The 287,946-nt window shown below is 38.6% G+C and overlaps 4 protein-coding genes across 15 annotated transcripts; 2 read left to right on the forward strand and 2 right to left on the reverse strand.

The window, feature by feature from the left end:
* Positions 1-840: 840 nt before the first annotated feature.
* tjp1a (tight junction protein 1a) lies at positions 841-129,116 on the reverse strand. 10 transcript variants are annotated; one of them, XM_084716288.1, is made up of 31 exons: positions 128,564-129,116; positions 109,164-109,377; positions 38,548-38,604; positions 37,342-37,466; positions 37,055-37,157; positions 36,525-36,849; positions 35,598-35,701; positions 34,640-34,808; positions 34,312-34,447; positions 29,772-29,911; positions 28,853-28,958; positions 28,386-28,536; positions 25,179-25,287; positions 24,845-25,064; positions 23,082-23,266; positions 22,790-22,885; positions 21,499-21,525; positions 19,226-19,308; positions 18,062-18,272; positions 16,326-16,426; positions 15,840-16,190; positions 14,658-14,909; positions 12,111-12,941; positions 11,937-12,019; positions 10,984-11,160; positions 10,673-10,779; positions 10,235-10,482; positions 9,777-9,931; positions 9,468-9,688; positions 7,439-7,522; positions 841-2,649 (listed from the first exon to the last, which is right to left on the reverse strand). In XM_084716288.1, the coding sequence occupies exons 1-31, from the start codon at positions 128,653-128,655 to the stop codon at positions 2,555-2,557; spliced, it is 5,358 nt and encodes a 1,785-aa protein (XP_084572414.1). In that variant the 5' UTR covers positions 128,656-129,116; the 3' UTR covers positions 841-2,554. The 10 variants fall into 10 exon arrangements, with proteins under 10 accessions (XP_084572414.1, XP_084572409.1, XP_084572394.1 ...); XM_084716283.1 differs by having other exon boundaries at positions 7,418-7,522; XM_084716268.1 differs by having other exon boundaries at positions 7,379-7,522.
* Positions 129,117-157,743: 28,627 nt separating this feature from the next.
* On the forward strand, positions 157,744-160,302 carry terb2 (telomere repeat binding bouquet formation protein 2). The gene is given in 7 exon segments (XM_084724182.1): positions 157,744-158,001; positions 158,583-158,664; positions 158,763-158,902; positions 159,522-159,583; positions 159,660-159,727; positions 159,812-159,891; positions 159,947-160,302. Coding segments are annotated over 7 exon segments (618 nt in total). The 5' UTR covers positions 157,744-157,937; the 3' UTR covers positions 160,069-160,302.
* Positions 160,303-161,868: 1,566 nt separating this feature from the next.
* On the forward strand, positions 161,869-167,352 carry sord (sorbitol dehydrogenase). Its single transcript, XM_084716366.1, has 9 exons — positions 161,869-162,024; positions 162,121-162,154; positions 162,864-163,028; positions 163,377-163,536; positions 163,680-163,798; positions 164,998-165,063; positions 165,192-165,370; positions 166,576-166,697; positions 166,845-167,352. The coding sequence occupies exons 1-9, from the start codon at positions 161,971-161,973 to the stop codon at positions 167,008-167,010; spliced, it is 1,065 nt and encodes a 354-aa protein (XP_084572492.1). The 5' UTR covers positions 161,869-161,970; the 3' UTR covers positions 167,011-167,352.
* Positions 167,353-168,953: 1,601 nt separating this feature from the next.
* On the reverse strand, positions 168,954-258,884 carry apba2b (amyloid beta (A4) precursor protein-binding, family A, member 2b). 3 transcript variants are annotated; one of them, XM_084716340.1, is made up of 15 exons: positions 258,733-258,884; positions 233,198-233,248; positions 206,186-206,680; positions 203,921-204,966; positions 199,302-199,382; positions 196,642-196,681; positions 195,969-196,114; positions 186,893-186,928; positions 182,950-183,036; positions 179,143-179,328; positions 175,693-175,872; positions 173,172-173,384; positions 172,928-173,047; positions 171,788-171,928; positions 168,954-170,375 (listed from the first exon to the last, which is right to left on the reverse strand). In XM_084716340.1, the coding sequence occupies exons 3-15, from the start codon at positions 206,658-206,660 to the stop codon at positions 170,304-170,306; spliced, it is 2,823 nt and encodes a 940-aa protein (XP_084572466.1). In that variant the 5' UTR covers positions 206,661-206,680; positions 233,198-233,248; positions 258,733-258,884; the 3' UTR covers positions 168,954-170,303. The 3 variants fall into 3 exon arrangements, with proteins under 3 accessions (XP_084572466.1, XP_084572481.1, XP_084572473.1); XM_084716355.1 differs by lacking the exon at positions 186,893-186,928; XM_084716347.1 differs by lacking the exons at positions 233,198-233,248; positions 258,733-258,884 and adding an exon at positions 209,420-209,539.
* Between the last annotated feature and the right edge of the window lie 29,062 nt (positions 258,885-287,946).

Raw genomic sequence — 287,946 nt, forward strand, 5'->3', positions numbered from 1 at the left:
CAGAGTTAAAAAACAAAACACTCAGTTAATTGATTAGATGAAATTACAAGAAATAATCTGCAATGATTTTGATATTTAAATTAATTTTTTTTCTTGAGAGAATTGAAAAATCACTGTCTCAAGCTGTGAGAATTGTTAGAATTTTTGTTTTTCTTTCTTTGTGTGATGTAAAATAAATATATTTGAGCTTTGGACTGTTGGCTAAACTGACAAACGCTCATTAGAGTTTGCAAGATTTGTCTTCTAATTGCTTATTTTCTGGATGAAGTCATTAACTGATTTAGTTCTTGAAGAAAATGAAATATTAAAAGTTACTGATGATAAAAAATAGTTAATTGAAGAAATATTATATGAAATATATATTATGAAAAAGTTTTCATTTTCCTCTTTAGGTCCAAAATTAATACTTAACCTATACAGTCCGACTTTTGCTAATTTGATAGATTAAATGAGTGACAACATGTGATTTTCTCAATTTTTTTTAATCCCCCTTCAACTCTTGGTAGTATAAAGGTGAAAATCTTTCCATGTTCAATTGTAAATAATTTAAGTTAATGCCTCTGGAAGAAATAAGCTGTAAAAACAACGTATTTACTTTATAAAAAATTACCTGTGTAATGTACACACAATGTCATGACAATGTACTTGCAGTAATACTGGCACTACATAAAATACTGAATGTGGAAAAAAGTTACTGCAGTTCTACAAAAGTGATGCATTTAACAATAGAAAGCCAAAGAAGTTGTGATCAGCCGTTAGAAAAGGAAAAAAAAGCAGCAATCACAGCTCCTTATTTTAGAAAAAAAAAACAAAAAACAACTTCCTTACAGACACCATCACTTTACTTTAAAAATGATTTTATTTATTAATACAGTGGTATACTTAAAATTGTGTTGCAGAAGAGAAAAAAAGTCAGCCACACGTGAAGAGCTAATATCCAATTAAAGCCGTGTTATATCTAAAAATAAAATGGTACTGGTGTGCCATACATCATATATTGTCTATTAGTACAAAAATACATTTAAGGGCACACGATACAGCATCCAGTATCACAAATCAGTGAGGGGGACACTTTGAGAGCACACCCTTTGAAAAGAACATGTTTTAAATGTATTTTAGCCCAAGCACATTCCTGATCCTTGAAGAGCCACAAAAAAGACCTTTTTGTTGTTGTGACCGTAACATGAACGTGTGAATATATTGGTAGAAAAGGTGTGATGTATTATTGTTTAGGTTACAAGTTCCAAGGCTCGAGGGTATATCCAGAATACAAAGATAACCACGTTCATCACTTTCTTCCACTTTTTAAAACATGTTTTCTCTAAGTTTTATACAAAAAAGAAAAAGACATACAAAAAGTTCATTTACAAACAAAAGAAACAAGGCAATATGCTAGCTTTATTTACAGCCACTTCTTTTCTGTTGTTTTTTTTTTTTAAGTAATGCATAGCAGATAAAAGAAGAGCATACCTTTGTTATCCTTTATCGACTGTTATTGTGTGCTAAACCCAAGTTCATTTATACAGTGGGTTCACAAAAAATGGCAAAACAAATGACATTATACCATAATTTATCATAAGTTATTTCTTTTTTCTTCTTAATGAAAAGTGAATAATCTGCAGATAAGGCATCACTGCTTATTTGTGTGTGAGTGCAAGAGTGCACAGAGAGAAAAAAAGAGAAGAAGAGAAGAAGAAAGAGAGAGAAATAGATGTGAGGAAGGAACTGAGGAGGCTACTGGACCTGAGTAAAGAACATGCATAGATCTCCCTCAGGCTGGAAGGAGAGACTTGGTAAGAAAATTAAGCTACAAGATATTTACTGTAGGAAAAAGGAAGAATTAAAAAGGAAGGTGTGAAGGAAGAACGTCTCTAAAAAGTGTGCTGCTGCTGCTGCTTGGGTTTAATATCCAGCTTGTGTTTTTGCCAGCTCCTTCAACAGATACATGCAAACGTCACCGTCACTGGTTTACCTCAAACCTTCATTAAAATTCCCTCCAAGATATATGTTCTTATCGAGTCACCTGAACTGAAAAGATAACAAGATGTCGACTGGTAATTGAATTCTTGAGTAAAATTTTTGTATTTTTTTTTTCTATTCTACTATATATACTGTATGCATATATAGCATAAATACACAGACGGTTTTGAAGCACATACGCTGCTTCAAAAGCCATCCATCCATCTAAATTCATGTAAAAATTACATTAAACATCGCCTTATATATAGTGTCAATCATTTAGTGGCATGGGAGCATGCATTACTGGACTCGCTTCACATCAAAACTTCAAATTGGGGAGAAAAAGTTTCAGCTTGTAACGATCATCAGTGCCTCGCCTTCATCCTTGGGTGCAGTAAACAGCACTGACTGGATCTTCTTCATACTCCATTATGTGGTGTGTGTGTGTGTGTGTGTGTGTGTGTGTTCGGAGTGCATCTGTCAGTGTGTGTCTATGAGTGTTTATGTGTGTCCATCGTCTTCATTTTTTTTTTTTTTCATCCCTCCACGGTTTCACATTCAGTAACATCACACCGGCTGGTCCGTCCGTCCGTCCTTAAAAGTGGTCAATGAGCACAGAGACACAGTTGGCTCCCACCAGGTAGTTTGGGTCCCCAGGGAGAGACTTGTTCTGCCAGCTTTTTGGGTCACCTGCAGACAGACAGATGGGAGGGAGGCGGTGAGTGAGAACAGCTGCTTTTTATGTGAAATTCAAACACTCATGAACACCATTCATTTGCAAACTCCTCCTCGCACCACGGAATATGTTGTACAACAAATTCATGAACAGCTACTCTACAGAATTTAACGGCATCTATTCAGGATTTCTATACATTTTCCATTTCCAAACTTCCAAACTTTTCCAGACTCTAGTTTGCAGACTTCTTGGTAGATTTTTCAGACCACATTTGATATCTGGCTTTCTTCCTCCATTTCAAATAAATCACCAACCAGGATCAAATTTGGGATCGTCAAGTCAGCCTTTGGAAAACTTACATGCATGAGGAAGTAAACTAACCAGTGCTACCTATACATACTATTATTTTTGCATAAAGACCCACAGACCCAGTGAAAACCATGTTTTTAACATGTCCATGTGGTGTTTTTCATGTGTTACAAGATATATCAGGAGCAAAATAAGAAGTAAACACCAGGACTGAGCATTTTAAATTTTTATATAAACCATGACTGGAGGCAGACTTTAACATATTGAATAGATATTATATTATTATTCCCCCATTTTTAGTTTCTTTTATAAATAAGACCTGAAAAGGAGTTTTAAATATCTTAATTTTTTACTGTATTTTAATCAGTGTCCATGGAAGCAACAATGACAACAGCCATAAAGGTGATTCCTTACACAAAAAAGATAATACGTTTACTTTTGTGATAAATTCATTGCTGCATAAACCTTCCACAACAACACAGAGTAACCAGCCACTTGGAAAAAATGGGAGGAGCCCTGTCTATTGTTGAGTCATATCACATGGTTCTGTGGCCTTTATCCAAGCTCAGCAACACAAGAGACTAGTAAAAGCACTTTCATATTTTTATTGAATGTCCCCAGTCTCTTGTTGGCTGCAAATTAAACCTCAAGTCACTGTGAGGGCTGAGTGTAATTGCAATTATAAACATTCAGGTCTGTGCCAAGAGGAAAGTTCCAGTAATCAATCAGAGTAAAGCACACGCAGCTCGGCAGAGGTCCATCGATACACTACAGCCTAACTATACATGTGACAATATAAATATACAGCTTCCTCACTGACATCGATGGACACTCTTTAAACTGTCAGTCTTACAGGGCTGCAACTAGTGATTATGTATTTAATTATCGATTAATCTGTTGATCATTTTTGATCAGTGTTTTGGTCCATATGTCAGGAAATGGAGAAAAATGGTGGTCACTTTTTCCCAATGCCAAAGGGAACGTCTCCCACTGTCTATTTTGTCTACAAGCCATCTTAAAATGTTGAAATTTGACATGGCTTAAAAATGGATTGGATTAATGAAGTTCTTCAGTTTAGCTTTGGGGGAAGTCCAGTCCAGAGCATGTCCACTTTCAATGTTTCACACTAAAGCTTCAGTCATATAAATTCACATCCTTCATGGTTTTTCAGCCAGTATGGGTGTGAAAACAGGTCTTAAATTGCATTTCTAATGATCTTTAAAAGGTCTTCCAAAGTCTTTAATTTTTAACTTGTTGAAACCTGCAGAAACCCAAGATTAATGGATTATCAAAATACGATCGATTAGTCCTTATTTCGTTTGAATGAAAACGAGGTTCAGGTATACAAAATAAAAAGAGGATGGGGGAAGATCCATATATAACTTAATTTGAAGTTCTAAAGATCGATGTGAACAAGAACCTCTCGACAAATATCATTTTGGCCGGTCCTCGTTGGGCTTTGGCTTGAGCTAGCTGATTATGCTGGCTCAAGTAAAGGCCAAAACAGCCCACTGCCAGCCAGCATTCAAATTCTCTCTTTTAGTCGTTACCATTTTCTTTCACAGACGCACACAGACTGTCAGGGACTGAACGAGGCCTTGACACTAATAAAGAGCCAGTCTTTCTTCTAACACACAATAAACAGAATAGAAGAGACAGAAGGAAGAAGGCAGCATGCCAAAACACCGATCTTCAGAACTTCAAATAAAAAATTGCATCTGAGTTATGAGCCTGTGGCTTTCCGCTGTGATGTCTGCCTGCGAGACATCACCTTACAATGTCATGTGTGAATTTTCCTGCAGTTCTTCAGGTGTGGAAAGCGCAAGTTGCATGTCAAGTTGTCAGACTGGTGATGGGAAGTCAAAGCTACTTTGCAATTTCATTCTTCAATATTTTAGACACATTTCAAGGAGAAATGAGCAACATGGCAAACATGATATTTAAAGGTTCCCCCGTGGAGATTTTTAAATAAACATTTATATTTACAGTCAGTGTTTCTCACAAAAACACAGTGTGTGCATTCTAGCACAACAATCATTTTAATTATCATTCCAACAATTATAAAGGCTATAAGGGAAATAATACCATTACAATTCCCCAGAATCCAATGTGCTGTATTCAAATTCCTTGTTTTGTCCAGCCAAGACTCAAAAACCAAAGGATATTCATGTTACATGGGATAAAACTGAGAAAAGCAGCAAATTCTCACATTTGAGACCTTGAAAGAAGAGAATGTTTGACTTTTTCATTCAAAACTAACCAATTTCAAAATATTTGCAGATTATTTTTTTGTCTACCAGCTATCAATTAATTATTTCAGCTTTACTGTATCATCAAAGCCTAATAAACAAGTATTTTTTGAAGGGTGTCGCCTTGTCAGAATTCTTTGGGGGGCTTTCAGCCACAACTTCTAGCCTTTAGCGTGTACTTCAATGTGAGTGTACTCCATCTGCTGGTGAAGGGCACAAGAAGCATCTGAAAGCTCCTGACAATAAATAATAAATAAATGGACCTCATACTGAGATTTTTCTGTCAAAGCGGATGAATCTATAAGCTCAATTTTCAAAGCGATTTTTTGTATCCAAAACCTGAGAGTGTTGATGAAACCTGCAACCATTTATATTAGTTTATTATATAACAGGTAGCAGTCTTTGGTGCCTTTTGCTGGTGCTAAGTTGGGATATTATGACAATCAGATGATTGTTGAAACAGCACAAAACTGTTGACAACCATGTGTATCACATTACCCGCATGCTTGTACAACTACTTATCCAGTGGTGGTAAAACCTCCACAGGGTATCTTTAAACGATAAATATTATATCATATCAAGCCCTAAACTTTACCTACAAGGTGAAATATTACATAATATGATGTTCGTGGCTACCATTTAATGTGATTTTCAAATAAAATTCTGCTCTACATTGACTTACGACAGTTTCAGAGCTAAAATGTATCACAGTGGATCTGATTCAGCCGTTAAATGAACACAATCATCCACAGAACAACACAGCAGACAGCAGAGAGGCAATACGATGCAGAGTGTAATTATATAGGAGGAAAGAGGAGAAGCAGCGAAGCAAAGTGAGAAGAAAACCACAGAGGGGACAGGAGGAGGCCAGAGAGTGGCCTTGCTTTACAATAAGAGGATTACGACGCAGCCCGATAATCCTCCCACAATTCAGCAGGACAACGGAGTGAGCTCACATCTCATTCAGCCCTCCAAGTCTCATCCTTAAAATGAGGCTAATTAGCAGCTAATCCTGACCGCTGCCAAAATTACCACTGTTTTTGAAGACTGGTCTGAAGAGGACAGTATTAAAAAAAAAAAAAAAAAAAACTTTAGTCAGAGCTCAACTTCTATATGAGCCTCAGTTATTTCTCTCAAATTATAGAGTCGGTGATGAACTACTTGAAGTCATTTGACTTGTTTTGTTTGCAGAATTCTAATTTCTGCCCCAAATACACTGCCGATCAATTTCAATGCTAAATATAATTATGGACTTCACACACAATATCCCTCAGTATGTTATGGGAACTTCTGCTTTAGGTGGTCTAAAATCTTTTATACTGTATCAAAAATCAGATATTACAGGTTTAGTTATCTGGATCAGATCGAAAATAAGAGATAAAGCATCTGAATCATATCCTGCAGCCACTCAGAGCTGTGAATATTTTATCTGTTTGCCTGCTTCTACTTCCCCGTCTTTCCCAGATCCAATTTCATATAAACCACAGTTCTTTTACTAAACAAACTGAGGCCAGTCTGTTTCCACACTTCAAAAAACAGAAGCTAAATTTAGAGAGCTATATTTTGACAAGGTAACAAGATGTCTTTGTGTAACTTTTTCTCTTTTTTTTTTGCAGGATTTCGACAAGCATTATTGGTTATGACAGTGTCCCAGTTTTTCCAGAAGATCTATAAAAGCTGTTCTCCAGGTCAGGATTTGGGTGGCCATGTGAGAAAAATCAGTCAGAGTAGAGCAGCATGCACTCTAATTCTACCAGATGAAATTAAATTACTGAACAGCCAAGTGTCTGGTGCATGAATGTTAAATGAAAGCAGAGAAATGTGTTAAGGTGAAAACCAAGAGAGAAAAAGTGCAATGTCAGCATGTAAAAACAAAGAGGAGAGACTCTGATCTACATAAAGGAAGCCAGTGATACAGTGAATGAGAGATTGAGTGGGTGAGTGAACTAGTATAAATTATGAAAATGAATCAACCAAAGCCATAATTATGAAAATAAAAGACTTTCCCCCTAGATTGATTCTCAGACATGGTGAGAGCGATCAAATTATCTTGATTGTTGTTTTTTTTTTTTAAACGAAGAGAACCAAAGCCAGGGGTAAAAGCCGATTCAGCAGTGACCCACAACCCTCAAATTTTCACACAGCCAGCCCAAACGACCCCGGAAGAACAGAGAGCACAGCGTACCCGACGAGGAGTCGGAGGATTTTAGAGCAAAAGACCAACCATCAGGGGTCATAGACGCACAGTGAGGTAAGCGCAGCTCCACAGGCTTCAAAAACTTGAGGCCGTGAGGTCCACACATCACCAGAGGGCTGAGCAGAGTCTCTCCTGAAAACACAAACAGAGACAGAATGTGGTTATAAAATCAATTCGAGACAGTTTAGTAGTAAACACATACAAGCAGGTTCTGAATACAGTTTTTCTCCTACGGTGCTGGCAGGCTTGTGGTTAGGGTTGCACTGGTATATCAGTTTCACAGTATATCATGGTATGAAAAGTGACGTTATCATACCATATACAGTTGCTTATCAACAGTATTGAATTCTACCATATTAGTCTTATTGAAAAAACAAAACAAAAACATTTCATGTCTGTTTGGACAAAATAATTTGTGAAATTATAACAAATTGTTTGTTCAACCAAAAAAATAAAAAACAAAACAAAAAAAACTCTTGTTTTCATTCCTTTAAGGATCATTGGAAGTGATCAGAATTAGAATCTGTTTTTTGCAGCAAATAATCTTCTATGGGATTAATAATTTTGTAATACCGTATACTGTCAACCTGTTATCATTTCTGAGATGATTATCATACAGTGAAAATCTCACTCCACTCCAACCCTACTTGTGTTTTTGTATCAGTGGGATGTCAGAGAACTGTGTCAGAACTGGAGTTGTGATTCCTTTTGGACACAGTCAAGCTAAAAATGTAAAGATTAATTTGACCGTATGACTTGGATTAGGGTTGGACAGTCAGCTATAATTTGAGATCATTGTTTTGTCCTTATGATAGTCAATATGATCAAGGCATGGGGGCTCACTTGTGGTCTCAGCTGGCACCATCAGAAAGACACAGCTGTATGGCACTTCTGACATATATACACTGTCTGTGCAAATAGACAAGAAGCAAAAAGAGCTATGGAGGCTGGCTATAGTGCAGCCTGCAAATCCCTGCTTGATTTAATAAATGCAGACAGTTTAATAAAAAATCCTGTTCCTCAAATCGAAGTGTGAGAAACAGCTGGAGCCATCTTTTCCACAACACAACAAAGAGCCTTGTGAATAGGCTTTGTTTACAACACAATGTTATTAACAACTCTCATATTCTACAGTGGATGCTTAATATTTTAGATGCAGAATTTGAGTCATTTTAATAATGCTAATTTCCCTCACAGTGCACAGAGTGAAGCTTTTGTTAGGAACAATTTTTTTTCAGTTTCAAACACTCTAGAGAAGTACAGCCTGTGGCTGTTTCTAATGGTTTTCTGGTTCTAAATGTGAAACAAATATTTAAGAAATAAGTATCACAGTTTTCTATACAATTTGTAACATTTTATCCCACCAACAGTTACAGAACAACACTATCATTCACATGAAGTTCTGTCTCTAGAAAAAATTAAGTTTAATATTCACTCTCTTTCAGCTGTTTTGGTCTTGACCAGCTCCTGAGGAAAATAACTGACTGTTTAATTGCTAAATGCTCCACCATCTAGTCTCTGTGTGTGTCTGTGTGCTGTTTTGTGCTGAGCAGGTAGTGTACAGTTGGGTTTTTTTCTGAAAATAGCTCCCTGGCTGCTTCTGCCAAAAAAAAAAAAAACTATGCTAAAAGAGCAGTGAGAGAGAACAAAAACAGTAATGTTGCAGCCAGACAGCTAAACAAAGAGCTGAAACTCACTATAAAGCTCTTTGAAGCTGAGAAAAGCTGCAGATTCAGGTGGTAATTCTCTGGAGGTTTTTTCACTACAAGAAACCCCATTCACATTGATTTTACATGGTCATTTAATACATTACTATGATAAAAATGTCGATTATGGATGCTTCATATAAATCAACTTATTATCAACAGGGACATCAGCAATTGCACATGATTGTCTCTTCAAATGTCGAGAGTCAGTATGATTATCAATCTGTACAATCCTACTTTAGCGCCAGCATATCCCCCCAAAGGACAACATGCTGAGATCATTTGAAATTACTTCCTAAAAGATCCAATAATTTAGCTGTAAATAAAGACGCCCAATCGACTTCTTCATCCCTTCATCTTTGATAAGTTACCTTTCTCTTTGTCGAGTGGTGGCAGGATACTGTTGTCTCTGCAGACCTTGAAGTAGATCTCCTGCTCCACACCCTCAGGGATGGCACCCTGTGGGATAATTATGCTGACTCCTGTCTCAATGGAGCTCAGGACGCCACCGTTGGAGTTGAAGATACCTCGAGCTGTTGCAACCACTGTGTGACCCTCATCTTCATCCTCATCATCATCCAGGGCACTGGGGCTGGAAAACAGATACCTTTACCATCACACTCTCATATTCAACAGTATAAAAAAAGAAATTCAATCTCTCGTCAGACTGAGTTTGTTACCTGACAGGGATGGCCTTAGGAACAGCATTGACGTTGTTGTGCTGGTGTTTAGAGCGGTGGTCCATAGTGCGGGTGAAAGTGTCCACACCACTGTCATGGTCTGTGTTCTGGGGCTGCGGCGGAATCTGAGGCTTCACTGGGCTGGAGCTCCGGCCCTGTTCCAAACACAAGAGGGTTAAGTGTCATTTATGGTACTTTATTTTTCTTGATTCTGATTGGTTGTAAGGTGCGGATTAACTTTCAATAACCAGACAGTGTAACCAGACACAGATGACCTATGTGTCTGATTGCACTTCTAAATAAATGAGCCAGTATTAAACTGTAAGGAAAGACAGCAATAGTGAGGCTCGGCTAAGAGTTACTGATGTAACCACAAACATCAGTGTGACAAAATTACAGTTAAAGAAGAGTTTTCAAAAGTGCTGCACTAAAATGACTACTGGCCCAAATCTGCTTACCTTTGGAGCGATCTCAGGCTTGTCATTAGGCAGAAGGTTGTGGTTGAATTTAGGACTGTCGAACATGCGCGCAAAAGGCTTGGCAGACGTGGTGTACGGCTTGGGCGTGTAGCGGTTGTAGCTGGACACTGGCGGAGCCCCTGTTTTTGGAGGCTGCTCACTGGTGCCATTAACTGGAGACTTCTCAGGGAAACTCTTGTGAGGCAGGAAGTTGGTCTGGACAGTGTCCTCTCGGGCTGGAGGCTTGGCTGTGGGAGAGCCATACATATCAGCCAAAAAGCTCAACAATAAGTATCACTGAGTTGCAGTGTGCCAGTATGTTTTTATTTGAGAGAAATTATGTACGTTTTGGCATAAATTCTGCAGATTTGTCAGTAGGCAAAATACAAAGTTTGATACAGAACACAGATCCAATTTAGTTAAAAGAGTAAATTTTACCTTCAGGTGCAGGTTTGGGCAGTGTGGCTGGTGGCAGAGAAGGCGTCACCTGGGGAACTGGTTCATATTTTTTCTCCACTGGACTCTGTGTCTCCACTGACTCTGACCTGTATCACAAGACCAAAACCATAATTAATTTGAAATTCACACTAAAAATGACCAAGACATGAATCTAAAAACAAACTAGGGTGTTAAAGGAAGTTGGAAAAGATACGTTAATATCCGAAATCTATGAAATTTAAGAGGGAAAAACATTTAATAAAAACAATATATCCAGAACACTCAAGAATGTGGATGGGAGTGAGCGTCACCTGGGGTAGTTGTGGGGTGCTTGTGCTTGTGGCTGGGGTTTGTTGGGACCAGCCTGGAGCTTGTCAAAGTATGACAGCTGCTTCCTGTAGTAGTCCTCGTCCTCATCTGGGTCGTAATGGTTGGAGCGCACAATGTCATCGGCTATGTTGGACTGAGGCTTTTGCGGCCCTGGGGCTCTGAATTAATGTGAAGAAACAGTCAAGCAGTTTAATACAAGGCAGAGGTGGTGAAAATAGAGCAGGAGAAGAATTTATACTATAGAATTTATAATCAGAAATGGCCAAAGTAAAGTTAAGTGAAAAGCACAATCATATTGCAATCAGAGTTAAGTGACTGGACAAATATATCAGCTATCAGTGTTTGTTTAGTTTTTTTAACTGAGTGATTTATGGCATTATTTATAACATTACTTTGCTAATTTCATGTTCTGCCACCGAGGGTCAAGTGAAAACCACTACTCAACGACAGCCTCTCATTCAATAGCACCGTACACACCCACTAAGCTGAAGAATTAATACTTTCACATCTAATTCTAAAAAAACTCTAACTCTGCAAAATTAGGATGTTTTTCAACCAAACCACAGTTGATGATGGTTGAAACAGTGGGAAGACTGGCTAAGATGGTTTTGGTGAGTTATAACACTGCAAGCTTAGTTTGGTAAAAGAGAGAAACCTGAACTCAGTTGGTGTACAGTTGCATTTTTTTGTTTAATCAGGAAAATAGGTGCAACAATATTCCCTTTATTGACATTTTTTGAGTTTATTTTATCTATTTACTGGATGTAACAAATGTACATAGGAAAAGCAATATAGTGAACACACACCTGCGCGAATATTTTGAGAACTGTCAGTTGTCAGGCTGACAGTGGCCGGTTGGGAAATTTTACATCGCCCAACCCTACTTGCAGTATCTGACAAATTAGTATGAGTAAAAACAGTGCCACGGACTCACCTAAAGGTCTTCTCTTGGTCCAGGTTGCTCAGAGAATTTGCTTTAGGGATCACTCCACCAGCTTTCAAAGGCAATTCAGCTGCCTATAGTAACAAAGGCCATGAACTTTGTCAGTAGGATTAAAAAAAACGTGAAATGTTTAATTCAATGTGCTCATTTCTCAAGAAAGTTTACCTTGTTCCCAGATGAATCCCCCACATCTCTGGCTCTGTCCATGGACACAGAGCGTTTGTTCTCAAACATCTTGACCCTTGTCAGGACTGACTGTGGCCGCATGGCTGGGTCGTCCTGTTGCTCTTCTCTGGCAGGGCCAGGCTTTGGAGCATCTGCAGGTGAAGGTGAGGGGGCCTCTGCTTTTGGAGGAGGCGTGGGGCTGGTTTCAGAGTTCACAGGAATAGGGTCATACTGCTGAGGTTTGTAGCTCTTCTGTTGCGGCATTGGTCCCTGGTTGTAGGTGGGCCGCTGGGCGGCGGGTTCTGGGGAGAGGGCAGCTGGGGGGTATGTGCTCAAGTGAGAATCCTGGTCATAGTGCAGGTCAGGTCCTGGAGCGGGAGGTGGAGGATCATCGTAACGGACAGGCCCTGGACCTGTTGGTTTACCATAGCGAGGTCGTCCGTCGAAACCCTGCTGAGGCGGGGGCTCGTCGTAGCGGAGAGGAGGGGTGTACTGGGAGTCTGGGCCGTCACTGTATGGCAAACGGGGGTCATAGCCCTGGGAGTTGGCAGTAGAGAGTGGCTGGCTGTAGGGATTCCACTGTTGCTGGTCATAGTGAGGCACACTGTTCTCGTAGGGCGGGTTAGAGTCATAGTTACGATACTTTGGTTCTGGGTAACCACCTCCACTGCTGACACCGCTGCTGCTGACATCATACCGACTAGGTGGGTGGTCGTAATCTCTGTATGGCTGCTCAGGGTGATATCCCTGCGGAGGGTTGTAACTCACAGGCTTCATGCTGTGACTGATTCTCCCTGTGTTGTCTGTGCTGTATGGATCCTTCTGAAACATCTACCAAACAAAAACAGAGAAAAGGGTTAAAGACAGTCCAGGATCCACTAATATACTGCACAAATATGTGATGTAAACGAACTGGACATACAAAAAAATCAGTTAAAGCACGAGAAAAGGAGAATATTAAAACAAGTCCGTGAAATTAATTGCAGAAGAGGAAAGGAGAAGGGAAAGACCTGAAATAGAGAAACTGAGAGGGAGGGGTTACTAGTCAGATAATATATTAGATTAAACAGAAATTGCAGCACAGCCAAACACTCATTGCAGCTTAAAAACATCACAATGTACCACTGCAACCCCAAATAAAAACTATAAAAAATTTAAATAAATAAAGAATAACAAAGTTGATAAAAAAAAAAAAAAAGTACAGCAAAACAATGGGATGCATTTTTCTTGTCTAGACTGACAAAATGAGAATATTGTTTATGGAACTGCAATGTAAACTACTTATAGAAGGACTTAGGAGTGTCACAGTTTCAATTCCAAAGCAAAGATCGATCACAATGAGTTTTCAACTTCAATATCAAAGCCAAATCGAATAAAACAAATTGAAAATAGTCCCACTTTTTTTGTGCATGCCCGGTGGCAGGCATTAAGAATTACATAGAGTAACTATACAGAAACAGCCAATCTTCTTGCTGATGGTCTAGTTTGCTGATGTAGATCATATTAAACTAAGACTGTTTCATTACCAATTAAAAACACTTTGTTGTACGTTTAATCACCCCCTATATCATGAAGCACTCCTCTGTGATTGCAGCAACATGCTGGCACCAGGAGAGACTCACTTCCTATATTGGACCCTCTCGTCTCATCACATATTAGGATTCAAGGCCACCCTCCCTAAAGGGGGTCTGATGGATTTTTGATTTTTATTTAGTCTAATGGAATAGCGGTCATTGCTTGGAGAAAAAATAAAAAACAAAAATAAATAAATCAATCAAATGTCAAATCAAATCTGGGATTTGGAGAACCATGACACCCCAAATTTCCTTATAGTTTGTTCTTCTTCACAGCATTTACAAGAGAAAATGTCACCCACTGTCTTGGTGCAATCATAAAGGCAACTTAAACATCCACAATCATATTTAACATTACAAGCACAGACCCATTGTACAAAAAAACATTTAAAATCCTGATATTTGAGAAGTAACCATTAATTATCCATCCAAATCTGATGAACATTTCTGTTTCAGTGGGTTTAGTTACTTGGCCACACTGGACAAAATAGATAAAATGGCTGGAAAATTAATGGCTACTTTTACAAAGAAACAATCCATTCAGTCTGCACTGATACAGCACAAACAGATCTACTTCTAGTGGTTAACAGAGAATGAGGCAAACATGTTACAGCCATGCAAAGAGGATAAGCAACAGTGAGAGCCGCAGGATGTCCACTGCTCCTCTACATGTAGGCATATCAGCGCAGCCATCACCTCCAAGCCCACTGTTGTTTACCAGCATTTGCTCTCAGTCTGGCACATGCACACACATACACACTTTCACACGCACACACACACATCCTTGTCTCTTCTGGGCAGCACTGTGGTCAGCAGACATGCAGGGCGGAAGGAGATAGAGAAAAGCGTGGTAGCAGGAGGTAGGTAGGTAGACAGGCAGCAGCAGCAGCAGCAGCACAGGAGGTCAGCCAGGTCAGACCGAGCTGAGCTGGGCCGGGAGTCACGGAGCGTCCGGTGGCGGTCAGATGGATACCTTTGGTTCTGAACTGGCCGGTCCAGACTGTAGAGGTTCTGGCGTGACGCTCTGAGGGGCTAGCTCAGGTGTGGGCCTCCTGAGCGAGCCAGCCTCCGGGATGGGGCTTGGCTGGCTGAGAGGAGCTGCAGGAGCCTCGTCAGGGCTCAGACCCCCTACAGTTTTTACAGTAACGTCGACAGCAGGGGGCACTGTCTCAGCCAGGGGCTCAGGCTGCTGGGGGATGCTAGGGACGGCAGCGGCCTCTGCTTTCTGTGAAGTGGTTCAGAAATGTTTAATAACACGCGCTGACACACTACGGTGCAGTGCTAACAAGTGCTAGTACCTTCACAGCCCCTCTATGATCTGCTTCTCATTTGTGCCTAAATCTTATTAAAACACGGATTCAAACAGCCAATCACCCGCTTCCACATTTAACAATAGCTGTAGATCAACCAATGGCATGCGAGAGAATTAGCAGCAGGACAAGTTTTCATCGTTGGAGTACACTAACTTGATTTTAATGCTGCGATTACAATACATTAGTAGTTTTGCTCCTTCCTTTTATGTTCATAAACACATCATGAGACGACAAACGTTTAGATTTGGGTATCACATCAGCCAATCGGGTTTTGATTAATACATTTTCACAGGTACACTGGATTAACACTGGTATTTAGAACATGCACATAATACTTTCTGGTGTCATGGCGTCACAGTCCCAATCACAGGTAAAACAAAGGTAGAAGTGCACATAGGTGAGTACTGGTACAGACACTTAAGACAAACATAAGTTTCTTTTCCCAGCAGTGACATCAGCAACAGTCACACCAATAAGACAGCTTGTGGTAATACAGAGTACAAGAGTTAACAGTAAAACTTATCAAGTTCTTCTCCTTTTCAAAAATAAAAAACACACGCTCACAAACATCAATCAACAAACACTTAAAGGCAGATAGATAAAATAAGTAATATCATAAATATAGATATATTTATATATGTTTTATATAATATTTATATATGGCGATAAATACCTGACCACAAAAGGTTTCACTTTCCCACTGATATTATTTGGTAACAGTAGATAGACAGAATAACTGCAACAATAAAAAAGTGCCATCAATAGCGCCTCCAGAAAACCCTCCTAACGCACACCACGTCCTCCAGACAACAGGGAAGACGTGCAGCTCTCAGAAACGCTACCTGCTGCGGCACTGGTGCCTTGAATCCAGCCGGGTCGATGCGGTTCAGGGGGTCCGGCTGCACTGTGTGCTGGTAGCCAGCGTAGCCAGGGGGCTCCTGGATGACAGGCGGGTCCTCGCGGACAGGCTCAGAGGAGCGGGTGATGGCAGGCTCCGTGGGTGGACCCACATCGTCATTCAGTGTTTCGTCCAGCTCCTGGTCGGTATAGGCTCCACCCTCTGTGTCCGTGTCCTCGTAGTCGGAGGTGTGGCGGCTGTCGGTGCTGTACATGGAATACTCACTGCCCGGCGCCGACAGGTAGGACAGGCGGTCATCGTGGATGTCTAGGTCATCCTCAGCTGCCCCGTCAGCCTGGGAAACAAATAGTAAAGTGAGAGAGGGAGTGAGAAAAGTCCCAGTCTACATGGATGTTTAAATGTGTTTTTGTGAGTGTGTGTGTGTGTGTGTGTCTGTGTGTGTATGTGTATGTGTATGTGTGTGTCTTACCTTGCCCTCTGAAACCCACACCAGCTGGTTCTGCTGCTGCTGGATTATCTCTTTCAGCGCTCCAAACCAGCCATCATTCATGTTGTTCAAGTTAATGGTTGCTGAATACACAAAGACGGAAGGAGGGCAGGGGAGAATAAAAACATCTCTACGATCAAATGAGTTCCAACAATTATTTAATTAGCAATTAAATACAGCAATGGCATATTCAATCAAAGCTTCCTTGACGACATGCACTCTAACCCATAAATGTTCTGGTACTTTTAAATAATTAGCATCATGTCTATTAAAGGACTCCTGAGTCATTCTTAAGTTGCTCTGACTGACAATTTTCCCACTTGGGACCCAGTTAACATTTTCTATGCTGCTCAAGTGTAAATAAAAGCAGTCACAATGACAGTTAAGGCACATAGTTCTTATTAATCTTGTTTTTGAATAATGTGCAAACCAATCATAAGGAGGAGGAGATACTTAAACTGCAAAATCAGGGAACTGCTCTCTCTCAGTCTTAAGGAGATAACACAACAGCTTAGAGGCACACTGCAGAAAACAATCTCTTGCCTTGTGCATTGTTCCCTCATAGTCTCGTCTCATGTGCCAGATTACAAATATGTAAGTATTCCAACTTCATGTCTTTCAACATTATTATGAGGCTTGATTTTAAGAATACCATGGCAATTATATTTTTTGGGACTACAATGTAATTCATTTCTTTTGGCAGGACATACATAGGGTTATAGAGAGTGTATTTGATAATGATACTAGGCCTCATTCACAAGCAGTGCACATGCACAAATGTGTGCTTACACCATGCATACAAGCACCTATTATTTTTATTATTATTATTATTTTATTATTACTGATACTTCCAATAATTGCAGTGAATCTATCTATATCTTTGGCTGACAGATCAGGTGCTTCTTGTTCTCCACCTGTTTCCTTATTTTTCTTCTGACCTGTTATCATTTTTTCTACATCAACTTTAATGCTAAACCATTTCTCTTTCACCTGAGACACCGTCCATTTCTCCAGGGACACAACTTGCAATGCTTTAGTTATTGCAGCCCAAGGAATTGAATTTGGCTGCAAGTAAGGAAAACATACCAAGAAAATTATCACACCCTTAACCACCTATGTTACAAGACCAAGGGATATTTAGTGTATGTAATGGAGAAACTGACTGAGATGAAACTGGTTTTATTTTCATTTTATAACTTTTTAGGGTGTAGATACTGACTTTTAGTAATTTCCCTACAATGGGAGATGAATATGAGAGAATACTCTCATTAAAAAACTATTAACTAGTGACAAGGAGAATACAAGAAGTACTAATGCGCAGCCTGTTGTATAAGAATTGTTTGGACAAACTATTATGTAAATAATTATGTGTGCAGCAAAGCCTAAATGTGATCTGAGAGTAATGATTTCTGGGACCGATGCTGGGACTGGTGCTCCTACAGTGTGGTCACACCATCCCTTGACTGTAGGAGTGTATACTGAGAAAGGGTCTTGGGGGTGCTCTTGTGTGACGATTAGTGCTGAACAAGCTTTTTGTAAGAAGTTTGACAGAACAGGGCCATGCACAACAAGCGCAACGTAGCCACAGTCTCCACCACTGCAACACTCAACTGTCAACTGACTTTGAAATGTGTCTTTGACCTCTGTAAAATCTCTCCCATTCTCCTCCCTTTGTTTAGAGCACCTATCCAACTCTCCCTCCCTCCTACTGGACTCACTGGTGAAGAGGTGGTGGTTGTTCTTCCTTAATTTGAGGGCTCGTTCATAGAGCTTCCTGGCGCTCTTCCTCGACTCAGGGCAGAGGCGGGTCCTCATGTTTTTGACGCCCTGTTTTGTGTCTGGGTTGAGGAACACCACAATTGGATACCACTGAGCGTAGTTCAGACGGTCCACTGCATTAGGGGTGATGTCCAGCACTGCATGCTTGTCCTTAATACATGGAAAATAATTAAAAACATATATATTATAAATCAGGGCTTGAAATGAATTTTTTTCCCTCAATGTACAACAACTGTCCCAAATTCTACACTGAACTGTCCCAGACTTCAAAACCATTGTCCAAAATTGAAGTTCTTTTATTTTTCATTCTACAGAAATATAGTTTAATGACTTGTTGTTTCTGTAACTTGCATCACTTCATTGACTCACTGTAGTCACTACGTGACCACTAGTTCTGCTAGTTGTTCCTTGGACTTATATCTGAATAAAAAAAATCAAAGCACCCTATATGCAGGGGTTTGGCCACAATCTGTTTTCATTATTCTTTTAGTCTGACTGTGCCACCTCACATTAATCAATTTGAACACAATTAAAATGATATATATTCCATGATGCATTAACATATTTAATTCATTTTCTCTATTATTTCTTTGGTGTCCACCAATAGTTTCAAACATTCTATCTTTTTGTCCCAGGCGCCATTATTGTTGTCCCCTATTGCATCCTTATTTCCATATTATTTCCATCAGAGCAAGGTTATTACAGATAACTCTGGACACTAAATGAAATTAAACTGAATTGAAAACAAAAAAATTTAATTAAATACAAATAAAAACTAATGTAAAATACAAAACGATAATAACTCTATGGCCAGCAATACAATGTTTTTTTCTCATATATCATGTGCAGTGGATATTGAACCCTTGTAAGAGGTCAGCTCATCAGTCTGCATTAGTTTATCAAATGAACCAGTCACCACTTTGCTGAGGTTCAGACACCAAAAGCATTAGAGTGCCGTACACCAGAGGGCAGCAGTGAGCTGTGCATGTCATTGTGGTTCACTGTCTTCTATTCGTTACCATAACAAAATCTGTCAAAAGGTTTTTATATCTCTAACTTTAGTTTCTGTATTTCAATGTTTGTGCAGATGTAGCTTGTCTCACCCGGTCAATGATCTGTTTAATGGTGTGCAGGCGAATGATGCCAGAGCTTTTCTGGTCAGTTCCTGCATCTCTGGGTTCACTCTCTATGGGAGACAAATGGACAGAGTCACTGTATCACATCAACACAACAGACAAACAACAATAAACACAGGCTGTGCCCCATTTAGACATCCTTGTAGCGTGCAGTTGTCAACTCCCATAAATAAAGCTGTTAAATATGGAATAATAATCTCCGTACAGGAGAGGACAAGTGTACGTTTGTGAAAACAGCTAGATAGTAAAAAGACAAAATGAGGACAGCAGCCAATTCATGCAATAGTCATTAGGTATTTTGGGTAGGTTTAGGGAAATTAAATCAGGTGTATAAAGAATGTGTGTGTGCAATTGCATGTAACAGTGGAAATTATGGTGCAAAAAATGTGTTATGTGAGAAACGTTGACATAAAATATGCAGATACAAGAGCACAAGGGTCATTTGGGATTAATGAGAATACGGTGTCATTGTAAGCCTCGAGGATTTAAGCAAGGATGTGTAGAGGGGTTTATGATTCATGTAAAGATAAGCAATGGTTTCCTGCCTAGACACACAAGGTTCAAAGGAGGGCATCATCTCACCAGAATGTTGAATATAATAATGAATCAAACACATCATAGGGCAAAGCTTCATTTCTAAAATTCTACTGGGATTTATGATCTATAAATACTCTGTTCTAAACTACCCAAAACATTTTAAAACAGAGCAGATAAATATAGCCATGCAACAAGTCGAGATTCAAGCGTATGCAGCAGTATTCAAAATTTAATGCTGGGCTTCAGTACAGTCCCTGTCTATATAAAATTTAGGGGTTTTATACTTCCCCAAATGCATTATGAATACTTAGATAGACAGACAGAGAAAGAGAGAGAGAGGGACAGAGAGGGACAGACAGAGACAGAGACAGAGACAGAGACAGAGACAGAGACACACACACACACACACACACACACACACACACACACACACACACACACACACACACACATTGATTCGTGCTTTCACAGACTTTAATGTGGTCTGTCCTGCAAGCCATTAAATGACAGATTTGGATCAGATGTCATAATAATACACTTTTGGTCTAGCTTTAATCTGATATCCAAATATTTAGATATCGGGTGATAGTTTTGACATAATCCTATAAGGATAATGAGCCAGAATGCACAAAGTTAATGATACACACAGATAAGTGGTTAATCTTTGAGTTGATTGCTGTGATGTTTGACCATTTATTCGTATTTCATTAATACTACATGATATGTATTGTTATGGGGATATTGTGGGGATTTCTTCATTAAAATCTATCCACTGCAGGGCATTTTTATGGGCAAAGTCTCCAATTGACCAGTAAATGCAATATGGATATGCTGCCAATCATTTTTAGCATGTGGTATTTTATGGGCAAAGATGGAAAAATTAGTACAAAAAGACAAAAATGAGGTCAAACTAAAATTAACTTAACATTTCCAGTCTATTCTGCCTTATTTTATTTTTTTTTTATCATTTTCTTAAGATTTTTATTTTATTTTATTTTATTTTTTAAAGCAACTTCACACAGTTTCCATGGCATATTAACTGCACAGCTCAACATGCTGTCTCTCTCTACTGGATGCAAACTGCCATTAGGAGGGGAATACCACTAAATTCATAAAGTTAATACTGTAATCATTAAAAAATACTGTACATCAATCTCTTCCATATGCAACATGCAATATCACAATGACACACACTTCCTTAGAGACTTTAATTTGGGCAAGAATTTGTATAATGGAAAACAAAGACATTTTCTAAACAGAATTCAAATTAATTAACAATTAATAAACCAGGTTTAGGTGTACAAAACCCTTTACTTATGCAGCAGAGATTTTTAAAATTCTTAAATAGACATATTTTCATTGATACCAATGTTATTTTGTTTGTTTGAATCAACTGCAATTTTAGTCAGTAAGTCAAAGGTAGATTAATTAATTCATTGTCAATTGAGAACTAGCTGTGTGTAAATATGATATTGCAAATTCTTCAGTCTTCTGTGATTCATTTTACAAGACTGTGCATCATGCTAATATACACCAACTCCAATTGTAATGACAAATGTGAATTCCTAAATCAAGTGCTATTCCCCTACACCCATTATTTGAACAACTATAGGTCAGCTAGCCACCAAACAGCAGCTCACAGATTATCTGCCATTCACTGAATCAAATAAAAAAAAAAAAAGTTGATGCACTAAGTGACATACTTTCCCCTCCTTGTTGTTGCTGTGTTTCTGAAAAGAAAATACAGTTATACAAACATCACTGAAGTTACGCAAATAAACATCAATCAATGGAATCACTGTTTATGTGGGGTGTGTACTGAATATGTGTGTGGTTGCACTGGAATGTGTGTTTGTGCACTTTAAGTGACTGAAATTCAATACTGAGTGTACAAAAACCACACATTAAAGAAGCTTGCAATTTCATGAAGTGAGAGGCAGTGGATGGGGACTGGAATGAAAAGGGAGTGTGCAGCTCTGCTTGGAGTGTAGAAGAGTGAGCAATACACAGAGGAGGAAAAAGAAGCTATAAACAAACACAGGAAATAGCAGACTCAATTTGTCTAACCTGACTAATTGACCTACTAGAATACAGTAAACTGGGAATATATCTAGTAGTAATAGTATTCTGGATTTAAGCAGAATGCCGTCTATTAAATAAGCAAGTAATTGCAAAAATATTTTTGGGAGGAATTTGCTTTAAAATCACATGGGAGAAGGTAACCTTCAGGGTTTTTCTAACATGTTCCTAACAGTCTATTTAGCTGAAAATAATGATAATAATAAGCAAACTAAATATACAAAGTCAACTGAGTCTAACAAAAAAAGTCAACAGCATTGCAAGGGAGTTGAAGAGTAGCATTGTGGGTGGAAAACCTGTGCTTAACCTATTCAGCCACCTCCAGCTGATACTGGTGTAGACTTTTGTTGCTCTTTATGCTATGTGACCTCACCTTTCTGACAGAAAGCCTTCAGGGTAAGTTTCTCCCATGTGCACTTTAAGCTAAAAAATTTTAAACACCCAACTGCAGCGGTTCATTTCTACAGAAAAACACTAAAGTTAGTACTTTGTCATCCTCTTATTCTGATCTGTAATCATAAAAAAACATTGCCAAATCAACAATTATGTTGGTGTTTTTAATCAAAAAGAAACACTCAAGCTGCATCAAGTCTGCAGCTTCAACAAGCTGTGTGTCAATCCACTGTTGTATCAATTCTTACAGCAAAGCAGTAGTGATGCCTGATGTCTCTTTTCATTGGCAGCAAGTCAGGAGAGTTATTGTTCAACATCTATTAGATTTACAAATCAACATCTATTAGATAACGGCCACTATATTTGGTAGATAGTAAGAAGTTAAACAGCCCTCAGCTTCAGTGATGTGTGATGTGTAAGCTACTGTAACAGTCCAGTGTCCTATCAATGCAAGCCATACAGAGGGACACTACATGAAGCACGCACTTTAGAAAAGAGGGAGATTGCTATTTAATTACTTACTTGCTAGTTCAAAAATGTCTGGCTCCTCCCTGGCCAGTTTCTCTCTGCCCACGTCTGCTATTGGTCCAAAGATAACCACAGGCCTCAGGAACCCAGCTGCATGAGAACAAAGGTTCACATCATGTAACACTTAGAAAGACAATCCTCAATAAGGTGATGCATTTTTCATTAATAACTAATTATTTAAGCATCCAAAACTGATTGTGTTTCTCTTAGCTAGTTGACATTTGTCCGCCTACAATAAAGTATAAATATATGTTTGAGTCACCACTTGATTGCTGTGTAGTCTTACCTTCCCTCAGAACAACCCTCTCATAGGCAGGGAACTTGGTCTGAACTGGCTGGGCCGACAGGTCCTCCCTGCTCTTCCGCAAATTCCTCTTTGAGCTTCGCAATCCTCGGAATCTCCAGAAGTCAGCTCTGTCGCCACCTGGTGTTTTGGGGAGGGTGTACTGCACACTGGACAGCTGTTCAGCTCTGGACAGAGAGGAGGAGCACGGTCAGCTGTTAGGACTTCAAAACTAAAATCAAGGTCACGTTTTTTTAGTTAGTTCAGGTATTTAGCATTCACAACTCACTACTGTTTGGAGAGACAGGCCGTGATGATATGCTGGTACTGTGACTGTAACAGCATTGGACAGTACTGAACAGTGAATGGTTGTCAAACTGATTATGGAGTACTTTCCATTATTGACTGAACAAATGCTGATGATTCCTAGGGGATGTACAAGGTTTAAAAGCCATTTTAGATATAAGTTAATTGAAATGTTGTCTTGAGGGCCAAATAATCGAATGTATAGCTCAATACTGACATAATGACATTATATCCTGCATTTCTAAGTGACATTTTTATTTGTGCAGCTGTCACAGAGAAAATACGTGTACACAACACCAGATCGCCTTCCATTCCCTCAGAGCTTAACTCTGTAGAGAAATTATCATCACCACTTTGGAAATAAGACAGAAGAAAGAAGCATGTTCACCGAAGAGGTAAATTGAATGCTATTGTAATGATGGGCATTGCATTGTAATAACATAGTTTGGGTAATGTTATTGCTTTGCACAAACAATTAAGTACAGCAGGGGTTGAATTTGTTCATTAATTTAGTCAATAATGGTGTAATCATTTTCCTGGGAAAAATCATGCCTGGTAGCAGACAGATTTGCATTGCAGAAATGAGGCTTGTTGGGAAGCAGTCTAAATGTGAATGGTGTTGCATTTGCTTTACTTAGTTAAAGCAAAAAAAAAGTTATCACTTTCCAATTGAAGTTTATATAACTGGATCAATGCAAATAAGTCAATACTTTTTTTTTTATTTCCAAAGGAAATAACTGGAAACCAACACAAACAGGTCAGGTGAAAAAACAGTAGGCCTACGGGGGGTAAAACCTCAACTCTAGTGGCTTTGAATAATAATGGTCTTCCTTTGATGTGTGTTTAAAAAATATTTTTCAATTCAGCATGTGATTTTATGGTTCTGTTTTGAACGAATATCCAGGGAAACAAGTTTAACTTGGCAGAGAAGCTGAGGTATACTTCACAATGCTAAATGTGTGTGATAAAAATGCATGTGGCGTGTGGAAGCTATGAGTTCTCGGTCAACAGGACAGTGAGGAATCTCTGTGTGAACACTGCCAGAGGCTGTTGAAGACTGTAGGGACACAGGCCTACATAAAACAACGCTGTTGGCTGATCATGATCTCTACTTCATATCCTCAGACATCCTCGCACAATGTCCTCACAAACCTCAACTTGTAGATCCTCACAAAACCATTTTGCTTTCACATGGGATGTTAAATGTTAAATATGCCCTACTTTTAAATACAGTCTAAAACAGACTATATCACAGAACTAAAACTTTTTCTTAAACAAAATCACAGAAATACAAATAATAAGGAGCAAGTATCATGATAAATGTATGAAATACAGTAGACTAAACAAATGAGTAACTCCCAATAAACTACAATGCTTCCATGGCTCCACCCTTGCCCATTCATAAAGTGCCAAAACAAGATGTACAGGTATTAGAAGGTGTGACCTGAAACTTCATTTACCTGTTTTTGTTGGGAATGATGCCTCTTTCCACTTCCTGATGGTTCTTGCCAATACGGATAGCGAGCCAGGAGCCTAATTTTCCATTGTAGAGAGTGTCTACAACACGGAACACCTCACCCTTGTTAAAGCTCAGCCCGTACGGCGACTCTTTCTCATATTCAAAATGTGTCCGGATGTAGAAGGAGTCGCCTACATCTGATTCCACTATTCTCCGATACACTAAAGAAAAGCAGAAAATAAAATAAATGATTTCAGCAATCTCTTAAATATGCTGGTGTTAATGCCTGATGTATTTACACCACTAACACAGTACTTTGAACTGCCACCACTCACCATCCTTCTTCTTCTGAGCCAGAATAGTAACTTCTTCTCCCCTTGGAAGATCCAGCAGAAACAGCACAGCCTCCTCCCGGATGATGTTTGCAAAGTCCACATTATTCACCTATAGATGCAGAATAGAAGACAAAGAAGAAATCAACTTACAGTCCAACAACTCATGGAGAAAGTGACACACAAAGTAAAGAATATGGAAGATGTGTTTGATGTGGATTTTAGCTGAAAATTATCAAAGTGACTAACTGACCACTTCCTGTAATTTACATGAATGCCCATGCATGTATATAAGTAGATTTGTGTATGAATATGTTTGTATGGCTAAATGTAGATATATAAATGTGAATGTATTTAATCTACATAGGTGTGTGTAGTATCAAACCTGTCTGACATATCCCTATTCATTTTTTAAAATTGTTTTCTTAGTGTTTTACTGTTATTGTCATTAGTGTTTGCTTGTTTGATTTGATTTATTTTTTTAACTCCAAAAACAATACCTTATTTATTTGTTTTATTTAATCTAGTTCTTAAATTAATTCTCATTATCATGAATTGTAAATTTGGAAGAAATCAAGCATGTATGAAGTCATGGAAAAAATAAAGTATTCACAGAAAAAAAGAAAATGGAGAAAGAAAATTGATTTAAAATTCCAATTTAAGGTCAAATTAGACTTATGGAATAAGACTTATGGAACACATAAAAACAGCAAATTATAAACTCTTAATCTCATTTTATTGTGGGCTAACTTCATCGTACTGTTTTTAAGTCATCACTGTTAAAGGCTTAAAAAAGGTTCAAAGCTACTGGTTTAGAGTGTACATTCCTCTTGTTTTTCAACTTTCTTAAACCTCAATTTTTCTTTTGACAAATTTAAAACCTTGAGCAGCTCACTTGACTTCTCACAGAATAGGAGCAGCACTGGAAAAGAAAAACATGTTCCTCAACAGAAGCAGGGCGATGTATTCCCCCTACAACTGAACAGCCTCCTCCTCACCTCCTGCTGCTGTCCCAAACACAATAACTGCTGTTTATTGACTCTGCTTGAGGGGCAGCAGGGGAACCAGAAACACATGGACTGAGTCATTGAACCTCAGAAAGACACCTTTATCCTTCCCAGAAACAGGAGGGCTTGACGTCTTTATCTCCACTAGCACACCATGACCAAAGGGAAACTGTGTAAAGATGGAAAACAATGTCCTGGAAGTCTCTAAAGTGTGTTTGTACAGTGGAGAGAACACACACAGGCGTAAAAGAGATCTATGCTGTGGAGTGAAAGGAAGACAAGACATAGTATACTCATTAAGAGAAGGAGATAAGGTAATGGACAGCTTTGTTTATCAGATAAATGCAGTCCATAAATGTTAATGTCATGGCTTCAGCCTCTTCTGCACAAAGCTCCACTACGTAGCTTCACAGTTGCAGCATTAAACATAGCAGGTGTAATCCTTGGCTTGTATATAAACATGTCAGAATGGATCCAACGCTGACATCAAGAGGGTTTCCATCATTCCCTCAACAATGTTACTCTAGTGTTTGGTGAAACAGAACGTCAACTGTTCCAAGGTCAGAGTGCAAGAACGACCTCTATTGTGTCGTCAGATTGGAAACAAGGGGAGTTTTGACACGAGGCTAAGCCCTGAATGACTCATAGACTGACGGATACATTGTACTGTATTCCCAAGATCTCCTTGCACAGAAATAAAACTATTGTGGACATGGGATAACATAGTTTCACCGCTGATTATCTAAGTTAGTGTGGGCAGCTACTGCTTGTCTATTTTGACAATAACACCAGATGTTCTTCCCACCTTCATGCATGTTATATGGAAACAATTTGTTCAGTTGATGCACAGTTTATTATTTCTTAATACAAAAAGCAATGTCTTAGAATCATCTTGCAAGCTTTGTAATACTAAGACAGCACACTGTGATTGCAAGGCATTGACATGATCTACTCACCCTGAGTCACTACTAGGTCGATTGGTTGGTCATAATGCTCTTGTCTGACCAAATTCTCACTGAACACTCTCTGTTGTCACAAGCAGAGAGGTGTTTCTTAATCCATTATTGTGGGGGGTGGGAAGGATAAATGTAAACCTGATGTAATTTTTGTATTCAACTTTGTATCAATACCAGCAGTCCGTTACCCGACTTCAAACTTACCAGCTGCAAGTTTTGCCATTTTCATACAGGGTTAGTTTTTATTTTGTAGGCTATCCTGTTGAATTTGGCACTATCATGTTTTTGTTAATGGGGTCACTCTCACAGGTTGGGACAATATTGGACTAACACTGTAATACTGAGGGACAGTGTGAACATTAGGCCTAATTTTAAGCTTATACTGCAATGTGAACTGTCTTAGCATTGACCTTGTTTGCGTATGGAATCCTATATGACCTTCATCGCTGGTGTGTTTGTGTTGCTGCTGTTTTTAACCCCAAATTTTGATGATGAACATACCCTGAAGGTAATGATATAGATTTGTGTGAAAAAGAAATGATCAAACTGCAGAAAGTTCATTGTGTAGCTTTGATTAAAACCAAAGCCTTTTTGTGTTGAGTCAGTCTGTGCACTGTGCCTGATTTAGTTAAAATACAGATAACATGAAGATATTCTTTCTCCATCAGTCATGGAGTTGGTTGATGGGATTTTTAATCAACCAAGATCTTCTTTGTCTTCACATATTCACACAACCCTGAAACCAATGTAAAACCTAAATGCATGCAGCAGATTTCTCCCCAACACTTTCTTTTTTTTTTCCAACCAAGGCTGGCATATTTGATAAATGACAGCGCAGCCTGAGGAGGTTTTGGGAGCGCTTTGACTGACGGTGCAAAGAAAGGACAGCCTCAGTTGTATGACAGGACAGTTTTTGCTGAATGCTATAAATAGTCATCTTCTGTTGTGAAAACCAACTTAGATATACTTATTTCAGTTTTGGTCTTCAGCCTTTAATGATTTTAAATCTAACACAAAGACAATTATCTTTTCTTTCAAAACATATCATTATCTGCTGCCTTTGTGATACACTCTCTCTCTCTCTCTCTCTCTCTCTCTCTCTCTCTCTCTCTCAAATATATGTCATGTACAAGTGCATATCTAAAAACTGGTCAAACACATAGAGTACATGGCAAACACATCAGGTATCTCCAGGAAGTTCTGTGGTGATCTCTCACCACTATTTCACAAAAAACAGTGTATCTTACCCTGAGAATCTGGTCTCCCTCCTCTAGTCCCTCCTTGGCTGCAGGACTGTCCTCCAAAACTCCTGCCACAAAAATTCCCACGTCGTTCCCTCCCGCTAACCGCAGACCGACACTCTCTCCCTTCTTGAACTTGACCAGCTTCATACTCGGCCTGAGGAAGAACATGGGTAGACAGGTAGAATTAAGCAAAAGGTCACCAAATTGTGGATTTAAAAACAATCATTCTAAGAGACACAAAACACAGTCTGTATTCAGGCAAGAGTGTGATGTAAGAACAAAGCCAACATAAACTGACCAGCAGAATCTCTGCCTTAATCTGAACTAAATTTAAAGTATATGACAGGTAAACTACTTTGAATTATATAATTCACTGTTATTATCAAAGTGAATTATTTATTATGCGCTCTACATCCATGCGCATCTGCACTCAATACTTGAAGGTGCTTTGGAGCAATCAGAACATTTACCTGAGGATGCTGTCATCATGAGCGGCGCTCGGTACAGGGGCATCAGAGGGGCTGACAGGCAGGTCCACGTCAGGCTGCCCAGGCTGTGCATAAACTGGCTTTGGTTCTGCCACAAACACAAACATAGTAAGTAGAATAACACACATATATAAAAAAAAAAACAATTAGATTGTGAAGAATCAGATTGTAAACAATCTATGCAGAACAATACAAGAGTAATTATTTTTATTGCAGTGAAGATATTTAACCAAGTGCTGGGTAATAGTGAAACCAAGATTGAAAGTGAAAGCATCAAACTTAATCCATGTCAGATTTGGGGATTTGTATTTGTTTGGAATATTATACCCTTTTTCCTCAGATTTTGACTTGTAAGGTTAATAGTTCTTTGAGAAGACTGAGAAACAGAGCTCAACGAGAGATATTATTTATTAGATACATATCGCCCAGCCCTACTGAGAAAGATGTGTCAAAATGTCATTTGCAGTTATTAATAACCTTTCAAACAATGATATTACATAATAAACAGATGTTAAGATTGTATGTTTTAGGTGCTTTAAACAGTAACAGTTGAGTTTAGTGTGAAAGTGTATCTGACAAACTGTCTCATGTTTTGAAACTTACAGTTTGTCTTGAAAATAATATGTCTTCAGGCACAGCTCTTAAGGAAAAAGCTGAATAAAGTACAGAAGTATGCAGGCTAAGCTTTACTACATTGTAACCTTACTGTAAAAGTTGGGACACTGTGTAAAACATAAATTTAACTGTTTTAATTTGCTAATTCTTTTAATTTGCTAACTTTTTTGTTTTGTACTAATGACAATGACACGTCAAATTATAATGCATGGTGAAAGCTAACACAAACATGAGAGACCACAACAATCCCCTAAATCTGAGGGCTGATGGGTAGAGGTGTCTGTACCAGGCAGCGGAGGTAACTGTTTGTCATCTCGGGAGCTCGCCTGGTCGCTGGCCTGTGACAAGACGCCATCATCAGAGCTTTTCACCGGTGTGGATATGGCCCCTGGTTTGGATATGCGATCCTCATCTCGACTTCGATGGCTAAAATAAACAAAAATAACACATCACAATGCAGCACATGTGAACTGTCAATGCTATAAACAAAACTGACAGTGCACATTAATCCATTCCTTAAATGACTGTATTTATTGTGTTTAAAATGGCCAAATGGTTTTGTAAGTGTTTTTATAGTTATGTCCTGTGCTGGTGTAACCTGGAAGATTCAGTCACTAAAATGAACCCAAAAGGAAACGGCAAGGACAATGGATTACGTGAAAAGAGCACATGGAAAGAAAAATGGTTGAGATGACAATAAGCAATTAAAAAGGATGTACATATCTGTCAAAAAGACCCTGCAAATACGTCACCAGTCTAAAGTTGTTGAGAAAAAAACGTGTTGTCTATGCAGTATGTCAAAGGCAAACCACATTCCTAACAGAAACAGATATTTAGTTGGAGCAGAAAGGTTTTTATTGAATGTTTTATTTCTCTGCCTGTGAAAGGTTACTGAATGGTCAATAAAATGGGTGTTCACATGAGACTTCTGGAAAAATGTGACTTGGAAATTAAAAGTAAGACCAAGCCTCCCAACATAAACTCCTGAGTTAGGATACTTTTCAGTCCAAGTTCCTGTTTAACCTGGATAAAATAAACGAGGGAAAACTGTGTGTGTGTGTGTGTGTGTGTGTGTGTGTGTGTGTGAGTGTGAGTGTGTGTGTGTGTGTCTGTGTGTGTGTGTCTAGTAGGCCAAGTCTAACAGAGTAGAAAAAGCTCTGCTGCTTAAAACAATGGTTGAATTCCATTCTGGTCACATGACTGCCGGCTGGCAGCGCACTTGAGCTGTATTCAGGAGCTTTTGTAGAAGAATGTGAAGGTGCAGACTGTGCCACCAGCTCAGACTAAGCAACTTCTCTTATGCTCAAAATGTACAGTACATTGTAATCATCAAAATTCACGCAATAAAACATGGTAAAACAACACATATACATCCATTTACATGCATATGCCATATTTTACATCACAGAATGGCCTTTTTCTATGTCTGTTTTATCAAGCAGCTCTCAATACAATTCATTTTTACATGAGTCCGATCTTTGCAATTGTTCTATGTCAGCAGAAACAGCATCAGAAAGACCTGTATGTGAGTCTGTTGTTGAGTGAGAAGGATGAGAGCTGCAGTTGAGCTTGAGGATAAATAACAGAATTGTAATGAAAGGGAGAGTAAGACAGAATGTATGTGTGTGTGTGTGTGTGTGTGTGTGTGTGTGTGTAATGGATGAATGAGAGAGCGTGAGAGACAGAGGGAAAAGAGAGAGACAAACAGAGCAAGAGACAGAGGGACAGAGAGGAGTGAGAGAGACAGAGGGACAGAGAGGAGTGAGAGAGAATGTTATGGCCTAAATCTGCTTTTTCTTGCTGCAGAATGGTGCTAAAAAAAGGCTTCCCACTGACAAACACCATTTGACAGAAGCCTTTGTTCAATCCCTTTGCTTACACATTCTTACAGTATGGGCACAAGCTAGAGAGAGCAAGTGAGCAAAAGAGAAAAAGTGAAGGAGCAGAAGAGATGTGGCTGCACAGACATTAATAAACATTGCAAAATATAATACTGCCACACCAGAATCTCTACATTGCTTAACAGAACAGGACTGGGACTCTCTACAAGCTTTAAAATATTTACAGAACATTGACTAGATATAACACAAACTCTACAAAACAAACAAAATAACATTCAACAGCAAAATTTCACTCTAGTAGACTAACAAACAATTAAGACATATCATTAACAAAAGCTAAGCAATAATTTAAAAACAAAAACTAATTACTCACACAAGTGTATCTGTAAGTTGAACCATGATGCTTATCTAGAGGCTTTTGAGTTAAATTCCATAAAAGATAAAACAGAAAGCTTTTGCATCTGTAAACTTCATGCAACTCAAAACTCATGCTCACTAAGATGATGATCTGCTGTATTCAAATACATGGAACAGCATCATGCCCTCTGCACAAGAATGCCTCTTAGCCCTGCAGCCAATCAGGTTAACCGAACCATCTGGCTTGGGGCAAAGCACTGTGGGAAGTATGTCAAATTCCTTTTTCCCTTCCCAAACTGGGAGATAATGAAAACATTCCCTTACATCACAGTCTAATGACAGTCAGACTGTTATTTCTTTTGTAAACCACAACCACATGAGAAGAAGGTGTAACTCCTTGTATGACAATTCATCATGTGCTTACCAGATTAACCAGTCACACAAAATGTGCTCTGCTACACAAAAATATCTGACTTAACATTCTTACTTCTTGGCGGACATATTTGGTAGGCGAAGATAGTGGAAATAGCAATAGAAATGTTAAGAGTGAGTAATGCTCAAAATAAACATACTGGCCAGAGAAATGTAGTCACTTACACTGGAAGTAATCTGTGCAACAGTGAACCTGCCCTCATCCTGCATTGAGATAAGGATGGTTACTCCACAGTCTGACATAATGTAGCATCGAACGAACTAGCAGAACTGGAGGTTAATCTAGTCATATGTAATGACAAGCAGCTAGTTAGCCATAAAGTTAAACTAGCAGCAGTAAACTGAGCTAACATGCTGCAGCTACAAGAGCCATTCAAGGGTTTGGTCTGCTCAAAACAAGCAATGTAAGTAATATCTTATTAAGGATACTATTTTGTCCTATAGGGAAACAGTTTATTATAAAAGCAGATTTGACAACCATGCTGTATCTCCCAGAGTCAGACCTTGATCCTATCAAGATCACAGAAGTCTACAGGAAATTGCCTCTGTTTGATTAGCAATGAGTTTGAGTGCTTCCTGAAATAGCACCTCCTCTTAGTTTTGTATCTGGCTATAGTTCTCTGTAGCATTGCTGTTTTTTTTGGTTTGGAGTATGACAGCCCTCTGTGTCTGCGCCCCAAGGCCCATATAAACATGATGAAATGGAGGTCTGGTTATACAAGACTCTGACAGCTCAGAACAAGTGCTTGAAGGCAGCATGGATTCAGGGCCCCGATTTAATACCCACCCCTACTTCAGAATATCAAACAGAGCTATGAACTGTGATCAAAAACAGCAACATATCCTCTGTCTTTTCTCATTGCAGCCACTGACAGAATTACCAAAAAGTGGCAAGCCTGTTTTAATCCCCAGTCCCATTTTATCGGCTGGATTCAAGTCTGCAAGAGCTCGTCATCTTGCTCCATTCAAATGAGCTCAGTATCTTCTTTCTGTCTAGTAAGCTGACTGAGAGAAACTAACGTCATACTTGCACATTATCTTCTAGCTCTCCTTTGCTATCTATATGTTTGTCAGCTACAAGAAGCTACATAGACTCTAAACTACAAAGTTAACTTACTGGAAACGCCAACTGGTAGTAAGGAAAGAGGAGGACAAAGAGACAGTATGGATGTTAGAATGAATCAGAAGAATAGCACAGAATTTGTACAGAGCATATGCAGAAAATAGCTATTAAATCACATTGCATTATTAAAATATAGATAATATTTCGAGTACTCATGTTTAGGCCATTTACATGAGTAATGGCAACACAAGAAGAAATGGTATAAAAGGTATAGTTCAGACTTTTTGAAGTGGGGTGGTATGACATAATTATCCATAGTCAGTTTACTACCTACAGTAGATGGCATTTGGCATGCCCCCACTTTAGAGACACAGCAGTACTGGGGGGGGGGGGGGGGGGGGGTCCTATATTGCCACCAGACTCAGTTGGCAAAAACAGTAAGAGCGATATTTGGTTTATGTTACAGTGGTTTCCTATCAGAAAAGGATGTCTGACATCAAGGTTAAGCATGGAAAATGTTCTAAATACAGCATGTACTCAAACTGATATAGATTTTTTTAAAGACAGGCCTTTTTAGGTGGCTATAATATGCTTTCAATACACTGCCTCCACAACAGTCCTCTAGCTTCTTTCCTTAACTGGGGTTGTATCAACCGTCATCTAGAGACAACAGATAAGTACCTAATACAACCCCACTTCAAGAAAAAAAACAAAGAACTTGCCTTTAACAGTAAATAATCATAAGTGAAAGTGTCTATAAAGCTGAGACAACCTTAAACCATTTGAAGGTGATTCTTTATACATAAAATGGTTAGATCTAGATCTAATATACTTTCAAAACAAGACCTTACTTCACTGGGAATAGATGGATCAATAACTCCCAGAGCAAGGCATTATTGGAACTCAGTGATGGCTCCAGTGGGAGTGTGATGGTTTATGCATGCAATGTCTTTATCTATTGATTTATGCATCAGTGGTGCAAGGTACTTACTCAGCACCCACTAACTCGTGGGTGTGAACATGATGTATGCAGCTGGAGTGGTGGGAGTATGGATGCATGACTGTGACACATGTGACAGCTGTGTCCCATCACCAGATTTGCAGTCAGATGTGTGCATGTGTTCTTTGCTTACCTGCCATTGCTGATCTGCCGAGGTGAGTGACGGAGATGGTCTGATGGCTCGGGCCTGTCAGGTGACCGTGATCGACTACCTCGCCCGTGGGATCGATTGGAATGGTCTGATGTCAGTGAATGTATTTCTGAAATGTCTGTGAAAATCAAATTAAACGAGTATTAGCATTTAATCAATGACGTACATCAAGATAGAATTAAAATAACAAGAAAGAAAGTACTTTAACTGTGATTAAAATGGTTACTTCAATGTATAAAAATAATTTTAAACTTGTCTATTGAAAAAACAGTCAGCTTGTGCAATGAACACTACATGTCTGCTGTCTTACCATCTCTGTCGGAGTTATTGGCTGATGGGATGCTGTCATCAAGGTCAGGAATGTTGAGCAGCGTGGCTCGCTCGTCTCTCTGCACCACCATCTTCAACTTACCCTTTGACCTCTCAATCAGCTTCTTGGCATCTATCAGTGACAGGTTCTCTGTAACTGTGCCATTGATCTGCCAAAAGAGGAGCTGGTCAGCACAAGAACTGAACGGACAAGTTATCCTCGCTTTCCAATTTTTCTGTAGTGCCCATAATGTGCTTTTGAAAACTAGGTTATCGTTATGAAGCAAAGAGGAAATGTGAGCAACCCAGTTCACCCTCACATTAACAATAAAAATGTCTTAAATAAAGAGGAGAGGAGGCTATAAACATGTTTAAAAATATCTAGTATAATATAATTAGGCTTATGATGCCGAGTCCACAATAGCTGTATTATATTATTTATATTGCATAGAGCAAAGCTTTTTATTTATTTTTTTGTATTTATTTCCATTGGTCTTTGTCGTCCAATCACACTTCGACTAGAAAATACCTCTGCCTCTCTACAGAACAACTGATACACTAAATTGGATTTTGAATGCATCTCTTTACTGTGACGGAGGATTTCTCCCTCCTCAGAGATTGAGTGGATAAAAATTCAAAGGAATAATGGAATGTGTGGTATTCCTGCTGGTGAGCCTGCATACTAATGAATTGTGACCTCACTCTGTGATCTACTTTCAGCAGCTCACAGATTACCACAGCAGACTAGTGAACTTGTGTTTTCAGTAAAAAAGAATATCTGATATTTCTTTTTTTCCACGCTACCTCACTCCTTCTGTTGAATTTAAATCTATTTCTTTTCGCATTCATCTGTTACATTCATTCAAATAATTTCTTTATCAGTTCATTTCACAATCACAGTGTTTTATCCACCTTCAAACCCCTGTCTTGTTCACAGGCTCATTCATGGGAACACTCACCTTAAGTACAACATCTCCCTCCTGGATGTTTCCATCTCTTGCAGCAAGGCTCTCAGGAGAGATGTCCTTCACAAAGATGTGGCTGGCCAACCGCAGTCCATATTCTGCTTTCACAGGATAACAAAGTAATATTAACAGGGAATCAATTTAAACAGCACTTTGTACCTGTAAATTAATAGACTAGTCAAGGGATGAGAATCGATAAGATCTCATTGATAGCGATCAATTACTACCATTATTAATCAATTTTCCGTGTGGAAAAAAAGTTAGGCACAGGTTTTCAGTGTCAAGAATTATTTTATTATCTGTCTGAAGAGGACAGTGTAAAAACACAGGAGAAAAAAAGGCTTGCATGTGACTGACGTGTGCAAAAGCTCTAGAGTAACCACTGTTTATAACACAGAATATTCACCCCTGGTAATTGATGTGCTGCTGAGTTGGGAGGTGGTGGCATTTGTGTGTAAAGAATCAAATATGTGGCATTCCTGTAAATAAGCCCATGCTAGGTAGAGAGATGGTTCAGGATATTGCTTGTCTTTCCACCCTTATTTGAAATGATCATTTCAACATTACGACTACCAATGTTTTCTTTGTGAAATGAAGCTGCACTTTGAACTGTTTCTTCCTCTCTGACATGACTCCTTGTTGCAAGTTTCCATCAGAGTAGATGCAAGAGTGTGTTGTCATTGTTTTGCAGTGTTTTGCAAACTGTCAGAAAAACATGCTGGCATTGATGAAGGGAGGTGATAAGGTCGGAGGTATGCAATTCTGAGGGAACACATAATTTGGAACCACCTCTCAACTGGAACACGTTCTTGATTTCCATCCCAAGACTAGTCAACATTCCAATCCTTGTAAATTTGTAAACTGGATGTGTTCACAATAAGCATAGGCAACTTGTCAGTGTTTGGACGTTGTGTCACTCACCTTCATTTTTGCGGGATTTGACAAGGGTGACCTTGGCTGGCCTGGGTGGAGCAGAGGAGGCTTGTGATCGTCGATCAGAGCGCGGTGAGATGCTCCGCTCCCGCGAGGCACTGTGATCCCGCCTGCTGCTGTTGCTACGTTCACGATCGTGACGCCTGCCAGTGCCTGGGCCTCCGCTTGCTCCTTCATAGGCACTTTGGCCACCACGACCACTGTGGTGGTAGCCATCATCCTCATCACTGTCCTCTTCCTCATGCTCTGACATAGTCTCCCTGTCCCCTGGCCGAGAAACAGGGATCTGCACTTTCCTTTTCCGACGAATAGTCTGGGGACAGACAGAAATTTTTGAGTGTTAAAGAGGTAATTATTGTGATCTTCCTCACATCTAAATATGACAGCATCATTAATGTTAAAAAACAACAGAGTGGCCCCCAATCCTGAAATCACACAATGTAACCTCAGAGGTCATTATGATTCACACAATTTCATGCAAACTCAACTCTAATAAATATCTTCAGTGTCAGACTTACTATCTTTGCATTTTTGCCACTCTTTCTGAGCTGCTGTACAGCATAGGCATGTTCTACGTTGTCCATAGAGACTGCATTGACCATCACCACTCGATCATTTTCTCTGAAACAAAAAAAACATGATGGTTTACATAATGTAAAATGGAACAGGGAAAACATGTAACAGAAGCTTACTTTAACTAACTAACAGTGGTCCTACAACCGGTTTCTCTGTAATTATTTACATGTGCAAAAACAAACAAACAAAAAAACACTAGTATGACATCACAAAAAACTCAAAGACTTACTGTAGCAGACCCTCTGCAGGACCTCCTTTCAGCACATCAGATATCACAATGGATGTCTCCCCACTCTGGAAATGAGGGTTGTCTCGGCCACCTGAGATGGCAATACCAAACCCAAAACCTGGGGCCTACACACACAAAAAAAAAAACACACACACAACACTGATGGATTACTGACTGGCCAATACATTGGATTTGTCTAAGGCTATGTTGTATACAAAAACAAGTTAATAGGCTCTCTGTAGGCTAATTATAAGTGAAACTGTTATTTAAGTAAAATGCAGTGTGTTTCTGTGCAGCAAAGGGGGACTTTAAAACCATGGACAACAACAAAGCTATACATTAGCAAGTTATTTCACAAATTTTCCAAGAGGTTTCCATGGGGGTTTTGAGGAACCAACACCCATGGAGCAAGCCATGTGATGTAAAAGGCTAATCATACAACCACAACAGCACAGGAGAGCCACAAGCCTAAGAGCCACAGGCCACACTGGGCCGCTCATTCAGCCTCAATAAAGCCGCTACTAATTAGATTACAGCAAGCAGGCCAGTCTAGACAGGTGCTCTACACAATCCTGGGGCACAATAGCATCAACTAACTAGAGTTTACTGTTTCAAAGCAAAGAACATTCAGAAATTCAGCAAGACAGGGCAATTAGTATATTAATTTATCAGCCACCTCTAGGGGAAAATGGCTTTGAATAGTTTGATCGTTAACCTGATGATGCTGATTGTGCCAGAGGATACAATCACTCATGCACTGATCTTAGCTACTGAGGTTAGGAGGTTGTTACAATCCATCATAATTACATGTGACTTTACACAGGACAAAAAAGCACATGGTGTAAAATCATCCCCTTCTTTCCCTGGAGTTGTGTTAAGGAGAGGAGTATGTTGCCAACAGGAAGGAAGTGAAATGAAGTAGTAAGGAAGTGGATGCTGATTTCTGTCTTCCTTTAGTCTTGTTTCCTGCCATCTGGGTTCCTTGACTATTGTTTCAGTACCACACATCCTGCTGCTGTTACATCTGGCCCTCTCAGTACAGAGAGAGAAAAGAGATGTATGGGCAGAGGATAGAGAGGAACAGGGAAGAAAAAGTGAAAAACACACAAGACATTGTGCAGGATTAGGATGCCAGAGACAGACAGAGAGGGAAAAAGACAAAAGGGAAGAGAGGGGAGAGTGGATTAAAGAGTTGTAAACACTTACCCTGTGAAGGGTCACTGTGTGCTGTTCCCATATTACCGTTTCCTCCATCGCTGCACTCTGTAAAACAAGACATAAGAGGGTAAGGATCAATGTCTCAAGACTAAATTAGGGACATATGTAAATCCAAATGTTATCCATTAAAATAATCCTGCAACAAATATGGCCGTTGTTTAGCTTATAATGTTCTCTTGTGGACGCTGAGTCAACTCTATGATGCAACTCGATGGTCATTTTTAGGCAGTAGCTTGTGGTGGCGTTGTACTGCACTGCATTACAATGAATGTTCTACTGTCTCATCTTTATGTATATGAGAGGCACAGCCTCAGAAATGATCAGTTAACTCCACTCCTCTTTGAAAGTGTAAAGAAAGAGTGAGTATTGTGAATGTACCTCAAAATACATCATGATGGTTCATAAGGTTGTCAAAAGTATGAATACTTTTTCAATACAACATGCTTAAAATTATACAATATCTGAAGATTTCAGTATTCAAAGTATCAAGAAGACACTTAACTGTTCTGCCTGATATTTGGCCTGTAGCCCTGCAAAATCAGACAGTGTTCAGTGACTTTTGCTGTACCAGCACTGTATGCAGGTTATTAATAAAAACCTATTTTAAAAAATGATCCTATTTCCTGTGCCAAAGACTTTTCCTTTTTGCAGTGGTATTGGAAGAAGTATTGAGAATAATTTTTACAGTAGTATTGCACCAAAGCTTAAAATTCTGTTATCATGACAACTCTGTTGCTTTGCATATAACTGTGCATAAGATTGTATACTTCACAGTAACCTTTTACTCACTCCGGACGTGTTTCACATATTTAAAAACAGGTCTAAACACGATTCACACACTTTAGAACTGAAGATAATAATCATAGGTGTAATAATACAGGATTTTTTTTTCTTATGTGAGTATTTAGTCATGTTTTTTATGTTTTATTTTATTGAATACAGACTCAATGAGGGCACATTTAACTAGCAAGCAAGACGTGCATAAATAACACACAAAATTCCACTGCAAAGAATACATAGTTTATATATAGCTTTAGATAAGAGTGACAGCCTAAAAAACACATGTACACTTATGTATTTTTACATCCTGTTCAGTTTTAATTGACAGGGCTGTTGTTTGGCTACCAACAAAATACACACCATTGCTTATTTGCACAACTAAGTCCTGGAGTCCTACAAGTCTACATGTGAAAAGATTATGAATGACAGCAGCGTGAGTAAACAGCCAGCAGAGTCTGACTGAGCTTCACAAGACTGAGTGAACATTCCTGTATCACTCCTTGCTGGGTCATCTGAGAGAGCTGAAGCAAAGACGGTATTTAGCTGCTCCTCTGACCTGTCACACTGGATTAAACCGAGGCTACGCAGGCATCTTTTGCTTTCACTCATTCTCTAATTCAGTTACATCACACAGGTCTCTCTTTATGTAGGATTTGTCTTTCGGTACAGGCTTTCTTCTTTATTTCATTTACAAATCTGTCTGTCTTTTAGTGTTTCACTTTGACGCTTCACATGAAGCCCAGAAAATGTGATAATATGAACACAATTATGTCAAATAGGCACTCCTCAATTCGTGTCTCCAAAGACTGTTTTTTAAATTCTCAGAGTGCTATGGCCCCAGCTTTAAATTACAGCTTTCCCATTTCCACTCCAGCTGATGAAGCAACGCTACTGTCCTGCTGTCCATCTGTCTGTCTGCCTACAGGGACTGATGGTACAGCTGTCTGTGGCAGAGTGCTGAGCACAGTCCACTGTGGCAGGGGAAGGAAAAGACATAAACACCACCACACGTGGCAGGGTGCTCATTTACTACAACTTCTATAATCAGCTTTTTAAAATAACACACCATGTCATCTGTCCACCCTATCATCATGATAATCTCACTCCCTCACCCCTTAATCATCACCTAATCCCCAAACCATCTCACCCATCATCTTCTACATCATCATTATCATTACTGTCATCACCTTCTCTTAACCTAACTGTACAGTTCACAGGAGGTTCACACTGCAATGCTGCCAACTGCATGTGATCCAAGGTATTTCACATGAAAACATTTTGTGTGAAGGTGATGACAAGAAACTTTTAAAATGACTGATTGAAAGATAAAACTATTTGTCGGTTTTGCAATTAAAGCAGCCTAAATGAGTGGGGCGTTTTGAATCAGTGTTTCCCCTACACACAACACTGTGAATGACTGATTAGAGTAATTTTCCAAGCAAAAATACCAAACATTTTCTGGTTCTGGCTTGCCACCTGCAAATGTTTTCAGCATTTCTTTATCTGAAAGGATAACAAACTTAATATATTATCATGATGTCTGATAATTTGTAGTGGGCATATTTTTGCAATTTTCTGACAATGTAAGACATAAGGATTGATCATCAGATTAGTTGATATTGAAAACAACCTTTACTTGCAGCCCAAAACCTGATTATTGTGATTATCAACATCAGTAAGTCGAGCAGTTCACATGGTTTAACTTTTTTTTTTTTTTTTTACAAGAATTCTGGTATTGTTGGTAACTGTTGAGGTGGTTTCCAGAAGAATGTGTCTTGACCTCCAGGCAATTACAACTCATGTAACTGCTCTCTATGTGAGGGGAGAGGTAGTTCAGACATTTGACAAAAAGAGAGGATGACCACAAATTCAGCACCTTCAAAACTTAGAAGTAGAATTAAAATGATTTCTCAAATGGTGTTTGTAAAGATAGCTGACTGTTGAGTCTAATTTCCAGGACGTAAAATACTGATGTTATGGGTTGGTAAAGCATCCCGAGCACAGCAAAATAATAAGAAAATAAACAGGAGGCTCCAGCAAAACGAGAGTTGACTGGAAAAAAGTTGCACCACATTCAAATTGTGCTGCAACACAACATCATCTGTCAAGGAGCTGTATTGGCCAATCACATACATATGAGCACACATTCACACACGGATTACTTTACTTTTTACTTCTCTTGTTTACCTGATGATTGTCTAACCAAAGATAAACTAGATGCCACCATGACTTTCTGGACATTTAGAATCCCCAGTTAGTATTACATACTGTATTGCAAGAATAGCAAGCATTGTGACAACTGATAAAGCTTGTTACTCCAACTGGACTTCCTGGATCATATTTCATTGTCTCACTGGCACCTAAACAACACCTCCCACCAATGCAGCCCTCTACGGTGTTTTTATTTTTTTTGTTATGTTTTTGGGCTTTTTTGCCTTTATTGGACAGGACAGCTGAAGAGCAGACAGGAAACAGGGTGAAGTCAGTTCTCTCTGAATCCCAAACTGCAGCATAGACCTGTGGCCCTGAAGGCACCAGTCTCTGCTACACTTACTGTAGGTCTCCTAATCTATGTTTGTGCTTCAATCACTCCGCTCAGTTCAGTTGGCCTGAACCTCGAGAATACACAGTTAACCCTTTGACCCTAATTTCCATGGCAGCTCTGTGTGTGGATGTTATTTATGTCCATAATTGGCACAGAGGGCTTGGGTGTTCCCCCTCTCTACCCCCACCCTCCCCCGTCTGCCCCTACGACTCCCACAGTAATGCTACTATTGTGTGAAGGGACCTGACCCATTTAACCGCGGCTCCCCCCAACATTCCCAAACACATCCATTCCTCTAAAGTGTTTTGTGATATATTCATCCATCCGTTCATCCATTCATTCATCCAACAGTCCAGGCAGACAGAGGGGGGCTATGCCATGAGAAACGACAGCATGCTGGGGTCATGTGACCGAGTGGTCAGGCAGGCAGGTGGCCTTGTCCTTGAACTGTGGGGTTGCAATGATGGGCAGGGAGAGGGAGGAGAAGGAAGAGAGTACGGCTATGGGCTGCTTATACAACTTACACAGGGCCAATAGACAGTGTAGATAAAACTGCAGAGGATGACCTCTTAAATGACATGTTCCTTTGTATACTCTGCTCCCTGGTCTATTTCCATATCTCAAGCACAGAAATTAATGCTAACCACTGAACTAAATCACCACTCAAAAGCAAGTTAAGACAATGACCATGACTTTGTAACCTTCTGTATAAAACATCATTTGCTCCACCAAATCTAAACCCTCTAAAAACACTGTCCTACCCAACCACACCTTCACCCCCACACACTGACCATAAGTCCTGCAAGGAAGGGCTTACAGTATGTGAGAGCGTATGAGCCATAAGGGCGTGGACATGCTTGCACGAGTAAGAGGCTGGAGGTCATGTGTATGAGTCATGAGAGAGACAGGAGACTTACAGATTAATGGCCTGGCTTCAATTAAATTTCTGTTTAATGTTTGAGTGCTCATTCTGTTGCTTGATTTGATTTCAATAAATTAAATGGATTATAACACTATCACACAGTATTTTCAGTGGTGCAAACAAGTATGTGTATTTATGTCAACCATGTGAGCAGGATAACCCCTGCCTCTTACAGATATACATTACAACCCATGCTAAGGTTACAAACTTTGTGTATCTTCCTTATCCAACTGAACACATTAACAATAACTTAATCATGAATAGTTAATGAGCTACAAAACACACATAGGTTTAGTATAAGTTTAATTCAATTCTATCAGCACATCACCTATGAAACATTAATTCATGAGCCACAAACAATTTAATTAAACAGAATAATAAAACAGTAAGTCTCTTCCTCAGAACAGCAACTCTTATACACCCATCCTCTAGACTAACAAGGCAGACCAAACCAAACTGTGATAAAACCTGTGAGTTCCAGATAAAAAACACATTGCTGGTTAATGAATTTTGAATCAAAGAAATTTTAAATGGTGATTAATCAATTTATGATTAATCATTCACATGCCTAACCAAGACAATATAGAGCTGCAATGATTAGGCACTTAGTTGTCAACTACTAAATTAATCGCCAACTATTTTAATAACTGATTAATTGTTTTGAGTCATTTTCTAAACGTCCAAATTCTTTGATGTCAGCTTCTCAAATGTGAATATTTTCTGATTTCTTTAGTCCTCTATGACAGTAAATGGACTATCTTTGGATATCTGAGGACTTCTGAGTCACCTTGGGCTCTAGGAAATAATGCTAAACTTTTTTTAATCATTTCTGCCATTTTACTGACCAAATAGCTACTTAATTAATTGAGAAAATGATTGATAGATTGATCGATAATAAAAAATAATCAGTAGTTGCAACCCTGACAGAAAGATAGTTTGGTCAGGACTGAGGATGGATATCAGTTCCCTTAGGCTAATCTAAAAAGACAGGCTCTCTACTGATAAACAAATCTGGTACACTGGTGACAGCCAAGATGGTTAAAGAGAGACAACCTGTCTGTCTCTTAGGCTGCTTAGAATATTTATTCCGCTGGGACTATAGCGCTGACTCTCAGATGAGATTATTACAGTAATTAATCACTGCAATGTGAAGTGATGATTAACAGGCTGGCTGATTGACTGTGAGGAATAAGCAGAGTAGAAAGCAAACAGTAACAGAGCACAAGTCAGGTCAGAGTTAGCTTAGTTTTACTTTATGAGAAGAAAGTACACAATTTACTCTGACCCAGTAAATTTCAACAGCTAATTACAATGTGGTGTGGATGAGGGAGGCCTATGTGGTCTCATGTCTGAAAAAAAAAATCACAAAAATGTATTTTAAGGGTGGACAAGATCTTATTAGCTGTTAGCCTGGTGTCAAATTGTAATTTGGTTGTCTCGTGTATTTAATTACAGGAACATTTTAGTCATCACGCAGAAGCAAAGATCACACACACACACACAGATCACAGATCACAAGTGTGTCTCATTTTCTTGAGTAAAGAAATAATAAAAAATACTGACGGGAACAAAGGATGAGGTTTATCTCTGAAGTCACAGAGTTATGTGAAACAATGGTGTGCTTGATGTTGCACAAACTGACGGCAGCCTAGTGTATTTATACATCCATATTAGTCAGGCTTGAGCTCTGGCCAGCAAGGCCCTGGGCTGGGAAACAAAGAGCAGCCACCAATCACACACATGTGTACTAATACGCACAAACACACACACACAGAAGCCATGATCTAACACTACAGGGCCTCTTTGTTCAGGCTACAGCCAGCCTGGCTTGGCCCTGCCTGGCCCACCATGACACACAGCCCAGTACAGATGATAACAGCTCGCGGAGGCTCTTCAAAGGCAGAGACTAATCCAGATCTTTGGGGCATACTGATGAACTGACTGGAAAAATGAGTGAAGAAAAGTACAATAATAACCTGCTGCAGAAAGCTATGATAAATACGGTCAGGTCAAGCATGCAAGTCTTCAACGCATACTGCTCAGTCTCTATATTCATCAAACATGTTCACATTTACATAGGATTTGCACAATCAGAGTACACACTGCCAACATCTCAAGACTCTGTGCACTGTTAGCCCATACATTCTGCAACCAAATTTCAGCTGATGAGCATCACTGATGTTTTGGAAAATAGAGGCACTCAACCAGAAACAGCCAGAAACATGTGGACCAGGGTCTTATACTCAAGGTGGGGGCGCTGAGTACACATTAGGCATGCTGCAGTAGTGTGTGTTACCGGTGTAGCACATGGTGTTGGGGCATACTCAATTACATTACTCGCCTATGACGCCTGCTGTCATTTTGCTTTAAAAAAAAAAAAGAAAGAAAGAAAGGAAGAAAGAAAGAAAGAAAGAAAGAAAGAAAACATATTTTGCTTATTATCTAGTATCAGAAATATGAAATTAAAAAAATATGTTATTTGTAAACTTTATTTATTAACCAGTGGGAAAATTTCCCCACCAGGGAATCCCTTGTACACAATAATATAGAGCTGTAACTATTATTTTTACCATTGATTAATCTGTCAATCATTTTCTCGATTAATCGATTAGTTGTTTGCTAAATAAAAAATTGTCACAGCTCTACAATAATAATGAAGCACAGAGGCAAGTGCAGTCAAATACACCCCTACCTTCCTCTGTGTTTTCTAATCCAATAGAAATGACTTTACCAATTTATCAAGGAAAGTGACAAAGCAGCAGGTGACAATGAGGTCCTCTTCTGAGTAATGTCATGAGCTAAGAGGAGGTTTAAAAGAAGTACAATAAAAGCTTTATCGGTGCTTCCCGAGTGAAACTGTCGTGCACAAGACCGTTACTCACCTCCTCCCTTTACTAACTTCCGTTCATCTGAACCACAGGAATGCTTTATACAGTGGGCGTATCAAAAAGCTTAAGATGCAGTTTCGGACAAAAACACAGGATGAAAATACGGGAGAAGTAAAGAAGATGAAAAAATAAAAGAAGAGGACTGACATTTCTGCTGCTGAGACAGAACAATTCATTATTCACATCAGATTGTTCTGAGGTATAAAGACAAATACTAAGCAATGAGGCTAGCAGCTGTGAGTGTCTAGAGATGACGACAAGTGTGAGGTAAAATCCTGACAAAGCTTTAGGTCAGTGTGCCTGCTCTTCTCTGATAGCCTGAGGCAGGATGTAAGCAAGAGCAGCCACAGCACCCACAGGAAAACACTCCACTTCCTGTTTGCAGGAAATAGCTTCAGCTTTGAGAGAAATCGCTGTCCACACTATTGAAAATTCCTCCTAGTATAGCTCATCTTATCTTATGACCTGCAACCTAAAGAACGTCTTACTCCAGAGGGCAAGTGGTTGATTCATGCCATTGTGTTCTGATTCAAATACACCAAGGTCACCATGTTGTTCCTGGCTGGCCCTACCTGTGGCTTCCAGTTACGAAACACATCTGGGAGACCTCCAGTTTTAGGATATTATAATTGTCTTAAGCCTGACTCCTAGCAGCTAACTAGCAAGCTCTCTTTCACAACAAGCACCTCAAGATCTCCATCACTACACAGATTACCCAGAGTGCCACTTTCCTCAAGGAAAGGCTCAACCAGTAATACACAGGTGAAAGCACAAGAAGGATCAGGTCCTTACTTAAGCAAAGTATCTAGGCTAATACCAACCTCTCTACAATTTAAGGTTGTGCATTCTAAACTGTACTAAGATAAAAGTAGGTAAGAATTACACCAAAAGTTATTTTAAGTACTCATTGTACAGTAAAATGGTGCCCATCAGTGCTTTACTCTTTATGTTTTTAGATTAATATTAGAGCTGCCTTAATGTGTATGTTGCATTTTACTGTCGTAAATGTTTAAGCTAAGTTGATGCTAATTTTAACTATTTTATATACTGTTGGTCATCATATGTTTGTACTATTTGTGTGTGTATTTAATTTAGAGAATATGTATATATCAAGATTAGTGCTGCAACTAACAGTTATTTTCATTATCGATTAATCTGACAATTATTTTCTTGATTAACTGATTAGTTCTTTAGTCTATAAAATGTCAGAAAATGGTGAAAAATTTCATCACTGTTCCCAAAAGCCCAAGGTGACATCCTCTTGTTTTGTCCATAACCCAAAGACATTCAGTTTACTGTCATAGAGGCCTAAAGAAACAACAAAATATTCACATTTATGAAAGCTGACTGTAAGGATTTGGATTTTTTTTAAATAAAAGAAATGACTCAAAATGATTCATTGATTATTGAAATTATTGTTGATTAATAGTTGATCAATTGTAGCAGTTCTAATCAAGATACTTATCGGTACTACAGACTAGCTTAAAAATATCAAGATATCATTTATAAGCCATAATCACCAATCCCTACTATCAGCCACTACTGTAGACACACATGCACACCTCAACCACAAATACTTATCCATAAAAGGTAGAAATTCAGCCATTTGTCAAATAAATAAATACAGTTAACATGTCACTCTGGTGTTCTGCACAGAGCTCAAAACACTGAAACAAGACTTGAGTAGATGCATGTATGAGAGGAGAGGCGACAGAAGTTGACTAACATTTTAGGATCAATGTTGGGATGGGCATCAATGATGGAACAACCGTGCGCCAGCAGCTCTCCCCATCACTGGGGCAATTGTATCTATGGTAACTGTATCTCCCTCTTACTGAACCCAAAGGAAAGAGTGGGGCAGCAGCACACTCAAACAACACATAATTAGAGACACGCACATGCTCTTCTTTCTGGAGGGCAAGCACTCAACAGCAATCATGCAAATGCATCAAAGCCACTAATGTAAGCCTTTACATACTGTCTGTCAGATTATCATGTTGTACAACTGTACTGAAGTGAACATGAAACAACAAACCCAATCAAATATCTGTCATCATCTTCAGTATTAAACACATGAATTTAGCAGTAGCCATTTTTAGAGCAGGTTGTTGTGACTGTGATGGGAGGAGAGAGGGCTGCAAGTGTGTGCACACACATGGGTGTGCAGATGAGGGCAAGTAGCCAATAGGCAGATGACGATGATGATGATGCAGAGCCTCAGTCAGCAATGATGTGCTGTTGTGCTGACATGCTCAAATATGCTTGAGTTAATTAGTCTCAAACAGCAGCTCTACTCTGTCATACAGCTCCCTGAAAACCCCATCCATCAGAGCTCTCCTCAACATAACATACAGGATAAACACACACACCCACACACACCTCTGAATGAAAACTATCTGACACAGAGTCACTGCTAGAATAGTGAGGGTAGGAATAAAATACAAAACCTATAATCCAGGCTTTTGGATTAAAACGTTAATCTGAGCCATGCTTCCCACTGAAGTCTACTGCTGCTGTCTCATGAAAGCAGACAGAGTGCAATGGATAGAAGGATGGATGGATGGATGGATGGATGGATGGATGGATGGATGGATGGATAGATGGATGGATGGATGGATGGACAGACGGATGGCAGGATGCAGAACTGACAACACTGTCACGTCAGCGAGCATGGTTCTTACAGCACGGGACTTACAAATGCCTCTGTCTTACTGTGGTAGCTTTCTGCCAACTAGCTGATGATAAGACTTTACCGTCTCACCAGCGCATCTTGTTTAAAAATTAATAATTCCTCTTTGAAATGTTATGCCTGTACATTTTGAGGTTAAGAAGAAGCTCAATAAAATCAATCTGATTCTTTATCAGTGCTTCCCCAATGAAACTGTTGTCCTGAAGTCCATTACTCAGCTCCTCCCTTCATCTAACTCACCTTCAACTGAACCACAGGATTGATTCTTACAGAGAACATGTGAAAAATTAAGTCTGAAATGCAATTTTTAACAAAAATAAACACAAATACACCACAGAGGATGAAATGAGGGAGAAGCAGAGAAAGTCAAAGTCAGTTATCTCTGAGGTATATAACGGCGAGATTCTTGACAAGACCAGCCGATAGCTTTGGATGAGATTAATACAGATACAATTAAGACTTTATAAGGACATTAACGCCTACGCATAAAACTGGTGCCAATCAATTAATCCACAGAAAGCCTCCTTTGATGAATTACTGATCCAAATCAGTTTCACACAGTGAGATAAACAGATTTTAATTTAAGAATAAAAATGAGCACTGGTTGTGGTTCGGTACTCACTCACTCAGCACCCCGTGTGGAGGGATTAAAATCCAAATTGGCAAAGAAAAAGAATAAATCTATCCCTAACTCTTGGTAGTTGTTCATCAGGAGATTAATTAGCTAAAACTACTTCATGTATTATGCTTAATGTTCATTAAACTCAGTGTAAAATGACAAATCCCTTTCTTCCTCAGACATGGAGGGTATTATTCTCACTATTTATTAACAAAGTGCAGCTCCAGAGAGCCGATGTGCAGCGGACTGTTCACTGGTATCCACTGACCCAGACACACAGCTAGGCTAGGCTAGGATCTCAGTGCAGCTTATCCAGCAGCAAAGTCATCCAAGCTCAACCACACAAATTGTTTTCTGCCTAGAGAGACAGCCAGTGTTGAGGTCACAGAGGAGAGTGGTAACTTCTGGTGGGATTCTGACTTTCCACTTTTCCACAATCTCTTCCGTTGATTCAGTTCAAGCTGTGGGTTTCTCACAACCTTCAAAGTTTCAAATAACCTCTTGGACTGTGGTTCACACTCTGAGGATTGAAGGGCCAACTTTCACAAGATTAATATGTGTATTTAAAGGCTGGATGTTTGCTAAGGAACAGTTTTCTTTCTTTTTTTCATTTAGGGGTATACAGGTGGAGTTGGTGTTAGTAAAGGTCTAAGGCTGGAACTGACACCTAATAACATATCCAATGCATGAATATGTCTCTACTTATTGTGATCTGTCATCTTATGATCTGATTTTTTTTTTCTCCATCCAAATGTAATTAAATGAAATTCAACAACAGGAGTCCCTTTGGTTGAGGCCTCTTGTGCAGAGGTCAGAAACGTATGGCTGTGGAAATAATGATTATTTTATTTAAGTTCATTTTTATTTATGTGATTCTTAAGAGAAAGTTAACCCCAAAATTAAAAATACATATTTACCCCTGGGCTGAAGTGCTATTTATCTTTATTTATTTTTTTTTATCCTTTCTTTTTTTGATTAAGAGTTGCAGAGTTTTGGAGATATCTGTCATAGAGATGTCTGCCTTCTCTTAAATAAAATGGAACTAAATGACACTAGGCTTGTGGTGCTTAAAGCATAAAAAAATACATTTGTAAAATTCAAAATCAGTGTCTCATTCCAAAAATCATGACCCGATTACACAAGATAAGTCAGACCTTGTTGTTCTTTCTATCAGAAAAAAATAGTTCCTGTAGATTCTACTGGAGAAAGAAAGCAGTTCCTAGATGCAAATTCTCACAACAAGGTAGGAAGATAATTTTGAGCAACCAGGTCATGATTTCTGAAAAAGATAAATTGCTGCTGAGTTTTTCAAACATATTTTTTGGTGCTTTGAGCACCACAAGCCAAATGCCATTTAGTGCCTTTATATTCAAGAGAAAGCAGACATCTCTACAGCCGATATCTCCAACTGTCCCTTTAAATTTTCCAACTGCAAAAAAGCGTAGCCCATATACTGAATTAACACTGTCTTTTCCTCTAATTTTTTCTGGTGGCTAGTTTTGAGACTTCCTAAGCTATCTGTGAATGCCAAATCCAAATCCTCAAAAAATCAAAGTCTTTGAGAAAAAAGGAGAATTTAATAGCTGGAGATTTTGATAGTACAGATTGCTGACCCCTGCTCTTTGTTGATTACAAAGCTGTGGGAGGAAACTGCTTCATGAGTAGAGCCTGACCAATATATCTAACATTCTCTGTTATCAGCAATTCACACTTGCTTATCTAATGGTATCAGTACTTACTTGGGCTGATATAAAGGGGTGCAAATGAGGGGGGGGGGGGATTCTTAAAAGCTATGAAGACACAGGTGATTCACTTTTGGTTTTCATTGTTGTTTTTGGAGGACTGTATTACATGTGCATATAAAACATACAAGATAGACAGACAGACACACACACAGACACACACACACGCATGCACACACACACACACACACACGTTTGTGTTTTGTTTTTTGTGTCTGTGGAAACAGACTGTTTGCAAGGGCACTAAGAATGATAACGAGATCCAGCACTGAAACCTTTGGATTCAACCAATCACCGCACACACAACTATCAGTATTCCCACCCTACCCCTCCCATCAAACACACACACACTCTACAAGAATGTGCAGATAAGGAGACAAGGCCCAACTCTCGCCTGTTTCTCATTCCAAACGGTTTCCCTCACCTTTTCCTTGCCTCACTCTCTGGATCCTTCTGCCTCAATCTCCCTCTGCTTCATTTTGTTTACTTTACCCTTCTTCTGTCTCATTGACAATGAGCACAAAATAAAAGCAAGGCCAGAGACCAACACAACAGCAATAACAGGAAAACATAAAGTGACTGAGACTGGGCCAATTTAATATCAGAGAACCAAAATACACAAGTATCAGTGACGAGTATCAATGACCGTGAAGGCGAGGTAAAAAGATTAATGGTCTGGCAATGTAATTACAATGATTACTGCCATGTGGTTTATAAAGTTTCAGCTCAGTCACTGCAGTGTGAATGACTGCCTACGATTAATGGAAGCCATGTGTTGCCTTATGTTGTGATGCATTTTGTCGCAAGAGATGAATTTTATTAAGTAGCTGAGAGGGTGTAGTCCAAGCTGGACTAAAAAAAAAAAAAAAAAAAAAATCAAACTAACAACTCTATGAATCGCTTGCTGACCTAAATTTACTCTTAATCAAATCCTGTATAATTCTTCTGATTCACTAAAACAACGCTTGACATATCAGTAAGTTTAACCAAGCAAATAACCCAAAGTCTTGTACAGAAGCCCAAAAACTATGTTAATTAAACTACACAGAGCTGCATCAATTAATCAAATAATCAATTAGCAGTAATAATTGATTAGCTGTTACCTATTGCATTAATCGCCAACTATTTTGATAATCGAATAGAAAAAAAGGCTAAATTCTCTGATTTCAGCCTCTTAGATGTGATTATTTTCTGGTTTCTTTAATCCTATAAGACAGTAAACTGAATATCTTTATATATTTGGATTGTGAACAAAACATTTAAAGACCTCATCTTGGACTTTGGGAAATACTGATCAACATTTTTTTTTTTACCACTTTCTGATATTCCATAGGTCAAAAAACTAATTAATTAATCAAGAAAATAATTGATAGATTAATCAACAATGAAAATCATCATTAATTGCAGCCCTAAAACTACATGTTAGAAGTGAGGCAACACAACAAAGAAAATAAAAGGAACTGTTGTGTTTTTAAATCATATTTAGGTCACAGCAAAAACACAGGCCTCAGTTACATTTTACCATAAAAAAAGCTAAAAAAGTAAGGATGGTAATGGGAATCCAAACTTTTTATTGCAACATACTTCACCAAGTAGCATAAAGGTTATTAAAGGACAGAAGACACGCAGGACAGGGTTCAAAGGGTTAGAGGAGTGTCCGTGTTGTGTTGTCAATGTTAACGCACAATGTTACACAATACACATACATACACACACACACACACACACACACTAGACAAAGGGGTGATTCAGCAAGGGGTCTTTCAGTCTGCTCATGTTTGCCTGCCTCCAGTACACACAGGATGACTAAAATTAGCTACTACCAGCAAGGACAAATGTAGTGAGTCTGCTCTACCACAATGTATCAGCAAACACTATACATGATAATGATGATAAGAGCAGCAGCACTTGAATGCTCAAACATAAACTTAGAGGCACACAGTTGGAATATGTGACACAGAAGTAAAAACATTAATGCCTTTCAAATTTCAAGTTGCACAACATGTCTAAAACTACGCAACTCTGAACCACAACTCATGGTCTGCAGAGTCACATGGTGCCATAAAACAAGAGGCCAAGCCCACTCAATGGCATTCCCGAGCCTTCTGAGGACTTGGCTACAATAGGCATGTTGTGGGGCAGAATCTATAGTGAATTAATGAGTTACTGTTGGAGCGTCCATTTTCCCAGCACTTAACTGGCAACATAATTACCATTCCCCCAAGAGATGAGAGATGGAGGGGGTGCAGCATGCATTCTTTAACGACGTGCACAAGCACAGAAAGATAATACATAAATGACTTCTAATGACATCTACAGAAGAACTCCTTAGCACCCCTAAAAGAGAGGAAGCTTACACTCGCTGATGCACCTAATGAACTAATTTACAATGTGCAAAAAATGAATGTTGCAAATCTGTAATGAAGCCTTATCATCTTGCTATTCAGTAGTGTACATACAGTATGAGAGTGAACATCAATATGCTGGTTTCAGAGGACTGGCAACTGTAAGCTAGATGAATGAAGGAAATACATTCATAATGTCTTACTTTTGAGTGTCTACAGATAGTAAGTCAGTTCTGTTTACAGCTACATGGTGCATATATCAGGCCAACGTAAAGCAATTGAAATACAACTGACAGGTGACTAGATCTGTACTATGAAAATACAACCTGCATCAAAGCTTTCTTTTGATTGTTTTTTATAGTATTTGTTTAGTCTCTTACTATTGTTGATATCTGTAAAAAGAAAGGCATTTAGAACCACAACAGCAACACCTCAGAGGTGTGAAGCATCTGCTAGATGGCACAGAATAGATGCAAAACAATGTGGCTCTCCTTACATCACTCAGTAGCCCTCACAGTGAAACTGCTAGCTGCTCTTTATTTTGTTTTTACTTCCTTAATCCCTACTTCAGACAGGAGAAAAGAATTTAAAGGAGTGATGGTGTATATCGTTATCAGTGTAGTTTCAGTGACAAAACCACTCATGTCTGATACTCTATGCCAGTGGACCGCAAACTTTTTTAGACCACAGTACCCCCTAAAAGCAACTGTTTTGTCATGGCATCCTGTTCGACCGAACCCACAATATAACATGTATACGAGTAAACAGATGTGCTTATTGGTTTTAATTTAATTTCATACTTTTATTTAAGATTAAAAACCCTGCAGGTCTGACTCCACTGACTGTATCTTGTTTTGTTTTCATTTATACCAGAGTTAAGAGAGCCAGAACACACATGCACAATTTTGGGAATGTGTAATATAGTGCATCCAGACAGTGAAGATTTTATTCTTCTACATGCAACCAAAACAACTGTCCACTGAACTGAGATGTGTCAGTATTTCTTTGAGCTCTGTTTACTGTGTCAGATCTTTTCATCTGTCATTATCTGTCTGACCTCTGAGTTCCTGAAAGGTCCAGATCCAACAGTTTTTAATACAGTGGTTTTGATATTTATTGCTTTTTCTTCTTTTCTGACATATTTGAAAACATGAGATAAAACGTAATTAATGTGTTTTTTAAATGTGGTGAAACATTATTAAAAACCCACAATAAATGACCAATGATACAATAAATCTTGCAACAACCTCGGCCCATCCTCAAAACTCCCCAGTTACTCTATGCTAACCACATTTACTGACAAACTCTTGACAGACTCCAAGACTGAAAAACAGCAACAGAATGAAAAAAGCCTTTTTCGATTTGGGAACACTACTACCCGGTAATAAAATACAAAAAAATGATACTGTAACTGTGTATAATACTCTGTCGTGTCTGTTATGTAGTGTCCTATCCTTGTTTCATGATACAGAAGAGTAGCTGAGCACACATCCAATCCTATATTTAGACAAGGTGCAGTATAGCAGATTTATAAAAAGAAACAAGCAGAATATCTGCACACTGGATTATAGTTCTTGAACTCTATGAGACTGCAGGAGTTGTTTCAACTCAACGGGCTTAGGCAAACGAATGCGCAAAGCAGAAAACAGCAGGTTTAAGATCTGTCAAGATGACAGTTCTTGGCATGCTGTAAAAAAAACAAAACACAAAGCAGGTTGATGTAATGAGTTACTATTTTTTTTACAGTGTTATATTTTTCACTAAACAACAGAAACAGGTAAAAATGAAAAAGAAAGGTATATATATGCTGTTATATCAAAGGTGTGTATGTGGGGGGGTCTATTAGGTTTAGCTGGCAAAACATTTCTACAACCAACCAGATGATAGTGTATGAATTACAGGCAGACAGACTGAGTTGCAAAAAGGTCTCTGAGAAAAGCAAATTCCCTTGTCAGGAGTCTGAGATATTTACACACATATACTAGCAGTGATGATGATAATGCCTTATATCATCTGAGGCAGCAGACAGTGTCTCCCACAGGCTGCTGATGACTCTGTTTCCCAGACAGAAAAGACAGTTCTACACTCAAACACTGTCAAAGATAAGCAAACGAATACACAGCAGTGTGTGTATGTGTGTGTAAAGGCATGTAGGGCAACAAGCCTTGGGATGAATCTGTTCCAGCCTCTTTCTCTCTTCCCTAACCAGCTGAGCCACGGCTGCCACATGCTCTCTCTCCTTGCCTCCCCTCTCACTCTCTCACCGTCTCTCTCTGTCTCACACACACAAAACACCCTGTGTCAAATCCCCTGTGCCTGCAGTGGGAATGATAAATCCCTGCAGAGACCTGCCCTGCCGTGCCAGAAAGGATGCAGGGCTGGCTTGGAGTGTCCTAGCTCTGCTGGTCTGGCTGTTTGATAATGACCTCTCCATCCATCTCAATCAAGAACATCAGTAAGTGAATCAAAATTTGCATTTTGATCCAAAATACCCAGAACTTTTATTCCAGGAACTACTTTTCAAGGAACTAAAATGCTCCATCAAGCCACTATTGTGTTTCCACTGTGTTCTTAAAACCTGTGAAGTTAAGGCAAATTTGTCCGCTGATGTATGAAATGTGACAGCTATTTTACACATCATTTTTGTCTAAGACTATACCAGAGGTCAGCAACATGCAGCTCCAGAACCACATGCAGCTCTTTTGCCCCTCTTCAGTGGCTCCCTATGGCTTTGGGGAAAAAAAGTGCCAGAATAACCATTTTCTTTTTTTGCATTTTAATTTTCACTTGTCATTGTTGTTGGCCTAAAGTGATTCTTACATTCACCAGTTATAAAAATGTATATCATATACACCAGATTAAAAAAAAATCTTTTAGTATTTTGTCACCTAAAATGTGTGACATAACTTGCATCTACAGCTCAGTGCATTATCTTTTAAATTCTGTAGTCTTTGTAGCCTCCCTAGGCTAGCTATGGATGCCAACGTCTCCATAAAAAATAGGAAAATAGACCATTTAATGGTTGAGGCTCCAGACAGATTTTTTTTTCTTTTTTGGCTAAAAATGTCTCTTTTGATAGTAAAGATTGCTGACCCCTGAACTATAAAATAACAAGACCTGGCCTCCATTGTTGGTCCATGTGTTGTATGCTTTCTTCCCTAACTCCATGTCTATGAGTCAAAGCACAGAAAACAACTTGATGAATCACAAAGCCCTGCAAAGCCTCACCTTCAAAGTTGCTGTACTTTTGAAAAGTACTCTTCTGCAAGCAGGGACTTTTTGGGGGTGGGGAGTGGGTATCACAGTGGATCATTTTATTCCAGCAGTCCACATGTGTTCTGCAAACAAAAAATGTTATGAATCCCAGTCTGATCTTTGTGAGGGAGCTCCATGATATAATATTGAGACTCTTGTTGGGTCACTATCAGAGCTCAACCCCTCATACAACAGAAAGTTATAGACTTCTTGTGCAGACCAGTGCTCAGTTCTTTCTCATGTGTTTTTGGTTCCGCCTGCAACACCCTGCTGGCCTAGCTTTACACACCCACACTATATCTGGCAAAGCTCAGTTTTCACTGATAGATTTAGGTCAAGATACATCCAGGTAATTTGGCCCAATGAGATTCAAATATGACCAACAAAAACACATTTAGATGAAAGAATGAATTTCTTCTTCACCAACTTTCCAAACTTTGCTGATGACTACTACGATAAGGCATTTAAGAGTTAAACTGAAGCATGACTAGTGAGGAAAACAGGACTGTGTGGCTCACTTCTCGTAAGTTTTGGTTAAAAAGTTGAGAAATTTCACAACAATCAAGGACCACACCCATGCTATTCCAGAAATTCACAACTTGAAACCAATAAGAGTCAACCACTGGTATGCTCAACCAATAAAGTATAAGAAGTATTCATGTTGATGTTTCAGTGAAACAAATAATTTTATTATTACTATTTAGACTACTTGAAATAACATCCCTCTTAAGATATGCATGGCAGATCACCATGAGCAAAATCAGATTTGTAGATTTTTTGCAAGGCTTCTACTAGTCTTGTCCACAAAAGTCTTTGACCCACACGAGGCAAGGAAATTTACTCCACTCTATTTTGCTGTTGTAATAGAAACAGACATTAATATGCTTTATAACATGGAAAAGCCCAAGAGCCATAATGCCGTGATTATACGAGAGTGAGGCAGTCTTTTTAAGATCTGCCATGTGACTCAGATTATAGCCGGTGCATCTCTCCCTCCCACTCCTTCCTTTCTCCATTTCACCCCACCAATAGCCCCTCCTCACATCACCTCTTCCCTCAGAAGGCATTTTCTGTTTTCCTTCGTTTTCTCTCTCTGCTATCCACCTGCCTCCTGCTGTGTGTATCTGCCATGGATTTCCCTCCAGGGATGAAAGGATAAGCAGGTCAGATGTCCTTGATAACTGCCGCACTCCAGAGTCCCCTGGCACTGAAACAATACAAACAGCTGCTTTCTCTCAATGTTTTTATCTAGACTCTGACAGGAGGTGATACTTGTAAAAAAGAGCTCATTCTGATCATAGTTCACTGTCTTCTCTTTTTTTTAACTGGTGGACAATGAAAATTTGACTTCAAGAGTCAAATATATCAAATTTGGACATAATTATTTTTAAATTAAGCTCACTTGGCATGTGTTATTTCTTTAATGTTCCATGGACCTATGCCTAAGACATTTGTCTTTGACTACATGAATTACATGAACACACAGTTGTGTTCAGATCCAGATAGGTCACAGCCGTGGACAAACTAGCCAAAAAAATGAATCCCAGCTGAACCAACAGGCCCCCGGCTGCTGTCTTCAATATGGGCAGCCCTCTCATCTTATACGCAAAGTCAGCCTACACCTGCTCTCCTTAAGGGTTGGGAGGACTGTGAATCAAGGGCCTACAATCAAAGCCTTGCCTGTTTGGGTGAGCAGGAGTAACTGACACAGTTTGTGTGCTGCACGTAGCATAGATGTGTCTCATTTTATTTTTACACTGAGGCTGCAACTGGACACTGTTAGTGTACTTCATGGTTCTTGACTCATCCCTCTTCATGATGTTGGGCGTTAGCTGCTGTCTACAGTGACTGCCCCAAACTGCCGTTTGCCATGTGCTCTTCTCAAAACTGACCTTGATTGCACCAAAGAGACATGATCGACCCCAGCTTTTATATTCTTTAGTCCTGCTTTTTCCTTTTAAAGGTGCAGCAAGCGATTCTAGAAAAAGACAGCTGATTGTTGAATCTCATTCCCAAGTCTTGAAATACTTACATTTAGGGAAGGAAACTCAACAACCAACTATCTTCAACCTGTGATTGGCCAAAGTCACCCTTCACAGGCTAGATTTTTCTAAAGATCAAAACAGAGCCAAGAGGAGGAGCAAAAGTCTAGTGTTCTCTCAGACCACTTGCATTACATTATGTTTAAAGGTTACTATGGAACTTTGGCCCAATGACACAAAAATAATCTGCCTACCCCAGCTTTAATACCAATAACCCTCCTTATACTGCCCATTGCATAACTGACATCTTGTAGTATTGTCAAAAAAATATTGATTTATCAATAAATATTAATTCAGAACTCATTTTTCACAGCATTAGTACAACAGTACCAGCTGTGCTTGGTCCCTCTCTTCTCTCCAACAGAGAGCTGACCCTATTAACTTTTTTATTTTTACTTTACTTTTTCTAGATTAATTCATTACATAATTTAGGTATTTAGGCCCACCAACTAACACTACCATGTCATGTGAGGGTCCGTGCTGACCATCAATGTGAGGCCCATATGAATGCACGAACTGTATACACTGACAAATATGTGAATACATCCATGCATGCAGATACCCAATGTAGTATAAAAAGAAATATGTTCATGTCAGCTGTCCACATCACTTTTGTATTATGCGGTCCATTTTTCTTTCTTCACACTGATGAACTGAAATTGAGTTAGTTGTTGTTGGCTGATTTATCAATTACATTTAGTATGTTTAAAATGGAGGCATGTGGCGCCCTTTGGGAAATATATCAACAGATGATTGGATCAATGCTGATGACTGATGGTGCAACTCCTTGTCATAAACAACAGACATTAGCTGTTCCATACTCTGTTTATCAATTGCCACATTAGCCCTGATTCTCCAAAAAGGATGGGGTGGATACAGAACACAAACACGAACATGAACACGAACATGAACACACACACACACACACACACAGAACAAAAACACCACCAGGACTCTTTTCCTCTCCCTTGCACTTGGTCCTCTAATTACATTTCCCTCCTTCACTGATGTAAATGGAGATGTGTAATCATCAAAGCAAAATAGAGGCTGTTCTTGGCCTGCTGCGCAACTCTAATTAATACAACCTCCTCCATCCAAATGCGTTTTCCACTTATTTCAGTCAGTCTTCACAAAACACAAGTCTAAAGGCTGGAGGGACTGCTGATGCTCTAAATGTTTCTTCTCCTTGTGTTGAAAACACAAAAGTAAGCAGGACTGGCCAAGAGCCAAACTCAAAGAATGAGGCCAGCTCTTCATGGATTAATGCTCGTTTTTCAATAGTATGATATCAATTGAATGATTGATTCCTTAAAAAAAACAGTGTATAAAGTGATTAATTAAATTCATATTAAATGACAGTAAAAATCATGGTAGAAATGGTAGAAATATACTGATCATTACCATTCCAGATTTAGTATTCTGTCTCTAAATATCTATCATTAAATATTATCCAAACAGAACAGCATAGTCATACTGTCTTATCAGGAGTCCCGAGCTGTCTGACTCTGACAACAGTCTCTGACTTGCCTTGTTTTTCTCTTCAACAGAAGAAAAAGCCATTTATTAGAATAATAAAAGTATTGGTTACAATACACATGTCTGAAACCAGGCTAGGTTACATCCAGCTTGGAAGAAAAATGGTCTTTTTTTCTCTGCTTGTTGCCAGAACAGGAACTTTGGCACCAAACATAAAGATATTTCCCTTTCCGTCTTCACAGAAACACATCCTCCTCTAAACAGCAATTAACATAAACTGCTATTCTGCAGTGTAGTTCTGTCATGACAAACTAAAAAGGCAGCTCAAACTTCATTCAGATTAGGTTAGACAAAGTGCTTCATTTTTCTTCACCCTGATTGTTCTTGGCAAAATTGTCAGAAATGAGTGAATGCTAAATACCCACTTAAGCATTATACTAACTTACTGACACACTTTAAGTACACACTGTTATGGAATATTAGCATGATTGACACATCAAGCCAACACAACCACAGATGTATTCCTGAAAGACAGCACACAGCAACATTTTATTACTGTTTATCATTAACTGTAGGTTTATGTGGTGTGTGACTAATACTGGTGTGATGGCAGTTTATCATCAGGTGGGAGTTAATTCTTGGATACTGAGCAATGGACCGCAGAGAAAGCACAGTGGAAGCCAAGTCATACTTGTTTCACCGATTATGTCTGACAAAGCATTATGAAATGTATTTACCACAAATTGTAGTTAGGGCAAGTCTGTCTCACTAGAAGCAGCTTTGGATGCTTAATGTGTCTACTGTCTTGGCACTGTTAACTAATCAGTGCAGTGACCCCTGAATAGAAGTCACTAGGTCTCATGTTTTAAAGGAGCCACAGCTCTACTAGGCTTTTAGAGTTGGGCAAAATGGAAAAAATATTATAAAGACCTAGAGGCAATTGTTTTAATATTGAAATATTTCTGGATATTTGTGTAAGAAGAAAACCTTAGGGGTACTGCAGTTCTTGAATGCTAACAAAAATAATCTATATTGAAACTCACATTGATAACAGAATGAAAGTTTATCATTACATCAGCTGGCACATTATAACACTGAAATTCAGTGTTGCCAGGTCCGCGGTTCCTGTGGAATTGAGCTACTTTTGATTTGTTGCCGCAGGTTGAATTTTTCAGCAACTGGGTGGTTAGACCTATTTTGCATACAAATTACATTAACAATATCTAGAAATAACATTACACATTGCAAATTAAATCCTACAAAGTCCACAGGGACTCCAGATCAACATGTATACACACAGACATGTCACAAGGGACATGTCACATGCATGCCCACATGTATACACAAAGACTTGCATATGCTTTCCGCTCAATGGCACTTTTCATTGGCTTTTGGGCTGGTCTTGGCCTGGCTGCCACACCTGGCAACCTTGCAGTTAATTATTGCTCAGCCATAACAGTAAAAAGTTAGCTAATATGAATACAAATCCTTGCGTCATGCATCATGTTTCCTATCACAGAAATTGATGCAAGAAGCCCCCTATGGAAATATACATTCAATGAAATAGGCTAGTAGAATATAAATTTGCTTTGAACAAGGACAGGACTTCTGTTTTCTGCCTTCAAAACAAAAACTTGCATGTAAGAAGAGTTGGTTTTAAGTGACATACAGCCTTTCTATCAGCAGAAAACACCAGCAACTGTATATGAAAGATAAATTCCAGGGATTAAAGTAAAAAAAAACATTGTTTGCTCCAAAAGTTGTCTAGGAGGAAATTTGAATTAAGTAGCATATATATTTAAAACTGCTCTATGCCTGAAAACAGACATGGTGTCTGAGAACTTGAAATTCATCGCCTGAACAATAGGATTAAAACTTCAGAATTTAGTGTTCCCCCAACATAAAATTAGCAAGCATGATCACAAACAAGCTGCCACTATTACCCATCAAGGGCAGCCATAATTCATATGGATGCAAATGTGTATGGGTAGTTAAAGCAAGTATGTCTCTGGTCTTATTCTGAAGCAACAACAAGAAATATAGTTTTTATTACTAAGGATCAGGACCATGCTAACTCATTGCTTGACAATCCTGACATTGTTCAGAACTTTTTGATGGCCTAATTCAGGCTCTGATCATCATTTCTTACATGACTGCAGAGCATTACTGAGAACTGTGGTGCCTCAAGGAAATACATTCCCAACAATGTCATTCAGTTCTTGCAGTTTCACATTTAATTTAGAACAACAATGTTCCAAGGTCCTACCTGTTGTAATTAAACACTTCAGCTCAGGTTTCTAAGTCGATAGAGAGTAATACAAAATTGAAGAGGAATCGCTGGAATTGCTCATAAGCACACAAAAGACTTTTGGCTCAATTCCAAGTATACTACTGTAGTAAGCCTTATGTCAAGGTGTGACTGTGACCAAGGCCAGCATAACGTCACCTGCTGACAAAACGGAGCTGGTTTCGTCTGACTGGATCAACCAACCAAACCTGAATATCACCACCGCTAGACAAACACAGCACATTCCTCACTTGTCAAACTGTAAAAAAATAAATCCCCTCAAAGAGAAAGACGACTGAATAAACTGTCTGAAAATATTTAGGTCTAATATGAGGACTGACCCACTTAAATTCTATTTACCAAAACGCTTTTAAGACACTTCAATCACATGGTACACGTGTGTAAATGCAAAGGCATAATATTGATAAATTCCTACAGTACATGCATAAAATTGCTCTGCTTCAACGCCTGACTTGACCTAGTTTTCAACAAAGTCTGAAGGAATGCTTCATTCATTGATAACTTATGATCTAAAATATATTAAGGCCTATATCAAACTAGAAAATATGTAAGGCTTGAAAGATATTCATCCAGCTGCTTTTTACTGATGAATGGACACCACTTCTACACAGCTGGAGAAATGCTGCAGGTGAAAACAACATATATAAAGCTACTAGTTCTCTGAAATGGGCTTAAGGGACCTAAACTGGGAGTTGACATGAACATGAAAGGGTGCCAAAAATGGTTAATAGTTTAATTTTGTGCTATTTCAATTACTTAAAGAACCAGGGTGTAGGTTTTATAGCATCTAGATTTAGTAGTAGAATGTAACCATAAGAAAACCTACAGTGGCTATGGAATTCCCTCAAAACATGAAAGGCAGAATCTAGAGTCAGTTTCCTTTGTCTCTTCTGGGTTACTGTAGAAATATGGTGATAAAACATGGTGGCCTCAGTGGAAGAGGACTCGACCCACTCATTCTAAGGTGATACAAACACAATGATTCTTATTTTCACCACACTAATGAAAACAGGGCTGCAACTAACACTTATTTTCATTTCCTGTCTAACATTAACTTGATTAATTGATTAGGTTAGTTGTTTGGGGCAAAAAATATCCAAAAATGGATGAAAAAAAAAAAAAAAAGAAAGAAAGAAAGAAAGAAAGTCGATCACTGTTTCCAAAAGCCAGATGAGATGTCCTAAAATGTCTGATTTTGTCAACAACTCAAATATATTCACTTTACTGTTTTAGAGGGCTAAAGTAACCTGAAAATATTCACACTTCTGTTACTGAAATCAGATAGTTTGGGCATTTTTTTTCTTAAAACATGACTCAAAATGAGCAGTGGATTATACAAATAGTTGGCAATTCATTTAATGACAATCAATAATTACTTGACTAAACACTGTACCTTTAAATGAAAACATACTTATGAATATTATATTCCATTTCTGCTATATTCAGCCAATTAACCCCATAAACTGTACACACTGGACCTTTAAAGTCATTAGAATATGACTGCTTATAAAGATCACACTTTGAGTAACAGGTGGCTTTTTTCCCTCATCATTATCATCTTCAAAAAACACAACCTACAACAAAGCAAAAAATTTTATCAAAATAAACTTGATAAAATGCAGACTGTGGTCTACTAAGTTACATTACGGGAAGTAAAAATGTGATTCCTGTGCCTCAGAGGCTCAGTTAGTTTTTGGATCTGTGAGGACTTCCTGCCACTGCTTTAATAAACTATTAAGACTGGGACTCTAGATATCAACAGGTAGCTGAGCTGAAACCTACTATGAACACAGCTGGGGGAGTTATCAGTGACAGCTTATCAGTAACAGCCAGTATAAGTGAGGTTATTTTGAATCTAGCACAGTAGAAACAGCATGGCTGGCTGTGGGTTGTGTCACTAGGTGTAGATTTCAGAATAACTCCTGAGCAAAACAAACATTCACTCACACACAACACCACCATTAGACATACTACACTACTACTACCAATACTCTACAAAGTTATACAGCTACAGTACAATTACTCACCTATTTTAGCCGATGTTAGCTTCCAGTTTATCATTCACAATTCATTAGCCAACGGGTGAACAAAACACTTCACACTTCAATTTTATCCGAGCCAGGTACCAACCTTATTTGAAGCTTTGGAGGACATTTTCCACTCCTATTCCGTTTCGAAAGTGGCAGGTTAAAAAATATAGATGTCTTTATTTTGATAATCACTTGGGTGAGTGCGCTATTTCCCTTCCAGTTGAATTTTTCGCCCAGCTGCCGCCACGCCGGGCTACGTTGTTATTTTATTTTATCCAGGACGACGGGAAACATGTCACGAAAAGGCGTGTGGAAAGTCCAAAGTTCATTATCTTATCTCCGTTGCCTCAAACGCTAACGTTAGTCCAGTTAGGTATCGAGTCATGGAAGAAACTCGAGTTGAAAAAAAGACAAGTAAGACCACCTTGCCTTAACGTTTCGTCGCTAACCGCTGGATGAAAAGTTGGGAAGAGTAGGCATCACTCGGACGGTGTACTGCAATGGCAGGCGGAGTAAACCTCTCCCTCCCTGCTCTCGGCTCTGTGAGCAACGGCCGTGTCGTCTCTGTGCGGAGCGGACCATTCCAAGCTGGGAGGGGTGCCAGACTCTGAAAAAATGGGGGCATTGTCTATGTACCCCGGAACGTGTCTCCTGATAACGATTATGTACTGCGCTATATGCCACTATACATCATTAATTCATCATTCATGTTGTTTAATTTATTATTGTATAAATTTTTACCGCGGGTAAAAAAGTGCCCACCCTTGTTATCCCGTGGAATAAACAGTCCGGGATACAATAAGGAGAAGCGACGCCGCTGTCCCTGCTGATGCTGAATGCTCACTTTCACTGTGTGATGATGGTGAATGTTGTGTTGTGTATGTTACACAAGAACTACTACAGCCTTTAAAATTCCTAGTCAAGGGGCAGACCAAAGCATATATTCTGCTCATAAAAAAGATAATGATATAAAACAGGCTTCTTGAAGCCTGCACTCACAACAAAACAGCAGAATATGTGAGCTGAATATTTAAAAAGTTACTCTCACATGACTGTGGTCTTCAAACTGGGTTCTGGGGACCAACAGGGGTCTTTGATTGTTAGATTAGATTCTTAGATTGTTTCAGTGTGACCTGCCGAGCTTTGGGAATGGCACTGGGCTTCTAGTGCTCAAAGCACCAAAATAGTACAATTAAAAAATTAAACACCAGACTCTCTTTCCAGAAATCACCACCCAGTTACTCAAGATTATCCGCAAACCTTATTGTGAGCAGTGCCATGTAGGAAATAAAATCTACCAGAAGTACTTCCTTTCTGCAGTAGAATCTTCTTGAACTACTTTCCTTTGACTAGAAATGTAGTATGTAGGAACTACTCTCTTTCTATTAGATAGAAAATAGTTCCAGGAGATACTACTGGTAGTGCCTTGAGCACCACAAGTGCCATCTACTTCTGTTATATTTAAGAGACATCTCTACAGTCACTAAAACTCGTAAATAATCTTGGTGGATAAAAAGAAATACAGAGGAAAATATATATATTTTGGATTTTGAGGTGAACTGTCCCTTTAAGAATAATGTAATTCAAGAGTTCTTGACTAGTCTTCTGCTCATCATCTTGGCTCTGTTATCGGGCTTTAGAAAATCTATCCTGGCCAATTACAGGTCAGTAAAATGTTTAATTGTTGAGTCTCATTACCCAAATGTCAGTATTCCATGACCTGAAATCAGACTCAACAATCTACAATATTTCTACAGAATCTGTTACTGTACCTTTAAGACAAATTCCTCTCAAACTGGAGGTCCCTGATCTAATGAGCATCTATCGGGGGATCCTTGACATGAAAAGGTTAGGGAACCCCTGCCATAGGAAACTGTTTCCCTTCTCGCCATTTGGGGTGCATCTGAGAGATTACAAAATGAGTCCATAAACTAAAGACAGAGTCCTGATTTTAAGACTTTTCTCAACAGAGACGAATTGGCAGTGGTTGCGGTTGATAAGTCACCTCACAGGAAACCACAAAAGCCATTCAGTTCAGTTCCTATGACTTCCTAAACCAGACCCCACCCACAGGATGCAACAACCTCAGCATGTATTGTTTCAAAATTTACTTCTGTTTCAAGCAAACAATATATGTAATATTAAAGTTGGCCACAAGGAGAGACATGATGAAGCATTATGAAAGTTTTCAGTGTCCAGTACATGACACAGTGAGCATATGAGCACAGAGATACACCGTATCTTTTCACCCTGTCTTTTCCAAACAAACTTCCCTCAATCTTCTCTCCTCTAATGATTACTTCCTCTGTGTGTAGACAGGAGGAGGGCTTGGCAGCGGGGTAGGTGGTCTAAGGGGTTAATTCCCACCAGACATAATCCTACAAGGCTAAAATACCGCCAGTCAGGACTGGAGTAGCAGACATGTCTTGAGGGCTGCAAGCAAAGGATGACCTCCAGAAAGGCCAGGTCACACCGAGAAGAGGATCAAGACAGATGGACAACACTAAAACCTGCAGTCATACTTCAGCCAGGAAAGACATACTCATTTCTAAAGTATGTCTGACTGGGACATACAGGTTTCGCCACAAGGGTTGCATGGGAAAAATGCACATACAAGACAGACACAACAACATTAAACATGCCTCAAGGGTGATACATACTAGTATTGATGCAAGACGCTCGCTCCTTCTGAAGCTTCTCAAACGCCTGTCGGGATCGATCAGTGCGGACAGCAGGATGTTTAACATGATCACTCAGGTGTCAGCTAACAAAAAAACCAATAAAAATAACCAATCTTGAGGAAAAAAAGCTAAAAAATACTGCTAATCTGCTTTAAAACTGACAATAAATTGAAACCTTTCCTCTGATGCTTGCCTCTCACTCTCATCGACACCTGTGATGGTACCTCAGATGTTCTGACGGAGAAGAGCAAGACATTAGTGACACTCCAGTGTGATCAAAGCTATCTTTGTCCTCTACGCTTGCATCCCTGCTTCCATCTCTCTCTCTCCTACATACGCACACAAGCACAGAGACACAGCTCTTGTGGGAAACGGGCAGCTTCAAAGCTCAGGTGTGCTCATGGAAGAGCAGGCACATGGAAAACAAAGGCGAACATGCAGGCCCACATTTGGTTGGAGCGCATCACAGGGTTCACTCACCCCGGCTTCTCCTGCAGCGAAAAGGCTAATGTAGAGTGAAACAACATAATGTGCACATCCTGAAAATGTAAAGTTGACTGCCGATGTGCATGGAGGCGTTCACGTAAGCAAACACACAATTACATGATGATGAATAAAGAAGAATGTGAGGCTTGATGTGAACCATTTGTTTTGCACTGGTGAAAGTTCTTAAGCAGATGTTGTTTCCCTGTTTTCATCTGTCTCGAGTTAGGTGTCTGTGAGAGGCTGTGTGATCCCTCCTGTGCCCTGTTGACTCAGGGCTGCCCTCCAGGTTCAGCAAAGGCTCTTTGTTTCTACTTCCTAATAAAAACCTTCTGGAGACATGGACCAACTGTAGTTCTCGATTAGTCATTGACACATTATTGGAAACAAGGTAAACTGCATTGAGAGGCCAGTTATCTGGAGGTATTAGTATGAAAACATTACAAACAATGATTTGTGTAGATTTTTCTTAAGTCAAATACATAGTTTAAATGGTACAGCTTGTAAAAAATAGATGGCAAATCTACTGTATAGTTGGGGAAAAAAATCCAGATCCAAAAATACTGAAATAGTTGTCCACAATAAAAGAGTAAATACTCATTTTCAGCTGCAAATTAATACAAATTTGGTGCACTCATGAGTTTTTGTAGCAGCAGAGCAGAGTTTATTAAGGGAGAGTTTACTGACTCAAAATAAACTAAACTACAGTGTCCATGTTCACGGTGATGAAGAAACATGTCTTTGGACAGCAAGCTACACCAGACTTTGGCTAGTCAAACAATACTTGTTATTATGATGAATTCATTGTTGGTCATTTCGTGTGATTTGTTGACAATAAGAACATTATAGAATATCTCCAGTCTTATACTTAAAATCTAATATTCACTAGGATTTTGTTTGTTGAGAATCTTTCACTTACAGAACATTAATCTGCTCAGTAAAAGCCAAAAAGGGAAAGGATTGTGGTTTAACCCACTAATGATCAGTATACTAATGTCACATCTCTGCTTAAGAGGCCAACTGTTTGTGACCAGATTAGTATCATATGACAGGATTAGCAGGCATCTCTTAAATTCACCCCCCCACCTTCCAGGTCAATATTGTTTAGGCTTTTGTGTGGACTTAGATAGTCAAGGCAAATCTGGTTTCGGGATTTTAAGAAACATGGTCTTTACATGTGATAAGCCCCTGGCATGGTTAAAGCTTCAAGGTTAGATTTATTCTTCCATAAAATCCAGGAAATATTAGTTCTATACCATAACATAAAAGCATAGATTAAAGACAAAAGTACATTAGTAAATATTACACAATTAATATTAAAAAGAGCAAGGGGGGAAAAAATCCAACAATACCATACCACAAACAATTTTAACCTACATCTTACCTTCCCCATATCAGTTTAAATATCAGCTATAAAAACTCACTTCCTGACTGCTGCTTTTCATCAGAAAGGGTTTTCACAAGACACACAGGGCCAACAGGGTGGAGACTAGTGTACACATTTATCCTTATAATAATAACTCAGGTCTCCATCCTCTCAGAGAGCCTCTAAACCTGATCTCCCACCTAACCTGTTAACTGTTTCTAGTCATGCAATCCTTCTCGTCCATAATCAGGGACAGCACAGGCCATTCATCAACACCCTCCAACTTCACACAGTAAGCACACTGGTTTCCAGCAACATGGTCGGGCCGTTGAGCAGTCAAACCGAGAACTGTATCATGGTCGACATCATGATGGACTCAAAAAAGAGGTCTAGAAAAGCCAAGTTCACTGCTATGCTAGCAGCACTATCAGACTGAGCTATATTGGTATAGGATGTGTACACATACAAGGAATTTGAAACTGTTTTTTTTCATTGCATTCAAGGTACTTACACAGTGACAGACATAACAGCTTGGAACAAGGACAACAAACTGAACAAATAAAGACTAGACAGGGCTATTGTGTACACAAGTACGTGAAAAAATTTGTATATAGTACACATAGTATAATAATATTATATCTATACCAAATGTTTATTCTTGGGGCAATTTAAATCTTTAACTGTATCACATTTTGCTTCCAGATGTAATTATTTATATTTATTATTAAGATTTTATTATGGCTTTAATTGTTTTTACTTTTTATCGACACTTTTATCTAAGTTTCTTTTTATGTCTAGGAGTTTTTTTTTACTCAGCTAAATTGTACATGAGTGTATTTCAGGCTTAAAATAAAGGTAATACATTAATAAATAAATATACAGCATGCAGGATTTGTACTGACAACTGTAAAAGTATCATCATGATGTAACTAAGAGGATGCTCTACAGTTCAAAACTCAAGGACTCATCATTTACTATCAGAAATATTCATATATAATAAAGAATAGCAACAAATCTTCACTTTTAAGAAGCTGGAAGCAGTTTGTAATTTGTGCTTGAAAAATGAATACATATCAATTGATTGACTAATCAATTAATCGACTAATCATTGCAGTTCTAACTGACCAACCAACAGACCAGCACTGACATCCCTAGAGCCATGCATGGCTGAGATAAGCTGTTACCACATTGACTATTCTGATTCTTACTCCTTTTTTCCCGTCATTTTTCACAATATCAAGATCAGGGATATCAAAGGACATAATAGTTCGAGTCACACTCTGCACTAAGCAAAAAGTTGCATGGGACTATAAGATAGACAGTTAAAACTAGTTTCTTACTATTGCAGGTGACAATCTTGCTGCTTCTCTTGCAAAGAGTTTTTTTCTTCCCCAATTCATTCACAACCACAGAAGAAAAATTAGCTTGTGTCTGAAGTGCTGTTATTTAGAGACACATTTAGTTCAACTTAGCGCTCGTGATGAAGAAAATAGCTTTTGGAGTACTAAATTTACCACAGTGGGTCTTCACGTCACTGAGACTCAACTAGAATACTTTTGATCTTCAGAGGACATTTACTCCAAGAGGCAGCCTGTGATCAACCAAGCAAAAAAAAAAAATCTCTCATTTTCCTCTTTCTCTGCCTCTCTCTTGCTCGTCTCTTCTCAACGCACAAAGATTGCTGAGCCTTTTACAGAAACTGCTGCAGTGGACCTGGCTGAACTCCGCTCTGCTTCTCAACTGTATCTCAAGTAGTTCAACAAGGACTGGCTGAAGTTGCAGAGCACCGTGGCGGGTCCACTTCAAATTCCTCCACTTCCGTGCTTCTATGATTATTTCTAAGTAAAGAAAACAGTTTTATGATTTTCCTCCCTTGAACCAACCTGAATACTGAATGTTTAATCTCTATTTCTGAATCAGACCCACACCCATTAGTAGTCAATATATTGTATAAACCTGGTGTACAAAAACTAGCCATTACGTCATGTTTTCCATCCACGTGATGACCCCATTGTTTGCAGCAGAATGAGACCGTAAATTAAAAATATTGCAAATCCCAAGGTACAGTCCACAAGGCACTTAGCTCAATCTAGTGTGTGTGTGTGTGTAGCCGGTAAATACTTCATGAAAAGCAATTCAACCTTTTCCCTTCATTGTTGTGATAGCATACAATGCAAATGCAACTTCAAGCAGCATTCTGTTACTCCTTCACCTTATTCATTTATAAAGATAAATGTATTGCAATGTCTCTGTGCTGTACCAGGGTGTCCTCGAGACAAAGAGACAAAGTACAGACTGTTCTCCAAAGTTTCATATCAGGCTCTATGCATAATTATCATAATCATTTTCCTATGATAACATGCAAAGCAGAACAAAAACAATTACCATTACAAAACCCCACAACAATTTCCATAAAATAAAGACATTTTAAAGGATTTACAGCTGAAAGTAACAAAAATAAAAAACAAATATGTTGCTGTTGCAGAGATGTGTTACATAACTTCCACCCAGGCTGCACTTATATGTGATTTTCATCATCCAACTACACCAGTGTGCAGTTAAGCATGGAAATATTTTGCTGACATGCTACTGGGTGCTGCTGGATTTTTCAACCTGCCAAGTTTGCCTTACTGCACATGTAAGCATTTCAAAGTGGGAAAAGAGAGACAAAAATAAATTAAACATGAATTTAAAGTAAGAGTCTTTAATGAGTTTTTTTATCCCTGTCATTTCAGTGCTGCTTTTGACAGCTAGACTGATGTTTGGTGTCTGACAGGATGTTAGATCTGTGTTCTTTTAAAACAGGTCAGAAAATATGACCTTAATTAAAAGCACTGAGCAAAAAAGCGTTTTTTATTAAAAACAACGATTTCCCCATATTCATGTGAACAATGTTAACTTGTTGGTTTTTTTAAACGTGAGCTAAATAGTCAACATATGGCTGAATACCAAGTCATGGCAAATTGTCTGTGATCATTGATTACAGTGGAGCTGTGAGGAAAGACTGCAAAAAGAGGGTCACTAGGGATGGGTATTGTTAAGATCTTATTCATACCAATATCAATACTGATAATGCTTATCAATATGGATAGCTATCTTAATGATACTGCTCAGCAGGATTTGATGCAAAAATGAAGATATGACATAAAAAGATCTGAAAAGATTCAACTGTTATTACTTTTTTGCTTTCCTGACTCTGTGCATTTAGCTGCGTTTTCATCAAATTTAGTAAAGTGAGCCCAGACTCTTGAACAGTTGTCCCTGTCAGCTGTTACATAACTACCGATGCAGTTTGTCCAAGACATAATCGATATTTTGGTACTGACCAGTCAGGACTTGGCACCACTTCAGTTCTCGATACCAGTCCCTAGTTCTCATGTAATCAGATGTTCATGATCACACATAAAATAGCATATACTGGACTATAATGAGTTATATTTTACACTGTGACTTATTAGGACTAATCTTCTGGTAATTTTGTGATTATACACACAGCTGTGAGAATTAGAAACACAAAAAAGAGAAAAAAAAAACAGCACCTGGTGCTGAATGACAACTGCATGCAAACCAAAAGTGCAGCATACTGCTACTGTACAGTCTCACATACATGTTTGGTATGTGTGCTTGAAAAAAAGGAGGCTGCAAATGGCCCAGACAGCAACTGATAACAAGTATGTCCTAAAACCACCGCGGCTGCAGCACTGTTGTATATATGTCTGGGAAACTTCTGAACAGTCTGCAAAAACCTGACTGATGACATCTTAAGTATGAGTTATGGCTGCTGTTTGTCTGTGCTACAGTTCAGTGAGAATCAGCTTTTTTTAAAGAGTGTATCAAAATATTTTTGTGTACCTAGCTTCATCAATCATGCAATCTGTCAAATCTTTAGTTTCATTACAATACATAATCTGCTACAATAATCAACAGGGAAAATATTAGCCTCTGCTGTAAATACCTCCATGAATTTTGAGTGCATGTGCATGTCAGCTAAGCTGAGGAGAAACTACACAGAGGTTCTGCAAGACCTCACGCAGATAATTCGCCTTAAGGCCTCACCTGGTACAACTCAGAAAAACAAAACAACAAAACACTGATACCAGTGCCAGAGACACATTATCAGCCTCATAGAAATATATAGCAATTATCCTGCACTGTTACTTCTCACAGCTTTAAGTGTCACCTCAGACAGAATAAGAGAGGCTGTAATAAAAGCAGCACTTAAACTGTCTGGCAGCACTTACAGTAAATGTCCACCTGAGGCTATAATAACAGTACAGAAACACAACCTATATACACGTTGACTGATGAAACCTTAAAGCTTATTTTCTAAATCACCATGAATCACAACCTCGCTCTATAGCCCATAGTTTCTGACATAAATAGAAATAAAGTGCGGTCAGAATCTGTTAGGACAGGGAGATGTTTTCATTATCTCAGCTCAAGTCTATGCAGCACAGCAGCACCTTGGATTTGAAATTAAACAAACAAAAACAGGTTAAAGCTAATCAGTTTTAAGGGTGTTTAAATCCACATCAGATGAATAGGAGGAATTTGTGTCTCTTTTATACATGGTCAAGATCCAGGGGCCTCATTTAAGACAAAAATCCTCACTGCTTGTAGTATCTTTAATTAGTTCTGTACTTATCTTTGTATTACAAAAACAATTCCTAAACTCATGGCTGTGTCATCATCTTATCTTAAGAAATCCTAACCACAGCTGGAAACTCAGTTCTTCAATTCTTCAAACCCATCTTTTTCTTCCCAATATCGACTCAGGATAAAAAGTAGAATCAAATCTATCAAATTCAAAGTCATCTTGGCAGTCGATATTTAAACCTATTCATACATGGTCCAGGGAATCTAAAGCATCATCATACGGTTTAAATAGACCTTCGATTGTAATATTTTGGTGTTCATGTTGTTTTACATCTTCATTGTCATTTCCATACAGACCTCACAACAGTGATGGTGTCAATTTTGGCAGTTATTTTGACTTTAGGACAGGAACTATGCCATCCTAACTTAGGATTCCTAACTTTCTTCAGTTAGGATCCTACAATCAGACTTCTTCAGTTTCTGAGGGGGAGCATACTAGAAAAAGTTTGAGAGCCCCTGTCCTTAACTGAGGTAAGATAGTATTTCAGACTTATGAAGTTTCTATAATGAAGGTGACCCTCCACTGAAGCCATCTTCACTACTAGTGTGTTTCAGAGACTTGTTGTCTTCAGTAATTAAACACACGCTCAGGTGGATTTAAGATCTTTATATTTTATGGCCATGAAAGCGTCAAGGTTCCTTCTTGATTACTGTCCAGCTGCATTTCCTAAAATTGTTAAACTACAGTAGGTTAAAGAGAGCAACAAGTCCTACGCTGTTCAGCCAATATCAGTGTTACCACTCTCTTTAACTTTACAGTTCTAGTTTCAAATCCAATGGGCTGAGTATAGCAGAAACAATGAAAACATCACTGTACTGATATTTCTAACTGTACTGTTTGCTAAAGAGGTCAGATTAAAGCAGGGAGGAGATTATAGACAAATTTATTCTCTACAGGGCATCAATTTTGTACATTTGAAAGTGTTAATATGTCTGCGTCTGGACCAACAAATGTGTAAATGACCAAGCACGGTGTGAATCCACAGCTTCATGAACAGGCCATAGACACACGTGCTCCAAAGCTGCCCCACTTAAACTCAGAGACAGAATTATGTCTCGGTAAGTCCAACAGCTGCAGCTCGAGTTACAGTGTCGACAGCGAGCAGCAGGCACTAAAATGCCACTTGACACATACTGTAAGTGGCATGTAATTGATTTTCAAGGAAGAGTTAAGATTTACAAGTCTAATACAGGGAGCAACTGCTGAATTTGTGCTGCCATGCTCTGGGAACACAATTAACTTCCATCGGAGCGGAGATTTATTTTGCAGCTGTCCAGTAGCACAGCAACATGTCTCAGCTTAAAATTCAAAACACACTTTAGTTTCAAATAAGTTTCAGTTTAATGGATGTTTTCAGATTAGATTTTAGATCTGTACAGAAGGTTTTCTGTACAAAAAGATTAAAAGTTAGATGTTTAAATTTTGTTTAGTTAAAGAGTAACTTTACTCCGCTCTGAAAAGCAGTGATTCACTCTGATCACAACCAGCATCATTTGGTGGGATGAAACTGCTGGAGATCAGCAAAAACAAGTCATTTAAATGGCTGTTTATATCAATGATCATGTGGTAAGGAGTTAGTTTGAATGGATGCATTGTATCTCAGTTGGTTTTTGTAACTACAAATCTGATTAACTGATCATGTTTGTTCTCTTATATTAAATCTTTCTGTGGTTATTTATTCCATTTCAATATAAAATAAATTATTATCTACAAAATACAAATGTTACCACTGACAAAACTGCATCAAACTAACTGGCAACTATTTCATAGTTATTTTATCAGTTTGAGTAACTTTCAGCATTCTCTGAGTCTAGCTTCTCACATGTGAATATTTCCTGGTTTCTTTACTCCTCTATGACAGTAAACTGAATATATTTAGGTTGCGGACAAAACGAGACGTTTTTCTGCTTACTATAACTAAAGGAATCTTTTTTCACCTGGAGAAAAATTTGCATGTGCACATATTTTCAAAGCTGAAGGAGGATGATAATGTCACTGTGATTAACAAGGTGGTTCCCCATTCAATTACTCCTGCAGCAAGTCAGGAGTCAGTATGTGAGTGTATGACTGTGTTGGATTCTTAACAAACCTTTCATGCTCTACTGATCCGAGCACCAGTGGTAATCATTTGTTATTGGATCAGCATGTGTTGACTCATTCACACAAACTGTTGAACATGAGTTGTTTTAACTTTTCATGAGGTGACCAGAGAAAAGGAATCCTATTACTGCAAGTTAAACCACGTGATCTCCAGTGTTTCCAGTGTAAACACTGCAGTAACAACAACCCTGTTGTCTGCTACAGCTGAACGGTGTAGAGGTGATGTCACATATACGTAAGACTTCAGACTTGAAATACGTAACATTACTGGCTTCATCTATCTGTTTAAATGATGTTTTATGACTTTCAGACAAATGTGACTTTAAAGTTAACGTTGTGAGTTTTAAATGTGAGGATGGATGAAGAGTGTTTTCTGTTCTCTCACAGGCAGCATCACGAATAGATTTTATGTAGGAACAACAGAACAGGATGTAGAATTTTGTGGCAGCTAGCAGTCTGGCAGTCACAGCACAGTCGGCTATGACTGTGGGTGTTATGATTGGTCATTGTTTTCCATTAAATGCAGGATCAATTAAACACAAACAAAACATTAAAAGATCGATATGAGATGTTTTCATAAGTTACCTCACAGATGTGTCAATCTAAACTTTGGCTGACTGAAATGACAGAAACTTCAACTTTCAAAAAAGTTTGATTTATTCTCAAAAATCAACTTGGGACATTCAAGAAGGTTTGGAACCCATTTATCTCATATCTGTAAGGCTAAAACCAATAAAATCCTGTATATAAGCTACACATAACCTACACTCCTGTTGAGGGATGAGGGTGCAAGGATTATTTCTTTTCATTAACAACTGATAAGTGGTCCATCTCACTGGTATTGTTTACAGCATTTGCTTGCTTAAAAAAACGAAAAATGTTTATCCATATGCCATGTATGATGATACAATCTTAATAAAAAATATCTGAAACAGACACTCCTTGTGAACAAACACTATTTCAAACTGTCTCCATTACAAAACTACAGTATATATAAATAAAAAACAGCCTTGAGTGCATTTTGTTCTGATATTATCACTTGTAATCACAAGAGAAGATACAGTGCACTCACTCATTTTTAACACAGTGATAAATGTGTTCTCTTTGTACTACAGTGTGGAATTCTGGGTAAGAAAACTGAAAACAGCCCAGCTGGCTTCTTACAGATAGAATAATGAGATCCCATGTAAAAGTGCATGTTCTGAACCTACTGCAACATCATCTCAGACCTCAGTAAAATAGATGACATTGCCTGTTTAATGTTAAACTGCTTTTTGCTGACTCACTGACATGTTCTGGGGAGATCTAAAAACCCCAAGGTGTAAATCAGAGCAGAACAAAATAACAGTACAGCAAAGAGAGCAAAGGAGACGATAACAGAAAGGAAACAAAGAACAGAGGAAGATTAGAGTGAGTGAAAAAAAAGCAGAAGTGGAAAGAAGAGGGTAGAAGAGGAGAGCGAAAGAGAAGAAGAGAGATGAGGGGTAAAGGGATTACAGGGGGAAGAAAGGAAAAGAGAAGGGAAAAAAGTGCCAGTTTGAGAGAAGAAAGAGGGACACTAAAGTCATTTAAAGTGTAGGAGCTGATAAGAAAAGGAGAGCAGAAAAAATAAGGGGAAAATGAATAAAGTAAAGAAAAGTAGGATGAATATGAAAGGAAACAAGATGAGAGGTCGGCAAAAGAGGAGAAAATAGATAGGATAGAAGGAGGCTATGAGCTAAACTACAGTTTACTGTATCACAAAGTTGTGAGGAACGAGAGAATGATTCAAGTCTGGTGAACTCTCAGTTAGCTGGAATAAAGGACGTGCATCTCACCCCCATGCTACCCCCATCAGTGACTCCTCCCATGGTACTGCCTGTTACTGCTAAATTCCAACAGTATGAAGCTGCGCTCGCTGAGCAGAGGAGTGGAAACAGCGGGAGCTTCCAGGCAAACAGGCACTCTGCCTGTCAGACAAAAGCAGCTGAAAATTCTGTAAAATCGATTAAATTAACTTCAAACGCAAAGCAGTGGTTAGTTGCTGTGCAGTAAATGTGATTTAATGGTTCAGTGATAATGATGGGAAATTGATTTCTGCTAACTGTTGTAGTTATAGGCAGAAAACATGACAGAGATGAAATCAGAAAGGAGTCAATCTATGAAAACATACCTTGTGATCTCTCTATATATTCAACAGCGTTTTTTTTTTGCAATGCTGAATATGATACACTAGATTGTGGAAATAAGAGCTAAACTGAACAGACTGCTATACGTTTCAGTAGACAGACAAAGGGCCTCATGCAACAACATTCTCTTAAATTTATCTCATATATTCTGTGGATGTGTGTTACTTTATGCAGATACTCTGGTATATACCCATAATTAGAGAGATGCCACTGAAAAAAGGCTGTAAGAAGAATAAAGCCTGACCAATATGGGGCTTTTGGGATACACATATCCCAGTCAACACCTATTTTAAAGGTGAATAACTTATAGATTACCAATATGGTGGCTGATGTAGTGAATATTGAATATAGACCTTCTCTATGTGGATTGGTCACCAATTTTGCACCAACATCACTATGCAAAACTACTCATGAAGCTGTTTTCTTAGACAAACAAATTATGTGTAGACCCATTATAAAAATGAACACTGAGAAAATGAAGAAGTAAAGTACGTAACATTGCCATTAGGTTCATATTAAGTCTGTAAAAATAAAATAAATAGCTAAATAAACATCAGAACTGTTCAGTATCAGTCAATTGCTTGATATTTTAATACTGTCAGTCAATGAGGAGGAGGTTATAAAACAAGAAACATAGTTTATCAGCATTTATACCTGACAGGGAGCCCCTCCTGTCCTCAGAAATGTTCCCCATCTAAATCACCCCAAGCATCATTTTCTGAATTATATGATCTGTAAGAAACTGTTTCAGATCGTTGCAAATCAGTGAACATATAATATATGAAAGCGATATATCTGTGATCGCTATATCGGCTGGGCTCTGAAGAAGGAGAACTTCTGCAGTAGTGAAATCAACATACTGCTGAATAGACTTAAAATAAGCAAGTGATTTTCCAGCGTGTTAGTACTGAGCTGGCATTACAAGAAAATCAAGAACCCAACAATGGGTTTACATATATATATGTATGTATGTATGGTAATTATTAATTATATAGAATTATTATTATAAATCATGATTAATAATAACAATAATTGTGTTGGACAAAGAATTTAAGGACTGTGAAAACAAGATGTTTTCTTCTTATCTTGGGAAAAGTGTTCTCAACAACAATTTTCTCTAACCTAAGACAAGAGCAAAATAAGAAAACATTGGTGAATCCCAGAAATCAGCAGGCACTAACAAAATGAGAACAAATGGTGGATGTGTGGAATCATTCCCTCTCTCCCCCTGCAAGCTGCAAGAGCTCCACAGGAGTGCAGGACGTGTGCAACATTGTAAATTGACAATAAGAAGCACTGATGAACCTTCCACTTTAAGTTGATCAGCTGTTTATTACTTTCAATCATCTGTTGATGTGATGTTAAGCCCATTATCCTGAAAACAAAAGCTCACTGCTCCAAAAACTCACACTCTGGACTTTGAGTTAAGTGCCTGCCAGACGCTATCAACATATTGCTCAATTTAACCGTTATAAACATCTACTCCTTCTAAATGATTAGAAATTATTTCTTATGATTCATGAAGAGACACTTACTCAATCTGCAAACATTTGGCATTCATTTGAACTCCAACTGACATGAAATGTGTTATAAAAAAAAGGAAACATTTGAGAATCAGACCCCTCTACTGCAACTCAACCCACCCCGTCTATGAGTCTCCGACTATCATCTGCTCCTCCTGTGAAAGCAAGAGGAGAGGATGTAGTGTTTTTGGTAGAACGGAGGAAGGAGAAGTGGTGGAGGATGAGAAACCAGAGGCAGCCAGAGAGGCGAATGGAGACACGGCAGCCACAGGGGCCGCTTGAAGCCTGGTGGTGATGAGATGCGATGGGACCCGACCCTGCAGAAGCCCCAGCCAGTGTGTTAGCTGACTAATCCTCTAGCCGTCCAGTGCCAGGATCCAGACTCATCAGCTTTGGTGTTCTCTTGTCAGACTCATTTTTATAACGTCCCACTGGTCAATTCGAACCACTAATGCCCAACACAACGGCCCCTAATGCCAAGTGATTACGGAGTGCTGTTTTAGCACATTTGTCGCCTGAAAAGAAAGAAAGGGCCACAAGGCAGTGTGGCTGGCTCCCTGCTCAAAGGACCAGCCTGATGAACTCAGCAGAAAGGGAGCAGACCTAAAAAGCCAGCCTAAGCTACCCCTCTCAGGGTGGGCACTGTGGGGCCTGAGCTGGGTCAGGGCTGAGCGCTGGGCAGGGATTTACAGTGTACAGCATATAGACAGTTCCTGTGAGCTCATACGTGAGGAGAGATTGAATGTGCACATCCGGACTTTTCCTGCATGCCCGACAGAGAGATGGAAGGGTGTGGGTTTGATTTTAAACTTGGCAGAGTTACAAGGGTGAATATGTCACTGAGGCAGGAAAATCTGAGGTTATGGTGTAGTTTGAAAACAATGTACAGTTGTAGTTTTGCTTGCTCTGAACTGCCACCAAGGTGGTTAAAAAGAAGGTTAAAATATGAGGGCTGCAACTTATGATATCGAATAATTTGATGATTATTTTCTTGATTAATTGCTTGGTTGCTAAAAAGTGAAATTTATCAAAAGAAACAAAAACTAAAATAAATTTATATATACTGAGTCACTGTATTTACAAAAACTTGAATAATAATTTTGCCACCTATACTATTATTACAAATAATATAAGCAAAGAATTTTGATATTAATTTCTTAAATTAGTTTAAATAATTGTAATGATGAGGATGATACATTTACCTCCATATTCAAAACTCAAAAAACTTGGAGCGCTGATTTGATATGTATTGCAATTTTACAAGAATCGCGATTTATTGCGATTTTTGTTTGCTTGTTTTTTAACACTAGAGCATGTGAAAAAGTTGAATCATACACGTCTTGACATCATGACTGACATCTGATGTGCCTTGTTTTTGGAAATATCAGTCTTCAGCAACATCATTGCTTTACAGCTTATATAAAAGTTTTGGAGTGCTACATATAACTGTGCCTGTTCATTAAGCTAGTGCCATAAGAAGATAAATAAAATGTTAGGCCAAATTAACAGACGATTATAGTTATAGTTTTAAAATAATATTATTGTAATCTTGATGCTAATTTTCATTAGCACCTAAATGAAAATAGCGTTGAGTTAACAGACTAAGCTCTAGTTTAAATTGTTAAAAAATCAGTTCAGGAATTGTATAAAAATGACTCATTATATATCGATTTTTCCTCTCACCACTACACTTTACAGTTGAAAAATCAACATGTCAGTGCTCTCCTTTGGATAAAATATGTAATCACCGCACTGTCGCTAAACTACATCTATACATCACCGGCATTTCAATTTCTTGTTCTGTCAATCCGAACTAAGTCTTGAAAACACCAAAATCACTCAGTAACACACTGAGGCAGTGGTAGACCAGCAACCAATCATCTGGTTTTCTGAGGTAAAATTACTGTTTTTTTAGAGAGAGAGAGAGAGAGATTTGGCTATATAACAGCAGTGTCCTATTGGAAAAAGTTGTCTGACAGTGAGGTAAAGCAGTGAAAATATTCTACATATATATTGTACACTTGACCTGATATTGTTTTTTTCAGGTGGCTAAAATATGTTTTGTTGCTGACCCCGTCCAAAGCAGCATACTGCTTAGAATTTGTGCTGGTGCCCCTCTCTGATTCTCCTCCCTGGTGGTGTGATGTCCACCAAAAATCCAGACTAAAAGAATCCAAAACAGCCTTTAAATCTACAATACTATACTTGAACTCAAACTACTCAGCATTAAAGAGATTAGAGATTGTCTACCATTATTTTTTTTATGAAAAAAGATGGCAAAACCTAAATAATTAGTAAACTGCAGTTGCTACATTTGTTGAATGACTCCCTCCTTTACTTGTCAGATTACCATATAATGGTGACATCACACATTATTACTAGAAGGATGACCCCCAAGCGCCACAGTTAACTGAGACACACACTATTCAACCTGGACATTGTTGGTTCAGATTCAGCTGTACTGTTAGTAATAATCATCTGTCTCTCTTGTGCTTCATTTATAGATGACTGCATCATAAAGGCAAAAAACAGAAATAAATGTAAGTGCAGTGGGGTTGGTTACGTTGTATTTGACTTAGCTGCAGCACCAACAGAGAACAGCTTTGTGTAGAGATGTTATCTGTCTCTGTTTGCCTACAGCTCCTGTATCACCTGGGGCCCCTCAGTTGAACCAGTGCCACTGGCCTAACCATGTGACATGTACAGTAAACAGCATATGGAAGCAACACTACTGGGACAACATTACCAGGGAACGCAGACTATAAAAACACTTTCACACTGCACTACCGCTCTACTTACTAACGGTCATACCAAGCTGTCAAGGCAGTCCTGTGCTCCTCTACAGACGTATTTTATATACTGATAAACAAAAGTCAATCATACAGGGCAAAGCTGGCTTATTCAGACATTATTACAGGTATCACAGCAATGTTAAAACCCATAGAGGGAAGCTAGTAAGATGCTGCTGGGAATGTAGGGATAAATGTGTGCAAAATATTGTTGTCAGATAAAATAACGCATTATTTGTTGATCTGAATATTTTCACTGAACTATTGACTGATTATTTTCATTATTGATTAATCTGCCAATTGCTGGTATGATTAATTGATAAATAGTTTAGTCTATAAAATGTCAATAACGTACGAAAAATCCTCACCACATTTTCCCAGAGGCCAAAATAACATCTTCAAAATGCTTCTTTGGTCCAACCAACAGTCCAACACCCAAAGACTCTTCATTTACTATTATAAAATACAAAGAAAAGCCTCAAATGCTTACCATTGGAACCAACACATTTGACATTTTTGCTTAGAAAATGACTTCCAAAAGGACTTCAGCACACTGTCTAACTTGCAATATGTAATTTATTTGCAACGTTTCGTACTGCCTGATGAAGACCTAGTCCCGAAATGATTAATCCATTGTCAAAATTGTTGGCAAATCATTTCGTTTTTGAGCAGTGCATTAATTAATTGACTAATCATTGCATCTTTAAAGACAACCTAAGTTTAAGCTTTACTGTTAGTTACATCCAGTCGCCTTTAATTTTGTACATCATGATTTCGTGATTTACACGAGTTGGACATATAAAAGTATTTTTAGTTGGTATTCTTTGACATGAAATGAAATGAAATTGTAAAAAAAACAAAAACAAAAACAAAAAAACAGAATGCAGTTTACATCCATGTCTGTCCAGACTCATGCAATATTTGTAGTGAAGACTTTGAAGGAATTTAATAAAAGGTATTTAGTGAATTTTACGTTGAAATGAAAGTTCTCGATATATTGACCCATGTGTTTCCAGTGAATAATTTCCATTGAGAAATATGCTGTCTTGTCACTAAGAGACTATTTTTTTTTTACAGAGGAATACAGAGGACTGATGAAGAACTGAACATTATGATTTAACAGTGAGGTTGACCTTTGACCTTCTGCATATAAAATGTCACCACCTCGTCACTTTATCCTTTAGGACATTTGTGTGAAATTTTGTAATAATTCACATATGAATTCTACATTTATGACCAAAAATGTGTTTTGTGAGGTCACAGAAACCTTTGAACGTTGACCAACAAAATGTAATCAGTTCATCCTTAAGCCCAAGTGGACATTTGTGCCAAGTTTGAAGAAATTCCCTCAAGGCGTTCTTAAGATATCATGTTTACAAGAATGGGACAGAGGGATGGACAGCTCAGAAAACATAATGCCTCCAGCCACAGCTGTGGTTAGCGCGGAAGCTTACATTATAAACAGAATAAGCTATATAAACATGTACTTTGACCTTTCAATTGTGATTCTAAGACTGCCATGACCTTTGTTTTTCTGAGACAAAGTATTGAATTACAAAATATATAGTAAATAAGCATAAGGACTCTTCGATGTCCATCTCCTGTGTGCAACTAATGGAACATGCATGTCTTTAATCACAGAATGTAACAGAGGGAACATTATGCAGACCACAGCTACAAGGCTGTGATTAGTTCTGTTGTCATGCTGTTAGTCAGTGCGTAATGTGCAAGAGCATCAGTCCCGCGGTAAGGTCAGACTGTATGACACACCAGGACTCAGCAGGACAACAGCATTTTATACCAGAAAGTATCTGAATCACAGCAGTTAACCTCCCGACTCAGAGATATAAAAACATATCTATAACATTTATTTTAGTTCAGGACAGTAGCTACTGCAATAGTTATGTGTAACTTCAATCATTAATCTTCAATCTCACTTTATTTTTATGTCATAGGTTCAGCACAATGTGTGGTAATCCACTTTTAAGGAAATGATTGCAACAGATAATATCCAGGTGTCTTAAAAATACTTAATATGTTATATAGTAAGCCTCGTCTCAAAGCTACAACAGGAACAGTACAAGGATAAAAATAATCCCCTTTGTATTTATATATGGGCTACATGACATTATGCATAGACAAGATTAAACGGATTTCACATGGAAATCCCTTCATTGGGAGTTCACACTGAAAACCTGAACTGTGGGCATCATATAGATGCTTTACAGGACTGAACTGCCTGAAAGGAAAACTGGACATTATGCATTCTTCTTGCATTACAAAAAATAAAAATATTACAGTGGTAAAAGTCTGACATGAAACCATTAAGTTTTTATTTGGATTGATGTCACTTAAATGAAACTTTTGATTCCTGTGGAGAAATCTATCTTGTGCATCAGACCAATCATATTTATGAGCAGCGAGAACACCTAACATCAGAGCTGCATGATATGGTGAAAAAAAAAAGCATTGCGCCTTGATTCAATTAGTCAAAAAGACATTTTTGCCTCACAATGTTCATTTTCACTGAAAAAAACTATTAAAATCATGATGATGTGACAAAAACATCTGGAGAACAAGATTTATAGGCCAGGACATCTACGTCATTATAATGCTGTATTGTCACACTTTATCAAAAAATAGCAGCTCTGCAATTTGGATATTGCACTTGGTCATATTGCAATCTCAATAATATTCGATTAATTGTGCAGCCCTATCTAACATGCATGACTTTGGGGTGGAAGGAATCTGGTTTATCCAGAAGAAACCCATTCAAACATGGAAGAGCAAAACACAGAACAGAGAAAAAGTGGCTGAACCCAGGATCTTTTTCCTGTGATTCAACTTTGCTAACCAACCACTGGGTCACTGATGCACTAAAGCCTCCTCGCTGCCAGCAGTCAAAAGACATTTTAAAATTACACGCATAAATTCCCTTACAAATTTTTCTTCCCCTCTCAAATTTATTAGACAGTAAATGTAAGAATGTTTTCTTTGTCTTGCCTATTTTTCATATCAGCCACTTAGAAAACATTTTGGTTTTATCTCACCAGCCAGGAATTTCTGTCTTCACTTTCATTGGATTCATTAGTGTTAATCAGCTCTACACCATAATCTAATTTAAGTCCCACAACACTGACACAATGTAAGATGATGTAAATCAGTCAGCACAAAATACAAAGTTCACGTCAGCACTCTGAATTAAAGTTACTTCGCACAGTTCAAACGATGGAAATACAGAATTGACAGTTGCTCTTTTAAATCAGAAGAGAAAATGATCAACAAAAAAGAAATATCCTCTGGTCTAGCAATAAACATCTACCTTCAAGAAACATCTCCTTTCATCTTTCTCCAGAGGACCAAACATTTCGACATGACCAGCATGAATTAAACATGTTAACATCGAACACTGACAAATAATGCATCAAGCCGGCAAAAATAAAACCACTCTGGTTAACTTTAACTGTTGCAAAAATGGCATTTGATTAGCTCTGCACTCCCCACACATTATCAAACTGTCTCTCACATTCACTCACCACACATGCGTGCATATGCCTGCACACGGTCTGACTCCAGCTACGGTTGACCCAGAGGGATGCTGTCGCCCGCGTATGTGTCCCTCCTCATGCACGAGCAGTTTGCAAGTCAGTGCGTCTGCCTGTGTGACTGAATACGGGGTGATCCTCAGCAGCACACACTGTGGACTGAGAGCAGAGCCAACCTGGTGTGACATCTGTGAAGGCCGTGAGATAATCTACATGACACTGCCACTGATAGGAGTGGAGATATTGATTTAAAAAGCGGCAGCTCTAAAATTAGATTCCCATGCGTTCTGATTGGGCCAGAGGCATGCACCTCTGTGGTAACATGAGCCTATACAGGCAGAGCTGTGTGTGTAGTGATCAAAGTTGTGATGATGGAAACCCCGACGACTCCAGCAGTCCAGACTAAAGTCAACCTCACAGCGCTGGGGCCCTCTGGCCTGACCTCCCGCTCCCTTCCTCCCTCCATCCTCTCTCCCTGTGATAACAGAGACATTCCTGAGCTCGTTCCCTGCCTTGCCGCAGGCCTCTCCCTTAATTCCAGTGGAGTGTGTGGAATGCTGGACTGAAGAGGCGAGCAACCAGGCGGCTAGAGGCGAACAGACGAGAGGAAATGAACAACATTAATAAACTCAGGTCTGTTATGGCTCCTGGTGCTTGAAGCACCTGGATGCCCACAGCAAGATGGACCAGCACACACACACTCACACACACGACTCACACACAAGCAAGGAGAACATCTGCCATATAATGTGCAAATCTGGAGCAAACCTATCCATATGGAGCTATGTAGTTGGATTAACTACAGTATATAAGTGAATCAGAGGGATGGATTACAGGAAATGATGGGATCTTTTGAAAATGTAGATTAGACCGAAACACATCAATTTACTGCTTAGCATCCCAGCAATTCAATTAGAACTTAATGTCTTTTGATTCTACTATTGTATTGAGTTTTTCTTATAAATTGTGAATGCTTTTAGTCCCTTTATTGCCTGTATTTTAGTGCTTTTATTGGTTTTATGAATGCTCTTAGGACATATGAATTGGAGCTGAAAAATTAATAAAAATTTTATCAGAATTGCAATATGGCCTTCTGCAATTTTCAAGCCACAGGAGGCGCAATATTTGTTAGAGCAGGTTGTGCGTAAAAATGCCATTTTACATCATGGCCTAAACATCATATTCTACAGACTTGGCAAAACATACAGATGCCTGTAAATCTCACACCATAATCAGTTTTAGAGCTGCAGCAATTAATTGATTAATAACTATTTTGATAACTGATTGATCGGTTTGTGTAATTTTTAAAGAAACTGAATATCTTTGGTTTGTGGACAAAAAAAGACACTTGAGGACTTTATCTTGGACAACAAAAATAATCGTTAGTTTCAGCCCTAATCACTTTCATATGTTTTGCAATAAGAATTCAAATAATTATGTAAAAATTATTATTCCCTGTAATATCACAAATCATTTCACAGTTGCATATCAGTCAAAGTATTCAGCCCTAATATGAACTGTAAAGAAAATAAGATACTAGGAGGACAGGAAATTGTAGTTTGTTTCTGTTGTTCTTACTTGATGTCTGTGTTTTTTGTTGCCTATTGTTCGGTATATTCTGTGTGCATTATGTAAGACTGTCTGTTTTTCCTACATCAGGGACCGTTTTGAAGTGTGTTTTAAACTTAACATGTTATCCCATGAATTGTTTGTCTTTTGTATCAATGAATAAAATCAATTAACCAAACCATTTATTGAAAAAGTGTTTATGAATGTCTTTATGATCTTTCTAATGATGAACTGTGCTTTTACCATGATTCTAGCTGCATAACCTTAAGTGTGAAGCTCTACTCTGACTCTAAGACTACTCTGATCTGTAGCCTAAGCCGTTGAAACAGAAAATCAGCAAAATGAGCAAATTCCAGAGAGTCAGAGGTTGGTCGATTAGAGTCTGGTCAATTTCCCCTGAACAACTAAAAGGTTTATGTGTGAGAGATAGAGAGAGAGACAGAACAGAGAGAAAAACAAAGCTGCTACAGGCCAGGTGAGCAGAGCACATGGGTGAGTAAAATGAGAAGATAAACCATGAGGAGATCAAAGGGAAGAAGAAGAAGAGATTTGGCGAACATTACAATATCCAAAAAAAGAGGGAACGCTCTGTTCTGGGCGTTACAGTCAGAGGAAGAGTGATGGGCTGGAAAAAAAAGATGAAGGGCAAAACATATCAGAAAGAGTGATATACAGCGCTGCAGCGGAGTCCAACTCGGAGTATAAATCTCCAGCACTCCCTCGTGCTTCTGGAAATCAATTCTTTCCATTGGTTGCTGCTTTATTTATGGGTCACCATTAGGGATAAACTATCAGCAGCGATGATGACTGAGTCGCTGTTACAGAGAGGTGGAGCCTGGTGGGGCAGGAGGGCTGTCACCGATACATCCAACTGCCTCCCTTGAGAATCAAATGAGCAATGACACTTAAGGTTACACTGCTGCACCCAGACGGGCTATTAATCACTAACCTTTGACTATTATTTAGAGCCTGACCGATACCGGATTTTTGGACTTTTGCTTTTGCTCCCATTTTTCATGAGTTGAAGCGAAAAATCTCAGACGTGCTCTATGCATGCAAAAGGTTTATTTCTCTCAAAATTTGCCCACAGATTTGTTGAAAATCTGTATTAGTGAGCACTTCTGTATTTGCAGCGCGTTTCTGTATATGTAGCGCGTTTTTGCAACTAATATCAGGCTGATAATATACCTGATATATCGGTCTGGCTCTGCAATTATTAAATCAAAATTTCTTTGAGTGCTCATATTATTTTGTTTGATTGTGATTTGGTATCGAGTGGAACTGAAACTAATAAATTATTCTGATTGTCAATTTGTATTCTCAATTAATTGATCAGTTGTTTGTTCACAACCCAAAGATATTCTGTTTACTGTCATACAGGACTAAATAAACCAGACTTAAGAAGAGAATTTTTTTCTTAAAAACTGACACAAAACAACTGAGTGATTATCAGAATATGAAACTAATGTTAATATTAGTTGACAACTAATCAATTAATCAACTAATTGTTGCAGCTCTAGTATCGAGGGAGTCAAAGGCAGGTGATCTTTCTCCTCTCCAGTTTTGCTCGTGACACAGCCAATGACTGTGAAGTGTGTGTGTGTGTGTGTGTTTGTATGCATGCCCACATGCATGAATGTGTGTCTGGCTGCCAGTCTCACTGACAAGAATGCAGCTCCTCACGCAGAGAAGAGACAATCAGAAGCGACAACGTCACTGAGTTGTCACGTTCGCTGTGACTGCACCACATATCGAGGGCTCGTACTGCTGTGACCTCTCCTTCGACCTTTTTCAGCACCCACTCAAAACGTCTCCCTCTCTGCCCAGTTTGTCTGCCACTACACACCGTCCGTCTCTACCTGTTATTGCTGCCCACCTGCTTGTCTGCTTGTCTGCCTGTCTGTCTGTCTGCCAGCCTACTCCAGGACTAAGGAGGCTGGCCAGCTTTATTAAAAGAAAACAAGCAGGAGGAATAACCAGGGATGCAGGGATATGAGTGCAGTTAATCTGTTGGCAACGTCACTGAGGCTCTCAGGGCGCCTCCCCTGAAACCAAGCCAGGAACATATATTGTCTGAGGAACAGTACTCCCCTACAGTGGTCATCATTGGTGAAAGCTTTTTCTTTGCAGCCCCACTGAACTGCCAGTTTAATACTGACAGCACCAGCCAGACTACATTCAGGTTATTTAAGAAAGACAACAGACAGGCAGAGAAAGGATATAGTTAGACCACAAATGACAATAACTAGGATATTTAAAAATGACAACTATACAATAAACAATAAGCAAAACAAGTTGTTCAGGGGAAAGTGAAACTTGACGTTGGACATGTAGATCTCGGATCCACTTGCCCGACTGGGCAAGAGAAAAAACATTAACACTGAGCCCTGAAATCAAAAATAAAATAAAATAGAATAATTAACCATGTAATATCACAATAGATATTGTCACAGTGCTTTACTGTACTGAGACATTTTTTTTTATTTGTAATAATTATTGTGATATTGTAATATTCAATATATTGCTGCATCCCTAGTAACAGACTCTCTCCACGTCCCAACACTTTTGAGTAAAATTCATTCATTGGAAAAAGAGACAAAATGCACAATAAACAAAGTCTGAGCTTTTGTATTTTTTCAAAATTTCTATAGATAACATGATAACATTGTTATTGTGAATTTTTTTGGCCATGATAATTGTGATGTGTAGTGAAAATCTGTTATCATGACAGCCCTAGCTACATTATGACAAATGGGCAATAAAACAGAACAGAATAAAACAGAACAGTAGTATAAGTAGAGTATAGAGCACAGTTTTTGTCTGAGTCCTACAGCTTTCTGGCAGGCTCCAAGAAAAGGCACTGACCCATGGATGAAAAAATCCCTATCACCTGACTGGTCAGTCATCCCCCGCTGCTCTCCTCTCGTCTCTGCCCCCTCTCTTACTCTTAATGAAATATCTCCAGCTAAGACTCGACACCACCTCATAAATACGAGCAGACGTACAGGGGAGTTCCTATCTCCCTTTTCTGTTTCATCAACAAGAACAAGAACAAAACACCAGAACATTTTGTACTCGTTTCCACACGGTCTTCTTCAGCTGCACCCTGCACAAACATCCCTCACACGTACATTTCAAGGGGTCATGCTGATGTTTGGCTCCGACAACATGATTCAGTATTAAACCATCGACAGCTGTTTATTGACTGCTAAAAACTGACTTCATGACTCAGCCAGTAGATAAGATATGATGTTGACATTGTTAGGTTGGCAAATATCTTTCAATAACACTGAAGTGCAGATGTCTCTGTGCCCATCCCTCCCTGTTTTTCCCTCTCTGATGCTACACAGATCTGCCACTCTGCTTGGCCATCAGATCCCCAGTGGGTCTTTCTGGAATGTCAATTTCACTTAATTAAATTTTCTGGCATTGCCCATGAAGTCACAGAGGGAGCCACAATAATACAGGCGTCTGCAGAAGATCTGTCAAAAGTTTCACTGTAGGTGAAATAGCCCACAAATGGAATCCCTGTGGCTGTTTACTGGATTTCAGAGACAGAAGCAATGCACAGCACAGATCAAATGGTAAATGGCTGCTTCTATCCAAAATACAAGGTATCAGCCTGACCATCGGAAGCAATTTGGGGTGTAGCGTCGTGCCTAGGAATTTGTGGATGACCTTCTGAGCCACCACCACCCTTAATTACTCATATGCAGGCTAAAAGACCCATCTTGTTCTGTTTTCAATTTGCCTCTGTGACGCCCCACTCATTTATTACTAACCAGTGTCTTATCTCTCTGTCCACATCTGTCCACAGACTACAGCTTGGAGAGGGTTTCAAACATATGCTGGACGTATGTATCACAGTGCACTGACACACGTGTAGCATATAAAATACATCCACTTATGGTGAAGAGGAAAAGCATCCTCTCCCATTCAGACAGTTAAAATGGAGACCAGTGCTGAGAAGGTCAGTGGTCCGCTCGTCAGCTGCTTTAAGATGGTTAGTGGTGAGACTCTGCCCTCTTCAGGACAAAAGCTCTCATTGACCTGTTTTTCAGACAGGTTGACTGGAGAGGAGCTTCGGTGCTCTTCAAATCCTTTTACTGTAGCACAAGCACTACTATTGGCCACACAGGTGTACTGCATGTTAGTGCAATGCTCTCTGTAAATGCTCTTTTTGCTCTTGAGTTACATCCTTTACATACCAGGTATACAAATAAGGAGCAGAGCTGGTAGACTGGAGTTATTCAGAGCCTTGAGTTTCGACATATAAAGTTAATGTGACTATAACACTGAGCAGAAAATATATCTGCATTAATACTGCATTTATCTAGCTATACTGTACATTTCAATCAACCTTCATTCTTATTTAATTTTCTTACACTTAATTCTATACCCCCCGGACACTGTTGTATATATTGTTGTATATATATTTTCATTGTTTTTCTATTTATTTTTGCATATTACGTACATATTTTGTATACTTTATTTATATGTCTATTTTCATTTCTATTCTTGAATGGCAGAATTTCCCCCAGGGATCAATAAATTATACCTGATTATGATTCATATGAGAGTGACAACACTGTGCATTAATAAAGACTTAAAAATGTCCTCATATCTGCCTATAATTACATTATAATATGTCAGAAACTTACATACTTACATACTTGCTAATGGGGGGACCTAAAGTGTTACCGTATATTAAACTTAAGTAACTGTGTTCACTTCATGCTTATTTATTTAATTAAAAGAAAATCAATGTGATGCACACACACTGTTTCATGCCTGCTTAAACACAATGCACATAAATCTGCAGCTGCTTGTGTACAGCTAGATGTGACCTTTAACCCCAGAGGTCACTTTAAGTCCCTGTGCTGTGGAAGTCAATCCGCAAAAGAATGCTGACTCATACAAACACACACACACACACACACACACACACACACACACACACACACACACACACACACACACACACACACACACTTATCCATAGTCAGTTATTACCTACAGTAACTTCTGTTTTTCAAATGGTTACACCTTGAAAGTTTTGATATATGTGAATATTTCTGATCAATTTTCAACAATGCATATAATTGTGGCATAAGCAATGCCGTGCGTGTATGCACACAGTTGGTATGGATTAGCAAAAGAGAAAAAAGGAAAAAGCGTGTCGGTGGCTGTGCTCAGGACAGGCAGGTGTTGGTTATCAGAGCAGAGGGATTGAAGGTTAGCAGTGAAGTTGGCAGTAAATTTACAGTTTGTCCACGACATACACTGCAGAAGAAGTTCTGGAAAACCCCATGTCTTGCTATCTAGCTGCTGGGCAAAATGAAGGGGCAATTTGTGGGATTAAACCTGAGCAGAGTGAGCTGCTCTCTGGCCCTAGAGCACACGTTTGCTCCACTGTGGTTACAAAATGTCAATATAATATATTTTCAGTGCCTTTTTACTGGGCACCAGCCTTGTATTTACACTTGTATTGTGGAAAAAAATGACTTGAAATCTGAATAAATATTTCAGCTTGACTGTCAGATACAGCTGAAACAGGAGGCACGGAGCTGGAACACAACGTTGCATGGATTAAAATGACAATGTTTGTGTTGCATGAGACGTAAGTGATAAACTTATCTGAGTCGCTTGCGATCAAGATAGAGGGTTAGGATTCACATAAGTCACTCAATAACAGAAACAAACTAACCAGTCAAGGTAGTGGTAGACCAACAACTCCCATGTCAAACAGGTCTGAGTTTTAATGAGCAACGTATATCTTATATAAAGGTGGCCTCCAATTAGAAAAGGTAAACTGGAAAGATAAAGCAGTGAAAATATTTTAACTAGGGACGTACTGACTGCCATCTACTGCAGGTAATATACTGACTATGGATAAGTACCTCATACAAACCCACTTCAAAAAATCTGAACTGCCCCTTTAAGGGGTCTTTGACCAGGATATCTGGCAAAATGATGGATAGTTTATTTAATCTGTAATCTCACTATTAGCAATTGCAGGGGAGAATGCAGCATCATTCTCTATACTGTTTTTATTGCCACACCTACAATATAGACCAGAGCCGCACAGTTTGGGGCCCACAGGCCACATTTGACCCACGTTCTCTTGTTTTGGCCCACTGTGGCATTTGACTAGGATACCAAAATCCAGTATTAAACCGGCCTGGGGCTAGATACAAAACATATGGATGTTTTTCTTGACAGTCACCTCTGCAAATTAATACAATTACTGTTGAACAGATAACAGAGTAGTGTTTAATTATTTTGAAACTTTATATTAAGAATATAAATCTTCTATAAAATATGATACATTTTAATTTGATGTTATTTTACATAAGATCAACATTTCCTTTTGGCCTGCAGCCCTCCATCCAGATTAATTTTTGGTACTTTGGATACAGACAAAAGTTCATATGCAAACATCTCAGTCGAAATCCACGTCAGTGTTGTGATCAGACCTGGCGGAGATCACTGATAAAGGTTAGATATGGAGAAACCTGCAATCATTCATATACAAGAAAGTATACAGCTTTTGATGTCATAAAAGCATAAATATCTAAACTAAAAGAAGTGGTCAGTTTCTTGAAAATAGGTCCCATCCTAGTTACTCAGCAGCAGCAGCACAGGCCATCTCTGTCTCGGTTAATGGACTTGGGCGGAGGGGCCATCAAAACTGTGAGCAGAGTACATCTCTCAGCAGGTAGCATCCTGAAATAGCAACCTTGATCCTAATGGTGCACAGCACAGCCCCTGGCTTCTGACGAATCCATCCTGAGAGCCCCCCTGTCCCCGAGCAAGCCTTCCTCCTGAGGCGCGCACACAGACAGACACAGACACACACATGCAGTGACAGACAGAAAGACACACACACATATATCTCCATGCACCCGTCGGCTCTGATTAACCTATTTCCTTTTTTTTTTTCTTCCAGTTTTTCACTTGCTTTACTCCCCTCTGCAGACAGACGCCACAAAAGGCAGGTTGCAGGTTGGCATCATGACTTCCCCTGGAGGCGTCTCACTTTACAAAGTTTCACATTTCTGGTGGTCAATTTAGTTGAGAGGGAAAATAAAAGTCAAACGTGAAATGAGAGCCCCTGGAGGTGTCTGCATGGAGGGAAAGGTGAAAGGGAGAGAGACAGAGAGATACCTGCAGCACTGAGGAGACTGACGTTGCTGAAAGAGGGCAATGTGCACAGGTGATAAAGTGAAGTGGAGGGACAGAGGTGACACTACAGTCTGCGGTGCTACCAACGCTATGACAAAGACTTTACATGAGCAGGAGGTGTGTTCTGTTTAAATATTGATCATAATTCAAGATTTATAATTGGCAGGATCTGAAGATAACTGCCAACATACATTCAGCTGAATACTTAAGTAAAGGCTTGGCCTATCAGACGAGTATGTCACCTGCCCACTGTAGGTTGTTTTTTGGGGTGATTTCTGCTCACTTAATGGTCTGCCTCCAAAGAATCAGTGACAGCTGAATAGAGACAGATCATTTTCACATCTAATGCTGTGAATAGTGGAATGTTTTTTCACCAAACCAGAGTTGGTGATTGTTATAACAGCAGTAAGACTAATCAAGGCTGTGTTGGTGAATTTTATTTTGTTTCTGTCAAGTTTGAATGAAGGAGGTTTTACTATGAGTTAACAAGGCAATTAAACTTGGATTTAGAAGATTTATGGTTTTATTTTTTCATTTAGTAAGTAAAATATATGTAAGAATAGTTCCTATCTTGACATTTTACATGTTTATTTAGTTTATTGGACATAGTGAACATACATAGTGTTTATGTAATGTAATTCATGCAATGAACTCGCTGCTTGCACACGTCTCCCAGCTGAAGCTCACTTGTTACTGGGCCGATTGGAAATTTTTAACATATTGCCAAACTCTAGTAAAGTACTACAACATAGAAAATTATTCATAGTAATATGTCATTCATATGTGAGTCAGATCATTTATACAGGTGCACATTTATGTGTAATCATTTTTTTTTTCACTCATTATTTTTTCCTTTACATTACAATTTTTGTTGTATTTTCTATTTGCCATCTGTTATCCCTTCCTTGTCCATGCAAAAGCTTTTATACCAATCCAAATTGTTTGTTTGAGAATTTAAAGTTTAACTTTTAGTTTTAAGAATCATTAACAAGGTATGGGACATGCAGCCAGTTCATGTGTGAGACGCAAACAAAAACTTTTGCTAGAAATATGGTCATTGCAATGCTACTAGACAAGGAGGAATGATGAAAAAAATATTTGAGATACTAAAAGCACTTGACAAATAGGCAATAACAATTAAGTAAAAGGCCAATTCATCAACAACAGAAGCTGATAGTGGATATAAATAGAGGATAAATAGGAGGACCGGAAGATTGCAATTGCAGAGTGCAGTTTGACTATAAAGATGGTGCAAAAAATAAATAAAGAAATGAACAAATAAATAAAATGTACTTAATGTTTGATGCCTTCTCTCTGGTGATATAAATGCTGAACTGACTGACCTTTAACATTGCCTCCTCCACTATGACACCCAAGTCTTAAGCTGACATTACTCTGTTTCAGAGGCTGTAGCGAGCTCAGATTTAAAGCTCGACTGAAGATACTGGCATCATATGACACTAGACAGCTTGAGGCATCTGTTGGTATCAACCATGTCATGATAGCTAGGTCCCTTATCTTCACACCTCTATGCAGGGATCTTTGCTATAAAACCTATACTCAGTTGTATAATTCTTGTGTCTGTCCTATCATAGATTATGGCGTGGGGGTCTGGGGTTATTGTACACAAATGAAATGTGATGCAGAACAGAGCTTTTCTGGGTATGCACAAAATGGCCCCAAAACTCGCTGTATGTGGTGATATGGGATGAAAGCCAGGTGAAGTGTGGCATAAGGGTGACATGTTGCGACTAACGAATAGATTAATCAACATGCCCGATAACAGTTTTTTGCTGGGACTTTTCAAATAAATATTCTTGGACAAGAGAGCTTGCAAAAATATTTGATGAAGTAGGTCTTCGATATACCTTCAGGGATAAATTATCTTGTAATGTCAGTCAAATTAAAACTATTATATTTGAAAATCATAAACAGAAATGGTCAGAAGAAATTCTGAATAAACAAAAATTGGTAATGTATAGTATGATTAAATGTATTTACTGCCCTGAGCAATATGTCACCCTTAACCTGACTAGAGCACAGAGGTCTGTCTGGGACCAGCTGAGATGTGGTATTTCGCCTTGGCAGTTCCATTCAATTCCAGAAGAGAATAGAAAATATCATCTGTGTGATTTGGGAGAGCTTGACATTTTTGACACAGGCTTTTTCATAAAATGTCTGTTGATTGTTTGGATTTATTTTCCATGTCTCATGAATGTAGACTTAAATACCTGTTTACAGACAAAGTGTTTCTCTTAGCTCAAATTGTGTTAAATGCAAAACAAGTGCTCCCCCCTCCCTCTCCTCTTCATTTCCCCAAAACAGACAGCGCTGAAGATATACAGCGAAAAACCTGATGTTGCACTGTGTCGCACCACCAAACTTTCATAATGTGCAAGTGTAGAATAAGTTTGTTTTTTTGTATAAAACATTAGAAACACTGCTGCAAATCATTTTTGCAAAACATGCTGGACAGCAGATTACAGAACCACAAGTCTCTCAACCCACAGACACATCATGTCACTGAGAGAGCAGGTAACATGTAGCATCATTGTTCCCCTACACCAATCAAAATCCCAGCACTCTTCATATGACACAGAGTAGAATATCTTCTTACTGCAAAAAATGCATTTTAAACAGTTTTACAGTTTGTTCACAGATTCTCATTTAGGCTACAGTATCTCATTTATACATCAGATTCCTAATAAGATGTTAATATCACTGTAATATCTCCTTCTCTCTGTCTCTCCTGTTACTGGATTTAGTAAAACTATCAGGATTTCTTTTTGCAACTAATGGTAACCTACACATATAGCATTGATAGAATTAAAATGTAAAGATTCACACATTGCATCTCATATTGTATAGTGTCAGGGCTGAATCATATTGTATCAAATCGTCGTCTAAAAAAACGTTTCATAAAAACGTATTGTATCATTGAACATGTATTTGGATGTGTATCAAATCGTCTCAGTCAGTGAGATACACACCCCTAATAGCAGCCATTTCATTGTAGTGAGACCACTTTTTGAAACTTCACCGCACTGTATAAAATGGCCTATAGTGACCTCCAGGATTATCACAGCCTCATGACACTTCACAACCCAAAACTAGAGACCTGGGGTATTCAGAGAATGTATGGCTCTCTTATGTATATTGACAATAAGAGGGTGCCAGAGTAATCCCCAGAAGAGCACATCACCATCCAATTGCTGAAAAATGGTCAAGGTCTTGATGTCTTAATGTGGATTGGATTTTGGAGGGATTTTTGATCATTTGTATGAATTATCAAGTCCTCAAAATGGTTGCATTTGCACTAAATATGTGTAATAAATAGTATAGACCACAACAACTTATGAGACATATTTGAGCACAGGAATGGTCATCATATACTTCCATCATAATGTTCTAAGCCCTCATACACTCTAAACATTCAAAATTTGAATAGGCTGAACTGAATCTCAAATTAATCTTTAGTTTTCCAGTTTTCAGATGCTGTATACATGACCTGCTATTCCCCCACTAAAAAAGACAAAAATGGGTCTACAATAGGGAGGGATGGAGTGGAAGAGAAGGACACACCATGATCATCTTTCAAAATTATAAAAAAATCTCCAGGAAAATCTTGAGTGTGTTACATTAAAAGAGCAAGATGTAGCTTAATATGGCATAACATATGGCCATAATATAGTGGCAAACTGATGGTAAATATTAAATATAAGCGTTAATGGAAAAACAGAAACTAAGCACAACAGGTTCACCAAAATAAAAAATAAAAACGATTTCACACGGTCAATTTCTCTCTGCGCCCTCTGAACATAAACACTGCCCAATCACATTATTTTAACCTGTGTGCATGATCACCCTAACCTCCCACACCCAGGGCAAAGTAATTGTGTTGCTATGGAAACAGAGGAGAGAGCCTAAATTCTGAGCTGCTGGAAATCCATCCCATCTTGTTAGACGAGGCTGCTGCTGCTGCTGCTGCTCACGTGGTGCAAGATGAATGCTGTAGTCATAAATTAACCCAATCTGTTCCTTTATAATTCAACACATCTCATACACAAGCCAACCAGTGTTGATGTTCCTGACTGACACAACAGGGTTTCCGTCATGGTGCACAAACCACAGCCAAACAAAAAAAACAAAAAAACAAAAACAGAAAAATCTAAATAAAACCCACAAAAAGCCAGCGCTGTGACAGAGTGTGGGGGATTACAGAGCCATTTAGCCTAACTCGAGACTACAAGGTGTTGTAATTGCTTTTAAGTGTGATAAATTATTCAGAGCAAAACATTTCAGCACGGAGACCTGTGCTAGAAATGTAGCAGGGACCGAAAACAGGGATGTGAAAGGAAGCTAAAATTACATCAAAACACCAGAGCTACTGAAGGTCACTGAGGATACACTGTCAGTCACTGAGGCTGAAAACCACCGCTAAATATCTAATAAGAGAACATGGACGTGTTACAATGACTAAATTAAAGCTTATCCGGCACAAGTAGCTTGAATGGTGAGCTGATGAGCAGGAGCATAACAATGGTGTCTACTAGGAAAGCAATGCAGGACTACAGTATGAGAGTGCTGTCAGGTCAGCTGGACAAATTTGATCAATAAAATTAATTATACCACTCCATTAAGTCAACATGGGCAGGGAAAGTACAGCACTTAATGTTATTTATTAAATATTGACAGTCATCTACGTGCTGGTGGGTAAAAATGAGTATTAATATACTGTAAACAAACACGTGAACAAAGAGCATGAAGGCGAGAACAATAGGTCATCTTTAACCAGCTGTAGCGCATTAAATCAATACTGCTACAGGGCAGGAATGGGGTGGGGCTGAGCTTGTGGCTGTTTGAGCAAAACAACACCAATACTTCCACTTTTTTTCCCAGCATTCTGCTCTCTTTGAAAGGGATAGTTTGGATTTTTTGAAGTGTGGTTTGGTGGTAGACCAGTAACTTTTGTGTCCTGCAAGGTAAAATTATTGACCAGTGGAGTCTGGTTGGTTTGGAGGGAGTGACAGTTGGCTAATATAACAGTGGTCTTCCTCTTGAAAAAGGCTGTCAGACAGCAAAGTAAAGCATTGAAAAAATTCTGAATATAGTGTACACATAAAATGATAACGATTTTAGGTGGCTAAAGTAAGGATCGCTGCTGACTCTAAACTGAAAATCAATCTACATGAGCTTTCCATTTCTAGAATTGAATCAAAAGGCAGAATTGGCGATTCTCCCAGTGTGTTTTTTTCTCTTCACTCCCACCCACTTGCTGCATCCGGCATGTGTCTGAAGAAAGATGACAGAGCATAGCTTAATGTCCTTTATATCACACTTGATACCATATAGATTATCTTTTTAAAGAAGAATTAGAAAATGTAAATGACAGCTGTCAGGGCATAAAAGCTATTTCTTTTTTTTTTCTTTTTTTACAAAAAAAAAATTACAACTTCAAATGGAAAGTCCTATCAAGGGTTTGGAGAATCGTACCTCCTACAACTCCACATCAAAAATCTATCTCTATCAAAATATCAGAACACTATCCCCTTAAAAGAGCAGAATGATGGAAAGAAAAATAGCAGTATTGGTGTTGTTTTGCTCACATCGCCACAAGCTGAGCCCCGCCTCATCCCCACCCTGTAGTATTGATTTAATGTGCTACAGCTGGTTGTACACTGACTATGAACAAGCACCTCATACAAGCCAACTTTAAAAATATCCAAACTATCCCTTTAATTTTCCATTCTTCCATCTCCTCTTGCTGTCCCCTGTCTTTCTGCTCATCCTTTCTGCTCGTGCCCTCTAGTAATTCCTCCATGCCTCCTCTCTGCCCTCCTCCATCCTGCTCTTCTTCTGTCCCTGCTTGAGAAACGCTGACCTGCAGACTCCCTAATGCGACCAATCAATATCATGCAGAGGACAGCAGACCGCCGGACATACTAATATGAAGACACACTTCCTGCAATGTATGCGGCCAGGCATCCCCTCAGCCACGCTCTCACACACAGCATGCACACACACACACTATAAATCGTGAGTGATTGATTAATTTAATTTCATTTCATGTGAACTGTTCCATATGACCCTGTGTAAAATAGGGCCTTCTCACTTACAGGCTGCTGCTGTCCATGTCATAGATCATTGCCTCATCTATCTATAGAACCAACATTGATCCTGCCTGCCCTTCCTGCCTGACATTACAGATGCATAGTGCCGCGAGATGAGCCAACATGAGGGGCAGGGAGCATGTCATTATGCAGGGGGCTCCGTGTCTTTAAACAGCTAATGAATCACTACGGTCAGAATCAAAGCCATAGGGAACGTGAAAGATAAAGCCTATGGATTTGTTGCTAGTTAATGGCGAGTGCAATTAGAGAGCCTTCATCGGCTGTCCTGAATATCAGGCGTGAACCCGTAGCCTGCAAAAGTAACATAAAGTGACAAGTGAAAAGTACACCAAGGAATGTAAACCATGGCTTTTACTTTACCTCGTTATACTTTTACACAACTAAATTTGTCTTTTTGTATTTATTACTGTTATGATTATCTTTATCATTATTATCCTAGTAGTAGCAGTCAGTGGTGACAGAAATATTTAGATAATTAGCTTTTATTGAGTTTATATAGTAACATTTTTTTAAGTAATTAGTTAGTGATGAAATAGTAACAATAATAGTATTGTATCTGAATGACCACTTTTCTATTTCAGTGTTCTTTAAGTACTATCAAATGTTAGCATTGTATTGTTTTAAACTATGTGGTACTGAAAAAGTACTGCAGTATCAATACTTTTGACAACCTTAATTAACAGTAAATTCTATTTCAAAAGTAAAAGTACTCATTTGCAGCAGAGTGTAAGTTCCAAACAATTCTATATTATATTATTAGATCATTTTTACTGATGCCTTAATGTTGTAGTGATGAAGCGTATTAAAACAGCTTTACTACATATATCCACATGAAAAGTACTTAAAGTTACCCTTTAAGGACAGTACTTGAGTTATACTTAGTTACAGTATTTTTCACCAACAGTAGTAAAAACTGTAACTGACAATAACAAAGCCATGAAAATAAATTAAACACAGTAATCAGGATTATATAGAAATATTTGTTATTAGTAAAGGTGGTAGTGGCAGAACATCCCTTTTTTTTATTATCATTATTATTTTTATATTTAATTTGAATATCCACAATTTCACGTTCATTGGGAATACATGTCTCCCCAAGTTGAACTGACATGATCTCTTTCAAATTTAGCATATTCCCATCATTTATGATGCTGAGAAAATACAAATTGCTTAATTATACCGTAAGAGATTGTTGTGATCCCTATCACATCACACATTCCTACAATCACACGTCTTTCTTCTTATGCCAATGGGGTTTCTTTGTTTTTCATTCTGTTCAACAGTGGAACTTACTTAAATCAATACTAAAAACACACATGTATATCACATGCAACATGCCTGTTCTTTCGATTTGTGCATAATTGTAATAATAATAAATGCATTGTGGGTCCCCTAGAGGCAGGTTAAGACAGAGCAGTGGTCTCAGTATGACGCTGATTTCATACATGGTTTTCTCTTTATTGCATCATATATCTACAGAAGAGTCATAGCTACAGCCTCACTGTGTGTGTATTTGTGCGTCCATGTGTGCAGACCATTAATAACATCCTGCAGCCAAGAAACCAAAGTTCTGCCACACACACGACGACAGACATAAGCATCTTCATACTCACTATCTAATGAGGTAACATGACTTAAATGGCATCAAATAACGAAACTAACTGTTGAATTTCAAGACTTACTTCATATGAAAGCCTTATCCTCAAAAGTGGTTAGGCGGGGGACAAAATCAACTTACAAATTCAGCAGCTTTTGACTGATGTCTGGTGTTAATTTTCCACACCGATGATGATCCTAGAAGCTTAGCACTACTGTGGATTTAATAATTTGTTGATTTAGTAACTGTTGCTGCTGTAACACCACATGTGCTGCTCTAACACACACGCACGCAAAGGTACAGGCACAGAACAGGCGCACATACACGCACCTAACCACTAACCAGAGAGGTTGCAGACAATATTCAGTGGCCTGTTTCAGCTCAGGTAAGATAAACGACTTGTATGTGGAATGAGATTTTGTCCTGTTGTGCCTTGAGAAAAAGGGATGAAGAGAATGAGTTATAAGGTGTCTGCGGAGCCTCCTGTCTATCCAGGGAAAATATATTCTTCTAATCGGAGCATCCTGGAACCTACTGTCAAACCATTCTCTCATCTCTCATATGACCCATCCATGTCATAACCTCCACTCCTCCCTCACATTCATCACTCCGTTTTGTAATCTCTCTTTTCCACTCTCCCTGTCACTCGCTGTTTGAGTGTTTGCCATATCTTTGGTCTGTACCCATCAGCCCAGCAGAGAACTGAGAGGTCCGCTGCACCACAGAGTACATGATGAGGTATGTTGAGTATCCACCGAAAATGTCACTACCCTTTAAAACCACTACACTCAAAAAGTCTGGAGGCTGGGTGTGGACAAAGGTGCAGCACTTCCACATTTCCATATTTTTGTTATTTCACAAGAAAGGTTTCATGACGAGAAACAATTTAAATGGACACCAGCCACTCAGTTAAATTGAACTATTTGCTCTAAAATGCCTGACTTTGAACTCTATGCTTGGATTTGTTTGGATTTCTCTTTTGTTTAATCATGAAAGTTTCTAAGTTTGATGTAATTCGAATTTGGCTGTGATCACATAAAAAACAGCAAATCTGCAATTTTGATTAGCCTACCTTTCAGCTCTGTTGAAAAACTAAATAAGGCTTCTTTATTTGTCTCCTCTTTTATCTCTTTTCACTTGTCTCAGTTTCTCTTCCTCCGAGGTCTTCAGAAGTACTTGTACACATGTCTCTACTTGAGTAGACATGTTGGGAATAACCTGTGTTGTATTATACATTCAGACACTGCTGTCTTATGTTCACATGGTTTTTTTTGTCAGGTGTACATATACACATCAATGCATATGTAAGTATGCCTACATGTGTGCATGCAAAAAGGGTTATTTCTGGGTTACTTTTTCCCACAGATGCTGTAAGGACATGGATGTGCAGTATATGTGTGTGAGGACATTTGTAGATTACTAGTAGCACTTTGGTACATGTACATCTGTAGGCATATATAAGTCTTTGTGCAAGAATGTCCGTATATACTGGAAGATACACACATATCTGTATATTATACTGTTATTAGCCCATTGATGGGCAGTGGCACATGTTCAGAGAAAAAGTCTTTAGTTGTAGTTTCAGCATTATATACATGGTATTACATGAGTTATTCAAATAACCTGTTATTGTATGCATCCACCTGTGTATACTGATGCCAGAACTCAAAAATATTACTACAAGAAATAAGTGCAAAAAGACGACCTGACTGAGCTGGACCTGGAAAGTATGGCATCAAGTCAGACTCAGAGATTTAAGGTTTGTGGTCACAGTGATTTCTAAAGAGTAAAAACAGAAACTGGTCTCGCCAGGAAAACAACATCAGCTGCTTGTTGAAATGCTTTAAAGGACCCACTTATGTTTACATTTCCTGACAAGCGACCTCTAGAGTTTGAGACGTTGCAGTCTCGGAACCACATGAAGTTTTTTTGTCAGTTTTTTTAAGGAGATTGTGATACCATTTCACTGGATAGCTCAAAAATGGAGTTGGCATATAGAGCAATACAGCACTGTGGAGCGAGACAAAACATTTCCCACACTGTTAGATCAGGAGTGGGAGGATGACAAATCTGACCTCAACCACTCAAACACACACCTCCACTATGATGTTGCTCTACTAGCTACCAACAAGATAACATTCAAGTGGTTAGCCTCAAATCACATTTGACTGGAATAATTTATGCATCCATCCATGAGTTGAAAATGTGTCACAAAAAATACTTTCACATTTTATGGGAATACAAAAGAAAGCTTATGAGTTACAAATACTTTACGCATTTACAGTAGCATACAACAAGATATAAAACAATATTTAAAACAGTGACAGAGAACTTGGAAAATGTATTCTTCATTTTGCGACCCTAACCCTTTAACAAAAGAGTATTAGCTGTCTGAGCTTAACCAAATCACAAACATAAGGGTGGCTGCTCAGAAAAAGCACATCTAAATTGTTCTGTGCACATAAGTCTTTGGAAGATAATGACAAATAAACTAATATGTCACTTAGGTGAGAACCTGTTTTAAATGAACTTTTAAATGAACATGATACCCTTCAATACCAGAAAATACAACCCTAACCCTCACTAGAAACCTTTCTGTGTATTCTTGTTGTCTTATTTGGACAGAGTAAATGGAAAATTAAAGGGACAGTTTCCACCAAAATCAGTAATATACTTTTCACCTCTTACCTGTAGTGCTACTGATCCATCAATATTGTGTTGGTGTGAGTTTTATAGATACTGGCCAAAGAGACATCTGCTTTCTTTCCAATATAATGGAAGTAGATGGCACTCAAGCGCCAACAAATGTAGAAAGAGAATAGTTCCCCAATGAAACAATGAGGTCTGTGGATTATCTTGAGTTTTACAATTGTAATTTTTGGCAATTTGAGCACCACAAGCAGAGTGCCATCTACTTCCATTATATTCAAGAGATGAAACTCAGCAACCCACACCAAAACAATCTAGATGGATAATAGCACTATGTATTTTGATTTTGGGGTGAACTGGCCCTTTAAGAGCCCATTACAGCACGATCTATTGGGAATCAAACCAGAGTTCAGTCATCAGACGCAGAGCTGTGCCACATCTCATTGGATCTCACCAAACCAGTGTGTACTTTCAGTTCAAGGACTCAGAATATCAGGTCACACTTCATACTTCACAGCAACACACACACACACACACATACACACACATCTACCCAATGACATTATCGTAAGGAATCAATCCTATGCTCCAGTACACATTGGCAGCTACTTTGCATTAGAAGACAAATAGAGGAGCCATCAGTCAGTATTGAATAAATAATAGCTGAAATCCCAGGTGAGTTCACCCAGTTTAACCACAAACATCTCAGATTCTCTTCACCACAGACTTCACTCTGTTGTTTCTTTTTAACACAAAAATAGCTGCGAGTGAAAGAAAGAAAACACTGCATTATGAAGTAGATCATTTCTTCCATCTATTATTCATGCTTCAGACTTACACTCATGGACATCTTGTGATGGTCCACAGCCGAGCAACAGAATGGAAGCTAATGTGTTTGTGTAACGTGCTCCGAGCACTCGATACCGTTGCGTGGAGTGAGTGGTCAGTGAGATGAAATGGATAGTGAGGCCTTTTTTAGTCTGCATCTTCAATATTCTTGATGGACGAGAGGAGGCGTAATTGAGAATCAATGCTTGGGAGTCACACAAACTCGAAACCGAATATTCTATAGGATCACGAGGAACACGTTGAGATTCACGGACAGCATCGCAAGTACTGTTGCTATAACAGGTTCCAGAGCGAGAGAAAGGGTGAAACGATGGTAAGAAGGGAGGGGAATTCGCAGGTTCTCTTGAGGCTGTGTTTGAAGACTATCCTTGCTGATGGATGGTCTTTAAAGATAAAACTGTGAAGGATCACTACTCTGAGTCTGAGTCTTTCTCCAACTGTGGCTCATCTGCAGTGACGCCTGAAATACTTTCTGCACTACTCACATCAGTGTGTGATTCTCTCACTGACAGATAAGAAAAAGGAAGGCTTGTTTTGGAGAAGATGACATGCAGAGGGAACAGAATACATTTCCACGATTATTCAAGATTGAAAATCACATATAACAACTGTATTTACAATATATTGAAATAGCAATTTAAAAGAGTGCATTCTTTGTAACAACCGCTATTTTATTTTTCACTTAAATGCTAAAATGTGTCTTGCAAAATTGTTGGAGGTTGAATTTTTAATTGGCAACTGTTATAGGATTTAGTGGCATTGCAATCAACTCGCTTCACCCTCCTCTACCATGTGTGTGGAAGAACCTGTGGTGGATGTGAAACTCATGAAAAGTACTAAAGGTTCTCTCTAGAGCCAGTGTTTGGTTTACCCGAGTCCAAGTTCCATTTCCTGTGTGTGCTATGTGCATTTTTCAGGGGCTCTGTTCATTCTGACCTAACATTTTATATTATTTATTATAGCTTCATGAGTAGCGACAGCTAAATGTAGGAGTGTACTTCAAATTACTTCATTTTATTTACCACTTTTAAAGGCAGTATAGCAAAGATGCTGCTGAAATAAAACTCAGAAAGACTGACTGACATGTGATGCGCATTTCATGAAACATCAGCCATGATATAGTCTCTAGAAATGTATGATTCAACTTTTTCACATGGTCTAATGTTAAAAAACTTTGAACGTTCATGCAGGACCCCATCACTTTTTGTTTTCCTCAAATCATTCACCCCTATTTTTACCCCAGCAACAAGGTTTCTATAGTTGTACAACGAATCTACCACTTGACTCGAAGTACACCATGACTGCTACAAGTTTTGTTTTTGGAGATGACATAACAGGAAAGTCACATCTAACTTTCATTCACCATCTGCCTCTACAGCTTCAGTACAAGACACCTCTTGCTCTTACTTCACTCACGTCTGCAAAGGTAACAAAAAAACCACTCTGATTTAGGCCAGACGGATCACTGCCAACTATTATGCTGGCAAGCACTCAAGGTTGTTTTAAAAAATCTATGAGATATTGTCGCCTCTGTCTCAAAATTAGAAACTGACAGAAAACTTCATGCCAGCAGTCAATCAAAGTGACAAACTCGGTCAAACCGACGTGTATGTGTGTGTATACGTGTGCGCTGGTGATGCAGTGTCATCTCTGAGCACATTCCTGACTGTCATCCCCTCCCTGTGACTTCCTTTGTCCATCTCCACCCCCTCCTTCACATCAATAATGGATTCACTGTGTGAGCTGCAAATGTTGCCTCTCTTAAACGTAATCATAAGGAGTCTCACTCCTGCTCTGACGACAGGCCGGCTGCTGGTGGAGGGGAAGAATAATGACTCCTTACACAGACAGGAGCACCAGGCTGTTCCCAATTAAGACCAGCTAAAATACTGAACACACACTTAAACACAAACACATACACACTGCGGACTGTCAACATGGAGAGGAAGGACGGGGGCAGATGAGGAAACATCACACTGTGAACATTTATTAGAGGAGACATCTACAGAGGGTCAAGACATAAAGAAAGTAGTAGGGGGGCTGAGAGATGTTCAGTAGTACAGCTGTGCAGGAGAGAGATTTATCTGTATCTGTGAGTCCACTGTGGTCTCATGCCACAAAAAACAGCCGTACCAAGCATGCATTAGTAGCAGGTTGGCATGCTTTTACATCATAAACCGTTGGTTGCTTTCCCAAAAGCCACATCACTCATAAACACACAAACACACACACACAGGTACGCACACAAGCACACACACACAAGTACACATGAGTTGACCGGTTGGGGAGAGAGTGGGCCAAACGCAGTTCTCAGCTCAATGGACAATCCCAGAGTTAGTAAGGGTTTTTAGGTCCAAGCAGCTTACCCAATCATTTATCAGATTAATACTTTTCATGAGAATAAACCAGTCACAGAGAGACATATGGAATGTGTTAAACTGTGCTCATCTGAAAATCAAAGAAATATTGCATAACCAAAGGTCATCCTGTGTGTGTGTGTGTGTGTGCGCGCGCGCGTGCATTAGTGCTGCAGCTTGTGTAAAATTGTGTGTAAAAAACATTAGGAGAAAAAAATGCTTGGACTTCTCAAACATTTATTCTCCTTGAAATCACACAAAGTGTAATTTAATAAATGTAATCTCAGCTTATGTTTAATTAGGGTTTCTGCAGGATTCAACAAGTTAAGTTAAATGTAATGTAAGACCTATTTCACATCCACACCTGTGAAAAAGTACAAAGGAAGGAAAATAGAGTCCCAGAAATACTGAATAATTCTTACTATTTTTTCTGACTTCCCATGCAACTCTAATGCCTTTATACCCAACGTTCTTAATATGATTGCTTTCTTGTAAATGATGCAGTGTTGTTTTCAACAGGCTTCAAACAAGCCCTAAATTCTCAGAGCCAAATCTCCCTGAACTTGCACTTACCCATATAAGATCAAAGTAACATTAAGAATAATCACTTTAACTTATCACTTGCAGTTGTAGCTACTTTCTAATTAGAGAAGATGCAACATTAGCCCGCACATCACATTTCCACACACTAGTTGACTGCGCTCCATTAAAGTCTTAGTGGGCTGCACAAATTGCATTAGTTTGGTTTGTAGTTGTTACAATGTCCTTCAGAAAAACGCATTTCAAAGCAAGACTGAAGTAATGACACTTTATAAAAGTAACTTAACTTTATAATCCAATCAATTTTAAATACTTGTCAAAACTGTAGCATATTTAAGGCCTAAAATTCTGACTATTGGATTTTATACCTTTTAAGACTTTTTATGGACCTGTGGAAACCCTGTTAATGCAGGACTATAAAATATTAACGCTAACGCTATTTACAGATTAGGATTTTTGTCCAAGGTAATAGCCAATGTTTGTTATTATTTTAAACGACTGGGTGGTAGCAAGTGGTTAATCAGGTTTTGTTCCTTCAACATATCTCTGTTTCCATCATGATGTACACAACTAGATGGGAAAAGTATATATATGTTTATTATTAAATTAGTGTAATTTGTTTATGTTTTGTTTTTTTCTTCACACTATTACAGTAATGATAGATGTATGTGTGCAGCATCTGAGTTTAATTTTGTGGCGACAATAACATATATTTTATCATATCATATCTTATCTTATCGTAATCAAAATAATAATTATGTTAAGTTGGCTTACATTGGAGTCAAGCAGGTCGATGCTGTCCAGGCTCTTGCTGCGGTGAATGCGGCCTTTGATGCGGCGTAGAGAAGGTTTACCCTGGCTCATGGGCAACGAGAGGGTGGAGGTGGCAGGCATCGCCATAGCACCAGCACCACCTATAGCACCTGTAGGCCCATCTGAGCACCCGGGAGCACCTGAGGGGGATGTCTCTCCATCTTGGGGGGTGACCCTGCAACAGACAAGACAGAAACAAGGATGATTCTAGAAATTATGCAGGAAATTATGATTCTAGAAATTGACAGCAAAAACTTTTGGCTGTCAAAGCTGAATGATACATGATTCTCAGTGATGCAAACATTGAGTGAACATGTTGAATTTCTTCTTTTTCTTTAATGTTCTGCCACAGCCATACTTTCCCTGTCTGAAATCAAACATAAATGCTGTTGTAAAACCATTTTCATGGTCAAGAAACACTTTTTTCACAGAAAAAGCTGTGTTTACTAGGTTGATCTTAATCCTTTACCAAATTCTTTACTAAAATCATGTTACTGCAGAAAGTTGACAATAATCAGGGTCCTTAAAGCTGCATAAATCAATATGTCTAGGCTATATGAACAATAGCTATCCAAATACATTGCAATTTATATTCAGTTTTACTTTTAATTTGCCATCTCCATCAGCCTTTTCTAATGCAGTACTTCAAAATGTGCATAAAAGTATGTTGATGGTACATGACTAATGTTTCCATTTTGATTCTCGCTGCTCTTCAGTGTCATTCCCAGAATATGGCAGACAGAAAAAGTTAGCAACAAGCTTGTGACCGTCATGGAGCATTTAGCTGCTAAAGAACCACATAATTCCCCTAGGAGGTGGTGGAGACCAAAACTGAGTTAAATCGTCACATGATCAAAAATGGACTGGTGTGATGTGTTAACAGGTCATTTACGATTACGAACACGTTTGCCATTAGAATTTTACACAATGACATTATGTTCAGATTGTGTTTACTGGTTGGTTTTTGTCCCAAAAATGGCCAAAAGTCTGTTACTACAGATTTAAGTGCATTTAAAAGTACCTTGTGTCACCTGAATGCACCTGTTACATTTCATTTTAAGCTTTAAACTGCATGGTGAGTAACTGAATACAGAGTCTGCAGCCTAGGTAGTTTTGTTCAACAGTAATGCCACCCTTAATTGATAATTCAGACACATCTGAGACTTCTGAATAGGACTTAAACTCTTTAATATGTCTGGAGTTTTATGGCCTGTGGGCATAAAAAGTTGATGTAATCACATCTATTAAATACCAAACAATTCACAACAACCACGTTTTCTCTGAAGAGCAATCCACACGGCACATATTGCTATCAGGCACTGCTGCATATCTGAGGGAAAACATAAAGATGCCCGGAGGATCAAAGTGACATAACTTTCCTCTCTCTGTCTTTACTTTTTAAAGGACATCCTCTCCTGTTGGCTGTAGTGGTATTCAAGCAAGTGTGAATAATTGGGCTGAATGTCAGCGGGTAGCCTGCAGATGGAGACTAGGTATGGAGCATCCACTTGTCTTCTATTATTAAGCCACAATGAAGCTGCTTTGCTTCTTACATGCATGGCTGCAAAAGGAGGGAATTTCCAAGGCAACTTAAAAAAAAAAAGCAAGAATTTCAAATATTTGCAGGTGTCAACTTTTTGAGTATTGTCTGCCTTTCTCACTTTTACATATTATAAACCAAATATTTGTGACAGTTCAAAATGCCTCTTTGAGTGCTTGAAAATTGCAACAGGCATTTTTTGTTTTACAATTTTCCAAGATACTATAGAGAAAATGATTAATCAGTCAATCTAGAAAATAATCTGCAGATTAATTGTGAATGAAAACAGTCATTAGTTGCAGCCCTATAGCCAGATGAGCTCTGCTATAAATTCATTATAGCATGAGGGCTTTGAAAGAGAAGATGGATTAGGTTTTGCACTTGAGATGTATCATATTGACAAGTCATCAGTGAGTTCAAAGGCTTGTACACATGTATTAGAAAGTGTTAGAGCTGACGACACATGACAGTCTTCAGGGATAAATATGAATATGCTAACAACCTGTCAATCTCTCTGGAAATGAAGAAGGCTGGAGCGCATTAACAGATTTTGATCCAGTGAAATAAAAAACAACAACTTTTAATTAAGTTAATTTTAACATATTACTGAATGTAACAACCATTTTATTTTTTTTCATTAGTGACAGTCACAACAAGCAACAGCAGTAATAGTACAAACAATAATAAACAACAATAGATGAGACTGATATCAGACAGCAAGTGGCTCAAATTTCCAAAATATCTCGTCGTCATCATCTCATCATCATTTGGTCCTTTTTGTGCTGTTTAACACACTGTACTTAAAAGGCCTTACTGCTTTTAATATTGTTTCATTTGGTCAATAACTTTATGCTCTAAATTGCAGACTGTGTCAGTGACAATACTACAATACAATAATGCTGATTATCTGCAGCTGATCACTTGTTATAGTAATGTCAGAGCATTTATGGCAAGCACTTGCCTTTAGAAATTTAAGAAGTAAAAGTAAAACCTTCCTTAAACATTAATCAAACAGAACTAAGATACTTTGTGGTAACAGCAACAGCAACACTTAGTTATAATGAAAAAGTCAATTTGGCATCCTAACAGTTACCACTTCAATATGAAATACATCTTAACAAGACATGCTAGCAGGCCTTTGAAGCTGTATTTATGCACAGAGGTGCCTTGATGCTCACATCACCATGCTAACATGCTCACAGTGGCAACTTTACCATGATCACGATCTTAGTTTAGAGAGTTAGCACGCTAACATCTGCTAATCAGCCCTAAACAGGGCTGAAGATGAAGCTAATTAGTTTTGGTAATGAACCAAAATATTAGACAAATTGAATATTTTACCTAATGATTATGTAAAATGATGAGCTGAGGAATTGTCAAAGCTATATTACAATTCATCCAAAAGGGAATATGAATGTCTGTTCCAAATATCATTGCTGTCCATCCAATACTTGCTGAAATATTTTACCTAAAATCACACGTGGACTTTATGGTGGTACAAGAGGAAAAGTCTGGGAATCATCAAAGTCATTGATATTCATCCTTGGGATCATGAATGTTGTGACTAAATTTCACTGCTATTCATTTAATGTTGTTGAAATATTTCAGTCTTGGCCAAAGTGATCAATCTACTGCCTGACAGACCAACACCGTAATTCAATCCATACTTAAGTTTACCGCTCTGCATTTCCTTTTTAAATATGTCAGCATATGCACCTATATTGATAGACTTCTGTCTAAACAGTTGGGCTCTAAAACAATACTTTATTATTGTTATTATTATTATTTTACAGTTTTATAATCTACATACATACCTAAACACAGTTTACATGTACAGACTCTCAGTTACAGTCCAATACTCCAATATGAAATCTGTGCTTCTCAATCCCCGTCCTCTACTGTGACCTGTACACAATGACCATGTGTGTGTTTACTGACAGCAACACAAACACAGAATCTGTCCCTGTAATCCCAGTGTTGCTTTTACAAGGGGATTCCATTCACACATCCAGCAGCAGCTTATGAAGCTCTGTGGGTTTTAACAACACTGTTTCTAAGAATGAGGAGCGCTGACATCAACTGTATCTGTGAGACTTAAGGAGAGCAGTTTACAGTGCTAATCCTATGGTGATAGATAACATCACTGAAGAGGAAACAGAGAAACAAAGACAAGTGGGCTATTTGGCTCAAAGAGTTTATACATCAGTGTTCATTTTATTTATTAATATTTATTAGCTGGCCCTCCAGATAAAGGTTGGTGAACAAGTTTTAGCTCTTGTTTTTTAGCTGTGACATTGCATATAGAGCAAAGCAACTACATGACAGGCTGTAAATCTTATAAACAAGTCTCTAAACTGTGCTGGTAGCAGAGAAGGGTGGCAGAAATGGAGGGCAGGTGACACACCTTTAGCCACCGCAGCTACCACAGAGCATGCAGTGAAGGTGATGTGCTGTCAGCCGCTTCAGCGCATCACCTGCACTGTGGAAATCTGATGCTTTCACATCACAAATGATGAAGATAAGCATTAAAGCATGAGTCTTACTGGTAAAACATGCTCATGGAGGCTATAAGAGTTCAGTGTGGTGCACTGAACTGAGAAAACAAAACAAAACAAAGAATCATCAAATCTTTGTACTACACAGGCTCTCAAAATTCTGAATTGGGTACAGCTCTAAAGAACGTGCACCTGAAACAACAATATCAAAGGAGGACTACTGGTTTGTTTAGCAGTTTGGTTCGCACTGCTAGGCTGTGTTCCAGTTAGGTGTTAAATAAATAACGGTGAAGAAATACTATAAATAAATGATTACCTACTATTGTTTGTGTTTTAAAATTACTACTGCCAAAGAAAAATAAGCTCAGTATACATGCTCAGAATGTTCTTGTGTGGTATTTGATGTACTGTCAGTGTAGACTACTGACGCGACATGCTTGTTGGAATGGAATGGTATGGAATCGTTTCTGTGTTCTCATGTGTAGCAAGATATTTTGTAAAATGAAGATCATGTGGACAGACTGTTTTTAAAAAATGGAAAGGGAAAATATCTTTTTTTCACATTTTTTTTTTACATGTAGACAGGTCTGTGTTTTGTTGATTTAAAGTGTAGTCCACAAGCAGCATAAACATCAGGGAATAAACATTAAAACTATACCGAACATCAGGAGGAGCAGAAGTATGTCTGCCCACTTGCTGCTGGCCAATGAATGATTTATCATCCATGATGATGCAGGATTTTAGAAGGATATATTGAGCCATGCAAGCAGTGGATTAGACACAGTCTGGCTGCAGACAGAAGTTAGTTTCACTTTTCACTGCCTCTGGAGAAATGCGGACAAACTTACAAACAGGCGGGAGTGCACTCACAGTGCGCACCCAAAGTGACCTCTCCAGTACAAACAACAGACAATGTTGGCATCTTACAGTACAAAAATAAAGCAATAACAAGACACATTAAGCGCTGACTGCAGTGAGAGGTGAAGTAAGTTTATGAATATTACATGAGACTTCAGCCCAAAATAGAGAATCTCCCTCTTGCCCTGGATTTAAGAGGTCACTGGCAAAGCTTTACAGATTACCTCATCCCAGAATCCAAGAAATGTGTAAATGTTACAGTCTTAATTGTAGAAAAAAGATTAGTTTATTAATTGATTAATGTATCAGTGGAAAAGTGTTCTTTAATTAAAATATAGTTAGATATAAAAATAACTTATTTAATAAGATAAAATTACTATATTACATCAAAAATTAATAATTAATGAAAAAAGTTGTTATTGCAACACTACAGCCTTAAATGTCACTATGAAAACATAATTAAAAGATCATGGAAGTTCTTTTTTGACCTTGCAAATAGCAGTTAGCAGTTAGTTGCTGTTCTGGAGGTTTCAATCATATCACATGAGCTTCATCAGCAGTTTTCCCAGTTATCATTGAAGTGTGGATTTTTAAATTTCCATTTTTGTCTGAGTACTTTAAGAACTTATAAGTTGAGGTTCAAAAGATGATCATATGATTCGATCAACACCTACCTACCCCTGTGGGGATGCTATCATTTCAACTGTTGTTTCCAAGGTCAACAGTGAACTTTGAAACTCAGCCAATATGAACAAGAAGTCCATGAAGTGCACAGAAATATGATTCTAGGAAAACTGAGCAAACCTCATTTGCTTCTGAAAATAATGTTAGGTATATGACTGAAAATAGGCTACCACTCTCCTGAATGGTTTATGATGCTTCACCTTCTTGAGTCGCTGTGTCACTATGGCAACCACAGAAACCAGAGAAAGGGGAAACAATACAGGAGGTGATTTTACTGGGGTTTGTTCCCTGAATTCCCACTTCTTCACCAGCAGAAAACAGATCAATGAAGAGAAACACTATTGGAGCAACATCAGGTTCGATGTCTGATTATCTGGGACAATAAATGATGATCAGAGGTAACCTGCATCCATGGTGGTGGAGACGGTACATTGCATACTGTGCCATAAGATAATAACATGACATAGTACAGTGTTGTCATTAGAGGTTATAAAAATATTGGGGAGCTGCTGTTTCAGAGAAGAAGCCACTGGCTACAATGAAGATGTCTTAGGTTTCCTGGCACAAAAGGGGGACTAAAAAACACCAAAATAAACAAAATAAATAAAGACAACCAAACAAAATAAAAAACAAAAAACGTGAGTATCTGCATTACTATCGACTAATTTGTTATTTCAAATATCAGTATCAATATCGGCCTAGAATTTCACAATCGATGCATTTCTAAAGAATACTGCATAAAATATATAACAATATTATAAATATCAACACCCGCGAGAATTAAAACATAATACTGTGCTGAAATTACCTGTGCTGCCATTACAATTCAATCCTTTACAGACTGTTCAGTTTAGCATGACTGCAAAGCGCATATTATGCTGTTTTTGACCTCAGAGGAACTTGACATAAAATTAGTGTATCAAAACACTGTTTTTAAGGCAGATGATTAAATTTCATGTTCATATAAAAGATTTGTTTAGGTGTATAGACACCAGTTTATCTACTCTGTCCTGAGATGGGGTAGGGGTTTGGAGGCTACCAGGGTACATCATCGTCTTGTTACGTCAGAGATTTTATGTTATGACAGATCGTCAGCTGGAGAGCACTTTGCAGGACAATGGCTTCCGCTTAGTGAGGAATACAGGGACGCAAGCAGGTGTGTTTCATCCCCATCCTGACACTTCTAGCAAAGAAGCAAGCCTTACACACAAGCACACATGCACACACACCACAGACATGATTCCACCACAGATTTTCTCTCCTCCTCTGCGGCTCTCACCGGAGAAGAATGATTTTTCTCCAACAGCTTTTATGTTATGTCCAATAACAATGGACCGTCCTCCAACCAAAATGTTGAACAGACTTCTGATGGGATGCTTTTTAAACCTGGGATTTGCTTTTGTTCATATCTTCCACTTCATCAGCGACAGTGCTGCGTCCAAAATAGCTCCACTGACTCTTCCTCTTTCCATTTATATTCTCGGGCCTTTTCAAAGAAGCTTTTACCCAGCCGGTATGTTAGTCATCTGTTTTACTTTCCACATAAACTCACTCTCTAACCAAGGCCACTGTGGCACAGGTGGGAGAAAGAAAAGTTAGAGTGAAAAGACAAAGAAGCGGAAACTAAAGGAGACAGGTGAACAAAGCATGAAGGAGCACAGGGGCTGAGAGGCAGGAGGTGGAAGAAAAGGGGCCGAAAGACAAAAGGAGAAAGACCATAATGCAAAGGGACAAAGGACAGAGGGACATTGTCAGCGTATGGCTCAGAGGTCATCCTGACTGCATCGTAATGCCTGACTGTTCAGCTGGAAGTGATGGCAGCCAATGAAGATGCATCATTCTGCTCAGGGGGCCGGCCCCCTCCTACTTCAGGGGACAAGTGGTGACAAGAGGTGTATGACACATACTTGATCTGGATAACCTCAATGACAACCCCCTCACAGAAGCATAAAGTAAATGAGTAATATGTTGGCTGGCTATAAACATCCTTGCAAATGTCCAAGGAGAAAGAAATGAAAACAAGGGAACATATCAAAGCTTTTTATTGACCAGTTGGAGAGTGTAAGCCCTTTGAAAGCCACCTGGGCAGATGAAGAAGCGACTGAAAATCTGTGGTGAGATCAAGACTCTGATTAGGCCAGACGGGCCTGACAGATGGACAGACCAGATTAGGCATATAGACATGTATCAAACAAGGCGGGACAACGCTTGTGTCCGAGTGCTGTCTGACCCCTGTGGAGAAGAGGGTGACAGGCAGGTCAACGGCTGGTTTCAAAAAGTAACACAGCTCCCATGTGCATAACAGACATAAATAAAAAGTCAACTTCAGGGCAACTTTAGGGCAAGTTAAAACTCACTGTGTGAGCAGATGAGACTGGCTCAGGAGACAAGTTGGGCTTGTTTCATACTTTTATATACAGCCATGAAAAACAAACACAGGCAGAGGTGTCAGTATGAAGTTAATTAGCTGTTAGTGTGGCTCAATCTCTTTCCTGTAGATGCAAACGTAAACATACTACAGGACTTTTTAACTGGTTATGAAACAGTTTCAATTTAATCCCTTACACCTGTCTCTAGGTCAGATTCTATGTGATATCAAATGAAATGAGCCTGTCTACATTTTCTCAGCCAAAGTCACAGTGAGTGGTACATTAGCCAGTTCAAATGAAGAATGAGGAGATTTTTATTTAGCTTTTTTTTTTTTTGACATTACATTTTGTGGCTATAGCTATGGAAACACTCCCGCTTTTGTCCACTGGGGCCTCCAAATTCTTCACAATAAGAAAAGTTCCTTGTAGTAGCTTTAAACTATACTGTAGAGACCGAACATATAGTTAATGTGTGCTTCAAGGCAAACGAAATGTTACAACAAAACTAGATTACTATCGTCAAAGACTACTGTACTCTCTTGACCTCACAGCTTAATGTAAACTGGCAAAAAACACGCAAAGATGTAGCTCTGAATGTTCACCAATCAGAGGCAGTACTGACTGATGAATTGTCTTTTTGCGATATGAACAGGAGCAATGTACACATTGCAATACTGTCTAAAATGCAATGAATAAAAACATGTAGTAGTAACGTGCCATGCATTCACACTCAGCATGCGAACATTTGACTGATCAAATGACTAGAATGTATCAATCTGTGTCAGAATAGTTGGTGATTAATTTATCAACTGTTGGTTAATAAATTAATTAATTTAATTTGATTAATTGCTCAAATCACAACCTTCATGAAATGACATGGTGTCAGAATTTGATGCATTTGGTCTGATAACATTTAGGAAAAAAGCTGCTCAGTTAAATAATTTTATCCCTTTTCAAGTTAGCAGAGGGCTAAACTGGAAGTTTGTTAGCGCAAGTCTCTAGTGTGGTCCAGCCTGGTAAGTCCTTTACAGAAAGATTTGAGTTTTTTATTTTCATGAGTCCCACCTCCAAAACTGTATTAAGTTCTCTTTTATACATCCATGGTGTCAATTTGGCGGCAGCTGTGCAAGGTTAGCTAGTACGATGGCTCACAAAAGAGAGACAAGTGAGGAAAATGCATGTGACAAAGACCTTGTGGTGAAAAAGAAAAGCACTTCTCTATTTGGAATTATGTACTTGAGGAAAAAGCCACAAGTTTTTGAATCCAAGAAACTACCAAATTTATCTTATCTTCTTCAAAACATTAATGTTTGCTTATTGTTTTTTGTGTTTGCTTTTCTGATAACGTAGCAGTGCTTTTGATAATTAGCTCCCAAATTTTTGATGGAGGATGGAAAAGCAATATAAAAAGCATATGGAATATTACTTTTAAACTTTTAGGTATTGTAACCTACTCCAGTTTGGTAATGTTTAGTTGTCAGTTTCAATCTTATTAGAATAGAGGACATAAAGAAAAAGAGATAATGACTAGGGGTGCTTCTCTGGGCATATACAATCATCAACCTATTTGACTTACAGTATCAGTCACTTTTCTGTTTCCCAGACCCTCTCTACTACACCACAATAAAGTACTGTTAAATCATTTTAAGAAAAACGAAGTGCCTCAATTATGTAACATTACCAAATATTAATGTTGACAGACAGATATAAATCTACAAAGCAGAGGGAAGGAAAGAGGGAATAAATTGGGATCTCTGTCAGACAAAAGTGGATCCCCTCCGCTGTGTCCTTCTCTATTTGTGGGACGGCAGTGATGGATTCTGTCTTGTCAGCCCCCTGTGAGCCATCGTGACAGTCGGGAGTCACCAGAGGCCGCAAACGTGTGACTCACAGATTCTAAAAGTCATTGCTGCTCCGCGTCTGACTGGAGACGATGAGTCTCTGATAGGCCTCTGTTACCATCGCTGCTGCCAACAGGCTCTTTAAGCAGCCATTACCAGACCCTTTGTTAGGCTCACCATTATGTGGATCCAGACCTGTGCTGTGTAAGAACTGTGGTCGGGCTTAAGGTGGATGCAGCTGCAGCGTTATACATCACTGGTACAGTCCTCCACAACCAAGAGGGAAAAAGAGGGAAGACTAAGAGAACAAATAGAGCACCAAGCTGTGACAGGAAGGTACAGATAGTTTAGCTTGGTGGGCAACTGATCAACCAAATATGGCCCAATATCATTTCAAGTCTTTCAAGACCACTACCAATACAATACTTGTGTTCTGGTAGCAAGTTATGCCAAACTTATATTTCTTTTAAATACCATACAGTTAGGAGTACAAAATCCTTGTGAGTGAAACCTACTTGCACAGTCCAAAATGAACACCTGCCAAGTGCCAAATGTAGGTAAATGTTGGGCAGAAAAACTAATTGGGGTCTGCAGTCAGGTGAGTGGTAAACAACAGCATAGGCTGTGTTTTTTTATGTGTACCAGCTGAGACTGATGTGACGTGTGAAGTCACAGAGGTCAGCAATTTTTTTTTAGAGCTGGCGTCTGAATGACATAGGAGCCTGGAGATTCTAGCTAAAATAGCTGAAAACCCCAGTATGTACAGCAGAGTTTGCTGCCAACAGGCAAGACATAGACTAAAATAATGCATGATGCAGTTTTATGGCTGCCAAAAAAACTATTTCTGGCTGGTAAATTTTCTTTTCTTTACCTGCCACTGGCAGATGAGTCAAAAAAATAATTTTGGAACCTGCCTACTTGCCTGCCTATCTGTTTTTGATTTTGATTAAATAGGTGAAAAAAATATAGTCTTGACTCTGCAAAGCTTTCATTCTGATCAGGAAGTATCTGCTCAAAGAATAAGTAAACGAGAGTAAGAGTCTTACAAAGCATTCGCTGCCAACTTTCAATGCTTGATTCTATAACACATTTTGGTCTATAATCAACAGGTATCAATGTTAGATACTCCTGCCTGTATCTTGGCACATGTAGAACCTACATTTAAAAGTGTAATTTGCATTCAGTAAGCTTTGTCTGTGTGTGTTTGGCAACCTCTTTGTTGTTGTTTGCCGAACTGTGAAAAACAAATGAGAATCCAGAGCTAAAATACCCTCATCATCATGTTGATTCCCTGTTTGGGAGCATTTAGGCTCTCAGTAAATTATAGCAACACTGAACACAGAGCGTTGGACAGAAACTGTGTTGATGTTGAATCAAAGTTGTATAAGTCTCTGAAGAGACATCAAACATGCTGAGTAACTCTTTTGCAAAGTCATGCACCAGAGTCTGTCTATTTACTATCTGTGCAACATTTTTCAAGTCTGAGAAATACTGGCATACTGGCTTCTATTCTCATGTAGATTACTCACTGATTAATTTTTCTAAAATCAAATTTGGCATAAATAACTTACTTTGCTGTAGAGCTGGCTGATTGGACGAATACGGCAAATGTATGTATGTATATGTATATGTATGAGCATTCAAAGAGTAGACATACGGTACAGTATGTCTTAGCCACTACCTTCTATGTCATATTGTTATATGATGTAAGAATAATAATGCAGCTAACATGGCACAAAATACATAACAACATGAAAAAAGACACTACACAAGCAAGACACAAGCAAGAAGTTATATGCCAGCAGTCAAAATGTACTTAGAACCACATTTTACCATCCACCATGCTATCTGTGGATGCTAGCATTATGTGGAGCTCACTATTAAGGGCCATCCAAACCAAGGACGATAACTATAATGATAAAGATGTGAGCATCCACACTAATGAACAATAACCTAACAATAACAATAAGGTCAGTTGTGTCGATGTCAACTTAGAAGAATGGGTGTTGATGACCTGTTACTGCTTTACATTGAGCAGAGAAACAAAAAGAGAAGTTGAGGGGAGTTAAGAAAATAACACGCTGTTACAAGAGTTGTCATCTTCTGAAGACAAATATGGTAAACATTAGTTAGATGGTATCCTGGCAAACGTCAAAGAGGACATCAGTAAGGAGGACCAAATAAGCTTCAAAGACCCCAGCACCAAAGTCCTTTTACCATTAGATCTTGGGTAAAATTAGGTTTATTTGTGTGTAATTTACAGCGTACTACAGCATATTACATTATATAGGTGTTTAATGAGTTGTATACCACAATAAGAATGATTAGAGTAGACCGGTGCGATCAGTTAGCTTATATAAAACAGGTAGGTTCCAGTTAGAAACCAATATGACATTGACTTCTGCAACAATCTCTAGAAAAAATGTCCCCAAAATTGTGCTAATTGATAAATGTTTCCTATCCAAGGCACCAGTGCTGCAACTGTAAATGGCTGTCAGTGTTTCTATCATTCATTGAATTGCTCTGAATTGATTCCAACCATCATTACATTCCAACACGTCATTATAGTTACGGCGTAGCCCCCACCATCCACTTGAGTTAGAACAATTTATAAAACAATTTTTTATAGTTATTGTTCTTGGTGTGCGCCGCCCTTTGCAATGGACAATGATGCCCAGAGATCTTAAAAAACCCAGGTAAAATAAAACCCAACATTAAAAGTATGAAGTCTTCAAGGGCTGATAGCATAAAATGGAAAAACCATAAAAGTGGAGCATGTACAAAAATTTTGTATTAAACTGTAGCCATTCAACACAGCACAAATTATGGAACAAGTTATTTTTATCTGCATTTAAATTGGATCTGAAAAGTTATCACTACAGGCCCTAACCCAAACAAACATGCAGACAAACTCACACTGGCACAGACTCCCACAAATCTACACTCACACAAACACACACACACACACACACCAACAAATGCGTAAACACACACCCACAGGATGCTAGGAGAGCGGGTGGGGGTAAGGGGGTGAGCCACGAGTCAATAAACCCTGTGTAATCTGTTCCCTTTAGTGGCATAAACCATCTGAGAGGAGATTACAACCGTTCTGCCAAAGTAAGAACATGCGAGTTCCTAATGGACACAAACACTGAATAGAAACACAAACACACACACACACACACACAAACACGTGTGTGCACCTTCACATATACTCTGTAAAGAACTGCGGAGAGTTGAGAGTAGTGTGCTCCAAGACTGCCATGAAGTCACGACTCGTGTTTTTAAGATCAGGCCGCATGAGTTTAATGCAGCAAGGCTCTTTTTGACTTTAGGGAGAGCGAGACATAAAGATACTGAGAGTGAAGGAGAAAAAACAGAGTATTTCTGCATGTTTTTCAGAAAAGTACTGATTATCATGACAGGCCCACCCTGGACTTGGGCTCCTGCTGAGGTAACTAATGCGCGGCATTGTCAGTTTGTGTGAGATTACGCATCATGGCCTCCATGAGTGGAACTGGAAGAGTGGAGGGGGTAGGACAAGAGTTGTTGAATGTGTGTGTTCCCTCTGAAGAGCTGGGAGCGAGGACGTGTGGACAGGCAAATCAGAGGGCAGAGGGGCGGCTGCATGTGTGTGTTGGTGGGGGAGAAGGGACACTGACTTTATGCATCATTAAGCAGGTGGACTGAGAACACCAGGCAGCGCTGTCAGTGTGGAGGGGAGCAGAGCAGACATCTGGCACACAATACAGGACGATACTCCCACATGTTAGGAAGAGCTGTGACCAGTTTAAACACACGTCATTGGGCTAATTATTATTTATGGATCATCTCAGACTAATTACAGTGCAGTCATTATTACAGACCACTGTGTTTTGTATAATAACAATGTGTTTCTCTTGTTTTATGAAGTAAATGGAGTCCTGTTGTGTTTGCCTTCAGCTGAACTCTGTTAATTGGACTATAACCGGAGTAAGACAGACAATACTGAGATTATAACAGCTAAACACCTTAACAAAGTAATCTGACATTAAGGTTGTAATCAGATCAAGAATAATTTGATTAACAATGCTGGATTAATCTGGTAGTATAACAGAAATTCTCACTGACATTATGGTGCATTTACAATAAACAAAATGATAAAGACATGAATAGATTCCAGGTGATTTAGTAAGAAAGCCACCCTCTAAGTGAGCTCCCTAAAGACACAGGGATCTAACAAGATTGTTGTTTTCACATTATTTAAAAGGATAGTTTGGATTATTTGAGGTGAGGTTGTATAAGGTACTACTAGTCAGTCTATTGCCTACATACAGTAAATGCCAGTCAGCACGCTACCAGTTTGAGAAACAGAGAGAAATACAGGGATCGCAAAAAAAGTTATTTTAGCCACTTAAAATCTGAACTAACCTTTTGAAACACTGAAGTCACACAAAGAAACTCAGATCTAGGCAGCAGTAAACCAGTAACTCCTGTGTTCTGTTAAGTAAAATGACCGATTTTGCCTCTGGAGTTTGGTTGGTTTGGAGAAAGTGATATTTGGATATTATAACTGCGGTTTCCCGTTAAAAAAGGTTGTCTGGTGGCCTGGTAGCTCAACTGGTAGTGTCCACCCCATGTACTGAAGCTATGAGTCCTCTGCAGTGGCCATGCGCTGTGAGTCTGCTGTATGTCATTCCCTGACTCTCTCCCCTCTCCCCTTTCCTATCATGTCTTCGGTTGTCTTATCAATGAAAGGCATAAAATCCCAACTCCCCCCCTTTTTTTTAAGAAAAAAGAAAAGGCTGCCTGATGCCAAGGTAAAATAAGGAAAATATTCTAAATATAGTGCACACTTAAACTGATATTGATTTTTTTAGGTGGACCATTAGTGACTAAAATACCTTTTTGTTGCTGACCCCCTTAGCTACCATGCTGGTACTCATCCCTGCTTCTCTTGACTGGGTTCATGTCAACCTGCATCTATTGTGGTTTATTCAGTGACTATCAATAAGTACCTCATACAGCCTCTCTTCAAATAATTCAAACTATTCATTTAAATTCTATTTAAATTCTTATTTACATCACCTCATCAGGATATGCACTTGACACCTTTTATTTTTTATTAGAGTTTAGATTATGGAACAGATGGTAATCACTTTTTTTTAATTATCACTGGGCCTGGTTCATCAGCCATATATTAAATGCAAAATACATACACATGTAGCATTTCAAGTAAACGACACCAAGTGAATATATTTGTGATTATTTATTGTATTGTCGATGCATTAAATTACTCTACAAAATGATGGATGGATGAAAGTAGATTGTTAATCAAGGGGGTCGAGTGTTTTGGAAGATCATAAAACCATCTGGTGCACAACCACCTCCTCATCTGCTGCTAGAAAAAAAATAGGTCTCCCTTCTGTCTCCTTGTTTGGTCAAAAAAACAGCTACACTGTCTCCCTGTGTTTTTGTCACTATAAAGACATTACCTAAGTGTGACTAAATCATCTTGCCCCTGCATGTTTGCTGTAACTCTTATCATAGCTGTATCAGACCGTATCTTGGATTTCACCATCAGCATTTCATCAGCATTTATTTCTGCATCATCTCCTGTGCCATGACTCTCAACTCAACCTTATGGCATGGATGGAGGGTCCACCAAAGTATACTGGCATTTCCATCCAATTCAATTCAAGACCTTCTGAGAACATGGCATTAGCCAACATGATGCCAGAATAAACAGCTGGGTTTAACACACACAGTGACAGCAGCAGCAGCAGCAGGGAACCAGGTGAGGATAATGTGTTGCATGACTGTAATAGGTGTTTTTTTACCCCAATGACTGCAAAATTCCAGGAAGAATAAGTCCAAATGGGCTGTACTCCACAGTTCTGGTGTGGAAACATTTTGAGTTCAAGCCAAATGAGATTGTAAAGCCCATTAATGTGACCAAACCAGTATGTCAACCTTGTTTAAAAACAGTGGCAACGAAAAGCTGCCTTCGTTATTTAAGTGCAATTTTTGTTAACCAAACCCGAGAGTCAGTAGGTGATTGGAGGAGGGGATGAGAGGAGATGCCACCCCACCTGTTGGCAAAAAGAACAACATGCATCCCTCTTGTTAAACTGCCACACCCTCTCCCTCCCTGAGTAGCAGAGAGCAAGGCACAGGGTTTGTTTAGTTAAATATATTAGTCCAGTCTGCCTCACTCATTGATCCTTTATCTGACTGAGGTTTGTGCAGGTTAGAATCTATGGCGCGACCATGGCTCTAAAATATCAGTAGAGTAACTGTACTGTGTATTCATAAATCCATGGCACTGTCCATGGTGCTGAAGTAGTAAACAGATCTGTAAATGCACCTTCTTCTCTCAGTCCCGCCCTTCAGTTCCCTCTTGGATCAAGAATAATCTCTTAATTATATAGCTATGGTTGAAAGCCAAAAGAGTCGGTCATGAGTCGCTTCACTAGTGGCGGGAGAACTGAACAAGCCAAGTTACCAAAAAAGACATTTTAATCATTTTTTTCACACTGCAATTCCAATGTCTGAATATCCCTAAAAATCAAAGGGTGTACTCTGTAGCATTACTGTGTAGTCTTAAAATGACAACAATATCTTTTATCGCAATATTTCTCAGGCAATATATCGTAGTTATCTTGACAGTTCTACAAGCCATATTTGATTTTTAATTTAGTGTATTAGAGGACTTACTCGACAATCTTTCAAATAACTGTCATATTATCTTATCATATATAAAGATGTAAACAGCTCTGTCTGGTTTTCATCAAAGGTCAAAGAGTAAACCAGTCATACAGTTTTGGTCAGCTGAAAGCAGAATTTATTTTACGACTAAGAAATTGAAGTACAATTAAATAAAGCAACTCATAGGGAGCTATAAAAAATGAATGGATCGATAGGTGGATGATAATAGAGCTAACATCAACAAAGTTCCTTCATTTGTCAACAGCATATTCCTATTCCCATTAGTTCAAAGGTAATCACACATCTGGACATAAACCTGACAAACAACTCGTGAATTTGGATTATTGTTTGGAGTATTACCTCAGCCTGAGTATTCACAGTAACTGAGTTACTTGTGTGCGTGCAAGCCTACTGATTCTGAGCTCGGACTTCACCCTGAATAAAGACAAACATGGCATGCAAGTGAATGCATGGACTGACTCCATGAAACACACACTACAGGCACACGCTGGCTCAGCTTCCCTTCGTTAAAGTGGCTGTCGGAGGCGATACAGTAATCCTGTTTTAATGGCCGTGCCCCTTCCCCCACCATGAAGTGATGGCCCCAGACACACCGCTGCGCCTCTCTTAAGGGAGAAGTGTCAAAACCAAGTCACCACTGTGTCCTTTGCAACACATTTGACAGCAGTCATGATGAGCTAAAAGGAGAAAACCAAACGGTTTCCCCCATGTGATGAGATGATTCTGACTCAGTCAGGTGTGTTATTACAGGCGACCATTGTAATCTGCAAACTTATAAAATCGTTTGTGTCTATATATAGGATGAACTCCTCCAGACCCAGATTGGACATTCATTACAATAAACCAGTGTTTGTCTTCTCACTGTAAAGTAATGCCAATCTGGAAGGATTATACGTCGTGCTTAATGTTATCTATGTGGATTACAGAAGGAGAAGAACTGAGTGCGCCTATTGTACGAATAATGAGAGCCTATAATTAGACTGAACACTACTCTACTGTGTAATGTTTTTTGGTTTTCCATTTTTTGTTAATGAGGGTTCTAATATCAGTGAGCAAAAGTACCAGATTTACAGTTTACTTTAACATGACACATATAACAGGACATCTGGTGTAACAGCATCTGCCATGTTGTCAAAGGCCAGATGAGGTCCTGATGACTTGTCTTCTACAGTGCAGTAATCAGGTCTATATTGTTGTAAAGTGAATATGTTTAATCTTGTAATGGCTATTTTAATGCATGTTATGCTTTCTTAGATAGTCAAAGAGATGACAGGAAATAAGCGGAGAGAAAGATGAGGAATGACATCCAACAAAGGTCCTTGGCTGGACTCAAACTGGGGACATTGCAGTACACAAGCAGCACTTTAAACCCTACCAGGAACATGACTTATGACTATTTTTCCACTATTTTCTGACATTTTATAAACCAAAAGAACATTGACCGATGGTAATGGTTTCTGATTTACATGTACCAGTCTCCCAGACATAAGCACAGCAGCAATGTGGGTTTGTTTTGCATAACAAAAGCATTGATATCACATAGGACATGATGCTATTTCCAACATAAAAGTTGGGAAAATAATTTCAATATGTGTATCAATACTACTTAATTTTAACAATATTTTGATAATAAGGATAACTGCAATAATTTTGGTCAAAATAGTGATGAGAAATTTCAAGTATCATCTGTATTTGTGATGACTACTTTTCAATGTACTTTGGGGTGTGTTTTTTTTTTAATAGACAGTATAGAAGTGAGAAATGGATGGATGCCTGATTGTGATAATTTTTCATTATTTTCTGAGATTTTACAAAACGAAATAATTAATCAACTAGCTTTAAAATAATCAACAGTTTAACTGATAGTGAAAACAATCACTGGTTGCAACCCTACAACACAGTACAACCAATGAAAAACAGACACTGATGACAACAGATGTTTCCAAATACCAAAAAGTAAAATAAGAGCGGCAGCCTTTAAAGTAGAGAGCGTGTAAGTTTGGTGTATTGTATGTATTGATGTATAGCAGACTTTGTTAGGAATGAATCTAAGTAGAAACATTCAAATGAAAACACACAGACACATGAGCAGCCAATGATATTCGACCACTTAGCATCACTCACACATTGTGGTCTGAATGCATACAGCACGAAGCTACTGAATAAGTGATGAGAGCGGAGAAATCAGCCGACATTTTTTTTTACTACATCAGATCACAGAAATAGATCTGAGGGCAGCAGAGAGACATGCTTGCAAAAATACAAAAAATACACTGAGAAGCTTCAAATGAACGCTAGGGGAAAAAAACACACGGACTGTGTGTGTGCCTATGTACAGGTGCAATTGAAACCGTTTCAAAGTCTGACTGTATCGGACGGCGCTCAGCATTGTTTGATACTGTTGTTGAATACACCTGCTCTGTATTGTCCGCTTCTCCGACCACTGAAACTCACCCTCCCCTACCAGCGAGCGGATCATAACAAACAAGAGTCCACCAAGCGAACAAACACGCACATGCACGCACGGCTGCACAGAAAAAAAAAAAAAAAAAAGCGACCGTACGAGCCTCTTCTTCTCCTTCTCTCTGGCTGATCGCCTGCTGTGTGTGGATACCACCGGCGTGAATATGTAACAGTTGTTGAAGGCAAAGAGAGATGGAGAGATGGAGGCACTTCCGCCAACAGCTGCTCAGCTTCAACTTCACACGAGATACAGAGGGGGGGAAAAGGAGGAAGGGAAGGGGGGAGCTTGACATGACAACAAAGAAGAATAATAAGCTAAATTTAAAGCTATTTTCTCCACATGAAAAGACACCTTTGCCACTCTTCTCACGCACCAGCACACCTCCGTCTTGTCTCTACTCACCACAGCTGTCTCTTAGTGGGGAGGCAGTCTTTGTTGGAGGCTGTCACTCCCATGGCCATCTGCATCACCGTGATATATTTCTGGTACTTCATTTTTTTTGTCCTCCTTTACTACTACTACTGCTGCTACTACTACTGCTACTTCTACTTCTAGGAATCCGTGCGCCACAGAAGCGGCACAGGTGAGCGCTCATTCAAATGTCTGTTATTGTCCCCTGGTGGCACCCGCGGCATCTTCAGGATCAAAAGCGCCATTTCCACGTCTGGAGGACCGCTGCTGCTGACAGGGAACATGTTCCCCGAGGAGGAGCTCAACGAAAGGTACCACGCCGCCGCGACCCATGTCTCTAATCTCATTAGAGCTCAGAATAGATTGGCTAATCCATTCAATTTTAGTCAGGACCGGGTCATTGTTATGGTTCGCCCCGGTAGCGGCCACTTTTTGCTTTGTTTTTCTCTGGTTTTTGTGTGTCTGTGGAAGTAAAAAAAAAAAAAAAAGAAAGAGAGAGAAAGAGTCAAACAGGAGTCAGAGACAGGATGCAGCGGCGGTGGCACCCAAACGTCTGCGAGGTAGAGAAGAGAGTGCGTCCAACGAGAGAGCAGGGGAGTGACAGAGGAGAGGGGAGGAGGAGGAGGGGGGAGGAGGAGGAGGAAGAGGAGGAGAGGAGGAGGAAGAGAGAGGCAGCGATGTAATGGCTTAAGAGAGGGGGGAACCTAGGATACTACTGCTGAGTAATATCTCAGTGGTGTGAATTTGCATCGTTTTGGGATGTTTTTGGGTGTCATTTTGTCAAGATTGGTCCATGAGGTACAATAAAAAAAAAAAAAAAAAAAAATCAAGGTCTAGAGTTGTGAGACAACACTTATGTGATTTTTTTTTTAAAGGCAGTTCAGAGAGGATTGAGTGGAGCAAAGCGAAATGAAACCAAAGCAGTGAGAAACAACAACAATTCAATACCAATTTTAGGATTTACACAAACTTAAAGATGTCAACCCACGGTAGATAAAATGTACTACTAGTCTGCTAAAACCTGTAAACCTGACAGCAACAAAACAACACATTACACAGAATATATATTCCTATTCCACATCTTTTTATTCTTACTGTACAGTTTTCTTTTTACTTTTCATTCATATTATATATTTCTGTGCTTGTAATTAGTAAAATATGTAATATAATAACAGATACACATTTCGCCCATTTGTAAGATAACCGACAGCTTTATTTCAGTGATTTTACTTCTACTAACATTTATTTTTAATATGTATGTATATTTTATCTCACAATGTATGGTGTACATATAGTATGTAAGGGATCATGTGCAGTAAACATCTTATTATGGGAAAAGGGAGGGTGAAGGTGTATCTCAATATTAACCAGTGTACAGTATTTCTCTTATTTCACAGCTACAAATCACTAATTGACACAAAATATTGATTTTTCAATGATTTTATTGCTTCCACTTAGTCCTTGAGAGTCTGTGATCAGAGGTGCGTGCATAGTAACAGTCTTTTATTCATAGCAGTTGTCTGTTATTCAGAAATAACAGACCGAGGGATGCCATAATTGACCAATCAGATTCCAGTATTCAACAAAGCTGTGTTAAAGCTTTATTACATCTGCCAAGGAGGTTGTTTACAGTTGAGTTTGTTTGTTGATTGGTTTGCTTGTTTGTCTGTCAGCAGGATTACAGAGACACTACTGGTCCAATTTTCATGAAAGTTGGTGGAAGGTTGGCAGGGTGAAGGAAGAGCCCATTAATTTTTGGAGTGGATCCAAATCACAGGGCGTTTAAACAAATGTTTGTGTTTTTTACTTTCAATAACGTTGCAATAGGTCAATTGTAACACTGCTGTCTACGACAAAATGAGCTGAATTTGTTGCACATGTGAGAATCTGGCATAATTAAAGTGGATAGTGTGCTGCTACTAAACATACAAAAAAATTATAACAACTATCTCAAACATTAATAAAGTAGTGGATATGTAAGAAATCCACAAGAGAGCAAGTTTATTTAACTCTGTTTATTAACTGTAACATGTCCTGCTCATGTCCTCAATGTGTGTGTATCTTTGTTTATTGAAAAAATATGAAAATATAAAAATTAAACATTCTGACCTTTCATATATCCACTGTCTGTTGGTATCAGCCTTAACTTTGTTTACCAAACATCATGGCCAAAAATGTTTCTTTGGGATAAATGAAGTTTTATCTTATATGTTTTCATCTCCTTTAACTACTGACCTTGTTGCTCAAATCTCAATCTGCTTAAGAAGCCAGCTGCACAGTCGAGCTCTGCAGGTTTGACTGAACGAGGAGGCGAGTCAACCTGATCTTATTGGCGGCTCAGTGAAACTGAGCCAAGCAAAGCTAATTAAGAAACTGCTCAGAAAGGATAAAAGTGACAGTAAAAAAAAACCCAATCCATTTATTTTACTGTTCATTTTATTTGTTTGTTGTTCTTATTTTATTAGACTGAATAATAAATACATACTGTAAAATGTTTGCTACTTTCAAAAATGAGATCAAATAATATTATGTATACATACGTAGGGATTTTTAAGTTGATTGAGAGATTAGTAAACTTGCTAAATGTCTTTAAAATAATGTTGTTTTATTCTTTTTCATGTATGCTGTCTTACTGTCAACCCACAGAGTAATGCGAGGGTCAGATACTCACGTTTCAGAGGGTGATAGTTCACAGAGCCTCTGAAGATGCTAATCAATTCAGTGATTGATTTGGTGTCAAATTTAAATGCCCAGTAAACATGCGTCTTTAGTGACTCCTCAAGGACAAGGGGGGATCAGAGGAGTCCACGTCCACACACATGATCTAAGTTAAAAGTGACTCCCGTGTGCTGGTATGTCTATGTGTGCATGGTGTGTGTCAAAGAGGAAAAACAGTGTCTTGTTTAGGCCTTTGGAGTGATTAGGAGGAGTATGATGTAACTATAAAGACTGTTCACACACTCCTTCTGTATAAACCCCTCAGGGCAGGACTATTAACCTTTAAACAAGTTGGCAGTGAAGCTGGATAGCATCCCATGTTTTTTTACAATGAAACTGCACCATGAGTTGAGACAGCACCTCTCTGTCACTGTATTTACATATTTGTTCAGACTAATAAACACAATGAAGGAAGGAAGAACTGCGGCGTATAAACCACAGTCCTGTTGAGATGGCCCATGCACCAGAAAAAGTAAATCTAGACATAAACTCTATCAGGAATGAGAAACACCACAATAAAATTACCAAGGAGAAAAGTCAGGCAGCCTGTGTGAAGGCAGGTAACTCATGTTGGATGGGGCAAGCTGGTGAGCAGCTGGTGGGGAAGGTCAGTAGGAAACTGCTGCTATCAGCACTGCTTGATATTGGCAGCTACGAAAACAAGAGAAAATTCACCAAAAGAAATCTCAACCTCGCCTTTCCTCCAACTCCTCTCATGTTTGTTTACAGTTCTTGGAGTTGGAAAGAGGATTAAGTGAACACACACACACACTCATACACACGCAGAGGCACACCAGTGGCCTGAAGGAGACCGAGGATGGCGAGGTCACCACAGCAGCGATATGGTCTCGTGCCAGAAGGACAGTAGAGACTGCGAATGACGCACAGCCCTCAGCACACTCTCAATATTCTCTTTGATTTCTTTTAATAAATAAAATTTACTGACTTCCTTGTCTGTAAAATAACATAATATTACCATTAAAGTGCTCAGTATGTAGCAAGTGTCAACTTCTTCTGTGATAATTTTAGGGCAGGGAAATATTATATTGACATCAGGATATGAGACTAGACGTTAGGGCTGCACAAGATAAAGGTAAACTGTGAGACCAAACTATTATAATGAAGTACTGTAGTGCTGCAGAGATGCCCTGGCCTGCAAATCTTTTACTCCACATGTAAGAAATTCTGTTTGTTTGCTACAACCCTCCATAAATGTCACATCATCATCAATTTAAGAGTTTACTTCAATGACAATGAAAATTGTGATTTAAAACTAATCATTCCCACCAATCGTGACTCATACAACAATGGCAATATCTGTTAAAATAATTGCAATAATGATTTTTTCTACCATATTGTAAAGCCCTACTAGATATCACCTTTGATTTTATATTGTGATATAGCCGAGTGGTTGCTTTTTCCTGGTTTTAAAGGCTGAATTACAGTAAAATTCTGTAATTTAATGAACTAAACAGAGCTGTTCTATTATTTGTCTTTATAGCCACATCATTAATGATTATTTATCAAAAATTTTACATGAAAGCACCAAATATATTCTTACAATATACAGTAGACAGTACAAAAATATCATATTTGATTTTGTCCACATCAACCACTCCAGCTCAACAATAAGGACTGCCCATTTGCCTGGGGCAAGTAAAATGCCATGCCAGGCTAGTCAATTTAGCCACTAACAAACTATTGTGATTGTTATTTTTCATGCAAAATGCATATGCATATAGAGATGTGTTCTTTATACTATGACAGTTTTCCAAAAATTAGATGAGAAAAATAGCAATATATCATCCTGTTCACAGAATCTCAACATACAGAAATACACTGAATCGCAACCCCTGTATTGTGATACGTATCTTATCGCCAGATTCTTGCCAATATACAGCCCCACCTCAAATATAAGAATTGCTGAATTGTTCAGTTATTTGTCATTTGCTTGTTGGCCCCAGGCAAACGTCTTCACGGTGTATTTTTTAACTTCTCAAATCTGCTTAATAAAACCACACCAGGAGCACATTTCATCGTCTTCATAGACATAAATGGCTACCTCAAACCCCAGCTGTCATAGCTGTGATATTATGGTGAGGGAGAGATGGAGAAGAATACTGGATTGGTTTAAGAGTGAGATTTCCCTCAGGAGCAGCAACCATCCAAATGTGTTGATCCCCCCCTCACCATAAATTACACTATCCCCTGGCCCCTGGCCACGATTAATCACATGACCACAGCAGCCAGATTAAATCTGTAGCCTTGGACGGTTCTCCTGTCTCACTCTCCCTCTCTCTCTCTTTCATGCACGAGGCATACATGTAATCAACAAGCACACAGCGGGAGTACACACTCAACATCAGCTGAGCATAACACACACGTACAGATTACCACTTAGACTGTGTCATCATAGAAATTAGTCACTCTGTGTGACATGTGTCATCGTCCACCTGTTATGTGTTACTACGTGTACAGTTATCAAACCCATCCCGAACACACTGTCTGAAAGCTTCAGCTCTCCATGCTGTACTGTTTGCATCCTGTAACTCAACACTTCACTGCAGAGCTTTAATTTCTCACTGCCAGACCTGCATCGCCACGGCAACACTGGCTCTGGACTTGGCTAAGGTGTCCCTGACACATGATATGCTTTCATATTCAAAAACAAAATGATGTAATTGGAACAGGTATGACAAAGGAGCCCTTTACTTTCATACAGAGATGAAGAAACTGTCAACTATTTTGACGATCACTCAGTTGTTTATGTTAATTTTAAAGCATAAATTCCCAAAAAGTTGATGGATCAAGCTTCTCAAATGTGAAAATGTTCTGCTTTTCCTTGTCTTATATAATAGTAAAAGGTATAATATGAAACATTTCTGTATTAAAATGTCCACGACTATACCTATGTTATATTTTTTTGGGGGGTCGTTAATAGGGGTGGGAATTGATAAGATTTTTACGATTCCGATTCCATTTGGTGACGTCATTCGTGCCCACTGGAATCGATAAGGGAATCGTTTGCAAAATTGGCAAATGATTCCAAGGAACTGAAACACTGGGAACCGGTTCTCAACATTCCCATCCCTAGTCGTTAACTTGCATTCTTCTTTTCAGCTATGTTCAAACCCAGAGAAATCCATAGACTTCTTCAAGGTAACGATGCGTTTCATTAAGTTGCTATAACTTCTGGTGAAAAATGGAGAACACCAGTCCATGAACATGACTAAATCTAACATGAATAAAACTACCTTGTCTGTGAGCATGATGTCTACCTGAGTCACATCAGTTTTTCAATAGCTATGATGGTTGTCAAACAATGCAGACACCTCCCATGATCCCCTCCAACTTCATAACATCATAAAGTCCATCTTTTGATATTGTTTTGATTGACTGATTTTGGCAGAAATTACATACTGTCTCTTTAACTAAATATCTCTGGTTTTTGGACTGACAGTTATAAAAAACATTATATCACACATTTTTCACTGTTTTCTAATGTTTTGTAACACATACAGTTAATTGATAAACCAGAAAACATAATCTCTAGATTAAAATTGATAATGAAAATAAATGTTCTGATCATTAAATATGAATAAAAAAGGGGGGGGAGTTTTATTAATGAATATTAATATCTCAGCTAAACTAAAATTAGCACATACTCTATAGCAGAGACAGCTCTCTGTAGAAGTCCTGGTGGCCAGACTATCACTGCCATTCTGCTGTGTGTTTCATCCTTGTTTTTTTATTCTTATTCTATTCTCATGTTTTTGATTTTTGTATTTCTGTGTGTACTGTTTTTTGTGAGCTACTGGATGTCTAAATGTCCATTCAGATTAACAGATTGATAGATAGATTTTATCAAATTGCTTGGTGCAATTTGTTCTTTACTACTAAAACGGCCATCTGTAAAGTATAAAGCAAAAATTTAAACATAATGCAATGAAAAACAACATGCATATTAACATGCCTAAATTTGTTCCTTTAAATCAAGCATGCCTTTCATTAAGACTAACTTGGAATGCGCCTGATTATTACATGCAAATTGTTGCAAAAATGGGACACTGAATTGAATAGCATAAGCAGTGGCAGAATGTCACTATAGAGAACATCCTTTTTTAATTTGGATTGTAAATAGTGAGCTAAAATTAGATCTAAGATGGCACTGGGTTCATTTCCAAACTGATTTGGGATGCAAAACCATCTAATAATGGTACTGTGCTGCTGTACTAAAATACAGAGTTTAATATAGTGTTTGGTTATTTTTATTTGTTTTATTTCTTTAACAGAGGCAGTACAGTTACATGAAGACAAACATCAGATGCAATGTATGTCGGAGGTCTAGCTAAAGCTAATTTACAGCACCTGTCTTTGGTTTATATGTAGGATAAGAGAAAATGTTAAGACAAATTGTTGATGCTTGAGTCGTAAAAATAAAGTACAGGTCTGTGCTGTAATACACAGGAAAAAAAGAGTTATAAGCAGTATTAGCATGATAAAAACCCCTCTGTGATGTATGTGGGACTTGCCAGAAAGCAGTGATGTGATAAGAAGGCACACATGGAGCGCCAGACATGGAAGCTGCAGACGATGCATATAGCATATGAATCAACCAAGGGTAATGCAATATGTAAATGAAACAGTTGTTGAAGTGAATGTGCCTGCTGTTATTTCAACATTGCATGTGAAAAGCACAGCACACGACTCAGTGATAACACATGCACACACTAGCTATACTGTATTTCCCAGTCTGCTTCTGACAGCTCTATCTCAAGTCAAAGCTACAGAGAATAGGACAAAAACATGGATGAAAACAGTTTTTCGAGGCAGCCATGTTAGTCCCAAAATCCCACCATCTGTTGCTAAGTAACAGGTGGAAACAGTTCTTATAAGCATCACACAGTTTTAGGATAGAGCATGGAGGTGGAGAGGTGTTGGTTGGAGGTAGAGCAGAAGATAAACAGGGGGAGAGACTGGGAGTGAATGCCAGCAGCCCTGGATACTAAATGACTGCTGTTGCTGCTCGGACAGTGATTTATGGTTCAGCTTCAGGGGTGCAGAGGGGGTGCAGGGAAGGAAAACAAGGACGGTTCCACATGAAGAGGGATATACATGTAAACATTCATTCTGCACGACAGCGGCAGTGGAAACAGAATTTTCATGGTAACTTTGTGTACAAGTCTGCATATCAGTGTGTATTTATACGAGGTAGACAGTATTACGTGACAGTAAAGTGAAGCTTTGTGTTCCTGTGCCTCTAGTCAGCAGGGTTTGACACCAGCAGCTTCCTCCCCTCCTGCCCTCCCACTGTCACCTTTATTAACAGTCTGCCAGGTGGAGACTTTCTCTCCTAAGTGTCCCACTGTAGCCTCAGATTTGCTGAGGTAAGTGATGAGCAGAGGCACAAAGAGCCTGTGGGAGGAAGCAGCTCTCCCTCCAGTTAAAAAACACTGTTTACAGGTACACCAGCCATTTACACTGTTTACCACATTACAATACAAAGCACAAAAGTGTTGGTTGGTCTGCCCTGTTGCTGACAGCTGTAACTGTGATAATACAGCACGGCTGCCTTTGAAAGGAAACTTTGCCAATTTTCAACCAGCTTCGAATGCTTGAAAATCAATGCAGTGCTTGTGTAGATATGGAAGAAAACAATTTTAATAGTGTGATGCTGGAGTCAGATGTTCAGGGCTATGTATATTTCCCACAATACAGTGGAGAGGCATTGTGGCATATGTAGGTGGAAGAGGCTGCCACAACCGAGAGTCAAGCACCACCACTCGATGACAATAGTAGCACACAGCTGCCCCACGCTAGGGATGATGTTGTGAGAATAGATGGTCACAAAATTAACCGAAACAGAAATCTTCAGTCGACATTTTGAATGACTTAATTTTTTATTACATCTAGTCCGACTCACAGGATGCACAGTGTGGGTATAAGCCTGCCATTGGTTGCTTGGTTTCAGTCGGCATTGCGGCATCCACTATCTGCTTTTTCAAACAAACAAACATCAACAATCCCCATGCTGCAAACTAAACACTGAAAATGACAAATTAGCACCTGGGACGCTAATGGTACATGAACAAGCTGGCAGCTGTTACCATTTCTTTTGCTGTGATTTAGCCATTTGAATGCCAGAGCACCCCTCCCAGCATGCAAGTGTTCCACCAAAACAAGTTCCCTCTCAACACCAAGACGTTTGTGATTGGCTTAAAGAAATGAAAACAAGCCAGGGTGTTTTTTCCCCTATAGCAGAATGTGCACGTGTGGAGCCAGACCTTTCTCCAGTGCCTGTGGAGACGGGTGTGCTTATGCAAGGTTATATGACATCTTGAATATTCACACAAGATAATTAAACTAAAGGTTTAAACTGTGAGGACACAATGAATTGTATTAAATATTCAATATGTATTAAAAATTCCCATCCTTCTCTTGAAGGTTGGCAGCTAAATGAAGACAAATGTTGGGGACCCTTGTAGCTCATTTCATGAAGCATGTGCCTCATGTACTGAGGCTGATGCAGCGTTCAATTTCCCTCAGATATCAGGAGTTGGAGCTAAGAATAGCAACACACTCCAGTTGACCGCTTTCGATGCATGGAGCAGCCATCTTGAATTTTGAGGTTGGGGTTGTTGAGTTTCCTCTGACTTTCTGAGTCATAAATCTGACTTAAGGGGGCGTTTCAGTTGAAATTTCCAACTAGACACTAGAACATCGTCTAGTTGTTCTAGTCCTTTGCAGTGGCCCTGGTTTGATTCTGACTGATGGCTCCTTGCTGCATGTCGTCCCCGCTCTATCGCCAGGCAACTGACTCCAAGAAGTCACTGCTCCTGGGCAAGAAATAGTCCAGCATCCCATAAAACTTAACTTTAACCACAGATTACGTAAACAACCAACATATTATGTGTTAATTAGAGAGCTTTAGGGATGAAGGTAGGCAGATTTTGTTGCCTTTCAACAGAGGCAGGCTAGCTGTATTCCCCTTTTTGCAGGCTTTTTGATAAGCTAAGCTAATCATCTCATATTTAGACAGATATGAGAGTAATATTAATCTGCTTGAAGTCTCTAATTAACTAATTAACTCTAAACAAGAAAGCAAATACCAGCATTTCCCAAAATGTTACACTATTTCAGTTGTGTACCCCGCTGTGCAATGTGCCTAGATTGTTTTTCAGATAGGGCATTCTTTTTGAAAATGACTTAAATCATAGCTTTTCATAGTACTAGCAGTGTATTTAAATTCTGCATTGTGCTTGTGTCCCACAGACAAAACAGAGGGTAGTGAAAGGTTAAAGAGGTGAGAGTGTTTATTGGTGTATTTGTTAGTTTCTTTTACAAACACTATTCAATTGTCAGACAGTCAACTTGCAGCACATTAAGTTTAGCTACTCCCATTCAACAACTTTTGTCAGGCTTTTAAAGATAAAGTAGATTAAAAGTCACAACATAAAGTCAGGAGAGCTCCTTATTTAGAAATCAATGTGCTGCTCTTGGGAGGCACAAAAGATCTACACAGCCTGAGAAAAAAAGACAAGGACTGTAGAATAAATAACAGACGAGTTAAGAGATAATCTCCCTGATCTTTAGTTGAAACCCCCTGAGCTCAACCTTCAAATAACACTCCTGAGGTGTTAAATATTTGCTGAATGACTTGGCAAAAGAGATGTTACAATCCATGGATTTGTGTTAAGGTTGACAGAGCATACTGGCTTTTTTTTAGGTTATGCCCTGCTTGACATTCCCACAGTCACACACGTACACACCTGGGAGCTGTTCAGTACAAATGCAGTCCTCAGGCAGAGTGTAGTTACATTTTATAAAAGATAAAAGGGTTATATCAGAGTAACAGTTTGACTTTGATTTACATTACCATTATCTGCTGTTACATGGACAATATTTATTTAACATGACTGAAATCATTCCAGTTAGAGATTACAACTTAACTGTTTACATGGTCGCTAAATAAAGTGATAAGATAAGAAATGTGTTTATATTCTCCACAGTATTAAATCAGAATATATCTTTACTGGCAGGCACAAAGTGGCTCCGCCCAGTGTGAAGTGTCTAATCTGCCAGAAATATGACTGAAGAAGTGAGTTTGTCTGTTAAAACAATCATCAGCAGCAGTTTTTGATTTAGTTGATGATTCAGTGGATCATCTCCGACAAAAAAGAATAAGCCACAGACCTCTTTTGTTTTGCTGCTGCCATGTTTCTGTCCCACTTGGAAACTCAATTTCCCATCAACTAATGTTACCCCCACATAGGGCAAACAATCGCAGAAAGAATATATTTATTCCAACCAAGGATGAAATGATAATCAGTTTCATAACAAACCCTGATAATCCCAGATAATTAGTATTCCTGTTTAAAACTTTAGTCATCATGATATCCATGTTTGATTACCATGCTTGGAAAAACACACAATAAATGCTGTCCAGCATCAAGTCAATGACAGCAGGCACAGCATGCAAAAGTTTTTTTTTTTTTACATCAACGGAAACAACACAGGGTTGTACAACGAAATTAGAGTTGTAGTTCCTTCATGCTACACACAAAATAAAACATAGACGTATACAGATATTTAATTAAATTCAGAATGGAATAGGAATATCAAATAATACAAAACGCTCAGTTATTTACATATATTGTATACATACACGTTTGTACATGCATACACCCAGACATAATTCTGCAGTGCATCTTTTTAATTTGCATGAGGTTGAATGTAAATAGCAGCCATAAAATGGTGATAATAATATTCTACCTAATAATGATAACTGTGAAAATTTTGGTCACTATAATCATGATATGAAATTTCATAGAATTTCATCTCTAATTCATCTCTGTTCCTATTTAATAGATTATCAAAGGTTTACAGCACTTCTTATAACGTGATTGCAAATTCCTTCTGATCAGGCTGGACTGAGCCAGCCACTTCCAACTGAGGTGGTTATATGAGAAATTTTTACTTTGATTGGGTAATTAATCTAATTATTAGTTTAATATTAGGGTCCACGTAAACACACTGTTTTATTTAGGTCTTGTCTTTAGTGCACAGTTATAAATTAATTACCTTAAATCCTCAACATGAGACACTGAATTTTATTTTTTCTCTACAAATCCTGCCTGTAGTTAGTTGTGTCTTTGTATACGGTACAGTGCTGTAGGTGCTGCCATGCAGCCTCACATGTGTGTGCCGTGTAGGTTGTCGCTGTGCATCTTATCACAGCAATTTCAGCGAAGAGTGAAAAGAGACTATACACCATCTGTGTATGCATACATTCATGTAAGCAAGACCTATAGAGTGGCAATCTGCCGCTGTGAATGTGATGTACTGCTCCAACTGTAAATAAACAGACATCTAATCCTTGCTGTATATCTCAGTATCTTACTGTGTGGATTCTGAGATCAATTTATAAAGATAACTTCTCACTAAATTTACTTGTGTTGGAAGTGCTGATGCTGGGGTTAAATGTAATTTCTGATTGAAAGCTCACCTCATGTGGATGTTAAATTAAAAAAAGATGGATAAGATTACATCCCAGTAGTTTTATGTTGCAGGCAAAGACATGAATAGAGGCACAAATACAATGGTGCACTATAGACAAAGATTAGTAGTACAGTAATAAATAAAAAAGTGAAGCTTATATGACAACAATGATGTTATGAGTGCTTATCTGTAAGCATCAAAAGCTAAAAAAATATGTTCATTGTCATTTCACTGTGTATTGGCAACTAAAGGAAAGATTTCTACTGTCAAAACATTAAACCCTGGGTTGTCTATTTATGGACAGTCTGATGACTGTCTCATAAACTTCACTGCATTATTCATACTACAGAGTAGCAATTAACTGGAGTCTTTAGACACAGCTTTACTGTAGCAGAATAAATATTAGGATATGGGCTTTGAAATTGAGTTAAGGTAGAAATAATGATGTTACATTTTGATCTCTGTGGGCCTCTGTCTATAATGTGTGTCTCTTGTGATCAATGATCAGCTGTATCATTTACAAAATAAATGTGCAAAGGTTACTATTTTCTGTATATACCCACTGTGTCCTCTTATATCAACCTTTGATGTAACAATTTCTATATAAAACTGATGTGTGAAGCAAAATAACTGGGCAAACAGATAAAAATGCTGCTGTACATGTTATTTGTTTTTCTCGTTAGAGTGCAAAAACCCAAGGTTGACACAAGTTGTGTTCGAGCTTGACATTCTCAAGTAATGATGTCTGTGGTTTGGCAGGCAATTAGCTGAGTGAAAAGGCAAACCAACTCACAGCGAGGTCAGTCAGCTTGCATGTCAAAAAAGAAACACAAGAGAAGTGGAGAGATCAGACAGTCCTGTGAGAGTCCACTGGACAGGAGTGTGCAAGCCTCAGAGCCTCTGTGTCTCTACTGTATGTGCGTGCATCATAGAGCCCTGTGCTTTTTATTTCTATGGCTGAACTGACTGATGCATTTCTTACATAACCACACATAAACTTTAAAATCCACTTCTGAAGTCACACAGCTGATGTGCTTTAGAGTGCAACACACTCCTCCAGGAGAAGTCTTCTCAGGCCATGGCGTGCAACAAGACAAGATATCAATGTAATAGGGCTGTACCAAATACTTAGAAACTTCATCCAAAACACTGACATTTGAACTCTAGATCAACATTTGAATACTGAGCAGCTGTATTTCATGTCTATTCATTCTGTTTAAACATGGTTTTCCTGAAGAAATACAAATAAGGCTACACTAATTACATTAGTATTATTACACTATTTGCAGAATGTACAGATTTCAGTGGCGGCTGCATAGGATTGTTTCATCATTTCCAATAACTCTAGAGTGCAAATGTAAAAATCTGCTGAAAAAAGATAAGCTGAAATCATTACAAAAATTTAAAACATGTTTTTATCTAAAACATATTTTTGCTTCAATCCATATTTATTAGCATTTAGCCTTTCAAAGACAACATTTTCATTGCAATGAAAAAAGTTTGCTCTCCCACTTGCTGTACTCAAAGGGAGGCTCACACCGTGTTAACAGGTATAGCAGCGTAACACAACAGCATGCCATGTTGTATTTATGTTGATGAAACCCATGAATTAAGTTCATTAAAGAAAGTCTTATTATTTAAAACAGGACTAACTAATCCAAATGAATCACTTTATTTAAATTGAGGATTTTGTTTGATTATTTTTAGGGGGATGACATAAAATATGACAACCAACATTCATCGCTTTGAAAATCTCAATAGAAGCCTTGAATGTAAAAAAAAATAACATTCAGCTCAACAATGTACATTAATAAGCCTGTTCTATTGGTAGCTTGGCACTGAGATGTCTGAACGTGTATTGTGATATATATGGAGAATTTGGCAACTACATCTTGCTCTAAAAATAAGAACTCAAGTGAAACGTGTTCTTCACACCTCTGGTACACATATCCCTCGGTCAACTTAGTAACAAGCTGCATCCACATGTAAATTTCTGGCCTTTCAAAATGTTAAAGCTTTGACCTTTTTATCTATACAGTACACTCAGTTCTCTTTTATTTGATGTGAGGTGAGTGTGACTCGATGTGTCTCCGGGCCACAATAAAATGCGTTCTGCTGTGGCCTGGAGACAGAGCGCCCTGTTCTGCATCCACAGCCAGATTCATCTCACATTCTACCTTTGTCAAAGTCACACCGATGGTGTCCAAAATTTTGCAAGTTTCAAGTTACAAGTATTAACATTTTGATTAGTCTTTGCACCCTCATCAGGCCAGTTAGTGCAATCAATGGGTGGGTGTGTGTGTAGCAAAATGTAGTGTGCAACTTGACAGTGTGCAGTGTAGCACACTCATTAGGACTATCTCAGTATTTTAATGTCTGCAAAAGTCATACTTTCTGCTCTCTGCTGTAGAATTGAGGTTTCATACAGAATGAGTATTTTGTCATTTGTTCTAATTGACCCAAACAATTTACCACTGTATATTTGATAACTGTTAACTTTGTTAACAACATGCAAGTATTTTTTCATTTTCCAAATTGCACCACTTTGTGGTCTGTTCTTACATTAACAGGAGCACACAACAAATATATACAGATAACTTGTACATGGAGTTAAATCCCATCCTGTGTCTAGGATGCTAGAAAACTGTTCTAACATGATAAAACAATGCAAACAAAATGATAAAGTGTATACAGGGGTGGGTGAGTGGGTGGAGTACATACGTGTGTGAGAGGAGGAGAGAGGGGAAGAGTGAGATATTCTGCTGCACTGAGCAGATCTGCAGGGCCAAGGTCAAGGTCACAGCAGGCTTACTTCCCGCCAGAGGCAGAGGTAACCTGAACCAACAACTGCAACGCAAGAGAGCCCTCACTATCTCCAGCCAGGGTGTGAAGTAAAAAGAGGCTTGCCCTTGTGCTGGTGTGCATGGTGATCTATGAAAACATATGCAGGATTCATGCACACACATTAAATTTAATGTTGTCTTCAAATAGTCCACAGATTGGCTTTTATTGCAGGTCAGGTGATCAGTTTGATATGGCTGTCCTGCAGATTTTCAATCTGTCCATACAGTGATGTTGTTATCAGGAGCTGACATTGCACCAAGTGTTAAATACTAATTAATCAGTGTGTCAATTAAGTCAGAATGAAATAATCATAATGATAATCCTAGTTCAACGACTTTAAGTGCGTATGTGTGCAAAGTAGTTCATTCAGAGTGTGTAGCATAAACAGTAAAATATTCATGTACTCTACTTGAACTGCTGATGCTAAATAGTTCCTTCATGTTCTTTCATCTATAAGGCAAAACCCTGGGAGAGGCCATAAGCAGTTTACTTTGACAGACTGGTTCTGATAAACATTTTGGTGGAGGGAAATGACCCAATGAGGTAACAGAGGGGAGAATGTGTGAAATGAGAGCTCCAAAAGAACTCTCATACACTCTAACATGTCCCTCTAGCAAGGCGGATTTGGATTTCAGTAATCATGCTTGCTCCATGCTTTCTTGATATGATGAGCTGGCTGGTAAATGTATTTTAGAGAGTAATTTATTCATTGAGCTTCCCAGGGTTTAAAACTTGGATGCTGCAGTTTGCCTCAAGCTAGTGAGGCACCAAAAAACATCAAAGTTTGGAAAAAAAGAACTTGGATTCAGACCTCAAATCGTAACTAGGATAGTGCACTCAGCAGAGTGCAGATTTCTGCCCAGTAACAGATGGTGAAGCACCTACTCCAACGCCACCGCAACTGCCAGATAAAACCAGCAGAGTTTTGCAAAGTTTTGAATAGGTTTTTGTAGAGCATAGTATATTAAATTTTCTTATATAGATATCTGCAAAGTTTTAAAAGTGTTTTTTGTATAGTATAGCCTCAGTTTTCTTTAAGATGAATAAGCAAATGATTAAGCATATTGGAACGAAGCGTCTTAACTGTATACATTTAATAAAGAAACAATAAATAGAATGATTATTTATTTATTTGCTTAAAATTTATTACAAGCAACCAGATGCCTTTTTAACAATATAATTGATACATACATGTACATTTTTGGAGAAACTCACAAAAGCTGAAATTCTAAATTATTTACACCTGATGTTGTCTGATAGGTCAGAGCCTGCATGTCCTAATGGAAGCTGGGCTATTCAGAAGGTTAATGTTCTGTCATACAGCTGATTCAAATGATTAGAACTGAATGTAATTCACAGAAATTGCCACTATCATGCCACTATCAACTGTGTGGCTGTGTTTATTGACCTGGCAATGGGTTTTAAATCTGTGGACCACAGCATGTTGCTTGACAGGCTCAAGGACAGAGGACTCACAGAGGAGTGTCTGTCATGGTTCAACTGCTACTTTTCTGGTCATGTATCTGTGAGAACTGAGGGTTTCCTGTCTGACTCACTCTCCCTGTCCTTGGGTGTTCCTCAGGGGGGCATTCTAGGTTCAACCCTATTCATGATATACATAAACAACGTTATTCGTGCCGCAAGCAGCTTTTGCATCCATTTGTATGCCGACAAAACACTATTTCGTACACAACTAGTCCCTCCCTGAACACTGTCCTGACATCCCTGCAACAGAGCTTCAATAGTATATGCCTTCTCCAACCTTTACCTTCTCTTAAATACAAACAAAACAAAATGCATGGTTTTCAACCAGAAATGACCTCAAATTGTGTGCCCCCTTAAAATCTCTTCCCTGGACAGATCAGAACTCAAATTTGTCAACTCCTACCAGAGCTTTTGTATCTGGCATGACAGTTTGCCTCCTTTCATAAACACATCAGCATGCTGCTCTCCATCTTAAAACTAATACAGACACAGACAAAACAGAGTAGAGTGTAGCAGTGGAGCCAATAGTTCAAGTGAGACATAACCACAGGACATGACAAAGAAGTTTTAAAAATCCTAAAATATTGGAAATGGTATTAGTTGTCAGTTAGTTAGAAAAAATAATTCTCCATCCACATATCACAATATATTTAAAGGATGTACAGATCTACAACACTGCCTCTGCTTTTGACTCTTTCTGATTATTACAACCTCCTCCAGTGTCGCCTTGTTTGTTGTCAGAAACATTTGACTCTTCTTCATCTTTGTCTTCTTTGGGGTAACTCTTGATGCAAAGGATGCATGGAAATATGTGGGTAGTGACGGTTACGTCATTTGAAACAGATGTATCTGTTTTCATACTTAAAGGGTGAATAAATGAGCCCTAACTCAGATATAAGCCCAAACTGAAAGAAAACTACAGTATATAAGGAAGGAAGACAATGAGAGAGACAGTGACTGACACCACCAGCTTATAGAGTGTATAGTGGAGAGGTCTGCCAGCGCAGGTGTCAGCCATCTCCCTGATGGACTTCCTGACAACCTCGGCTCACAGGACCAGGCGACACTAATGTGCTGTCACTACTCTTCTTCTCACTCATGTAGAAGCTCCATGATATATCAGGAAGTCTCTTCTCACAGTAGCTGCTGGATAAGACTGGTCACCTTTCTTACAGGAAAGGACCACAATCACAATTTGGAGGTGCCATTTTTCATCCTGACAGCATCATGCCCAGCTGCAACCAACCCCCCAACATAGTGGAGGATTACAGTAAAGCCGGTTCTGTAAAACCCAAACACATCGCCCACATATAGCAGAGATGCCACCGTAATGTCACTCATCTCTAGGCGTCAAGTGAGCACTTTCATCAAGACTCTTCTTCCTGTCTTGGATGTGTCTGACTTCATGCTAAGAAAGCAAACATGGCTGTCATTCTGCTGAACAGATATGGAATGACTTAAGTATCTCCCACACGCTGTCTTTGCAAACAGCTTTGTATGTGCTTTCTAAGTCTGTAAAACACATGTAGATGAGATTATAAAATTCCTTGACACATCACTGATCCACTTTCAGACACTCCTCAAGTCTCAATTAGTACTGAAGAGATTAGCCAGTCAATTGCATGCAAAGGTATTGGCTGGTTCAACCTTCTCAAACTGAATCATTTGGTGTTTTTTTTTTCTTCCTATTTTATAGCAGTGGAAATTAAACAGTTGTGGGGGTGGGGGTGTAAACCAGGCAGCTACCATTGTGTGGCAACAGAAAACACACAATGGAAACAAACTGCTATGTCACATTTTTTGTTTCCCTGATGGGTTGCAGATCTATCCAATTATGTGGCTAGAGGCTTTTTAGCCTGGGTATGTTGATAATGCCCCTTAGAAATAAACAATGAACTGAGAGGTTCCAGATGAATTCACAACAAGTATTTACCCTCAACAATTGGTAAAAGCGTAAAGTACCAACAACCAGCTGTCCTTAGTGGACAGTACCAGCTTCTTTAACATCTTCGAGGCCATCAGAAAGTTAAAGGTTAGCGATGAAATCATCAATGACCCCAGGTAAATAAGTGGGCCATTTCAGTCAGTCAGCAGATCTTGACTGCGGAGTGACTCAAGTTGTATGTTCCTGCCCTACGGAGGCTAGCGGAGCAACAGTCAGAAACACTTTGACCAAATCCTCTATGTAAAAGTCCAGTCAGTTTGTCCGCGGCTCTCGTTGCCTCTTAGGGGAGATCTACATCAGTAACACAAACTGGCAGATTAGTCTCAACAGTTTAGAATTTGCCACAATAATGATAGCTTCAGCCTTTCTGCTATTTGGCCTTGGCAAGAAAGAGAAAAGCCATAAAATAAGCAACCTCATACAAACCAGAGCATATTTTTAAACTATTCATGTTAACTTTTTTTTTAATGTAAGCTTTGGGCGTTCTTTTTATATAACTCTGTAGTCTATTCACTGTAGCTTTTATTGTAAATGACCTCCTGCTAAATGTTTGCATCAGTTTCACACTAACAGTCCAGGGATGTCAACTTAATTAATAGCATTGTAGAGGCCCATTACAGAAGAGATACAGTTTAGATTTGTTCCTTTTTTCACTGATGGCAGGTTACAGAAAACAGAGATATATGTTTAAGAGACACTGCCAAAACACAAGTTGTGTGACTAAGTGTTATAAGAAGAGGATGGGGCCTGTGTTTAGACAGGAGCATCCTGTGATGGTGAAACAAGAAGGAACAGGTCTTTAGATCATAGCGTCTCCGAGAACAAGAAAGAAGCCAGACATCCAATAATATTCTTTAAGTTTTTCACAACTGTTCTCTGTTTACATCATTTCAGTTTCTCTGGCAGTGATGGTGTTACATAAGAAGATGAATTTTCAGACATTTAAGTGGCTATTAATCATTAGTAAGAGTTGCAGGTATCATGCTAATATCCAAACAGATGCAATCATTACTGTTGTCCATCATAGAATTTTTTTATTTGACATTCGCTCCTCGTTACTTTGCAGATTTAAAATTCTTAACATGAACATACAAATCATGATGATTACTGTTGGACAGGAAATTTACTGCTGTGTGTAGGTGTGTATGTATGTCTAGATGTCTTGGCATGTACATCCATTTGCACTGATTATAGTGACTTTGAGTATCTAATGCATAAATGCATTGTGGGTCTATCATTTTACTTTTGCTAACAAGTTGTTTAAAATATAGTGTTTTGTTTTATTACTTTTATTCACTTCTGTATTGCTGATTGTACATCTACTTTCTTTGATTCAAAGGCTAATGATTAAAAAAATTAAACCACATAACAGTATATAAAATAGTTAACATTGCCTGCAATTTGACCAGCTACAACAATTTTGCTATACAAAAGTATTGCTTACAGGTTAATTCATCAGAGATGCACGATATCAGCACAACATCATTAATGGCAGATAAAGGCTTTAAAATGAAATATCGGTATTGGCTCTACATGCCAATATTTCTGCTGATAAAATCATGCTTTAATTTTGCACATGTGACACGAGTATGTCTGAGGTGTGGAGGTTGAAGTTTCAACAAAAAATTCAAAGTTGCTGTTTGCAATGATTGCTTAGCATTGCTGATGTGAGGAGTAGACAGTCATATTCCTTCAACACAACAAATTTAATTGATTCATCTTAAGAGCTGTCAGTCTGGGCCCCGTTTCCCCAGAGCCTTCGTAGCGCTATGTGCATCATAAGTTGTATTTTAAGGTCTCCCTTAAAACTAAATATAGCCTATTACATATTTCTCCTTTAAGTTATTGAGGTAAAGTAGTTCTGTAATTTTACCTGTAATAAAGTACTTTTTCCATTGTGGCATTGTTACTATTACTTAAAGGAAACCTGAGGAGTTTTTCACCTTTAGCAGTGCTGTGGAACATTTATCTTTATGAGTGGGTCCCTGTTGTGTCTCATGCACACAACACATTTGGTGAAAAGACTGAATCTAAACATTCACACTTGTTTGTTTATAAGAAAACTCCACAGGGTACATTTAAGTAAAGGATATAAATGCTTCTTTCACTGTAATCCACAGGGAAAAAACATAAAACGTTGGATGAAATGTAGGCTCATAAACTCAAAGGGCAAAGTTAGAGAAGACAGAGAAGATGATGGGAGGAAAGTGTAGAAAGAAAGGGAAGTCAGGTCATTAATCTAAGTGGCTGGTGCTCAGTGGGCTGTTAACCCCAGGGAGCAGCCATTTCTTAGTGATGCCATCCTCCAAATTCTAAAAGATGAGTCATTGTGGACCCATCGAGGGCAAATAACATTCACACATGGTCTGGCCTAGCAGCACGACAGTCCTTGGTGAGACACAAACTTAGCTACAGTCAGTCAAAACTTTGATTCTGTTGGCAGTTTCTGTCTCGCAGGTGTCCTCTGTTCAAATACATCTTTCACTCTGTGTGTTGCCTAACTGAAATCTCTGTGCAGTCTTGCGAACGTATAAACACGTGCATGCACGTGCACGTGAATGTGATGCCTGTATGAGTCTACAGTATATGTTTGCCTAAGAGTGAGTCTGTTCCCCTAAAGGTAAGCCCGTGGAGCCTGCGACGTTTCCTCTCACCCTGCTGCCAGGCGCTGCTCAGCTGTTGCCTGCATAGCTTCTTAACGGTCTGGGGAGCAATGTACCATCGTGTCCCTCCTCAGCACACCAACACACCCCGGTGACCCAACTGGGGTTAAAGGTCAGCACAGAGCCCACAGCTAGCACCAGAGCGGTCACTCTGGAAAAGTTTCTTTGTCTCCTCTGCTTCACTTTCACTGAGTTACAAACAAGTGTGAGTTCACAGAGCTGTGGAAAAATAGCTGCATGTGAGAACATTTTTTGACATTTTCACATTCAATTTGGTTTGAAGTCTTTACAGGAATAAATAGGTTACATAGGCAAGAACTGGATGAATAGAAGAAAGTTATCCGCTGTAACTTGCAATATTTCTAATTTAAATATGCTCAAGTCAAAATGAGTTTGAATTTGAACGATTTCAAAGCCATGTTTGGTGTCAGGACTTCTTAGTGTTGAAATGCGCCTTGATGAGACTGTTTAAGATGTCAGGTCTAAATATGTATCACACTTTCTCAGCAGGTCCGACAGACAGAGAAAACAGAACCGCCAACACCTCTCTGTAGCTAACACTATGCAGCAGCTGCCCTCCCACATCTTACTTTCTGTTTGAACACAACATAAAGACTGCAACACCAGCATAACATTAATTATCATATTATCATTTATAGCTGGCTAATTTAGTTGTGTGGTTTGAAGACACGACAAACCTGGCTATGAAACACAATAGTGACAAGCTAAACATAAGCAGGAGGATTTGATTGAAGTTGTGATTCTGTCACCAAACAGTCAAATACTGAGGTTACTCATAATGGCAAACACAGATTATAGTAAAAAAAAATAACACTCATAAAACTAAAAAAAACGAAGAGAAAGAAAAGAAAGGAAAAAAAACATTGATCTGTGACAGACGCCAACTGTAAATCAGCAGTTAGGATTCAATCCTATATCACAGTATGTGTGATTTTATATCACACATACTCATTCAGAGTATTGTACATTGTGGACTATTTGTGGAACAACCACAGACTGACGTTGCAAGCCATACAGTCAAGCCCCTGGCATGACTAAAAATCAATCATATGACACACTCAGCATCACTGGTTTACAATATTGCCTTCAATGACCGAATTCACCCAGAGGCATTAAAGGGACAGTTACCACAACGGGAACATATGGCAAAATCGCTGACAATATATCGGTATATATCTTAATATCACCCCTTGTCCCAGCCTCCTACTATCAGATGGTGGCCTCAGTTGTGGAGCTACTGACATTAATCACTTCAAGACATATTTACCAGTTCTTGAGTGAAGCCTCTTTGAATTGAATTCACTTAATGTAGCAGTGTGAGAATGGAGACACTCCATATTTCCAGTTAAGCAACGGTCAGCTACCAATCCATGTTACAGGTTAGAGACACAAGTGAGAGAAAGAGACACTACATCAAAGATGAGGCTGAGAATAAAACCCCATCCTGCGGTGGCCTTAATCCTTCAACACCTGCGATTTGAAGCACACTCCTTTGATGTTGTTGGTTCAGCCGGAGAGAAAGAGACTTGATAGGGAAACAGTGAAAGAGAGAGAGATGGGGAGATAATAGACTGCTCATTTAACACTGAACTAAAGTGAATGCAAGTTAAGGAGACAGATTGGCGTGGATAGCAAATCAACTCTTCTATAACTCTTCAATGTAATAACTCCAATATGGTTTACTGCTCCATTTCACTGACAAAGTACTGTACAAGAGTGCTGACTGGCTATCTGCTAATGTCTGGAAGCAGTAAATTTATAAAATTCAAAGCCAGCTGCAATTCATAAAGACACCATGTTGTCATTGAGCTCCCAGCTCCCACTCCTCCATGATAAACAAATGTCTCCACAGTCCTCACATGTTTGGGAAATCATTAAAAATGTGCGTTCCGTTTCTGTGCTGTTTTCCATTTAATAAGGCTGCCCATTATATAAGTTTTCTGCAGGACATGTTTCATTAAAGATTACATAGAAAAGTCAGTGTATCCACTTTAATTCCCCTGTGAATGTAGCCTTCGCTTCATCAAAACCACCCAATTAAAAAAATATGTAGCGAAGTTCCTCTTACAGAATCAGCTTTAATGACCAAGTATGTGTACACAAACATGGGATTTGACTCTGTTTTTTTCACTGCTCTCAATGTACTTAGACAGGAATAGACATAACAGCTAAAAACAAGGACAAAAAGGCTGAACAAATAAATGAAAAGAAAACACATGACTATTATGTGAAAAAATAAGTGTGTATATAAATATATATAAAAAGGCCAACAAAATAAATTTAATTTGTCACTCCATCTGAAACATAGCCATAGCAAAAGGAGTCCAAGCAGGGTGGGAAATTTTTCAGATTGTGAACAGCTACCAGCCACTGACGGATAAATGTTCAAATTCACCAGCCACTCAATAGTAAATCATTATTTTGTGTCTGAAATTTACCAGCCACTTTCATATTTAACCAGTATTTGGCTGGTGCTTGGTGCTATATTCCCATCCTGAGTCTAAGACAAACCAAAACCAGGTGAAACAGAGCCTAAAGGAAGACCCAAACCACATGTCTGTATCTGGATTACAGCTCATCCATTCAAATTGGTCTCATTTGTATGAAAAGTCAAAACACTGGACATTAAAGTTACAGTACATTAAAGTACTGCTTGTGCACTGCTACCCTTACAGAAGAACCAGGACCACAAAAGGTGGACTGTGAAAAAACAAAACAACAACAAACATTTAGGAGTGAATGGAAGCAGGAGTTTAAGTGGCTGGGATTTGACACATCTAAGAACGTAATGCACAGTGGTGTGTTCCACCAGTTTCCTCAACTAGCCAAGAATTCTAGTCTGGTTTTTTATTGAAAACAATGACTTCAAGAAATACTGCATCACAATTCATGGGAAAAATTGCCATGTTTACATGTTTGAGCCACCAAAAGTGTACTTTGGCCACCAAATGTAGGAGCTTGGTGGACCAGGGGGCAGTGCTAAAAAATACTGCAAAGGAGTCAAAGACAAACCACAGAGAGTTTAATTTATGAGAAAAATTAGAAAAATCAAAGTGGAGACCCAACACCAACATATCAGAATTTAGAGATAAAACAGTGTGGTAATTTCATATCATGATTATAGAGACCAAAATTAATAGTGTTGTCAGTATAATCATGGTTTTGTTCAAATGTGCTGAAATGTTAAAAAAAATTCTGATACACACATTGAAATAATTTCACCAAGTTCCAATGAAAACCTGCAAAGATTTGAAATGGCATCATGTTTATGCTGTTTCATTGATGCAAAACAAGCATTTCATGCTAGGCCTGTGTCTGAGAGACTGTGGATAACTTCATTTGATGCTAGACAATAGTAATCAATATTACAGGTGAGTTGAAAAACTCACCTGGAATTATATGAAGGTTTATTGTGAAACTGGTAATCACTTCATTCCTACCAGAGCTAAAATGAATAGTTGATTAATAGATTGCAAATGTGATAGTCAATTAATCATTTAAGTCAGTTTTTCAGCTAAAATGTAATGCTTTCAGCCTCTGAAATGTCAGTGTTTGCTGGTTTTCTTAGTCTTTTGTGACAGCAAAATGAATATTTTTGGGTTATGGATTGTTGTTTGGACAAAAGTAGTCATGAATGGATGCTCCTCTGTGCCCTGGGAAAATGTGACGGACATTTTTCACTATTTTCTGACATTTTATAGACCAAACAATCAATCAGCTTATCTCAGATAAATCAAAAACAAAAGTAATTGTTAGTTGCAGCTCTAAAACATGCTAACACCGACAGCAATAATACAACAACAATGGCAATACAATAATCTAGGCTACCACACAATGGAACGATATCATGAGGGACAGAGAGGAGATGGATGAGCCCGGGGCAGCCAGCTCTGCCACCGCAGGCCATTCACTGTGTCCAGCATGAGGGAAACTGAAAGGACAAAATCAGCACAAACAAAAGGGAGGGAGAGGACAGATCCTGTAATTTTACATAATTTAGATTATGTGAATTATTCCTGGACATCAGAGGACACACAAACCCCCAACAGGCCGGAGTCACAGAAAAGAGCAAGAGACATGTAAAATGTAACAGTTGGAGCATGAATGCACTATGATAATAGGGCTACATCCTCAGTTCCAACAGGAACATTTAATCAGGGCTGCAGCTAACAATTATTTTCTGTATTGAAATCTGATGTTGTTTTTTTCAGTGCATTAAATGGTCAACCAACAAACCGCAACCCAAAAGAGCTAATTTATTAAGACAAGGACCAGAGCAAACTGTCATTGGTCAAACTTAAATGATAACCAGTAATTAGTATTACTGTGAATTCATTCATGTCAATACACTCATCAATCAAGTGACTTGCTGTTTCATCATTTCACTAATTACTTACAGTATTTTATTTATCCTCGGATGAGATATATGGGATAATGTTTTGTTAATAATTAGCAAAAAAGTTATTGAGCACAAATGAATCCCCAGTAGAGCTGAACGATTTTTAAAGAATATCTAATTGTGATCATTTTGATTGATACTGTAACTGCGATATGATTCGGGATATTAAAGAGAACGATAATGTTCACATAATAATTTTTATTTTCTTTGAATATCATATTAAAATGATTATGGTGTGATTTTTGAAGGGATCTGCATTTACTTTAAAATGCCATTTTGACACAATTTTGCCTTGAACAAATACTGGGCCTCATTATATTGTGATTTTAATACATTTTGTTTAATTGTTCAGCCCTATTCCCATGCACAGAAAAATCTATTCTATATTAATATACTGTTTTGTATGCAAAGAAAACAAAACAACTAATTTTTGATTTTGTCATATTATTATAAAAAATGTATATAAATGTGCTGTTTATTGTTTGGATCGATCAACAACAGACAGATGATTTTATTTATTTATTTTTTTATTTATTTGTTGCTCATGTTAAACCTCAGTGCTTGTACCACCACCAACAGCCCTTCTTTTTAGTGCCTGCTCTGAACAGAGCATGTCGGGGGGGGGGGGAGGGTTGGGAATAAGAAACAGGGTGTGGCTTCACTGTTGTCATGGCAACAGAGATATCCCTGCTATGAACCCCCTCAACCATTCTATGGGGTGGAGGAACGACAGTATATGGAGATGAGCTGACCAAAATTTTACAGACACACATGTAGTAAACTACATGGAGTCTGTGCCTGAATGTCCTCTGTCTGTCACACCAACAGAGAGCACACACAGCTGAGCGACCACACATGGACAGGCAGTAAGTGTGTTCAATGATTTTCCAAGCAATTCCAAAGACCTTTAATAACCTGAGACACAGCCTACACCATTGCCTTTAGTGACAGAGTGATAGGCTGTCTGGTTTCTCAGAGTTCAAACAAGCATAGCGCATCAGTTATAGCAGCTATATTGCTATACAGCAATATCTTCCTTAATAGGTGTTATAAAACACAAGGTTACACGACATTATTGGGCTTCAAAACAGGAGTCAACGGGTTCTGTGTGTGTGTCTGTGTGTAGCAATGAGCGCCTGACCTGCAGACAACCCCACCAAGGAGGTTATAGAACATGAAGCAGAGGAGCTGATGTCTACATGCTGCCAAAAACTGCTGTTCAACGTGTGAGTGGATCTAACAGACAGAACACAGACTACAGACAAGTGAGATTTGACAACATAACAGCTGAAATGTTTTATCAGCATTTTATCAGGAGACTGAATTTACCACCGACAAAAAAATTTGGCTGCTCAACAGCAGATGGAACAGTTAGAGCTGCAACTTAGCATTATTTTCATTGTGGTCATTATTGATTAATCGGCTGGTTACTTTCACAATAAATAGTTTAGTCTATACAATGTCAAAAGAGGTGAAAAACGCTCATTATTATTTCTCAGAGCCCAAAGTGGCATCTTCAGATTGCTTCTTTTGTCAGGCCAAAAGTCCAAACCCCAAACATACTTCAGTTACTCTCATAAATTACAAATATAAACAGCAAATCCTTATATTAAGAAGCTGGAACCAGTGAATGTTTCTCATTTTAGCTTGAACCATTTAATCGATTATCAAAATAACTGGCAATTAATTTTCTTTCAGTTGACTAATCCATTAATCTCCTACTCATTGCAGCTCTAACAGTTCCAGATTGGGAAATTGCTTACTAAAATTTAAAAATAATCCGATTCTCTTCACCTCTCTTCTCTTCTCTAAACCTCTCATGCAATTCCATGAACTGGAAGCGGCACTATTATTCAGTCTCAGTCATCAGCTCGATATCACAGTCAACATATCTTTGCATTGAAAAGATATGGCAATACACTTTCAATGGACACTCAAAATTATTCAGTGGCAGCTGCACTAATGAAATGAAAAAAAAAAAAAAACTAAAGTAATAAGAGCTTGATCAATACAGCATTTTAAATATATTGTTAGATTTAACTCTTATAAGCCATGTTAAATGGTCTATGACTTAGTGATCAAAGTATCTGTTACAAAATATTACCATCTGGTGGTGAAGTAGTGTAGTGTAGTACTGCAGAACACTGCTGCTGGTCATAATTCAGGTGACAATTAATAAGTGGAGAAACACAACACAGACAGATGCTTCGACACAGGGACAATAAAAAGCTTGATTAGAATTGAAATGATGTAAATGATTTGTTCTGGTCCTCATTATCACCATATCAACCCAGTTAAACACCTACAGAGATTTTGGGGCGATGAGTTAGACTCTCCACCACTTTGAAAAGACTAAATGACAGAATGTCTTTTTGAACTATGGTGTTCAGTAATATTCCCATTATAATCCCACAGGCCTGTCCATTTATATAGACCTATACAGTATATTTGGTGATTTTTCAATGAGCAGGATGCCAAGGTATTACAGCCAAGTGCAATATCCAGAGCACACGAGCTGAATTCTCTGATTAAAGTAAAAAAAAATCTGTCACAACATGCAATTATAAACAAAACACTGTGGCACAAATCACATTCTCCAGAGATAAACAAATATGCTTGTTTAGCACAGGCCATAACAAAAATCCAGTTAAAATGAGACGCAATATTCTATTAGAGAGCAGAGATCAAATGCATACCTCTAAAACATGCACAGAACAAACTAGATATATCATTTCTAAAAACGGTGAACAGAACAGGACCAACAATGGGTCACTCTTTCATCATCAATTTGGCAGGACAGACACATAATAAAGGCTGACAAACATCTAACACTCTACCACGATCTAAAATGTGCAATATATTATGTGTATGTCTACTGATTATATTTTTCATAATGGTCTCAGGTCATAAGGTGAAGGCAGTAATGAAGGTTCTGGAGGCTCTGGAAAATCTAAAAGAGGATCTAATCCATCTCCTTGCCACTGTAATAAAAGTAGGATTTCACTGTATCGGCTTTGAGATAATAATAATAAATACCTTGGCTTGTGAACATTCACTTCATCCAGAAATATCTGTGTGACAGTTATCTCCTTTATCTCCTTTTTGCAGGCAGTTGGATCTTTTCTGTCCTCCATTCACAGGTGCCATGTCAGAGAAGAAACACATTGAACAAACACTGAATATTGTTCACTCATGAATTTAGTTGTGGTAATAATGTGAAAGACAGATAAACAGGACACATACCCACAATTTGTGACCCAGTTTGACTTTCAAGGACGTCCGAAGATAAACAGACTCTGCTTTAAAAATCATCCTTAATCACTTTAATGTTCGCTAACTTGGCTAACTAACCGCCCAAACTGTTTGTTAAAATAACTCTAGATAAGAATTTTTTTTTCTTTTGGTGGCCGTGATTTTAAGTAGACAGTAGTGTTTTAAGTTAAAAAAAACATAGAAAACGAAACGTCAAACAATTAGTACAAAAACAGCCATATAATTAGTCTCTTCAACTCTGAACAGCCAGCTATCAAGCTAGCTAACCGCAGTCCATGCTAGCTTTACCGTGTGACTGATCGTCCGATTCTCGGAATTACGGCATTTCCACAGCATTTAAATGCAGCACAGCCGTTTGAGCGCCAAACCACAGGGCAGAGCAGCTGATGACATCAGAGAGGGTGACAGTTTTATAAAGAAGATATAGAAAAAGATAAAGACAGCACGCCAGCAAGACAGCTATTACACTTAATACTTACTAACTGAAACTAGCTAACAAGGCTAACGAGGACTGCGGCTATGTTTAGAAATAAGTCCGCCTGGTTTTCAAGCAGTGTGCCACAGGAATGTCACAACTTCTGGGGTAAGTAACATGAACAAGTTATGAAGTCAGAGTTTATAGCAGGTTTATTAAATAAATCACCTGCTAAGTGATGTTAGCTGTATTTATTAATTAAACTTTGCTGTTTGGCAGGTAATAATGTGCTCCTGAAATAAGCTTTTGTCACCATTTTACACATATTCTGCCACTATAATTATGTGAGGTTAATCACTGAATAGCTTTTCACTGACTTTAAAAGGAGAAGAAATATACTGCCATAAATTAGGGATGGGTTTTATAACAAAGGCAGATTGTACTATAATGTAAGGGAGCTGAATGTGTCAGAATTTTTATGCAATTCTATATCTGAGTTTATTTTAGAGCTAATTATCACCAAATTATTTGATTATCAGATGGTAAATTGTAATGTAAATGAATAAATGTTCATTATGTGAATGATCACTAATGTGACCAGGATGTTATCTAACATATGATGCATTTTTTTTGGTATTGATCATACTGACACTAGTATCGACCCCTACCATAACTGTAGAACAGGGATCTGTAACATGCATCCTGTAGTTTGATCTGTCCTTTTGATCATCATGATGTTTTCTTTACAGTACTGGGGGGGGGGACCGTTGCCAGTTGGAGAACAGCAGATTACCTTTTCAGTCAGGATGCAACGCGTCCTGATACGCTGCGGTGAGCCTGATGGAGATCTGAAAAGCTGGGTATTTTATTTGTATTTTAGCAGATCACTTGTAGGTGTTCTTTAATATAAGTTTAGTTCCCTATTTCAGGATATTTGGGAGCAAAGATTACATCTGGAACAAGGTGGTGGTTTTTCACTCCTTGTTTCTGTCCGCCTGTGAGAAGCGCCAGAGCGTAACATCTGTGTGCATTGGTCATTATGTGCTGCCGCCAGCCTCAGTGCAGGAAGGTACTGTAAGGACTTAAATATGTTTGTTGATTTGTTGCAGTATCATACAATTACAGCAGTATTAAGTCTTGATAAATCACAATTGACAAATCACAGTTTTTCAATATGACATTAATTAAACAGCAGTTCAGATGCTAACAAATGTGCTACAACCCAGGAGGCTAAAAAAGCAACTTTTTTCCATTTCTGCCCTCTTATAGAAAAAATAAATGGAGAGCTTAAATAACAGCAGAATTAATAAAAAACATAAGTCATATAGCTAAAGAAGAGAATTTCTGAAAATATTCTTAGTCTATTTAAAAATGGAAAAACCAGCCCAAATATTGTTCACCCACTTGTCCAGCCCATTTTAACCAGCACAATGCAACCTAAAAATCACAACTGAGTGGAAAAATACACAGTCTGGCAAAAAATATCTCAAGATAAGTCTGAGGGGTTTCAAGATAAGTAACAAGACAGCAAATAATACAAAAACATGCCATATTTGCTTTTTTACTGTTAAATACAGGATACCAAAAATATTCAGAGGGACCAGTTACTCTTTAGTTTAACTTATTTTCAAAGCAAACAAATTTTGTGAATTATAACTCCTGCCATGTTTCTCTGATTATTGTTTGAGAGGTGAGAAACGTGGCTGGGAGGTTTATATGGGAGTGTGAAGATGAAGAGTCAGTAGCCCAGGTAAGTACACCAGGATATAGAATTTACACAAAGGTAGATCATATAAATTACTGTTGAGCTTCCCTCTGTTTTTCAGGGCTCCTATAAGAGTGTGAGTTGCCAAACACAGGATGAGTACAGACAAGGAGAAGTCAGCAGAAGCAAGTATGTCACTTTAAATATACAGAATTGGAGCTAAATTGCCAGTTTTCAAGTATATTAATTAAGTCCTCATTACTCTTTTGGCAGTTTTAAACCAACTGACCCAGACGTATCAGAAAGTCAAGCCCCTCTTTTTGGTAATTTGTAGTATTATCCACCTAATAACAAGTCTACAGCTGGAACATTTACTGTATAAGTGTGTGTTTTTTTCTGGTGACTTATTCACTACAGGGTATATCAACATGGACAAGCTGCAGAAATATTCAGGCGATCTGAGTGATTTCCATCCCAGGTGTGTCCGATGCTCCAAATATAAAGCCCACTGCTGCTTGCCACCTACATAAGTAAACATGCACAAGAGAAAAGCGTGTTGAAGAAGAACAAACAGCAGTTGTGCTGTTAACTGTTGCAAGAAATGATAGTTATCAGCTAATGAAATAATATCTTTGTTTATTGTTTTGTATTGCCTAACTGCATGTGTGTATGTACATATACACTGACATGAAGTACATCAGTGTAACATGGCTGATGGTGATCACATTTTGTTCACATTATTTGTATGTCTTCTAAATGTTTTATCCCTCTCTCATAGTTCCTATTGTTTCATGTTTTCAAACAAATAAACCATGTCTGAAAAAGGCAAATGGTACAAATAGTACAAACTGATATGACGTGATTTGTTACAGTCTCACAGTGCAGTGTGCAGTGTTATTCAGTTTCTGATATGACAAGGGAGTGGAAAAGATTTAACCTCCACCAGAACTGATTAATTGACCATAAGAGTTGTCACGCAAATTTAGTCTGTAGTCATACCTTACCAGACGATACTTAGCTAAGTGTAAAAAATGCAGTACAAGGTGTTACATACAGTTGTACTGTCATTATGTGCAGTCCTACAGTAGTGTTATTTGAACTTAATGGGTTTGACAGATAGGCCTGTTTCAGTTCAGTTCAACAGTCCTGTAGCAGCAATTACAACTAAGAAGACAGTATGCACAAAGCATCGACCTCCATCCTTTTTTTTATTTATTGTACTACTAATGAGGTGTATTCAGGTCAAAGCTGTTGATTTACCCTCTTAAATCTGTACAAATTGCAGATGATAGGCAATAAGAAACACGAGTCGTATAAAATGAGTATTGTACAAACAGCTATACCATTATGGGTAAATACAGATACACTTTCTCAGTGTTTTTTTTGTTTGTTTGTTTGTTTGTTTGTTTGTTACAAAGATGTGAAATTTGCTTCCAAAAAGCTTTGTCTGCAATGTAGAGGCCACCAAAAGAGGAAAACCTTGAGAAATACAGGGGAATATTGTTGCCTTATCTAGAGAACTTCTTAAGAAATATCTTCTTTCAATCACATTAGAAAACAATATCTTTACTGTCAGTGCACAATAAGTTTGCAACTTCTTTCTTACTCAGTGCTATGAAAACAATAAACAGGATAAGAATAAAAGCAGATCCAAAAAATGGTGAAGAAAGTAACAAGCTTTGTAAACTATTTAAACAGTGACTAACAGAATTAAACAAAAAATAGTGCAACAGCTCAGATGTGCAACAGAGCAGCACAAACACCTTCAATACAGATATGTGGATGTACATGTAGTTTCTTCATAGAAACCAATATGAATGAATGAGATCTGGGACATTTCACTGCAGCTGTTGTGTCTACCATCATTATTAATCATAATGTATATTTTATACAAAACCAAGACAGGCACTTCATTCATGTCATTTTCTGTTTAATCAAATGTACATACCCACTGAAGTACTCTGTGAGTATATATATATATATATATATATATATATATATATATAGAGAGAGAGAGAGAGAGAGAGAGCCTATTTTCTATTGGACAATCGTTGCGGACCGAGCGAACTACGATACAAGATTTTCATGTCAATTATATGTCGGTATGTCGATTATTCGGGCTGAATAGCAATTTATAAGCAATGACAAGATAATATAAATATATTTAAAAAGTAACATAGAGCAGTAGTAGGAATTAACGCTATGAGAGAGCTCAATTTATTTCCGTCGTCGCTGTCATCCCTACAAAGTGGACTGTTCCGCGGGTCTTCAGCCAATCACAAGCTTTGTTTTGGTACCAGCCCCGGCGCTAACAGGAAGCTGCAGCACGATGCTGCCTGTACTTTGACACTGACTGAAGCGTGAAGACAGACTGCACTTAGTCGCGGACTCGGTGTTTGTCTGGTTCATCTTCAGCTCATTGATAATCTGTCATGGCGCAGGAGAATCTGTCCGTGGTGCTGCACTCACAGGGGGACCTCCGGCTGGTAGGAGACACACCTCAAACACGGATCAACGATTAGTTTAAAATCTTTCACGTAAACTAACTGCAACTTTATTGCTCTTGTCTCAATTTCTCACAGGAAAACCGCCCCATCCCGGAGCCAGGTCCTAATGGTATGATATATTCAACAACTACTGTTGATCAGCTCCATTTTCATTTAGGAATATACTTAAAAATGTATTCTGAGAACCATGATGATCAGTGAGTCAACTGCTAACGAGCTGCAGTCAAAAAATTGACTACATTGCCATTTTGTTTCAGTGCATTCATTCATATTTAAGTTTCAGAACAAATCAAACTAATGCACTGACAAGATTTAGGAATCAATGCAGATTAGGGCTGAGATTTTTTTCACTACACAGATATTGTGACCCATGAATTCACGATAACAATCAAGGCTATCATTTAAATTAATCTTAAACTTTTTATTGTGCATTTTGTCTCATGTTTGGCTCAAGAATTACAGTTAAAATACAAGTGTAGGCAAAGAAGAAGTGCTAGTGCTCAAGTCTGTGACCAAACCTGCACAAACACATGCAATAAAATGCAATTACTTTGCATGGATAGTGAGCAGGTATGTGCTGGGGGAAGAGAGACAGTATGTTTAAGACATGCTGGATTATTTACATTATAAGATGTGTATTATTAACATAGTATCAACATTGCATTTTTGCAATGTCACGGTGACCATCGGTACTGGTATATTGCAACAGCCTCAATTCAAACTTCCAGAATCAGGCTAGTCAAGGGGACAAAATGCACACCCTCTTACTGAACCATCCTCACTGTGTCCCTGTCTTGTACATCATGTTTTGTCCCCAGATGTTTTGCTCCAGATGCACTCTGTTGGAATCTGTGGTTCAGATGTTCACTACTGGCAGCACGGCCGGATTGGAGACTTTGTGGTCACAAAACCAATGGTGTTGGGGCATGAGGCGTCAGGGAGGGTGGTGAAGGTTGGATCAGCAGTCAAGCACCTGAAAGCAGGTTAGTGCGTGAGAAGTGTGTGTGTGTGTGTGTGTGTGTGTGTGTGTGTGTGTGTGTGTGTGTCTCACTGCTGTGAAATATTGTGAAAAGGCAAGACACCTCCTTTGCAATGTTTGCATTGCAGGATTTTTGCAATGCACCGTGCACTGCAGAAATCTTTCTCCTGTTTAAGAGGGAAGTTGACACACTTACACATTTTAAACAATAATCATGATCCAAAAAAGCTATATTACTCATACCAACTCTGATTATTTTACAAATTCTACCTGCACTACCATAAATAATTTTAATGCTCTGTCTCAGTCCTTAAATTGTTGTGCTGTTTAATCAAGTGCTGTAATTTTGTAGGTGACAGAGTGGCCATTGAGCCTGGCGTGCCCCGTGAGATGGACGAGTTCTTCAAAAACGGACGCTATAACTTGTCTCCTACCATCTTCTTCTGTGCCACACCTCCTGATGATGGAAACCTGTGCCGATACTACACACACAACGCCAACTTCTGTTACAAGTAACACTTTGTTCATGATTGGCTTTGTAACAGAGATTACCTCACAACGGTCTGGTCTGTCTGCCAACTGACTCTCTTGCCTAACCCTTGCATATATCCTTTTCTGTTTTTCTGTCTGTTTGACTTATTTCTCAACTATCTAGGTTGCCTGATAATGTGACATTTGAGGAGGGTGCTCTGATTGAACCTCTGTCTGTGGGGATCCACGCCTGTCGCAGAGCTGGTGTGTCCCTCGGCAGCACCGTGCTCATCTGTGGTGCAGGTAAAAATCAGCTGCTTGCACAATAAAACAAGACCTTTGTAGGAATATTCCACCAACAAGACACAGCAGACTGCATTTCAGGGCTTGCTGCAACGTATATATAAACTAATTGATTGCACAGTATTTGAGAAACATGCCTCTGCAAGCAGAGACTCAAGTTTAACACTGGGCGTAGTCATTAAAGTGAGACTCATACTGACTCAACAAAACTTAAGTGAGGGGAAAAACTGCTGAACCTTAACGCACTTGGTAAGAGACTTAATATTTAACGGATCTCTTATGTTGTGAAAACAGGCTGATGAGCAACAGGTGAAATAGTTGTTTCTATAAGAGTAAGGTTACAAACATAGCATCAGTGTCGATGCTGGACTCATAATACAACATTTCATGTGTCAAAACATGTTTATAATCATATTATTAGTGTATGTCTTATAGGGGTAGTTTGGATTTTTTGAAGTGGGTGTGTCTGAGGTACATATTCATGGTCAGTGTAGCAGCTACAGTAGATGGCAGTCAGCACATCCTACTTTATAGAAGCAGCAGGAGTACCAGTGCAATAGTACTGATGTGGACGGGTCAGCAGTAAAACAGATTTTAGCCACCCTAAAAAGAGGCCCACCTCAAAAAGTCAATTTCAGTTTAAGTGTAATATTTAAGTAATATTTTCGATGCTTAACGTTGACAGAAAACTCCTGTTATCCAAGCCAGATCTCCCTCTCTCTCACTCAACTGGACTCCGTTTGCAAAATCAGTAATTCGACCAGAATACAGGAGTTGTTGTTCTGCTGCTGCCTTGATCTGTTCGTTTGTGTTATTGTGTGACTTCGGTGTTATAAAGGGTTTGTTCGGATTCGCAGAAGTCACACAATAACACAAACAAACTAAGAGATTGAGGCGGCTGTAAAACAGCAACTCCTGTGATCTGCGAGGTAAAATAACTGTTTTTGCCAGTGGAGTCCTGTTGCTTTGAAGAGAGCTATTTTTGGCTCATATAGCAGCTGGTTCCTGTCAGGAAAGGCTGTCTGACAGCAAGATAAAGCAGTGAAAATATACTAAATATAGTACACTTAAACTGATATTAATATTGTTAGGTGGACATGGATGGGTTTTTGGATGGCTAAAATGTTTTGCTGCTGATCATCAGATATTGAACATGCGCTTTGCAGTAGGTATGTTGTTTATTTCCATTCTCTCCACAGGACCTATTGGGTTGGTGTGTTTGCTTGTGGCCAAGGCAATGGGAGCCTCACAGGTCATCATCACCGGTAACAAACAGATTATAAACATCTATCTCAACTGTATTTATGTAATGACGCAACAGGCAGATTCTGGTAGCGTCCTGTTCTCTTTTTTTTTTTCCTTTTGTCCTCTAATCCATCTCTGCTGCGGTCAGATCTGGCTCCAGAGCGTCTGACGATGGCCAAAGAATTGGGCGCAGACTTCCAGCTGACAGTGAAGAGAGGAGATGGACCCCAGCAGCTGGCCAAGAGCGTGGAGGGCATGCTGGGAGCTCAGCCTCACATCACTATTGAATGCACTGGTGTCGAGAGCAGCATTCAGACCGCCATCTACGTATGTGACCACTCTCAGCAAAGACCATTTAACGTTGTATTCACAATTATGAAGCAGCTCTGCACAAACTATAGACAATAGTACATTTACTCAGATACCTACAATTCTGAGGTTCTTGTATTTAACTTGAATATTCCCATTTCATAAACCCTTACACTTTACTTCAGTTCAGAGGGAAATACTGTACACTACATTTATCTGTCAGCTTTACTACTTGTTACATAGATTAAATTGTCAGTTAAGCCACTAGTTTTCAACTTTTTTCATCAAGGGGCTCCTTTTACTCTAAGTGACATATAGATAGTTCATATTATAGTCAATGCATAACAGTAACAATACAGAAAAACTGATGAACTGTAAAATAAACTTCAATAGTGACTGCAATAACTCCATAAAGTTTGTATAAAAGAAGCAATTTGGATGAATTTTAACAGCTCATTTCCTATTAATATTGCTTCAAAGAGTAGTTTTTCTGATATTTTAGGGACTTTTTAAAGAATTCTCTGTCTGAATTATGTATAAATATATATATTTTATATAGTCATACATACTTGATAGGCTTCTTTTTTGACAAATTCAGTGTTTTCTTCTCCCTGATGCCCATTGTTTTATTAACTGTGGTTGTTTTAACTGCATACATAGTGAAGTTTAGGTTTTCACTCTTCCCTTATCCTGTGAGAGTTTATATCTTAAATAATAATATTTAAAAATAACGGTTCCATTTAGGACTCTGAGCAGAAGTGAAGGAAATGCAAAGACCACCGTATATTTTCTTAAAAAGTTTTCAAACACATCTCAAAATCAAGAAGTTCTCACAACCCCTGTAAAGCTTTGGTGACCCCTAGTGGAGGTTGGGAACCAGTGGATTAAATTATGCTGTTTATGTGTTAATAAATATGTGATAATACTCTAATATATAATAACTTAACTCCCACAGTGGCAATTTTTTAGTGCTTGGTACTTTTAGTTTTGATACTTCAAATACATTTTGCCAGTAATACTTGCAATGCAGGACCTTTACTTGTAATGGAGTATTTTATAGTGTGATATTTGCTATTTTTCTTAAGTAAATATTAAGATTTTTTCTCCACCACTGCTTGTTATTTATACTGTATTATACTCTATCCACTGTGAAGCATTGATGTCGAAGACTTTTAGTATCTTTAAATGAAGTAATCTGAGGTATAATTGTTTTTTCCTTACAGGCAACACGTTCAGGAGGCGTTGTGGTGCTGGTGGGTCTTGGCGCTGAGATGGCCTCTGTTCCTCTCATCAACGCTGCTGTAAGAGAGGTGGACATCAGAGGAGTTTTCCGCTACTGCAACACGTAAGAAAACATCCGTTAATTGTTTTATAAGAAGACATTAAAAGCAAAGTTGGATGCAGTTCAACTTGTGAGTTACCTTACAGGCTGTAATAATTAGATCATAATAAAGTAAGAGAAAACCAAAATGTTTGTCTTGCTGTGTTGCAGCTGGCCGATGGCCATAGCCATGTTGGCGTCGGGTAAAGTGAACGTGAAGCCCCTCGTGACACACCGCTTCCCTCTGGATCAGGCAGTCCAGGCCTTTGAGACCACGCGTCAGGGTGTTGGGATAAAGGTCATGTTAAAGTGTGACCAGAATGACCAGAACCCCTGAACTGACCTGCTGATCTGCAGCAAAACACGCCTGACCGACTGAGAGCGACTCGGCATGACGGACACACAAGCTGGACCTTGACCCTGAGAGAGATAACAGAGCTAGTTCAAAGAGAAACACTAATAACAAACAGACAGCTCTGTGAGAGACGACTGTATCAGCATCAAATGGTACGAGTAATTATTTTATGATGTTCAACTTTGTTTTACAGGCAACATTTTATTAGTTTTATGATTGTATATAATTTAAAATTGTGCTCCATTTTAAATTTCTGATGATTTTACACAAAACTGGTGTGGTAAAAGAAAATCCCTTAAATAATAAAACTAAAATAAAATGCTGTTCTTTCTCCATTTCATTTTTACACAAACTGCACTTTTTACTTGCAGACATTGGGGGGAGCTAGAGACTCAAAATGGAAACAAAAGTATTTTTATCCTAATTCTATACTACATACTACTACGTAATATGGTACATATGATACTCTTCCAAATATTTAATACTTTTTCATGTTCCCCAAGGTCTTTATGGAGCACTTTAAAACAACCACAATTAATTAATTTACAGATTTACTTTGCTGCTGAGAGCTTTGTGGGACTGAGCCGCAGCACCCCATTAAAAAAAGTGCTGTTCACTGACCTACTGGCATCTTTGTATAAATGTACTTAATTTCTGAACTTGTCAATTGTGAACACACATGTTCGAAACCTGCTTTGATTTATTATGTAGGATGGAGACGACCACACTACATTACACGTTAGTGCTATGCAGTATGTCCAATATAATCGCTGTGTGCTGTTTTTGCAGTTACTTCAGAAGACATCAGTGTACAACCCTGATTCCAAAATGTGGTGTAAAACATAAAGACTGAATGCAGTCATCTGTAAATGAACTGTGTTTACAGACGACAGTTTTAGGAAGTCTCTCTGAGCTCATGTAGTAATATCCTTTATGCAATCGTGTGTTTCACAAAGTGGGGAGCTGTCACCTGTTACCAGTTAACCTGTTTACCTTTTAAATGCCCCAAACTGTGTTTTTTTGGGACATTCCAGTGTTTTGTTGCCCATCTCAACTTTTTTGAAGCATGTTGCTGGCATCAAGTTCAGTTTCTTTAGTTTATATGACAAAAACGTTAACATCTGTCAGTTTGAACATTAAATATAATGTTGTAATGTATTCAACTGAATACAAGTTGAACAGGATTTACAAATCTTTGCATTCTGTTCTCATTTGTTAAACACAGCATCCCAATTTTTTTTGGAACTGTGGTTATACTGTAAAGTTTTGCATTAACAGGATACGATGAAAACATGCAGACATCATTAAAACTAGGACGTTGCAAGTGCTGCTGCACATTTAACTTCAGAGAAAAGGAAACATGGTTTTTAAAAGCCTCAGTGGTTACGTTGTTTTCCAAGATATTTCTGGACCTGTCTGACCTGCAATATATTTTAATATTTTTGTATCTGTGGGTAGATCCTCCATTTCTTCATATTCAAAACCTGCTTAGAATTTGTAAGTATGACAGCGAGATACACCTAGTAACTCCTACAATACAATAACCTGATGATTCAGACTGAATTTTACTCATAGTTGTATGATACTTACTGACAATTATGAGATTTTAATCTCAACACACTACGGGAAGTAAAGATGAAGGACTGAAAGTTTTTTTTCTGAGGACTAAGCTTCGGCTCCCTAATAGCTGCAACTTTTTAATGTTTCTTTCTGTGCATATGCATATATAAATATACATAGAAAACTGGAAAATGGTTTTATGTAAAAAATATTGATAAGATTGTGCACACTCTGCCTTTCCAAATAAAAAAGTAAGTTTTCACAAGAGAAAATCTCCGGTCTGTGCCCAGGCTGCACTTTCATACAGAAATTCCAACCTTTTTTTAGACTCCATCTTCAGTTTGATCCAGTCCAACAAAAGCAGACAGGTTTAGCTCAGATTTTATTATCCTGCCACAATGACATGATACTACTTTACGAGGCATGCACACAGATAATGTTCATATGGTTAAAATTTTACTACAATGCATTGTAAAACCATTACTCGGTGGTAAGGCTTGTTTCTGTCACAGTGTGTGTGTGATTCACAGTTCTCTCTTTCCCTCAGCCAACATACAGGTGGGAAGATGTTTGCAGTGACTAAACCTGTGTGTTTTGATTCGTTTTGTTTTGTTTTTTAACATGAGCACAATACTAGACAAGTTTCTCTTTATGTACAGACATTCTAATACTGCTTATGGCAAATGGGACAGCTCACACAGTTACACAATTACATTCACAATCCACTCATAGTATGCATGAGTTTCAGTCAGGAACACTAAAGATGAACATACAGTAGAGTAGCACACAAAAGAAACTTCAGTTTTCATACATGTGACTTTGATATCAAAAGCATAATAATTAATGCATGTTAATAGTTGTATTCAGTTACTTGTTATTTAAATGTGTGTGTGAGTGTTTGTACATGAGATTTAGAAAAGACTAATCTTGCCATTCAGAGGTTGAACTTGTGTATTGCCGTATGATGAAGGAAATCAAAAGGATATGGCGTTTCTCCCATAAACCCCTGCTGCTGCAAGCATTGGTTTGATTCACATGTACATTATATCAACTTATCATATTTAAACCCAGCATTTCAAACACTTAACTCATTCCCCTTTTTCACTGGCAACTACAACAATATCCGGCATTTAACTGTGTCTGTGCCATCATCAGTTCAACAGCAAGATTCAATAAATATTTACAACGCAGCTGCGGCCCCGCCCTCCCTCTGTCCCCGCTGCCTTCACTCGCAATATTAGCAAAATATGTATTTACATGACAAATAAATAAACAGAGAAGAAAATGAAACTATACAAGAAGTATAGTAGAAGTATCATATTGCATTACATGAATATAAAAAAATAAATTGTGATGCATTCACTCAATAAGTCCCTCCACACAGTCTCACTGACAGAAAAGCACAGACAGGACAAATAAATAACACACACACACACACACACACACACACACACACACACGAACACACACATTGTCTCTTCAGCTGGTCAGATGGAAAAAGCATCTCATGTCAATAAAATGGACGTTGCATCATGTTAAGCACAGATAAGGGAGGAGATGATGAAGAGTTGAAGTCATCAGCTCAAAGAAAGGAAAAAAAGAGAAATGAATCGACAGGGCGAAGTGATCCTCCCCCCAGTGACCTGTCAGCTTGGTTTGCCCCATAAGTGAACCAATCACAGCTGACGTCCTGTGGAGCGGTCCCTGGCCATTGTTTATATGTACATAGGTGTCTCCTGTCCCGTTAGAAGTCTGAACATGGCTGCCGGCATCGTCTTCATGTGAATCTGGCAGAGAGAGAAAGAAAATAACAACGCAGTGTTCAGGGATAGAGTTAAGTAGTCCAGAATAAGTATGAATAAAAACAACATTTTGTGAAGGCAAGTGACAGACAAATAAGTCTAAACATATGTAAACATACGCATCAAAGGCTCCTCATGCTTCTTGTGTTGGCAAGAAGACTAAAACTAAAGACTGTTTTATTTTATTTTTGTTAATTTTGTGTGTACATACGTTTTCTTCTAAAGTCTATTTTTTTTATTTTTCTTTCAGTTTGCTATAATATTTACTAGTTTACCTTGGACATAGAGTCATAACCAAGAATGTGGTCAGTCAGTAACATCGTCATGGTAACCATGTGCTTTAGTCGTCTGACTGGCATGAGCCACTTCACTTCATAGCACTTCATACTAAGCTAGATGGGTATTGATATATCATCAGTAAATTCGGTCTACTGGAAGCTACAGTTTTACCATCTGTGAAAATAATTCAGACATTTTTTGATGCACACTTAACCTTGTGGTATGTAACTATTTAGAGTTATTAACACACAGCTGGTACAACAGGCTGCTGGTTTCTACGCAGCAGACTTGAATTATTCCACAATGCAACATAAAAAGTACTGTAAAATCAATGGTCACTAAACAAGATTTAGGGCGCAGACAGTTCAAATAGGTGAATTTAGAGGGCAGCTGGGTGAGAGGTTCTGATTTGGCCATCTTGTACACTTTTTAGTCCTCTACACAGAGATCAGAGTGGTGAGGAGTAAATAGAGAATGATTTCAAACACAGCCTCTCTCAGAATCCACACAGAAAATAACTTGACAAATACTTTGCATTTAAAACCCTCAATAGATTAAAATCATCCTTCCATGACAACAGAAACTTGCACCCATATTTGCAATGTTTTATTTTAACAGTGTGAAATGTTTGGCTCTGTCTCCTCCAGTGATCTAGCATCGCTCTTTCATAAAGTTGTCGTCCTTGCCAGACAGAATTTTTAAAAGAATCGTTAAAATCAAAATGGCACAGGCTGAGATATCCTGACTTTTAGTGTCTAAACAAGCTGGATCCTACATTTCCCATAAAGCTACTGAATTGTATCTTTTATTAGACTTCCCCTGCTGGTAAATGCCAACATCTTTCAAACTCAACGCCCTGGTTTGTAGTGCAGCATTTCTGTTAAAAATGTGTAGTCACCGAGCTCAGTCTGAAGCAATCCATCAGGGTTATTTTCTTGCTTTACTTTAGAAAGTTTCTGAAGACATTAAACAACTGTCTCCACAAGCAGAGAACCCCATAACTAAATATGGAACCCAGATATACTCGTATCCAGTAGTGACTGTAAACTCATAGGCAGACAAATTTGTATGGAATTGTCCTGCGTGTGTTTGTGTATGTTTGTGTGCATAAGTTTAACCTCTCCAACAGAGTTGGACAGGGCCTGGACAATCTTCTCGTGTGCTGTGGCGACCACGCTCTGCCCGTTGATCTCGATGATCCTGTGACCCACACGGACACCGCCACGCTCAGCAATGCCTCCTCGCATCAGACTGCAAATCTGACAGAAAAAAAACACGCAGAGAAGCAAATGTCCTCATGTTTTAGGTATTTTGCAAGAATGCAGAGTAATATGCAGAATTAATGCTATAGGAAGGGCAAAATGTTTGCAGGGATACATTTATGTTGGCATCTGAAAACTGAGGCTGAGAGGCTACCAGGGGTAGTTTATATTTATAAGACAATGATAAACTGATAAACTGCATGTTACATTTAATCATTGCTGAATATAATGGATTTTTTTTTGCAGGAATTGCATTAGGTGTATACTGTTCAAGGCCAAACACCTATTTATCACGACAACACTACACTACACTACAAATGACACTGCGTTTCTTCAGTGTATCACTACAGAGCAAATAAAATAATGAGCAGATTAATCTAAACTTAGATAGGAACACTCACACGCTGTACGGTGCTGATACAAAATGTACCGCACTAAACAAAAGTTAGCAATTTCTCTAGAAACTGGGAGAGAAATGGGACCACAGCAATGTGTACATTAACTGAGGATGTAAATATAATGATTTCTCAGGAGCTAAAAGACAGAAATAGATTAGACAACAGGGGCTTTTTTAGATATTTACTGTCGAGGGATTATTTTATAAAGGAAAGACAAAACTCAAAAACTTAAAATATAATACTTGATGTAATAATACAGAAATACAATGGGACATGATTTAAGGCAATATCAGCTCTATAGCAAAATGTGTAAAAAGTATAAAACCTCCTCTTTGACTAGTAACCCTGGCTGTTTTGTTTTTGTTTTGTCTATTTATTTATTATTTATTTTTTACCACATTTTTTGGCTGTGTAAAGGTCACGAGTTGACATTTAAAATACTTCTGGTTGTATCCTGATGGAAAAAGCCAATAAACATTAATTTATTTTTTTTTAAAAGAACAATTTATTGATAAGAAAAAGAACAAAATTATTTTTAATGATGTTTAGAAAAAAATCAATCATAGTAACCAGCCTTAATGCTCAGAATTATACTCACAATGCCATTCTGGACACTGAAGCCCAGCTGATACTTCAGGTCAGGTCTCTTAATGAGGACGGTGGTAACAGGAGGGCAACTGACGATGTTCATCTTCACCTGAACCTGGTTCTTCAAGCCCTTTGATACAAGAGAAACACACAAACAAAAAAAGCTTCTTCAGTTTCACAGATATTGTGTGTATTTCACAGCTTAAACTGAATCTTTCAGCTACACTGACATCATATCTTCCGTGTCTCTGTACCTTAATGATTCCCTGACAGGTGGCGAGTGGCAGCCCTACAAGGCTGGTGTTGTTGATGGACATGATCTGGTCTCCGATGCTGAGTTTGCCAGAGCGCGCCGCTGGCCCACCGTTCATCATGTTGGCTAAAATAACTGTGGGCAGAATGGAGCCCCAGCCGGACTCCACAATCACCACACCCAGGATCTCCCCTTTACTCTTCTCCAGCTGCAGCTGTGGAGAGGAAGGTGGAAGTTTGCTGGTTGTTTCATCATGTACAGAGACAGACCTACCACGATCAAAACAATATGACCAAAACACTAAAACACACTGATTTCAGATTACAATAGTGACAAAAACATTAGTCTGATTGCATCAGTGTGCCTCTTTTTCCCCTCAACAATTCACTGATCTGAGAGGCGCCTGACTGAGGTCTCGTTTTCACTCTTTCAGTGTCATGCTTTTTGATACCTGTCAGAAACCTTTTCTTTTCTTCCTTGGATCACAACAGAAATCTGTGTTATAACAGTGAGGCTGGAGCTCAGCTAGCGTTCAGAGATTGCTACTGCAGTCCTCTCCTCCCAGGATGCATTCACCCCTTTAAAGTGAATAAGCATGAAACAGGTGTGGTCAAAACAAAACAAAATGTTCTGGACTGGAATGGAAATTTCGAAGGAGAACATGCTGGCTATAGAGTTGTTATTGGAGTATTTCAACTTTGCATGTTTCCTTAATCTCTGATGACATCATATTCATCATCATCACATCATATTTTATGGTTTAGTGCAGTAAATAGTTACAAATTTCTCCTTTATTATTTCTGTTTGCATTAGACCACTGCAGGTAGCATTGCACATCAATGAGCAGCATTGCCTTGTGGCAATATTGAATTTATTATTGCAATAATGTAAAGATCTCCTCAATGATCTGTGTATTTTATCCATGAATTGATTTCCACACAATCTATTATATTATGATATAAGTACATCAATAATGCAATATAAAATTTCATAGCCATTACTTGTCCACATCCACCCCTATCAGAGGGATTCAGCAGGTAAAGGACATTTTCTTTAACCCAGTCAATCCCGTTTCATTTTCCATGATTGTGTTAAATGGGGGAAATGTTTGAAAATCAGTCTTATTATTAGTGATGCTCTGTTTCATACTGCAGCTTCAGGGAGAGTTCCTGGTGAAGCCCTGTACAGATGCTGGTATACAGCGTACAGTATCCAGGTAGATGTGTAGATCAGTATGTTGTACAGCACTTTCACTTCTGTTTAGAAGAGCGCACTATAAATAACAGTTATCACCATAAAATATTATGTTGGTTGTTAAAATTTAATTTACACCTGTAGTTAAAATGGATTCTGTATCAGGATACATTATCCAGATGATAAATTATCTGATCTTGCCTTTGCAATTCCGCTCATTATTCTTGATGTATTCTCCGTCCTCCAGAGCAAAACCTGCGTATGAGTCATTTGAGGTGGTGGCAAATTAGCCCAAAACAAAAAACAATGACTATAAATTCAACAAATGTAACGTGACATCAGATGTCCTCAAAGTGGGAGACATCTCCAGATGTGGTCAGGCAGATCCGACCCCATCCGGTGCATTTACATCTTGCATTAATATTATCTGGATAACATGTCCGGATACAGATGACTTTTTAATACCAGGTGTACATGGTTTGTAACAGCATCTTAATAAACAGATAAGAATCTGCACTGCAAACCTCTACCTGCTGTTATCTCAGCGATGGCGCTAAATACTTTGCCACATACAAGATAACCTGTGCCGCAAGACCGATGTGACATTTCTACATCACAGCCAACATCCTGTATATTTAGGTTGAATTTATATCAGGCACAAACACGAAAAAGGTTACCAGTGATTTATTTTTAGTAATTTATTACGTCAGCATGTTAATTCACAGGCCTCAGCACTGACTTATTACAGAATATATTTTCCTGCTCCGACTCTTTCGAGCAGCAGATGTGAGTCTCGTACACATGAAGCCTTGAGAAATGAACTCACTCTCAACACAGTTGGTTAGGAAGCTTTAGTGCTCTGAGAATGCCCAGTTTCCCCATCACTAAAAATTACCCATGTGCCTCTGAAGTAGCAGCTGTGTGGTGGTGCCCGTGCAGCCTCTCTGCTCGCACAGCAGAAACTGTTTCACGGTTTCTAATTCTCCAAAAGCCTGCAGTAATGCTTTCAGGGCACAGTGTTAGCTAAAGAGGATATGCTACTGCAATAAAAGAGAAAAAAAAAAAAAAAGGCGAGAGTTGACATGCTCGGAGTAGATTTTACTGTACCATCTGCCTCTTAAGCTGTCTAATTAGTTAACAGCTACTGTATACTTGTGTGTTTCTCTAATAGCCCTGCAGCAGAGTGCAATTTGTGCCACACATGTAAAGTCTCACAGTGTCTTGTTTTTTTCCAGCTCTGACACAGACCAACAGACATCTGCAGAAAAAAAATCTTAAAGTTGCAGGAAATTTATGCAAGTACTGCACACTTATTAATATAGACCAACCTCTTTGCAGTTTTCAGAGTTGGAGAAGTGAATGAGGTCGTCATTGTACATCTCCTGGGTGTTGATGATGTCACTGTACTCCTTCTGGCTCAGGTCCTCTGGGTTAATGCCGTTGGCTCTCAGGAACTCTTGGTAAGCTACACTGAACGCCTGGCCGATGGACTGAGCGATAAGCTGAGCCTGCAAACAGAAGAAGCACATGACAAAAACATGTGTTTGTCATTTTGTTTTGTTAGAAGCTAACCTTCAGTGAGTTGTATATAAATAACAATACAGCAGGAAAAAAAGCTTCCGGTGGCATCAAACAGTAGTGGCACTGAGTGTGCCAAGAATATGTTAAGGCATAATATAAATTGATTTTCGCTGTCATAAGCTATTTGTTCCCATTGTGAGAGGAGAGCAGAAAAGACAGGAACATGTTCATACTGGAGTTTCAGTGAGGAGAAATGAAGACAATGGACGGAAAAATTAAACATACACAAAGTTAATGGTCTGTTTTTACTACAGTGAAAGCATGATGCTCAATTTCCCCGACATAAATCCAAGATTTTAAATTGGTGACTCCCAAGCAGGAGTACTCAAACCCCAGTGGGCACTTTTGCATTTGTCACTTCATGTTCCTGATTTAGATTTGATTTAGCTTTAATTAAATACCTTTTGATGATGTTTTTGGATTTTCTGAATATCTTTTTAAAGCATGGGAAAGGAGGGGAAAAGTAATATTTGATGGGTTAATTCCTCAGAAGTTATTTTATGTGCACAATATACTGTTAGTTTATGAACTAGATTAAATATGCAGTGCTTGGCACTAATGGAAATAGATGCAGTTTTTCGTCGTATTTTGATTTCTGCCCTGTCTCGTGTTCATGGTGCTGTGTTTCTATTGTGGGATATCTCGTGTAGCAGTACTTGTCAGGGGTTTATGTTTGGATGATGTTTATACAGGGTTGTTACACCTTTTCTTGAGTCAAATTCAAGCACATTCGAAGCATTCTTGAGGTGCATTTTGAAGCTCTTCCAGCATCTCACAGTTGTGGTAAAGGACATATTTACAATACCAATGTATGCCCCATTTCATTGCTTCATCACATTAAATCCGATATTATTGTGAAAGCAGGGCTCAAGAGGAGTCATCTTCATTTTTTGTGAAAGACTAAAGCAACTAGGCTTTCTGACTTTTTTATTTCTTTATCTTAAAAGCAAACTATTCAGACAGAGAACTATTTATTATGAAAGTAATACAAACACAAAAAACAAAACAAAATAAAAAATATTAATCCACATATGCCTGTTTAGGGGACAAACAAACACACATATCATTAAAATCAGTGTGAGGCTGAGCTTTAAAATATATTATCATAATAACAAATAAACTACCAGTTAGTTAACAGGTTAACTACACGGGACATGCCTCCCAACAACCTGAGTCAGCTGTAATAGGAGCATATCTATGTTCCCATGGCCCCATGTTCTATGTTAAACCCTAACTCCAACTCATTATGCACTATATAGAGCTGGGGAACACAGGAGCCTTGGAACACAGAAATGACTCCAGCTGGAACACCTGAGCATCATGTGCCGTGATTGAGAAAATGAAAAAACTCTTCGCAAACAAGCAAAAAAATCAACAATAGATCACTAAAACTAACGGCTAAATGATCAACATGTGTAGCTTCAGTCACACTAAATGGTATCCACATAAACCCAAACAAATAAGAGAGAGATATCTTAACATCAACACTTCCATCCAACAATAGTGTTGATGATAGAGATGGGAAGGTGAACTCTTTTCACTGACTCAAATTTATCTGAGACACTCACTAAAGAGAGTTAGGTTTTCAAGTCACTCAAGTCACCAAGTCAGTCAGTCAGGGCTTGGTGAATCCCCCACCACTTTAGTTTAGCCTTCTGCTAACGAATTTAATCATGCAGCTCTTCTAGACTGTCAAAATGTTACCGGTGCAAATCAAATTCTGATTGTGAAATGAGTAATTTTGAAGGGGTTGTGACCCTCAAAGAAAAAACGCCACTGTTTTACAGCTCCTCCTTCCATGACTGTGTGCAGGAGGTGTGTGACCTTCAGGTCTGGGCTGGAAGAGCAAATACTGAGTTAAAACAAGCACCACAGTGTTATTTTTCTCACAAAGCTAGGCAAGTACAGTAATTAATGTGATACATTTCCACGAATACAAATATATTTCCTCATGACATGAGGTTTCACCTCATCTGCACAATTCACACTTGCTAGTAGCAGGTAAGAGGGGCGAGTCAGGGAACACGTTAGTTGAGATGAGGACTTCCAAGTCAGTAAAAAGAACTGTTCATTTCCAGTGATTCACTTATGACTCACACATCACAACTTGACAGGTGGTTTTGATGAAGGGGGTACTTAAGCTAAGCTGTTAGGGCTGCAGGGGTAAAGTAGAAAAGAAATTAGGAAGCACATCCACCCTGACACAAAAGACATTTGCCACCAAGGAAGACAGACGTTGGAAAAAAGTGAAACTTTTAAAACATGAACCAGCAAAAAATGAAAACTTGAAATCTTATCTTGGCTGTGAGAGTAAAAAGGCTACATCTTTTTGCAAGCTGCATTTCCCTTATTTCCTATTTAATTGAATTCTGCACTTGAATATAAATCTCTTGCAGAGTTTGTAGACAGTAATGGCCCAAGCTCTCAGAATCAATGCACTGTGTGAATTAGTTTTGCAGAACAATAAAATAAAGTCAAAACTAGGCAAATACAGAATAAAGCCAGTGGAGCAACAAAAACAGAAACAGTTTATAAGTTGATGGATGAGCAACTGAATGGCTATATTATAACTCTGGCCGGCCTTTAAAATCTGGCAGCGAAATTAGATGAAGAGAGGATAGATTGGAGTCCAGCCTTTATACTGACTGGCAACAGACATTGAGATGCTGGCTCCTCTGTGCATCATTGTTAATGTTGCCAAGTCTTGCTGGATCTGCATCAACAAGACAAGCAGCAGCTTTCTGTGTTAAAGAATAAAAAAAATAAATAAAAGCCCAGCTAATTTGCATCTTTTTACATCAACGAGTTGCTCTAAATGCTCCTTAAAGGTCGCTCAACAACATTTTTTGGAATTTCTACATTTCAGTAAGAAAAACATGATGTCTCAGAAACAAATGGAGGAAAAACATTACTACTGGTGACAGGCGGGAAGCAGAAATAATATCCGGCAATCAAATAACACTTATGAAGCAATAACAAGTGTCATTTCTTCACTATCTTTAGATGTTGGAAGATTCATCCACCACATGAGTACTCTTACATAACGGCAGAAAAATAACAAAGTGACTTCCTGTAATAGATGTCATCTGTGTAACCTCTCAGCTGCTCCCAGTCATTTAAAGTAGACAGTTTCTCTCATTAACACATTAACAGACACAGCAGGTTTGTGAGCTTGAAAACACACTTGAAGCACTTACATCTTCAGACTCAAAGACGTGGCAGATCATCTTGTACTGCTTCTTTGCCTCGGGTGCCCCAGGCGTAGTTTCAATGCAGTCCTGTGAGGCTGTGCGTGGCATCCGGCGTCTCGCCATCAGGACGACGATGTTCCCAATATCAGCGATGTAAGATATAGTGCGGAGTGCGTTGTCCATCATTGTCTCCTGTAAGCAAATAAAACAAAGTCACGCGTCAATGTCAAAACCAACCTTTAAACATTGACTCACAGTCATGTAGACATCCCAGGCTAAATAAACATTTCCAACAATGCCTCCTCAATCTTTTAAATACCTTTCAGTTAGCTTTCATTTCATTCTGTATAGTTTTTATTTTTATTTCAACAAAACAAAAAATGTTTTGTCGCAACTTGTTTCACTTTCTAGTTTAGTTTTAATTAACTTTAGTAGAATTGCCTGGACCAAATGTCTGAAACAAGAAAAGAAAAAACCATAAACAGAAAGACATTTAATAATTCAGTGTCTCTGGACTCACTCCCAAAAAGGTGCTGATGTCATGTAGTCTTTATTTCCTGCTCTCTAATAATGGAAATGACTGGGTTTATTACTGTAAACATTGGCTTCACTGCAACAGCAAAGCAACTGTTGCATGCAACTGTTAAATGGGTAGGAAAGTAAAGAGTTCGTTTGCAAAAACAGATATGAACGCCATTCTTAAAATTAACAAACCAACAGCAGTTTAATCGGCTCCCTTGAGTGTACAATAGGCAGGCTTTATAAAATTTAAAAAAAATCTGAGATATCTTATCAAAACATCCCAACACCAGTCTGACTAGTATATTCAAAAATGATTTAGGATAATAAATACAAAGAGAGATATCTGTTTTTGCAAATGATCTTTTCATATGTACTTTTAATATGTGTTAGAAAACCAAACCTTTTCATGCCAAGGACCCCCACAATAGATGCACATTAATTAGATCACAGACCTCTAATCTGAGACATTTTGTCCCAAGGAATCCACTCTGAGTTTTTTTTTCTTCCTAGTCAATAAATGATCAAAATTACAAAACAGCCAACCCTATTTCAAAACCCTAAAATGTGATAAAAGTTAAAATATTCTATTCCTCCTTTAGCTGGGGACCACCTACAACCTACTCAAGGACCCCGGTTGGTCCCCAAACCCTAGTTTGAAAACCACTGTGCTAGAGTATCCAAGCTGAAGCCAAGAAGTAAACAAAATACTCTATCACAATTATACATTTTAACAGACAAAATGATGTAATATCCCATATTTCCCCACAGTGAGCTCTCTATTTCTGTTCCTCTGATACAATCACAGCTTTGAGAAATATTTTGCAACTGTTACTGGTGATTATCTTGTTTCTGACAACATCTGGCTCCCTTTGATCACTAATATTTGAGAATTAAAGCACCAGTCTGAAGGATGTTTGTTTCCTTTCGTTGTCAAAGCTGCATCATCCTTTTAGGGCAGAGAGTGAGATGAAAGCAGCGTGGCTAGAAAACATGCAGGCCTACTTTTAATTGAATTCAAATTCACTTGTGTATAATCTGATTATAACCTAATAGCACCCTGATAAATTGGATCTTAAGCACACGTTCTTCCAAAAATAATGAACAGGTGCACAAAAAACTCAGAGAGGTTTGGATATCAGGGTGTTTGTGTTGATGAAACTAAGTGATTTAAAGGGTGTAATCATGTTTGTTCACTCAGCCAAATAATTGTGTTGTGTCACAATGTAGATTTTATGAGGCATTTTTTCTGAACACAACTATGGAACTGCAATTTAGAGCAGATACAGACTTGAGTCTGTGGGTTTCCTGAGAGGAATTCATGTTTGTTCATGTTTTATGATAATTTGTTAAATTTAATCCCAGTTTAGTTAAATTCACCTCATTAACTGTGTCTACTGGTTTTATCACATTATCCTAATTAGTGTTGTTGTTCCAGCCCACCTTTGGAGTTTGTTCTTATTAAGAATCAGTGTCAGAAACACCATGCAGCCTTTTAATTGCAGAAACGAAGGCTTTTTGCTCAGAATCTCTCTTTTAAGAATGCCAGGAGCAGTGGCAACCAGATGGAAAAGGGAGAAAGATAGACACTGCATTGCAGCACGTTAGCTTCTGCCAGGCGGCTGCCCACACACACACTCACACACACACATACACTCCCACACACACAGCCAGACAGCAACTCAGACTGACATACTGCAAATGAATCATCTATCACATATACATTTAACTGTTACTGTGAGCACCAGCTCTATTTATGATCCTGAGAGCTGCAGAGCTCTCTGAAGCATTTCTGCTTCTATCAAAGATTCTACGCCCTGTGAAGACTTGTACTGCTGCTTCATACAACTGCTTGCTATAAAGCTAAAAGGCAAGAAAACTTTGACAAAGCTCCTCTAAGAGTGAAGAGAAGCTTTGTTGAAAAAGTTAAAAACCAAAGGAGAGAAAATCTGAAAGATACATGTGATTTTTCATTCATAAAGACCTTCAGAAAGTCAAACTTCAAGCTGATTTTTGACTTTGTGGCTGTGTGTCTCAGCAAAATAACTGAAGAACACATCATGCAGACTAACAAATGACTATAATTGAGTACAGATGTGCTTACCATTTGGATATTCATATTAAAATGATAGTTTGGATTTTTTGAGGTGGGGTTGTATGAGGTACTTAGCCATAGTCAGTGTATTACCTACAGGAGATGGCAGTCGACACGCCCAACGTTTAGAGAAGCAGCACTGGTGTAGGAAGCTAAGCAATGAAGTGCTGTGGACAGGGTCAGCAAAAATCCATTTTAGCCACCTAAAAGATGGCCCAATAACAAAAAAAAAATCTATATCAGCTCAAGTCTATGCTATATTTAGAATATTTTCACCTCTTTACTTTGCTGTCAGAAAGACTTTTCCCAGGGGGAACCAAATATCACTCTCTAGCTCAACCACACTCCATTGGTGAATTTAATAATTTGACATTGCAGAACAGGGGAGTTGCTGGTCTCCTGCTGCTTCAGTCAGTTATTATGTTTGTATTATTGTGTGACTTTGGTGTTTTAAAAGGTGAGGTTGCATCGGCTGAAGTCACACAATAAGGCCAACTAATGAACTGATCAAGGCAGCAGTAAACCAGCAACTCCTGGGTTCTGCATGGTAAAATTACTGATTTTGCCAATGGAGTATGGCTGAGCAATGAAGAGCTATTATGTGGCTTATATAACGGAGGGTTCCAGTCAGAAAAGGCTGTCTGATGGAAAGTTAGAAAGGTGAAAATATTTATATATAATAAATAAAGTGTACACTTTTTGGATGGACCGGTTTTCAAGTGGCTAAAATACCTTTTGTAGCTGACCCTGTCCATAGCAGTACATTGCTTAGTGTCTGTGCTGGTGCTCCTCTCTGCTTCCCCAAACTGAGATTGTGTTTACCAGCATTTACTTGACTGACTATTAATAAGTACCTCATACAACCCCACTTCAAAAACTCTGAGCTATCCCTTTAATGTAGAACTATGAAGAAACACCCTCCATGCACAGATGTTCATGCAGCATATTTAGGCTTTTCAGAAATGTGACATCATGAGATTAAATAAATAACAAACAGTGGTGGCGTTTCATAAGAAGCTGTTTGTGTCAACGGTTAAGCTGCAGTTATGTCAGCTATGACACAACAACACTCTCCTGATGTGTAGTCCATAATACCTCAGCAGGTGGCTGAGGCACTGTCGGGGTAAACAGCTTTTATTCTCACGGGTAAGAAAGAGACACTTTGGACAGAAACATGACGTACTTAAATGCATGCTCACCTGTGAGTCTGCGTTGAGGACTTTGATCCTCTGGGTGGAGATGAACAGATCGACCTCAGTGAGGGTTTGAGCGTCTCCGTCTGCACTCTGTGGCAAGAAAATACAAAAACAAAAGAGTTGATTAGATTGACTCCTTTGACCTTGGTTGTTCAAAATCTTTGTACCAGATTCTGCTGTTCATGGTTAACAGTTATTCACAACTGCTTGGATGGTGTCTGTGTTAGTTTAGGTATCCACAGTGCATGCATGTCGAGTTTAGGGTCCAATGCTTGTTAGATGGACAGGTTGTTGAGTCTTAAGGTGAGGTGGAGAAGGCAGAAAAAGAAAGCGTTTGGCAGTGGCGTTACTTTTCATCAACTGTCTTGGCACGAGGATGGCGAACTGGCACGGAAACAAGAAACGTCTCAACACTATACCCTTACCAGCTGGCTGTTTTGCCAGTGAGAGCAATGCAGCTTCAGCATGAAACATGCCTGCACACACTTCCTTCTAATTGCTGTGTGGTGCTAGCTAACAAAACTATATTTGACTTTGTCTAATTACAACTGCCTGATGTATTTTCAGAAATAAGGAAATAGCTGTGATTAATTTTTTTTCATGTAATAAATAATGAATCATCTATTTGATACTGTGGCTTGCAACATTATTCTCATCCCTATCAAGTGTCTGAAGATGCTCAAAACTAGGGCTGCATGATATGGTAAAAAAGTCAGACTGCGATTATTTGACTGAAATTGCATTTGCAATATGTGAAACTATTAAAATCATGATAAGGTGACATTTGTCGGGGTCTATACTAAACAAAGATTTTTAGACCAGGGCATCTCTGCAGCACAACAGTACATCATTATTATGCTGTTTTCTCACAATTTTTCCTGTTTCAAAAAACTGTGATTTGGTTCTGATTTTGCGATTTGCAATTTTTGCACTTGGGCATATTACGATTCAATTGCTATTAACTGTCCATCCCAATACAAAACCCAACCAGTTTAAAAAAAGATGTGATTATGTTGTAGGTATCTATCTGCATTTAAGAAGCTTCCAGAATGCCCTTTGTTCAGAGAAAGTATGTAGTTCTCAGTCAGCTTAGCATACAGGCACTGCTATCAACAAAAAATCCAACTTGTCTTGTGGATTTAATGCATAACGGTCAATAGAGGCTACCTTTACAGGAGAAATAAGAATCAGCTTCTTCTGTGACAATTTTTTCTGCCTGCATTATTGATGTTAAAATCTGATGTTTACCACTGAAATGTTTGATTAAAGCTGAACTACGATGTCAAGATATAGATAAAGAGGAAAAGAAATACAAGAAATTCAAAACCGAACGACAAAATGTGGTCAGAAATGTACAGCATCCCACTAATAACTATTTCTTTTACCAATGCTGAATTGTGATATGATTCTTCAGTTACACTTTCTGTCAAGATCACATCTAGTGTGCATTATAAGGGCATTCATAGTGTATATCAATGCATTCATAATGTTTTGTGATTACACTCATAACCACATATAATGCTTTCTAGTGCATGAGATGTGAATTATAATTAATTAGAAATCCAAGTGTCTTATGGATGCTCTTGACAAGTTCTACAACAGAGGTGGATTGAAGGGGCTTATAATACATTATCACTACCGACCGCAAAAATGCAGAGAATTCAAAGTAAAATTTGTCTGTTTAAGGCAGTGGTTCCCAAACTTTGTGTCAGGTAACCATTCAAAAGCCGAGAAAAGTTCAGCCCCACCACCGCACAACTATTAGCAATCACTAACAATAATTGGGGAAGCAACTGATATAACAGGATTCAAGTTGGATTTTAGTGAAATAAAGGTCAGCATGATTACATCCATTTGTTTATTTCCACAAAATAAATCATATTCATTTAACTTTATTTCACTCTATATTTCTCTCCTGGTTATTCACACCCTGACCCCTCCTGCAGTGGGTCTGCACCCCCCCAAGGGGCCCCCCAGTTTAAGAACCACTGGCTTAAGGAATGTAACTGAAGTATAAAACTTATGATATAGTCAAAGTAATAAAAAGACATAACACTTTTTGTCAAGGTTTATTTTTACTATGGATTGAACTATCAGAACTCTCTGCATGCTAGCATCTTACATAGTAATCACTTATGATGCAGGATAAATGCTTTTACATGCACGAATATGCATTGCACTTCACTTGCCACCAACAGCAAAAGTTATGATTAAGCCCGCATTATTATAGCTGCATCAGTAACAGCTGATTGTTGAGTGTGTATAGCTAAGTATAGGTAGTCATAATGTTTTATAAGCCACATCAGTCAACTACTAGTTTATATCTAGTCAAGACCATCCATAAGACACATGAATTTATAATTAATTATAAGTCACATCTATAGTGTTTGATGCCTATTGATATAGTGCATTACAATGCATTATGTGAGTTGAGTGTAGTCATGAAGCATTATGAATGCATAATAAAACACTGTAAATGCCCCATAACGCAAATATAGATGTGGTCTTCATAAAAGGTGTTAAGTGATTTTCTTTCAAGCTGTCCAACACATGCAGTCGTTGCTAAGGTTGTTTACATTGATCCCTCTCTTCACTGTATCTCAGGATCACCAGCGTGTAGACCCAAGATGAATTGAGATATTATAGCGAGAATTATTTTCTGCTTTAGCTGATGAAAACTGTGTTAATCATACAAACATTAGGCATGCACTGAATTACAATTTGCCAAATACATAATTAAACTTACTCGAGGGTAACAGCAACATACGTACAAACTATGAAAAAGCACTAAATAGTATTTGCAAACACAAATTGCAGCTGATGGCATGAGTTTTGCGTTGGCATGTGATGTTTTTCTTTCTTCTGTTTGATAAAATTCAGCTGTATGTCTTTGTTCCTGAAGTAAAAGCTTTTCATATTCAGTATGTTGTGCTTTTGTGTCAGAAAAAACTTAATTAGAGACAGAATTTAGATTTCTGTGTCTATTTCTAGTTACCTTAGTGTATTCATAACCCGAGGAAAATGTCTGCAAAGACATTTTTACTGACTCAAAATTCTCCAAAGGTTCTGATTCTTCAGTTTAAAAGAAGAAAGTCAATTTGACATGAAAATGTTATTAACAGTTTTCATGTTACTAAAATTATTCATACACTCAGAGAGTAAACAAGCTGCTGAATTATTTTATTAATTTTCTGTAATATTTTTTATCTGATCCTTGAGTTTTAAATTGTGTTTAAACTTGTTTATACTTAACTCTTGTTTTATTTTTACAACGTGTCAGGCACATACACTGCATGTCTTTATGCTTGTATATGCAGTCATGTATGTCTGTCTTTGAGAAGCACTTTGGTGCAAAACCGGTTTTCTTTTTAAAGTGATATAGAACTGAAATAAACCTTAAATTTGCACAGGCTAATACATAGTATTATTGGCACTGTACTAAGAGAAACTGATGAACTAATACAGCCTGAAGCTTCTCCCGTCAGTGTCCTGCTGACATGTGTTCTGTTACCTTGTGGTCACAGTGGTTGCATATAAATTCAGGTCAATGTGCCGTTATTAAATTTGGCTTCAGCGGTTCTCGGTCTATTTATTACAACACAGCTTCAACTTCAGTCAGTGTAAATGTCCTTCAACAAAAACAGCTTATGATGTCTCTGGTTAAAAGTCACTCTAGTTTGACATTGCTGTAAAATATTGCAATGTAAATAGACTCATTAAAGACTCTCACTGTCAAAATGCATAGCTGTCCACATTAAACATGTTAGTCTCAATTCCTGAAAACCTGACAGAGTTTTGTTTGACTTAATTAATGCACACGGCAGACGTGACACAGATGGGAGAGGACACACGGAAACAGACAGGCACAAATGAAATGAAAAAGAAAAGGTGAGAGTGGAGGGAAAGGTGGCCAAAGGGTCTTCCTTTTGCCCTGTTTATTACACACCGCCTTTTTCTTGATTTTGGCAGCCTTCTGTACCCTCTGGCAGGCGGGCGGGCGGGCGGGCGGGCAGGCGTTGGGACGGGACAAGGTCAGCGGATACAGGAGCACAAAAAACAGGAGGGAGAGGAGGAGGAAATAAAGAAGGTAAATAAAAGAAGGTAAGACAATAAAAGCCCCAAACCAAACGGCAGGTGTGCTATCGCAGGTCTCAGAGACAGAGAGAAAGTGACACAGAGAGACAGAGACAGTAGCACAGGCATTATAACATGACCCCGCACAGAAAGCAACAGAAACTCTTGACTGTTCTTCTCCCATAAATATGTCATTTATAACATCTCAAAAGTCTTAAGAAATCCAAGTGGGGAAGATTATTGAGAAATACTGAAAGTGCTGAAGCCACAATTTCCTACTACTGCCAATGTTAAAAAACTGATTTGTGCATGTCGTCTTATCTGATGTCCCCACAAAGGGTTCTGTGCTGCAATCAACTAGAATCTGTTTCACATGACACATGTAGTTGAATGCAGTACAGTGAACATGCAAAAGGAAATTCTTAACCCTTAGATGCATAAGTGGGTCAAAATGTTTAATGCTCATCTTTGCCAACATTTATGTTGGTTGGTGCCAACTTAAAAAAGGATCTGAAACAACTTATTTTGAAGTATAGTGCTGCGTAAAATGAGGTATGATAAAACTATATGAATGTGGTCCAAAGATATTGTGCATGTAATCCTTGTTTTTATTTATTTTTCATTCTTGGTTCTTTTCATTTCTAGCAATTTTCTCTTTTAAATGGAAAAAAATGTATGTTTGAAAATTTGTGGCAGCATAGTTATCTTTAATTTTAATCTTAGGAGGGTTTTTTTTTTACAAGCCCTCAGGTTTTTTCTTTCTCATCCCACCTGTGCATTGTTATGTTATTGTCTACTTCTTCTCAATTGTTTTATTATATACACAAATAAAGAACAAGAACAAGAACAATCTGACAGTCACAAATACTATGAGAGTAATATAAAAGGGCTATTTTAAGTGACATCTAATTAACTTTGTTTTAAATTTCTTATATACATTTTACATACATTTATACAGGTTAGAGCAATTTTATATTGCTTTGTATACATGTACCTATACTAATATAGTGATACTGATTTAAATTATTATTTTAGGAGCCTAAAACTTGTACCAGGATGTACTTAAAAAACACCTTTGAACCACCACTTGGATCTCCTTGGACTTTTTATATGTTACAGAGAAGACTTTTATGAGTAATAAACGTTTGCCAGATTTTCTTGAGATTCACCCTCACCACATTTTTTTCTCCCAAAATGTTTGACCATTTTTGGTAGAATCATATTTAAAAGATGTTTAAAACTTTCCCTTTATACGATTCCTTAAGACTTTTTTTTTTCTCTCATTCAGAACACATTAGGGACACAAAATCTGCTGAGTTTGTTTCTGCTGCAATTTGTGTGACGTTGATCCACACCTTTGGGTGAAATGCCTGCACTACAGAGGAAGTGTGTGTTTGTGTGTGTGTGACTGTATATGTGTTTGTGGAGATAGCATTCACATAGCCGTGTTGGTTATCAGATACAAATCAAAACAGCAATTACACAGGGTAATAATTGCTTTTTCTCTTTTAAACACAGCAAATTAAAAGCGTGCAGACATGAATTGACAGTGTTCCTGCACTCACAACATCTATATAAAGCTCTATAAGAAGGATCTCAAAGGTTTATTTGTTCTTATCAGCAGCATTCAGGCTAACAAATACAACAAAGTCTATACGTCAGGCTGTTTGTGTTGTATATGGGCACTGCTCTTAGAATCTCCCATGTTCATGTCACAGTTGAAACGCTATTACCAGTGAAAGACTTGCATGAAAACAATCACACACAGAGGGGAGGGGATAAAGCCCCTAGCAGGGATTTAAACTGCGCACTTGGGGTTTGTTCTCTGGGATGCATCAGAGAAAGCCGAGTCACTATATTTGGAATTAGATCAACATGAGGCAGTTTTACACAGCTAATGTGTTTGATTAGTTCATCAGTAATTCTGGTCTTGGCATTGGCCCTTCAGTTGTTGAACTTAACACTCATAATCCTTTGGGGTACTTTGTAATCTTTCAAATCAACCCTTCTGTATAAAGTTCAAGCTGAGCCACTGGTCTTCTCTCCATCTGCCATCGACCAGAGGAAATGATCTTGACCGTCATTACATTTGTGAGGCTGGACGTTTGCCCAAGCCACTGTGCTAAGCTGGACCGTAAAGATAGTATTAGTTTAAAAAAAAAAAAACGAGCAGAGAAAACAGCCCAAAGGGAAGAGTCTTTTTCAGGGTTTCGTGTTTTTTTAAATGTCCTCCTCCGTGATCAGCTCTCACGCAAGTCAGACATCTGAGGCTTTCAGCAGCATCATCCACTGCTCTGCTGAGGAGGAGCTGAGCAGGGAGGAGATAGACGGCAGGAAAAAATGAGTGGAGGGGTGGGGTAGAGGGGTGAAGCTGCATAAATATTACATCAAACAGAGTGAACATCATGCCAAAAAGATCTGCATAAATAACCTTGCTACCATTTACCTGGCATACTACTTTTTGCTCTGTTCAGCACTACAGAGTCTGAGTGAGCTCCTGTGCTTGTATAAACCACACGTCTGCTTGTTCGGGTTGATATGGAGTAAAAACACAAATATGGCTGCACATATGTGATCGGATTTGAATGCAGTCGACGTTTCTGCCCACTTCTATGTCTGAGATTAAAAACATCTTTTGCTATACAGCTACTCATTTGTCCACGAGGGACAAATCAAAGAGATAATGTACGTCTTCTTGTTCAATGGACCCTTCCCAAGTGGGGGAAAGCAGCACTAAAAGGTGATAGCTAACTGTTGCCATGGTTTCATCCTGACAAGACTTTTTTTCAGGGAAGGCAACTGTGCATGACAGAGAGTGAGTGAGTGAAAGAAATACCAAACAGACTGGATAAATGTGAAATGATGCTAGTAGACATCGTCATTGTGGCAACTGAAACGAATCAAAAGACCTCTAGACCCTCCATCACTCCCCCGTTGCCCTTTTCTTTGTTTCAGAAAGTCCTTTGACGGGATTGTGACTCTTCAGAGTGGAGTTATTAGGGATTTGGGCTTCAATCTGTGACTACAAAAAAGGATTCTTCTTTTAAAAACTGGGGTAGGCAGTCTATTTTTGGCATCTTTGGGCACGAGTCTCATTCCCTGGTGAGTCGCTTCATATTTGACAAAAATGAGACTCAACAATCGACTGTCCTTCTCTAGAATCACCTACTGCATCTTTAAGTCACCAGTAGGGACGGGTATCATTCGGATTTTACTGATACCCATACTGCTAATCAATACTGATACTTATTGAAACTCTTATTGATACTGCTTTCCATAATTTGATGCAAAAAATAAAGACATGACATGCAAATATGCGAAAAAAGGTCTTTTAGCTGATGTAACTGGTTAACTGTAGTTAAGGGCCATGGTTATCTCCTGAGCAAAGGAACAGCAACTTGTCACTGAAATGAGAATAGCTGGCCTGATCCACCTTAAATGTCAGCCCACCTTAAGTGAGTTTGCATGGAAGTTGTTGCTACTTCAGAGCTAACAGTTAACCCCCTCCAGCAGTATTACAGACGGGGAACTTGGCTTGGATTTTGGGGAGTTGTAGCATTTATTCTCCGACAAACAGCTTAAACTGTATAGACAGTGCACATCATTGCTACGTTTACTCTCTGTCTCTCTGTGTGTCTCTCGTCTCGACTGCACACTCGCATGGCCACATTAGCAGGAGGGGATGCACTCCCAGCTGTGTCCTTGGTTGGTTTATTTTGTGTACTCAGCTATGACGTCTGCATCTGAATGCAGTTCATGCTGCAAAATAGCGACACAAGAAGCTTTGTTTTGTTTGTGTCGATGTGTTTGGGAGGGAGACAGAGGAGAAGAGAGTGCAGGGTGCATGCTAATATATTATGTTATAAGCACAACTATACAACCCCCAAACCCCACACAACCCTGTCGCTGCAAGCTCTGAATGTGGCCTTCAGAGTGAATTAACCTTACATTAATAAAAGCGGTATAATAGCAGTAACATTTGTCCACGAGCTTATCAGTACTTCAATACTGACCAATCAGGAACTAGTACTAATTTAGTACCCGTCCTTGATACCAATCCCTCGTCACCAGTATCTGATTACAAAAAAACAGACTTCAGGCTGCAGTGATTCATATCACATCATGGTTAAAAAGTTGACATTTATGGCTCAATCGTCAAAACTCAACACTTTCTTGATATGGATAGAAAGGTTCTTGAATTAGATATTTACTTATTCAAATTAATTATTTAATAACTTTAATATCCAGTCTTACACTTATTTCATTCAGGAAAAGTGCTTGACAGCATTTAACATTTGAAAAGTTGTGATTTTTTTGTTTAAATTTAATGTTGAAGAAAAACTATCCTGATAAAATTTAATGACATATTTATGACATGTCCAAATGGTACCACTTTGACTGAGGTCGAGGGAATTGTTCCTGACAGCATTATGAAAGCATTTGACAGTGTAATAACACCTTTATCTCTATGGCAAGTCCAAAATGTATGACTGTAGTTGTGATTAAGAAAAAACATTCATGACACAATTATAATGGTCTTGTTGCCAATGTCAGCATCAATCACATATGACAATTTAATTTAATACAGAAAGATGAACAGTTTGTTTGATAATGTCAAGTAGTCATGACAAAGAAATCGAAAGGTCGTCTTTTAATGTCAGTTTTTGTCTTGGTTAAGTGATGTCATCATTGTATTAATTTACGAAATGACACTTACTGACACTAGTCCTAAACATTCATAAAGACAGTTAATGACAGGTGTTGTGACATGGTCCCTTCAAATCAAGTGTTAGCAAAACATGTTTTTATTGCTCAAGTTAAGGAATCAATCAAGTACTGTTTTGGAATCTGTACCAAATCAGGTACTCTATTATTGGCCTGTACAATTGCTCATTCAAAGATTTTACATTCACATTTAATTTTGCATAATTATTTGAATACTTGAAGGCAACAGTAGTCATTTCCAGCCCTCTTCAACCACAATTTAATACAGATTAAGACTAATTTTGGAGTCTACACGTCAAGCACCACTAATCCTCTCTGCTAAATAGAACTGGGTCAGTTTACACTACACTGAATCATATAAAATTAAAGGTAAGCTCTGTTCCTTAATTACAGCAACAAATTATATGTTATTTTACTTAGTATTAGCAAACATAAAGATCCTGAAAAATGTGGCTAAATAAGAGACAGTGAGGCCAGTTTCAGAGGCCTTAACAGATTTCTTCACTGGGACACACTAGAGTTAACTGAAACTGGCTGCTATTTACTTTTTCATGCCCTCCTGATGTTGCTGATATAATGCACCATGAAACCTAACCTAATATACAAATTTAAAACACATACAGAAAAGTAAGTTTATCTTTCTCTACTCTTTCAATTCTTGTTGTGTCCCATTATACGACCGCACTCGCATGTATCCATGATCTCACCAATGACGAGTGTCATTACCGCATGCAACTTTCTAAAAGTAGACCACGACGCAGGAGGTCATTTAATATTTAGACATACAGCCAAGCTTGTGTTCACATGAGAGGCAGATAAAAGAGACTGGAGTCTGGGTAGCGCACCAAAACATCAGCACTGCATGATGTCATCATATTGTGAGACAATGTGCTTTGATCACACAAGTCACGAGTCCATGACTAAGGCTGGGTTGCACCAACAAGGATAAATTTTTAAACCAGATTAGATCATGCCAAACTTCTACTTTTAAACTTTAAATTAAGAACTTAAACCTCAGTTCAGTTTTTTTTGATTAAATTCAATTCTGCTGCACCCAAACATTAAACTCTAATTTAAAATGTTATCCAGTATTAACTTTAAACTTATACTTGAGGAAGATTAACTTTGAAATGGCAGGCTTTTTGAGATGGATTGAGAAAATAATCAAGTTTTTCAAAGGAAGTTAAGCAACAGACTCAACCAAATTGTTTTTTTAAGATGTGTCTCTTCTTTCTTTCATACCAGTTCATCTGCTAAAATAGTCTGCCAGTTGTTTCCAAGCAGCCTCTTTTTTCTGTATACTTTTCTGTCATCCATTTCCTCAACTATTTAGCCATATTGCTCCGTTAATTTGTCCGACAAGTTTTTCTCACAGGAGGAGAAGTTAGAGCTTCAATGCCAGGCCATCAAGAGTAGGCTAGCTAGCAAACAATGTCTCTTTTTGTTAAGGAATACAGAGCAGCCAAAAGTTAACATTTCCCCTGTCTTTTATACTTACTAGGTCTTAACAGCACTCAAACTGTTAATTTATTTATTTTAATTTGAGGAAGCAAGCATCTCCATATTGATTAAATCTAATTTCAGCTGTCACTCTGTCACTCCACTGGCTCTTGAACTAGTGGATAGGTCAACAATAAAATTTTGTTTATAATTTTACAAAAAACACAATTAAACGTCCATTCCTCATCCTAATAGTGATACTAGGGGTGCCTCAGACTTCTGTAGTTTGGGCAGAGTAACAGTGATGAGCAGAACAATCTAGCTAATGAAAAATAATATGAGATGAGCTCCTTCTTGGAGCACTGGTACCATCCACAGTATTTCTCTGAAACTGCACTAGAATATCATCATCCCAACAACATTAGTGAGCAGCAGGGAGCATCAACAAGGGAAATATGAGCTTCACATGCCAGCAGTCCCATTATCCAGCCAGCTGTGTCAAACACATGCCTGGCGGCCCAATCTGGCCAAGTTCTTTAACTGCCCTAAAAGATCACTCATGCTTAATATATATTATATATATGTGTGACTTTAATGACTTTAATGATTTGCTCTGGACACCAACAGCACTACTGTCCATGTAAGTTTAATAAGGAGCAAAATAGACCAGATACAAACTGACTATATCACATGATAACTGATACTTGGAAAATGGAAATGCACCTATATTTACCCTTCCATATATGTCCAGTGATGTGAGAAATGTATTCAGATACCGTATGACAAATATGATCAAACGCACAGCATTAGCCATGTAAAGCCGCTGGACATATGTTCTGTAGGGCTTCTGCATATTTTGACAGGGTGTTACCAACGCAGCCCACATAACAACAAGACAACAGTAACATTATGCTGGCACCTCTGGGGAGGAAAAAGAGAACTGCCGTCATACTGTATAAAACGCTCTGAACCAGCAGCAGTGATCGGATGCTGTCTCCTGGGATGTGAGCAAACGCATCTCAACAACACCTCAAAGGGCTTGGAATTAGTTAGAGGGGAATAGGTTTTCAAATAGCTGCTTTTCAGTACAGGAACTTTCCCAGGAAGCAAGGGACCTTTCTACTATAAGTACTCAGAAACCACAATCTACAAACTGTAAATTTATTTTCTGGCCTCCAAAAAGTTCAGACTCTGTTATGTAGTTGACTTTCCAGCTTGCAAAATCTGTTCAAAGTTGTGCAACTATAAATTAAACACCACACAGGATGACTCTGTTGTTATTTACAATAAAAAGCTTCTTTTTTTTTATTCTATTATCTGAATAGTTTTCCTAATATTCTTTAGACTTAATCAGGGCTGCATAAAGAGAATGGGATTATAAAGTAGTTCCAGGAATTATGGGATCAGAGAAAAAACACTGAAGAACTCTGACTGTAAAAAAAAAATCTGTTTCCATTTCTACCTTATCTGAACAACCAAGATTAGGAAAATCAGACCAATGACAAATTATAAACAACTTTGGTGTCATTAGAAATGCAGTTTAGACGCCCACAAAAAAAAATAAAAAATACAGAGTCATCCTGCTGTGCTTTGATGTTTGAGTTTGGTTTGGTTTAATAAACTAATACAAAGGACACTGAAAACTCACCAAAGCTGTCGGTCTGTTGAGTGTCTTACAGTTATTTCTTTCTATTTGAGAACTTAATCGCTATGAAAAAAATAGCAAACGAAGTTTTGTTTTTCTTGTTCACTCTTTTTGCTCTCTTACAGCTGCTCACTCAGTTTAGCCTCACTCTTTTTTGAAGGCCATCAACACAATTATCTTCATAATGTTACCAAACACCAAGAAATTTCCACTCATCCTAATAATGATACTAGCTGAGGACTTCTTTATTTTGTGATTGAAGCAGCTGCAGAGTCTGAGTTTACACATAAAGCCCTCCTCAATAGTTCCTGAGCCATCAGCAGGGCAGTAACAGATTACATGTAATGGTGATTATGTAATCAGATTACAAAAAATAATTATAATCAGCCCAGATTACATTAGACTAGAGTATAGATAAATCACCAAGGATTACTTGATTATATTTTTGATTACATCTTTAAAATATGGTCCTTTTAAACTTATGAAACTTTTTAACTCATGAAAAGTGCATCTGAAATAAAGAGCTTTTTAGACAAGTGTCCGGCTTTGAGGTGGACGTAGTAGGAGAAAAATGAACCCCATGCAAAAAAGCATTTTATTTGTAGAGAAAAGTGCATACTGTGTCTTATACTAAAAAATATTTGTTTTTTGACATAATCCAAAAGTATTCTAAAACTACTCATATTAGATTACATTTTTTTAATCAATCCAATGGATTATGTTTGCTAATTAGAAAACTTGCCATGTAATTTATATTCTGTAAATGACTACATTTCAAAGTAATCTGAACCAACCCTGATCATCAGAAAGTCACCCTCGCAGCAAGGACTCTTTTTATACCTCAAAGTTTAGTCCCTGGCTCTTCCACTCAAAATGCAGGTAAAGCTCCTGAGTTTCTTAAAAGGTTATTGATTTCTTGAGAAAGTTCCTACGGCAGAATCTACCTATTAGTTCTTTAAGTTAGTTCCTGGGACAACTCCTCCAAAGGGCAAAAGCAGCATAACTGAAAACACACAGCCTACTGATTGAGTAGAGGAATGGATATGAATCTCTTCAGGGCAAAAACACAGTGTGTGTGTGTGCTGCTTGCATGTGTGAGTCAGTGTTTCTGGGTGAGAGTGGGTGTGTTTTTGAGTACCTTGACTCTGCTGACAGCCTCCTGGGCCTGCATCATGCGTATGTTCTTGGAGGGGTTCCTCTCAGACAGCAGCTGAGTGGAGCCCAGGTAGTTAGCAGCAAAGATAATTCCATCAATCAGGTCCTCTGGTTCGCAGGGTCCTGGGACTGGGCCAGAGACAAGCAGAGGACAGTGATTAACGGGGGAGACACAGGGTTGGACAGAGTGAGGTTATACTGAAAGGCTCGGGTGGGTATTGTAATCACTGCAGTCAACGTGCTGCTGTGTGGAGAAATAGAGCCAAACGCTGCTGCTCTGGAGATGGAGAGGTGGAGATAACAGGCTGGGTGGGACTGAGCAGTAATATGGCCAGTGGCTGCGAGCTGATGGAGGTGCAGTGCTGGTGGGAGGCTGGGTTGAGATTAATCTGCGTCTGTGATATGTAGATGTGGACTCTCAGACACCCACTCGGGGACACAATGTGCTGTCATGATCTGAGGGAGCAGACAGGCAGCTAAGCCCCTCACACATTATTAGGCCGAGCACCTGCCCAGATGCAGGGAAAGAGCACTGAAGAGTTATATCAGAGCCTGTGATGTGACAGACTGAAGGCAAAGTAATACCTGGAATGCTTCCATGCAATTACAATATTTTGATTTCATCACCAAACAGGTGTGCAGACAGATTAACTTACCATCGACAAAGCTGGGGAACGATGCAACCTTCTTTGTTGGCTGGAAGACAAAAACAGGATAAGACAGATATATGGTTGTGAATAGGTTTACAGTGAATTCAGTTTGTTTCTCCCCTATTAAACAAACCAGACAAAGCCTTCATGTTACACTGTTTGTGAATGCTGTTAGGTGTTACTCTGCAAAAAATCTGCATGTAAAATACTGTATTCAAACAGCACGTGAAATGTACTACAAGGATTTTTTTTGTTGGTCTGTTTTTGTTTATTCAAAGAATTTCTTTTTTGGAATTCAAATATTTATTAGTTTCTGAAAGGCTTGGTACATGGCATACATATATATTTATTCCAGAGTACAGGAACACAAGGCACATTTTTTATATAATGAAGGTAGACTCCAGTACATAAAGAAAAATAAACAAATAAATAAGTGCAGATGGAAACAAAAATAAGACAGAAATCAACAGAGAGAAAACATGTCACACATACATCCCCACATATCACAGTACAGGATCATCTCGTCACAGAGCAAATACATTTTTATTTAGATCTATCTCCCATTTTAATGTAAGCCTAGAATCAGCCCCAGGGAGATACTCTTTCCTCCTGACTGACACTTATTGTACTGAACATACATTCATAAGATGCTGTTTCCACCAATGTATTAAGCCATTCTTTCAGTTCCACAGCCTATGTTGCCTTTTAGTGTCTTGAAATAACTTGACAGATGGTTATTACCCACAATAATAAAAGAAAATGCACACTTGGATATGTTTGGTACTTGGGACCGGTCCCCCAGTAAGCACTACTTTAGACGTCTTTGGATTTCTGAACCAAACTACTAAAGATTTCTAATACTTTGATCCAGTGCAGATTTTTCTTTAGATCATTTAACTGTTATGCTATGTTTTGAGGAAACTCGACCCATTTTGTCTGCAGGGGCCTCCTAAATCATCACAATATGAAAGATACTTGTAGCTGTATTAGAAAACATGAATAAGGAGGGAATCATCAAGGTAAAGGAGGAGCCCATCCTGCAAACCCATCTCTGTCTTTTTATTTAGAATTTCTGAGAAAGTACATGTTACATTTGATTGGTTTGCACTTCAGGTGTTGCAAAAAAGTGACTGTGATTCATCTCCAACTTTCCACAAACATGCAAACTGACCCTCCTATCATGCGAGACATGATGCCCTTCTGCTATTTTGGCTCATAGTTGGTTTTCACAAACTGCCATGACAATACAACTATGTTTTGTTTTCATTACTTTTACTTTTATCATTTTCTATCAATATCGCTTTCTTCGGGAGTTAAGTTGTGCATCGATGTAAAATGAAACCCCCCAGTTTAAAAGGTCGATGACATAAATAAGGCATTATTAACAAAATGGTGTCACGTATGGATATGCAAAAGGCTAAATGTGTAAAGTGTACATTTGAAAAACAACCAAATCAAGGTCAAGTACAACAAGGCCGACTCTTCATCAAAAACAAACAGAGACACTAAAGATCCCTGCAGGGAAATTCCTTTTGATGCTTTTACTTAGAAAAAACATTTCTGTTGTTTGCTTTGCATTTGCAACGTTTTAGGGCTGCAGGTATCTACTATTTTAGCAATCAAGTATTCAACCAATTATTCCATCAATTAATTGAGTAATCAAGGAAGAAATACTTCATTCAAGAGCAAAAGTAACTATATTTCCTTTTTACAAAACTCTGCTTACAGTATACTATGATACATATAATAGATAATTGTACACTATGCAGGACAATAGTACTACACTCTGTACACTAGAGACTTCCCAGCATCATCGTAGTATTTTTTTTAACCTGGGCAATCATGTCACATCCTTACAGGGTTAGTAGTATACTATAGCACAACTGTAGTACTTAGTACTAGTAGCTAAAAAAATATAATCATGTAATATATTTATATTATTTCTACATAACATATTTTTTAACACACTGGAATCATATCAGTACTCGGTGTTGGCCAATATGCAAAGTTCAGGTATTGTAATCAGCATCAGGGAGAAAAAAATTATATTGCAACATCTCTAATTTACACTTTGGCACTCCTGAAAAATTGGGTATATGTGCCTTGCTCAAGGGCACGGCAAAAGGGGGTGTGAAGAAGGTGCAAAGTATTACTCATCCACTTCACACAGTGACATTGCTGTGGGAGGTGGAGATGAAAGGATGTACAGAGGTGAGGAGGAAGCTATAGACAAGAGAAGGCCACAGAGAGAGCTGTAAGTAAGTGATTCATGAGATTCAAACACTCGTCTGCCCTGGATCTATAGGATCCTCAAACCTGCCCACTACTCGATCAGGAAGTTAACTCCGCCCAAGGACAGGGAGGTGTGGCTGGAGCCTGCACACCAAGCATCCACCACAGACATCTCAGTGAAAAATAGCTCTCATAAAACCACAAGCAGACGCGCTGCTCAATTACCAGAACGCCTTCATGCCGCCAGCAGAGGACATGAGCTGAGGTTGTAATTACACAATTACTAATTTACTCAGACAGTTACACACACATGTATGCTCACAGGCACAGACACATAAACAACAATACCCTCTGTCTGAAGTGCAAATGACCTTGCAACAGATCTAAAGAATGATGAAAGAAACACTGCGACAGAACATCGAGCAACATCTTACCTCTGGTACATTGTTGTTCTCCAGGGGAACATTGAGGTCGGAGCGCTGCTGTTTTCTGGGTTGCTCTGCACCATTGCTCACCTGGCAGGTCAACACAGAAGAACAGGTGCAACGGATAAGAATTAGAGTGAGATAAAACTGAACAGTAAGTGAGTGTACTGAATAAGTTAAGTTGAACACACAGAAAACAGTTTCTTTGTGTTGATGTTTGGAGCGGCCGCAGAGGTTCAGGTGGGAGGAAAAGTTATTTGGCTCATATGTAGGAGGTTTTGAATGTGTAGGCAGGCCAGCTATAAACAAGTTGTATGTGAGTCCTGCACCATATAATAATAACGAATATTAAGTATTAACTTACAAATAAAAGTAATCTTAAAGGGCTACTTCAGATTTTTTTTAAGTGGGACTGTATGAGGAATTTATCCATAAGTCAGTGTATTACCTACAGTAGATGGTGGTCTGCACGCCCCAAGTTTGCAGAAGCAGAGAGGAGTACTGGTGTAAGCGGCAAAACGTATTCTAAGCATCTAAAAGGCCGACCTAAAAGATCAGTATCAGTTTAAGTGTATATTTAGAATATTTTCATCACTTTACCTTCCTGTCAGAAAGCCTTTTCTGGTTATATGGGCAAATCTCTCTCTCTCCAAAGCTACAATACAGCCTCAATACATAAATTTCCTTAGTCTGAAATCCTACCTTAGCTTAGGATGACCTTTAGTATTTTTGGTATTATATTTTGGTATTATATGAAAAATCCAGTACACTGTTTAGCTTCCTACACCGGTGCTTCCCCAAACTGGTTGTGCCTACCACCATTTACTGTAGGTAATACACTGACTATTGAAAAGTACCTCAGACCATCCAACTTCAAATAATCCTTATTACTATTCTTAAGGGTGAATATTCTTTTGAAGAAGCAGGGTCCAGATTGTTGTAAGCTGGCCTATTGTTAAGGCATGTCTTTTACTTGTCCTTCAACCAGCCCTTCTTTTGTCTTATCTCTCATCATATACACAGACATATAGAGTACATCTAGCATATAATCACACAGAGGGAGGATTACATTTATTCCCTTGGATATCCATCTTGCAGTCCACAACTGCTCATTAACATTCAACTGTGTTTCCTCCTGCCAATAAAACCTCTTCCTCCTTGGTGTGGCGATGGAAAACGCGAAATCCAGAGTAACAGCCCAGGCTGTTGTGCATCTGGAATTGAAATTAATTACCACAAACATGACATTAATGGCCTCATTTGCAACAAGAGAGCTAAACGTAAAGCCCTGATCAGTATTCACTGTGCTGCCCAACTCAGTTGTGCAAACAACCATTAAATTAATGAGATTCCTGTTGCTTTTGGTGGGACGGCATGTTTAACTGTGATGTTCTGCAAAACCACATTCATGTACAGAATCTCGAGTGAATCCAGTCAAATCCTATACACGCCTTCACTTGTAAAAAGAACTCATAAAGAAGCTATATCTAATACTTTGAGAGGACTAGATTGACCAGGATTTCTTTGTAATTGAGTGTCTGACATTGCATTCCTGTAAACTAACTAAAAACTAAAATTATCCGAGTTTTCTACTTTTCAATATCGTATCTTAGTTAAAAGTTAACACTCACATCTCCAGATTCATCCACCACAGTAGTCTGTTGTCTGTCAGACAAGCTCCCACAAGTGAAGACTGAGGATTTCCTCTGCAGTAAATTATTTTTAATATACTATGGGGAATATGTAACAGTTTACCTAATTGAAATAAACAACAAAACACCTGTAAAATGAATAATATTTCAGGGGAGAGACATTAGATAAAAGATTTATTCAATCTTTAAAGGAGAAATGTGTAAGAAAAAAGAGCATTGCAATCAAAATACTGAGCTGGAGCCATAGACAGTATATTAAACAGGTTTAATCTCTCCTTAATATATGGTCTGTGGTTGAAGCAAGTCGCCCACCCTTATATTTGATTTGTGCCATATTCTGCCAATAAATCCCCCTGAATCTTACACACTAGACTTTTAGGGCTGCAAAAGCACTTGACCATTGTTTCAGTGGTGATCGTATCAACATAATGAAAATTCTCGTTCAGCTTACTCTCCAAAGAATTTGGAAATCGATTACCTTGGGAAAAGTAAGTGAAAGAACTCAACTGTGTCAACTTGTGTGATACTGCCCCCAGATCACTCAGAAAAAAAAAATCAGATAATGAAAAGATATTGGAAACTCAGGGCCCTATCTCACGTTGATCTAAATCACAAGTGGAAAGTGGAAGGTGCAATGGAATTAATTTAGTCAAGGTGTGTCAAAATCCATATTTGCCGTCCTGTGTCCAGGACGCAAGCAGTATTTTCCCCTGCCCCGCCCTTTGCGCTACAAACGCAAAGCGGGATACACCTGTTAGGTGTGCCCAAGTGCCCTCATTAATTCACAGACGAGTTTAGGCCGAACATGCAAAAAACCAATCAGAAAGTCAGCTCTCATCACCTTTAAGAGGCAGGTGCGCCAGCAGTGCAAGTGGTGGCAGCATGAGGGTGGATTTACCAGGAAGAAATAAAGAGAAAAGATTTTCAAAGCAAGGAGACAAATCTCCTGGTTCGAGAAGTGAAACGCCTAAGTGCACAATATATGGAGACGGCAGGACATCTCCAAAGCAGCTTCATGTGTAAATAGTTCATTTTACATTAACGCCTGCAAAAGCCGATACAATAAATTAACCGCAAATGTCATGCAGATATGTAACTGGTTATGTTTTACACTGAAGCACCTTGCAATTGTGTTGTATTTTATAATTAATTATTATCGTCATCATCATTATTATGCAGCTCTGCTGGCTGAGGAGTGGGAGAGATAGATGGTGCAGTAGAAAGGGGAACCGATCCAGTCTAGCCGCGAAGCTGCCAGGTTCCACTGGCCCACCTAAGCCGGGTGGAGGAGCAGTTACGCGGCTGTCCATGCTCCTCCTTCCTCTCCCACCTAATCCTCATCTCCTCCTCCCATCCTCGCTCCTATGAGACAATCAGAAGGAGTTTCTGAAGTTTGAAGTGCGCAAAATTACGCATGGATATATCCAACCAGCTCTGACTGAAGCACACTTAACTTTTTCTCTAGTAGTGTCTTGTACATTTTGTATGTTATAGATCATAACTGATTAATCCTTTTTTTTCTGGATCACAATAAACACGCAGACACAAACACTACAGCTGCTCCAGCTGTCGTGCTGACTCATCTGATAAAGATGATCTGACAGCTGTGAGCCCGTCTCGTAGACACTTTGCGGGCCTGTTTAGATTTATTAGGCTTTATAATTAAAAAATCATTTATAAGTTATATATGTATAAATAAGTTAACACAGACAGACATGGTTAAAACATGTAGCAGACTTTAAAATATGACTACAATACTGTGTAATATACTTTATCATCTTCAAATACATCACACCAGCAGCAGTGTGTAGATGACCTCCCTCTGTTTTCTAACTCTTCTTTTAACATAATCTTTTGGCTCCATGCTGTGCAGCAAAGCTTTTATCAAATTCATTGTACTGGTTCATTCCAGGGTCATGTTGAAGTGGTGTACAGAGAACATTTCATTTGATAAGAGAGGTCGGAACAACCGCATCATCTCAGTGAGTCTGGGAGTCATCTGAATCTGCAGTGTACTGTACATTCCTCCAATTTAATCTAGTTATACTGTCTGACCCAGTTCTGTGCTACAAATGAGCTCCTCAGTAAATGTACAAGCACATGTGCGCACTGTGGAGCAGGTGTGTATCAGCATGCTGCCCACAGGAGACTAACTCTGTTCTCCTTTTACCACCTGACTTTTAGAAGATGGGGGTAGCTCTGCGTGTGTACAGTTTGTGTGTGCATTCATCCAGGTCTGTGAGAGGAGAGAGATGAGGAGGGGGACATCTCAAGGTAACATGGGGGAGGGGAAAGGCTCCAGCTATTCTCTGGATAGCGATGAGAAAGGTATCACCTGTAACTCATCTTCAGCTCCTCACCACAAAGCTCTTTTAATCACATATGGTGACAAGAGTCTCTGTCACAGAGCAATAACAGCCTGACTATACAGTACATTTTCTGCAAAGGGAAGCACTGTTATATTGATACTGTTGTTGGTATGTTCCCTATTTTCTTCTGTGCTTTTCTCTGTCTGTATTGTACTGATTCAACACATGAAATGGAGAAATTCAGCTGCATTTGAATTTTAAAAATCACCAAACATATTTAACTAGTATTTAATTTACTGATTAGACCTCCTTCATGTAAGACATTTAAACATGTCACAGTATGAAAAGCACAAGTGTGAATAAAAAATTGATCATGGCTGCGTCAGTTTCAGGGTCCTGTTATTGTGCATGTTGGTTCACTGACACACTGCCATGTGTGAATAGAACAGGGCCATCATCAGTGTTATTAATAACACCTTTGAGGGAAAGGAAAGCAATAATCATATCTGAATAGAAATCCTTGCAACTTTAAAACTGCATGGGCTGCCATTTTGATTACACTATGACACATTATAGTTTGGAAAAACAAACCAGGGTAATGTGGTTAATGTGGAGAGAATGAAAAAATAACAACGTTCACAGATTTAACTTATTAACATCAGCTCACCTGTTCCTGTGCCCATCGCTGCCTGTCTTCAGGGGAGCGTGGATGTGCCTTGATGCCCCTCTGGAGGTCGGGGTTGTTGTGGTGCATGGAGGGCAGGTTCAGGGACTTGGGCCTGCTGTCATGGCGATGGTGAGCTGGTGGATAGGGGGCAGCGTCAGGCTTGGGGTGAGGGTAGTCACTGGGTGCAGGGTCCTGTGCCAGCTCCTCTGGGCTTTGGTCAGTGCCGCTGCTTAGACTCCCCATGCTCATACTCATCTTGATCTCTGCAACAATTTGGTCAATGTCCTCCTCCGCCTCCTCCCCAGTCTCCCCCTCCACCACGAGCACCTTACGGCTACGGTATGGAGAGACTCGCACTGAATTCCCATTGTCCTCTGGGGCATAGTAGTCTCCAGTGTAGGCCCTTCCATGTCTGTCCTCCTCATCGCCTTCCTCATCTTCTTCCTCATTAGGGCAGTACTCCTCACTCTCGGCCTCCTCCTCCTCCTCTCGGGTGTGCAAGGTGTCTTGTTGGTGGTGCAGGTGGTGGTGGTGGTGATGGTCCAAGATGGGTTCTGGTCTTCCGTTATATATCTGTTCGTCCGGGTCTTGTTCCACCACCTCGCAACGAACCTCCCCCTCTCCCTCCTCCCACTCCTCCACCCTGTGCCGCTCTCGTCCTGACCACTGCTCCTGTCTGACTTGTTCCTCCTCTCTCCACTCCTCCCTCACCTCCTCGTCTCCCTCTCTCCACTCTTCCCTCACCTCTTCCTCCTCTTCTCTCCACTCTTCCCTAACTGCCGCCTCTCCCTCCTCATCCTCCACCCATTCTTCCTCTCTAACCTCCCCCTCGACCTCACCCTCCTCCACCCATGCCTCCACAGCCTCTTGGCATTCGTCAGTGTGGGCTCCGCCCTGCTGCATGGTGGAAGAGCAGTCCCCCTGGCTGTGGCTGTGACTGTGGTTGCAGTCTCCCTGGCTGCTGCAGTCCATACCTTCCAGGTAGCTGTCATCCTCTGGACAGTAGCGGATGTAGTAAGTCACACCCTCATCCTCCTCTGCCAGACCTGCAGGGATTAACGATCAGCATACACATACTAATACCTTCTTTATTAAAATCTCAATAAGCTCTGTTTTACTAAACATTCATAGGTACATATTAGGAATGGGAATAAATAATCAGTCCCCTTTTTAAACCAGTTCAAAATTTTTAAACCTATGATATGTAACATTTCTGCATTAAAATGTTTTAACACGTTAGACATGTTAAATATTCTCTTTAGTTGTTTATACTTAGATTATCCCAAATGTTTCCAACAATGGTCAAACCCAGAGAAAATTATTTATTTTTGTATTTTTTTCAAGCTAATGATGTTTTATCTATGAGCTGCTAGTTGCTATAGTAACAACTCCTATGATCCCATGCTACTTCACATGAACAAACTATGTCCTTTGTTATAGTTTTAATGTGAGAGAGACCCCCTATGACTCATTTAAGTTTTTAAACTGGGGTCCGGGAACTAACAGGTGTGCTTAAGTGGGTTCTTGGGGGGGCCACGGCAAAAGAAGGAGTGGAATATTTTAGCCTTTATCACATTTTCTGGAAGTTGGACCAAAAAGCAGAGGAAACAAGTTTTTATTTGCTGTAATTCATAGTGATCCTAATTTGATCATTGATATTATCTTCAAACCTAAAAGTAAAACAGCAACTCAGAGGGGGTTTCCTTCGGACAAAATCCTCTTAAATTGGGAGTAGTCTCATGTGCATAAATTGTGAAGGTCCTTGACATGAAAAAACTTTTGGAACCCCTAATTTAAGTTAAACAACATATGTCTCTAATCTTACTAAAGTCTGAATTGCATACAGCTAGTAAACAATGGGATGCAAGGTTTCAAAGTTTATTTCACTTCAGTTTGAATTTGCATGCCAAATTGCAACCTTGCTTGAATTAAATAAAACAAAAGCATTATTTTAAGCAACAGTGTCAGTGCTAACATTTTATAATGAATACCTGAATGAAAAAAAAAGTGCCACTTGTGATGATGCTGCAGCTGGTTATTTTTCAGTTTTTCCTTTTTTTTTTTTTTTAACTTACCTAAATATGCAGTTATGTTTTTCAATCTAATTTTTGTTCAGTGGCATACTCTTTTTGTCCCTCTTCACCTTTTGTCAAACATAAATGAACAGAGTTCAGAATCAGTAATGAAAGACTTGATAATGGAGAAGATCTTTATCTGTGACTGTAATTAGATATTTCTCATCCATGTGATTATCATCATACTCACCATCATCATAGTCTTCCTCGTCATCTGAGGTGTTGTTGATGTAGTCAGAGCTGGAGTCGTCATCCAGGCTGTCAGCTCCGCCGTGAAAGTCTGCCCGGTCATGGTCATCTTGGTCGTGTTCGTGTTCTGGCGTGGAGGGCGTCGCTGGCCGCTGGTCCTCCAGTTCTGCATCTGCTTGGTTGCTGTACCGCTTCACCTCAACTTCTGCATCTGCATCCGCATCTGGATGGCTGCGGTTCACATCTTGAGACTTGGGAGAAGAATATTGTGTCTTACAGGAACGGGGGAGGGGTTTTGGCTCGTGCGGCTCTTTGGGGTAGCGGACTGGGCGTTGCCGAGGGGGGAGGGCTTTCAGGTCACATGACTCTGTAGGATGAGGGGCGGGACAGGAGGCGGGGCCCGGAGCAGCCATACTGTTTCCTCCGCTGGTCCCCGGCCTCTTCCTATGAGCCATGATTGGCGGCTTACAGGCCATGCATTGTTATTGGTTTGATCCTGGAAGACAGATAAAGACACAGACGCACAGCGTTAGAGTAACATCAGATTAAGCCCCTCATACACACATACACAAGAGAAGACCATACTGAAATAGAATAGAATAAAATAAAATGTTCAAGGCTAAAGCCAGTAAGCTTTCAAGCGCTTGTGACAAGTATAACTGTGTGTTCGTGTATTTCCGCAGGCAAAGAAAGTTCATAGCATCTATCATCAAAATAGCAAACCTGAATACAACAGATTCCCTTTATCAAACATACAAATACATTCAGTTACAAACGTGGTCCTCTATTTATCTCTCTCACTCTTTTTCTGCATTTTGCATAGAGGTTCAACATATTCCCAGAGGCTGACAAACCAATCTGTTCCTGTAATTGAACACGACAGTCTCTGTTTTACTTCAGCCACATTCATAGCAGCACTTTTGTGCTTACTTGGCACAACTTTGGCATCAAACACACAACAGTCGGCTCAATATATTGCTCAGGCTCAGCTTCAGAACAATAGACACAAAGAGCACAGCCTTTCTAAGCACACCGCCTTCACACAAACCTAATGGGACACTGCTAGAGAAAGAATCAATAGTTAAATCAAGGTCATCTCCACATAGGTGCTGCACATGTGCCCTGATACCACTGGGTTTACCGATGTCAGTGAAGACTTGTATTGATCCTGTAGTAGCTAGCTGGCTGAGAATGGTCAACCTGGGAGACAATAAAGTCTCTTCCTAGACAAGACCTGGTTAAGTAGTGCAGGTGAGAAGACAGCAGATTGTTTCTTGCTGTGCTAAGCAAGTAGCCTGATCACACAAGACTTAAAACCAAATGCGCAAGTTGGTTCCAGTGTGAAAACCTCTATCTGCTTCAGTGTGGTACAATTACCAAGATGATTTTTCACATTTCAATGTGAACATTTCAATATTATATCAAAATCGTGATATGAGACTAGATATGGTCTTAGATTTTGGATTTAGTGATCTCATGATATGCAAGCTGCAAAATAAATTTTTTTGTCCGTGGGCCAAACAGCTAATGAATGTTCAAATTTTGTTTTTTTTTGTGGCTGGTGAGTGAAGTGGCTGGTGAAGCAAATCTACCAGCCACTTACCAGAACTTTGCTGTTGGCTAGTGCAAATGTTGTGTGATATGGCATAAGTGTTGTCTTTCCCTGGTTTTATTGGCTGCATTATGGGACAAGGACAGGGACAGGGTAAATTTAAGGCTAAAACACACCACTGCCAAACAGTGCTCATGCATCAAAACTGCTGCCCTATGTACTTCTATATTCAAATACTGCAACACTTCATGCCACTGTCCTATTTCCACTGTCCTATTTTGTATGGTACTTCAATATAATGTTGTCCCAACTACAGACATTAGTAGTTTGTTTCATGTGTTTAACCGTATTTGTAAGTATTTCACTAGAGCCTGTATCTACAAGGGAAAAAACAAAAAACAAAAAACAAAACAAAACTCACTCCCTGCCTGCAGCCTACATCCCAGTTCCCCTAGCATCTGGACTTCCTCTCCTCACCTCCAGCAGAACAATGGAGAGACTAGCTGTTCAGGGTGAGAAATATCCCAAGCTATTTACAGTACGTTGTGTGTGATTGGCATGCAGTGAGCAGTTGACGGCTCTAGCTGTTCTATTATTTGCCTTTACCCACTTAGTCATTATATCCACATTACTGATGACTATTTCTCAAAAATCTCATTGTGTTGATATTTTGCAAAAGCACCAAGTCATCCCTATAATGTTATAACAATATTGAGGTATTTGGTCAAAAACACTGTGATATTTGATTTTGTCCCTATTGCCCAACCCTACCACGTAATCCATTTAAATAAATAAGAAAGTATTCTAGCATTGTTAGTAATGTTAACATTCAGTGCCACAATGAGCTGGCTTTGGACCTGCAACAATGACAAGAACAGATAGATATAAAGTAATAGGCTGACTTTCCCCAACACAAAAACAGATGTTATTAAAAAAGGTACCCACATAAGATAAAAGCATTTTAGAAATCATGAATAAATCCTAAAAAGAGATACACAAGCATGTGAGCCAGCATCAACACACACAAACAAAAAGAATCCAGCATTACAGGTGTAAGAAGACATTACCCTTAGCTGTACTGCATTTTAACAACCAACTACAAAAAGTTCAGTGCTCTGTCTTTTTCTTTCTGTGCCCTGTCTTCCAATACGTTGCCATCCTGACTCTGTTGTATCATCCAGTTGCCATAAACAACTGCCCTCAGAGGGGTGTCAGTGCTTCTTTCCCACATTTTCCTTCACCATAATTACATTTTCCACCGCCAGTGATTATGCTGGTTAATTAGCTCTGCACAACGTGGTACAAATAAACAAATACAGAAAAGGTGCACACACATACATACAGTTGGTTGCTCCACAGGTAGGGGACTGAGATTACATGTGCAGACAAAGCACATGCACTGGGCTGACTGGCTCTTGCTACTGTATAGCACAGAAATACTATAGATGAATAAGAGTCCTTCCATGGAGGTTAGCAATCATGTAGTATTTGTAAATGTACACATAGACACAAGGAGACATATTCTGTACACCTGATGAAATATAGCAACATGTACATTCAACAAAAGAATTCTGTGCATCATTTAAAACAGCTGATAAAAGGTTTTCACTCTACACTTTTGCAAATGACTGGAAAATGGCCTCAGTTTGTTAACATCTTGGAAACACTGACTTAATCTCTTACCTGAGCTCCTGAGTTAGGATGTGGGATACAATAGCACCAGGCTCTGCTGCTAACAACGGCCCCATCCTCCCTCCCATCTCTCTTCGCTCCTCCCTTCCCCCACCAGCTGCTACACAGCATGCACCTCCCTGACTCCACCCTCTGTCTTCCTCCACAATATACATCCCAGCATCCTCCTGTAGAGCCTGGCCCCGCCTCTTTCAATTCCCTCGAGCTGAGGCGAAGGATTGGTAACTATGGGTAACTGCATCCCCTGGGGACTGATACCCTTTGACCTGCTCTTTGTTGGCTACATATATTCACGAGCCCTTGTTTTCTGCTGTGGTGGTTGCCTGACTGTTGCCGTATTTGTTCCATGTCGTGTTTATGACATTTTTCCCTGAGTGTCATTACAACTGCTGTGCAAATTTGGAAATCCTATAAGTCCCTGGCCAGGTGGCTTTTCCCAAATCTGCTTTCTCTGGCATGTATTTCAGATTTGATTTGTGTTTATTGAATTTGCATGAATTTGTACATGACTGGCAATGCCATCATCAGGGCACACGGGGGATCGGTCCCACCTGTTTACTACCATTAGGACAGATTGAATGAACTATGACATATGGTACAGCTATATTTGTACGCACAGGATGCGTCTACTTGTCAATTAAACCATAACACCCACTTTTACTCTATGAGTACCATCATCCTCTGTACTTCTTTTAAATTTTTGTTAACATAGATCCCTATAAAAGAAACACTGCATTCCCTGATGTACTAATTATGACTTTCTGCATTTGAGTCCCCCTGCATTTGTCATTACATGAAGAATCCTAATTATTATTAAGTGGGTCCTACTGCTCAACAAAACAGCCTTAATTTTACTTGGCAAGTAGATCAGGAGAACACATTTTATAGCAGATACTGAAGCTGCAGGGAAAAGAAGGTTTATACATTACAGGTGGTGAACACCTTTAACAACTGACTAGAAGCTCACTGCCTTGCTCATGAGCACTTTATCAGTTTCCTTATTTGCTTCATTAACAACCACATTTTCCCACCTAGTCTAGGGGCTAAAGACAATATAATGTGTTTCAACCTACTACAAGGAGCCTTTAACTGGTTTTGAGACTCAATTTAATACTGATGCCCCTGCAAGTTAACAATTTTCTGCAAAATTTTATTTTTGATGTTATATTTTGTGGATATGGAAACATTACCTTTTTTGTCCACAGGGGCCTCCACAAGCAACACAGAATGAATGTTCCTTATAGTAGCTTTAATGAATTTAATTTAGCTGTGATGTTTCATCCAATCCAATCCATCCAATCAACCAACTAGGTCCCATCTTATTTAATAAAACATTTTGCAGTCAGGCAACACTGGATCATGAGGGGCCACACAGGTGGCTCTACTCAGCTCAAGAGAGCTGATACTGAACTGCCACAGGATGAAGTCTGTGAGGGGGACACGCCTCACCAAATTAGTGATTTCTCATGTTGTAGTGCAGATTTGCTGTATTTTTCACTTCAACGTTGTCAAGAAGCAAAATATCACAAGGTGACAAGGTGAGATAAAGCGAAAACTTCACAGTGCTGCTGTAAGTACTTTATCAGGCATTTTCTCAATTTGTTCTGAGATTAATTAGATTCATAGTGGCATGGGCATGGTCTGCTAGTTTGTTTTGTTTGTCTCTCTGCAATGCTATCTGGAGTTAAATTCAGACTCACTAGTTATTTTCTCTTATGCAGGCAAAGAATGAATGTGAATATCTGCTGTCACCTGGCCCTCAGATTTAAAGGGCAATGTTAAGGTCTAGTGTGTAAAATTTACAGGGACTATTGGCAGAATATGGCAGAAATGGAATATAATATTCAAAGGTATTCATTAGTGTATTACCTGAACATGCTGTTTTAGCCTTCAAGGCTTTCTGCAAGAAATCCCTTCTTTTAGTTTTTAGTTTAGGTTTAGGGGGAAAAAATAATGGTTTTAGTTAAATAACAAGATTTTAGTCAAAGGGGCTTTCATGCCAGCCACGAAGGCTAACCTCTCCCATGTTCACATGTTCTAACACCTTATTTCTACAGTTGCTGAGAACGGACAGACCAAGCACTGGCTCTAAAGATAAGGCCCTTCAAGTTTTTCATGAGTTTTAGGGCCACTGTAGCTTCACCGCTACCCTTGGAATAAAAGAGTAAGGTGATGTGTTCGCAATCTGCAAACTCACCACTAGATGCCACTAAATCCACTGGTCCTCTATGTCAGGTGACGTGAAGCAACTCAGTTGGCCTTCGTCATCACTTAAAACTGGCTTTGCATTTGCTCCTGTCTTATTAGCTCATGTTTTAGGCTTTTCCCAGTAAATTTCTGACATAAATTCCAGACAAATATGTGAGTAATTTTAAGTCTGTTGGATTGTGAGTCACTAACTTGAAAGTTTGTTTTTCTGAGGGTTTGAGTGTTTTTAAATTGTCCCCCTTCTCCATTCACCGTTTGAATTTGACAAGCTGCACAAATTTGTTTATTCACGTTCCATGAATCTTTTTTAAAGTTTTTTTTGAGAGTTGACAGAACCTCATTCAAACTCAAACTCAGAATATTGCAAATACATGCTCAGCATCTTAAACCCCAGGCCACCAGCCACCCTTATTCCACAAATCTAATGGGTCAAAATACACTTTTAGTGAAAAGGGCATGTTCTTATATTGTTAAGACTTCCTCCTACAAGATCTTTAAATTGCCCAGAGCTGCAAATGTGGGTTTAAAAGATAGACAGAAGTTAGTCTCTCCTGGACTTCTGTGTAATATATGCAGGGATAAGTTCCAGCCCCATGGGAACCCGAATAGAAATGCAGTGGCTAAAGAAAATGAATCAATGATTGGTGCAAAAAGAAATCAGAATCCAGCTGGCTCCATCACTGTACACTTCTTTCTACATCCCACCTGCACACAGACACAAACACACACACAGACACACACACACACACACACACAGCATCACTCGCCCACATAAATGCACTGAAATGTAGGCACTGATTCAAGCTGTTACCTTCATCACTAAATTAGGATCGACACACACGCACAGCAGCAGCAGCAGCAGTACAAACAGCAACATACCAGCCAGCCTGCCCGTAGTATCCCAATTGTCTGTTTTGAGCTGCAGCTGGGGACCACTTGTGCAGGGCTGTCTCCCTGGACAGACCTATTCATGTCTGCCACAAAACGCTTCATCCACACTAAGATAAAGCTCTAAATTACCCTCAGACACTCCCCTTATTTGGCAGACACATGTCTTAAAAGTGTGTGTGTAAGAGAGTGTGTGTGTGTGCCTAAAAGCAGGACTAAGGAGAGGACAGAGGGTGAGAGAAGCAGTTCGAAAGCAGCAGATGGCTCGGTCAGAGTGTGGGCCACGGGAATACTAATGTCTCTCTGCCTTGAATTCTAAGTTATGACCTCTGTTCACACCAGTGAATTAGACAGTCAGGCTTCGACAGGGAAGACACAAGACAGAACAGACAAGTGTCTTTACCCTGCAGAGTGTTAAAGAACCATAAAAAGAGAAGATTGTCAGCCAAACTGTCACATGGCTATTCAAGTCTTCTTTAAATGTAATAAGACAGAAATAAGTATTTCTATTGATGATGTTAGCATATGAATGAACAGTCACTCTTGGGGTGTAGGGACGTAATGATGAAAATCAGTAAGAGGTATTTAATTGACAGGTCTCCAACATTCAGGTTCTTGGAGAGATGAAAACATGACACAGCAATGAGCAATATTTCACACCCTAACTTAATGTCTCCCAGCAAAGCAATTTTAGAGTGAATTTAGTGAAAATGCGCAAAAAGAAAATGCGACTTTATGCCCGTTTCCATGTTATTATTTTGCGATTATTGAGAGGAGAGTGCGCTGTCACGTCATCAGAGAGCATCTCAAACAACACAACTCAGCTGACAGTCAACAACTGATCATGGACAGATTCCTGATCGACTTTATTAACTTTATTTTTATTAACTTTCATTTTATTAACTCCAGTTTCTTCGTCCTCCCAAACATATCTTACTTTATTGTCCACCGCCTTTTTTTGTGACCACAATGTATACGTGTGACGTGATATCCGGTCTAGACGCGTGACGTGGTATCCGATCCAGTCATCGTTTATCAGCGAAACCTGTTTCCATAGCAAAAAGTCGACTTTCCTTTTATTGATACGCAGACAAAATCCACCCCCTCCAAGCGTAAAAACTTTTTTGCGAATTTTCGGCCTTTTTTTTGAATTTCTAGAGTTTCCATTAATGTTTATTTTCGGTATTTTTGAAAATTCAAATAAGAATAGGTGGATGGAAACCCTATTAATTTAGCTACAGGGGGCACACGTCAATGTTTTGAGGTTCCACTGCAGCTAAGCAAAGACTTCCTCTTCCTTGTGCTGGTCAAAGTTTAAGAGTCCGATTAGCAACTCAAGAGGGGTTCTTAGTTTGCATCTCAGCTGATGGGTTCTGCCTCTTTTGCTCTCCACATGGATGTGATTGGTCAGTACTACTCAGAGCACAAACAGAAAGCAGAATACTTCTGATACCAAAATCTTGTCCCGTTCCTACAGATTCTGCAATTCACATGCTGATATCTGTTTATAGAGATTAAGGCCGGACTAGTTTGGACATGATGGAGATCATGTGATTTGATGTTTTCAAGTGATGCTCAGTAATGTTAATTCTCTGATAATGTTAATTCCAGCTTCTTTCACGTTCAAGATCTGAACATGCTGTGTGTTGAAACAAACTGTTCTCTTATCATTTTAGTCACTGACAGAAATTCATTTCATGTTACATCTAGTAAAAACAATATTTTGTTTTCCTGCATTATGGAGACATTTTTGTTTTTCTCATTTTGTGTTGTTGTCCAGCGCCTCATTTTCTAACATCTCTGCTTCAGGCTCGGCCGTGTACTAACAAGAATGATCATTTAACTGCAAAATGGTTCTGTTTGTGAGCTGAGTGGAGTGAAACAGGAGGAGTGGGAGTGGAGGCAGTAGCTTGTTGGAAAAGTGGAGCATCATGTTCTCTCTTATTCCAAATTCATTTAAATACTGACACATTTTAGAAGCAAAAGTCAACTGCATATCAGGCAGCAGTCAACTCTCCGATAAACACTTAGCATTAGCTGGAATACTGGTTTTAAAAAGTTACTGACCCATGACTTTCTCACTCTCTCTGTACTAGATTATTTTTCTATGATTTGTTTATCCTGCAGTTGATCCAATTGATATCTGTTGTACACTAGGAAATTAAACACTTTATTTTTGTTCAAATTTAACCAAACAAGGAAGTGAATTAATTATTTTGTATCTTTGAAAACAAGTGGTTTCTTGTCATTTTGTTCACTGGTAGACTTAAGAAACACTATCATTATTAATGGAACACTGGTCAGCAAAACTACCCAAAGAGAGCTAAATAAAGTAATATAATACTTTGTGTCTTGCAGCTATTCTGACTGACAAGGACTAACAGGCAAACGGAGATTCTGCTGTTGGCAGTGTTGACAGAATCAGGCAACACTAATGGCTATACCATGTCAGTATTTTGCATGCTTGATCACAATTACATGGCCTAGTAGTTATCTGTCATCATAAAAATTCCCTTGTTATTTCTTTACCAAAAAAATGTAGCCACTTTTGATAACTGTGCTAAGGGACCACAGAAAACAATCAATATTTGTTGGCTCTGCTCTAAAACACACTTTTAATGACTCTGTAAGGATTCAAATCATTTTATTTAGTTACATTAAAATATTCTTCTGTTTAAAACCTTATAAGGTTTAACAAGCATATAATAAAGTAATTAATACACTACATAAAAAATTACTAACATTAAATTCATTCTGCTATATTTGGAAGGGTGTCTGTATATGCACATATTGACATCTAAATGATTGTTTTATGCATTTTCTTTCTGTCTATGGGGTTAAGTCCTAACTCTGCTAGTGGCTCATTTTTTACAATGAAAAGCAAAAACCAAGACCTGTCTGCTGAATATAAAGTTAAAAGCAGACAAACAGGGATGGAATATGGAGGAGTTCACAGTGAGTTTTCAGACAGAGTGTGATAATGGGGTGAAAGAATCTTCTCCATTTCATTTCTTTTAAAGATGGAGACCTGGCTTCCTGCTGCTACTCGGCACAGAGGAAATTGCTGTTTCAATTGAAGTGTGCTGTCTGCTCTCGCTCCCTCTCGCACAGACCCACACAGTTGCAGAGAAAAATATGGGCAGATAGTAGTCTTTTGGCTTAAAAAATGATTACACTCAGACATGCCCATATAAATACATACCTGCTCCAGATGCCCCTGTTCTTTAAGGATCTATAGGGGTGTAATGTAGGACATACTCATCTAGTCACTTAAACCACATTTAATCTGAGCAGAATAAATTCATATATTCTTAAGCGTTGATGGCAGATGTCATATTAGCCCTGAACAGTGCAAACCAAAAAAAAAACATGGGCTCTTCAAAGGCCCATAGTGTTGCTACAGGCAAGTGTTGAACATCAGTTGTGGGCGTGGTGAAATCATTATTGTTCTGTTTCTAACCCAAGACATGCTGGGATATGCTACAACACCTTGCTAGTAAATAATGGTACTAGCATCTAAGCATCTCTTATATTACTTAAAATCAAATTTTCAACTAAAAACAAACAAATTAAAGTACATGGACAGACATCTAAAGTGAGCTGCTAGTGAAAAAAACATTCAACAACTCCTATTTCCATGTATATCAGTGGTTAGAGAAACTGACACCATATCAAGCCTCATTACAAAGCAATAAATTTAGTTTGATTTGTTGTTTTCATACTGGAAAAGGAAAACACTCTTTCAATCTATGCTGCCATCCTAGGACTAACCACAGTAATTACACTTTTAGTCGAAATTGTGTCATAACTAAAAATGCAACTTCTTGATATCAGTTTTATCTTGTGACAAACGTTCAGTGTTAAATTTTCCTTTGCTTTAGAGGAAAAACAATTTAATACTTGCCCAGTAAAAAAAAAAAAAATGAAGACAGGAGTTACTGCAGTTAGGCTTTCTATGTGTGGTGTGGTAGAGGGGTACTGCCTCAGCAAGGTTATTAAGTTTGTGGTCAGGAACTCTTTGGATCAAGCATTCCTTCTACGTAGATAAGGTCAAACTGGAAAAGAAGGTATCCTCAGCCCTTTTAACTGGGTGTCACCCACGGTTTGACATTAACCATAGCCTGATGGACTGGTGAGCTGGTGCAAAATGAACACAACCCTGTTACAGTTCCACAAATATCCCATTTCCTTCATGCCTTTTAGTTCAACATTTTACCTCAAGGAACGATGGTTGTCACCAGGTAGCTACTAATATGTTTGGGCTACTGAAATATGTCTTTACTGAGCCTACTCAAACTGCTAACACAATCCTAACAGAAGAAAATGAAACACAAAAGGTAAACTATGAAAAAACAACTGCAACAAAAGTTTAGGAATGAATGGAAATAGGAGTTTAATTGGCTAGAAAATGACTCGTCTAAGGACATAATGTAAAATGGACACCAGTTTCCTTAACTAGCTGAGAAGCTGAGCTCATTTTTCAGAGGAAGATTAAATTGCCTCTTCTGTATTGTTATTATTGTTATTGTTACTAAAGTTAGAATCTGGGCCACTAAAATTATACTTTGCCCACCAAATTTAGGGGCTTGGGAGCACATGGGGTCAGTGCTTAAAAATATTAGGATCTTTCCCTGCATTTTTAAATCACCAATTCACTATTTAAATTTTGTGATTAAAAAAATAAAATAAAATAAATATTTCCTGGGACACCAAATCAAAATGAGCATCTGGGATAATCAGGACCAAAAAATGAACTAACACCATATCCAGCCTTATTACAAAGCAATAAATTCAGCTGAGTCTGATTTACTGTGTTCATGGAGGGGGAAATACTCTTTTTATCTATGGGAGAAAGACACTGTGGCAGCCAGGTTATAACGCCAGGCATCAGGGTTACCCTTTTTGACTAAGCACCCCCTTTATAGATAAGGCCAGACTAGAAAAGAAGCAAGCCTAAGCCCACTTACAGGAAGTCAAGTATTTACCACTGTAGCCATCCTGCCTTTGCCTCTACTAGTGGCAGCTTAGGTGCAATATACAAACATCCTAAGATGCCATCTTCACATTTCAACATCAACTGTAAAGAGTGGCTGTATAAAAACAGCTGATTTTGAATTTTGGCAGACTGACCTGAAAAGTAAATTCAAGCACTCTGGGAGAAATCTGAATTTCTGAGATAGTATGTATTAAAAATTTTGTGATGCATGAAATAATCCCTGCTGCCCTTCATGAAGCCGCCATCCATCTTCTTTACTAGGGTCAGCTCAGATCACATGATCTTGTAAACATTTAACAGTGTGACATTAAACCACCCTTACGACACTTCTGCATCGTTAAACATATGTTGATAAATTGTGTAATAACCTGACTGCGCTGAGTTATGCTGCTTGTAAATAAAGAATAAAGGCACTATCAGAGAGAGACAGAGCGAGAAAATGAGTTTCCCCTCAGCTGTCTCATTGAGATTCAGCGTTTGTTCTCCTTACAGCCTCCCACTCACTCCAGGACGACAACAAGAGAGCGATGCGGGAGACAGGAAGAGAAGGAAAGCAGAGACTTGGTGAGCAGCAGGAATGGCACAGGACCACAGAACGCATCGCTCGCTCCCCCGCCATTCTGCCTGCCAATGTCCATCTCACCACTCAAAGCACACCACAGACACACCCTCCTCCTTCACCCTTGACTGTTACTATGGCAACTCTTTGTTTTCCAGCACAGTCTCTCAGAGGAGGACTGTCTCAGCAGCCAATCATCAAATAACCCCTTCTACAGAACAAACACCCATGCATGCACACATTATTCAAACAAAGCTGCTGTGCTAATATAGCTGTTTTTAGCACTTTTGGAGACATAAGGAAACAGAAACACTTATAGTGTCAGCTGTGTTGAGTAAATGTGCCCCCTCCACCACAAATAAAGGCAGAATGAATCCACCAGATGGACTCTTTTCATTTAGGGTGGCCCAGCATCACAGCACCACATTTTAAAGCTTCCGGGATCACAAAAAACAAGGCTCCCTGCAGATTCACAATGGTATAAAATCTTATCCAAGACAAGATGAAAAGGAGCCTTCCACAGAAAAAGGCTAAATCCCCCTCATTATAAACAAAAGGGCACTGTCAATTGTGGTTCTAGATAAAACTGAAGTCAATATGAACATAAAGGTAGTAAAGAAAGAAATGTTTACCAACATTGTTTCTTCTTCTTTGTTGATGTTTGTTTTTAGCCATGTTAGCAGCATTACTCTAGTGATGGCAATGTTTGTCAGTCCAACACTTTGGTTCAGACTGAAATATCAGCTCAGGTGAAACAGTGCCTTTTCCTGTGTTACTGAGGTTGACTGGGGTTGATCACTTCATGTAATAATTAAAACCTAAGCTCAAATCAATCATTAATAATACAGAGATACAAAGCATTTCACCCATGCTTCCCAGGTACCTCTGTGTTGTTTACTCCCTACTTTTGCTCTTTGGCCACCATGTGGTTGATATTTGTGATATTGGATGTGCTAGCTCTGTAATCCACAACAGATAGAGGTCCATATTGAAATCCCTTTCTTTAATTTGGTTACTCTCTTCACAGCCATCCGAAGGTAGTAGGTATGTTTTATTTGTAGTCTATAACTGGTGTGAGATCAGCTGGTTTAATGTTGTGCAACAAGCACCACACTGTTGCAAATTAAACACAGAAACCTCTGTGATTATGTGTACATCAAACATGTTATTTTGATTAATTGTTCTGCACTTTTTACTGCAAATCAACAGGTATGCTGGAGATGGACACAACAGCTCACACAAATGCACGACAAAAAGTCATAGAACAATTAAAACCAAAACACTGTGTATCTGTAACTAGGGCTGTGTGCATCTGGCCAATGTGCCGACTGGAGCTCCACATTAGTAATTACACAGGCATGTGACTGTGATCACCAACATGATATGATGATGAGATTTGTCAGGTTGGTGTTCTCATAAACAGAAGATTGTTGTTTTAAAAATCCTAATTTATTTGTGGATCATTACCAGAATCCTGTTTATGTAGCGATATGCAGATTAAACAGGAAACCGTTTTGTTCTCAGATTGCCAACAATCATTTCTGCACATGAAACAGTCAAATCTAACAAAATTAAACTTTAAAAATAATTCCAGAAATAAACTTGACTCTTGACTGTGATCTGCACCACACAACAGGATTCACAAAAATAGACAGCTTAATCTGTTTCTAGTTCTTTCTTAAATTGACAAAAATGTGGAACAAAAAAGAAAATGATATCCCAGGTTGTTGATTGTTTGTCTATCTGTGATTTTGTTTGGGCTGTGAATACAGACTAGTTATTTCTTCTCATGTAGGTGCAGAATGTGCATTTTAGCAGTCAGCTGGCTGTTGGCTATAGCCTTTGTGTTGTGTTTTAGTTTATGGTTCGATGCAAAGTCATGTTTTTGCCATGTTTTTGATAAATGGCCTTTGAGTCAAGTCAGCAAACGTATCGACTGAATCAATAAACTAATTTTAATAATATTTACCACAGCAGGAGAACACTACTCATTTTGTCTTTTTAAAACTTGTTGCATGCGATAACTAAATGCAAGCAGAGTTAACTATCACCCAGGTTGACTCACAGTGTCAACACATACTGTCTGTGGGCTTTGAGGCTGGCCAGGTGGCACATGGGGCTCAGCTGGCCTACATTTTAAGAAGGAACATGAAACACTCTCTAAAGTTTGCCTGGCGACAAGCCCAGCCTGCAGAGAGCTAAACACAGCTAAATGGCCCCAGAGGGAGACAGATACTAGGGCGATTTCACAGGGTTTAATTGAAGCTGTCAACTGGTTTTGGTTACTGATGAGAAGAAATAAGCGAGAGAGTGAGACAGATAAAATCATTAAGTTATTTTAATATGTAAAAGTATTAACTCGGGGGAAAATAGTAAAATCAAGCCTTGACATCACATTAATACCTATTCATTGTCGGGACTGCCACCAGCACACACGTTAGCAGCAGGGAAAACATTTTTGTTTTGGATTTAATGAGAAATCCTCCCACACCACTCTCTCCCCACCAGGCTAAAATCTGACAACAAAATAAATGGGTATTAATCCAATGGCCAAATAAAAAACGAGGGAGATAAAAAAGATTATGGAGATGCTGCTAATTAAAAACTATGGCTGTTTGTCCATTCTGCTGATAAAATGTGGAGTGAGAATATGCAGGACAAAAAAAGATCTGCTATTTATTTTTGTTTGAAAGGGGATTAGTCAGTTTTGTGTGAGTCCAAGTCCTGACAAAAACAGGAGGGACTATATAAATCTCAGGAAATGAGAAGTGAATGAATAAAAAACTGTCTGAAAAGCAAAAAGAACATTTTTAATAAAACCTTCTCATTGGTAATTTAAATAAGCAGCATAAATGGAGTCAATTGATGAGCTGAGATTTAAAAGGTCCAGTTTCTAAGATTTAGTGGGTACAGTAAAGGGCAGAAATGGAAGCTGCCATATTGCACTGCCACGTTTCTACAGTAGCCCATAACAGACAAACCAAACACTGGCTCTAAAGACAGCTTTTCATGCTTTTTCATGAGTTTCACAGCCACCATACATGCTTGGAAAGGGAAGCTGAGGCAAGCGGTATACAGTTGGTTGCCATGTACAATCTCTCTACTAGATGTAATTAAATCCTCCACACTGGTAATTTCATTCAGAAAAGAGATATTTGTGTAAAGTCTTTTGTTCCTACTTATTCTATCATCAGTAATCTGTGAATAAACTTTTTATTTTTTTACTGGAAAAAAATGCAGACTTGTTCCTGTGATGCCAAAGCTTAGAATTTTACAGAAAAGAAGCATCTGTATAGTCACTAATTAGTTAGTCACTAATTTTACATTTGCCCCCTCTGTTGACCATTAGGCTTGTATGGTAAATCAACAAATCATGATGAGATGGATTTGGACAAATGTACCACCTTTTTAACATTTAGGCTAACGTGAGATATTTGGCTTCTTCTGATAAATGAAAACTGTTGTGAGTTTTGCAGGTAGCACATATTCGTCAAAGTAATATATCAATTTCAGTGTTGATAAAGAAACTCTTAATTGTGCAGCCCTTGTCCCATTTAGAGACCATATTCATCATATCCATCACAAAAAATTATGAAACTTAGATCAAACTGTCAAACTAGGCAGTGCTGATCAAATGCAGATCAAGATTATGTCACTACAATCTTTATGTCACCTAAAACATTTTCAGAATCATATTTTAGAGCACCAGCTAACCTGACATGCAATATGATTTGTTACACACAGGCCAACTTCAACCAATCAGATCAAACTTTTGCTTGAGGCAGGCGGAAGAACAGCGAAAATACCTTCCACTAAGAAAAGCCTTCAGTGCTGTTCTTTGCTCTTCTGTCGATGAAGAAATACTCTGCATTTCTCATATAACTGATGCAATATCTAAGCAAACCTCTTCATGAGTCAGCATTTTTTGTTCGAGACGACTTGCTTCCATGTATGCTTTTCACTGTCATCATACCTACAACCATGCTTGTAGCTGCCAGTAGTCCTTCCCAGGACGCTGATTTGCTGCCCCACTTTTGGTGCAGACACAAACAGATAATTTTAATACCGGCAAGATGGATTCTCGGGTGATCTTATGATCTCGCAAATCCAGCTGCCTCACAAAGGTAACTGTTGAACTGTAATGCGAAAAATATCGTAACCAGGTGGCTGCTATTTTGTGTCTGGTTTGCAACAGACCCTCCCAAAACTCAGATCAAACTGTCAAATGAGACAGCGTTGATCAAATATGGATCAAGATTTTGTTACTACATTGCCTGTTTCTCATAAACAAATGTTTTTGTAATCTGTTTAGCTATAATATGAGAAACCATAATTACCTGCTGAATAGATGAGCCAAAACCAAGCACCACCCAAGTCACAGTATGACACCCACCAAATACATACTTGTTGGTATACTGTGCATGCTCTGGTTTCACAAAACTGGCGACAAAAAAAGATGGTGACAGCCATAATGCCAAACCTCAGGTTTCAAGATGGCTGTCCACAAACCAATGCTTGACGTCAAGGTGGGTTCACTCTTGGTATGAAAACAAATGTGAAACTGTTGATAATACTCCATAATCTAATTTGTTTTAATTTTAGCACTTCAGGAAAATATTAACAGGATTTTGTCCAGTTCCAACAATTGAATAAGTAAAACTACATAAAGAAAAATTACAGGATGAACAGTAGACATTTTATACTGTACAGACCTCAGCAATCAGCCACAGAGCAGAATGAACAATAATACCAACCCATAGTGCTTAGCTACACTGTCATTCCTCCTGAATTGTCACTTAAAGTCTGGTGAGATGAAGGTGAGAATTGCTCCCTGGCTGACACAACAGTCCACCTGATGCCTCACTTAGAGGTCTTTCACAATGGCCCTTTCCAGAAACAGCTTCTCTCCTCAGGCCTCTAATCCTCATTCTTTGTCAACTTTTAATCAACAGTAGTTATTTCTCAGAGGCCTCCACTCTCTTAACCTCTGTCAGTCCCTTTCAAAATGAAACAACGGTGGCGGCTTGAAAATGCTGAGCCAGGTGACTGCTTGTTAATGACTGGCGATAATGGACATTTGACAGCTGCCTCATAATTGCATTTAGACTGGACAATACACCGCAGTATCAAATCTATTCTCCAAGAGTCAGGTCTGATATTAGACCACGGCAAAAACAGCGTGTACTTCTTCTCCCACAAAGCTGTCTTCCACATTGACAGAATCCTGAGAAAAATGCTAATAATATTCATTGAATGCAGTGATGGTCATTGTATTCTGTGACAGCTCAGAACAGAGCAAGCAATATTGGGCCGGGAAATATCCCCTTATCTTGTTGAGAGACAGACAGGCTGAGCGGTAACGGCCAGGGCCGCTAATGCAGTTTGGTGGCAGCCACATGAAATAACTTCTGGGTTCGGTCAATCACACAAGCCCTCAGGGAAAACAGGAGGGAAATATTCATCAGGTTTCATGTCACACACACACACACACACACACACACACACACACACACACACACACACACACACACACACACACACTCTGTAGTGCACACTCCACCAGCTCTAGCCTGCTTTTCTCACATCTATACATTCTATGGCTACATGCGTTTGTGACTGATATGCCTTGAAAAACAACAAACCAAAGTGTTGACTGTAATTAAATGTGAAATGAAAACAAAGCATGCTCAGTGCTCAGGTTCCCCACGTGTCAATGTTTGCCCCTGAAAAACACAGCAAGCAGGGTTGAACGTTTTACCCTTCTTTGCTTTGCAGTGATGCGATTTGCGAGTCCGACCAGCACACATCTGCACATCCTGAAATGGACCGTGATAGCATGCACGCTGCTGAGCTCTGAATGAGTTTTTGTTTGGTTTCAGTATCGCTGCTGGCCAGCTGACAGGCTGAGGATTAATCACACAGACAGCGGCTGTTCGACCACACAGAGCAGCAGCAACACTTCTGACAAGAACAAAAGATGGATGGATGGACAGACAGACACAAAGAGGCTTGGTTTTGATTAACAGCCCAGTCCCATGATGCACTGACATCTGCGTGTGCATGAATGTGTGGGTATGTGTCTTGGATTAGGCTGGGTATCACCAGTGATTTCAAATATCAATTTGATTGATATTAAAATCTATTCAATATATAAATATAATATAATATAATATAATACATAATAAAATATAATTTTAAAGTCTATCTTTACTCGCCACTGTACAAATTGTTTTATTAGGGGTTATTAAATAACAGCAAAGATTAAAGATAATTATTATGTTTAATCCAGGGCCAGAACATCTGTAAAATGTCAGAAAATAGTGAAAGACATCCAATGTCGAATGTCCAAAATGATGACAGTTCTTTAAATGTCTTGTTTTGTTAGTCCACAAACTAAAAATATTCATTTTAATATGATAACAAGAGGAGAGGAAAACTGGGAAATATTCATTTTCTGGAATTTTGCAAAATACTGAAAAAAACTTAAACCATTTATTGATTATCAAAATAGTTCAATAGCTTAAGTCTTGGAAAAAGCTTCTTTATCCTGGAGAGAAGCAACAAACACTGGTGGCAGGTGTCCTACTGCAGCTATATTCCTGCCTCATACATAGAAAAACTACAGGTAAACACCACTTTCTGACCTGTTTTTCCCTTGTTAGCTACCCAGCTAATGTCAATCTGCTTGTCATAAAAACAAAACCCACACACAGTCCTTTTTTTTTTTTTCAAGCTGTCAGATCTGGCAAAGAAAAAATGCTATGTGGACACAAGACCTAACGAGGTTAAAGCCTCACATGTTCACAAGAAAAGGCATACATTAAAAGATCAATCTCTGATTTTATGAATCAATATCGGATCATTTAAATGAAGATTGTTTAGAATTGGAAAAGTTGATTTTTTTAAACCCAGCCCTAAGTGTGTGTGTGTGTGTGTGTGTGTGTGTGTGTGTGTGTGTGTTATTTGTGTCTTGGACCTGTATGACAGTGCTAACAGTTGACACCATAGCTCTAGTTTGTTGCATCTGACTGCCTGAGAGTGGTGTGTATGTGTGTGTGTTTCTGTGTTTCTGTGTGTGTATGTGTGAAATTGTCACATCAATCTTCCTGAAACAGTGGCAGGTTCAGGCGGGGGTGTCTCACCTCCCAGCATCCTTTATGCTTTACTGAACCCAAGGGAAACACACTGAGTGAAGCTGGAAGATTGAAATCTGCCCACTTCAACTCCACACACACACACAGACACACACACACACACAAGCACACAAGCAAATAATACATGCCCTCATGTTCCAAAAGCAGCTGTGTGTTTTTTTCCGTATTCCCCTGCAACTCTTCTTTTATACATTCAAAGTTCAAAACATGACAATATCCATTCATGTGTGTTTCATAATCTGCAGAGTTGTTTTTTCTTTTTAAGTGCATTTACTTTTGAGAGACAGAAAAGCCATCTGTGAGTCCCTTCATATCAACTATAAAGCTATGCTAATGAGGTTGGGGAATCTTTTCAGATGTGGAAGGTTGGAGAAAACAAGAAGACAATAATCACAGCAGCGAGTGTAGTTTGACAGAGGAGGCAGGCCTGCTATGTAATAATGTATGATTCAAAGCTATTTTAAGATTGCGGATTGCTAAACCTAGATTTCTTTGGGGAAATTTCGCTCACATTGCTCAGTGGAAACTGTGCCAAGCAGGAACACAGTCAGAGCCTGGGTTTGGTAATGAGGCTGGCTCCGACTCAGTGTTATACCTAGACAAGGTGGGAGAACATGTATCTGTGCAGATTTGGCGTCATCACACTGCGTCTGTTCTGTTTGTCCTGGTTTAAATAGTGAATGTCAAGGCAACACAGGCAGGCATCCAAGAGAAGACCTGATCGCAGTCATCTCTCTTTTCTCTTTTTCTCTTCTATTTCAGCGTAAATCCCCGGAAGAGTCAGAGGATAACATACTGGATAATACATCACAATCAAATAAGCAGTTAACTGGATTTTGTGTTATTTTATGATTATTAAATATCAAGACTCACTAATACCCCTTGAAGGGAGAAAGTCACAAAATGTTCAGATAAAATATTAGGAGGACTTTAATGGTTCAGGATTTTATTGTGAATTTGAAACTATAAAAAGGAAACACAGGACAAAATAGAGCTATAATGAAGTTATGAGGTGCAGCCAGGCTATTTTATTATCAATGAGCGAAAGATGGACTGAAGGTCAAAGTATCAAATTTTTACATTTTTTTCAGATTTGTCTGATTGTATAAATGAGAGTCTGCCAACAGAGCTAAAAACTACTTCTTAGCCAGTATGCCAGCTGTGAAAATGGTTTTCAATCTCTGTGACAGGTCTAAGTATCTAAGCTGAAGGTCTCAACTATGGGTAACTAGGGGTAATGATGATTTTCATTATCGATTAGTCTGTTGATTATTTTCTCAATAGCCAATTAATCATTTAGTCTATGTAATGTCAAAAATAGTTAAAAATTACCCGAAGTCCAAGATTAAAGTCTTCAAATGTCCTACTGTGTTTGTCCTACAGCCCCAAACCAGAAGATATTTGGTTTATGTTTATGTACAAGAGAAAAGTAGCAACTCCTGACAAATGAGGTACTGAAATCAGAGATTATTTAGCATTTTTGCTTGAAAAATTAGATAAATATCATGACTGTTAAGATAGATGTATTATGAAATGAACTGTAAATGTAAATAATAAGATAATCAGCGGTAGACAGCCATGGACACTGTGATTAGTCGACTAAACAATTAAAAGCTGCTACCCCTGCTGGTTGGCACCAGAGATACTAGTCAGTTACACTAATTATTAATATTTTATTAATTTGCAACATCAGTTAACTGTTGTCTTAGACAACAATTAGGATTACAGAACTATTTTTTGATCTCCAGGGTCTTACAAATTTCTCCTTTAATACATGCAGTATTTTTCCTGACAATGTTTTGAAAATGATGTCAGTTTTGACTGTTCTGTTTTCTTACTTTTAGACTAGTCGAGTAGTCTAAATTAAATTAGTGGCAGAAATATTAGTTGGAGGAATATCCTTAATTTAGAATGAGGACTTGGTCTGTCATGTTGCTGTTGTGAAGAACACGTTGTAACACACAGTGATATCCAGTTCATACCAAAGGTTTTACCTCCATGTCCAATTGCCAACAATTTGCAGGCTGAACTGAACAGCAGTCTGCCCAGGGAGGAAAAGCTACAGAGAGAACTGCAGGTGTCATAAATGTTGGTGGCACAGAAAAGGGAGGAATTTGGATGGGTTGTAAAAAAAAAATGATGCTCCACCAATGTGACAGGAAATTAAAAGGGGACAACTGAAATGTATTGCATAAAACAAACAAACAAACAAACAAACAACAACAACAAAAACAACAATTTCTTCAAGGTTAAACCACTGTTTGTGTTAAAAAAGTGATATAACAGCTCCACTTTGTTGAGTTGGTTCAGACTCAGAGAGCAGCTGCAGCAGCAGGAGAAGTGACGTTATGTTGCATCCACATAGTAACTGACATGAATTTTTAATGACTGGTTTGTGGAATTAATTACGTAATTTTCATAATAAATCTCCAAGCATAAACACACCAAACTCAAACCCAATACAGAAAAGAGTATGAAAAAACTTTAAATCTGATTTCTAATACTTTTTATATGCTTACTATTATGTACATAAGATTATCTAAATTACATTGTTGGAAAACCACAGTGGATTAGGGTTTTCGGAGGCTTTATGTAAAAGTAAACTATAAATTATACAATTTGCAGAGACACAGATGCCTGAAAAGAATGAAAACACCAGTAATCCACAGTACCAAACAACATTAGAGAAAACTACAGAGGTGGTTTCAGGAAATGAAAGTCTGGTGTAATTGTTATAAAGCCAAAACACTCACACAAAACTCTCTGCCCATTTGCTTGCAGACTTTTATGGCTTCTTGGCTGTAGCAATGAGGTGTTAATGCTTTCATGCTCTCAAGTTTATAAAATGGATGAGTCTATATTCAGCTCAATGTTATGAGTAATTAAACTAAGTGCAAACCAGTATTGTTGACACTTGTTATGACTGGAGATGACATTCTTTCATCTACTTTGCATTTGTTATTTGTATAAAAACAATTAGGTTTGCAATTAAAACAACAAAATTGATGTTGAAAACACTTCTACGTTTAATATTCTTCATGCAATACCTCTGTTTTTCTATTATTGCTGTTTATCCTTAGTTGTTCTTAGAGTTTCTACCTGAAGCAGTACTGTTTGTGTGTTTTTCCTTCTCTTGACTGAGAGTTTAATGGTAGAGAGTGTCATATGTTGTACAGACTGAAAATCCTTCTGACACACACTTGTGATTTTGTGCCAAATACATACAAAATTAACTTTTCATTTGGGTGACAATTCACACAAAAATTGTCATGTGTGTCTGAAGTAAACATATACTTTTATACAAAATACTATCTAAAAGCTGTGGAGAGTGTGTTGTGACTTTCAGAGTAAATGCAGGATTATGTTTTCACTGATGATGTTTATGTTCCATCAGTATGTACGAATAGCTTATTGAGAGAACTGTCATGCCTTTATTTATTTCATGAAAGGTCAGATCTGAGGAGAAATAAATCAATGCCAAAGATGGCAGCTTGTAGATACATTGCCTCAGTCATTTCACTGTGATGTGCTGAGTACTAATGTCGCTGTCCCCTGGGACGCAGCCAGGGATCATAAGAGGCAGCGAGGACAGAGAAGGGTCTGACAGGGCTCAACAAGGCCGGCTGACCAAACAGAGCCAACAGCAGCACCACTGATCCCATGACGACAGAAATCTGGATTATTGCAGCTCACATTTGAATCCCCTTACATCACGTCAGTCTGGATATGGTCTCTTTGCTTGGCTCTAAAACTAAACCGTGGACTTTTCCTCCCATCTCGTCCCCACGGTATTAAGGGGCAGTTTAGTGGCCTTGTGGATGAAAAGGCTGTCCTACAGCTGGAGGTTCACCTGCTGAGCATGACACTGAAACATCAAAGGTCCTGATTCAATATTCAGTGTTTGACCCTGCATTCTGACCAGCTCTTATCGACCTACAGGAGTGAATGAAGCAGTGACATTATCATCACACCACTATAAGGACTTGTGAGTGCATCATTGCAGAGCTGAAGTAACCTGAAGAGACACTGATGTACTTTGGTTCAAGTTAATGTCTCTGCTGACTTTGAAAGGGAGGAGATCATTACTCCTCTGCTAATATCTGATATCTAACTCTATTTCTTTAATACATTAGAGCCAACTTCACTGTCCTTGCTTTGTTATATTTTTTCCCTGGTAAATACTGCAAAATGTATCATCCTTGCTGAAGATCCCAAATAGTCATGGATGTAACCATATATTGAATATTGCGATATTACAATATAATTGTCTCAACACGGTACTGCGACAATATCTACCATCATTTTATTTTAGAATTTTAATTTTATGTTGTAAAATGTCTGCTATGGACTGCTGCATTGTTTATGTTTTACAATTGCACATACATAATTCAAACTTTGATTGTCAATTTTTTTTTCAAATGCTTGGTCAAGGCTGCCTACTTTTACTTTATTTTACTAAAGAAGGAATGCAGAAGTACTTTAATTCAAAAAGCAAAAAGGTTTTAATGAAAAAAAAAGACAACCCTGTGCTCTGAGGTTAATGTAACAGTACCACCACAGTACAGTACTACCGAATATACTGTATATATTTTTCCTCAGGCTTGTAGTGCTATTTATACATCTAGTTTTGGAGATATCAGCCGAAGAGATGTCTGCCTTCACTTCAATATAATGGGACAACATGGCCATCGATTTGTGGTGCTCAAAGCACCAAAAAATACATTTGCAAAATTCATCTCTCTTTCCAAATATCATGATCTGGTTACTCAAGATAATGCACAGACCTTGTTGTGAGTAGTAGTAGTTTTGGAACGACTTCTGTTTCTAGCAGAAAGAAATTAGTTCTGGTAGATACTAAAGTAGTTCCATATCTTAGTTTTTGGGGTGAACTGTCCCTTTACGTGTCCTCTGAGTATAGGCCTAGTGCTGAGGCTGAGTCCTGGACAACCCTGGCCCGATTTGAGCCCGACTGTATTACAGTAAATGATTTTAAAGGTGATTTTAACATATCAAGGAATGATTTGGAGAGCTCATTTTTGGCTAGAAAATCATACGTAGTTTCTTGGAAATTAGTCTTTCAAGAACAAACTCGTGCAAATTAAGAGCCATTTGTAATTAACGCTTCTTTGTGTGTGTTATCTCACATTTTAATTCCAACATCACAAAAAATCCATCATTTTTAGCAAGGTTGGCTATATGAGCTTATTGGGATCATTCAGATTATACCAGTGGATCAGTGCACTTCAGCTGAGCTAAAAAGGGCTGCAATTTGTGGTGGAAAATAGTCAATTTTTACTGTTTTTGTTCATAGCTTTCTTAGAGGACCTCATACATTTATAGCAACTGCTAACTAAATGGCAATAAGCAGAAGAATTTTCATGCTATATTAAGATACCAACACGTATGCATCGTGCATATGAAAACAAAGTACTGACTGTGGATTCTTTTAAGTTTTCAGATAATTGCAATCCCTAAGAAGAGCAGAAGAAAGGAGAAGACAGGGATGATTTCTCACACAGTTAACAGCATATGTGATGACAGATGTGACTGACTTCATAGCGTAGCATCAAATTCCACCATGACTTAGGGGTTAATTATCAGTACATTCACAGTGTGGTATCACAGAACCAGAGTACACATTAATGGAGCTGCTCTGGCTTTTGATGATTTATAAGAAGTTACGGGACAGCCAGATTCTTTGTCCTTCCCTTCATCTTCAAAGGATTTAATCAGAATAAGTGAAGCATAGCAGCTGGCAGACTGAGCACACATCACTGCACTGCACAGGATGACTCAAATTCCAGATTCACCCATCCCAAAAGTAGCCTACCGCTAAAGTTCTCCGTACGGATCCTAACAGCCATGGATTTCCCCTATCAGTGACATGCAGATGGATGGAGACTTATTTTGAGACTGTTTACGGGCATATTCGATTGTGAGTATGTCAGTGATCTTGTTCTGGAGTCACAGCTCCTTTCAGACCACATTGTGGCTCACAGTTTAAGAGCCCAAACAAACAGCCCTGCCCCGTCTTTTTTTAATCACGTTACAGAAAAGGATGTGGTCAAAATCAACAGTAAACATGAAATAAGCAGACAAGTGGAATGGATGGAGGGAGTCGGTTGATGATGGATGATATTCGAGTGGCTACAATAACAGAGGCTGTGATACACTGGTGAGTGTCAGGATGATACAGAGCTCTATTAATTTCTCTCTCTCTAGGAGGATGGCGTTGTACTGGGGTGGATGAATATTCTAGCAGAATATTAATAAATGATGAGCGGAGGCAGTGTTGAGAGACTCACAACACTTTGGATTGTTGTTTTTGCATCCTCTTCCTCCACCCCTGTACTGTATGTCTTCAGTCAGGTTCTCCTCCATCAGAAGAGCTGGGCGATTTGTATGTCAAGGTTTTGGTCTCGTCTTGGAATCGCCCACATTTTTACTTGGTTTTGTCTCAGACAAAAAGGTTGAATTGGATTTAATTTCAAGACTGGTAAAGATCACAACTGTGGAGATATCACTAAATTGCCTGAGCATTGTCTGGTTTATTTGCTAATATCATTACTGTGATTTGATGTAAAACTTTTTTAACCAATAACTTTACTAATTTTTTATTTAAAAATTTTGTTACTGCTAATGTCTGTCAGCCACCCTCATCCGCACTCCCTTGACATGCAGTCCAAGTGGATATAGGAGACAGGAGAAGAAGCTGTGGTCTAGTCAGAGATACCAGCCAAATAATTTGTAATGAAATTTGGCTACCGGAACCACAAAGAGTTAATCTGCAAAACAGCGGCACTTAAAAAAGGAAGCATGAAAAAAAGTGTAAAGCCCTTTGCCCTGTGCTTTCTTAACATGCGGGAGGAGGAGGACTCATCTGTAATGATGACTGTTTTTGCATTGATATCAGTCTCAAAATTAAGAAACTGTGATGGAAGTGGAGTAAGTTGATAAATGCAGAGATCAGGATAGCAGAGAGCATGTCCAGCCACGCTTTCACCATCATTGACAAATAACATTGCTGCCCAGCAGGTGCGCTGCTCGCTAGGTGCACACTTACTCTTCTGACTGTAATCTGTTGTTTCCACATCACAGATGACAAAGAATGGCATTAAAACATGAACTTAAAAGATATTAAACTTGTGTAGAGTGACATTGATCTGCAGATAGTCTGTATGAAAACTAAATTATCAGTGGCTTCAAAGCAGCTGCTCACCATGCAACATCATCAACACGCCCATTAGTGCACTCCGGACAGTGAGCCTCTCTATTCACACAAGGCTCACCCGGACTTAGGACTGGGGAGCTGGCAGGGTTAAGTCCTGTCCAAAAAGGGGTGTGAAAAGGGTTTTGATCATGACTTGGTCTTCAATTACATGGTCTACATGGACAACAACGCTGTAACTAACTATCAACAGTGGTATGATAAATAAACTCATTTCTACTCAGCCAGTACTCGATTCAATAACGATGATGAATGATGATTTCTGTTGTTGCAATGTTCCACCACACAGATAAGTAAAAATATTACAGACATCATCTTTAATGCAGTCATAAACACCAAGAAAAGTCACCTTGCCGCCTTGCTAAATAAACACAGACCAAAATCTCCTGACTCTTCCTTTCCATATTTTTTTTTCCGACCTTACAGTTGTTATTCCCTCTCCTCATCTCCTTCCTTCATTGTTTGTTTCTGCACCAGAGTGGCATGACTCTGCGGACAACCAGGCAAGTTAAGGAGCTCCCTGGGGCCCAGAGGTTGCTATGTGTGCCTGCTCAGAGCCAAGAAACAGGCCTGAGTGTATACAGAAACACACAACACTGGACAGCGGTAATCCTGTCATCACTGTCTTTTTTGACTACTTTTCATGTGAAACTATAAGAAATCCTCCCACACACCCTTCAGTATACAGTACCATTATACTGTAATAACCTGCCAAGGCACAGCAAAGCTAACTTACTGATATCCGTAGGTAGGCAGAGCAGCTCTACTGTTTGCTCCAGGCGATGACCTAAAACACAAAAGGAGAGAGAGTGTCAAGCTGAGAATCAAACTGACAGCCCACGAGAGAGACACACAGTTCAGCATGAAGACTGAGCTTTGATCTCTTTCTCCTGCCTGGATGTGCAGAAGGTAAGAGAGGTAATGATGAGAAATGGGATTATTTGGGTCGTAGTGGTACGAAGACATCTGGTGAATAAAACAAAACAGAGAGTGACACTCCAGGCGGCTGTCATTCGACTGTGAGATAACAACCCAAATTCATAATAGAATTTTTTGCAATTGCATCATGCTAGGAATGAAATTTGCTGTCCAAACTTTTCCTGACAAAGATGCGCACTGACAATCGCCCCTACATAAATTATTAAAAAACATAATGGGATAATATACAATATAAGAATACTATTATAGGAAAATTACAGGGCTGCACAATTTTGAAAACATATCTAATTGTAATTATTATGACTGATATTGCAATTGTGATATGATTCGCAATATTAGAAGGAATGCTCATTTTTATACCATTATTCGCATTTTCATTTAAAACATATCATTATGGTGTGATTTTTGTACGAATCTGCACCAAATAAAGATCTTTTCTTGAGTCTGTAAAAAACATGATGTGTAGGTCAGGACATTTCTGCAGCACAATATTTAATTCAAAACTGTAGTTTGACACAGATTTTGCATTTAACACATATTGCGTCTCCTGTGATTTGAAAATTGCTGAAGGCCATATTGCGATTTCAATAACATTTCAATAAACTGTTCAGCCCTAGAAAATAATCAAGAAATATAAGGGGAAGTTATGTTGGAATAGATATGTTGGTAGTTCTTTATGTATGTCTGGTAAAGGATCAGAAAGAAATATCAAATCAATACTTGTACAGTATGTACAGTTTTTTTTTTCAAAATAAAGGTCATTTTGGCCAAAATTTGACAGCACAGAGAGCAAGTGTTTGCATTTACGGGTAATAGTATTTTTATACTTCTCATAATAACATGAAAGATCTGTTGTATTTTGCGCCACTGAAATGGATTGACACCGAGTATTAAATATTTAATACTGACTTTAAAGTGTTGATTAACTTGCCATACAGGGTAATATAGATGCACATCTCTCAGTAAGTAATAACCGTCAATATTGAGCTGACCCATTGTAAAAATGGTAATTACAAGACAGCACAGCCAAAGCTCAATGTTAGATTTTATTATGTTCTACATTTGATATTTTCTGCAATTTATTATTTATGTTAATGGTAATATTAACTTAGCTTAAGCTTCTATAGAAAATGAATTCAATATAAATAGTGCACCTGACTTATGCATTAAACTTTTAAACTTTAAGGCGTACAAAGTTGTCCTCGGGGGAACATGTGAGGCTGTCCGAGGTCCACCAACCAAGGTTTCACAAAATCCTGTTGGACACACTGACATACATAATTTGTAATTGTGAAACAAAACAACAAAAGAAATAACAACATACAAATTAAACTTATGCAAACAACACAGAACAATATTTGACATTTCATCTGCTCTAATCAGCATCTAGGTCTTGCATAATGAGCTTGAACTTCTGGCAAATCTGTTGAGCTTCCTGACAGGATTTCACCATTATTTTTTTTATGACAGGGATTTTTCAACACCTCCATTGTGTGAGAGAGGTGTGACTGGCCAGTAACAAGATTTCAGGGCATGACTTACAGCAGACCTAGCGAAACGGCAACATTAGCTCAGCTGTATTCTCCCAAACTCTGACAGCAGGGCTTCACCATCTGCCACTGAGCCAAGGCCACATGTCACATCTCATCCTCACGGCCCGAGTCCCCGTGTGACAGCCCCAAGTCGCTGTCCCCACTCAGCAGTGGGATCAGATCAACCAGAACACACACCAGTAGCACACACACTGTTGGTGTCAGGATGATAGCTCTTTTACAACAGCCAGTGGGGGTTGTGTTGGGTGAAGTGATAGGGTCAGAAGGGGGTAAAAATCCAGGCAGGTAATGGAAATGATGAAGACCACAACAGTGACTACTATGTGCTAAATAACAGAATAACTAATCTACCATGATTACTAAATGATACCAAAAGATTTCCACTTGGCTATGCAGCAACAATTACTGATCAAAGTGACAGAAAATCAAAACTTTGCTTCAAAAACATTTGGATTTTAACAAGACCTAAAAACAACTTATTATTCTGTTGGGTCCTCAGCAGAGATGTATTGGTTTATGCAGCCAAATGTTGGAAAGAGGGAACAAAAAGAAGAGCAAAATGGTCTTTTGAACTGCAAGTGATCAACATTCTTGGGCTCATTCTCCCAATGGAATACAAATAATGAAATACAAAGAACAAAGCAGCTATAGAAGCTGTTGGAGGCAAAAACAGCAGCTTAGGTGCTCACTTCTTCAGCCATTTGTTCTCAAACAATTTTCAAGACATGTTTAGTTCTCATTTTCAGTGACAACAAACACATTTGAACTGTAAATGTGAGGACATTGTTCTGAGTTTCCATAAGTCCCACAGTGTCTGCATTTATAAGCAAGTTAAATTTTAATTTTTTAAAGGACTATTTAATGCCACTTTTTAATTAAATTTAAGGACAATTTTGCAATAAGAATAAACATCAAAATATAAGAACTCTGAAATTATGCTATAACAACATATAATTTCTAATTTCTACGCCTAAAGTAATTTAAACCCCTGTACTATTATTCTGGTTTGTTGCTTCATAGTATGTGAACTGATTCTTAAAAAACAGGCAACTGCCCTCATGTCTCATTTAGCCTTCAGATAGTCTGATGAATCTCATAAACTACTTCATGTAGATTGGACGGACGACTGTCCAGCTTTTTACAGCTAATTTTTTGCCCAAATACTGGAGGTGAACAATTATTTAACCAGCAGTGCTTCCTACACATCATTTAGCCAATATTGTTCCTCTTATGTATATTCTGAATAGAGAATGTGTGAAGTATTGCATGATGTCAATCACCAGTTCAAGTTGATAGGGGCAATGACATGAATGAGACTTGCTCTGAAATACTGGAAAATAATGCTAAACTGGAGAAAGGTTTAACATTAAACAGGTGGAATCGCTCCCTATCCCATATAGGATTATCGTTTGGGTTTTTTCCAATACAAATGCTAAGATGATACTTATAAAATGGTACCAATGCCTAAACATTTCTGAACCGATACTTTTTAACTGTTAACAGTTTAAAGTATACTTGTAAATTCATATAGATTTACATTACAAATTCAGATGATAAATAACTTAACCCAACTACAATAAATTAACACTACATAACGGTTACAGTATTAAAAACAGCATTCCAGCTGCTGTCATCATCATCCTCCAATCGTCGATATAAATGGCTAGTCATTATGACACATCTCATCTAGTGTTTCATATCTCTGCTCCCAATCTTCAAGGCCATCTCTCTGCTTACAAGTGTGTGTCCTGCACAATTTTGTTTCGTAGGATCGGTCCTGACCCGCGGGCCATGACTTAGCCATCAGGGGCTGCAAGTTACGTATTACTGCCTTAGACTGACAAATGCTTTTTCTTGTGGGGACAACATTTTTATTTTCAGATGGTAGGTGAGTCCTCGGTTATCACAGTGTGATTTTTTTAACCACAAAGTGATGAATACACAACACACATATTGTGTTCAAAGTAGTTACAATGACTGGAGTGTCTCACTCATCTAACCACTGCTGTAGCTCACCCTGGCTCCCCTCCTCCTAGTTGCATGCAGCCCTGAGGCTTATGTTGGTCTCACAGGTCCAACTCACACTGCAGCACACTGCAGCTATACAGTGTTTGAGACAAAACACTCAGCAGATCACATTTACGACCAACCCAAGGGGGGAAAAAAAAGAGAAAACATTTAGAAAGGGGAGATACTCGAGTCAGCTGCACTCTAGGAATCTTAGGCTATTGTATGGCCTCATTACCAGCACCATATTATCTTAAATACTGTGAAGAAAACAAAGCTGGTTTCACAATGTCTGTGTCAGCCTAAATCCAGTTAGATACATAACTATCAATTTATTAACAACTGCTAGAATCGCTGCTTTTGTTTCTATTTTCCTTACTACCCTTACCAATGCAATAGATCATTCCTGACTAATCACAATATTCAAAAGCCCTTTTATTGTGCTGTAACAATTGGCTGTGAGCATTCAACACTGAAATTAACAGGTGAATCAGAGTGCACATGAGTATGTAATTGAATATAAACTAAATATTTACAGAAGAAAATAAACCAATATGCAGGTCCATGGACAGATTATGAATCATCCTACCACTTATAACTCTCCAAGACACATTACAAAAATTAAAAGAAATTAAAAATAGCCTTAAAATATGTCAATAAGAGGAGCTTCAGTAGCTGAGTTGGTAGAGCGTTCACCCCGCCATATTGAGGCTGTTGGTCCTCTGCAGCGGTCACTGGTTCGATTGCCACCTGTGGCCCATCTGCTGTATGTCATTCCCCCTCTCTCTACCCCATTTCCTGTTATATCTTCAGCTGTCCGTATCCAAATAAAGGCAAAAAGCCCAAAGAATAATCTTAAAAAAAAAAAAAATCTTAAAAAAAAAAAAAAAAAGTCAGTAACAGGCTTGTTAAGCATGATTTGCTGCAAAAAAATTCATTCATTCATTTTCTGTAACCGTTGATTCCCAAAGGGTTGCGGGGGGCTGGAGCCTATCCCAGCTGACATTGGGCGAGAGGCAGGGTACACCCTGGACAAGTTGCCAGTTCATTGCAGGGCTGACACATAGAGACAGACAACCACTCACAGTCACATTCACACCTACGGGCAATTTAGAGTCACCAATTAACCTAGCATACATGTGTTTGGACTGTGGGAGGAAGCCGGAGAACCCGGAGAAAACCCACGCAGACACGAGGAGAACATGCAAACTCCACACAGAAAGACTCTGCCCCAGCCAGCTGGGGGATTCTAACTCAGGACCTTCTTGCTATGAGGCAGCAAAAAAAATATGAATTGATTAATTTGCAAAGGCCCAAATCATTGTAGTAACATACCATTATAACAAACCACAGTTGCACTCAAAAACAACAGTTTGTGAGAATGATGGCACAGTTCTAATCCTTTTGATTTCTGCCGGCAGAGTGCCATATTGCCCGGTGCCAATACAGAGCACTAGCCATAGGTGTTGTCTGACAAGAACAAATCATCCGTCTACTGCTTCCTGCCAGTGCAAGCAATGAGGGCCAGATGATTAGGAGTGATGGTGAGCGGAAATGTGCATTCAGTTTAGCGTCCTCACATATTTTTTGCTCAGCACCAGAACTTAATGCGCACCCTCAGGCTCTGTCTATCAGCAGTGAAAACCTTATTGCTCCTCACAACTGCACATATCCATTTCTCTGCTTTCAGCCAAAATAAGATAAGACTGGACAAAAGAGACTGACACTCAGTCTCAGTCTGTGGTTGTGAAGTTGTGGATATGTCCAAATTTGAGTTTGTGAGTTTAATTTTACATGTTATTTAAATAAGATTGAGTTTCAGTCTCACATTCTCCTTCTGTTCATATACAGTTTGTGTGCAACTGTGATGTGGAAAATTGAAACCTGCAGGTCACGTACATATTCATAGATTATGGATCTTTGAATGAGAGACAGCAATATGGGAAGAAAAAAGCATCAGACAAAAAATGTATTCAAATGTAATGTATAGAACATTTAAAACATACTGTATCAGCCTCAGGGGCTATATGACGTTATACTACAACGATCTGCCTTTTTCTTCTGACACAGACTGGGCATGTTAATGAGAATAATCTGCACACCTCAGTACTATACATAAGGTGTACATGTGTGCACACAAAAAACAAAGTGACAGATTAGGGATGTCAGTTTTATTTCTTTTTTTTTTTTGCAATAGACTGACACCGATTAACTGGTAACTAACTTTTTTTTTGATTGCAAAATGATGTGAAATACAAAAGGTGCCTATTGTCCCTACGTCACAAATGAACTTGTTAGCTTCTCTGGTAGGTTGTCAGACAACCTCTGGCAGACGGAGAGGCTGAGCAACTGTAAGTCTGTGGTGTAGATGTCTGTTTGGGAGTATATTCAGGCCTGACTGATGCAACGGACAGAGAGACTGAGTGAAGAGCCACTAGACTGCAACTCCAAGACAGCACTGATGAAGTGACAGGGAGCTACAGGAAGTTTTGATGTTGCTTTCATTGCAGGCTGTCCAGCAGTTTGTGGTCACAGAAAATATAAGCTTGTCTGCTCTGTCTAGCTTGACTTTTAGCTAATCCTTCTTCTCAAAGTGTTTCTCAAATTGTTTTTAGTCACAGGGTACTGAAGTAGCATGAGCTCTTTCAATCCCTGATTGGCAGCATAATATCGGCATAATGTTGGCATGCATCATGGCAGCCTGGTGCTTGGAGGATCACACAATTTATATTTGACTTTGTTTCCTTTTCCTTTTTTCCTTTTTGTTTCCCTTTGAACGTCTTTTTTTTTTTTTTTCATACCTCATACAGCTAACTAGCAAGGCTGTTAGAGTGTGTGGGTATGCAAATTAACCAATAAATCAGGGGGTAAAATCAAAAATTGCAGAGAAGTCATTATTTTCAGTTTTGTAACAAAATGCACTGCTATTGTTGATTTGTCTGCTGGGAGGCCTACAGGCTATTTGACACAACACTGTCAATTACAGACTACTCATGTACACTAATGCAGGAGCCACCAGTGGAAAAAAATCTGGATGCAAATGGATGGTGCATTCATTTTGAATCTTTTCAAAATGTACATCTTCACACAAAAGAGGGAAAATATTTGCGGTGTAGTTATTCATAGGTTATTATGGTTTTACTGGTCCAGCCCACTAGAGATCAAATTGGTCTTTATGTGGCCAATGAACTAAACTGAGTTTGATACCCCACCTAACTGGTCAAAAATATTTTCAATGGTTAACAGATTAACAATTAAAAAATAATACATTTTATTTGTATAGCACTTTAAAAGGTACTCAAAAACAACTGTTAACATACCTATGACACATACACAGACTTGCTTGCACACCTACATCTCAGCTCACATCCAGCAGGAAATCCATCCACATTGATCTCCATCCTCCCTCTCTCCTCTGCCATGGCAGGCAGACGCTTACAGTACCTTGTTCACTCTAAAACCTTGCATAAGCTGTTCCCTGGCATTTTACACCCCGTCAACATTTTACAAGGTTGCTCACTGCCATGCTGTCTTGACCTGCTGTCCCAGAGCAATAACTAAGCTGTCTTTGCTGAATTACAGACCTCAGGCACCCAAAGATGGAAGCGAGGATGAAATGAGAGGCCTCTGAGGCGCAGCAGAGATAAACAAGCCGCTGGCTGCTAACAGTCCAGTTAGGATGTCCTGACCTGCAGCTTTACTCTCAGTGCTGTTTAGCAGTCAGCATTAAGAGGAAACACATCCATAAACGTTACTGTGGTTTGAGTTTGATCAAAGAAAATGGTGCATAATATTTTGTTTAACATAAAGACTGTCTAATGATAAAGAACACTAACACAAGAACTTATGTTGTTATTTTCAGATTCATTATCTATTCATTTCAAACCCACATCTATTAATTCTCTCATTAGTATTCTTCAGCCAGCCTCAACTCACCCGAGGCTGAGAGGTCAGTACAGACGGCTCCAATTTCAGCATGTTGGACCAAACCAACGGACTGTTTTTGAGATTATTGCTGAGGTGTGGAACCTCTCTGCTGACCTCTGAAATGCCTCCTGAACCAAAATCAAAAGGTACGTGAGACTCTTTGATGCAGCACTTCAGCAATTAGTTTAATGCAGTCTACTACATGCTCAGTATTGGCTGTTTATGTGATATACAGTACTTGAGAGAAACATTGTGTGAATACATGGCAAATCCAAAATGTATGCTTTTTCTGTAGGTAACTGTGACTGAAAGATATCAGAATTTGCACCGTATGCGTACAATACTGCAGACATCTATAAATTCGCATAAATGGAGAGAATTAATTCTCTTTAATTGGAAAAATCTCAGTTGTTATTTAAGTAGACCTAGGAGCAAACAACGTGCAAGACAGTAAACATGTTGGAGAAAATGTGGCCATACAAATGCAAATCATGCACAAACCTTCTGGAACTGTCCAAAAATAGAGCCATTTTGGGATAGAATAAATTCAGTATTGAATGGGGTATTAGGATAAATAATCTCCAAGAAATGCTCCATTTTTTACAATGGAATACAAATACAAAAAAGTGGTGCAGAGGGAATACAAAAGTACTTGATCAAAATTTTACTTAGAGCTGGCAGGAAGGCCATTACAAGAAACTGACTTAAAACTAACCCACCCAGACAAAGAAAGTGGTTAGATATATTTGTCATGGAAATCTCTCTAAGAATGAAAGAAGATGTGTGAGAATGGGAAATGGGAAATGAAGAAAAATTAATTAAGTTTAGAAATAAAGACAGCAGCACTGCACTTTCTTTCTCGCAGGAGGAAAGTAGCTCCAGTAGATTCAATCATAAAAGAAAAGTAGTTCCTACATGAAACTGCTTACAACAAGATCTGTGGATTATCCTGAGTAACCATGTCATGATTTCTGGAAAGAGTCAGTGCTGTTGAGTTTTCAAAAGTATTTTTTGGCACTTTGAGCACCACAAGTTGAGGGACATCTAGTTTCATTGTATTCAAGGCAGGGAACTCTATGGCCAATATCTCCAAAACTCTGGAACTCAGACTAAAACTATCTAGATGCATAATTAGCACTATAAGCCAGAGGAAAATTTTTCATTTTGATGTAAAGTGTCCCTTTAATAAGCAAAAAATACATTAAATTTTCTAGCTGTAAACTGTAACCCAATCTTTATAGTTGTATGCTCCACTGTTATGTTTTCTGTTTTACTTGTGTATGTTTGAAGACAAAATTAAAGTGATGAAAAAAGGATTTGCTCAATAAAGTATTCAGAAAATTTTCCCAAAATAAGAAAAACGTAAAATATCTATATAGCTTTTAGGCATCTCCTCAAAATGTGCATTATCTGGCATAATTAGTTGTGTTTGTGTTGTTAAAGACAAAAGAACAGGTGGTTTGCTCTGCTATTCACAGTCAGCCCTAAAGGCACAGTTCCTGATCAAAACCCACATTGACTGACAGCTCTTCAAATACACAGACTAACATGAGACAACACTATTTTCTTTCACTGCCACCTTCCCACTCATGTAAGCATCATTCAGCATTGTTTTGACCCTGTGTGGGTGTGTACCCTCTTACAAGGGTGTGTACATTTGAAATCTGCAGTGCTGCATTTAAGACACAACAGTACTTATTGTCTACTGACTTTATATTCAAAGTTAACTGTTTATTTCTCAGAAAATTGAATGCCATTTGTAATGTTCACAGTTATACAATACTGGATGTCTTTCCTGTCTTTGAGCCAATGTGCATACATAAAATACAAGAGATAACAGCCAGGATTATCATCGACTGATGTCTTATCCTAAATTAGATGTTTGTATTTTGCTGTGTACTTTGATATGTGTGAAGAGATATATGCAACATTTAAATTAAACTCTTCTGTATTAAATATTTACAAACCAAATACAATCAATATATCCCTCTGCAACCACACTACAAATCCCAGGTATTTCATCAGAGTTTCAAAGCACAGACCCTCTGTGTACAGGCACAAGCTCAATAACAACATACTGAGGTCTTCAATAATGACTAAATATTGACAACCATGTAAAGACACTCATTAGGATAATCACCACAGTCACTGAGACACAGACCTCTGACTTCTGCACTGATTTTCATTCAAATGCAATTCCAAAACATTGCAGTGCATCATGGGAAAATTACAGCAACTCACTAACAACACCAAAATAACAGAGGACATTTAATGTTTTCCATTAATTAATTAAATGACTGATTTATATGAATAATGGATAGAAGGATTGGAAAGTAAATGACTCCCTGAACATGTATCTACCGTGCACTTAGTATTTCAGGAGGCTACTTAAGGTGTCACCCTCAGATACTTAAAGGCTGTTATATCCAGGATCTGAAATTAACACCTGCCAAGCACCAAATGCAGGCAGATTTTTCATTTGGTGTGTAAACTTTAGAAGCCACCTGACACCTTGGAAGGTTGAGTGCCAAACTCGGTATTTTTAACAGTACCGTCCAAATCTCATTAATGCTACTGAGTACCAGTTAACGAGGTACCAGTACAAAATTCCTGGTACCAGTATTGGTACCAGATCAGTTCAAAAGTGAAAATGTACTCAACCCTAGTTAATTATGTATGTATGATATGCAACACAAAAGGCTGTATGTATATATTTTATATTTTGGCTGATTTAGAAATAAAGCTTGGCGGGTAGAATTTTTATCTATCACACATTTAGTGGGTGAGCTATAGAGTTAATTTCAGACCCTGGTACGATCTACTGTTGTATTGTTATATATGTATTATCAACATTTCCTAAAAATACAGTATATCACCTGAATCACTAAAGCTGCCCTAGAAATGTCCCGATGTATTTTTATATCATTCATGTTTGACCTCCTATTCATAGACCACAAAAGAGCAGAATGGGTCCAAGAAGAGAAAGCACATCCTAAAGCACTGCTTTTTGACAGTGTTAAAGTGTTAAAGGATATTTTCTGCAACAATGCTGTTGCCCATAAGGTGAGTAAGTAATAATAGAAAGATGGCCTATATAACAACACTGCAGAACAAAGAGGATGGTTTGGGCCACAGATATAAAAGCACCTGCTGAGTTTGGTCTTTGATGTGTGTTTCTGAGGTTCTGAGAGTTGTTTTTCTTCAGCCTTCATGAGAACACACAACAGCACAGCAGTATAGATGGATGTCTCCACATCCGTCTCTTCTTGACTGGCTGTCTTCGCAGACAATCTAATCACCTCCGACAGTCAGAAGTTAATGCTAATGTACTGTCCAAGGCAAAGGCATTTGTTGTAGAGCACATCCAGATGTGTGAGGTTACATCAAATGAAAACTGAATGCCACTGCTCCACAGCAATTTGACAAAACAAATGCAACTTGCAACAAGCATCCATCACATTCAGTGGATAAACCTACATCCAATCAGAGCAATGAAACATGTGATGTAGCTGTCCTTGGTCTGTCTCTGAGCAGGGCACAGAATGGCGGCAGCCTGGTCATGATCTTTCTCATATTACATTTAAACAGTGTGCTAAAATACGTCTGTGAAACCAAAGGCAGGCAAGAAATAGGCACTGCAGTAACAGAATCTTGATTTTTAAAACAACTCTGCCTAGTTTTACAGTTTTATGTGAGTTTTGTGAGACACTCTGGTTGAAAGCATGACACAAAATGGAGACCACCTGGTCACAATGTTTCTCTTTACAGCTAAACACTACAGCATGTTTCTGAACACGCTGTAGGTGATTAATAGGTAACTGCAGTAATGGAATCTTGATCCGCATTTGATCAGCACTGGCTAGATTGACAGTTAGACCTGAGTTTCGGGAGCCTGATTGGATAGACCTACAAACAATCAGAGCAGCGAAAAGTGTGACTTTTCAGATCCAGACTGGCCTCTGTCAATCATTGTATAAAACCCAGCTCATATCAAATAAACAGTATAGTTACTGGCCTGATAGGATCCAAGGCTGGTGGAACTGTGTCTGAATGAAAGCTGAGACAGATATATCTGCCAGAGGAAATGAAAACATAAGCTCTGCATATTCATCTGGTTCCCAGGCTAGCACTGAGCATCATCAAGCATTAGCCATTTTTCTATATGAACACTAAATCAAACTAAAATAATTAAAATCACTTGTTAATACTAGCATGCCAATATATCTGCGCCATATCTTCTTTAAGAGAAAGTTGTATAATTAAATGTTTGTATTTTCTCTGTTTTGCCCTCTGTTCTGCATGGTCTCATCCTTCCCAATTCCTCACTGAGCAAGTCTCACACTGTAGATAAAACAGCCATCTGGTTGCTCTACATCACCTTTATTACTCAAATGATGAAAAATCATCTGTGCTGTCAATCAACAAGCATGTCTGACTATAGAAATAATGACCCAGAGGCTCGTACTCCTAAGCAATTCAATATTCAGCCTGATTCACATTCGTCATGCTTGAACAAGAACAACAACATGCTGCATTCTATATGGAAATCATCTATAGATGACACTGTTTCTTCAAATAGCAGCAATCTTTCACTGTTGAGAAAAGAAATTTACCAGATGTGAATTTGTCTGCATAGCCCAACAATGACAGCAGCAGGTGAGGTTCTCTGCTCACTTAAATGCTAATATCATGCTGCTCCTCAAACAAATGCAGTAGCTAATGAGCTGGCTTGGTGAATGCATCTTAAGCCTAAGTAATGACATAAGTGACAGCATACCGAGGGAGAGGAGTCATCTTATGACTCACAACGCAGCAGGAGGGTTGGGAAAATTGGTGTTTTAAGGCCACGCATACACACACTAGCACTAACACACACACATACATGTATAACCTAAAAACTAACTATGCCAACTGTTTGTCAAGGTTAGTTCTTCTAAAATTCAAGGTTTTTCTAATTAGATCGTATGCATACTGATTACCTGCTACAACACAAACTGGCAAATTCTAGAGGAAGACTGATCCAAGTCCAAAGTGACATTTATTGACTCTCAATATATGCTACCTGGAAGGTGAATGCTAACATGTACCGGCACACTCACTCTCACTCCAGTCCACAAAAGACATGCTGAGAACTCTAAGAAAGCCAAACTAATGATGAACAGTTGTAGTAAACAAATGCAGTGCTGCAGCTTTTAAAACTGTTATGTAGGAAAAGCATTACAGTACCACTGATTAAAATTAAAATGTCGGCTAAGATGTAAATTACAAATTATGTAGCAAAGATGAGGGGGAAAGGTGTAACTAAAAAGACTAAAGTCTGTCCAGGCTATCCTGATAGGTAAATTAATAATTTCAAGGAAATTGGTGAGAGCATCAATGGCTGTTGGTGACAGGCACTATGTATGAATAACAGAATAACCAAAGAACTAAAAACTCTCCATGCTACACTATGTGTGTGTATGCAGTGGTGGAGGAATTCATCAGATCTTTTACTTGAGTAAAAGTACCAATACTACACTGTGTTCAAAATCATACTTAAAAGTACAAAAGTATAGCATCAAAATATAATTAAAGCACCAAAAGTAAAAGTACTCAGGCCGGCACATTTCAAAATAACATGTATTGGATTACAAACGCTTTAATGCTGCAGGTGGTAAAGTTGAAGCTAATTGTAATTACATTATATACTGCTGAGCAGCTAAATCCATAATAATATATCATGTTTTATTTGCTGATTTGCATTTTGTATTACTGACATAAATCTACAATGTGACTACAGTCGTCAAACAAAAGTAATAAAGCATAAATAAGTTAAAAAAAAGTGTTTTTGTCTCCAAAATGTAGTGGAGTAGAGGTACAAAGTAGCATAAAATGGAAGCACCAAGAAAACTGAAGTGTACCTCAGAATTGTTCTTAAGTACAGTACTTGAGTAAATGTAATGGAATATTACTTTCCACCACTGCATATGTGTGTATATACATGCGCCTGTTCCTGATCGACAACACCTGGCACCCCTCCTGTAGCTTGTACTTCCACTACCAGCATGCCCTCACTGTATCTCTGAGCAATCTATTTTGGTTGATACACTCTGGCTCGGTGCCCTGGACTGCTGCTTGCAGCTACATTTATAGTTCATATTTTTCATGTTCTTGCTCCCTGTTGTCCTGTAACACAACAGTCATAGATCAATATTAGGGTTGGGTTCCATTTTAGATTCAGTTCCATGCTGATAAAATACTCAAGATATGCTAAGCTCTCAAGTGAAATAATCCCTTCTTGTTATTTTTTTAAAAGGACAATTTTACACATGACAATTAATTTACTTGTCATGAGGAGTATTACTCAGCTCAGTGAAAACAGTCGTATTAATGTCTTCTGTGAGTCTGAAGGGAGCCTAAAACATAACATTATCAAGTAAGGAAAATCACTCTCTAGAATAACTATATGTGAGTTGATGGTGTCATATTTAATCAACATTTCATATCTGATGCTTCGTCTCATTATCGAATTGAAGCTTCACAGGTTGTGAACATTAAGTGAAGTTAATGTCAGTCAAAACTGTAGTATTTCAGTTTTCTCAGGCAACAAAATGCTGTTACAGATCTCAAATTAATCTTTGAACTTTAGTTATTCAAAACATTAGTTGCCCACAAATTTTCAATGTGAACGTAGAGTAAGGGTGTCATGAGAACCGATACTTCGGTACCAGGAAAACAAGACAGTACTCATTTTTCCACTGTCCTTTAGGTACCAAGGATGTGATTCTCCCAGAACTGATGGGGACAGCACATATGATTACAACTGTTCACCACCTCGACATGTCAAAAAGAAAGATAGTAAGAGATGTGCACAGAAGTACTCTGTGTTCCAAGCGGATCATCCAAAATTAAAAATAAATTTGCCAAAACCAGTATACAGATGGTGCAATCAAACTTTTCAGATGAAAGGAAGAAAAACTTAAACTTAGTGTGAGTGGAGTGATTTTCAATTAATTTTAAGGTTACATTAGCAACATATCCAATGTGATATCCTTGTTTTCCTTATCCTGAAATGCACAATTTTTGTTTTTTGAGACAGCTGGCATTGCTGTGTAGCCGACTATGTGCCACAATGTTAGAAGTGGTTAAACACTAAAGGTGTTTAGGCTAACCATAATCATGGCTCATCATAGCCTATTGTCATGACTCCTTACCATTCAGTCTGTGTCATCTGTCATCAAAATATAATGGTCAGGTTTTCAATAAATACTTCCAGACTAATTGTCTGTCACCACGTCTGTAAATTATACTACTGTTGCACTCTGAGTTCAACTTACTATATATTCAATGATAAGCAGCAGAAATTGCTTCTACACTCCATTACTTTCGTGACATGGAAACATGTTCCCCTGATGGTGATTTGTGACGGATCTAGTAAATGTCCTCCTCAGTCATTGCTCCTAGAAGCTCAGAAGAGTTTGTATGTCATGTGGCCAAGAAAAATACCATTGGCTGAACTATGATGCTGAATTGAATTATTTTAGTTTTTTACAAATTGGGTATCTAGAATTATGAAATTTCATGATTTCTGGTATTGTGATATCCCTAAAAAATCAGTTAGGGACTTGGAAGGAGTCAGTAAGCTAATTTAACGTGGTTTGCCATCAAACCATAAACCTAATCGCTGGTCAGTCAAATTACACTGGTTCTAGATTTGATCCCTATTTTAATGGAGAATAAAGGAGGGGCGCTTCAAACATTCAAGAAAATTAATACTACAGAGTAGGGATGTGCACGATTACTCAACTACGCAATTTAAAGTGGCCACCCTAGTTAGTCGACACTAGAAATACTGGTCGTTTAAACTATTTAGCAACATTTCATTCATGCACAATGTCAGTTAGCTGTTGCCTCTAAGGTGTTATGCAGCCACTAGTCGGGCCTCATCAGATGGCAGCCTCTCTTGCCGTACGCCGTAAGTGCAAATGCCCCAATGGGCCATGCAACCCCGGATGCTTATATCAGCAAAATCTGACAGATGACAGCTCGTAGAACCAGCGCGGTTTGGCTGCGTTTCAATCTAGAAAAGACTGTGGAGACTGTGACAGAATAAACTGGTATGTAATCACTTCACTGGAGCAACATATGACCACATTAAACACAGACACAGACATTAACCTGCAAGCAGAGCAGCAGCTGCTGCTGCTAGCACTGCTAGCGTTAGCCACACTGTATAGCAGGCTGGCAACTAAAGTCAGCTCCATGGTTGTTAACCTGCTGAGTCTGTGAACATCTTCAGTCTGACAAGGTGAAGCATTTAGTGAGTTGTTGTCATGTTTTGTATTTTAATGTGCAATGTTTGTGTGACATGCATTTCAGTCTCATTTAGTGATAGCAGACTGTTATTAATGACTTCAAATGGCTTTTTATACACACAGTATTTTTCAGCCAGTTTTTTAGCATAATCAGTTAATAAATTGTGCTCAATTCTGACTGCTTTCTGAGTGCTTTCTTACTGTTAGACCAGTCAGCTAGTCCAAATTAAACTTTGCGCTTAAGCAACACGGAAATTAGTCGTCAGGAACATCCCTACTACAGAACAGAGAAGGGTTAACAAAAATATAATGAAAACTGCATCCAAGTTACATTCATCAGATGTTTGAATTTTACTGAGCAAGATGACAGAGGACACAACTGTGAAGGCAAAGCAGCAAACTGATGCCTTTCAGACAGATCCAGTTAGCGAATAAGGCTGTTTCAATGCTTCTCTCTCTCCAGCTCTCTCTGGGTGTCGCCTCAGAGCGATTCTTTAGTGCCACCCATGATTAATGCAGCTATGAATGGGTTTCTCTTTCACCAAGCACTGTGGGAGAAGGGCTTCTTTCCTTCTTTCTTTCTCTCTCTCTTTCTTCCTTTCTTAGCCATTTTGCTTTCCTCCCAATGTGACCTGATTTAGTCACAGAGTGTGAAACTGATTTGGACTCATTTACATGCTAATACCATAAAGAGAGGTGAAATGATGTGTACGCATCACCTCATTGATTCAAGGGGACACTACAGCACTTGGAAAAAATGAACGGGTGTTTAAACTATATAACTCACAGACTCAATATTCATACATTTAAGTAGAGGATAGCATGAAGGAGCACGCCCTTGTACCATTAAGTACCATTCCATCTTTCCACACTGTCACACAAAAAAGAGAAATATGTCGTTGATTTGCAGCAGAGGTAAAAAGTGAGTTACAAAGTGGAGTTTAACAGCTTGAAGATGTGTGTTGGTTGCATTTATCTTACTTTACAGATTGTGTATGTCCCTGTCTGTCACAGCAGATCAAATCTTTGAGAAAAGCTGTTAAAGGCGAACTATGCAAGATTTTCCCCAAAAACAATGCATACTCATACAAAGATAATCCCTCTCAATCATCACCCACAACCTACCAGAAATGTTTACCAGCGCCTGCAGCCTTCTTCTTTTCTCATTATTTTGCTGTGCTCCAGATGCTTTACCTACCCAAAATCTAAGTGTTTGGCATCCTGTGACTGAAACTCAAAAATCATCTATTTCTCTGGTGCATTTACAAACAGATACTGACAAATCCTACTTGTTCTATCTTTTAAGTTACTGTATATCTTAGGTGGGTCACACAATATATGCAGATTAATTAATGAAAAGTCATACACAGAAAAGGGCAGCAAAAGATCAAGAGTTAGGCTACATCGACACATTTTAAAACAGTGTTTTAAAGTGGTTGCTCATTTACAGAGAATACTGGAGAGGAAAAAAAGCAATGGCAAAAAGTAAAGGTTCTAAAACAGTAGTGTTGTGGGGGGGTTGTTTTGTTTTGTTTTTGTTGTTTCAACTTAATTAATTAATTAGCTTCAGATGGAGACCACCATAAAATTACACCATTTATTATCAGTGGAGATCTATCTGCTGAGTTTTCTCCTTCTAAAACAGGATAGGATGCTGCTTGCTTCAGGATGAGTTTTAGGCCAAGATATATATCAAATGAAGCAGTGTTTTCAAATCTACCAAATATGACATCTGGATATTATCTGTTAATCAGGATGAGTTACAAAATGTAAAGGAAAAGCGCAGATTACCAAAAACTGTGTAGTTAGTCAAAAGCAAAAGAGCTTTTTTCGATGTTTGACTGGGTTTCCTAATATTTGGTACATCAATAGACCGAGCTTGCAAAGGCATGTTTAAAGGTTATGATTTCAAAGCAGCTGTCTTTCTTAAAGCATTGCTTTAAATGTAATTCTGTCTGATAAGATAGGAAAATCCACAAAAAAGATGAACAAAAACCAAGTTTGAGATATTTTTGCATCCCACTCCTGTCACCCCGAGCAGTCAAAAAGAGGAAGAACACCTATAAAGACTGGTGGAGTTTTGATTATGTAACTGCATGTGTGGAAGCAATGGGCTATTTAAAGCAGCAGTGAAGATAATATCATGTTTATCAAGTGGGGGACAGTCAAAAGAGATTTAGTACACAACCTAGGTGTTTTGAGGACCTAGAGGCTGGAAACAATGTGACCTTGGCCTTCACACTTGATACAGTGTCACTTTGAACACTGAGGAAAGTGTAAACGACACATCCTGCAGGCCTGCGACATTTCTAACAAACCCTCTTCATGCCTCAACTAGTCACTGCCTCGATATTGATTACTTGAAGGTGCAGGTCACTGAAGTGTTGCAGCATGTCAGGGGAGCAAAGTCAAGTGTTTGATGCATTCTGGAGAGTGACTTCTCAACCATAATGGATTTTACAGCAGGACCATAGGAGCAAAACATCTGAAGAGCCATTATTAGCGATATGAAGGAATTACTGACAGAAAAAACAACATATCATAGTGAAGACAGTGGATGCGTGCTGTAAAAGTTAAGTTGCTGCTTTATCACTTGCAAAGAAGTGTTTTTTGTCCCCTTTTCCCTTGGTCTTTGAGTAGAAACTACGTTAAAAATGACTTTATACACTATCTATACTCTGGCTGAACCATCGCAGAGCTCCCTAGGGTCTTGTCCCCTCAGAGAAAAAAAACAATCAAACAGGTCAAAGAATGGCTCACATTTTAAGAACTGTCACAAACAATGAAACAAGAAATGTGCAAACAGTGCCCCTTAACAATGCTTGACACAGAATGTGACCTGGATTTCTACATGTTTTCTTTCTTTCTTTCTTCTGTTAGCAAAGAGCAAAAATAACATGTTATAGCCCTGAGCCAAAAGTCAAGACTTCAGCAAAAATAACGTTGCTTGGCCTCTGTAAGACTGATCAAGCCACTTCAGATCGATGGTATCCAGCGGATGAAAGCTAATGGAGATAGCTTTGTCTCTGAATCAAAGAAGTCTAGTGAGGGTTCAAAAAAAAAAGCATGGCAGAGGCAGAAACACAGATCACACTTTCAAGGAAAAACTGAAATCGAATGAGACAGTGCTGTCAAAACAACTTGAGCAACACTGATATGGCTGTCATATTCATGTGTGTGATACTAGAACAATGTCAAGAGCTGGACAACAAGGGCTGACCCAAGTCCTTCAGGATAGCCATGCTTTCTTCAGAGACAACTGATGGTAAATGTTACATAGCCTGGCTTTTTGTATGGTTATGATAAGGCAAATTATATCCTTGATCACACATTGCTTTAGAGACACAACTTTAACAGTCAATACATATGTTAAGCTTCCCATCAAATCTGCTTTTTGGACATCTCCGATACATACTACTACAATACTAAGTGAGAACATTTTTGTTAAAATGAAAGTCTTATCTCTAGCCTGAGGTGCCAGTTATTAATTTACACCAATTTCTAATGCATTCATTTTTTAATTTGTCAGGATATGCAAAAAGTCTGGCATGGGCTTAATTGGGACGTGTCAGTTTAATAACCTACATACAAATAAGCCTACATCATGATTTGTTGATAAATGCATATATATTTAAATAAAATCTCAACACTACAAACTCGTTCTGTTCAAATCTTTAATGTCTTGGCTCTCATTCACTATTCTCATTTTGTCTACACTCCTATCCTATCACCTGTAAATGGCATTTGAAATAGGCGTGACAGCTTTTTTGCTGTCTGTCAATACACAACGCACATTAGTCTATGTAACAATATAATAATATAAAATGATGCTGATTTCAAATGAAGCTATTATTATTATTATTATTATTATTATTAGTAGTAGTAGTAGTAGTAGTAGTAGTAGTAGTATTATCATTAGTAGTAGTAGTAGCAGTAGTAGTAGTAGTATTACTCCAGTATCACATTCATATATTGCACTATGATCCTTGGGTACAAATTTGAATAAAAAAGGTCAACTTTGCAGATGAATGTCAAACTGAATATGTAATGTGGATATTTCCTATGAGCATCATCATCATCTGATATGCAGTGGTGAGTCAGTTATCCTTGCAACTCTGACTAAGTTTGATGCTGTAATCGAGCCCACATGTGACGCAGAAAACCATGTCTTCTTGTGAGGAACAGTGAATGGTGATTAGTCTATAAACCCAGAGGAAAAAGGAAAAACAAAACAGCTGCTGGCAAGCTGAAAACCAGAAGATTAAAGTCCTTTCTGTGCAAACAGAACAGCCAGCAAAGCTGTGTAGTGGAAGACGATGAACTGAAGTGCATGGGCTCTGTGGATATATTAGGTTACAGTGCTATTTCAAATTACCTTATGAAACACAACCAGTAGGGAGTACATGTAGAGGTGAAATGCTTCTGTCAGCTCGAAATTCTTTCTCGCTATTGACCACTCTGGCTGGCTGTAACAAAGTTTTTGCCTACATTTTATTTTAAATTAAGCTTGATATGGCTGACTGCAAAATGAAAGCACAGAGCACTCAGAGCATATACCTCTGCCAAGGCTGCTCAATTCTCTGATATTTTAATAGTATAAAACATTGAGATTTTTTTAAAAACCTACACCTAAATCCAGGCTTGAGTCAACAAAGACAGGGTGATCAACAGTCTGAATCAAGTCTCAACAATCTCAAGGCTGATGTTTGAAAAGAATCCGGTATAAAACTCATTACCACTCAGGCAAAATCAATACAAGAAAATTCACATATGTGATTCATATGTTACGTATCTAATTTCTACAGCACTGTACAGCTCAGTGTTGGCTTATGAAGCTGAACAGCAGAGAGACTTGAGACTTGTGGTGATGATGTCATCCAGAGATAAATCCTCCACAGACGGTGAATAATAGAACAACTCGTTGGACAATATGACAGCAGGCACAGTGATCTTACTGGTGATTCATAGCAACCCAGCCTACATCCACATATAAACAATTTGGACGCAAACTCTCAAATATGGGGAGTGTACAAGCAGGTAATGTAGCATCAATCAGTGATTCAAGAAGATAATTCTGCTTCAAATAAGTCACACAACAACACAGATAAACTAACCAATCAGTAGTTGACTGACAACTCCTGTGAGGTAAAATTACTGATTTTGCCAATGGTTGACCAACAGAGAGCAATTTTGGCTTACACAACAGCAGTTTTCTGTTAGAAAAGGCTGTCTGACAGCTAGGTCAAGTGGTGAAAGTGGTGAAAATATTCTTATTGAAATAGATTTTTCTTTTCCACAAGCCTTTTTTTTTAATGGCTAAGGATTGCTTTCCTGCTCACCCTGTGGACAGCAGTTCATTGCTTAACTTCTTTGCTGGTTCTTTGCTGACTATGAATAAGTACCTTAGACAAACCCAAAACAAACTATCTCTTTAAGTCTCAGTGCTCTGATTTCCACCTTACAAAGACAGACCATGTTTGTAGATACTAAGTAAGTCCAAAATATTGATCAAACAATCAGTTGTTTCAGGCCTGTCACAATAATGATATTATCAACTTATCGTACAAGACATGACCTCAATCATTTCTGCAGACCTCAATATTGCCAATTGTGTTTACATACAGTGCTTGTTTGTTTACATAAAAATGTCACCAAGATTTAAGGCAATATGATGCGAGAATAAAGAGCAGTGGTCAGCTCTTCTATTTTAAATGAAAGCAACTCACAACTTCACAGGTAAAGCTCCTCATCTGTAATTCTTTAGCATGCATTTTCCTGTTAACACACCACAACAGTGTGGCTCACAGCTGGTCCTCTACATGCTAAATCCTGTGTTGAACAGAAATTTCCTCGCTCTAATTGCTCACACAAAGCTTTTCTACAGTGATACAGTTGTCTGTAACGACACTGCAGCACCACTTATCTTACAAAAGCCTCCTCATAAATCATTGTTTCAATTGCCTTTTTTGCCTTTCTAGCAATTTTATGCAACATGAAAATCAACACCCACCCTGCAGCCCTATCTATGGGTTTAATTATCTTGGAATCTTATGTTTTTGCCAAAGGACATAATAGTATGTTATTATATACATCCACCCACACCAATGTTATGAACAGAATAGAAAATGTTAATGTTTGGTATGTGAAATCCATAGCTTACAGAGCAAAGCTTTTAAGAAGATATTTACATGATATTATTACATAATGGATAACTGATTTCCCTGTGGCACTCCAATCCACGATGCTAAAGCAAACTCATTTCTGCTGAAAGAATATTTTTGTTTAGCTCAACCAAGTAACAAGTACATTGAGATCAATTGTCTTGACATGCTAATGATTTAATCATAGGTTTCTCAATAGTTATTATTATATATAATTTATCTTTCATAATTTGTGCAGCAGGGATGGAGGCTGTTGCCCTGTTCTGTTTCCTCCCCCAGAGTCCAATTTAGTATCCTCCTGCTGCAGCATGAATAAAATCCCAGCAGGCTACAGGGAGGGTGTTTGTCCTTCAGTGCAGGTGCTAACCAGAAAACTATCCCAGGCTATACAGAGATGGTGAGACAACGGAGGGGAGTCAAAGAGACATGCACAGGAGGACAGTGCAGAGGAAGTGAGGACATAGGAGGAGGAAATGAAAACTTGGCATCCCCACTTTCTACACAGCAGCGAGTCAACATGCTGGGTGCGTCCTCCAAGGCCTTATAGGTTTCTATCATGGCTCTCCAGGGGCCCTTCACTTTCACTAATAGCCATGCATTACTCTCCTCTATCTGCCCTCATCCTCTATAGCAGTGGTCATCCTCAGTTGTGACACAGCCATTGTTCTCCCTCTCTTTCTGTCTGCTTTCTACTCCCCACTGTACAAGCCCCATCTTCCATCATTATTCTGTCGCACTGTTATCCTCTTTGTTTGCATTAGTTTTACTGATTTTCCCATATTTCATCGGCTTTCCTTTTGTTGTCACACAACACATCTCCACGGACACACTAGTAATTCAAATTCACAGTAGCAGATCATAAAGGCTAAGATAGTATCTTTTGTTTTTGGCTACATGGTTTGTGATTATGAAAGTTTTTTTAAAGCAGTTCAAGGAAAAGGTTGAAATTAAATGTATTTTTAATCTCAGCAATCTGCTCTCCAGACACTTACTTTTGATTTCAGTTTAGTGAAACAGAATTATAGGCTATATTTTATTTTCTGTCATATTGAGCCAATGATCATAGATTACTGAGGTGACCTGATCGTATCATGTAAATCTAAGGCTGAATGGTATGAAAATGTCACGATTATAGTGACCAAAATTATCACAGTTACCAGTATTATGGCGGCTTTGCTATAATTAAAATGTGCTTGAAATGTTCAAAAAGTACTCATACAGTGAAATTATTTCAACAAGTTCTATGCTGAAAAACTCTCTATGACATGAAATGGCATCCTTTGCGTAATCAAACATATTTCTTATGATAATTAAAATTTGAAATGTTAATGCAAGTAATCTGGACTTTTTATATGGTTTATTGAAAAACTAGCAATGGTTTAATTCTTAGTTGAATCATTTCAAACATAGGCAAAATTAACTGCACAATGTGGCAAAAAAAAAAATACTGTGATTATTTTTGACAGATATTGTGATATGATTCATGATTCATGATCATTTGTGCATTACAGTTTTCATTTTCATGATGATGTGACATTTGCTGTGGTCCGTACCAAACAAACATTTTTTTGGATCTGAAGAATAAGATTTCAATAGGTTAGGGCATCTCTGCAGCACTACAGTACATTTTTCCTTCATCATAAAGTTGCAGCTTCTGAGATTTATATATTGCTCTTGGCCACACTGCAATCTCAATATTTCGATTAACTGTGCAGCCCTACTACTATCCAAATATTTACTTTCATTTTAGTGGAACAGATTTCTTCTTGTTTTATTTGTATTTTTCTGGTCTGTTACAAAGAGCCACTGATCATAGATTTCTCAGGTAACCTGATCATATCATGTTGAATCATTAGAAATGTAGCCAAATATTGAATGGAAGTCTTCCAGATTTAAATCTTAATATATCATTTTACACCAATTTTATTAACCTAATGCAGCTCATCATTTGTAGTGTAAATCACAAGTTTCATCACAATACAATATTATATTGGTTCTTTAGACAACGATACAATATTTTCCGATATCACAAAGTCTGCCATCAAACGATTTTGATTCCATTCCATTCAGGGGACCGTGATCATTATCCAATGACATCACATATTCATTAAACACACTCAGTTACATTTATGTAAACTCACATAAAGCATCTAAATTATAATTAAACAATTTTATGACTGAACTTTTACCAGATATTTATGACAGACATTTCACGTGAATTTCAAAATAAAGGTGTATCTTTAAGATGATGATATAGATATTTTCACTTTGCATTGATAATATTATAATATGTATATACATAAACACTGGTTTGATGTATCATAACACCCCTACTAAACATGTAATGCACAGGTACTGCACTGTGGGCTGGAATAAACTCCAGGGACTCTGTTGTTGTTTGGAAAGAAAATAAGACTTGAACTGTAAACATCAGACAGCCTAAAGGTATCATAAAAGTGGACGATGGATGATGAAATGCATTCTGCATGACTGGCCGAGGGCAGATGCTAAGGACATAGCACTGAATGATGCAAAGCAGACCCTTTGAGCCTGTCTCCTGCTACCCTGTGAACAATGGACAGCCAGACACAACGCCTGGCTGTCAGCAGCTTCCCTCCCCTGTGACCGGGACTGGCACAGAGTGGTACACAGCAGGCACTAAAGGATACACAAGTCTTTTACCAAATATACCTACAAGCCTCGCACAACCTTTAGGTCAACTTGAGACCAGTATTTTCAGCAGGAGGCTAGAGCACCTTTCACTGTTTTCAACTTCAATCTTGTTCCTGGCACCATTCAACTGAATATGTCATTCAAATGTTAGACAAGTATGGGGTAATATATATTGAAGAAAATGAGTAGATATCATCGTTGAATGAGCCATTTCCACAAAGAGAACTCAGAGCAGCCTGCACATGCCCGAGGTGCCGTTTACTAAAACGATGCAGGAAAGGAATTGGACCATTAAGGACATCTAAAAATTAATGACCTTCCGCATCTCATGAGACTCTACAGGCCTATGGCAATATAACTACAATCGATTATTTTAGGCGTAGACTAGCCTGCGCATAGATGAATCACCGGAAATTTTAGCATTAGGTGTGAACACATTTAAGCTTCAATTTTTTAGCCGAGTTGTCCAGGATTATTTATAGTCCAAATTATCGTTTAGACTTTTAAAGCAAGAAACGTTTTCGGTCAAAGATCAGAGCCCCGTTGTTAACACTGATGCTGCTGTGGACTGATCCACAGGCAGAGATCAGCATCCGTCCACCGCTCCTCCGGATGACTACTAAGGACTACTACAGCCCCGCTGACACAGCGGGGTTCATCGATGTTTACCCGTGATTAACTGTCTCCTTATGACATTTTAATAAAGCTATGTCTTACCTGAAGAATGTCATATGCTGATCAAGTCACCTCCACTTGAGATTTGTGAGGGATGGGGGTGGCTGGTCGAGCATCACTCAGTGTGTGCCTCAGCGACAGAAAGCGTACGGAGCACAGCGCCTGCTTGCCTGCCTGACAGCGGCGCCCCGGAACGAGCATAACATAAGACGAGCCCACTGCAGTTGTCTGGTCCGTGAATGCACCACACCGAGACCGAGCCAGCTACCCCACCCGAGCAGCGCGAGCCCAACCGTTACCTAGACAAAGAGTAATCTGTTACCGCCGTTACAACATTCATTACACCGTATGAAAATATAGCTACTAGAATCAAATATCCAAAGTAACAACCAAACACTACATGGTTTCCGAGCAATTACCATAGTTACAATAAGAGACACTCTGCTGGCTTTGTAAATAAAAAAAAATGTATTTAAAATAAATAAATAACGTAGCGAACGTTAATATTGTACTTTTGCTGAACTAAACTGTGACTATAAATTAACATACATCAATATTTGCGGCGCTAATTTGGTTTCAATTGTACTAAATGTTTCATTCTGCATAGACCTTCGCTAACGGTAATTAACGCTAGCTAACAAGCATAGCTACCAAACATAATCTACCAGCACGAACTTCGAAAACTCGAACAATCACTTAACAGCACTCACGGCTTTGTTAAAGACATGTCTATATTCCTCAAAGACTGTAGCTATCATATGAATGAGAAATAATATATTGTATTTCCAAAGCTGTTTTTTTTTTTTTTTTTTATAACCTAGCATGCTACTTACAACAAATAAAGATGGCGGGTGCATATGTGTTAGGTCTACAAACTAATCTTCTGTGGTGCAAGAGTAATGTTGAAGGGATAATTCAACACTTTTTATATGGCTCTCCAGTTGGTATTGATGGGAAATAGTCAATCGATATAACAATATTGACCAAGAAAGTTGAGTCTGCCTCTGAAATTCTATAGGCCTACTAACATGCTATTTTGTACTCTAAAACAGTATGTCAAACCTTAGTTATTTTTTATTAAAAATGTTTTAAAGTACTGCTACTATAGATGATATTGGCACTATATGACTATATAAAATTGGTTTAGCTAACAGAGCCCATGCACAAGATATATCTAGAAGACAAGACTTTAAAAAATCCTATAAGTCATTTTACAACACTCGCCGCTTTGTTGAAGACATTTCTAGATTGCCCAAAGACTTTAGGCTGTCATATCAATGAGAAAATATCTTCCAAGTGGCTTACCACTTTACACAAACAAAGATGGCAGCTGGAGGTGACTCATCTACAAATTAATTTTCTGTGGTAGAAGAAAAATATTAAAGGAAAAATTCACCACCTTTAATGTGAAGGTCCAATCAGTGGTGATGGGAAACATAGTTACTAAAGCAATATATTCCTCAATACATGTTATTTAGACCTTTTTCGCATTTGGCATGACACACAGGTGTTACCAATGATACTAATTAAGAGTCAGGGAGCTGCTATTGTGCCTGTTGGCTTACAACACGAAATTTAACAGAGCCTTAATTAGTATCATTGATAACACCTGGGTTTGCCCAATTTCATGCCAGTATGGCTGCTGTGAAAAAAAACATTGGAGGATAGAAGGATAGGATACAAGGATGCATCGAGTATGAGTTTCTGATGCCCGCACCCTTGCTGTCGTGTACACGAGACTGGCAAAATGGCATCAAACGCCAGTGTCCTACAACACGCTCCCTTCTGGGGGCATGACTGTGGCTTCACATAACAAGAGATAGGAAAAGCTGCTTTGTAGGAGGTTGTTAAACATATAAAAAATACCAATTCATCATGATCTCTGGTCCCCCATCCTTCATAGGAAGAAAAGGGATCCCAGAAAGAGGAGAGCAGTAAGAATGTGTGAGCCTAAATTATGCTGAATTAGAAACTAGAAACAACAGCATTAATAATGAAAGTTTTCACATTGAGATTTGAGTCATGTAAGATACATGAGTATTCACTGTCAGTGGAGCAAACAGCTAAACAATGCTGTGACAGTTACTGCTGATGGATAGCCAGGGAGTGGGAGGCTGCAGGAGAACAGTATAACAGCATCAGTCTGTCTAACTATATCTCAGCCTAGCTTGTAACAATTGTCTATTAACAGCTTGGTTATTTACAGACAAAACTAAATCATATTTGGTAATATAACCAATATCTGCATTATTGTGCATTATTTAAAACACAAACAGTTTCTTATTTTATCAGAAGAGAAGAAGGCAGAGGAGGACCTGACTTTCCTCCAGTCCAGGTAAGTGTCACAAATGATGGGAATATTCAGTTTTGTGTTGGCCACCTGCTTTTCTCCGTGTAACTTTATTGCAAGAGCGACTAAATTCCTCACTTTTTTCAGTCTTTGACTCCAGCAAGGTACAAAAATGAGAAATTGCAAAACTTATTGATATATATTGACTATATACAGACTACCATTATGTTATATTCAGATCATGCCATCCTTGATAATTGTGACTAATGTTAGTTACAACAAGAATAGCTACAGATGTAAATGACATACAAATAGGAAAGTATTAAATAATTTAATTAAGCATGTTTAAATCAAATTTTAAGTAGTTAAATTAATCATTTAAAATTAACAATAAATAAAAACCATAAACATGTTAGGATATAAAATATAAAGCAAGATATTGAGCTGCTGTGTGAGAGACATGCCTAGATTTGATTGTTAGATTTTCAACTTTCATCTTGGTCTGAAAAAAAAAAAAAAAGAAGTCAAACTTGTAAAATGAGTTCAATGATATATATGGTTGGTGACTTCAAGTAATTCCCAGCATAAGTCCACAGTGAGCAGAAATCCAATCGACCAGAGTTAACAAACAGCTGTATGGGTGCAGGGCATTTAAGAGTCTTTGAGGAATCTGAAAATGTACTGATCAAAGTGCAATATGATACAACATGTCAAAGAAAATAAAAACTAATTATTCTGAAGGAAGTTAATTGTAATCACATGCATAAACTGTGTCAATCACAGCGTATCAGCCTTGGGGTTTGACATATATCCATGCTAGGTGAGAATTTCGTTTCTGTTGCCATATAAACGTATCTAACTTACAATGTAATGTAAGTCACAAGGAAGATTCCTTCTAAAGCCTTTAGCCTGATATCAGGTGGAAGCCAGCACTGCCACTTAGTGGCCACGTATCAACATTACAGCTGAAAAAAGCAGTAAGTGCACACAATCACAGATGGGGAGGGCTGAGATCTGACATTAAAGCCACAAATACCACAGTCAAGCACACTTAATCCCTTTGAAAGGCAACATTATTTCATCAACAGAGAGTTGGGTTTGCACTTCACACAAAAAAATGTTACGATCTGGCAGTCAAACCAAATATAATGTAAGAAGATTATTAATTTGAATATTTTAGCTTTTTAGAAAGAAAGAAAGGTTAAAATTATGATGTAGGCAATTTACCAGTCCACCATCTGACAACATACTGAAGCCATTATGTATGTCTATAAAACAGAAAAAAAAATCAATATCATGTTCCAAATATTTGTTTGTTTGCTTGTTAACATTAATTTAGTAACAATGATTAGCCAGGGGGTGAAAATTGACTAACTAAACTACTTCCAGAGCACTTAATAGGTGTTTTTGGACCGCAGGAATTTTTCCATAGTTCTAAGAACTGTTTGGTCCAAAAACACTTAATGTGGACTGTGGTGGTTCTGGCCTTTCTTTCTTTACATTCAACCAGTGGTGGACAAAGTACTCAACCCACTCGAGTCAAAGTATAGATACTCCTGGTCAAATATTACTCAACTGCAAGTGAAAGTTGTTGTTTCTTTGAGTTAAAGTACTAGAGTACTTGCTTTTAAAAATAGTTAAGTATTCAAAAATACAAATTACAAAATACATTTTCTAATATCAACACATTGCTGTATTGTTTTCATGATGCATTTACAGAACCTTGTAGCTCTCTCAAACCACCTAATGATGCACTGACTCGCTTGTAGAACCACTCTGCTACACAAAAACTGTAGAAACACCTATAAAAACTTCAGCATAGAAATGCAATCAAAAACAAAAAGCACAGCTATTGTCATTTTGTGACATAACTGTATTAAACTCACCACATATAATTAGATTGAAGCTGACTGTAAGGAGTTCTCCAAGTCTGTTAAATAACTGAGATTTCTTTCTGTCTTCAGGGGCAGTATATACATGAATTATGCTGTATTTTTCACCCTGATAAAAAGAATCCAACATTAAAAGCCTACCTGGAATTATTTCTATTTTTCTAAATATAATAACATCTTGAGATTTAATTTAGTCTTTCTCCTGCTGTTACCATTACCGAGTTTTGTTTGAATGAAAGAAGGAGAGCTTGCTTGCGCTTGTCACAGAGCGCGCCTGGATTACATATTTCTACTTTTACATCAATCTCAGTTGAGAGCAGGCACTGTGATTGGTTTCCATCTGTGAGGAACAGAGCATGTGGACACTTGCATTTTACAGGAGAAAAAACAGCAACAGCTGACTTCAAAGCTGTGCTTAGCCTAAAAGTAACGAGTAACGACAACCTTCCCAGAAATGTAGTGGAGTCAAAAGTAGAATATTTGTCTTTGAAATGTAGTGGAGTGAAAGTCATAAGTTTCCAAAAAATAAAAATACTCAAGTAAAGTATAGATACTCAAAAAATGTACTTAAGTACAGTACTCAAGTAAATGTACTTTGTTACTGTCCTCCACTGCATTCAACAAATAATTAGAAAAGTGTGCTCAGTAAACTTGAAATACCAGATGGACTGAGTGAAGCCAATCAAGCCACAAACAGCATTAACTAAGTTGTGTTTTTTAAACTGAAACGTGTTTGCAAATACTGTTTGGCTCACTTCAACAACTGAAGAGGATCAATTGTCCTTCATCACTCCTCTTCATCTCTTCACTCTGAAGACTGAACCAAGTGACACTTCAAATCTTTTGTTTTTGACCTCAAGCTGTCTTTTCTTGACTAATTAAACTGTATTTTAATTTCTGTTTATGTGCTCATTATTTATGTACTGATTTGACCAAAATACAAGTGAGTAAGCATTGACACAAGAGGGACAAAAAACAAGATATCAAATTTATTCTTTGCTGCACCAAAACTATTTTGTTAGGTGAATAGCACTACAGGCCTGAGGAAAGATCTGTATTTTTCATTTTCGGCCCTTCAAAGGTGTAGCTCAGATTTTTTGAAGTGGGGCTGTATGAGGTACTTATCAGTGTATTCCTCTTACAGTAGATGGCAGTTGGAATGTCCTCAGTTTGGAGAAACAGCAGGAGTACCGGTGTATGAAGCTGAGCAATGTACTGTTGTTGACAGGATCAGTAACCTAAAAAAAGTCCACTTTATTAAGAATAATTTCAGTGCCTTAACCTGCCATTAGGCAGCCTTTTCCAATGGGAAAATTTTGTTATATAAGCCAAATATTGCTCAGTCCAAACCAATGAGACTCTAATGGCAAAAACAATTCTACATTTTTAATTCAGAGCCAGATTCAGAGCAGTAGTGGCCACGGATCTCAATTCTAAAAATTTTCTTAGATTTGTACTTCAACTTTGTCTTAAGACAAATTCTGATGGTGTGCATAAGTTGGATAAAAAAAGATTTAAATCAAAAATCTTCCCAGGGTAAGTTTATTTTAATGTTAATGAACTGCATATTACATATAAAATATTAGAAATTTTCTAGCCCCATTGACAAGAGACTATAGAGAATAAATAAAGTATATAAATAAAGAATAAAGACTGATAGAGAGTTGAACAATATGATGTAGCAGTGAAATTGACCTTTGACCTTTTGGATTAAAAATTGGGCAATTATAAATTTGGTGATTATTCAATTAATTGTTTTTTGTTTGTTTGTTTGTTTGTTTTTGTTTTTTTAATGTAAGAAAAGGATTAAAAATGTTGATCAGTGTTTCCCAAAGCCTAAGATGACCTGGTTTGTCCAAAAGCACTTGGACTCGAGGATGAACTGATTAAACTTTGGCGGTCAAAGGAAAATGTCACGGTGACCTCATTAAACACCTTTTTGGACGTAACTCAAGATTTCATATGCTAATAATGACAAAATTACACACAAATGTCACAAAACAAAGGTCAATTTCAGTGACATCATAATGTTTAGCTCAGTATCAGCCCTCTGTAAAAACAGTCTCTTAATGAAGACAGCATGTTTCTCACTGGAATCATACATATATAGTGAAAACTTAAATTCATACACCAATGAAAACATACTTAAGACTATTATATTTAATTTCTTCCATATTATTCCATATTCCATAATAAATCGTACACAATGGAGCTTTAAATTGGGCTGTACATTTTTAAAAACTCCTATCCTCCCAGACTCTGTCTTTTTAAATGTGATAATATGTGTTATATACTGTGAAACAATTTATTTATTTTTATTAAAGTTACAGCCTTCATAAGTACAGAGGGACCTATGCCGAGCAGACAGAACAAAATACAAATATGGAAACTGCACGTATGAATACGAACCCTAACCTGAAGAATGATGTTTAAAACTACACTAAAAGTAGGTGTGAAAAAACATGTAGGTTATAGTTTTTAAATAAAAGATAAGAATTCTTGAACTCAGGAACATTCAGACAAATAAGCCCTCTATTGTCCTTTAAGAATAAATGAAAAATGTGTGTCTAAACCCACATTGACTATATTTATTGACTACATTTTATTAGACTGACTTTATTATTTGGTTTATGGTAAACCCCTCCTAACAGCTACAATGAAGCTCAGTGTAAGTTCAGTCAGAAAGACCATCATTCATTCACAGCTTTCTCTTTAACTCTTTTTCCTGCTTATTCTCAACCAGCTGATTATGGATGTTCACTTTTCAGTGAACCAACCAGATTTAGCCACAATCTCCATCAGCCAATCATGTCGTTGCCGTCAAACTTTAAAATCTGTTCTCCTCTCTGTTGTTGTTGTCAGCTGTCATGTCAGTGTGGAGTCGTTGAAGGGATGCACCGATACCAGCATCGAGTATCAGTCCGATACTGTCCTCACAAAACTACTCCGATACCCCAAACCTGATACCACGTCACGAAAAGTAGCTGCTCCATACAAGTAAACATCTAAAGAACCGCCATGATGCAGAGTTCAAGACGTTTGCTGATGCTTACCCTCTTTTTTTGGACGCGACGTCATCATGAGCGAGAGACTCGCTGTCCTCAACATCATCCATTAATGACAGCAGCGACTTTGTCCGTAAAATCCCATGCAAGTCCATGTAAAACTGAAATAAATGCACAGAGTGCACCTGTACACCGCAACCAGCCGCTGTCCAATAAATCCCGGCGGATGCAAACTAGTTGACGCCTTGGCAAATTAATCCGAAGACGAAGAAAAAACACCGCCGCCACCAGTCTGTAGGTCTGTAACCCTCTTTTCTTCGTAATAAGATGCTACAACTTCTCTTTGTGTACTAATTCTTCAACAAAACGGTCTGACAGCACAGGACACGCAACTTCACTCTTTAGGGTTCACAGCAGGGAAAACAAAACTGTTGCACACATGGCACCACACTCATACCTGTCCCCCCCTAAACAATGACAGGTAGGAACTAATTAGCTCTTAGACAAGAGGGACATGAAGAAGAAACTTAAATACTACCAGTGTTGGGCAGTAGTGGCGTTACTAGTTTAACTACATTTCTCAGTAACGTGGTCGTAACGTCGCTGTTTTCTACATCAAATAGCTTTTCAGTAGTGAAGCTACTTTAGTGATCAAATAACGGTAGCGTCTACAGAAGCTACATTTCCCCACGTATTTCTAAACCTTAAATACGTCTCGTCCATGTGACGTCACGTACCTGCCCTCCTGCTGATGCCCGCCACAGACTGGGTAGAAAAAAATGGCCGCGAATTGTCGTAGTGGGGCAAGATGGACCGCGCGCAGCAGGAGACAGTGACAGAGGAGGGAGCAGAGACGTGTACGTGTCGTGAATCTCCATGGCCAAACCTTAACAAGTTCATGTTACTTATCGAGTCCTCACAAAACAGTTACACGTTTACTTTGCGACCCCTAAAGGAAGCTCCTGTCAACATCCAAGACGTCCAACACAAATTTTAAGGACACATATTCAGGTATTTCCCGAATTTAACACAACAGTCGCTAGCTAAGCTAATCATCACAACTCAGTCAGCAAACACCAACAGCTAACATGGCACCAGCTAGCAACATGTGCTTTGGCAGCAAAAGAATAAAACTGTGTGCGCGCGCGCGTGCATGTGCGTGAAGGGAATTTAGGCAGGAAGAGGCAGGAAAAATGAGAAGAGAGGAGAAGCTGAAAAGTATAACTTTGGGTTATGTTACTCAGAAATATTACTTGTGCAGTTTTTTTTTTTTTGTTTTTGTTTTTTTTTTACAAATTTCTCTACAAAACCAAATTGTTGTGGTCAGTTTAAATAAATAATTTGATATTTGCGTAGATGGCTCCTAGTACAAAAGGGGGGTAATAAATATACTACTAAACACAGACAGACAGACAGATACATAGATACTTTATTTTTACTTTAAAAAATCGCTTTGGTGTTGTTAAGCTGCTTTTGTCATTTTATTGTAGCGTAGCTTGCTACATTTCTCTGGTGGGTAACTCTAGCTCCAGTGTAGTGAAGCTTCATTTAATGTAGAATAACTCGTAGCTTAGCTCACTACATTTTCCAAGTAGCTTGCCCAACACTGAATGCTACACATGTAACGTAATACTAGTTAAACTGCTGTAAATCATAATGAAATAATTATCATATATAACACAATTTTTAATTCTGCAAGTCCATAATAATGTGAAATTACTATACTGAAATATGTCACAAACACAGTAAACTGCACAGCTTAATAAGGAATACAAAATCTGTAAAGTAATTTACTACAAATAACCTAAAAATGTAATGTGTATAGTTAACTATGGTTACACTTGTAGCAGGAAACAGAAACAATGATTTGTTACATTTAGAAAGTGACCATCTAATGAAAATGAAACATGTTTTTGTTAAAAGTTATTGTAAGAACTTTAATGGCATTATTAAGTACTCATATTGGTACTCTGTATCGGCAAGTACCCAAATGTAAGTACTTGTACTTGTACTGGGCCTGAAAAAAAGTGGTACTGGTGCATCCCTAAATCGTTGTGACCCTCCTCCACCCCATCCACCTCCAGTTCTTCATATCCAGAGCCCAGGCTGAGCTCATCGGTCAGTTTCCTATATAAATTGTGCTTTCATTACCGATGACATCACAGTGGGGTCTAATCACCAAAGACTTTCCACATTTCTCATCCAGATTGTGTACATGTCAATTAAATATATTTCATACAGTCAGAATGAAGTCTCTCCAGATTGAACTGACTATAAGTAGTTCTGAATGTTTGTATTCCTTATATTTTATGTTGTATTCAGCACTTTCACAAGAGGAGCTCTGTTATTGCTGGGCTGTTGAAATCCAAACAAAACTGTTACAAAATAGGTTAATAAATTTATTGGGATAAAGACGAGAGGACAGCATGCAGAGCCTGTTTGCTTACTTAACTGAAGCAGAATAATAAGAAAACAAGCTGCTCTTTCTTAAAAAGGATAATCTTATTGTTTGACAGGCAAATAGGTGTCAGACTGTAATTTAATTATTTGATGACCACAGCTGTGAACATCTACAAGAATGTAATTGGCAATTAACTTAGTTCATTTTGCGCATTTTTGTTTAATGAAGACCTTTGTTGGCAACAAATGACTTCAACAGTAATAAACAGTGATATGCATATATACCATACATCAACAGATGTAGACATATACAGTGTATGAAATTATTATACACAAGTACTATAAAAGTCCAAGTGCATCCCATATATATTGTACTTATGTCCTTCAGTCTTCTTCAGTCCCTTTATTTCTTCATTTAATAAAATGCAGAACTTCTCCAGCCACTGAGGTTAGTTATTCTCTCACTTTTATTTTATGTGATAATGGAAAGCTTTAGCCCTGAGGAACTGCTGATATATTTCACATATTTTTCATAAATAAATAAATAATAGGGTTTTTTTTTGTAATTGTGACCCTCAAAATCCAATTTTGTTGCACAGATGACACAGATCTGTACACAGTAACACCACCTGGAAGAAATGAGCAACTTTTAATTAATTAACTTGTAGTACAAGAACAAAAGACTGTTTTATCTGTGCAACTGGATTATCTTTGAAGAAGAATATGCTCTGAAGAACAAACAAATATGCAGTAGTCTTGCTGTTAATTGTGTGTACACTACTCTTCAAAAACACACTCTACACTCCAGTCCTTTTTTTTTTTTTGAACAACTGCTTTTAAGAGTTAACTTTTTGTACAAATTTGAATCCGTAATGCCACACGGAGCTGTTGCCATTTAGTCTGGTAAACACACTAATTATACGCAGCTAGGAAGTGCATAATTTTACTCTGGAAGGTATCCAAACCTCCAGTAATATTTCACTGGAGGAATGAATAAAAGCTCCCTTACACCGACTAACATTTAATATAAGAGTAAAGGCAGATGATCAGACTTTCTAAAAATCTGACAATCTCACACAGAATTTGACTTTAAGCACTTCTTGCAGCATTGTCGGGAACTATGTTGGATCTGAGTGCAATAGTTTGTGTTGTTTTGTTTGTCTTTTATCTTGTTTGTTTTTTAAATATATTTTGAGGATATGACATGTTGGGTTATCAGTTAGGTTTTCTGATTTTATGGAATGGTTCTCAAGCCTCATGTCGGGTTGAACAATCAATCATTTGCCATCTTTTGGTGGAATCATGTCATGGTGATATGAGGGATTGGAGGCACATTTTACTTAGACTGATGAAGCGAGGCATGGTAGGAACATTTTCTGATTTGTCTGTTTTGTTTGGCACCTTTCTAATTATCATGATATGAACTTCAACCATTCTGTCCAACCCTGTACTCTTATTACTCTTTGTGTTGTCACATGTTTTTGTCTCGTGTTGTATTTTCCTCGTCTTGTTTTGTCTGTTTTGTTTCTTTGTGGAGGATTTGAGACATGGGAGATAAGAATTGTGTTTGTTTATTCCTCACACTGTTGGCAAAAAATATAAGAAACCTACTGGTGTGACCATTGGTGCATTAGTTCATGCATGTATGATTAATTTAGCAACTCTGTATAAGCATGTCACATAGCAGAGTGCACATTAATATCCAATATGACCGTTCATTAACCCACTGAAACTGAAGTTTGATTGACAACACTGACCTGTCTGTATTCTCTAAGCCTCTTATCAAACCCTCAGTGAACCTGCTCTCTGTGCAGCTATGATGTTGTACCGGCACTCTGAGCATTTAACACTGATTTTCTTTTCATCAGAGAGCAATCTCGTCTGACATTTTTTGCTTGATAATTAAAATACCTCAACTTTGCACAATTTTTATTTCACCGTAGTTCATTTTAGGTTGCATACTGTGATAGAGAAAGTTATTGTTTTTAGTGTTTTAGTTTTGCTCAGATTTTCTTATTGGCATTACCAAGTAAATTTGTCTTGTAAAGCACCTCTTCAGTGGAACAGTGGACATAAGTGTGGATTTCCACTTTCATGTTTCTCGCATCCTCTGTTGATGTGTATGATTTCAGATCATATATCATACATTTTCATTGCACTCTATAGTTTTTTGAAACATGACAGACTTGCAAAGGTAGGTGTATAAATGTTTGTAATACAATTGTCAATGACTCATGGCACTACAGAGCAGCAAACACTTCACTGAAAAGGTTGCATTTCAGTGAATCAGCATCATCATTTAGCTAATTGACATTGTTCTGCAACAGATGAGGTGAAATCTTTCTTCTATTGTTGTACTGATTGTATTTAGTTCAAAATCATGCTCATAGTTTCTTACCACCGCAAGTTCATTGTGCTGCATTTGCAGCAATGGGTCAACTGTCTTTTCTCCCTCGTTCATCACGAATATGGAGAGAAATAGAACCTTTTGCTTTTAGAATATATTGGATCAGATTCTGTCAACAACAAACCACTAGCAAGAACCACACCACCAACAAAATGCATTTAAGTGATTTATTTACAAGTGAAACAAACGAAAAGTAAAGCATGTGAATGGATTAATCTTGTTCTTCTTCAAGCGATGGCTGCGTTTTGGGGGAAATTTCAGATGAGAATCAACTGTAGCACCCGGGCACGACGGACCCCAAAATCTTCAGTTATTTCAGTTGGGATTGGGCAGATCTGAGGAAGGAAGTCGTCCAAAAGGTGGACGAGGAATGGAATCTTATGGTTATTAGACAGGATCCAGCAGAGGGCTTCTGACAGGGTGTCAAAGAGTTTGGGGAGCCTTTTGCAGCCAAAGTTGAGCCTGACGGCGAAGTAATATGCACCTTACCAGTCAGGGTGGATGGGGAGGATTTTGAAGGTGCTTGTTATATCTGTTTTTGAAAGCCAGGACCCTTTACCAGAAAGTTTGATGAGGGGCTGTAGATATAGATAGAAAATGTAGAACAAATTAAGCAGTCTCACAGCCTGAAGGATCAAGCTTCTCTGGTCTGGTGGTACAGCAGTGGATACTTCTGTATTTACTGCCTGATGGCAGCAGGGCGCATGGGCTGTAGCTGTGGTGGGTCGTCTTTTAGCATCCTTTGTGGATCCTTTATCCTCAGTGGAGATGGCATCCACTGTGAATCTGTTGGTTTTGAATGCTAAATAGTGAGGGTCCTGTCTGGGATCTTGTTGTTTATGTGCTGGAGAACCAGTTTCTCAAAGCACTTTATCAGAACCGGGTTGTCATGGGGTGGTAGTCACTTTAGACGAGACCATTGCAGACTTTTTAGACACAGGGATGATGGTGGCTGTCTTGGAGCAGGTAGGAACACTTGCCTGGGACAGTAACATGTTGAAGATGTTAGCAATGACATCTTCAAGCTGGTTGGCACATGTTTTTGGTTCAAGTGTGGCCAGACCCAGCAACTTAAGTGCTGTGTGCTTTGAAATCAATTTAAAAATTTAGAAATTTAATTTAAAATAAGCGGCAACACCACCTAGGAACTTACAGAGCCTAGGACCCTGAACAGGTTCAGAGATTCTACCAAGAAGAATCAGGGGAGCAGAGTTAAAACCCAAGCAGGAGGATAAAAGTTAATTTAAAGGGAATTTATTACAATTAAAATTAAACATTGATGGTACCACCAATCACTACTGTTAAAGTCTAAAAATCAGTACTTAAATACTAAACAATAATAACAATACAATAAAATACTAAAAACAATAAAATACAGTTCAGGGTTGCTAAAATACTAAGAACGATTGTTCAGCAGTCTGCTAAAAACCCTGTCAAGCAGTCCAGTCCCAAGCAGCAACTCCTCCAGTGTTCAGATCCTTCCCTCCGCCATCACGCCAACTCAGCCTTGCATGACTCCCACGCCAACCCAAGAGCAGAGACGCCTGGCAAGTAGTGTGTTCCCCAATGGCTACCCTAGCTTCAACAGCGTCGCTCCTGGCCTGCCTCATTGCATCCACCGCACTATATATGCAAGGATACTCACAGCCTTCCTGGGTGACAGACTCCCCGCTGCCGACCCAGGCCTGAGTAGAATGGCGTTGGCAGACACTGCAGGCTGCTCGTCTCCTCGCTGCACTTCACGTGAATGTGGCTGGTGGCTCTCGGAAGGACCACTTGTCTCTTGGCTGCTTGGCGTAGCGTCTGCTGCGACCCCCATATTCACTTCCTGCTTCACTCTGCCTATGTATAAGTGCATTCAATCGGGTCCCCCTGCACCTGTCGCTCGTTGGGTAATTGGGTCATGCCCTGGGGTGTGAGTGTGTCTTTTTCAGGGTCATGACATTTCAGTCTGCTGTTTAAAAAAGAAACACACCTCAAAACAGACTAAAACCAAGCAGGGTCATTTTACCTTGCAGAACACTGGAGATGCTGGTCTACTTTTGCCTCAGTCTGTTGTGTTGTGTCAGTTTGTGACTTCTGTGTTTGAAACAGCCACACTGTAACACAAACAAATGAATTGTTTGAAGCAGCGGTGGACAAGCTGCTCTTATGTTCTGCGAGGTAAAATGACTAATTGCGTCAACAGAGTCTGGTTTCTTTGCAGAGTGATGCTTGGCTTATATACTAGCGGTTTCCCATAGGAAAAAGCTGTCTGATGGTAAGGTAAAGTAGTCTACATATAGTGTACACTTCAAATGATTTTTTAAGGTGAATCCTTTTCAGATGGTTAAAACATGTTTTGCCGCTGACCCTGTCCACAGCCGTACTTTACTTAGCTTCCTACACTGGCTGCTGTAATACTCTGTCTATGGAAAAGTACCTCATACAACCAAGAAGACCTCACGACCACAAAAACCAGCACTCTAAAGCATCTCAAAATATCAATATCTCTGCTAGTAGACATCCACAGAATACAACCAAAGTGTTTTTCTGATGGGTCAAAGGTGATCTTCCGCATCTCTTTGCTTGCTCCAACAGTAATTTGATGATGGGATGAACATTGACCCTCCAAATACAGAGTATGAAATGGCGCTAATTCGTGTGAAAGTGTATATAAATGCAGAAAACCCTGAAGAAAAATGTTACAACATTCTCAAAAAGAAAACACCTGTATGAGTTTGGGCACTTTAAATGTCTTTATCTTGTCTGAAGATAACAATAACCAAGAACATGTGGGACGCTAAGCTCAACAGTGATATATATACTGTGCTTTTTGTCATGTTTTGTCACTCAATCTTGTGTCATTTGACTTTACCTGAGGTCTATAAATATACTGTAACAATACAGCACATTATTGCTGAGGCCGCTGCGCATTCGCTCAGCTGGGTTTCTTTAATGCTTATAACAATAATGGCGTTGAGTGCGATATGATGGCTTTAAAATTACCTGGAATCAGCGAGTGCTCATGAACCTCTCTTTCTTTTATGATTTCAAATAAAACAACCTCCCACGCACTGAGCAAATCTTTGTGGAGAAATTATACGACGTCACTGAAAACCCCTAGAGGATTAAAGCATAGCTCGAGTTGTGTTGATGAATGTGTTGTTTTGAGTTCAGAGAAGACACTGTGACAGGCTAATAAATATTCATCACAAAGATAGTGTGAGGAGAAGGGAGGGTGTGAGGGTGAGGAAGCGAGAGCTGATGCAATGAGAAGTTTGGAACAGGAAAAGCTGTTTTTGTCTAATTTCTGATACACTGAGAGAGAGCATATTTTTCAGGAATGAATGCGCCATTTGTGCAATAGATTAAACCGATTCTTCACTTGACATAAAGCAGAACCAGTGAGGCTATACGGGAACACTATCCGCTTTGTACCGATGCACAAAAATCACACAAGATGTCAGAGGTGCTATCACAAGAGAGGTGTCAGACAGAAGACCGAGTGGTAGAACAAAGGAACAAAGGTGTGTGTGAGAGACTAAACATAGCAGAGCACTGAAGTGGCACTGAGCTATAAAGTACAGTAATCCAAGATAGGGATGTGGCATATTGAAAAATGTTCTTTTCCCCATCATATTATTTTTTACTGTTTGTCAGTCAGTTAAAGTTATTCGCTCAGAGATAAAGATTTCTATTAGCTTTTCATGTGAGATAAAGAGCACGGATGATTAATTAAAGCCTACAGTTGTGGGAAACTGTAGCAAAGAGGATGTTTCAGTACAAATAAGATTTAAGATTTGTGTCATATTCTAGATCTTATGTAGCACTTTAAAATTGCAGCTTATAGATGACAGATAAATCACAAATTTGCCTCAAAGCAGCGTATAACTTCACCACACGCAATGCCTTCAATTCCTAGACCCTTGATTTGGATAACTATGAAAACTAATAAATCCTCCTCAAATTCACTCGGAGCACACAGACTTAAACTTTATTCAGTGAAACAGATGCGTCTTCATCTGTGTCAAACAGAACAGAGACTCATTCACATTGTCTTATATAACCTCTGATTAGAAACTCATTCAGCACAGGCTGAAAAAATAGGGTGGTGCCAAAAACTGCTTTCAGACACATATACAACATACTTATTGTAGATTGTAGTTTCGTTTAGTTAAAATGGGGATTATTTACAATTTGCACACAGTGCACATACAGCTGCCAATTCATTGTCATGCTTAATTGGCTGGAAATGTCGCCATCTTTTGTCTTTAAATCAGTCGATCAACAAATAAATTATGCACAACTAAGGAAGGAACAGCTGGACAAACTAATAAACCTAACAACGAACATAAAACACTTAGAGCTGCAACGATCCACCCATTATTAATCCACTACTAAATTAATTTGCATCTATTTTGATTACCAATTAATTGTTTTGAGCCTTTTTTTCCCACCTAAATGTGATATTTTCTGGTTTCTTTACTCCTCTCTGACAGTAAACTGAATAATTTTGAGCTGTGGACAAAACAAGACATTTGAGGACGTCATCTTGAGCTTTGATCAACATTTTTCACCATTTTCTGACATTTTATAGACCAAATAAGTAATTGATTAATGGAGAAAATGGTCGTCAGATTGATCGATGATTAAAATATCCTCTTGCTGCAGCCCCCAAAACACTATATTAGTTTTAACAAATTCTGCATACTTTAGATTGAGGTTATCCAAAAGTAAAGTTAAATATATTTTTAAGAGTAAACCTCCCAAACCTGGTTATAAACTCCGACCTGTAAGCAATGTTAGTTTGTTTTTTTAAGTATTAAAAGTACTTCTAACTTTGACCCTACAGCTCTGTCCTACATTATCCGCCTTTACACTACTAATGAATATAAGCAATGATGTCCTCCATCAGCACCCAGCTGACTGCTGCCACTGATTGATGTGTAACACTAGAGACCGCCAGTGAGCCGTGTTGGACGCGTGGTTCTGGGCGAACGTGAATGGTGAGTAAATGTGCCTTATCGACTGTACGGGCCTGTTGGCTGTAATGGCATGATGGTGTAATGAAAGCACACAGGCGGTTGCTCGTGACACTGACACTAATGAGACGCTTAATAAGACGCTCAACACGTGAGAGGGAGTTAAAACGTGGGGATGTAACTTGGGCAGGTCGTGCGTAAAAACGTATCTCTAACTGTATGCGCAGAGATTGTTATATTGATTATTGGTTCTACAGTGAAATGAGCGGCATAAGGATGATTGTTGATTTTGACAGATTATTTCATTTTATTGCTGATCACATTAGCAGCAGTTTCTTTATGTAATTCTGTTTTCACGTGCGCTCTTTTCATCCCAGAGCAGCACAGGCTGCTATACCAGACTGTATATCGGCTGTTTGTCATAATTACCACTATTATTAAAAGGCTGCAAGAAACCTGAAAGCTGGATTTCACGGCCATTTTTCATGAAAATTTGAGCGACAATTGCCCATATAAAAAATACGAATTATGCACATGATCCCAGTTTATTTCTGCACAAATGTCACCACGAGCTGTTCAGCAGTGTGTAGTTTCTGAGTGACACAAAATGTCTCGGTGTGCTGTGATGCTGGAGACGGGGACCTCTGATGAAACGGTCAACAGCACTGACTGAGGGCGCACGGATTCCTCCTCGCCTCAGCTGAGTAGACGACCTCCTACCGACTTACTTCACGTCACCCCGCCCGTCTGCCTGCCGTCTCCTCCCTGAAAACCTCCGCTGCTGCCTGCGACCAGCCCTTTGAGCGCCTGTGAGGGAAAAAAAAAACAGAGACTGAGAGGAGACAGAGGGAGAAAGTGAGGGAGCCGAAATCCACGCAGACTTCCAACAACATCACCTAGACTACCTGCTCCAGTCCGGCACAACAAGGGGAGGAGGACGCACAAGTGCAGGCGCGTCCATGCGTGCCAGCCGAACAAGACAATAAAGAAGCGGGGCAAAAAGGAAGGAGCACACATCCAACAATTGGAATAAGAGTTTATCTTGAGAACTCTTTGGAGAAAGAAGAAGAAGAAGACTGGCTAAATGAGTACATTGTAAGAAGAGTCATGCATCTCAACAGAGAAGAAGACAACAGCAAAGGTGAGCCAAAGATTTCAGCGGCCATCGGCTGGATGATTTGAATCCAGACTAGTTCAAAGCTCTCGCGTTGGTTGCCAGATGCCCTTGAGTGTGTCATGTTGATGTCAAGTAATGATGCTGGGGGTCATTCCTCCAACAAGCTGCTGTGGTGCCTCTGTCTGCCTTTCACTAAAACAGCCTTGCATTGCACGGCAGCGAGAAGAGGGGATGATACACCCAAAGGTGGCAATGTGGGGACTGTCTGTCTGTCTGTCTGTCTTGGGCACTTGTTGTGCTCGATTGTTTTTTTTTTTTTCGCACGGGGTGACCTGAGCAAAAAAACGCACAAGGTCACTTCCATCCTCGGTCATGTTGATGAGCGGTGTAGCAGCGAGGAGGTGCGTGTGTTTGTATTGTTGTGTGTAATTGAGTCGCCGTGCACGGATGTGTGTCCTCCGCTGTGGTCGGAGGGGAGAATTAGAGAGCAGACGGTGTGTAATGACACGAACCTCCCATCAGGATAAGTAATGATGATGCCTCTGCTCTGCCACAGAGCCATACTGGGTATTTTTTTACTCCCAATCTCTGAGCCGAGGTCGAGGTCACCGACTAACACCTGATGCTGAAGGAAATTTTTCCCTCCGAGTGTCTGTCGACATGACGCAGCCTGTGTCTTATAATGCACTGTTAAATAAACAGCAGTAGGACCTGTCTTGTGTCCACCACACCCACATGGAGTAAGTTAAGCATCATTTTAATGATTGTCATGCAGTATGAGCATCATCTGCACTGTTTAACCTGCAGACTTGCTTTAGATTTAGAGCTGCAATGATTAATCAATTAGTTGTCAACTAATCACTGAATCTGCAGCTACTTTAATTATCAGTTCAGTAATTTTTTAAAGAAAACAAAAAAGTCCAGCTTGATTTCAGCTTCTTAAATGGGAATGTTATCTGGTTACTTTACTTCTCTATGAAAGGAACCTGAATAAGTTCAACACCATTTTCAGGATTGTACCGGGGCTGGAAATTCTTGGAAACCCTTGAATTTTAATGTTTTCAAGGTTTGAACAGTGTTTGGATTTTGGACAAAGTGCTTGAAACTGTTGGAAATTGTAATTGCATCAGTTTCTTTAAAAAATGCTACCTCACTGAATAGTTTGCTTTTTAGTGGAACTGCAACAACTTGTTGATTAATTGATTAGTTGTCAACTGTAAATCATTTGCTTTTAACTATTCTAACTATATGGCTTCTTTAGTCCTCTCTGACAGTAAACTGAATATCTGGTTTGAGGACAAAACAAGACATTTAAGGACATCACCTTGGGCTTTTATCAACATTTTTACCATTTCTTAACACTTTAGTAACCAAACAACTAATCCAATTTATTGAGAAAATAATCAACAGAATAATTAATTAAGAAAATAATCTTTAGTCGTTAGTAGCTCTACTTCTTAGATAAAGAAATAAAATAAGCCAGATATTGGCTCAGGCAGGTTGTATAGGATGCAAAGTCTCCCGAGAGACAGGCGACACATTTTGAAACACGACACTGTTGTATTGTCCTTTAATTTGTCAACCTTCTGTAGACGGCTTTCATGAAACATAATTTTGGTTGTCAATAGCACAATATCATCTGTTTTAATGTGATAATAAAGTGAAATAATCATTTTGAGTATATGTATATAAATATGCCATTTGCCACAGCTGTAAGGTGCTTGACAAGCTTGAAAATGCACCTTAAATGTTCTTGAAAAGTGCTTTAATTTGACTTTGGAAAAGGAACCCTGCATTTTAATGACTGACATGCAGTATGAGCATCACCTGCACCATTTAACCAGCAGACTTGTATTAGATTTAGAGCTGCAATGATTTATCAATGTAAGATATTAAATTAATACATGTAATACAACATGTAAAAGGAACATAAGGCAATAAAGACATTTCAGAACAATTAAAAGAGTTAAATAGAAAATAAAAATACAGTAAAGCAGGAAAGTAAAAGTTACAGAGCAGTTTTAGATATGTGGTGCGTGAAAACTGAATGCTGCCTCTCCAAGTCTAGTTTTGATGTTGTGGATAAAAGTAGACCTGTCCTAGACGATCTGAGAGGTCTGGATGGTTCAACAACATCGTAGAAGATGAGCAAATATATTTTGGCCTTATAAACCAACAGAATTATTTTAAAATCAATTCTTTGGCAGACAGGAAGACAGTGTAAACACCTCAGAACTGGAGAGATGTGATCCACTTTTTTGGTGTCAGTGAGGAGACAAGTAGCAGCGTCCTGAATCAGCTGCAGCTGTCTTATTGATCTCTAAGAGAGACCTGTAAAAACACCTTTACAGTAGTCGAGTCGGCTGAAGACGGATAGCATGGACGAGTTTTTCTAAATCCTGCTGAGAATTCTTGATATATTCTTCAGGTGGTTTTAGGCTGACTTTGTAGTTATCTTAATGTGGCTGTTGGATTTCATGTCTGAGTCCATGACCACCCCAAGATTTCTGGTTTGGTTTGGGATTTTTAGTGTTACTGATTGATGCTGAGAGCTTTTGATCATTCTTCCCTGGCTCCAAAAACAACTGACTGAAACTGAAGAAAATTCTGCCACATCCAGTCTCTGATTTGTCCAATGCATCTACTGAGCACATGTATGGGATTATAGTCCCTGGTGATACGTAAATTTGTGTGTCGTCTGCATAATCATAGTAACGTATTCAGGGCTTAAGTAAACTACCATTTTAGACTAGTTAATCCAGCATCTCACTTGCCTGACTATACAAGTGGTAAAAAAAACAAAAACATTTAACTGTTTTGATTTTATTTATTTTCTGACATTTTATTGAAGTTGCAGCCCTGGATTATACATGACAATTACCTATAGTCTTTGTTGTTGTTTGATAATTGCTACAAGAAGACAATTTGTAAAGGCAGGTAAAAATTGACTTGGGGCAAGTAGGTTGCTGACACACTTGTCAAGTTAAGCAAATGAATCATTGAACCCTGATATTGTGTTGTTTTCCATAATCTGAACAAGTGGGAGCATGTAGATAATGAATATAAGAGGCTCCTGAGCGGAGCCTTGGGGAACACCCCAGCTCATATTTGTCCGCTCAGATGTGTAATTACTTGTAGGTATTTAGACACAAAGCAGTTCATTAAGTAGGATTCAAGCCAGTTTACTGTGCTACCTCTAAGACAAAAATTGGGGTTTTGGACCAATAAAAGACATGACGGAACACCATGCTGAGCTTTGGGAAACACTTTTCACCATTTTCTGACATTTTGTAGACAAACAACTAATCAATTAATCGAGAAAAGAGTCAACAGAGTAATCGAAAATGGAAATAGTCGTTAGTAGCAACCCTAATTAGATTCATCGATTTATTGCATGTTATGTTAAAAATGCTCCAACTGTAGATGTGAATGTAAACTAAGTGAGATATCAGCAGGATGGCTCATGTAGTTAAACCATTAAGAACACCATACTACACTGTATGTGTTCTGTAAATCCTCCTTTTAAGCAGCGTGCTGATAATGATGTGATATTGCTGGCGAGGGAATGCACAGCATTTATTTTTTTTAATGTGCAGCTGTCAAGCTTTATGGGCGGCTAATATCTTTGTTTTTACCAGCTGTAAAGCATGCTGTTCAGCTGTTTAGCTGAGGAGTTCCCCATGTGGTGAGCGGTGCCCTGCACAGTCCCTCGCCCAAAATGTCTTACGACCTCGTTGCCAGATATGGTTTCACCAGGGACAAAAGATGAGTCACCATCTGCAACCAGAAGTGATTTCATGATTACATGACAGCCGTGTGTGTGTGTGTGTGTGTGTGTGTGTGTGTGTGTGTGTGTGTCAGAGAGCGAGACAGACCGAAAGAGAGAGAGAGTGTGTGTGTGTGTGTGTGTGTGTGTGTGTCTGTGCTATCAGAGAGTGAGAAGGAATGTGTTAGAGGGAGGCGTGCAAGTCAAAAAGCATCAGTGAAAAGGTGAAGTTTAACAGCCGTGCTGAAGCACAGGACCTTATATTTAAAAAAATACTGATGGAAAAGTTTTCTGTAAAGGCAGCTGTAGCAACTTGATAATTTCTACCAATGAAAACATGATGAATGTCCTTACTGATGTTAGTATGTTGATTTTTGGGGTTTGTTGGATCATGAAAGTGATTATTATTACTATTATTTTGTATTTCTTCACTTAATTTTTGCTTGATGTTCATGAAAAGGAGATGCTGCATCCACTTATTACATTTTGATGTAAAATTAATAACTTCAGCGATAGCAGTGACACTGCTACTGATAATAATAATAATAATAGTAATAATAATAATGATAACATAGATACAGATAGAGTACTTTATTAATCGAAATAAGAAATATCATCATGGTTTACCATGATAACCATACCACGACTTCCAAATAGATTTCTTAAAATCTCATCATTAAAGGGATACTTCACCTAAAAATCTAGAATATTATTCATTTTGATTGTTTTTGTGCGAGTTGCCAAGCTTTGGAGATACTGACCTGCCACCTTCATCACCATGCAGTAGGAAGCGCGTATCTACTCTTCGATGAGAGGTTACAGGTCAGCCGAGGAGGACACCATTAAAGCTTACATCCCATGCTGTCACAAGCATGAGCCTTTTTTAAAGTACCGTGTTTGTTTATGCTTCCTTGTCTCTCCGCTAATTCTCTTCTGTGTTTCTGCTGTTGTGATGATGCAGAAGTCACTGACGATGTGCTGTCAGATTCATGTAGCACAATATCTTGATTATATCTCAGTTGTTCATAATGTTGAACTGTCTAATCAATGTTAAGTGTTTTTATTGTGACGCTATAATCTTGTTGTTTTCAGTAATTAGCCTATTTGGACATTAGCCTGGCCAAGTGCTAGCCAGCTAACCTGCTAGCTTGCTTTGTATTACTGTGAACAAAATTAGTGTGGTCACTGCAACAGCTGATTAGTTTTGCACACCTCCTTCTGTGCAGTGATATGGCTGGCAGATGTAGTTTAGTAGAAAGAAGACAGTTCCTACTAGGGCTGCACAATTAATCACAATATGGCTATGTGCAGTGTCCACGTTGCATAATCAAATTGCTATATTTTGAATATAGTGCTGCATAGATGCCCTGGCCTAAAAATCTTGTTATACCAAACATGTTTGTTTAGTACAGACCCCAACAAATAATCTTTATGATTTTAATAGTTTTTTTTTTAGTTGAAATAAAAAATGTAACGTAAAATGATTATTCACAGCAATCGTAACACATTTTGCAAATGCGGTTTGAGTCAAAATAATCGCTCACAACAAGGTCTGTGGATTATCTTGAGTAACCAAGTCTTGATTTCTGAAAAGAGACTTAGCTGTTGAGTCAAATGTATTTTTATTGCAACTTGGCACCACAAACCGAGTGCCCGAGGCAGACATCTCTACCGCAACAATATCTCTCCAACTCACATTAAAACAATGTAGATGGATAAATAGCACTACAGGCAAGATGAAAAATGTATGTTTTTGAGTTTAGGATAAACTATTCATTTAATGAGGAAACATACAGCTATAGTGAAATATTGTGAGAAAAGGAGAATCAAGCTGACTGTTTTTATCCATCTTTGAACCATAAATCTGTAACTCTGACAAATAGCTTTTCCAACAGTGTAACTTACTCTATGTGACATAAAAAGATGCCTGAAGGTTCTTAAATGTTCTGTGAGGCTTCATCCTGTTTCACCACTTAAACCCTCAACTGAAACAGATGGTGTTTTAAGCTTATAGGCTGTCTACTGTGTCAAAATGAATCAGAGCGATAGCTCAGATTCATTACCAAAAAATTTATAGCCCAGCCTCCAGCTTTAATTGTCATGTTGCATTACCATGGATAGTCTAGACTATGCAGAATTACATTTAACACAGTTTCCTGCAGAGAAAATCCATTTCACAATTAATCTTAGGAAAGCATAATGTGTTTGTAATTTGAAAACACAAGTGACTGTTCATCTCAGAGCATATGCAAATGTGAATCTGCAGGCTCATAAAGACACTACACATCATTAGCTCCTTTGTGAGGTTGAGTTGTAATTTGAACTAAACAAGAAGATGTCAATCAAACTTGATGTGATACCCAGAATTCCTGAGAATAGTCAGACTAGTGCAGCGTGGATGGTAATAATAAGTGTAGAGCAGGTCATCCACGAATCTGAAAACCAGCGGTTAGATCCCCAGCTCCTTTAGTCCATATGTTTAAGTATCTTTGGGAAAGATACCGAACCCCAAGTCGCTCCCATCTGTGCCATCAGTGTGTGTGTGTGTGTGTGTGTGTGTGTGTGTGTGTGTGTGTGTGTGTGTGAAAGGGCCACAAATGTGTGTGTGAATGGGGTAAATGTTGCTACGCAGCCCATTTACCATTTAGTGTGTTTGTGTACATTTTAGCTGGTGAGTGAAAACGTTATTTTTTAGCAACTGTTTCCTCAAAAAATACAAATGAGCTGTAGTTTCCACTCACTCACAAATTGTTGTTACCTGTGAAGTGATAAATTGAGAATAAATGCATGAGCAGCATCTAGCTGGATGCTATTAGTTAACGTGTGCTTGGAATTCATGTTTTCCTTAATGACTGAGGTTCATGCAGCAGGATAAATTCTCTGTATTCTGAATATTGGACATTTATTGTTGCAGTGACAAGAATTATTGCCTCACAGCAAGAGTAAGGATGCACCGATCCAACTTTTTCTCTCCTGATATGAATTCCAATATCTCATCTCAGGGTATCTGCCAATAGTGAGAACCAATTTGATAGCAGTGCTTTATAGGGTAACACTTTGTTTGGAGAGTCTGCCTACAGAGAATTTACAGAGTATTTCTAACATTACAACACATTATTAGCTGAAATTCAACAATTCAACTGGCTTTTTCTGTAGATGTATAACAGATTGTTTATAACTATATAGATAAATGTGGCAATTCATGAACATACCTACATGTTCTCAACTGTACACCACACTGTGTAGAACTAATGGGGATTTTTTTTTATGTAAAGTAACATAGACAGGTTTCAGTCCAACGTCATCACAGAGATGCATGCAAAACTAACGCTTGTCGACACAGCACAACCAGTGTTGCCAAGAGATTTAGCAACTTTTCAGACCCTTGTAGCAACTTTATGTCTAAAAAGCGAGTAGCAACAAATTTAGTGACTTATTCTGCACACATCGTAGGGGTCTCTCTCCTCCTTTCCTTCTCTTGGGCCGTGCTGGCAGGCAGGAGAGCAGTCGTGTCTTGAAGTGAAGCCCAGTCCCTCGTGAGAGTGATTATTCTTGGCTAAACTATGATCTCGCAAGAGTTTTGCAAAATCAAGGGTTTCCTTCTAAGTGTTTGCAGCTACAGTAGTTTCTGCGACATGCTGGGTAAGGGAGTGTAAGGTGAAGTGTTTTCAATCTGCAAGTTCTCTGCTAGTTAATCAGCTGGCAGGATTTGTTTAAATTGCGAAAGCTTATGACACAACCTTTGACCCCACATCTGGCCAAATAATGGGATGTGACGTAAAGGCATAAATAGTGAGTGGAGAATAAAAAATTGTGGACAATACATTATCAAAGGCCAAGTTGGACGTTTGGGAGAAATTTTGTGTGGTCAGAGACTGTGAGAATAATGCAGTCGGTGGTTTTGCTGTTTGTATAAAGTGTTAAAAAGTATTAGCTTCTGATAGCATCAAGCTAGGGATTCTGACACGACAGCTTCAGGATCACAGTGCTGCATCGATTGAGAACACAAGTGAGTGACTGTGTATGTGTGTTTAATCACGGGTGTGGGTTGGGTCATGGGACTTAAATTAACAGTTCTGGGAGAGTCAGGATTTTACCTGGAGATAACTGCAGTTAATGGGTCAGTTAACAGAGCTTTGCAGATGCGGGTTGGCCCTTGCAGGACTCTGACGAAAAAAAAATTATTCTTATTTTCCGATAATTATACCCTAATGAAAACATACTTATTAATTTCATATTTCATTTCTGACATATTTTTTCAATAAACCCCTGTAAATCGTACACATTGGACCTTTAACAACCAAAAAAGTATTTTGGGACTCATTTGTATGTCTGTCTGTAAATGGGCTAAATTTTGTTTGCCATAATACAATGTAAGTCTGTGTCTGAGTAGCTCACATAACCTGCAATCAACAGGATTTAATTATGTAATTCTTTAGAACAGCACAGTCAATTGTATCTCTAGGAATATTAGTGATGAATGACAGGAATAACTGCACTGTGCAGCATAAACAGATATATAGTTCGTAGTGTTGTAGTATCCTGTAGATGGTTTGTGGAGGTTTTTCTACTGTGTTTTTGTAATCTCTCCTGAACAGGCCAGGTGTAAATGTCAGGTGTCAAGTGAGCCTCAATGCAAGGTGCAATGGAGAATCATTATTAATCCGGCACGTCAACGGTCAGAGATAATTGTGTAATATTAGTAGCATTCAGATTCTGAGGAAAACGTTTAATTAATGTTATGGTTCAAAACTAATGGGCTGGAATCTTATTAGTGGTTTGAGACAAGCTGCGAGAGAGAAGAGAGAGACAGGAGAGTAATTAATAGAATTTGAAACAAAGGTATTTACGTTCACGGTTTCACTGCGAGCCACACTGTTGGGAAGAAAGCCACTTTACAGACTCAGGGGACGAGACAGTGGGGCCGCAGAAGGGGAAACATTGCTCTGTTCTACTTAGCTGCACACATATTTACAACCAAGCAGGAGTACGATAGAAGATCACATCAAAATGATAGCTGAATAGAAAAGTCAGACAGGAGGAGGCCAATAAAAAGACATAATGTGTCACGGAGTGAGACAGAGATGGGCTTGTGTGTGGTGAGCAGGGCTAGACAAATAAATTCTTCAGTGTTTCAAAAAACTGTCACATCGATTCCTCTCATGGCGTACATTTTGAAATGAAAGAATCATGAAAAAGGACTTTTTTTTTCCAATGAATGCTTCACACCAAGACACATCAACAGATTTGGCAGTCCATTACTAGCAAATAAAATTAGCAGAATCATTAACATGTGAGGTGACTCTTGGTTTTGTTTTTATCACTCTTGCAACACACAGCCACGTCTGTATTTTTTATGTCACAAAATATCTGTATTCATATTTATACCAGAGGTTGACTGGAAGTTGTTGGACATTGTCTAGATTGCTTATGGCACTCAATTAGTCTCAAAGCAGCACACATAAAAACCAGGCATGTGCGTGTGACACGAGCACACATAACAGTATCTGTGAGCGGAAACGTGATCTCATGAGGGAGCATTTCTGCTCTGTGTGCAAAAATGCAGTGCCATGAGCACAGGGCTCTGCTCTTGCTCGTCAAGTTGACTTTTACAACTTTGGAGGCGGGGAACTTACAACTGACTGACTGATGTGGGCCACTTGTCGTGCCTTCATTCAAGGACCACATCTGGTCGTGGCCATTCACAGATCCTGCTGTTGTAGGTGAATCAAGTCAGTTTTTCCCTTCTAAATGCACATTTGGCATGTACAGCAGAGTTTGAGAGTCATGTATAGTCATCATCAATACATACATGTATATATGTATAAACATGGACAGTATGAGAGCTCCCCAAAAGTGAAGCCAAATCAACTCAGTTGCCGCCTGATAGCTGGCTGCAGCATAGTTCATAATTCCCGCCCCTTCCATTTTAGCAGACAGTATGGGCCAAACTAAAACATCAAAGTACATGTTTCTTTCTATCATGGCTTCTGTCATTTTGATTGATGTTTGGTTGAGTGTTCTTACTTACTTCCTGCTATAAAAAGCAGGTTTCATGCCATGGGCGGGAACTCTCTCTCCATCCCCAATCACTACCGTACCGACTTGTACAGTGGGAGTCCCTCTATATTTTAGAGTTAGGTAGACCTTGTTAAAACTCTGACTTTGGAGTCCACTTTTGTCTGTATTTATTTATTTGATTTAAGCAACACCCTCAGGACCTTTTTCCGTTGTAGCTTGTCTCATTCTTTTTTCTTTTTACTTATTTTTAACCAATCCACACAATAAAGAACTTTATTTTACCAATTCCATCTGGTCGTTTGTTTCCTCCCTTTCCCCCAGAGGCCTTGGTCATTACAACGGGCAAACTATGTGTATTGTTGTTTAATTTGGAGGACTTATTGGTCATTAAGTTGTTTTGAGGTGTAAGTGAAAAAAGAAAGCTATAGGCAACAGTCTGAAAAGCTCTTTTGGCCCTTTTGCAAGCACTTTTGAGATGGTCCCTAACTTCTTATCTTGCTTTAGCTCATGTTTACATGGAGTGGAGAAATATGCTTGCAAAAAAAATTAGATGCTCTTCATACCTGTTCAGAGCACATTATCTGTCCTTATCCCAGTCACATATTATATATGTTGATATCCCTGTCCTAAACATGTTTTGAGAAAGACAAACATTGCAATATTCAGTTTATGTATATATTTTTATGTGGTGTGTGTGTGAGTGTATTACATTTGGTGAGTGGTTGTACGCGCCTGTGCTCTTACATAACTCTGTCTCAGCAGCATGTCCATGCTAAAGACAGCACCCTAATTGTTCTCTGCATTCGCTCTGCTTCTGCCACTCCTCTAACTTGACCCTGTTTGCCATCACGTCTGGGTTTTACTTTGTGCCTCGCAATTATTGATAAGTAGCTGAGCGCAAGCAAAACAGACGGCCAGAGATGGTGGAGAAGATTTTTGTAATCCTGATGAGGTTGCATGAAGAAAAGTAAAGCCTACCACTGTACCGGCAGCAGTGTGGGTTGAAAATGTTACTGGCAGATATAGGGGGCTGGTGGAGAAAGACAGAAATAGATAATTGGAGATAGAGGCAGAGAGGAAGAGAGGCAGGCAGTCTAGATTTTGAGAGAATATCTATGTTATGCCTCCCAGTAGTGAGTACTTTTGAAGAGGAAGCAAAAGAGAGAAAGAGACATACACTATGCCTTTTAATCAGTGAACTCATTGAAGCAACACGGGTCTCCAGATACTGTACATAGAGACAGTAAAGAGGAGAAAAACAGAGCAGAAGAAGCTGGATCTGCCTTTTTTTGATACTGATTTATGTTTACGGATTTTGAGAAAGATGCTCTCCAAGCTCTTTTGTTTGGTGAAATGCTGACAGCAATAACAGTATGTTTAAATATCTTTAAAAA

This window comes from Lutjanus erythropterus, chromosome 1 (genome assembly GCF_056507025.1).
Source record: "Lutjanus erythropterus isolate fLutEry1 chromosome 1, fLutEry1.hap2, whole genome shotgun sequence".
In the NCBI taxonomy this organism is placed as follows: Eukaryota; Metazoa; Chordata; class Actinopteri; order Lutjaniformes; family Lutjanidae; genus Lutjanus; species Lutjanus erythropterus.

Bases quoted from the DNA above. Each gene is read 5' to 3' on its own strand.
- tjp1a (XM_084716268.1), bottom strand. From the start codon at position 128,655: ATGAAGTACCAGAAATATATCACGGTGATGCAGATGGCCATGGGAGTG. The intron at 12,942-14,657 runs GTATCCATCTGA...TTTGTTTGGTAG, and splicing joins CGGCCAGTTCAGAACCAAAG to ATGTTTCAGAAGGATCCATA. The intron at 9,689-9,776 runs GTAACAAACTCA...TCTGTTTTCCAG, and splicing joins CCTAAGGCCATCCCTGTCAG to CCCCAGTGCCCTGGATGATG.
- sord (XM_084716366.1), top strand. From the start codon at position 161,971: ATGGCGCAGGAGAATCTGTCCGTGGTGCTGCACTCACAGGGGGACCTC. The intron at 162,025-162,120 runs GTAGGAGACACA...AATTTCTCACAG, and splicing joins CACAGGGGGACCTCCGGCTG to GAAAACCGCCCCATCCCGGA. The intron at 163,537-163,679 runs GTAACACTTTGT...TCAACTATCTAG, and splicing joins AACGCCAACTTCTGTTACAA to GTTGCCTGATAATGTGACAT.
- apba2b (XM_084716340.1), bottom strand. From the start codon at position 206,660: ATGGCCTGTAAGCCGCCAATCATGGCTCATAGGAAGAGGCCGGGGACC. The intron at 175,873-179,142 runs GTAAGTGCTTCA...TTCTGTTTGCAG, and splicing joins ACGTCTTTGAGTCTGAAGAT to GCTCAGCTTATCGCTCAGTC. The intron at 171,929-172,927 runs GTGAGTATAATT...TTTTTCTGTCAG, and splicing joins TCAGTGTCCAGAATGGCATT to ATTTGCAGTCTGATGCGAGG.